The 256,010-nt window shown below is 35.3% G+C and overlaps 12 protein-coding genes and 3 long non-coding RNA genes across 25 annotated transcripts in view; 6 read left to right on the top strand and 9 right to left on the bottom strand.

Moving 5' to 3' along the window:
• Positions 1-4,840: 4,840 nt before the first annotated feature.
• Positions 4,841-6,190, bottom strand: LOC137032979 (uncharacterized). Of its 2 annotated transcripts, none has more exons than XR_010896777.1 (3): positions 5,898-6,190; positions 5,439-5,511; positions 4,841-5,304 (listed from the first exon to the last, which is right to left on the bottom strand). It is a non-coding gene; the product is annotated as an uncharacterized lncRNA (long non-coding RNA). The 2 variants fall into 2 exon arrangements; XR_010896778.1 differs by having other exon boundaries at positions 5,417-5,511; positions 5,898-5,917.
• An 11,476-nt stretch (positions 6,191-17,666) lies between these two features.
• LOC137032799 (uncharacterized) lies at positions 17,667-20,663 on the bottom strand. Its single transcript, XR_010896748.1, has 3 exons — positions 20,385-20,663; positions 19,111-19,187; positions 17,667-18,000 (listed from the first exon to the last, which is right to left on the bottom strand). It is a non-coding gene; the product is annotated as an uncharacterized lncRNA (long non-coding RNA).
• Positions 20,664-39,951: 19,288 nt separating this feature from the next.
• On the bottom strand, positions 39,952-65,669 carry fnip2 (folliculin interacting protein 2). Of its 5 annotated transcripts, XR_010896726.1 has the most exons (19): positions 61,122-61,561; positions 57,799-57,922; positions 55,515-55,607; positions 55,251-55,351; positions 55,103-55,174; positions 54,960-55,018; positions 51,766-51,828; positions 51,065-51,136; positions 50,829-50,964; positions 50,538-50,739; positions 49,474-49,562; positions 48,654-48,800; positions 48,222-48,391; positions 46,046-46,790; positions 44,303-44,459; positions 43,445-43,645; positions 42,418-42,533; positions 42,088-42,222; positions 39,952-41,999 (listed from the first exon to the last, which is right to left on the bottom strand). XR_010896726.1 is itself a non-coding variant. In XM_067404438.1 (18 exons), exons 1-18 carry the CDS (start codon positions 65,624-65,626, stop codon positions 41,921-41,923), a joined length of 2,721 nt encoding a protein of 906 aa, XP_067260539.1. In that variant the 5' UTR covers positions 65,627-65,669; the 3' UTR covers positions 39,952-41,920. The 5 variants fall into 5 exon arrangements, 4 of the variants coding, with proteins under 4 accessions (XP_067260539.1, XP_067260538.1, XP_067260541.1 ...); XM_067404438.1 differs by lacking the exons at positions 42,088-42,222; positions 61,122-61,561 and adding an exon at positions 65,532-65,669; XM_067404437.1 differs by lacking the exon at positions 42,088-42,222 and having other exon boundaries at positions 61,122-61,560.
• Positions 65,670-66,198: 529 nt separating this feature from the next.
• On the top strand, positions 66,199-69,295 carry tma16 (translation machinery associated 16 homolog). The gene is made up of 7 exons (XM_067404436.1): positions 66,199-66,294; positions 66,368-66,477; positions 66,583-66,620; positions 67,090-67,174; positions 67,307-67,455; positions 68,378-68,420; positions 68,575-69,295. Exons 1-7 carry the CDS (start codon positions 66,292-66,294, stop codon positions 68,735-68,737), a joined length of 591 nt encoding a protein of 196 aa, XP_067260537.1. The 5' UTR covers positions 66,199-66,291; the 3' UTR covers positions 68,738-69,295.
• A 2,712-nt stretch (positions 69,296-72,007) lies between these two features.
• Positions 72,008-108,190, bottom strand: marchf1 (membrane-associated ring finger (C3HC4) 1). The gene is made up of 7 exons (XM_067404580.1): positions 108,101-108,190; positions 86,962-87,012; positions 86,770-86,849; positions 82,810-83,475; positions 80,850-81,030; positions 77,964-78,111; positions 72,008-73,115 (listed from the first exon to the last, which is right to left on the bottom strand). The coding sequence occupies exons 1-7, from the start codon at positions 108,188-108,190 to the stop codon at positions 72,799-72,801; spliced, it is 1,533 nt and encodes a 510-aa protein (XP_067260681.1). The 3' UTR covers positions 72,008-72,798.
• Positions 108,191-116,108: 7,918 nt separating this feature from the next.
• Positions 116,109-118,331, top strand: LOC137032692 (uncharacterized). The gene is made up of 3 exons (XR_010896734.1): positions 116,109-116,281; positions 117,184-117,323; positions 117,410-118,331. It is a non-coding gene; the product is annotated as an uncharacterized lncRNA (long non-coding RNA).
• Positions 118,332-124,848: 6,517 nt separating this feature from the next.
• apela (apelin receptor early endogenous ligand) lies at positions 124,849-129,854 on the top strand. The gene is made up of 3 exons (XM_067405393.1): positions 124,849-125,210; positions 127,536-127,625; positions 129,738-129,854. The coding sequence occupies exons 1-2, from the start codon at positions 125,135-125,137 to the stop codon at positions 127,622-127,624; spliced, it is 165 nt and encodes a 54-aa protein (XP_067261494.1). The 5' UTR covers positions 124,849-125,134; the 3' UTR covers position 127,625; positions 129,738-129,854.
• A 1,051-nt stretch (positions 129,855-130,905) lies between these two features.
• Positions 130,906-144,404, bottom strand: tmem192 (transmembrane protein 192). Its single transcript, XM_067403669.1, has 6 exons — positions 144,269-144,404; positions 143,550-143,702; positions 142,721-142,982; positions 139,970-140,107; positions 134,000-134,102; positions 130,906-131,651 (listed from the first exon to the last, which is right to left on the bottom strand). The coding sequence occupies exons 1-6, from the start codon at positions 144,296-144,298 to the stop codon at positions 131,528-131,530; spliced, it is 810 nt and encodes a 269-aa protein (XP_067259770.1). The 5' UTR covers positions 144,299-144,404; the 3' UTR covers positions 130,906-131,527.
• Positions 144,405-144,975: 571 nt separating this feature from the next.
• Positions 144,976-156,081, top strand: polr1e (RNA polymerase I subunit E). 3 transcript variants are annotated; one of them, XM_067404499.1, is made up of 13 exons: positions 144,976-145,102; positions 145,362-145,465; positions 145,577-145,653; positions 145,734-145,819; positions 146,290-146,342; positions 147,825-147,969; positions 148,060-148,164; positions 148,256-148,346; positions 150,890-151,020; positions 151,178-151,259; positions 151,386-151,517; positions 152,675-152,864; positions 154,962-156,081. In XM_067404499.1, the coding sequence occupies exons 1-12, from the start codon at positions 145,045-145,047 to the stop codon at positions 152,832-152,834; spliced, it is 1,224 nt and encodes a 407-aa protein (XP_067260600.1). In that variant the 5' UTR covers positions 144,976-145,044; the 3' UTR covers positions 152,835-152,864; positions 154,962-156,081. The 3 variants fall into 3 exon arrangements, with proteins under 3 accessions (XP_067260600.1, XP_067260599.1, XP_067260598.1); XM_067404498.1 differs by having other exon boundaries at positions 152,675-152,847; positions 154,962-156,080; XM_067404497.1 differs by lacking the exon at positions 154,962-156,081 and having other exon boundaries at positions 152,675-153,931.
• Positions 156,082-156,163: 82 nt separating this feature from the next.
• Positions 156,164-175,025, bottom strand: fbxo10 (F-box protein 10). Of its 2 annotated transcripts, XM_067404495.1 has the most exons (11): positions 174,814-175,025; positions 170,584-171,212; positions 168,880-169,695; positions 165,905-166,054; positions 164,238-164,374; positions 164,027-164,097; positions 163,726-163,878; positions 162,621-162,950; positions 158,498-158,808; positions 157,909-158,090; positions 156,164-156,514 (listed from the first exon to the last, which is right to left on the bottom strand). In XM_067404495.1, exons 2-11 carry the CDS (start codon positions 171,172-171,174, stop codon positions 156,337-156,339), a joined length of 2,919 nt encoding a protein of 972 aa, XP_067260596.1. In that variant the 5' UTR covers positions 171,175-171,212; positions 174,814-175,025; the 3' UTR covers positions 156,164-156,336. The 2 variants fall into 2 exon arrangements, with proteins under 2 accessions (XP_067260596.1, XP_067260597.1); XM_067404496.1 differs by lacking the exon at positions 157,909-158,090 and having other exon boundaries at positions 156,346-156,514.
• Positions 175,026-177,302: 2,277 nt separating this feature from the next.
• On the top strand, positions 177,303-199,554 carry ecpas (Ecm29 proteasome adaptor and scaffold). The gene is made up of 49 exons (XM_067403369.1): positions 177,303-177,365; positions 178,139-178,269; positions 178,486-178,602; positions 178,752-178,870; positions 179,491-179,637; positions 179,730-179,901; positions 180,074-180,213; positions 180,302-180,380; positions 180,759-180,878; positions 180,962-181,047; positions 181,256-181,331; positions 181,434-181,483; positions 181,606-181,672; positions 181,766-181,888; positions 182,026-182,129; positions 182,221-182,344; positions 182,920-183,000; positions 183,117-183,336; positions 183,617-183,708; positions 184,132-184,266; positions 184,368-184,509; positions 185,393-185,565; positions 185,738-185,839; positions 186,090-186,213; positions 188,017-188,162; positions 188,257-188,311; positions 188,416-188,530; positions 188,781-188,849; positions 188,979-189,096; positions 189,205-189,372; positions 189,484-189,563; positions 189,655-189,760; positions 189,861-189,908; positions 189,995-190,113; positions 190,196-190,346; positions 191,648-191,713; positions 191,983-192,072; positions 192,355-192,421; positions 192,510-192,601; positions 192,685-192,751; positions 193,128-193,319; positions 194,270-194,481; positions 194,643-194,686; positions 196,546-196,738; positions 196,914-197,052; positions 197,129-197,234; positions 197,513-197,601; positions 197,851-197,922; positions 199,058-199,554. Exons 1-49 carry the CDS (start codon positions 177,344-177,346, stop codon positions 199,195-199,197), a joined length of 5,490 nt encoding a protein of 1,829 aa, XP_067259470.1. The 5' UTR covers positions 177,303-177,343; the 3' UTR covers positions 199,198-199,554.
• Positions 199,555-200,903: 1,349 nt separating this feature from the next.
• On the bottom strand, positions 200,904-216,204 carry smc2 (structural maintenance of chromosomes 2). The gene is made up of 24 exons (XM_067403746.1): positions 215,927-216,204; positions 215,423-215,572; positions 215,212-215,334; positions 214,855-214,893; positions 214,556-214,666; positions 214,402-214,446; positions 213,746-213,979; positions 209,235-209,384; positions 208,717-208,950; positions 207,653-207,812; positions 207,348-207,465; positions 207,111-207,249; positions 206,426-206,545; positions 206,117-206,321; positions 204,993-205,128; positions 204,775-204,899; positions 204,456-204,649; positions 203,194-203,337; positions 202,899-203,093; positions 202,621-202,821; positions 202,155-202,271; positions 201,874-202,034; positions 201,526-201,673; positions 200,904-201,407 (listed from the first exon to the last, which is right to left on the bottom strand). Exons 1-24 carry the CDS (start codon positions 216,092-216,094, stop codon positions 201,225-201,227), a joined length of 3,600 nt encoding a protein of 1,199 aa, XP_067259847.1. The 5' UTR covers positions 216,095-216,204; the 3' UTR covers positions 200,904-201,224.
• Positions 216,205-218,896: 2,692 nt separating this feature from the next.
• Positions 218,897-219,868, bottom strand: exoc1l (exocyst complex component 1 like). 2 transcript variants are annotated; one of them, XM_067405379.1, is made up of 4 exons: positions 219,748-219,868; positions 219,479-219,510; positions 219,347-219,439; positions 218,897-219,160 (listed from the first exon to the last, which is right to left on the bottom strand). In XM_067405379.1, the coding sequence occupies exons 1-4, from the start codon at positions 219,866-219,868 to the stop codon at positions 218,897-218,899; spliced, it is 510 nt and encodes a 169-aa protein (XP_067261480.1). The 2 variants fall into 2 exon arrangements, with proteins under 2 accessions (XP_067261480.1, XP_067261479.1); XM_067405378.1 differs by having other exon boundaries at positions 219,347-219,510.
• Positions 219,869-232,536: 12,668 nt separating this feature from the next.
• On the bottom strand, positions 232,537-235,343 carry clrn2 (clarin 2). 2 transcript variants are annotated; one of them, XM_067405385.1, is made up of 3 exons: positions 235,091-235,343; positions 232,948-233,131; positions 232,537-232,795 (listed from the first exon to the last, which is right to left on the bottom strand). In XM_067405385.1, the coding sequence occupies exons 1-3, from the start codon at positions 235,341-235,343 to the stop codon at positions 232,537-232,539; spliced, it is 696 nt and encodes a 231-aa protein (XP_067261486.1). The 2 variants fall into 2 exon arrangements, with proteins under 2 accessions (XP_067261486.1, XP_067261484.1); XM_067405383.1 differs by having other exon boundaries at positions 232,537-232,805; positions 232,952-233,131.
• Positions 235,344-245,643: 10,300 nt separating this feature from the next.
• Positions 245,644-256,010, top strand: part of kitb (KIT proto-oncogene, receptor tyrosine kinase b) — an 18,151-nt gene continuing 7,784 nt past the window's right edge. Inside the window, exons 1-9 of the mRNA XM_067403372.1 lie at positions 245,644-245,698; positions 248,050-248,319; positions 248,742-249,026; positions 250,697-250,836; positions 250,926-251,094; positions 251,283-251,469; positions 252,290-252,405; positions 252,476-252,590; positions 252,986-253,170. Coding sequence (XP_067259473.1) covers positions 245,644-245,698; positions 248,050-248,319; positions 248,742-249,026; positions 250,697-250,836; positions 250,926-251,094; positions 251,283-251,469; positions 252,290-252,405; positions 252,476-252,590; positions 252,986-253,170 — 1,522 coding nt within the window. The remainder of the gene's footprint in view (positions 245,699-248,049; positions 248,320-248,741; positions 249,027-250,696; positions 250,837-250,925; positions 251,095-251,282; positions 251,470-252,289; positions 252,406-252,475; positions 252,591-252,985; positions 253,171-256,010) is intronic.

Below are 256,010 nucleotides of genomic sequence, written 5' to 3'. Positions count from 1 at the left end.
TTGACCTCTTTTGATACACATCTTGGTAAGACAGATTGTCCATCTACAAAAACAAAAGAAATATATTATTAAGCAAGTGCGTATAATTTTAGAGAATGCTGGAGAGTAAAAACAGTTCTCTATATTACCAGGTCTCTAACAAGCGAACAATTCAACAAGGTGTATTCAGCCATTGTTACAAAATACCAGTGCCCGGTTGCATAAAGCACCTTAAGTGTAATTTTCCCATAAGATCGCCCTTATGTTTCCCTTAAACTTAACGGTTATTTTCTGCAACACCCTTAAGTGTTACTTAAGGGTTTCTTTAGGTGAAACATCATAAACCCTAAGAATTTCCCTTAAGTAATCCTTTTAAAAACGATGTGTTGCATAAAGCCCCTTAACTGTCATTTCCCTAAGTATAACATAAGGTTTGGAAAACTCACTTTATCACTTTAAAGTATGATGAATTAAAGTATTAATTTTTCTATTTTTTAAATCTTACCACAAATGTTTAAATTGGATTTCCACAAAAATTAAGCAGCAAAAACTGCGTTTTAACATTGATAATATAAATAATATAATATAGTATAGTATTATATAATATAAAAATCAGCATTTCTGAATAATCATGTGACACTGAAACTTCTCTTTGTAAACAACAAAATTATAAACGATTCTAATGACTAATATTGCGTTCCCAAATCCAAATTTAAACGTCACAAAGTAGCATTTACAGTTAATCGAAAATGAAAACACTACTGCTACAGCAAGCATGCAGCGCGTCAGACTATTATTTATATAACTAGGCTACATCACAGCCGTTGCAAATTATATATTAAATTCTCACCACCATTCATAAAAAGTTACCGAACACGTTTCAGCGCTGATTCTACTCGCATTTGGGGCGTTGAACCATTTGAACTCTTTTAGGGACCGTTCATATGTCGCATCTAAAAATGCATGGAAAACGCGTCGGCGCCGCTTTCTCCTTTCCAAAGCGCTCGGACGCTGCGGTGGCGTCTGCCGTTACTAAGCAACCATGAGCTGCGCTTTCCATGACGAGTTTGTTTCCGCAAAGGATATATGGATTTCCAGCACCGAAAATCACTTGCAGTAGCTTTGCCACAGCAGATTTAAAAATGTGTATCCGTGTACAGCTCTGATCAGATATTCCTACATCTTTGCTGACCTTTGTCCTGCAGATGGCGCCGCGCGGCGCTGGACCGTATTAGAAAACAAAACATTTTTGCGGTAATGCAACGAAAAATATTTAAGACCTATCGAATCTGAATTTAAGACATTTTAAGACTTTTTAAGGCCTTTTATTAGGAAAAATGTATTTAAGACTTTTTAAGGACCATCGGATACCCTGTAAATAGTGATGATGAGTGTGTCGAATCAGCGGTTCGGAGCGCCAAAGTCACATGATTTCAGCAGTTTAGTGGTTTGACACGCAATCCGAATCATGATTCGACACGGGTATAATGCTATATTCTGACTTATTCACACTGTTAAAGAATTGGATTCTCATGCTAAACGTGGCCAAAGTTTCAAAACACGAGTTGGACGAATGACGCTGTAAGAACTGTGGACGAACCAGACAAATGAATCATTTAGATGATTCTTTCAAAGCATAATTCTAATTCAGAATTGAGGTTCCGGCTCCGGACCGTCTGCAGATAAAGCCAGGCTGATTACTTTTACGACACATGCTTCCTGATAGCAGAAGCGACATACCAAAGGGTCACCCGAGAAGACAGAGAGACAATCCAGACCCTTTTGTTTCCTTACTTCACAGGAGAGCCAAAGAGACTGTTGAACAAATAAATCTGCTTCAAAATTGTTCCAACAATTTTAACGGACTTATCAAACATCTTTTAACTACATACATTTTGCATTATGTGTCCACAAGTACTACCTGTTGTCACAAATCCTGTCAGTTCCCCGGACTACATTTCCCATCATCCCCCCTGCCAGTCACACGCTCACACTCCCCTCCAATCATCATCAGCCACATACACCTTAAGCACACTCCCTGGACTATATAAGACTCTCACACACACCACCCATTTGCGAAGTCTTGTTTACCCTGTGTGACATTTCTGAGCGTTTCCCTGTGTTTATTGTCTGCCTGTTTATCGTTACCGATCCTGCCTGTTTCCTGTTTATCGACCCGTTGCTGCCTGTCCTGACCCTTGCTTTGTATACCGACCTGTGAGTGATATCTGCCTGTCCTGATCATTGCCTGTTCCTTGACCACGATTCTGCCTGTTCCTTGCTGTTCCTGTTTGCTCCTGTTTGACCCTGCCTGTACGACCACTCTCACTTTAATAAATGCTGCACATGGATCTCTGCCTCAGTCCCGCTTCGTTACACCTGTAAACAGTTAGGCTTTAAGAACACTCACTGAACTCTTGACTGAATGACTGGAAGTATGCCTTATTTGGACTTAATTTGATTCTTTCTCCCTTTCCTATATTCTGACTTGAATGAAATCTGTTTAAAATGTATTGTATTCCATTTAATAGCAATTATGTTAAATTGGCACTCTGCTAAAGCAGAGACAGACCGGGATGTGACACTTATGTTTTATTGGGGGCAGAGGAAGGCCCTCTTGAAACGGGTCAATGTCTGATTGGCCAAGACTCCTCAGAGGTGTGACAAACAACTCAGTTTAAATGATCATATTGCAAGATAGTGAAGGGGAGAAGTTGGTTAGTAAACGAACTGGAGTTGGTTAGTTCTGGTAAGAGAAACCATGACCAGAGTACCAAGAACAATGGAGTAACAAGAAGAACAGACCAGCCGCTCATTAAAGCCATCCAACCTTCACTCACTTTTCTTTTCTTTACTTAATTTTCCTTTACCGCTGAAAGTCTTGTGTCTTACGTTTCGCCGCAAAGTTCAACCAACGACTTTTGCCGCTTCAACTCCAGCGACAAAGAGACTTCCTTCATTGTTCCACACGGACCTGATCTGGACCAATCATCGACTTGGGAAACCCCTCTCTGCACGACGAGGGAAATTCACCTTTAAGTCAACGCAAGCAAGTACCTCCAGACCAAAACTGAGCTGGTGCATAAATGAATGATTCATGGTTCGTTCTGTTCCTTGAAATGCATTGATAGGAATTCGGTTAATCAGATCACTCTCTCTCTCTCTCTCTTTCAAAACTCTTTCTCTCTCATTTCCTTCTTACTGCAACGCATATGAATGTGTGTGTGTGTATGTGCGTGCCTTTGTGTTAGATTAGTTTGTGTTAGAATAAATAAAATCTCTTGTAGATTTTAAAAGGAAAGTGTCTTGTATTATGTGCTTTATGATTTAATGTCTTAAACTGTGATCAAGTTACCGTGCTCTAATCAGTGTTTTCACGATTGTTGGATATTTATATCCGTTACAAGAGCTTATTACGGCTCGAGCAAATGAACGCTGGACGAATCAGTTGCTCGGAGTACTGTATTTCTGTGCCAAAAATACTACACAGGCTTGTAGTAAGTGTTTTGAATTCGGCCATCACTAAATAAGTTGTTATTTCGTTTTTTTTGGCACACCAAAAATATTCTTGTTGCTTTATAATATTAATATTGAACCACTGTACTCACATGAACTGATTTAAATATGTTTTTAGTACATTAATGGATCTTGAGAGAGGAAATGTCATTGCTGGCTATGAAGGCCTCACTGAGCCATCGGATTTCAACAAAAATATCTTAATTTGCATTTCGAAGATTAATGAAGGTCTTACAGGTGTAGAACGGCATGAGGGTAAGTAATAAATGACATTTTCATTTTTGGCTGAACTAACCCTTTAAGGTGCTTTATGCAACCGGGCACAGTTCTTAAGAGACAAGACTGGAAGAGTGTATGTAAGAACATGTCAAAAAGCCCTTCAGTATTAGCTATGTAAGTGAAAAGGTGTTATTTCATTTGACAAACTTACATCTACAATACTTGCCATATTTTTAGTGTCACAAGTCCTTGGACCCTTGGTAAAATAACCCATTTCCTTACTTTGCTAAACCTGCTACGAATTTCATTTAGTTTTTCAATACCAGTCAAATGTGATCTTTCTTGAATTAGTTTTTAAGCATCTCATGCCATGTGTCACTTACCTGGCTCCTTACCTGTTCGTCTCATAATTGAGATCCCTCACCTTCATCGTCCTTTGTCTTCAGTCCAGACCAATCTGCTCACCATCATCTACAAATACAAAGAGACTGTTATCATCCAGCTAAGTTCATTCAACCTGTCATTATTCAATCTACTAACCTGTTTATTCTCCCCATCTCTGCCACCTGCAATAATAAACCTTTGTGAACTGTATTACCTCTGTTGTCTCCTTCTGTCCATGACACCATGACTCCTTTAAAAATAATATTATTTAAAATACTGTCAAAGGCTTTATGAAACTGCAGGGCTCTTTGACACGTTCTTACATACACTCTTCCAGTCTTGTCACTTAAGACTGGTTTTTGGTAACCAGGGCTAAACTAACCTTGTTGTATTGTTTGCTTGCTTTACCTGAAATTAAAGAAAGGCAATTTTACCCTCCATCTTTCTTTAAAATTATGCACTTACCTGTACTTCACTGTGGGAATTAACATATATATGTGCACATCTGATCAAACAGATTATTTTTTAACTCCATTTGCTTTGTGATAAAAAAAAGAGAGTAATAAATACATTTTATAAAGAAAAAAAATCTCCACTCTCCTCAAGTTTTTTTGTATTGCTAGTGGGGTAGCTGATACATTTCTGGTCACCCTGTTTGAGCAGTACATTGTGTTGAGATTGATCCATGTGAAATACCAACTCAAGTCCTACAGAAACAAAAAAACTGCAGAGAGGTGCATGTTATAATGGTACTACTAACAGCTCAGTAATTTGTAACGATAGCAATATAGTTTAGCTAAAAGTATGTGGAAACCTAACCATCACACCTATACAAGTTGATGGGCATCCCATTCCAAAACGGGAATGCAATATAAGTTTAAAGCAATGCAAGTTGTTTTGGATAACAGTGTCAACTAAATACATACATGTGAGAAAATGCTAGTCACTGAATTCTTCAGTACAACCTATTAAGTAATTAAAAAATGTTAATAATAATTAATAGAGGTGTCCACAAACTTTTTTTAAACTTTAAGAGTATATGTAATAAACTTACACATGAATGGTGTGTGTGGTCTTGGTAGGCATCTCAGTCTTTAGGTTTTCTTCTAATCTTATGAATTTTACTTGATCCTTCAATTTAAGGAATATTTTAGGTATCATAGTTTTCAGTTAGGTTCATTCAAGTGTCCGCATCAATTCCATTGTCTGTTAAAACAACAGGATTCATTAGGAGAATGTCATATCTGCTTAATTGTGAAAATGTCTGTTTTGCTGCAATGGGGAAGTTAAACAGAGTGTGCATTTTTGTGAGATAAACCTTGAAATGTAGGGATGATCACCTGGAAACTGTTGCCATCAACCAGTCAGCCACATGGATTTTCCAGTGAATCAGCTCTGAGCTCATTCTTGCCTCTATATGCAGAGAAATGTTGCAATTTAGAAAACAATGCGTTATAAAATATGAATAAAAACAAACTTTTCATTTTTACTAAATTCTCTCTCTCTCTCTCTCTCGGGCGCGCGAGCAAACACGCGCACACACAGTAAGGATAAAAAACGGGAAAATATCTTGAAATAGTACATGTGGAAAAGGTGTAGTAAGTGGTAAGTTACACCCGGAATTATTTCTCCAGGCCGTTAAATTGACAATATTGTGGCCGCATTAACACGACGTGTCTGCTTAGGCCCATCGTCATTTATTCATTATCACACACCTTAAAGTTATTATGACATTAAATAGGTGTTTCATAGCTTTTTCAAAAAGTTAATAGTTTATTTGAGACGTTATGTTGTCTTACCTCAGATTTTTGTGTCGTTCCGCTCATTCCCACTCCCGCTGCTGCCGCTTCAAAATTTGTAACGGTTTTTTCCACGTGACCACTGACATCATTGCGCGAGAGAGACTTGTGGAGATTCAGTGCATTGCTTTGCGTACTAAAGCCCAGATGAAAACATTTAAAGCATTTTGAAGGATTTGCTCATTCATGCTTAAAAACGAAACAATATTAATAATCTCGTTTACTTTTAGTGAAAATAATGTACTTTTGAATTGCTAGTTATTTGTCAGTATTCTTATTTTGTAAAAACGTTTAGGCACAAGCAATCTCAGCACATAAATGATTAACAACAGTTGTAGTAAAAGCAATAGTAGTAGTAGTAGTAGTAGTAGTAGTAGGCTAGTAGCCTAATGATAATAATAATAAACTAAATAAAGATAAAATAATCTTCCTGATGAAACCTTACACAATACAATTATGAAATGTTTTCTAAAACATGAGCTAATAACAAAGTAGATAAAGTTGGAACAGAAGGAGAGATAAAACACAAAATAAATTGCCTGTGCATCACACCTTACTCGTGATTTTTGCTCCAAAACTGCATAGTGTCCTTTTCAATTGGGGAATATTTATACGTTTGTCTAAGCGGAAGATATTGAACACAGTCTATTTTTAGGGCTAAGAATTTCACGTCACCTCTCCATTTGACATTGAACAGCTTCTTGTCCATTTATGAATGTAAAACTGAATTTTTATTCTTGGTCTTCTTAGTTTATGCTTTAAAAATGGTAAAAAAAAACATGGTGTCTTTCAATGTTAAGATGCAATTTATAGAAATGTGCGGGGAGGTCGGGGGGTACAGATGAAACACTGTATCGACTGTACACTCCATAGAATCCAATCATATTAGAAAAGGTACATAAATGAACCTTAACTACACACAGGTTCTAATATGAACCCTGTTACCACAACAAAGGTTCTAAAAAGAACTTCCAAATAACCAGTTTACCTGTAAGTTCAACTTTGAACCTTTTTGATAGTTAGAAGTTCATATTTGCACTATAAAGTTCTTTATTGAACTCCAAAGGTTCGACCTCTTCTAAGAGTGTACACTTCGACAAGCCGTTTTGACTTTTATTCATTCCCAGGATATCAATTGTTGATATCAAGAACTTAATTGTTGATATCAGGAATTACATTTCCACTAGTAAAAACTTCATTCTTACTAGTAAGAATGTAGTTGTTACTAGTAAGAATGTAGTTTTTACTAGTAAGAATGTAGTTTTTACTAGTAAGAATGTAGTTTTTACTAGTAAGAATGTAGTTTTTACTAGTAAGAATGAAGTTGTTACTAGTAAGAATGTAGTTTTTACTAGTAAGAATGTAGTTTTTACTAGTAAGAATGTAGTTTTTACTAGTAAGAATGAAGTTGTTACTAGTAAGAATTGTATTTCTGATATGTGAAATTGGAATTTCAACTAGTAAGAATTCAATTCTTGATATCAACAATTGAATTTGAATGGCAGCCTATGGTGACATTTCACTAGTGAAAATACAATTACAGATATCAAGAATTCTAGTTTTTACTAGTGGAAATTCAAATGTTGATATCAAGAATTAACATTGTTACTAGTGGAAATGTAATTCCTGATATCAACAACTGAATTGTTGATATCAAGAATTACATTTCCACTAGTAAAAACTTCATTCTTACTAGTAACAACTTCATTCTTACTTGTAAAAACTTCATTCTTACTAGTAAGAATGAAGTTTTTACTAGTAAGAATTGTATTTCTGATATGTGAAATTGCAATCATGTCATGTTCACTGTGGTTTCACAAGGACATGAGACCTGCAGGTGACAGTTGATTGCCTTAAAACACATTGCAAACAAGTGAAATGTAAAATTTAATTAAGTAAAATGTAAATGATCTTAATTTTTACAATTCTTATGCACCCCATTAACTTATTACTATTTAGATTCATACACAATATATTCAATTCTAAAACAAAACATGATCATACACACACATTGACTTTTGCACTGGTTTAATGCAATGGATTTATACATTCCTAATAAACTGCATGTCAAGCATTTCGTCTGTCCTTTCCTACATGTTCTTGTAGTCTCTGCTTTGGTTTGCAGTGCTGCACGAGGATGATCCAGTTGGTCAGAGAAAGGAGTATGAATGCATGGTTTGCACTTACACGGAAAAGAGGAAATATGTTCTAGTGAGCAGGAGCAATCTAAATAACTAAAGATTGTGTGCCAAGTTGTGTGTTAATCATATACAGGTGTATCTATGGCAAGCCGTTTTGACTTTTATTCATTCTCAGGATATGAATTCTTGATATCAACAATTCAGTTTTCACTAGTTAAAATGCTAATTCTTGATATCAGGAATTTATGGCAAGCCGTTTTGACTTTTATTCATTCTCAGGATATGAATTCTTGATATCAACAATTCAGTTTTCACTAGTTAAAATGCTAATTCTTGATATCAGGAATTACATTTCCACTAGTAACAATGGCAATTTTTGATATCAAGAATTACATTTCCACTAGTAACAAGGTTAATTTTTGATATCAACAATTAAATTTTCACTAGTTAAAATGCTAATTTTTGATATCAAGAATTATTTTCCACTAGTAAAAACTAGAATTCTTGATATCAGCAATTTATATCCTGGGAAAGGCAATAGGCAAGCCGTTTTGACTTTTAATCATTCCCAGGATATGAAATTTTGATATCAACAATTCAGTTTTCACTAGTTAAAATGTTAATTCTTGATATCTGGAATTACATTTCTACTAGTAACAATGACAATTGTTGATATCAAGAATTAACATTTCCACTAGTAACAATGTTAATTCTTGATATCAACAATGATGTCATCACTCGCAGAAATATGTATTCTTGATATCAACATTTGAATTTCCACTAGTAAAAACTAGAATTCTTGATATCTGTAATTGTATTTTCACTAGTGAAATGTCACCATAGGCTGCCATTCAAATTCAATTGTTGATATCAAGAATTGAGTTCTTACTAGTTGAAATTTCAATTTCACATATCAGAAATACAATTCTTACTAGTAAAAATGCGAATTTTTTATATCAATAATTCAGTTGTCACTAGTTGAAATGTCAGTTCTTGATATCAACAATTGAATTGCTACTAGTAACAATGTTCATTTTTGATATCAATATTTTGATTGTCACTAGTGACAATGTTAGTTTCTGATATCATGAATGTGATTGTTACTAGTAAGAAAGCCATTTTACATATCTGAAATTATGTTGATATCAGGAATGCATTTTCAGATATCAAAAATGAAAATTTTTACTAGTAGAAATTCAATTGTTGATATCAAGAACTGACATTTCAACTAGTGACAATTGAATTCTTGATATCAAAAATTTGCATTTTTACTAGTAACAATGTAATTATTGATATCAACAAAGAGAGTTGATATCTGAAATTGCTCTTGCAACTAGTGAAAATTCAATTACTGATATCTAGAAACGCAATTTTTACAGGTAAGAATAGCTAAGGTAATGAGCTAATAAATATTAATGAGATGTGGTTTTCGCATAATCCTCTGTAAGCCAAAGATGGAGGAAGAACATCCGTCCAGAGAAATGGCTCCTTTATTTTTTCGTTTAGTTAATAAAACATAAAAATTATATTATGGCTTGATTTTTTATTTTTTATTTATTTATTTTTTTGTTAAAAAAAGTAGTTTCATCCTGTTTGTTTTTATTGGCCACGGGGTCCTTCAGAGAATTAAGGGAAAAAAATGAACAAGGCATTCATGTATCATTTATTTTACCATTGACATGAACATAAGAAAAATAACCTCGTGTCGTTTTTCATGTTTATTTTTGTTTTCATTACACTTTCTAATGCATCAATGGACTATTTTTTTATTGTTCCATCCCTGACATTTACATATGGCTCTAATACAGAATGTGTTGTCATCGTGCCCAAATTCGTGCCGGTGTTTCTCTTTGATTAAAGGCCTGTGCATTGTAAAACAGTGTAATGAAATGTTATTGGCTACTGAAAATTTTTAGTGTACATTTTGATGTATTATGTACACCGACACCTTCTCATATGGGATAGCCTAATAATGAGCCGAAATATTTGCACTCTCTGTCCAATGGATGCGTAAATATGGCATGATAGCTACACTGTAATGTGCTAATAACTTGTATTATTTTTATTTATAGTAATATGTTGTCCATTAACTTGAAGTATAGGGCCACATTGGACAAGATGAATGATAAAGTCTTTTTGAACCTCTTTCCTATTCCCGTCGGCCATTTTAATGTCACATTAAATATAACACTGGATAACTCGTCTGATAGTCCAGTTGCATAATATATTTGAATGAAATATGCATCTGGAATGTCTCTCAATTGTAGTGGGTTCGGAGTGGAAGAGACAATGATTTAATAATAATGTAATCTTGCCCATCGGGTTGTCAGCCTGTTATTATTATTGTTGTTGTCGTTGTTATTGTCGTTTTACTTTATAAAATAATGTTTACTTAAAACCTAAAATAACTAATGAATGCTTTATTAGTAAACATTTTTTCTGTTTTGGTAAAGTGCCTCTACTGTTCCATTACATTGTTATCATGAAGTGTTGTTTTGGTGATTGTAGTTTACAGAGCTTTTGCCTGCAAAACAATACGGAATAGAACGGAATTGTGTATGTTATGTTAAAAGAGACCAATAAAAAGGTCTCTTCATTTTAAATGTAGGCCTACAGCAATCATGTCTGGAAACTTGACAAATAATATTTTATTGGGGCATGTAAAAGGGAAAAAACAAAGAAAAAAATTATAGAGAAAAGATTAAGGTTAAAAGATTCCTTATCATATGGCCCCCTCTAGTGGCCAACATTAATATCACAGCCTTAATCTTCCAAGTGAAATGGCTGTTTTGAATTTGATTTTACACTCACCACCAGCATAATAAATTCATAAAACTCAGCATGTGTGGTCATTTATTGTTCTCCATGTTTACAAAGTTTTTATAAGTTTGATATACATGTGTTGGTAATGGGCTGTTCGTGCTCATACAGTAATGAAATGACCAAATATTAATTTAGCACATTCCCAGTGTCCATAGCTGTATCCCTTCTTGACCTTACCCTAAAATCTGTGTCTTCTGAGTTAGAAAAAAGTGCTTCAGAGAATTATTTTAAGCATGCAGTTAAGACAATTTGATGCATTCCACATAGGCATACACAAAAAGTAATTGGCCTAAGATTCATTCTATTTGCCCTATATAAAAATATCATTATTTTATTAATATTTTAAGCCTGTTCTCTTCTTGGATGAGTACAGTTTAAGTACAGAATCCGTGGGAACAGACTGCGAAGCGTGGGCATGGTTTACAAATTTGTGGGTATAGGCGGATCGAAAAACCGATATGGTTTACAAATCTAAGCGCACAGATTGGATATTCCAAGGTACGTTTAATTTTGCACTAAGTGAAATAGCAATAGAATCTATTTGCACTAAGTGATAGAATATAATAGCAATAGAATTACACTAAGTGAAAACAGCACCATTTCTTATATGCTACTTACACTAAGTGAAAAAAGCTAAATATTCTATTTGCCCTATAAAAAAGTATTCTCTTTGCAATAAGTGCACATAGTAGTTAGATGCTACTTATAAATGGTGTCAGATAATATTTGTACATTAGTGTTGTTGTACATTAAACTATATGCAATAATAACAGACAGGGACATGCAGAGAGTTCCTCAGGGGCAGGGGCTCAGATGTAAAAAAGGGGCAATATATATATATATATATATATATATATATATATATATATATATATATATATATATATATATATATATATATATAGGTTATAGCTATATAGGTTAGGCTGCATTTATTTGATCAAAAATACAGAAAAAACAGTAATATTGTGAAATATTTTTACTGTTAAAATAATGGTCTTCTGTTTTAATATACTTCAAAATATATTGATTTATGTGAAGCAAAACTGAATTTTTTAGCATCATTACTCCAGTCTTCAGTGTCACATGGTCCTTCAGAAATCATTCTAATATGATGATTTATTATCAATGTTAGAAATAGTTGTGCTGCTTTATATTTTTTATAACCTGTGATACATTTTTTCCAAGATTCTTTGATGAATAAAATGTTAGAAAAGAACAGCATAAATTATAGGAATAAATTATATTTAAAAGTATATTAAAATAGAAAACCATCACTGTAAATTGTAAACATCTTTCACTATATTGCTGTTTTTGATCAAATAAATGCAGGAGGAGTTTATTAAGAGACTTTTTTCATAATGCTGCATAATTATCAAAAATGGTAACATAATAAAGTACTTTCTTTTCATGTCACCATTTCACCAGCCTACACTAATAGGCCTGTAGGTGGCACTTGGGCTTCATTAACTATGATAGTTTCATAAAAGAGTAAACGGTGTATCAATATACATAAATACACTAAATTAATTGAGCGGTATACTTCCATTATTGCATTTTGGTGCTGCATGGTGCAGTGCGTTGTAGTCAGTTTACATCCACTTTGTCAACGATGCAGTTGGACTTATAAAATGCACAAACCGCAGAAATAGGAAGTCTTTTTAATTTCTTAAGTTCGCAAGTTCGACACTTTTTGAATATCTTATTTTTATATCTTAATTTGTATTGAAGATAAATGCCTTTACAATCTGATGGATGGGAAAAGGAAGTAGAGCGAGTTCGGCAAAAGGCGGATTCGAACCTCTGTCAATTTGCGTCAAAACTATTTTTAACGCGCCTTACCTACACTTCGACAAGCCGTTTTGACTTTTATTCATTCCCAGGATATCAATTGTTGATATCAAGAACTTAATTGTTGATATCAGGAATTACATTTCCACTAGTAAAAACTTAATTCTTACTAGTAAGAATGAAGTTGTTACTAGTAAGAATGAAGTTGTTACTAGTAAGAATGTAGTTTTTACTAGTAACAACTTCATTCTTACTAGTAAGAATGTAGTTTTTACTAGTAAGAATGAAGTTGTTACTAGTAAGAATGTAGTTGTTACTAGTAAGAATGAAGTTGTTACTAGTAAGAATGTAGTTTTTACTAGTAAGAATGTAGTTGTTACTAGTAAGAATGTAGTTTTTACTAGTAAGAATGTAGTTGTTACTAGTAAGAATGTAGTTGTTACTAGTAAGAATGAAGTTGTTACTAGTAAGAATGTAGTTTTTACTAGTAAGAATGTAGTTGTTACTAGTAAGAATGTAGTTGTTACTAGTAAGAATGTAGTTGTTACTAGTAAGAATGTAGTTTTTACTAGTAAGAATGAAGTTGTTACTAGTAAGAATGAAGTTTTTACTAGTAAGAATTGTATTTCTGATATGTGAAATTGGAATTTCAACTAGTAAGAATTCAATTCTTGATATCAACAATTGAATTTGAATGGCAGCCTATGGTGACATTTCACTAGTGAAAATACAATTACAGATATCAAGAATTCTAGTTTTTACTAGTGGAAATTCAAATGTTGATATCAAGAATGAACATTGTTACTAGTGGAAATGTAATTCCTGATATCAACAACTGAATTGATGATATCAAGAATTACATTTCCACTAGTAAAAACTTCATTCTTACTAGTAACAACTTCATTCTTACTAGTAAAAACTTCATTCTTACTAGTAAGAATGAAGTTTTTACTAGTAAGAATTGTATTTCTGATATGTGAAATTGCAATCATGTCATGTTCACTGTGGTTTCACAAGGACATGAGACCTGCAGGTGACAGTTGATTGCCTTAAAACACATTGCAAACAAGTGAAATGTAAAATTTAATTAAGTAAAATGTAAATGATCTTAATTTTTACAATTCTTATGCACCCCATTAACTTATTACTATTTAGATTCATACACAATATATTCAATTCTAAAACAAAACATGATCATACACACACATTGACTTTTGCACTGGTTTAATGCAATGGATTTATACATTCCTAATAAACTGCATGTCAAGCATTTCGTCTGTCCTTTCCTACATGTTCTTGTAGTCTCTGCTTTGGTTTGCAGTGCTGCACGAGGATGATCCAGTTGGTCAGAGAAAGGAGTATGAATGCATGGTTTGCACTGAAAGAGGAAATATGTTCTAGTGAGCAGGAGCAATCTAAATAACTAAAGATTGTGTGCCAAGTTGTGTGTTGATCATATACAGGTGTATCTGCCCTTTTTCACAAAAAACAACACTGGGAACTTTTATGTTTATTGAAGGTTTATTAAAAATAAGGAGCAAGGAAAAGCTTGCAAAATCCAAGGAGCAGAGACGGTGAGGGTACAGCGAGATTGCATGGAGTCTTCAGGATCTGAATCCCCTTTGTGCTTGTATTGAAAGCAAGATAAAAGGAGACATAACAGGACAAATTAAATATAGTAGTAGTATATAATACAGTTTTGGTATTTAGTATGATTTCCCATTTAGCCTAGTATAATATATATATATATATATATATATATATATATATATATATATATATATATATATATAGTGCTGCTTTTAAGCATTGTTTTTTTTTTTTATAAACTTCCATCTCCCCATCAAGCCAAAAATCTGCCGTGCGGACACATATAGACAGTAATAAATTGTGATTCTGTTGACTGTCTATATGGGTCAGCTCGGCTTATTTTTGGATTGATGGGGAGAGGGAAGTTTATTAAAAAAAAGTATACTACAGTATTTATTACAGTATCAGTTCACTATACTGCAGTATGCTGTAGCATTCATTAACAAAGTGTTGTAAATACTATAGGCTAATATAGACAGTATTCTACAATTTACTATAGTATGGTTCAAAAACACAATAGACTACTATTTACTTTAGTATTTTTTTCACCTGGGTTGTATATTTAATAAGGAATTCTAATTTTACCACTTTCACCCACCACAAGCCCCAAAGTTATATAATCCCGTTGAGAAGACTTTTTCTCTAATTACACGACGACGAATAAAGCTGTTTTAATCTATTATCTAATCTACTATCATATAACTTCCCCTGAAACTATTTATTTAGTGAGCAATATCAGCTATCATGCTTTAATACACAAGTTAATTTGATTCAGATGTACTGATGATATAAAATCTTATTTAAACGGCTTACCTTTTAAAAGTGCATCACAAACGGTCTGTTCTGCTGTAACTCTATGGCGCGGCTGCTACCGATGATGTAGGCCTAACCGTAAAACAAGGAAAATAAATGCCTGGTTTCAATTTTTTGGTTTTGCATTTGCATTGTATGGTCTGAAAACTGAATTGTGAAGCGTTTAATTTGCCTAAAAACCTCCTTTGCCATTGCCAGTTTGTCCACAGTTCACCACAGTTCTGAGCACGTAAAAACATCACGCTCTTATTTGAATATTAACAAGCAGTCGTCATTACTATGCACATATCCGAAAAGGAATTCATTACTATGCACATATCCGAAAAGGAATTTATTATTATGCACATATCCTAAACGGAATTCATGATATCTGCAATAAGAATTTTTACTAGTGAAAATTAAATTTTAACATGTAAGAATTAAGTTACAGATAACAAGAAGTATGTTTTTTACTAGTTGTGATTTCATTTTTGATATCATAAATGTATTTCTGCGAGTGATGACGTCATTGTTGATATCAAGAAGCGTAATTCCTGATATCAACAATCAGCATTTCCACTAGTGAAAATTGCATTTCTGATATCAAGAATTGAATTGTTGATATCAACAATTCATGTTTTTAAATGTTAAAAGGGCGACAAAACCATTACAGATATCAAGAATTGAGTTCTTACTAGTTGAAATTCCAATTTCACATATCAGAAATAAATTCTTACTAGTAAAAATGCTAATTTTTGATATCATTAATTACTTTGTTACTAGTGCAAAATCTATTATTGATATCAACAATTGAATTGCTACTAGTAACAATGTTCATTTTTGATATCAATAATTTGATTGTCACTAGTGACAATGTTAGTTTCTGATATCATGAATGTGATTGTTACTAGTAAGAAAGCCATTTTACATATCTGAAATTATGTTGATATCAGAAATACATTTTCAGATATCAAAAATGAACATTTTTACTAGTAGCAATTCAATTGTTGATATCAAGAACTGACATTTCAACTAGTGACAATTGAGTTCTTGATATCAACAATTTGCATTTTACTAGTAGCAATGTAATTATTGATATCAAAAATTACTATTTTTACTAGTAAGAACTGCATTTCTGATATGAGAAATTGGAATTTCAACTAGTAAGAACTCAATTTTTGATATCAACAATTGAATTTGAATGGCACCCTATGGTGACATTTCACTAGTGAAAATACAATTACAGATATCAAGAATTCTAGTTTTTACTAGTGGAAATTCAAAAGTTGATATCAAGAATGAACATTGTTACTAGTGGAAATGTAATTCCTGATATCAACAACTGAATTGATGATATCAAGAATTAAATTGTTGATATCAAGAAGTAACATTGTTACTAGTGGAAATGTAATTCCTGATATCAACAACTGAATTGTTGATATCAAGAATTCATATCCTGAGATGTGAATAAAAGTCAAAACGGCTTGCCATACAATAGGCAAGCCGTTTTGACTTTTAATCATTCCCAGGATATGAAATTTTGATATCAACAATTCAGTTTTCACTAGTTAAAATGTTAATTCTTGATATCTGGAATTACATTTCTACTAGTAACAATGACAATTGTTGATATCAAGAATTAACATTTCCACTAGTAACAATGTTAATTCTTGATATCAACAATGATGTCATCACTCGCAGAAATATGTATTCTTGATATCAACATTTGAATTTCCACTAGTAAAAACTAGAATTCTTGATATCTGTAATTGTATTTTCACTAGTGAAATGTCACCATAGGCTGCCATTCAAATTCAATTGTTGATATCAAGAATTGAGTTCTTACTAGTTGAAATTTCAATTTCACATATCAGAAATACAATTCTTACTAGTAAAAATGCAAATTTTTAATATCAATAATTCAGTTGTCACTAGTTGAAATGTCAGTTCTTGATATCAACAATTGAATTGCTACTAGTAACAATGTTCATTTTTGATATCAATATTTTGATTGTCACTAGTGACAATGTTAGTTTCTGATATCATGAATGTGATTGTTACTAGTAAGAAAGCCATTTTACATATCTGAAATTATGTTGATATCAGGAATGCATTTTCAGATATCAAAAATGAACATTTTTACTAGTAGAAATTCAATTGTTGATATCAAGAACTGACATTTCAACTAGTGACAATTGAATTCTTGATATCAAAAATTTGCATTTTTACTAGTAACAATGTAATTATTGATATCAACAAAGAGAGTTGATATCTGAAATTGCTCTTGCAACTAGTGAAAATTCAATTACTGATATCTAGAAACGCAATTTTTACAGGTAAGAATAGCTAAGGTAATGAGCTAATAAATATTACACACTAAAAACTCCTGGGTCAAAAATAACCCATAATGGGTTATTTTTGACCCAAATCCTGGGTTAAAAAGGGACCAACTAATTTCTGGGTTATTTCAACCCAGAAAAATGGGTTATTCTTTTTGACCCAACTTCTGGGTTAAATACCTGACCCAAATTTTGGGTTAAAATAACCCAAAATTGTAGTTAATATAACCCAACTTTTGGGTCAAAAGAACAACCCCAATATCTGGGTTGAAATATCCCAGAAATTAGTAGGTCCCTTTTTAACCAAAGGTCAAAGGTCAAAAATAACCTAACTTGGGTTACTATGCCAGTATGCCTTATTTCAGAAAATAAAACTTCAGAAACTTACACACTTCAAGCACTTTTACATTTTTATTGCATTAAATTAAATTAAACTCTACACACTTGGACCTATTTATCTTAGGTCACACTGTAATAACATTAGACATTAGAAAAAATAGAAAAATAAACAACTCATTTTCTCTCAAACATTTGACAACATTCAATAACTGGATTGAACTTGAGGGACAAGATTTTTGATAGTGTCCTCATCTAAGAGAAGAAATGCCTCCTCATCTATGTCTTCACCTGAAAGACAGAAAACAAGACAACATGAGTATTGTTAATAAGTCGAGACAATTGTGAACCACTCACCAGACACTCTTTGATTATCAAGCTAATAAATAATCACTCTTAAGGGAATGCTGTTGGTTTTTTTTTTTGTTTTGTTTAAAAAAAAAAAAAAAAAAACGTGGCCCAATTTGCTAGTTAACTAATGTGGTTCTTTTGCAGCATTACCCATTTTGTGTGAATGACAGTCTATACTGTCCATCTTTTCTTTCATTAACAAGTGTAATAATGACATTAATGCAAAGGTGAATATCTGGCCCATTATTATGCATAACAGCTTAAAGACAAGGCACAAGTATCTTTTAACTATAAGGGTTATTATAGAGATGCATTCCCCACTGTCAAAGAAGTTGTGACTGTCACAAAATCTTACACTGACACATTTAAGCCATATTCAAGAAAAATATTTAGGTATAGAGAGATGATATGAGGGCAGTTAAAGGGATAGTTCACCCAAAAATGAAAATTTGATGTTTATCTGCTTACCCCCAGGGCATCCAAGATGTAGGTGACTTTGTTTCTTCAGTAGAACACAAATGATGATTTTTAACTCCAACCGTTGCAGTCTGTCAGTCTTATAATGCGAATGAATGGTAACACAATTTATAAGAGTCAAAAAATATGCTTAGACAAATCCAAATTAAACCCTGCGGCTTGTGACGACACATTGATGTCCTATGACACGAAACGATCGGTTTGTGCGAGAAACCGAACAGTATTTATATAATTTTTTACCTCTAAAACACCACTATGTCCAACTGCGTTCAGCAATCGCTTAGGTTTCTCACACAAACCGATCGTTTCTTGTCTTAGGACATCAATGTGTCGTCACGCGCCGCAGGGTTCAGTTTGAATTTGTCTAAGCATATTTTTTGACTCTTATAAATTGTGTTACCATTCACTCGCATTATAAGACTGACAGACTGCAACGGTTGGAGTTGAAAATCATCATTTGTGTTCGACTGAAGAAACAAAGTCACCTACATCTTGGATGCCCTGGGGGTAAGCAGATAAACATCATATTTTCATTTTTGGGTGAATTATCCCTTAAAAGAGTAAAACGCTCACCTCTAAAATTCTCTATCAGCCCAGACATCCGCCACTCAGTTAGCTTATCAGCGACAAAGCTGTCCATTTATAATGACCTGAAGAAAACATAGCAATAGAGGTTAGCAACAATTTGAAGACTTGAAACGCTTCTTTAACTCTCACTACTTAAGACAGTAGGGCACTGTATAATATGATAAGCACAGCGCAGCTGGTTAACATAACTATTGTGTAGCCTCGTCGCTCTAGCCGCGGCTAAAGGGGGTCGCACACCGGAAGAGAAGCGTATTTAAAATTCAAACACATTATTCTCTATGAGTGTACACACACCGGCGGCGCCATTCGGCGTCTGTCCGCGGCGCCCAGCAACGGTTCGGGACCTTGTTCAAAATCCTGCAGCGCCACAGAGCGCCATGTACATCGATTTATATTAAATTTACACTTATTTGTCTCAAATCGTCGTTAATGTATATACTGACTTCACCATGTGCTGCAATATAAATTTAGTTTTACATTAATTTACAGAAATCAGCTGCTTGAATGAAAATTGCTGATGTTATTGGATTTTCAGGTGATATTCTCAATTCATTCAGTTAACGGACGCTCTGAGGTAAAGTGTTCAGACTGCAGACTCAGCAACGGTTGTATTTAATTATACAGTACAATCATAACATACTACTGACATTATCTTAATTTCATAATGTCCTAAAACATAACAATATTGCTGGCCATAAACTGAGAAAGTACGCGATACCTTGAGTTGTCCTAGACGCGGCGCAGCGCGGCGCTTCTCGTCCGGTGTTCGACCCCCTTAACGCGGCATGAAGTCGCCACTAGCTGCACTGTGCTTATCGTATTATTACCAGTATTATAACAATGAGATAAGTACAGCACAGTTTATGAAAAATAGAATTTAAAGACCGTGTAAAGTGAATTCAGTCATTTTCTTCTAAACACATTAAATAGATCATACGTTTCTCGATGTGTAAAAAGCACAACCATTTTGACACCTAATTTCATGAACTTATCGTTATTTTTAATCATTCAAATTTGGCTGGGTGGTTAATAACACTTTCTTATTTAGTCTGACAAACTCAAAACACATATTTATTTTGACTTTACACGGACTTTAAACTAGTTAGATGTTGTCGCGATATCCGTGGGCGGCTACGTGCTAACCACAGAATTACCACGGTAAGCCATGGTCATTTTTTCAACAGATGGTGCTAAACTAGCAACGGGGACATGGACACAGAAAAGTTTACGTTACATTGACACTGAAAATACTTGCTTACCTTGAACACGCGATGAAGTTGCACCGAAGAAGCCCAGGCCAAAACGGATCGAGTGCGTTCAAGTTCAAGTGACGGTTGTTTCAAACGACTGTTGTGAGAAAATTCCAGAACAACAGCGAGGGCGGGGGGAAGGGGCGTTAACCCAGAACATGGGTTACTCTTTGAAAAATAACCCAGAAACCTAAACAACCCAGGAATTGGGTCAAAATATTAGCCCTATAACCCAGAAAATGGTTACTCTCTGAAAAAATAACCCATAATTTTAACCCAACACAAATAACCCAGAAAATGGGTTAAAGAAATAACCCAGGAGTTTTTAGAGTGTAATGAGATGTGGTTTTCGCATAATCCTCTGTAAGCCAAAGATGGAGGAAGAACATCCGTCCAGAGAAATGGCTCCTTTATTTTTTCGTTTAGTTAATAAAACATAAAAATTATATTATGGCTTGATTTTTTATTTTTTATTTATTTATTTTTTTGTTAAAAAAAGTAGTTTCATCCTGTTTGTTTTTATTGGCCACGGGGTCCTTCAGAGAATTAAGGGAAAAAAATGAACAAGGCATTCATGTATCATTTATTTTACCATTGACATGAACATAAGAAAAATAACCTCGTGTCGTTTTTCATGTTTATTTTTGTTTTCATTACACTTTCTAATGCATCAATGGACTATTTTTTTATTGTTCCATCCCTGACATTTACATATGGCTCTAATACAGAATGTGTTGTCATCGTGCCCAAATTCGTGCCGGTGTTTCTCTTTGATTAAAGGCCTGTGCATTGTAAAACAGTGTAATGAAATGTTATTGGCTACTGAAAATTTTTAGTGTACATTTTGATGTATTATGTACACCGACACCTTCTCATATGGGATAGCCTAATAATGAGCCGAAATATTTGCACTCTCTGTCCAATGGATGCGTAAATATGGCATGATAGCTACACTGTAATGTGCTAATAACTTGTATTATTTTTATTTATAGTAATATGTTGTCCATTAACTTGAAGTATAGGGCCACATTGGACAAGATGAATGATAAAGTCTTTTTGAACCTCTTTCCTATTCCCGTCGGCCATTTTAATGTCACATTAAATATAACACTGGATAACTCGTCTGATAGTCCAGTTGCATAATATATTTGAATGAAATATGCATCTGGAATGTCTCTCAATTGTAGTGGGTTCGGAGTGGAAGAGACAATGATTTAATAATAATGTAATCTTGCCCATCGGGTTGTCAGCCTGTTATTATTATTGTTGTTGTCGTTGTTATTGTCGTTTTACTTTATAAAATAATGTTTACTTAAAACCTAAAATAACTAATGAATGCTTTATTCGTAAACTTTTTTTTTCTGTTTTGGTAAAGTGCCTCTACTGTTCCATTACATTGTTATCATGAAGTGTTGTTTTGGTGATTGTAGTTTACAGAGCTTTTGCCTGCAAAACAATACGGAATAGAACGGAATTGTGTATGTTATGTTAAAAGAGACCAATAAAAAGGTCTCTTCATTTTAAATGTAGGCCTACAGCAATCATGTCTGGAAACTTGACAAATAATATTTTATTGGGGCATGTAAAAGGGAAAAAACAAAGAAAAAAATTATAGAGAAAAGATTAAGGTTAAAAGATTCCTTATCATATGGCCCCCTCTAGTGGCCAACATTAATATCACAGCCTTAATCTTCCAAGTGAAATGGCTGTTTTGAATTTGATTTTACACTCACCACCAGCATAATAAATTCATAAAACTCAGCATGTGTGGTCATTTATTGTTCTCCATGTTTACAAAGTTTTTATAAGTTTGATATACATGTGTTGGTAATGGGCTGTTCGTGCTCATACAGTAATGAAATGACCAAATATTAATTTAGCACATTCCCAGTGTCCATAGCTGTATCCCTTCTTGACCTTACCCTAAAATATGTGTCTTCTGAGTTAGAAAAAAAGTGCTTCAGAGAATTATTTTAAGCATGCAGTTAAGACAATTTGATGCATTCCACATAGGCATACACAAAAAGTAATTGGCCTAAGATTCATTCTATTTGCCCTATATAAAAATATCATTATTTTATTAATATTTTAAGCCTGTTCTCTTCTTGGATGAGTACAGTTTAAGTACAGAATCCGTGGGAACAGACTGCGAAGCGTGGGCATGGTTTACAAATTTGTGGGTATAGGCGGATCGAAAAACCGATATGGTTTACAAATCTAAGCGCACAGATTGGATATTCCAAGGTACGTTTAATTTTGCACTAAGTGAAATAGCAATAGAATCTATTTGCACTAAGTGATAGAATATAATAGCAATAGAATTACACTAAGTGAAAACAGCACCATTTCTTATATGCTACTTACACTAAGTGAAAAAAGCTAAATATTCTATTTGCCCTATAAAAAAGTATTCTCTTTGCAATAAGTGCACATAGTAGTTAGATGCTACTTATAAATGGTGTCAGATAATATTTGTACATTAGTGTTGTTGTACATTAAACTATATGCAATAATAACAGACAGGGACATGCAGAGAGTTCCTCAGGGGCAGGGGCTCAGATGTAAAAAGGGGCAATATATATATATATATATATATATATATATATATATATATATATATATATATATATATATATATAGGTTATAGCTATATAGGTTAGGCTGAATTTATTTGATCAAAAATACAGAAAAAACAGTAATAATGTGAAATATTTTTACTGTAAAAATAATGGTCTTATGTTTTAATATACTTCAAAATATATTGATTTATGTGAAGCAAAACTGAATTTTTTAGCATCATTACTCCAGTCTTCAGTGTCACATGGTCCTTCAGAAATCATTCTAATATGATGATTTATTATCAATGTTAGAAATAGTTGTGCTGCTTTATATTTTTTATAACCTGTGATACATTTTTTCCAAGATTCTTTGATGAATAAAATGTTAGAAAAGAACAGCATAAATTATAGGAATAAATTATATTTAAAAGTATATTAAAATAGAAAACCATCACTGTAAATTGTAAACATCTTTCACTATATTGCTGTTTTTGATCAAATAAATGCAGGAGGAGTTTATTAAGAGACTTTTTTCATAATGCTGCATAATTATCAAAAATGGTAACATAATAAAGTACTTTCTTTTCATGTCACCATTTCACCAGCCTACACTAATAGGCCTGTAGGTGGCACTTGGGCTTCATTAACTATGATAGTTTCATAAAAGAGTAAACGGTGTATCAATATACATAAATACACTAAATTAATTGAGCGGTATACTTCCATTATTGCATTTTGGTGCTGCATGGTGCAGTGCGTTGTAGTCAGTTTACATCCACTTTGTCAACGATGCAGTTGGACTTATAAAATGCACAAACCGCAGAAATAGGAAGTCTTTTTAATTTCTTAAGTTCGCAAGTTCGACACTTTTTGAATATCTTATTTTTATATCTTAATTTGTATTGAAGATAAATGCCTTTCCAATCTGATGGATGGGAAAAGGAAGTAGAGCGAGTTCGGCAAAAGGCGGATTCGAACCTCTGTCAATTTGCGTCAAAACTATTTTTAACGCGCCTTACCTACACTTCGACAAGCCGTTTTGACTTTTATTCATTCCCAGGATATCAATTGTTGATATCAAGAACTTAATTGTTGATATCAGGAATTACATTTCCACTAGTAAAAACTTAATTCTTACTAGTAAGAATGAAGTTGTTACTAGTAAGAATGTAGTTTTTACTAGTAACAACTTCATTCTTACTAGTAAGAATGTAGTTTTTACTAGTAAGAATGAAGTTGTTACTAGTAAGAATGTAGTTTTTACTAGTAAGAATGAAGTTGTTACTAGTAAGAATGTAGTTTTTACTAGTAAGAATGAAGTTGTTACTAGTAAGAATGTAGTTTTTACTAGTAAGAATGAAGTTGTTACTAGTAAGAATGTAGTTTTTACTAGTAAGAATGAAGTTTTTACTAGTAAGAATTCAATTCTTGATATCAACAATTGAATTTGAATGGCAGCCTATGGTGACATTTCACTAGTGAAAATACAATTACAGATATCAAGAATTCTAGTTTTTACTAGTGGAAATTCAAATGTTGATATCAAGAATTAACATTGTTACTAGTGGAAATGTAATTCCTGATATCAACAACTGAATTGTTGATATCAAGAATTACATTTCCACTAGTAAAAACTTCATTCTTACTAGTAACAACTTCATTCTTACTAGTAAAAACTTCATTCTTACTAGTAAGAATGAAGTTTTTACTAGTAAGAATTGTATTTCTGATATGTGAAATTGCAATCATGTCATGTTCACTGTGGTTTCACAAGGACATGAGACCTGCAGGTGACAGTTGATTGCCTTAAAACACATTGCAAACAAGTGAAATGTAAAATTTAATTAAGTAAAATGTAAATCTTAATTTTTACAATTCTTATGCACCCCATTAACTTATTACTATTTAGATTCATACACAATATATTCAATTCTAAAACAAAACATGATCATACACACACATTGACTTTTGCACTGGTTTAATGCAATGGATTTATACATTCCTAATAAACTGCATGTCAAGCATTTCGTCTGTCCTTTCCTACATGTTCTTGTAGTCTCTGCTTTGGTTTGCAGTGCTGCACGAGGATGATCCAGTTGGTCAGAGAAAGGAGTATGAATGCATGGTTTGCACTGAAAGAGGAAATATGTTCTAGTGAGCAGGAGCAATCTAAATAACTAAAGATTGTGTGCCAAGTTGTGTGTTAATCATATACAGGTGTATCTGCCCTTTTTCACAAAAAACAACACTGGGAACTTTTATGTTTATTGAAGGTTTATTAAAAATAAGGAGCAAGGAAAAGCTTGCAAAATCCAAGGAGCAGAGACGGTGAGGGTACAGCGAGATTGCATGGAGTCTTCAGGATCTGAATCCCCTTTGTGCTTGTATTGAAAGCAAGATAAAAGGAGACATAACAGGACAAATTAAATATAGTAGTAGTATATAATACAGTTTTGGTATTTAGTATGATTTCCCATTTAGCCTAGTATAATATATATATATATATATATAGTGCTGCTTTTAAGCATTGTTTTTTTTTAATAAACTTCCCTCTCCCCATCAATCCAAAAATCAGCCGAGCTGACACATATAGACAGTAATACATTGTGATTCTGTTGACTGTCTATATGTGTCAGCTCGGCTGATTTTTGGATTGATGGGGAGAGGGAAGTTTATAAAAAAACAAAAGTATACTACAGTATTTATTACAGTATCAGTTCACTATACTGCAGTATGCTGTAGCATTCATTAACAAAGTGTTGTAAATACTATAGGCTAATATAGACAGTATTCTACAATTTACTATAGTATGGTTCAAAAACACAATAGACTACTATTTACTTTAGTATTTTTTTTTCACCTGGGTTGTATATTTAATAAGGAATTCTAATTTTACCACTTTCACCCACCACAAGCCCCAAAGTTATATAATCCCGTTGTGAAGACTTTTTCTCTAATTACACGACGACGAATAAAGCTGTTTTAATCTATTATCTAATCTACTATCATATAACTTCCCCTGAAACTATTTATTTAGTGAGCAATGTCAGCTATCATGCTTTAATACACAAGTTAATTTGATTCAGATGTACTGATGATATAAAATCTTATTTAAACGGCTTACCTTTTAAAAGTGCATCACAAACGGTCTGTTCTGCTGTAACTCTATGGCGCGGCTGCTACCGATGATGTAGGCCTAACCGTAAAACAAGGAAAATAAATGCCTGGTTTCAATTTTTTGGTTTTGCATTTGCATTGTATGGTCTGAAAACTGAATTGTGAAGCGTTTAATTTGCCTAAAAACCTCCTTTGCCATTGCCAGTTTGTCCACAGTTCTGAGCACATAAAAACATCACGCTCTTATTTGAATATTAACAAGCAGTCGTCATTACTATGCACATATCCGAAAAGGAATTTATTATTATGCACATATCCTAAACGGAATTCATGATATCTGCAATAAGAATTTTTACTAGTGAAAATTAAATTTTAACATGTAAGAATTAAGTTACAGATAACAAGAAGTATGTTTTTTACTAGTTGTGATTTCATTTTTGATATCATAAATGTATTTCTGCGAGTGATGACGTCATTGTTGATATCAAGAAGCGTAATTCCTGATATCAACAATCAGCATTTCCACTAGTGAAAATTGCATTTCTGATATCAAGAATTGAATTGTTGATATCAACAATTCATGTTTTTAAATGTTAAAAGGGCGACAAAACCATTACAGATATCAAGAATTGAGTTCTTACTAGTTGAAATTCCAATTTCACATATCAGAAATAAATTCTTACTAGTAAAAATGCTAATTTTTGATATCATTAATTACTTTGTTACTAGTGCAAAATCTATTCTTGATATCAACAATTGAATTGCTACTAGTAACAATGTTCATTTTTGATATCAATAATTTGATTGTCACTAGTGACAATGTTAGTTTCTGATATCATGAATGTGATTGTTACTAGTAAGAAAGCCATTTTACATATCTGAAATTATGTTGATATCAGAAATACATTTTCAGATATCAAAAATGAACATTTTTACTAGTAGCAATTCAATTGTTGATATCAAGAACTGACATTTCAACTAGTGACAATTGAGTTCTTGATATCAACAATTTGCATTTTACTAGTAGCAATGTAATTATTGATATCAAAAATTACTATTTTTACTAGTAAGAACTGCATTTCTGATATGAGAAATTGGAATTTCAACTAGTAAGAACTCAATTTTTGATATCAACAATTGAATTTGAATGGCAGCCTATGGTGACATTTCACTAGTGAAAATACAATTACAGATATCAAGAATTCTAGTTTTTACTAGTGGAAATTCAAAAGTTGATATCAAGAATGAACATTGTTACTAGTGGAAATGTAATTCCTGATATCAACAACTGAATTGATGATATCAAGAATTAAATTGTTGATATCAAGAAGTAACATTACTAGTGGAAATGTAATTCCTGATATCAAGAACTGAATTGTTGATATCAAGAATTCATATCCTGAGATGTGAATAAAAGTCAAAACGGCTTGCCATAATTTTACATATCTGAAATTATGTTGATATCAGAAATACATTTTCAGATATCAAAAATGAACATTTTTACTAGTAGCAATTCAATTGTTGATATCAAGAACTGACATTTCAACTAGTGACAATTGAGTTCTTGATATCAACAATTTGCATTTTACTAGTAGCAATGTAATTATTGATATCAAAAATTACTATTTTTACTAGTAAGAACTGCATTTCTGATATGAGAAATTGGAATTTCAACTAGTAAGAACTAAATTTTTGATATCAACAATTGAATTTGAATGGCACCCTATGGTGACATTTCACTAGTGAAAATACAATTACAGATATCAAGAATTCTAGTTTTTACTAGTGGAAATTCAAAAGTTGATATCAAGAATGAACATTGTTACTAGTGGAAATGTAATTCCTGATATCAACAACTGAATTGATGATATCAAGAATTAAATTGTTGATATCAAGAAGTAACATTGTTACTAGTGGAAATGTAATTCCTGATATCAAGAACTGAATTGTTGATATCAAGAATTCATATCCTGAGATGTGAATAAAAGTCAAAATGGCTTGCCATAGATCATTGTTGATATCAAGAATTAACATTGTTACTAGTGGAAATGTTAATTCTTGATATCAACAATTGTCATTGTTACTAGTAGAAATGTAATTCCAGATATCAAGAATTAACATTTTAACTAGTGAAAACTGAATTGTTGATATCAAAATTTCATATCCTGGGAATGATTAAAAGTCAAAACGGCTTGCCTATTATGGCAAGCCGTTTTGACTTTTATTCACATCTCAGGATATGAATTCTTGATATCAACAATTCAGTTGTTGATATCAGGAATTACATTTCCACTAGTAACAATGTTACTTCTTGATATCAACAATTTAATTCTTGATATCATCAATTCAGTTGTTGATATCAGGAATTACATTTCCACTAGTAACAATGTTCATTCTTGATATCAACTTTTGAATTTCCACTAGTAAAAACTAGAATTCTTGATATCTGTAATTGTATTTTCACTAGTGAAATGTCACCATAGGCTGCCATTCAAATTCAATTGTTGATATCAAAAATTGAGTTCTTACTAGTTGAAATTCCAATTTCTCATATCAGAAATGCAGTTCTTACTAGTAAAAATAGTAATTTTTGATATCAATAATTACATTGCTACTAGTAAAATGCAAATTGTTGATATCAAGAACTCAATTGTCACTAGTTGAAATGTCAGTTCTTGATATCAACAATTGAATTGCTACTAGTAAAAATGTTCATTTTTGATATCTGAAAATGTATTTCTGATATCAACATAATTTCAGATATGTAAAATGGCTTTCTTACTAGTAACAATCACATTCATGATATCAGAAACTAACATTGTCACTAGTGACAATCAAATTATTGATATCAAAAATGAACATTGTTACTAGTAGCAATTCAATTGTTGATATCAATAATAGATTTTGCACTAGTAACAAAGTAATTAATGATATCAAAAATTAGCATTTTTACTAGTAAGAATTTATTTCTGATATGTGAAATTGGAATTTCAACTAGTAAGAACTCAATTCTTGATATCTGTAATGGTTTTGTCGCCCTTTTAACATTTAAAAACATGAATTGTTGATATCAACAATTCAATTCTTGATATCAGAAATGCAATTTTCACTAGTGGAAATGCTGATTGTTGATATCAGGAATTACGCTTCTTGATATCAACAATGACGTCATCACTCGCAGAAATACATTTATGATATCAAAAATGAAATCACAACTAGTAAAAAACATACTTCTTGTTATCTGTAACTTAATTCTTACATGTTAAAATTTAATTTTCACTAGTAAAAATTCTTATTGCAGATATCATGAATTCCGTTTAGGATATGTGCATAATAATGAATTCCTTTTCGGATATGTGCATAGTAATGACGACTGCTTGTTAATATTCAAATAAGAGCGTGATGTTTTTACGTGCTCAGAACTGTGGTGAACTGTGGACAAACTGGCAATGGCAAAGGAGGTTTTTAGGCAAATTAAACGCTTCACAATTCAGTTTTCAGACCATACAATGCAAATGCAAAACCAAAAAATTGAAACCAGGCATTTATTTTCCTTGTTTTACGGTTAGGCCTACATCATCGGTAGCAGCCGCGCCATAGAGTTACAGCAGAACAGACCGTTTGTGATGCACTTTTAAAAGGTAAGCCGTTTAAATAAGATTTTATATCATCAGTACATCTGAATCAAATTAACTTGTGTATTAAAGCATGATAGCTGATATTGCTCACTAAATAAATAGTTTCAGGGGAAGTTATATGATAGTAGATTAGATAATAGATTAAAACAGCTTTATTCGTCGTCGTGTAATTAGAGAAAAAGTCTTCTCAACGGGATTATATAACTTTGGGGCTTGTGGTGGGTGAAAGTGGTAAAATTAGAATTCCTTATTAAATATACAACCCAGGTGAAAAAAATACTAAAGTAAAGAGTAGTCTATTGTGTTTTTGAACCATACTATAGTAAATTGTAGAATACTGTCTATATTAGCCTATAGTATTTACAACACTTTGTTAATGAATGCTACAGCATACTGCAGTATAGTGAACTGATACTGTAATAAATACTGTAGTATACTTTTTTTTTTTAATAAACTTCCCTCTCCCCATCAATCCAAAAATCAGCCGAGCTGACACATATAGACAGTCAACAGAATCACAATGTATTACTGTCTATATGTGTCAGCTCCGCTGATTTTTGGATTGATGGGGAGAGGGAAGTTTATTAAAAAAAAAAAACAATGCTTAAAAGCAGCACTATATATATATATATATATATATATATATATATATATATATATATATATTATACTAGGCTAAATGGGAAATCATACTAAATACCAAAACTGTATTATATACTACTACTATATTTAATTTGTCCTGTTATGTCTCCTTTTATCTTGCTTTCAATACAAGCACAAAGGGGATTCAGATCCTGAAGACTCCATGCAATCTCGCTGTACCCTCACCGTCTCTGCTCCTTGGATTTTGCAAGCTTTTCCTTGCTCCTTATTTTTAATAAACCTTCAATAAACATAAAAGTTCCCAGTGTTGTTTTTTGTGAAAAAGGGCAGATACACCTGTATATGATTAACACACAACTTGGCACACAATCTTTAGTTATTTAGATTGCTCCTGCTCACTAGAACATATTTCCTCTTTCAGTGCAAACCATGCATTCATACTCCTTTCTCTGACCAACTGGATCATCCTCGTGCAGCACTGCAAACCAAAGCAGAGACTACAAGAACATGTAGGAAAGGACAGACGAAATGCTTGACATGCAGTTTATTAGGAATGTATAAATCCATTGCATTAAACCAGTGCAAAAGTCAATGTGTGTGTATGATCATGTTTTGTTTTAGAATTGAATATATTGTGTATGAATCTAAATAGTAATAAGTTAATGGGGTGCATAAGAATTGTAAAAATTAAGATCATTTACATTTTACTTAATTAAATTTTACATTTCACTTGTTTGCAATGTGTTTTAAGGCAATCAACTGTCACCTGCAGGTCTCATGTCCTTGTGAAACCACAGTGAACATGACATGATTGCAATTTCACATATCAGAAATACAATTCTTACTAGTAAAAACTTCATTCTTACTAGTAAGAATGAAGTTTTTACTAGTAAGAATGAAGTTGTTACTAGTAAGAATGAAGTTTTTACTAGTGGAAATGTAATTCTTGATATCATCAATTCAGTTGTTGATATCAGGAATTACATTTCCACTAGTAACAATGTTCATTCTTGATATCAATATTTGAATTTCCACTAGTAAAAACTAGAATTCTTGATATCTGTAATTGTATTTTCACTAGTGAAATGTCACCATAGGCTGCCATTCAAATTCAATTGTTGATATCAAGAATTGAATTCTTACTAGTTGAAATTCCAATTTCACATATCAGAAATACAATTCTTACTAGTAAAAACTTCATTCTTACTAGTAACAACTTCATTCTTACTAGTAAAAACTACATTCTTACTAGTAACAACTACATTCTTACTAGTAACAACTACATTCTTACTAGTAACAACTACATTCTTACTAGTAAAAACTACATTCTTACTAGTAACAACTTCATTCTTACTAGTAACAACTACATTCTTACTAGTAACAACTACATTCTTACTAGTAAAAACTACATTCTTACTAGTAACAACTACATTCTTACTAGTAAAAACTACATTCTTACTAGTAACAACTTCATTCTTACTAGTAACAACTACATTCTTACTAGTAACAACTTCATTCTTACTAGTAAAAACTACATTCTTACTAGTAAGAATGAAGTTGTTACTAGTAAAAACTACATTCTTACTAGTAACAACTTCATTCTTACTAGTAACAACTTCATTCTTACTAGTAAGAATTAAGTTTTTACTAGTGGAAATGTAATTCCTGATATCAACAATTAAGTTCTTGATATCAACAATTGATATCCTGGGAATGAATAAAAGTCAAAACGGCTTGTCGAAGTGTAGGTAAGGCGCGTTAAAAATAGTTTTGACGCAAATTGACAGAGGTTCGAATCCGCCTTTTGCCGAACTCGCTCTACTTCCTTTTCCCATCCATCAGATTGTAAAGGCATTTATCTTCAATACAAATTAAGATATAAAAATAAGATATTCAAAAAGTGTCGAACTTGCGAACTTAAGAAATTAAAAAGACTTCCTATTTCTGCGGTTTGTGCATTTTATAAGTCCAACTGCATCGTTGACAAAGTGGATGTAAACTGACTACAACGCACTGCACCATGCAGCACCAAAATGCAATAATGGAAGTATACCGCTCAATTAATTTAGTGTATTTATGTATATTGATACACCGTTTACTCTTTTATGAAACTATCATAGTTAATGAAGCCCAAGTGCCACCTACAGGCCTATTAGTGTAGGCTGGTGAAATGGTGACATGAAAAGAAAGTACTTTATTATGTTACCATTTTTGATAATTATGCAGCATTATGAAAAAAGTCTCTTAATAAACTCCTCCTGCATTTATTTGATCAAAAACAGCAATATAGTGAAAGATGTTTACAATTTACAGTGATGGTTTTCTATTTTAATATACTTTTAAATATAATTTATTCCTATAATTTATGCTGTTCTTTTCTAACATTTTATTCATCAAAGAATCTTGGAAAAAATGTATCACAGGTTATAAAAAATATAAAGCAGCACAACTATTTCTAACATTGATAATAAATCATCATATTAGAATGATTTCTGAAGGACCATGTGACACTGAAGACTGGAGTAATGATGCTAAAAAATTCAGTTTTGCTTCACATAAATCAATATATTTTGAAGTATATTAAAACAGAAGACCATTATTTTAACAGTAAAAATATTTCACAATATTACTGTTTTTTCTGTATTTTTGATCAAATAAATGCAGCCTAACCTATATAGCTATAACCTATATATATATATATATATATATATATATATATATATATATATATATATATATATATATATATATTGCCCCTTTTTTACATCTGAGCCCCTGCCCCTGAGGAACTCTCTGCATGTCCCTGTCTGTTATTATTGCATATAGTTTAATGTACAACAACACTAATGTACAAATATTATCTGACACCATTTATAAGTAGCATCTAACTACTATGTGCACTTATTGCAAAGAGAATACTTTTTTATAGGGCAAATAGAATATTTAGCTTTTTTCACTTAGTGTAAGTAGCATATAAGAAATGGTGCTGTTTTCACTTAGTGTAATTCTATTGCTATTATATTCTATCACTTAGTGCAAATAGATTCTATTGCTATTTCACTTAGTGCAAAATTAAACGTACCTTGGAATATCCAATCTGTGCGCTTAGATTTGTAAACCATATCGGTTTTTCGATCCGCCTATACCCACAAATTTGTAAACCATGCCCACGCTTCGCAGTCTGTTCCCACGGATTCTGTACTTAAACTGTACTCATCCAAGAAGAGAACAGGCTTAAAATATTAATAAAATAATGATATTTTTATATAGGGCAAATAGAATGAATCTTAGGCCAATTACTTTTTGTGTATGCCTATGTGGAATGCATCAAATTGTCTTAACTGCATGCTTAAAATAATTCTCTGAAGCACTTTTTTTCTAACTCAGAAGACACATATTTTAGGGTAAGGTCAAGAAGGGATACAGCTATGGACACTGGGAATGTGCTAAATTAATATTTGGTCATTTCATTACTGTATGAGCACGAACAGCCCATTACCAACACATGTATATCAAACTTATAAAAACTTTGTAAACATGGAGAACAATAAATGACCACACATGCTGAGTTTTATGAATTTATTATGCTGGTGGTGAGTGTAAAATCAAATTCAAAACAGCCATTTCACTTGGAAGATTAAGGCTGTGATATTAATGTTGGCCACTAGAGGGGGCCATATGATAAGGAATCTTTTAACCTTAATCTTTTCTCTATAATTTTTTTCTTTGTTTTTTCCCTTTTACATGCCCCAATAAAATATTATTTGTCAAGTTTCCAGACATGATTGCTGTAGGCCTACATTTAAAATGAAGAGACCTTTTTATTGGTCTCTTTTAACATAACATACACAATTCCGTTCTATTCCGTATTGTTTTGCAGGCAAAAGCTCTGTAAACTACAATCACCAAAACAACACTTCATGATAACAATGTAATGGAACAGTAGAGGCACTTTACCAAAACAGAAAAAAAAAGTTTACGAATAAAGCATTCATTAGTTATTTTAGGTTTTAAGTAAACATTATTTTATAAAGTAAAACGACAATAACAACGACAACAACAATAATAATAACAGGCTGACAACCCGATGGGCAAGATTACATTATTATTAAATCATTGTCTCTTCCACTCCGAACCCACTACAATTGAGAGACATTCCAGATGCATATTTCATTCAAATATATTATGCAACTGGACTATCAGACGAGTTATCCAGTGTTATATTTAATGTGACATTAAAATGGCCGACGGGAATAGGAAAGAGGTTCAAAAAGACTTTATCATTCATCTTGTCCAATGTGGCCCTATACTTCAAGTTAATGGACAACATATTACTATAAATAAAAATAATACAAGTTATTAGCACATTACAGTGTAGCTATCATGCCATATTTACGCATCCATTGGACAGAGAGTGCAAATATTTCGGCTCATTATTAGGCTATCCCATATGAGAAGGTGTCGGTGTACATAATACATCAAAATGTACACTAAAAATTTTCAGTAGCCAATAACATTTCATTACACTGTTTTACAATGCACAGGCCTTTAATCAAAGAGAAACACCGGCACGAATTTGGGCACGATGACAACACATTCTGTATTAGAGCCATATGTAAATGTCAGGGATGGAACAATAAAAAAATAGTCCATTGATGCATTAGAAAGTGTAATGAAAACAAAAATAAACATGAAAAACGACACGAGGTTATTTTTCTTATGTTCATGTCAATGGTAAAATAAATGATACATGAATGCCTTGTTCATTTTTTTCCCTTAATTCTCTGAAGGACCCCGTGGCCAATAAAAACAAACAGGATGAAACTACTTTTTTTAACAAAAAAATAAATAAATAAAAAATAAAAAATCAAGCCATAATATAATTTTTATGTTTTATTAACTAAACGAAAAAATAAAGGAGCCATTTCTCTGGACGGATGTTCTTCCTCCATCTTTGGCTTACAGAGGATTATGCGAAAACCACATCTCATTAATATTTATTAGCTCATTACCTTAGCTATTCTTACCTGTAAAAATTGCGTTTCTAGATATCAGTAATTGAATTTTCACTAGTTGCAAGAGCAATTTCAGATATCAACTCTCTTTGTTGATATCAATAATTACATTGTTACTAGTAAAAATGCAAATTTTTGATATCAAGAATTCAATTGTCACTAGTTGAAATGTCAGTTCTTGATATCAACAATTGAATTTCTACTAGTAAAAATGTTCATTTTTGATATCTGAAAATGCATTCCTGATATCCACTAGTGACAATGTTAATTTCAGATATGTAAAATGGCTTTCTTACTAGTAACAATCACATTCATGATATCAGAAACTAACATTGTCACTAGTGACAATCAAAATATTGATATCAAAAATGAACATTGTTACTAGTAGCAATTCAATTGTTGATATCAAGAACTGACATTTCAACTAGTGACAACTGAATTATTGATATAAAAAATTCGCATTTTTACTAGTAAGAATTGTATTTCTGATATGTGAAATTGAAATTTCAACTAGTAAGAACTCAATTCTTGATATCAACAATTGAATTTGAATGGCAGCCTATGGTGACATTTCACTAGTGAAAATACAATTACAGATATCAAGAATTCTAGTTTTTACTAGTGGAAATTCAAATGTTGATATCAAGAATACATATTTCTGCGAGTGATGACATCATTGTTGATATCAAGAATTAACATTGTTACTAGTGGAAATGTTAATTCTTGATATCAACAATTGTCATTGTTACTAGTAGAAATGTAATTCCAGATATCAAGAATTAACATTTTAACTAGTGAAAACTGAATTGTTGATATCAAAATTTCATATCCTGGGAATGATTAAAAGTCAAAACGGCTTGCCTATTGCCTTTCCCAGGATATAAATTGCTGATATCAAGAATTCTAGTTTTTACTAGTGGAAAATAATTCTTGATATCAAAAATTAGCATTTTAACTAGTGAAAATTTAATTGTTGATATCAAAAATTAACCTTGTTACTAGTGGAAATGTAATTCTTGATATCAAAAATTGCCATTGTTACTAGTGGAAATGTAATTCCTGATATCAAGAATTAGCATTTTAACTAGTGAAAACTGAATTGTTGATATCAAGAATTCATATCCTGAGAATGAATAAAAGTCAAAACGGCTTGCCATAGCCTATTGCCTTTCCCAGGATATAAATTGCTGATATCAAGAATTCTAGTTTTTACTAGTGGAAAATAATTCTTGATATCAAAAATTAGCATTTTAACTAGTGAAAATTGAATTGTTGATATCAAAAATTAACCTTGTTACTAGTGGAAATGTAATTCTTGATATCAAAAATTGCCATTGTTACTAGTGGAAATGTAATTCCTGATATCAAGAATTAGCATTTTAACTAGTGAAAACTGAATTGTTGATATCAAGAATTCATATCCTGAGAATGAATAAAAGTCAAAACGGCTTGCCATAATTGCAGAGCTCTACAATTCCACTAGAGAGCTCTCTAATTCAATTGTTACTAGTAAAAACTGAATTAGAGAGCTCTCTAATTGTAATTGGTACTAGTAAAAACTGAATTAGAGAGCTCTTTAATTCAATTCTTACTAGTAACAATTCTAATTACAGAGCTCTATAATTGTATTATTACTAGTAAAAACTCCTATTCATGAGATGCAAAACAGATTGCAGATTTCCCGCCTACAAAGGTGCGTTTCAAAATAAAAGCCCTGTGGTTCTAAAGTATCCTGAAATATTTTACAGACTTAGGTAAGATATTAATCATGTTCACATTAAAGCAAAATTAAGATGATGCCTGAGATGAAAGCCTATATTTAGTCGTTGTATTCATTCACCTTTGTATATTGGTAAAGCTAAGAGCCAAGAACACTCCATGTCACTGGACATAATATAGGGTGAAATGCCCTAAGCCACCCAAAGTGTTTTGACAAACTTGATATTAAGGAGTATAAATTCATTTTAAATATTTACAGTGTTTAGTATTGTTATGCAATAATAGAATGATTATCGCGGATATGTAATACAAAATAAACACCTCTAGTTGATTATCAATTTGTGTTAATAATAGGCGATTTGGCGTTGGGATGTGTTGTTTTTTAAATCATGTTGTTGAGTGCTCGTTGTCACTGTTATCAGAGGCGCGTGCAACAGGGTTCTATTCGATACGTTGAAATCACAAAAAACAAAATGCACATAAACGTGTCTCTGCTCTTGATATACAATCACTGATGAAAATATTTGGTTTTAATGAGAAAAAAAAAAATTACACATGGCTGGATTAGAACCGGCAACCTCTTGCACCCTAAACGGAGAAATGGCCACTAGTCCACCAAGACATTCAATTATCAGAGGCGGATCGTCGTATTTATTAACTAATATACATACTCTCGAGACTAACGACATTGTGTTATAGCAGATGTAGGAAAACTATCATATTTGAACACATTTATCATTTTAAAATCATATTATTATTATAATAATAATACAACATACCCCCCCCCCATACACATTCTTGTCCCACCCACTTTGTAAAACAAAGTTACGCCACTGACCCCAGTTGAATATACATAAGGCACGATTAGCATAATGATATGTCGCCGAATACAGAGCTCTGTAATGCAATTGTTACTAGTAAGAATTGCTATTGTAGAGCTCTGTAATTCAATTTGTACTAGTAAGATTGCAATTACAGAGCTCTCTAATTCTAATTGTTACTAGCAAGAACTGAATTATGGAGCTCTGTAACTTAATTCTTACTAGTAACAATTCGATTAGAGAGCTCTGTAATTCAATTAGAGAGCTCTATAATCAAATTGTTACTAGTAACAATTGAATTAGAGAGCTCTATAATTTAATTATTACTAGTAAGAATTGCAATTATGAGCTCTACAATTGAATTCTTACTAGTAACAATTTGATTATAGAGCTCTATAATTCAATTACAGAGCTCTCTAATTCAATTGTTACTAGTAACAATTATGATTAGAGAGCTCTGTAATTCAATTATAGAGCTCTGCAATTACACATATCTTTAATGTGTATTTTTACTAGTAATAAATCAATTAGAGAGCTCTGTAATTCAATTGTTACTAGTAAGAATTCAATTAGAGAGCTCTATAATTGTAATTGTTACTAGTAAGAATTCAATTAGAGAGCTCTATAATTGTAATTGTTACTAGTAAGAATTGAATTAGAGAGCTCTATAATTGTAATTGTTACTAGTAACAATTCAATTAGAGAGCTCTATAATCCCAATTGTTACTAGTAACAATTCAATTAGAGAGCTCTATAATCCCAATTGTTACTAGTAACAATTGAATTACAGAGCTCTATAATTAAAAATGAATGGAAGTCAATGGAGACATATGACTAGTAATAAATTAATTGTAGAGCTCTCTAATTGTAATTGTTACTAGTAACAATTCAATTACAGAGCTCTATAATCATAATTGTTACTAGTAAAAATTGAATTATAGAGCTCTATAATCATAATTGTTACTAGTAAAAATTTAATTATAGAGCTCTATAATTGTAATTGTTACTAGTAAGAATTCAATTAGAGAGCTCTACAATTATAATTGTTACTAGTAAAAATTGAATTATAGAGCTCTGTAATTGTAATTGTTACTAGTACAAATTAAATTATAGAGCTCTTTAATTTAATTGTTACTAGTAAAAATATAATTACGACGAGTAACGCTGGAACGTTTTTATGCTGAAACGGCCTTCCATAGGACCGCTGCAGTGAGAGAACTGCACTCAATGCGCCGCTCAAAACACCGAGCGGCTTTGATCGGAGTCTCTCACTGCAGCGCGAACACGCACAGCCTGGTTTTTAGCCGATGATGAGCGGAAAAAGGTAGAATGACAGAAGTGCTCATGCACCAATTACAACAAAGAATCGCGAGTTTACACAAAAGCATTGGACACACAGTTAAAGGAGAAGATAACAGGACATTATTTTATGGACTTTCGAAGCAAAAACAAGTGGGTATACGCAAATACTGATCCTTAGAAGTCGTAATACGCAAACAGCCCTGAGCAAAAAGTAAGCATACGGCGTATGCGTGCGTATCGCCCCGACTACACCACTGGTCTACTTCAGCTTCCCGTGAGTTGTAGACGCGAGTCCCTCTCTGCTGTGGTGAGATGGACGCTGGCCCAGGTGATGCTCACTGCATGAATAAAGTTTGGTGCTGTGTGTGTTTTTTTAGGGGGGCGGGGGGCAGCAGTGAATGAATAAAGTTTGGTGGGGTGGTGGTTAAAATGTGATTGAAATCTAAAGCAAATAAATAAAGTGCAATAAAATAATTGGCAATAAAATATTTTGGATGTTTTCTTTCCTCTAGTCTGAAAATAGACATGTTATGGAAACAAATTAGGTAAAAATCTCAAAACTGACCACTGCATGATGAAAGTAGTATTGTCTACGGTCTTGCCTTAATCAAATTGTCTAGTAAATGAAATATGATTAGTACACAAGTGAAGTTAACGAATGATTCATTCACTTAAAAGATCAAGAAAGCTTAAACATCTTTATATAAAGTTAATAGGGTGCTATCATAACCCAATATCAAATTGGACCATGCAAAAGACGAAGATATATAACTACAAAATACATAGTTGTTCAATTCCTGGCAATTTGTTTATTCATCACTAGTTCAGTTCATATCAACATCCTATTGTCACAGACAAAATACTCAACCACATTCAACCTGAAGTATAAACACCATGCAGGGAAACAGACCAAAAGGAAAACAAGAGACTACTGAAAGTGGCCAAACCTTAGTATTCCAAAAAAAAAAAAAAAAATTTAAAAGATCCGTTTTAATCCAAAATGCAGCTTTTAACTGTATACTTGCTGAAAATACAAGCACTGCATTCTTGATGTGTGATACTAACTGATCAAACCCATAAATCCAGATCAGGCCACTTTCAGATCTTTTATTTGAGGTAGAGTATTCTGAGAAAATATAAAAAATAATCATATTTCTCTAGCTCTTTAAAATGGAACAATAAACAACAACAATAATAAAAAAAAGTATTTTCAATTTCTTGCGTCACAAACTTCTATTAGGGTTCTATTGCTGTGGCATACACCACTGAAAGAAATATAAATCATTCACAAGGACAGAGCGTAAAAGTGTGCATGTGCTTTAGTAAGCCTTTGACATAATAGTATAGCACCAGATTAATACTGTAATCCACAATCCATGGACTGTCCAGTAATGAACATTTACACAATTTAATATCACACTCAAGTCTACTCCTCTTTCCAGTATGTAAACATTCTCTCATCTTTCAGAGATTAAAGCAAACAGTTTTCTGGAGAACATGGACTATGAAAAATACTTAAATTGCAGATTAAACAAAAACTGATTGATTTGATCAAAATCCAACATAGGGAACTAAATGCTGCTGTGACTTGCATTGTCAAATTATTCTTCAGGACCAAACTAATGCTTTTCTTGAATGAAATTCCAGAAATTCATTGAAAATGTCCTTTTGTTGTGTGCTTGTGCCATTTGTTTGGAATTTAAGGGTTTAAAGGGACAGTTCACCCAAAAGTGAAAATCCTGCAATTTTATATTTACCCTCATGTTGTTCTAAACCCACATAACTGACAAACCAAAAATGTGACATTTTTGAAAATTATCCTGGCTGTTATTTTCCATTTGATGACAGTCTTTTAGGACTGTCAAGCTCTGAAATGTCAAAAAGTTATAAAAAGTAAAAAAAAAAAAAAAAAAAAAAAAATTAATATAATATAATTTTAATATAATTTTATGGACCATAACAATTTTATGGTATTTTATGTCATTTTGCTGCAGTCCCCATCTTATTTCACTTTTATTATATATAAAATAGTTATTCTTCAAACAGAAAAAAGTCCTGCAAATTTGGACGAGGGTCTGTAAATTGGCAGAATCATTATTTTTGGGTCAGCCGTGTCTCAAGAATTGAATGTGGCTCCTGATGTAAACTAATGTGCTTCACAGAGAAACACTGTTATAGTTATGCTCTCATCTTTAGAGGGATAGTCTACAAAAAAAAAAAAAAAACTTTTTTTTTTCAGCAGGAGAAAAAAAATCGTACAGGTTTGGAATGATATGAAAGTAAGAAAATAATGACAATTTTTTGGGGAGGACTATCCTTTTAATTAACTACACTATTGTGTCTTCAGATATATAGCATTAAGCCATCATTGTATGGAAGGGTAAAATGTAGAGGCTTATCCGTATTCTTGGCCTCAGTGATGTTTTCCACCAATAATCTTTGCGGTATCCAGTCTTCCCTTTCATTTAAGACTTGAAAAGACACAAGATAAGATATGGAGAGCATTAACAAGGGTCCCTTGTGTGGTGCCCGATTCAGTCTATAGATAGTTAGTTAGATGCACACTCGTACGTACATACACAGACTGTCAGCTGTACAAACAAGGCATTCTGATTGGTAAATTAAGGCTGGGTGTCGGCTCCGAAAGGTTGTCGAGCACAGTGCATCTTGATTGGTGTGGTCATCTGATATGATCAGATCCTTGCTGGTCCATGCAGAAGAGGAACACATTCTGATTGGTCCGTTACGTGAAATGAATCTTGCTTGGTCTTTTTAAAGAAGGATCTGAGCCACGTAGGGTGAGTGTGTGCTGGCCACTGCTGCAAGCAATGGAATGTCACTGGACTCAATCCTGGGAAAGAAAAATAAAAAGTTATACATTTGACTATATGCAGTTTTATTCACTGTCTGCATTTAGAATACCATAATGTAGCCTATACCTTAAGTGAAGGATTAGTGTCAATTGCTGCGTTCATGCCATGTCATAATTATCATAGTCTTAAGATGACAACATGTGTAGGTCTGTTCAGAGGTGTTCACATCCTCGGACTGGACTGGGTGTTTCTATGGCAACACTATCAACACCTGAATGAATCGGCAGCAGTCAGGTGGTACAAGTAGGAGCTCTCAGAAAATTCTGAAAAATCTTACAAGCTGTAATTACGAGCTCTATAAAAGATGTGAATGCTTTTTACAAGTTGAAATCTCGTAATTGCGGTAATTACAACATGGCGTGAACGCACCTAATAAGCAGGTAAGTGCGATCTTACCCCAGTGCCAGCCCCAGTTCTTTTACATGGACCCTGGTTTGTCCTCTCAGATATTCTGCTAAGGATCGACTCTTAAAATACACCTCCTGTAACCGGTCCTCCAGATGCATCACACACTGTTTGCATATACACACACAAATCAGAATCTACACTACTGATCAAAAGAAGAATTCTTTTATGTCCACCAAGGCTGCATTTATTTGATAAAAAAAAAAATAAATAAATAAAATTAAAAAAAGGAAGGTAAAAAAAAAAAAAAGTTTTAAAAGTAAAAACAAGAATAATGTGAATTATTATTATTATTATAAATTTAAATTTATATTTTAATTATTTTTTCTATTTTCTATTTATTTTAAAATGTAATTTATTTCTGTCAAAGCCAAATTTTCAGCAGCCATTACTCCAGTCTTCAGTGTCACATAATCCTTCAGAAATCATTATGCTAATAATATATGTACTGTATTATATATATATATATATATATATATCTCTCTCTCTCTCTCTCTCTCTATGGAAAAAATTAAGAGACCACTCCAAGTTCAGAAATCAATGTTAAGTGGTCTCTTAATTTTTTCCATATATCTATATATATATATATATATATATATATATATATATATATATATATATATATATATATATATATATATATATATATATATATATATATATATATATATATATATATATATATATATATATATATATGCTATAATATCATAATATGCTTATTTGGTGCTCAGGAAATATTTCTCATTATCTGTGTTGAAAAGGTTGTGCTGCTTAATATTTTTGTGGAAACTGTGGTATATTTTTTTCAGGATTCTTTGATGAATAGAAAGTCCAAAAGAACAGCATGTGTTTGAAATTTTTGTATCAATGTAAAAGTCCTTAGATCAATTAAGATAAATTTAATGCATCCTTTCTAAATAAAAGTATTAATTAAAACAGTAGTATGGATAAACATACTAAACACTGCATGTAAAAAAAATGTGAATATGTTTGTATGTGTGTTAAGGATACTTACAAAATCGGTTGCGATGTTGAGTGCATATAGCTGCAGAACTGATGTGATGAGCGTGTGTATGAGGTTGGACACCATCACATCCCTGCCCATCCGCCCGCCCTCACACACGCGCCTTTGACTCGTCACCACCTGCACACTCATTCGGTCTGTATCTGCCACAATGCACAGAGCCTCGGCCACTGGTTCATCCAGGGCCGGATGCTGCACACACACAAAGGTACACACTTTTTCCTAATGTCTGGGATAGATCTTAGTCAGATTAGATGGCATATTGAATTTAACATAGATGAAAACAAGGCTGTGAGGGATAGATTAAAGGCCCTTTCACACCAAGGATGATAACTATAAAGATTATGATAAATATATAGTTCTAAAAATCTTTCTAAATATAAAAGAATAGCAAAGTCCACACCACAAATATAATGATTATGATAATATATTTATCTGTACATTTATCATTATTCATGTGAACGGGCCTTTACAGTCTTTACAAGCACTGTATATAGGTCATTTATCATGTAAAATTTCAAAATTGTTTTATTAAATTTTTGTCTACTGACAAAAAGAGGTTTTGTTTTTCCGAAAGATGTTTTATCAGCTGAACAATTGGTATGTTGTTAAACAACAGCAAACTGAAAGCACTGTACTTCAATCCCACATTTTCCTCATATTCATTTCTGTCAAAAATGAAATATGGCACTACCCTGATCAAGGTCTATTTGAAAAGCTAAAATTCAAACCTTAAACTAACTAAAAGACAAAACACCAGTGCAAATATTGTCATATGATTGATTGTGACACTTGAAACATGAATCATTTACTATATGCAGTAATAACTGTAAATGTAATTGTACTTACGAGAACAGTGTGTTCCAGGTCAGCCATAAGGCACTGTTTGAGCCTGAGATCAGAACTGATGCCATGCAAGGCAAAGTCAGGCATGTACTGAGGACAGTAACCACCCAGCAAAGAACGGCCAAAATGATTAACACTGGCTCGACTCTCTACCTGATAACTACACAGAAACAAATGCAAATGATTATTGCAGCCTTCCTTGCAGAGGTGCCAAAACTTTTTACTATGAACAGAGCCCACCCCCCCCCCAAAAAAAAAAACTTGATTGAGAGCTATGGGCCAAAAATAAATACTCCATTAAATTCAAAGTAAAATTCATAAAATTTTACTAAAATAAATAAATAAATAAATAAAATCACTTTTCTACATTTTAATGCAAAAAAAAAAAAAAAAATGTTAAAACAAAAAGAGAAATTAATGTTGTGTTAATATTTTTGATTTGCAATTTTCTCTACTTTCAAAAAGGTCATATCTTTAATTTAATTTCCACTAAAAATGTTATGTTTCTGTTAAAAGCAGGGCAGGGCCGATAGCCATGGTAATGGAGCGAGGCTGGTGGCGTGAGTGCTAATGAGTGTCGACTGTGCGCCACACCGGTCTTGAGTCCCGTGGAGTAGCTCAACAGTGAAGGAGGAGAGAGGACCAGGCCTGGACTTTATGTTGTTGTTTTGTTTTAGTTTATGCGGGAGTTGTTCATGAGGGGCTGCCGCTTTACTTTCATTTTGTAGTGTTTATTTATTTTCACTACAAAAGATACTTTGATCCTTTGCCGGTTCCTGCCTCCTTCATCCCTGAACTTAAACTTTGTTACATTGGTGCCAAAACCTGGGAGGAAGGAGGAATCTGTTGTCACTGATATGGGGAAATAAACGGTCCAATCAAGCAGGGCTGAGCAAAGTCTGCCACCATGGACACTTGTTGACACTCGTGACACCGGCCTCGCTCCATTCCCACGGCTCTTGGCCCCGCCCTGCTTGCCACACTGTGCCTTTAAGATACCTTTGTAAATGCCCTTTTTGCATGTAAAATGATACAGCGCTGTACTGCACTTGCAAGCTTTGTCATTTTTTACCTCTAATATACCACTATGTCCAACTGCCTTGAGCGCGATGAGTGATGTATACGCGCTAGAGATCACTTCCAGCGCTTGCGTAAACTACGCCAGAGAGCATACACACCTCACGCACTGAATGCCGTGCGCGCGCTCAAGGAAGTTGGTCATAGTGGTGTATTAGAGGTAAAAAATTATATAAATACTGTTCGGTTTCTCGCACAAACCGATAGTTTCGTCACGAGCCGCAGGGTTTAATTTGGATTTGTCTGTGCATGTTTTTTTTACTCTCATAGATTTTGTTACCATTGCTATGCATTATACGACTGACAGACTGCTATTGTTGGAGTTAAAAATCATCATTTGTGTTCTACTGAAGAAACAAAGTCACCTACATCTTGGATGCCCTGGGGGTAAGCAGATAAATCTACTAATCTACTTCATCATAACTGGGTGGACCACGTTTGTGAACACTGAATAGAGAACACTGACGTGTAGATGTAAACCGTCATGTGTTCAAATGCATTTATCTGTCTGACATCAAAAAATTGCAGAAGTGTGCAAAAACTCAAACAAACAAACAAAACTCTATGGTGTGTTTTTAAAGTACAACGACTTTCAAAAGGTCAAATACAATTTTATGTCTCATGACAAAACCCTTTAAAATTAGGAGAGTGAAATTAATTTGCACTTACTTTGGCAGTGGTAACTCATACTCCTTTTGTTCTGTAGCCACGTACAGTTCATGCGGTGATGTTTCCTCATCATCACTGTCACCCAAAGCACTATCTGAGCTCTCGTTCCTTCGTATGTCACTCAAAATCCTTTGATGCAACTTCCTGTCCAATCCCCGCCCACACCCCACCCCAGTAAGACCGCTGGCTTGTCCGTCATTCTCTGCCTCCCTGGGACTGCCAATGTGAAACTGCACCCTATGCAGAAGAGGACTTTGATTGGCCAAAATGTGCTCTAATCCACCCCCAACAGAGTCACCGTCTTCTCCAAAACATTCCTGTCCCATTTCTGTACATTCAGGCCTGACAGTGGTCGATTCCAAACTGGGAGATGGGTTAATTGATTTTGTATCAGTCAAAAGCTTCTGATCATTTTGTTCTACAAAATGGACATTGCCCAAGCCAGAGTTCAGAGCTTTTTCACTGGTTTCGATAACACTAAGAGAGGGCTTTAATGGGTCTGGTTTTAGGGGAAATGTTTTTTCATTGGTCCTTTCACTTCCAGAGGTGGGATCAGTTGTTTGAGAGGTGCAGGGATTGGCTGGATTGTTCATTTGTCCTTGAGGTTGTACATGCTCCTGCAGGTCTGAGCAGCGAATGAAGTAGGATAGAACATACAAGACTCGCTGTACCAGCTCCCTCCTGCGTCCCACGACCACCGTTCGACACACTCTCACTGGAGAGCCCAAAGCACCATACAGATCACCTAAACAACACACAACAATATAATACAGTAACGAAACTGGTTATTAGTTGCAAATGAAAACAACTGTAGGACTTCCAAATTTTCTTTTTAAAAGACAAATATAACAACATGTCCTTTTTTTATGACGGCTCAACGAAGTCAAGTTTTTTTATGGAAATAAAGAGAATGCAAGTATACCATTGGTCTTCAACAGAGGATTGGGCAATTATTCTTTGATCTCAAACAAATTTTTGTGAAAAAATGGAAAATATGCATTAAAAAAAATACATTGTTAAAATTATTGTTTTAATGATGTATGAGAATCATAACGTATGCATATTTTGTTTAAATAGAATTATATCAGATTATACAGAATTCAATTGATGTGCAGAGACAGATGTTGAAATTGCTTCAAACTTGGCTCATCCAATCAGAATTTTATAAATCTGTTTTATAATAATATTATTTTTATTGTTTTGAGTATTTTTAACTCAAGTGCTAAATAATGTGATATGAAGCTGTTTTTGCATTGCTGTCACACTTATGCTTCATTTAATGTGAACAATATTATATTTTAGTTCATATCCATCATAAACATAAAATAATCAATCGAGTTACTTGCCTTAGTTAAGTTTTCAATTCATGGGATGAACCACATGGTTATTTGAAGAGGTCATATTATGCCCTTTTACAAACTCTTGATTTTGTTTTTGGAGTCTACTAGAACAGGTTTTCATGCTTGAATGTTAAAAAAAACAAAACGTTTCGGTCTCTATGAAGCCCCTCCTTCTGATATGCGCAATGTGCTCTGATTGGTTGGCTGGATCAAAAGGCCTTTATTAACCCATTAACCCACTGGAGCTGTATGGATTACTTTGATTATGGATGGATAATTTTTTTGTTGTTGTTGTTCAAAATGCAGGCCCCCATTCACTACTATTATAAACCTTGGAGGACTAAGGATATTTTTTAAATATATCTCCGATTGTGTTCATCTGAAAGAACATAGTCATATGCATCTAGGATGACTTGAGGGTGAGTAAATCATGGGATAATTTTCATTTTAGGGTGATTTTTCATTGATGTGTTCATTCCCGGAAGAAAACAATCAAGTTTAGAAACAGTGCTTATTCATATAGAGAATAACTCCCTTTGGAGTGACTTTGTATCTTTGCAGACTTATCATGCTCAAACAGCAACATGACACACTAAAGAAAGTTGAAAATGTAAAAAAAAAAAAAAAAAAAAAAAAAAAAGCATAATAGGTCCTCTTTCATTTATAAAACAATTAATTTGTTAAAAAAACTATGTTGTGATTTGTACAGTTACTGAGATATGCAATGAATTATTCAAGATTTTGATCATACCACCCACCTGTGCTAATGTGATGTCCAGAGTGCATTGTATGAATATTTGTAGGAGTATATATTTATGTTTTGAGTGAATTTTTACCTAATTGAGCCCACAGTGGGTTGTATGGGTGAGATTTTGCCAACAGATCCACGGTCTGTGAGGCAGGTTTCTGGCAAGCAGGTTTGATTGGCGGCAGGCTGCTGGGCATCACAGTGGGAACCCAGGCTAAGTGATGCGTAAGAACAGCAGTAAGGAGAGCTGAGAGAAACCTAGACAAAAATGAAAGGAATAGTTCACAAAGGTCCCACCAGAAATCAATATAATAAGGCAATCAAGAGGAAATCACTCATGACTGACTGCCGCACAGACACACCTTGCCAATTGTGTTTCCTGACACGCTTAGGATCAGTGATGGTGATGGAAACAAATAATTGATTTTCCAAATATCCCTTTGATTACACAGTACTAGTAAAAGAACAGGGTTAAAGATTTGAAGTAATATGTTTAGTTGAAAGGTTAAAGATCACTGACTGGCTCTTGGCTCCATGTTCCATCAGCAAACTCATCTCCTTCAGGAAGCGCTGACACAGTAGGTTTCGCTCGGTACTTTGGGATATCATGGACAGCCAGACTGGCTCGCTGATGCGAGGAGCCATGTACAGGTTCCACACCGTCATCCTACAAACCAATAGAGAACCAGATGAGACTAACGCAAATCAATATTCAAGCTGATGGATCTCAAACTAACAATATCTTCTGCAACAAGTTGGTCATGAAACAAAGAATGTTTAATACTGTAGGGGGCATCAAGATTCAAAAGGGGCATTCACATTTGTTCTGTAGTTTTAAAGGAGGCAGAAAAAGAAGCATGAAAATACATTAAAGCATTACTGTAAATTTAAGTGCCATAGTCACTGCCTTGCTGAATGCTTGAAGAAAATTGTCATATTCACTGCTACAAAAATAGTACATTGAACATTAGTGTTGTCAAAAGTTCCAACTTCGGTAACAAGTCGGTACTGAAATTTTTAAAAAATATGACAATATCAGCATTTCCCCTAAGCATTTTTAGTGCCAAAGATGTCCATTTACAACATGTTTTTGAAGCGTTGATCATTGTAGCCAATCACAGACATATCTGTTGAGCGCTTGAACACAATGGCCAATCAGAGGTGTTTAAGAATCCACTTAACAGCACTGAAAATGCTAGGGGGAAATGCTGGTATCGTTACATTTTTAAAATTTCAGTACCGACTTGGTACCGAAGTCAGTACTTTTGTACATGAAGAATATAACACCAAAAATATAATGTAATGTAATGATATCAGCACCACATCCCTCTCACTTTCACCTGAATTCTCCCAGTGCTTCCATCACTCGACACAGGTAGACCTGCACTCGCTGACTGGACTCTGCTATCCTTCTGCACAAAATCATTGCCTGAAAAACAAATCACACACAGTTTGAACTTTGAAGTACAGTTTAAAAAAAAAAAAAAAAATTAATATATATTATATATATATATTATATATATATTATATATATATTATATATATATATATATATATATATATATATATATATATATATATATATATATATATATATATATATATATATATATATATATATATATATATATATATATATATTTATATATTCAAAAGTGGCAGTAAAAACATTTACATTGTTAAAGAAAATTCCATTTCAAATAAATCTTTCTACTCCTTTTCTATCTACGCTGAAGACTGGAGTAATAGCTGCTGAAAATCCAGCTTTACCATCACAGAAATAATTACATTTGAATATATATAACAGTTATTTTAAATAGTAATAATATTTTACAGTATTACTGTTTTACTGTATTTTTGTTCAAATAAATGAAATCTTGGTAAGCAATGTATAAAACATTAATCTAGGCACCTTGCAGTTGAACTTTGATTCAGGGACTAAAAATCCTATTCAGAATATATTCTCCATGCATTTCAATTTTAAAGCAACACCACTAGATTGATAAAAGTAACACTTAAATTAGTTTACTCTGATACACCCATCGAAACTAAACAAGCTGGCATAATAAACCAGTATCAGTCTAGTTAGTTGTTTTCTTTGGTCTGTAAATAAAGATTGTTCAGCCCTTTTGCCCTATTTTTGTAACGTTTTTCTAAAAAAAAAAAAAAAAAAAAAAAAAATATATATATATATATATATATATATATATATATATATATATATATATATATATATATATATATATATATATATATATATATATATATATATATATATATTATATACACATACACACACACACACATCTTAAATTATGATGATACATTTTTCCATTGTTTTGTGCCCTGTCCCTACTTCAGATGTTACTCTTAACAAATAACTTGCCTGCATTATCCTACTTACCCTCTCGATGGCAGTCTTGAGTTTGTTCATGTGAGACTCAAACAAAGGAAAATGGGAGAAGAAAAACTCCTGAAAATTGTGGTTTTCCTCTTCTCTCTCTGGCAGGCTTATAATGATGCTGATGGCAATCTTCTTCCTCCGGATCATCGCAGGGTTGGAGCTGCAGCTCTCGTCAGACAGGTTGAACATTTCTTCAGTGCTCCTGATGCACAGATGAACACAAATTCATCTAACGTATCTGTCCTCTATATCTTCTGATTTCTTACTTGTGGAACATAAATTCAGGCTTACCAGCGAGGCATGGGGCCATGCTGAAGACTGGTGGCCTGGCTACGGAGCCATCGCCGCTGGTAACTGCTGGCACAGCCACTGCTGAAGGAGGAACCAGGTGAGGGTAGGGGAGTGGCCAATAAACTGCTCAAAGATGCTGGAGAAAAGGAAAGGGGAGTTCACAGGTACATTTACATTATAGCAAGACTGCATTAAGGATGTTCTGACTTTATAGAACTTTCTAAATGTATGCATACCTGAGCGAGCAATGCCACTGTCTCCATCCTCACTGTGTCCTCTGCTTGGCATGTCCACTGGATTACTGTGGGCTGAAAAAGAGAGTCATTACACATTCCCTCACATTCATCTGCATTCTGAAGAATGTAAAGAAGCGTGTCCGCATTGCTTCATATTGTGGGTGATTAGGTGGAAGTGTTTGGTTCCCAAGCCCGTTTCGAGAGAGCATGCAGATTAGTATCTCACACACACACACACACAAACAACACCTGCAAAAGTGTGGTGTACCCATCTGAAAGTGTGTAGTTAACCCCCATAACCTATAAACCGTGCAGTCTCATCTGTAACTATGGAGCTGACCCACAATGACACTGTTCACACTTGGTATTTGAAACCATTTTAGTGATTCAATCACAACTGTACAGCAGTAAATACATAAATATTTTGTGATCCAATCACAAACCAAATTGTGGTCACAGGAGATGCATATTAGTATCAGGCGTAAATAGCATTCTGTCTCAACTGTTGTGATTGCATCACCTAAGTTTTGTTAATACAAGGTGTAACCCAGTGCCAAAGGCAGAGGAAGTGCATTAAGTGAGGGGCCTAAAATCAATCAAAAGCTAAATAGTCAGAAAGAGCACACAGCAGATAATAAAACATAGGGTGTGTGCATGTGAGATCAACACATGCTCACGCTGCTTCAGAATCCCTTACAAACCTGCAAAGAAAGATGCGCTCCGAGCGAGGCAGAGCAGAGGAGCGCTAGGTACACGGCAAACTCCTAAAAAGAGGAGTGGTATATGGCCATGTTGAGAAACAGTATGTTTGGGTGAAAATCAGAGAAAGATTTATTTTTAGAAAAAAAAAAAACAGGTGAAAGTGCTGTTCCGAAACCCTGAGCTGCCATGCTGCCTACATATGCAGCTGCTTTCAGCATCCCTACTAATATTGGAACCTCATTTGTGACCAGTTTGGAACAATGCATGCTCCAAGCTCACAACTGACTTCAAAAGAGTGCAACAGTCAGATTCGGGTTTTTAATGATAACCCTTTAAACAGTTAGTTCAAAAATTAAATTTATGCCTTTAATTACTCACCCTGATGTCGTTCCAAACCTGTAAGACCTTCATTCATCTTCGGAACATAAATTATGATAGAAAGCAATGTAAACACCATACTTCAAGATCCAGAAAAGTAGTAAAGACATTAGAAAATAGTCCATGTGAAAATAGTGGTTCAACCTTAATGTTATGAAGCGACGATAATACTTTTTGTGTGCAAAAAAACAAAACAAAAATAACGACTTTATTCAACAATTTCTTCTCTACCCTGTCAGTCTCGGACACAGTTGACACAGTGAATGCAGTTCAGCACTTCCGTGTTTACGTTTGAACGCCGGCTCAGTATTGGCTGAGGCTGTTCACGTGAGCACAACTGACACAGCCAATACTGAGCCGGCGTTCAGACGTAAACACAGAAGCACTGAACTGCGTTCACTGCATACGAGTCTGACAGGGTAGAGAAAAAATTGTTGAATAAAGTTATTTTTGCACACAAAAAGTATTCTCATCACTTCATAACATTAAGGTTGAACCACTGTAGTCACGCTGACTATTTAAACAATGTCTTTAATACCTTTCTGGGCCTTGAATGACAGAAATTGCGTTGCTTTCTATAGGATAAAAAACCTCTTAATTTGTGTTCCGAAGATGAATGAAGGTCTTACGGATTTGGAATGACAAGGGTGAGTACTTAATGACAGAAATTTTATTTTTGGGTGAAGTAACCCTTTAAAGGAATAGTTAACCCAAAAATGAAAATTCTGTCATTATTTACTCACCCTTGTGTCGGTCTAAATCTATATGAATTTCTGTTGAGCACAAACAAAGATACTTGGAAGAATGTCAGTAACCAAACAGATCTTGCCCCTATTTACTAACAAAGCAAGAAAAATAAATACTATGGTAGTCAATGGGGTGCGAGATCTGCTTGGTTACAAACCTTTTTCCAAGTATCTTCCTTTGTGTTCAGTAGAACAAAGAAACTCATACAGGTTTGGAACTACTTGAGGGTGAGTAATTGATGACAGAATTTTCATTTTTGGGTAAACTATCCCTTCAAATGGTTGCTTTGTTATGAAGCGACGAGAATACTTTTTGTGCACAAAACAGAAATAATGACTTTATTCAACAATTTCTTCTCTACCCTGTCATTTTACCCAAGTACTTTGAAAGTGTAGGGAGCCTATTATGTCATTCACAATGCTTCATGGGTGCAAACGGTTGCTTAAGACTATTGGGTGCGATTCTGATTGTCACGATTCTGATTGTTTGAGATTTCTTTGAACTTTTAAAAAGGATTACTTATATTGAAATAAGTTGAAATAATGCAAGCTGGTGGCCTTAAAGGCCATTCTCCACAGGAGAACATATTTTTAACAATAACTTATATATGCTTTTATTAAAGGATTAGTTCACTTTCAAATTACAATTTCCTGAATTTCCAAACGGTTGAAGGTGAAAATTACAGTTTCAGTGCAGCTTCAAAGCATTCTACACGATCCCAGATAAGGAATAAGGGTCTTATCTAGAGAAACCATCACTCTTTTTTTTTTTTTTTTTTAAATTAAAAATTATATGTTTTAACCATAAATGCTCATCTTGAACTAGCTCTCTTCTTCTTCTTCTTCTCTATTTGAATTCCGGCAGTGTAGACACTGCTAAGTGTATTACTGCCCTCCACAGGTCAAAGTTTGAACTAATTGTTATATACTTGCACTAGCATATTGTATATGACAATTTAGTTCAAACTTTGACCTGTGGAGGGCAGTAATACACTTAGCAGTGTCTACACTGCCGGAATTCTAATACAGAAGAAGAAGAAGAAGAAGAAGAGAGCTAGTTCAAGATGAGCATTTATGGTTAAAATGTATAAAGTTTTAATTTTTTTTTTAGAAAATGAGTGATGGTTTCTCTAGATAAGACCCTTATGTAACGTAGTTCGTATATACGGGAAGGAGGAGGCGGGAACCGGCGAACGTTTAACAAAACTTTAATTCCAAAATAAACAAAGAACAAAACAAAAGTAATGCCAGCAGACCCTCGCGGACGTCTGCCGGCCACACAAACATAATAAAACATAAAATAATATCCAGGCCTGGTCCTCTCTCGTCCTTCACTGTCGTCACTCCTTCTTTTATGCTCCCGGAGCTCCTCCGTGAGAGACTCAAGGCCGGTGCGCCTCCCAGGTGGAGCTCGTTAACTCTCGCGCCACCGACCTCGCGCCGTTCCCTCACGGCTCTCGCCCGCCCTGGTCGCCACACCTTATTCCTCGCCTGGGATCACGTAGAACGCTTTGAAGCTGCAATGAAACTGTAATTTTGACCTTCAACTGTTTGGAGGCCATTGAAGTCCACTATATGGAGAAAAATCCTGGAATGTTTTCATCAAAAAACCTTAATTTCTTTTCGACTGAAGAAAGAAAGACATGAACATCTTGGATGACATGGGGGTGAGTAAATTATCAGGAAATTTTAATTTGAAAGTGAACAAATTCTTTAATAAAAGCATATATAAGTTATTGTTAAAAATATGTTCCGCTGTGGAGAATGAGATTTTACAGTCGGGGGCTAGAACTCCCTCCCCCCACCCAACTATAGAGTTTGATGTTAGAAAGCCAACTGATCAATACTCTAAGCATAAAAATACATAACACAGATAAATGTTGGGTAAAAATAATCCTTCTTAATTACATTGAAGCAGCATAAATACAACACCTACCTTTTGGAACAGCCTTTGTGACTGGAGCAAACATATAGATTGCTGCCTATGTAGGCACTCTGTAGCTCACTAGGTTTTGGAACAGAGTGTGACAAAATAACAAAGAAAGAAGAAGTGTTTGTACTCATCTTACCTATGCTGCTGGTGTGACTAGGAAAAGTTTGGCTCATTGACTCAAAACTGTCTTGCAGCCTTCAAAAAAAATAAAAAAATAGAGACAATGAGTGATAGAGAGCAGATTAGCAGCAGATTACAGGTGAGAGAAAAGACACGTACGTATTTGTACTTCCAGTGCTGCTGCCAAACCGGGTAGAAAAAACCTTACTGACCATCAGCTGCGGTGGAGACCTGTCACATACACAGTGTTATTGCATAGACACCGCTGATACCTGTGAAATATATTACATTTACATAAAATACTCACCGAATGTGGTGAATTTTAAGAGTTGAACCCTTGTAGCTCATGGAAACTGAGCCAAACATCATCTCTCCAAGCATGTTCACGTCTGAAGCCGGTCTGGTATACTGAACATACATACACAAGTCAAATGTGACAAAGTATTCTATGTAGCCATAAATACACAGTGCATGTTGGAATTTTATGATTAGAATTTATAAAAGAAATTTGACTAATGGATTTCCATGATACTGACTAAATGCCTGAGCGTAAATGTTTTTCTACGCAAACCTGATATGTAGGAGGCTTGTCTTTCTCACTTGTTTGGCCTCCGATATGGCAAGCACCACTCCGATTGGGGGGAGTTTTGGTTTCATCAGCAGTCTGTAAGACGAATGAAACAATTGGCCACATCACACTGTGCCTCTCAATCTTCAAGGTTATCATAGAATCAAGGGGATTTTCGCTACAAAAATGGGTACTATGTATGCATATTAGAGATGCACCGATGTATCCAGAACTGGCTACATCTTTGTGAAGGTTTATCCTTTGCATGTGGTTTTAAGCCCTACAAATTTAAATATTCAAGCGCAAAAAGACACACGAAAAACAACTTAATTCTACTCACTGTGTGAGAAGTTCGCACACATCCATAGCACGGGCCTGGAAAGCGTTTCAGACAGCATGCAAATACTGAACTTGGCTTCTTCTAATTCACACAAAATTATATCAAAACGGCTGTCTTGGTGAGTATTCTTGTAAACATAGTTGATTATGTCTTAAATGAATAAAAAATAAAACGCTTGTGTAACAGTATATTGGATCCGTGCAGCTCTTAAAGTGACAGCAGCCTAATATTCCTGCTGCGCTGCTGTCTGCATTTTAAAACTTCGAATGAGTGAGTGACAAATATCGGTATCGGCCAATAATTGTTAAAATCAGTATCGCCCCAAAAAAATCCTATCGGTGCATGCCTAATGCATATTAAGGAGATATGTATACTACTATTCAAAATACGATTTTTTTTTAAATTAATTATTACAATTGAATAATTAATTGAATTATTACAATTAGGCTTTGAGTGACAAGTACGATCATAGCAGAACATAGCAGAATCTGAAGTCAGTGTGTTCACGCTGCCGCTGAGCCAAAGAATGAATGAAACAGCTTTTCAACCACACATTATCATTATTTCTGTTACAGTAATTTGAATAATCACAGAAGAACTGTCTGGGACAATAGCTTATAGTTCAGATGTACAAACTGATGCCTATGGTAACAATCAAAAAGATTGTATCAATTACATTGTTACACCAGTAGGTGGCGGCAAGTGACTGTTAAAAAATGTATTTGTCATTGAATCATTCATTCAAAAGATTCAAAAATGCTGTGTGAAGTCTTTATGAGGGAGTCATTAAATCATTAATTCAAACCGATATGACATTTTTTAAATAGACTGCAGCAATTAACATTTTGTCAGAACCTCTAGTAAATTATGTTATTTTGTTTAGTTGTCTATTCAAAATAATGTGAGACAACAACAAAATAATGAATTTATCCAGTGCAGTTCTAAAAGAAATAATATTTCTCACAGATATTATGTTGTGCAATGATGTGGGGATAAAATAAAACAAGGAAAAAAATTATGATATGAAAGTGTCTTTCAGTGCAATATTGCACCATAAGAGACAATTCAATAGAAATGCACACGCGCACACACACTGTTATTCTGTCTCTCTCTTTGTGACAAAAGCTGAAGAGCTGAATAAACAGACCAATCATGTGACAACTTACTGACAATAAATCACACTCTGTTCAGAGAGAGTCAGAGACATTCAATAACAACTGTCTAGATGCATGAGTATAGATGGGTTGGCATAAAAAAATATAATAAAACTCAATATTACAGTGAAAATAAAGTATGCATATTGTGATGAAAAATCAGTTTACACATCAGTTTAAACTTTTGCAGTAAATTAATGTCTAATTAATGTTTTTTCCTTTTTGCCAAAAGTTAACTTTTCATGTTTTCTGACCAATGTTCTTTTCATGTGAAATAAGAATATTTTCCTTCGTTAATAGCCTCTTTGCAAAGCCCATGATACATTGTAACATTCTTCTAAAACAATCTGTGCAGAAAAGTGCTGCACAAACTCTAAAGGTCAGATTAAGACTGATGTGATCAGGGACATTTCAGTGATGTTTTTCCTCTTACCCTGAATGTATCATAAAGATAAAATTATAAATAAATTACTCTCAACATTATCCCATTAAAACATCCTTGACGTGAAAAGTGTATAATTTACAAAAAAAAAAAAAAAAAAAAATCTAAATCTAAATTATACCAAAACTTAATTTTAAATCAAAAGTCAGTAAACAGTAATACTAATCCAAGATACAACCCATACACTCACTCTCATGAGTGTAAAACGCTTTGACCCAGTTAGCTGAGCAGTCACACCTGTCATGAGATCCAAGCAAGCTGGATTACAGAGCATGTGACTCCTCCCAAAACAGTGCTCATAGACCCCCACCCCACACACACACACACACACACACCACATTAGCCACTTACCGGCTCGGATGCGTCCAGTTTATGTATTGCTTTGGAGTCAAAGAGAACCTGGCGTCCTCTTCTCTCACAGTCTTGATACACAATCAACCTGATCTGAGCTAGATCGAACTCTGCAGATGCCCAACTAAAAAAACAAAAATGAGAAACAGAGGACATTCTGGTCAGAACATTCAAAAACAGAAAATAGTACTTACTGTACAATTTCTACAGACCATTGCAAAAGCCAAAAAAAGGGCTTCAGACCTTTTCAAAATGTCAATTCTTAAACAAATAACTGGAAATGGTTCACTTGAAATTAACGTATTTACTTACAAAGTTTAAGCGACTTTTAAGTAAATATCTTACACTAGTGTTTAAAAGCTATGTCATTAAGATTAGGTCATTATTAATGTTTTTGTAAGTCTCAAATGTTCAAAAGGCTGAATTTATTTGGATTAAAAATACAGTAAAACAGTAAAATTATGATTTTTTTTTTTTTATTATTGTAATGTATATAAAAATGTAATTTATTCCTGTGATGCAAAGCTGATTTTCAGCATCATTACTCCAGTCTTCAGTGTCACGTGATCCTTCAGAAATCATTCTATTATGCTGATTTGGTGCTCAAGAAACATTTCTTATTATTATCAATGTTGAAAACAGTTGTACTGCCTAATATGTTTGTGGAAACAGTGATACCTTTTCTTCCTGGATTCTTCGATTAATAGAAAGTTCAGCAGCATTTATTTGAAATAGTTTTTCATAACTATATAAGTTTTTACCATCACTTTTGATCTATTTAATGCATCCTTGCTGAATAAAAGTAAAAACAAACAAAAACAAAAAACATTGCACTGATCCAAAACTTCAGAATGGTAGGGAACATTTTGTTTTTTTCCCCTCACAAAATGCTATTGTATGGCTTCAGAACACTCAGAATATACCATATCAGTAATTTGGACTACTTTTAAGGTGCTATACTTGTCTTTTTTCACTTATTCAGTCATTCACTTAATTCACATGGGAAAAGAGAAGCGTGAACATTCTTCAAAATTTCTCCTTTTGTGTTGCTCAGAAAAAGTTTCAAAGTAAATAATTACAACTTTTTTGGGTGAACTATTCTTTTCATTTAAACCATAAAACTGCAAGAACTTTCAACAAAGCATTTAATTGCACCATACCTAAATGAGCAAAAATACTTTTTATTAACACAAATACACACACCCTACCTGCTTTCCATCCTGCTGTATGATATCAGACACTCATTTCCAGCCTCCAAGTACTACATTCACATCCAAAATAGATATGAATAACAACCACAAGATGCCCGAAACTGGCCAAGAGAGCAGCTGATGGCACGGAAAATGGACCATTCACATAGTTGCATGTTTCTTCTATTAAACATCAGAAGATCACCACAGTTTAACAACGGAAAACACAGGCACACCGTCTCCATCTCCGCTTGTCCGGGCTCTGAGTGCACAAGTCACACGAAACCACACACACACACACACACACAAACACACACATACACACAGACACACACAGTGTGTGGTGTCGGCAGCACCCCTTCTCTCTGGCTGCGTAGATGATGCAGTGTGTTTGTTATATCAGTGTCCATGTGTGAGTTGGCAATCACTATGTGTCTGTTTGCGCTGAGCTTACGGACTTTGTATATGGACTGCTTAGTGTTAATGTGAGTGTGTATGTGCGTGATAGACGATACATTGCTCAGTCCTTTCCAGCCCAGCTGCTGAACAATACACTGCTATGCACAGGCCCCCTTTATCCTTCACACACACGGAGGGCACAGGCTCTCTTTATCCTCTCCTACTGAGACTTTGCCTGAGTGTGTGTGTGCCAGTATATAAGAGAGAGACAGAGGGATGGAGGGAAAGAGAGAGAGAAAAACACTTGCTTGGGGTGGTACTGCCACTACGCATTCACACAAACACACACACACAGACCCTAGAAGTTATATTAGTAACACTCTACATAGATGCAATGGGTTTCAGACTAAGATAATACCAAATCATAAACCGAACTCTCACAAAAAACCTGTTTACATTATTAGATTTAAAGCAAAAATCATGTATGAGCCTTTCAAATAGTGAAAAAACACTTCAATTGTCATGACAAGTTTAGTTTCACTATGGTTGTGAGGACATTTTCAACCATTTGGCCCTCACAAGTGTAGCGAAACCCATACACACACAAACATCTAACTGACAGTGATTTACTTTTAAAAAGAACAATGCCTCATAATAAATTAGCCTTGACACATCCTTTTTGGGATTTTCCTCATACTTCAGAACACATGATCAGCAACCGCTGTGTCACATGATCAGTAGTACACACACTGAGATTTCACTGATTGACAGCTAGAACCATTTCAGATTGGCTGAATGAAATCTGTCTGTATATAAGGCTGAACTGGAACATTCGTTTACAAATTCTACATATCCGCTGCCATCCCTTGCGTGTTTGTTGATTAAATATTTTGACTAATTTGATCATGCTTTCACCAAGCACTAACAGTCTAGTATTCTTAAATCCATTTACCATGTTTACTGCTACCCCAATAAAGTCCAACAAGTTAAATGCATCAACATTACTGCTTCAAGATCAAGCATAAAAGATGGATTAATACAGCACATAAGCTGCATTTGAAGTGGCAGATATATATCACAAAAGACTCATTTACCCAGACAGTTTAATGCTGCACAGAGGCGGCACAAGAAATGCAAGATGTTGCAGTTGAAAAAAGATGTTCATAAAATGAATGTTTTAAATGTGAATTATAAATTTAGATGCAACTACAAATTATAAGCTATGAATATATAAACATGAAAATGAATATGAAAACAAATTCAAAATATAAAAACTATTTAATCTATATTATTTATTAAATATATACTAATATGTACTCAGTTTAAGGCTGCTCTAATGCTGCATTTCATTTAGGTAGAAGCAAAGCAGCATCATAACAGATTCGGATATTAGGGGCTGAGGTGGGTCAAAGCTGCATTTTTTACATTGTTTAGATTTTTTGTTTGTTTTTTAATTTATTTTTAACAGAAGTTGAGAAGTCATAGAGTCTACTCAAAGCAGCCTTAACTCTGCTGTGTAACAATGCCTTAAGAATGTACTACATGTTTCACGCATGCATATGCAAGCTAAACTGGCAAGGTGTCAACCGAAGAAAAAAAAAAAGATTTGGACCAGATTCCTTTCATAAGCAAACAAAGATGTTACAATATTTGTTTAGTGGCCGATAAAGCACACACACACACACACACACACACACACACACACACACACACACACACACACATTTAGTGTACCTGTTCCGTGAAGCATCCTCTGGAATGAACAACCACCTTGAGGTGGTTTTCTTGAAACTCTTAATCTTCATCTTCAAAGGTATTCCACAACAGAGAGTGTGTGTGCGCATACATGCATGCGTAAACTCATCCGGTTCTCCTAAAAAAATGACTTCTTACTTTGTCTAGAAATAAGTTCTCCAAATCAAACGGCATTTATGAAATTAAAAGATGATGAATTCGAATAGCGGGAAGATTCAGATGGAGAGACAAAGAAAAGAGATATTTTTGGGTATCATGTGTTCAGAGACTGAGGGGTTTCTACTCTATCTATCTGATGTCAGATTGAATACAGCTCTAAAGTCACATGACTGTCATACACACACTCACACACCCTCTCACAAAGCATGTGATCCAAACACAGTCATAGGACACTCTCACTGTCCAAAGTTGCAAACCTCAGCAAACAAACCAACATGTACCCTTTGCTAACACTAAGAATGCATGTTGCAACACATATTCAGTCAGTCATATGCTTCACCCCCACACAAAGAGAGAGTAATCTTTTTCAAAACGTAAAGGTTCACTGTGGAATTTTTCCGGCAAAATAAATAAATAAATAAATAAAAAGATCATATAAGTAGCCTATTAAAAGCTGTTTTTTTACGTGGAGTGGGTCTCCTCATGGAGGCAGACATTTTGAAATCACATGACGAGCAGAATACTTTATCCAATAACAGTGTGTTATGGAGATACTTTCACTCGCAGAATAAACAGCGCATTTCTACTGTGGCATCAGGAATTAAAAACTTTTACACTATCAACACCTATAGGTGCTCTGTTGTGATTGTTAACTAACAGGTGCTGGTCATATAATTAGAATATCAAAAAGTTGATTTCTTTTACTAATTCCATTCAAAAAGTGAAACTTGTATATTACATTCATTCATTACACATAGACTGATATTTCAAATGTTTATTTCTTTTAATTTTGATGATTATAACTGACAACTAAACTGAATAATAACTGAAAATCCCAAATTCAGTATCTTAGAAAATTACAATATTACTTAAGACCAATACAAAGAAAGGATTTTTAGAAATCTTGGCCAACTGAAAAGTATGAACATTAAAAGTATGAGCATGTACAGCACCGATACTTAGTTGGGACTCCTTTTGCCTGAATTACTGCAGCAATGCGGCGTGGCATGGAGTTGATCAGTCTGTGGCACTGCTCAGGTGTTATAAGAGCCCAGGTTGCTCTGATAGCGGCCTTCAGCTCTTCTGCATTGTTGGGTCTGGCATATCGCATCTTCCTCTTCACAATACCACATAGATTTTCTATGGGGTTAAGGTCAGGCGAGTTTGCTGGCCAATTAAGAACAGGGATACCATGATCCTTAAACCAGGTACTGGTAGCTTTGGCACTGTGTGCAGGTGCCAAGTCCTGTTGGAAAATGAAATCTGCATCTCCATAAAGTTGGTCAGCAGCAGGAAGCATGAAATGCTAAAACTTCCTGGTATACGGCTGCGTTGACCTTGGACCTCAGAAAACACAGTGGACCAACACCAGCAGATAACATGGCACCCCAAACCATCACTGAGTGTGGAAACTTTACACTGGACCTCAAGCAACATGGATTGTGTGCCTCTCCTCTCTTCCTCCAGACTCTGGGACCCTGATTTCCAAAGGAAATGCAAAATTTACTTTCATCAGCGAACATAACTTTGGACCACTCAGCAGCAGTCCAGTCCTTTTTGTCTTTAGCCCAGGCGAGACGCTTCTGACGCTGTCTGTTGTTCAAGAGTGGCTTGACACAAGGAATGCGACAGCTGAAACCCATGTCTTGCATACGTCTGTGCGTAGTGGTTCTTGAAGCACTGACTCCAGCTGCAGTCCACTCTTTGTGAATCTCCCCCACATTTTTGAATGGGTTTTGTTTCACAATCCTCTCCAGGGTGCGGTTATCCCTATTGCTTGTACACTTTTTTCTACCACATCTTTTCCTTCCCTTTGCCTCTCTATTAATGTGCTTGGACACAGAGCTCTGTGAACAGCCAGCCTCTTTTGCAATGACCTTTTGTGTCTTGCTCTCCTTGTGCAAGGTTTCAATGGTCGTCTTTTGGACAACTGTCGAATCAGCAGTCTTCCCCATGATTGTGTAGCCTACAGAACTAGACTGCGAGACCATTTAAAGGCCTTTGCAGGTGTTTTGAGTTAATTAGCTGATTGGAGTGTGGCACCAGGTGTCTTCAATATTGAACCTTTTCACAATATTCTAATTTTCTCAGATACTGAATTTGGGATTTTCCTTAGTTGTCAGTTATAATCATCAAAATTAAAAGAAATAAACATTTGAAATATATCAGTCTGTGTGTAATGAATGAATATAATATACAAGTTTCACTTTTTCACTTTCAAACTTGTTTTCTGTTTTTGTAGACCTACAAATTAACACTAGGATCTGTGTTTTATGTATCATCAGTGAGTACCTATGGAATACCAAAGCTGTTGAAATAATAAATAAATAAATAAATAAATAAATAAATAACTATACAAATAAATGTTAAAAAAAATAAAATAAATGTGTATTTATATTGTTTTTTTGCTCATTTATGTATAATTGTATTTTTTTAAACATTCATTTCCACATTTATTTATGTATTTATATCTACATTTATTTATTTCCACATGTACTTATTTATACATTTATTTTAACATTTATTTATAGTTTTTTTTGTCCATATGCTAATGAGGGGGGCGTGTTTTACCTCAGACAGAGAAATCAAGCTCAAGCGACGAGGGAAAATCTTTGAGGCCACAGTGACACCTTGTGGTGTAACCAAAACAAAATGTAAGAGGTGTGCGGACACCTCTGTGCATCCCCCTTTTCTCTGATCTGTCAACCTTTTCTCCTGTCCTCTATACTGCAACGCGGTACATGGCAACCGTGAACTCACAAATTATTTCCAAGAATTTGCTTACAGCGCAAGATAAAAAAAATAAAAAATCTATCTTTTCAAGGCTGCTGCTTGTCAATGACAAATCAGAGATTTCTTTATTCATACTAACCATTAAAACTGCAGTTTCCTTTTATGTGATCTAAAACAACCAAGAGGAAAATATGATTTTTGCTTTGATTAGGCCTAACCATTTTAAAACACTTAACGTGGCTTAATGTATGATACAAACTTCAGGCAAGCAGATGAGCCCAGAATATGAATGAAATGTGATAAGCGATTTGCATTCATATTCTGGGGTCATCTGCTTTCCTGTATAGTTGGCTTATATCTTATATCTTAAACTGTATACTTAATTCGGGACTTCATAGGGCTGCACGATTTGGGGATAAATCTAATTGCGGTTTTTCTGGTTAAAATTGTGAAAGTTGCCATGAATAGGAAATTGCAAGTCTTTTTTTCCATATTGTGACATATATCTGACTGAAACAACAACAACAACAACAAAAAAGGCAGGACTTGACTTCTTGATCCCTGTCCTGAAAATAATTTGATTAAAGATTACAAGGGTAGTTAGGGCACATGCAGTTTTAAAAAAATAATGATATGAACGGATAAGTCGTTTATAATAAATACTGCAATATTCCATAAAAACCCATTTTGATTTCATGGTGATTTTAAAATTTTAACACCTAACTAAAATGAGTAAATAAATGTAACATTTTTAAGATTTTTCCTCATCCCCAGGTGTCACTAGACTACTTATTTTTCTGAGAACTTTCTATGGCCCTTTGATACGTTGTTTTCCTCTAATTTCAGTTGACAGCAGATAGAAATAGGTCAGATTTACCTGCCTGCTTTCTACTTTGTAACCATAAAACCCCTTTAATTGACAACATATTGAATTGAATGTAATATAATATACATTAAAACGTTCGAGAATATAAAATAGTAATTTGTATAAAATTTTTTACAAATAAACATTCCTACTTTCTACCCATAAAAACCCCTCTCCATCCACTCTGACAATAATAAAGCAACAAAGAGAAAACACACAGCAGAACCCATAAACGCCAAATAAATGCAATCAGGGGAAAGAAACCTGTAAAATCTTGCAAGTATTGTGCAAGCATAAATGCACCAGAAAAGTTACATAACGCATGGACTCGCGATCAGCTGACTGGACGCGCGCTGCGCACAACTCGTGTGTGTGACTCCACAACACCACTGACACATATAGATTAAGTAACACTACGGCCTGCAATTGATGCCACAATAAAATTATGATCATAATCTCCTACATATTTGCACAAACCTCTACTCTTTATTGCAAACGAAACAGCTGTGGGCTGCAGAGAGGTCAGCTGACAAGTGTCATATAATAAAACGCTCAGACTGGGACGCGCAGGTTTGAAGAGCGCGTTACTGTATATGCATAGGTGTATTATCTGCGCGTGCTAATGGTCTTACCACTGCTCCGCTCCCCTCGAGCAGTCCCGGGCGCTGCCGTTACCGACGGCTTTCTTGCTGAAGAGCTTCTGCAGCAGCGTCGGCATGCTCGCCATCTATTCACAAACACACAATCTGGGATTCCCGTTTCCCCATCATGCTGCTGGAGTCATGTGACATATGCACCAGCTCAGCTGCGACACCAAGCAGACCGCCAATACCCCACGAGCGCTCTCTACTGAGTGGACACAGATTCACAGGCGGCACGTGCAGAACGTGCTTAACGTGCCATAGTGTTTTCCTCGTTTTTTTTCATCATTTGCACATAAATTAGTTATTTCTATAAGAAATGAAAAAAAAAAAAAAAATATATATATATATATATATATATATATATATATATATATATATATATATATATATATATATATATATATATATATATATATATATATATAAAGAGAAAGGTGAAGGAAATAAAAAGCAGATTAAAAAGCTAAAGTGTAAAATGAATATAAAATAGTTATCTGTATCAAAGCAAAACCATCAAAAATTATTTTTTTAAGTATGAAAGAAACACATATAAAAAAAAATACTACAGCATTGACCATTTCATCGTGTGAATATAGAATCTTAATATATGAAATTATATACCGGCGGAACTCAAATGTATGTAATACACGGAACAAAAATACTGTCGAACCGTTTCAGCGGTCCTTCTCTTAAACCTTTCCCCCATACGTCACACGTGTGAAAGATAGACATTCATATATCAGCCGATATGGTAAGCTTTTAATTAAAATATTTGTTTAATTAAGATTTACTTTTGAATTGTGTCTTTAACAAGCTAATTTCAGCCGAAGGCCGCGAAAGGAAAGGGACAGGTGGAGAAAAAGGTTATTCACCCATACAGCAGAAAAGCTGGATATATCGCAAGAGCTGCCATCAAACAAGAGAGGAAAGAAAAGTAAGTGTATTACCTTTAAAGAGAAATAAAAATTATTTTGTGTTGCCAAGGTTACTTTTTATAATGTTACACCTGTAAATGTAATATTTGTAAAATCATTTCTAGGTTAAAGGGTGAGAAGGCACGGCGTTTAAATTTGATTGGTAAGTTTGCGTTTGTTTATTTGTTTGTTTTTAAATGACATTGAATAATTGTCAGTATTCCTGTGTTATACCCCCAGCTAACGAAATTGTTCTAAGAACGTTTTGGTAACGTTCCAATCAAGCTATGAATGCATTATTTCTGAACGTTCTCGCTACGTTCAAAACGTCCAGTTTTTAAAATTTAAAGCTTTTTTTCGTGGTCATGTGAACGTAAGAGAGAACGTAATTTTGCAAACATTATGTAAGCGTTACTTCTAAATGTTCCTTTAGTGATGTATACATAACGTATTTGTTAAAACGTTTAGAGAACGTTATTAAAGACCAGATAACTTTGAGCGGACGCTCTATTAACATTACTGGAAGAACGTTTGTTAATAATAACTTTCAGAGAAAACTGCCAGAACGTTAGCCAAAGTTCTTTTAAAAAATGTCCTTTTTGCTGCTACATGCCTTTACTCATTTTCTGCAGGTGAAAAACTTTTGTGGTTCCAAAGCCAGCTGGACACTGACAAGTCAGAATACACCAAACATGATGCTTGTCAAATAATTGAGAGGTACAACTACTCCCAAGCAAACATTCTGTTATAACTTGTAAAGTAATGCATAAACAGCACTATCTTGGGTTTAGAAATGTTAGCTGTACTCTGAGAATGATCTTGGTTCATATAAGATGTTGTCCTTCTCAGGTACCTTCACCGGTTTGATGGAGAGCTGGAGCAGATTGAGTTGGCAAACAGTATTAAAGGACGACAGGGTCGTCAGCATGGCTCTAGAGAAGCTATCATCAATCAGACAGTTGAGCGAGAGAGAGCTCTGTATGAAGGCAGTGGCTTTGGTAAGTTTCCTATTCTCATGAACTTTTGTGTAGGTTTCTTGCCTTGACTTTTATTGGGAGCAATGTTAAAACTGCTTGAATAAATTGGTTTCTTGCATTAGTTGGACAATATTTCTCAAAAACAAGAGTTTAAAATATTAAGTAAAATAATTAAAAACAACATTTTGACAATAATTATGCTAATGCTTGTCTAAGGTCAGTACTTAAGAGCAAAAAAGTGTATCCTCCTCAAGCCATGCATGGAAAAGACTTTTGGTTTATTCAAAGTCAACCCTTCGTTTTTAAAGTTGGCATAAAATAAAAGTTAAATGATTATATTATTATATGATTAAGGGCACACAAATTTAAAAAATGATCTGCATGGATAATTCATAATAAATTATGCAATATTCCATAGAAAAATAAGAATTGTGAACTTTGATTTCATGGTGACTAACTTTTATTGTCATCCTGTATACATCTTGTGCTTCTAAAGTAATACATGTCTTTATCACAAAAAAAAAACTAATCAAATTTACATGGTAAAATATCGTTTTCCATTGAAACAGTAATAAATCATAAAAACAATACATTCTGGCTAATATTTGTCATTTTAAGAAAAGAGGCCTATAGGCTACTCAAACTAGGTAATTTTTTTCGAAATTACCCAGAATGTATTGTAATATACAGAAGTAATATACGTAATATACTGTAAAACAGTGTATTCTGGGTAATATTTGTCATTTTCGAGAAAGTAGCCTATAGGTTACATTCTCAAAAATGACACATAGTATTACCCAGAATGTTTTTACGTTATATTACAGAAAACAGTATTTTACTATGTAATTTTGCTTAATTTTTTGGTTATTTTTTTTTTTAGAGTATATGCTTTGGCAACATCATGCTCTGGAGGGTTTAAAATCGTCTTTTTTTCACTTTACAGAAATCCCTGACATTATCAACTCTAAGCATCTGAAAACATTCAGGTAATTATTACATTAAAACATTCTTTTTGTTAAACACTTTTATAGCAAATCATCAGATTTCAATAATTTCTGGCACAAAGCTATGCATGTAAAGTTCAACCCAAACTGTAACCTTGTCAAATTCGTTTAACTTTGAGCCACATTTGTTTAACAGAGAGTGGAACGGTGACCTCAAGAAACTTCCCAACATTAAGTGGAGAAAGGTTTCATCCAAAGGCTCTGATAGCACACCGTCTGCAGTTTCACATAATGCAGATAAACACATGGAGGAAGAAAATGAGGAAGATGCATCTCTGAATTCTGATACTGACCTATAGTACTGTGAAATCCTGCAGCTTTAATACAGTAAAGATTACTGTAGAGGAATGGACAACACTCTGTGTATTAAGGACAGAAAGAGCACGACATTGCGTTTTGTGCTGCTAGTGCTTTTTACTAGTAGCCATAGTGTACTGGATCTCTTGTTTTGAAGAAGAGAGTTCTCCGATAACACAGTACTATTAATACATAAATAAACAGAGACTTTGAAACAGTTTGATATTCACTGGTTTATTGCACTGGCTGATTTTTGCATGTTTCCTTTATAATGTGCATTTGAGTTATGAACACTGATGTTGATCACTAAATCTGACTTGACCCTGATATGCCCCAGGGGGTGTTTAATTATATATATATACAGTACAGTCCAAAAGTTTGGAACCAGATTTTTAATGTTTTTAAAAGAAGTTTCGTCTGCTCACCAAGGCTACATTTATTTAATTAAAAATACAGTAAAAACAGTAATATTGTGAAATATTACAATTTAAAATAACTGTGTACTATTTAAATATATTTGACAAAGTAATTTATTCCTGTGATGGCAAAGCTGAATTTTCAGCATCGTTACTCCAGTCTTCTGTGTCACATGATCCTTCAGAAATCATTCTAATATGCTGATTTGCTGCTCAATAAACATTTATGATTATTTTCAATGTTGAAAACAGTTGTGTACTTTTTTCAGGATTCCTTGATGAATAGAAAGTTCAAAAGAACAGCATTTATCTGAAATACAAAGCTTCTGTAGCATTATACACTAGCGTTCAAAAGTTTGGGGTCAGTAAGAATTTTTATTTTTTTGAAAAGAAATTAAAGAAATTAATACTTTTATTCAGCAAGGATGCATTAAATCAATCAAAAGTGGCAGTAAAAGTGGCAGTAAGATTAGATTTCAGATAAACACTGTTCTTTTGAACTTTCTATTCATCAAATAATCCTGAAAAAAAATATTATACACAAATATTTTGTACAATTGTACACATTAAATGTTTGAGCAGCAGATCAGCATATTAGAATGATTTCTGAAGGATCATGTGACACTGAAGACTGGAGTAATGATGCTGAAAATTCATCTTTGCATCACAGGAATAAATTACTTTGTCAAATATATTCAAATAGAAAACAGTTCTTTTAAATTGTAATAATATTTCACAATATTAGTTTTTACTGTATTTTTAATTAAATAAATGTAGCCTTGGTGAGCAGACAAAACTTCTTTTAAAAACATTAAAAATCTTAGTGGTTCCAAACTTTTGGACTGTACTGTATATATCTATCAAGATCATCCCTGCAGGAAATCACAAAATACAAAAATGTAAAATGTTGAATTCTTTCTGAATAACACTCAGCAAAACATGATCGCCTCCTAACCTGCATATTAACAAATCAGTTTCTTATAAATAAATCAACATTATTCTCCTTCATACACTTTAAAACATACCTCCCCAAAAGCTGCATTAGTTTTTAAAAAGAGCAAAGTTGGAAAAGAAAAAAAAACAGTATAGATCCAATATGTAATGCTTAACTAGGCTATCAGTAAATGATGCATGGAGGAAAACAAATCCCAGTTACCATATGTACTCATTCATTTCTCATAGATTGAGCTGTTTTACACTGAAAAACATTTTAAAAATTGCACACAATTTTTTGGCAAGTCCGATAAAGCAAGAATGAGTAACACTTTATTTTTTAGGGTCCTTATTACATGTACTTATTATAGTAATAACAGTATATTATTAATTACATGCAACTAACCCCTAACCAAACCCTACTCTTAAGCCTAACCCTATAGTTAATTAATTTTACTTAGATGTATTAAATGACACTAAAACAATAAAACAACCTTAAACTAATGTGTAACCCAATAATGTTTGTTTGAATTGCTTGTATCCACTGCATTCTTATGATAGCTTATTTTATTCAAGTGACTGCAGTAAAATACATTTCACCCACAGAAATGAAAAGGAAACTATGTTAACCAGGATATGAATGGATGGTGCCTTCCTTGCCAACTGTAAACAAACTATAAACAAAATAAATATATCTAGAAAAAATAATACATAATCAGTCAATAATTTACAACCGGTCTATACACAGATCACTGAAAACCAAATAAATTTGTTAACATGATAAAAGGATACAAGCTATTTATCTGTTCCCTAGTTTGTAACGTATATATCTTTGGTTCATTTAGGTTCTTTCAAGACTTTTAATGACTTTAACTCTAAGGTGACTCCCTGATCCAAGAGTTCAACAGATGGAGGAAAGACAGCTGAGGTGAGAGCCAAATAGAGGATTGGCTTAAGACAGGTTCCTTGATTTGAATAATCGCTTTTGTAACTGCCATGTTCACCTTTGGTTCCCTGTCACATTCAGAGGTCACAGAGTTCTCATTAATCTACGGTGCAGAGGAGAACAGGTAATCCACTTCAGAACAAGGTACGAATGTAAGAATTTCCTTCTCTATTTTGATTGAATCTCACCAGTAATAGTATATGTAGGCTATAGGACAGGGCTGCCAATTGATTAAACATTTGAATCAACTTAGGACACTTTTTTCAAAAGTCTTCACACAGTGAACACAACAGCAGTCTATGTGGGCTAAGTGTTGGACCAGTTATCATTGCTTTGGTGCAAAATGCATTCAGTGACTGCATCTTTCAAATTACATGAATTCTTTTCTCCCTCAGACACAACCACCGCCAAAACTCTATATATACCTACATAATACAAAACTAAAATAAACAGTAATATGTAGTGTTGAGGAAAGTTACTTTTAAAAGTAATGCATTACAATATTGCGTTACTCCCTAAAAAAGTATCTAATTGCATTACTTAGTTAATTTTTATGTAAAGTAATGTGTTACGTTGCTTTTGCGTTACTTTTTCCTTATCTGGGCTGGGCCGTTTGGTTGTATAACAACAAAAAATTTCTATCTTTGGCAAATGTAAAGGCCCTTTCACACCAAAACTGAAATGAATAAGCCTCAGGCTGAAGGAAATGCAAATTCACGCCTGTACTGTAGAGGGCACACTTCAAACAAACAAGACATTTTTTAGCTGTGCTGCCATTCTGGATTTAAGAATAGGATGCAGGAGAAGTAAACAAGTAAATGTATGCTCACATTTAGTCTAGAACTAGTCTAGAATAACCATAACATTTACTCCAGATTTCTCTCAATATGGGGACAGGAGAGCTGTCAGTCAATAAATTGGAAAACAAAGTAACTTGAGTTACTTATTTGAAAATGTAACTCAGATATTTTGTTGTAAATTTAAAAATAATGTGTTACTTTACTAGTTACTTGAAATAAGTAATCTGATTACATAACTCATGTTCCTTGTAATGTGTTACTGCTAATATGCTACATTTCTACACTAATATAATATTGAAATATATTCTGAATCTAAAAAATGAAGTACTATAAAAAAAATTGATGTAGCTGAGGTGTTAGTATTTCAATTTCACATATACATACTGCAGTGAATTCTAAACAGTAGAGAGTGTCATTCTTGATTGTAAAGAAATTTTACCAAAAAAGGTTTTTTTAAGGTTTTAAGTGTGTTTGTTGGGTGACAACATTTGCTAGTGATATGGAAGAATGGCTTGATTGAGACATGCATGAAGTGTTTTTGCAGTGCATTTTGAACATGAAATTAACTGCTGTGCCAAACTGAAAGTTGGTTAGGAGAATTGTGAAGAGTTTTGAAAAAGTGACCAAAGTATATAAAAACTGTAATGACATATGACTGCAGACTTGCAAAATAAATTAAACGGTAGGGAAGTCCCTTATTACACTATTGAATTATGGATTGGGGGTATGATTATATGTAATAATGTTTTTACACCTTGATTTGGACAATAAATTGCACACAATTAATGTTTTAATTTTATAAACCTCTATGAAAGTCTATACATATAAGGTTATCCACCATCAGATAAACCTACAGGGAAAATAAAAAGTGCTTTTGTTTTATGTAAATCACATCACTTTGGTCAAATACACCTAGAGGAGCCCTTTACTAGACTTTTCTGGGGGTTCAGAACACCAAGCATCCATGGTCAAACAGGAGCCACCTCCACACCTCCTGTGTTTGTTTGTGTCTGAGGTGCGGGAACCTCCACCGCCCCGTGCGTGCCGTTGCTCTGGGTGACCTGGGGCGGTCTGTTCTCTCCGTTGCGGACAGTGTCGGGGCAGTTCTGTACAAAGATGATCCTGTTGAAAGCCTTCAGCCTCCTCCAAAGCTGCAGGTAGACTTTGCACTGAATGTACATGAAGATGAGTCCTCCAGTAAAGCCAACCGCCACCACAATGAGCTTAGTCCAGAACGACCACTCCAGCACCCCTGCGGCATTGAGAGGGGACAAACGCACCAACGCTGTGTGTGCAATGAGAGTATAGCATGGCATTACAGCACAGTATCATTATATTACCATCAAGCTACTCTGAAGTAGAATCACATCCTACACTCCTACAGTCTGGGGCTTCCACTGACACATTCAAGCATTACAGCACTATATCACTGCATTAACAGGGACACTAAGTCCCTGTTAAAGGCCCGGTTTCACAGACAGGGCTTAGCCTAAGCCAGGATTAGGCCTTAGTTCAATTAAGATATTTATGTATCTTTTATAAACGTACACTAGAAAAAAAACATTACTGGTGTGCATCTTGAGACAAAACAATGACACTCACACATTTTAAGATATGTCGGTACAAGTTGCTTTCAGTTAAAACAGCTCAAATATGCATTTTAGTCTGGGACTAGCTTAAGCCTTGTCAGGGGTAAATGTTTTATGATTCCTTGGCTCTTAGTTGCCCCAGTTGTTTTGACCTTTATACACAAACTGGCCCAGGTGAAATCATTTTTTGTTTATATATTACTGCTTCTTCACATTCAATAGCTGTTCAGTTTTTTAGGTTTATGAGACTTGTCCACCTTTTTCCTAGCATACTGCGTTTTAGATTATGGGAGGCAATTCCGGTTTGGGGCACTTCCACTCAAAAAGACTGAAACAAATCATTTAAAATCATAGTTGATGTACAGATTATACTACAGATAATCAGTTTGACTGAATGAGCTGTAAAATTTCCTTCATGTTTTATTTTTAGACTTCGTATTTTAAAGAATTAGTTCACTTTCAAATAAAATTTTCCTGATCATTTACTTACCCGCATGTCATCCAAGATGTTCATGTCTTTCTTTTTTGGAAAAGAAGAAAAGTCAAAAAGAAATGAAGGTTTTTGATGAAAACATTCCAGGATTATTCTCCTTATAGTGGACTTCAATGGCCTCCAGACGGTTGATGGTCAAAATTACAGTTTCAGTGCAGCTTCAAAGGGCTTTGAACGATACCAGACGAGGAATAAGGGTCTCATCTAGTGAAACGATCTGTCATTTTCGGGAAAAAAATACAACCGTATATGCTTTATAAACACATATGATCGCCTTGCAAGTGCTTCTGCTTTCTGTATTCTTCAAAACGCTTACGCTGTATGTCCTTCGCCCTCCCTATTCAACTTATGGAACGAACGCAGCGCCAGTTCCGTTTTTTTTCCTTGAGTAGAATAGGGAGGGCGAAGGACATACAGCGTAAGCTTTTTGAAGAATACAGAAAGCAGAAGCACTTGCAAGGCGATCATTTGTGTTTATAAAGCATATACAGTTGTTTTTTTTAGAAAATGACTGATCGTTTCACTAGATAAGACCCTTATTCCTCGTCTGGTATCAGTTAAAGCCCTTTAAAGCTGCACTGAAACTGACATTTGGACCTTCAACAGTGGAGTCCATTGAAGTCCACTATAAGGAGAAAAATCCTGGAATGTTTTCATCAAAAACCTTAATTTCTTTGCGACTGAAGAAAGAAAGACATGAACATCTTGGATGACATGGGGGTGAGTAAATTATCAGGAAATTTTCATTCAGAAGTGAACTACCGGTAATCCTTTAATGTGACATTGTATAATAAGAATATCTATGGCCGGGGTGCCCAACCCTTTTCCTGGAGATCTACCTTTCTGCAGGGTTCAGCTCCAGCCCTGCTCAACACACCTGTCTGTAATTATCAATTGCTCCTGAAAATCTTAATTAGGTGTGTGTTTTATCAGGGTTGGAGCTAAACTTTGCAGGTTGGTAGATCTCCAGGAAGATCTATGGCAAGAGCTCTGTTCAGTTGCTGCATTCTTTTCCTTCTGATTATTTTCTTTTGTCTTTTGTATTCCGCTGTAGCAGTATGAAAAAGGACAACATATACTTGCATTTGTGCCCTGCTCTTCTTAAGTAATTTACAGTATGTCCCATGTATATTTTACTTGAATGCACTAAGAATCTCTCGTTTTTCTCCCCAAATCCTCACATCTCTTTCTAGGTTTGTTTTCACATGGATGCTTTAAAATTGTCTCCCATTTTTACTTCTAATCCCTTTAGCAGTGTTTATTGGAATGTTTCTAAAGCAGGTAAATACAATATTTACTGTCTGTCAAAATGACAGAAATCTCTTTTTGAAATATTATCACTCAATGTTCCAGTTAATGAACATTTTTGATTAAGGCAACATGTTACATAATACAGACATATATTACTACAGGGATATTTAACACGTCCGTTATATTGCTCCGGAAATAATTGGGGTTTATTAATATTCTGTGGTAGTAATTTGTTAAAGGGTTAGTTCACCCAAAAATGAAAATTCTGTCATTTATTACTCACCCTCATGCCGTTTCACACCCGTAAGGGGCCGTTCACACAGAACGCGTTTTTCCATTCCAATGCGCTACTTTCCCATTGTTTTTCTATGTAAACACGCGCTTAACAGACGTGCATGACCGTTACGCTCGCGTCCCGCGTCTTTTGCAGCGCCTCACACATGATCGCCGCGTTTTTAAGACGCCGTGTCAAGTTAAAAGAATTTCAACTTTTACACGCAGCGCCGCTCATCAATGTCAGTTCCAAAACAGTGTACCAATCAGAAGAACTCGGAGGCGGGGCAAGCGTTGTGAGCTTCTGTTTACAATAGCAAGTTGGCATGACAACTGTTTTATATGACTGCAACATGGCTCATTATTATCCTATTTTCTTTTTTTCCATGTCAAAACTTGTATCTGTCAATTCTGCTGTTTGCCTATTTCTATTATTTCCGTTATTGTCGTTTTTGCATCACGTCTCAAAAGCGCGTCTCGAGACCCTCGCGTTCTATGCTGCGTTTTTTAAAAACCACTCCTGTGCGCTGCGTCTCGCGTTTTCAGACGCAAAGACGCGTTCTGTGTGAACGGCCCGTAAGACCTTCATTAATCTTTGGAACAGAAATTAAGATATTTTTGTTCAAATCCGATGGCTCCGTGAGGCCTCCATAGGGAGTAATGTCACTTCCTCTGTCAAGATCCATAAAGGTACTAAAAACATATTTAAATCAGTTCATGTGAGTACAGTGGTTCAATATTAATATTATAAAGCCACGAGAATATTTTTGGTGCGGCAAAAAAAACAAAATAAATAACGACTTATTTAGTGATGACCGATTTCAAAACACTGCTTCAGGAAGATTCGGAGCATAAACGAATCAGTGTATCGAATCATGAATCGGATCGCGGCTCAAACCGCCAAACGGCTGAAATCACGTGACTTTGGAGCTCCGAACTGCAGATTCGATACACAGATTCACAATGCTCCGATGCTTTTTTTTTTTTTTTTAGTCTATGGTCATCACTAAATAAGTCGTTATTTTGTTTTTGTTTTTTGCCGCACCAAAAATATTCTTGTCGGTTTATAATATTAATATTGAACAACTGTACTCACATGAACTGATTTAGATGTGTTTTTAGTACCTTTATGGATCTTGAGAGAGGAAGTGTCCATTGCTCCCTATGGAGGCCTCACGGAGCCATCGGATTTGAACTAAAATATCTCAATTTGTGTTCCGAAGATTAATGACGGTCTTACGTGTGTGAAACGACATGAGGGTGAGTAATAAATGACAGAATTTTCATTTTTTGGGTGAACTAACCCTTTAATGCTTTTACACTTTTAAATGTGCATTTAATGATCGATGGTTGAGTGGTGAATAGGATAATGGCATTTCATCACACCCAGTTTTTGAAAATGCTTATTATTGCACTCATAGAACAAAGCTTGCAGACAGTTTAGTGGAAGTTATTCCCATAATTTGCACAAAGCATCATAGGGCATAGGAAAAAGGTGGATATAGATGTACCAGTTTTGTTCTTGAACATAAATCACATGCAGTCAAATTACACCTAAAATCTACATTTTGCAAGTGCAAGTTGTGTGTTAAATCGTGTTTAAAAGGAGTGAACCTATGGTCAGATACTCTTCTGAGTCGGCCTACAAACTGATGTCATAACTGAACAGCTCTTTACATGACCATTTATCAAAAAAGGACACTCTTACATTTAGTCCAAATGACATTTCAGCCATTTTGGTGCTCTAGACAGGTGATATGCAAATTAACATTATTATTATAGTAATATTTCTGGTTAAACAGTGAGATCAGGGTTATTATTATGGTTAACTAAAACTAAAACCATAAAAAAATATTCTGTTACTTGAAATGAAATAAGAGGGTGACCTTATTTCCAATTAAATTACTTGTAATTTTTTTAACCACAGTTAATTTAATAGTATTTAAATACTATTATAGTATTTATTCATATTTTTAATTTGATTTTTTCATAGAAGTTTTCATTTTAGTTTTAGTTTAATATTTATATAGCTTTAATTTTAGTAAGTTTAGTACTTGCTACTTAAACTTTTTTTCATCATATATATATATATATATATATATATATATATATATATATAGATATATATATATATTTTTTTACTTTTCAATTCAATTACGAAAACATATTTAACAACACATATGACAAGTTATTTTTTTCATTTTTTTCTCATTTCTTGTTAGTGTACATAATTTTAAACTTACTTTGTTAAAAGTACTGATCATTCTTTTGGACTAACTTAAAACAATTTTTTTTAAATGAGCCTAATCAAAGCTAATTTACAACACCGCATTTCCCCACTATATAATCACTAATAAAACTAGATGCTAATTGTTCAATGCAACATTCCAGCTGTACTAAACTAAATTACATGGTAATAGTGGATCACACTGGAACCTGAATAACACTGCATTGGACCTCTTGCAAACATTTATACCTCTGCATAAGAATATTAGCTATTGTGTAAGTTGTGCTTGTGACTGTTTACCATTGTTTTTGCCTAGGCGGATCTCTTCAGCCGTGCGGTCAATCAGAACGTAGAGCGACCAGATGACACACACCACAGCCGCCAAGTGAAAGGTCACAGAGCAAAAGATCTTCCGTCGCTCGCTCGTAGACATCTGTAGCTTCTCCCACTAAAGAAGAGACAGAGAGCAAGGGTTCATAACTTCTATGAATATAATTATACTTTTCTTCCTGTAATAATTTTTTAAGCCACAATGTGGCAGCACTAGGATATGTGTGTGTGCTCTAACAATCATATTTCCACATTCAGACAAATCTGCACAATAACCCTTGAGGTTATTTTATTAGTAGTGTTTGCTAAGGCCAGCATCATTATTATTACTCCTCATACTAAGGGAATTTTTTAACAACCCCTAACCGTTAAACGTTCGTGTGTAACTCGCTCATCATTTGTGCTATGGGCAAAAATGATCTATTTTTATTTTTTAAATGATTTCTTTGTGTTCCATAAATATGCTTAAAAATCATGCAAGTCAGTGAAAGAAATTGCACTGCCATACTCTTATCACATGTCGCTATGGAAGCACAGCAAGCTTGGGAGCTTGGGAGTGTAAATTATATGTGCTTTTAAATTATACATTTTCAAAATACATTGATATTTTGAAGTTCTCAAATGTCTACTGGAAGCCGGAGTCTTTAACATTTTTCAAGCCAAAGACCAATTGGTGTGGGACAGAGGACTGTTACACATTGCATTAAACTGAGTTTGCATTTTAATCCTGCCCTTTAATAACATGCTTATATAACCATTTAATTTATTTACATATTAAGATGCTTAAACCATTAAAATAATCATTAATGATGTACAGAATCAATTCGCTTATTGTGACGTAAGGAATACTGTTTCTACGTCCAAACCCCTACTTGTTTCCCTTGAGAATACTATTGCAACAGCCTTCATGAGCACTATTTATTCATATTACACATTTAAGCTAAGCATTTAAAAATTTACGGTGTACATTACAGTCTCCGTGCATCGCGGACACAAATATTTTAACAATTTATAAAAGATGAATCACTGGCCATCTGGGATTTCAGTAAGGAGATAAAGGATAGGATCATGATTTTTCATAGTATTATATCACAACTTGAGTGTATATTAGCACCATTTCTTTTGGCATCTGAAAGAGCTGTTGGACCCTGAAACGGTGACGCAGAACATCAGACTTAAGCTGATTTCTTGTACATTTTAATTTTGTGTAGTATACTATATTGAATACTTATGTTCACCAAGGCCGCATTTATTTGATCAAAAATACAGTAAAACAGTAATATTGTGAAATATTATTACAATTTAAAATAACTGTTTTCTATTGGAATATTATTCCTGTGATGCAAAGCTGAACTCTTTAGCAGCCATTGCTGCAGTCTTCAGTGTCACATGATCATTCTAAAATGCTTATTTGGTGTTCAAGAAACATTTATTATTATCAATGTTGAAAACAGTTGTGCTGCTTAATATTTTTTTTGGATAAAGTTCAAAAGAACAGCATTTATTTGAAATGGAAAACTTTTATAGCCTTATAAATGTCTACTGTTAATTGCGATCCATTTAATGTGCCTTTTCTGAAAGAAAGTATTAATTTCTTTTTTGTTGTTATTGTTTGTTTTTTTACTTATTTGAACTTTAGCTTCGGTTAATGTTAACATGATACTGTATTATTGTTTAATACATATTTTTATATTTTCACAAAATTTGTGAAGAGGCATATGTCAGACAACTGGCAGCTGGGCTTCTCTATTTGATAACTGGATGATCTCTCAGAGGGGAGGGACTGTATAACCAAGGCAATAATTGAAATTCAAAGGCATAGAGTCACACAACTAATCAAAATAAGCAAAATAAGTTTCTAGTATATTGTAATTTGTATATATTATATTACATTTATACATACACTACCTTTCAAACGTTTGGGGTCAGTAAAGTTTTTTTTAATGTTTTAAAAGAAGTATCTTTTGCTAAAAAAATACAAACAAAAACAGTAATACTGTGAAATATTATTCCAATTAAAAACAGCTGTTTTCTATGTCAATATACAGTAAAGTGTAATTTATTCCTGTGATCAAAGCTGAATTTTCAGCATCATTACTTCAGTCTTCAGTGTCACATGATCCTTCAGAAATCATTCTAATGATGATTTGATGCTCAAGAAACATTCATTATTATTATCAATGTTGAAAACAGTTATTTACATTTTTATTTCATGATGCTATGATGAAAAGAAAGTTCAAAAGAACATCATTTGTCTGAAATCTAAATCTTTTGTAACATTAAACACTATCATTCAAAAGTTTGGGGTCAGCAAGAATTTTAATTTTATTTTTGGGGGATAGAAATAAAATTAATCAATACTTTTATTCATCAAGGATGAGTTAAACTGATAAAACGTAACAGTAAAGACAATTATAATGTTCTTTTGAACTTTCTTTTCAACATAGCATCATGAAATAAAAATGTAAATGTTTCAACATTGATAATAATAATGAATGTTTCTTGAGCATCAAATCATCCTATTAGATTGATTTCTGAAGGATCATGTGACACTGAAGTAATGATTCTGAAAATTTAACTTTGATCGCAGGAATAAATTACACTTTACTATATATTGACAGAAAACAGCTGTTTTAAATTCACAATATTACTGTTTTTGTTTGTATTTTTAATCAAATAAATGCAGGCTTGGTGAGCAGAAGATAAATTTTTTAAAACATTAAAAAATCTTACTGACCCTAAACTTTTGAACGGTAGTGTATATATATAAACATATATTCCCCACCTTGAAAAACACCAGCTGCCACTGGTGTTCAATAAAACAGGATTTGTGCTGTTCACAGAATTGTGTGTTACCTTGCGCAAAGGTTTGAGGTGTGTCTCCATGATGAAGTCATATTTGCACAGCTCACAGCAGCGTGTGTCGGAGCTCTTGATCCACTGGTGCAGGCAGGCCTGGTGCACAAAACGCAAACTTCCGGTACAGTGACAGGGGGTGATGAGCGGAAACTCCTCATCACCTTCACAGTGACAGATCCTGCACAAACAAAAACAAATGAACTTCTCACTTGATCCACCTCTCTTTTACATCCATCTCAATTTCATTCAATTTTTCAGTTTAAAAGTACTTTACTGGCATGATTATTTACATACAATATTACCAAAGCATTTTACACAGAGCAAGTAATGACAAGAAAAAGAAATATACAACAATAATAAATAACGATAAAAATATGACAATAGTATTAAAACAAGGTGCTAAGTAATTAATGTAAATAATATAAATAAAATCATAAATAAATTAGAAATAATTTAAAATGGACATTTATACTGTAATACAGGGGTTTTCAATATTTTAGATGCCTTGGATACCCAAATATGATCGTCCCCATCCTAAAATATAGAATGGATCCATCTTTTATAAACATCCAATTTATACACTGAAAAAGTAATAAAATGAATCTAAAATTAGATTTTATTAAGTTGCATTATTATATATATATTTTTTCTGCTCACTATAGTAATTTACTGTTAAATGTATTATTTAATTTTAATCTATTTTTTATTTATATTGATTAAAAATTTGTATTTAATTTAATTTAATCTTTCACTACTTTTTTATTTTAATCACATTTTTTATTCATCTATTTATTGATTGATTGATTTATTTACACCTAAAGCCCCGTTTCCACTGCAGGATCTTTCCCCAGGAACTACTAGGGACTTTGGGGTGGTACTCGGTATGTTTCGACCGCAGGAACCAGTGTCTAAATGCAGTTCCATGGAAAAATTTCCCCCTCAGAAAGTACCTGCTCAAGGGGTAGTACTTTTTCAAAGTTCAGGAAATTTGGGACTTGGGTGCTGAACATGCTGATTGGTTGAGTTCATGCAGCATCTTGATTGGTTGACTCCACGCAGCATTTAATTTCAACCACCCTTTTTAAAAGTCGCAGTGCGTGCAGTAAGAGTGGTTTGCTATTCGAATCACTGATGGAGTTTAAGAAATACGATCAATGGACCGACAACGAAGTTTAGGCTTTATTAAAGCGGAACTCAGTAAGATTTGCGAAGCTCCTCCTACAGGTTCCTTCAGTGAATCACACTGTCGTAAATACTCAAAGCGCAGCTCTGGACTACAACGACTACAACGCTCACCAGCGCAGTAGTTTTGCAAATACAGTACAAGAAATCTCGATGGAGGTGGGTAATTTTCGAAATTGTCTTATAAAGTCATAATATATACATTGTTTTTGAATCAGCGTAAAGCATTTTGTCACTCTCGCGTGAACATGAACATGAGGCGAGATTGTTTCGGGTCGGTGCAGCTCAACTTGCAAGTGCTGTTTTTTGGCGTAGATGTGCCAGAGGGGGTTAGTGCACGCCTCAAACACACCACTACAAGTCAATTAACCATCGTAAGGACTTAGAAAACTATTTATGAAGGTAAAAAAAAGTTACTGAGTTCTGCTTTAAGCTTATATGCGGAGGACCAAAACGGGAAAGTCGCGCACAGTCTTACGTCACCGGTCTTATTCTTCACGGTACTTTAGACTGCGATGATAACGCAGACAGCAACAGGTCTGGGGGAAAAATGTTCCTAGGAAAAAGTTCCTGGGACAAATTGTTCTGGGTAATTTATTTCTTTTTTTACAGTTTTTCTGTAGACTTTTCCACGGAACCCCTGTCACTCCCTTGCGGCCCACTGGGGGTCCCAGTTTGAAAACCCCTGCTGTAACATATGACCATGGATGGTCTTTGATTATATTGATCAAGTAGTTGGTTTCTGAGGGTTTGCAGCTCTCTTGCTCTTTCTCACCTGCACACCTCTAGTTCATCATCAGTGCATGCATGTTGCATGGTGCCATTTTGATTGGTGGGATTAGTGCATTTACAGGCAGATGGGACAGACATATCTGGCTCTCCTGAACCTCGCTCCTCATATGTCTTAGTAATAGGATCATCCTCTTCACTTCCACTCCTACTAGTACCATGATCCCTCCCTTTCCTGTGATTGGCTGCCTGACTTTGACCCCCACGCTCCTTTTTTAACAACTTTTTGTGGGCCTTGGTATTGGGACCCTTGCACAGTGGTGGCTGGTTCTCTTTCTGTCCCTCGTCAGAGTTGACAGACATGAGCTCAATGCCGTTCCGTTCTTCACGGGGATGCGCTTGTGTTTGTCGGCTGCCACTGCGTCTCCGTCTCGCTTTCTCGCGGCTCCAAGAGCGAGCTTCTCTCCAGCGTTGCTCGTCCTCTGAGGATGAGTCAGAGTGTGTGCGCACTTGCTTATGCGAACGTGAATGTTTCGTCTTGTCCACGCACTCCTTGGCACACCCAACTGTCCCGGTGCTCTCCCGTCGCCGTCGAATACGACGCTTGACTTGCCTCTTCGTGGTGGGGGCGGGATCGGAGGCGGGGTTTATGGGCATGACGGGTGTTGTCTGATCTGAGCCATCTACTTCAAGTTTAGCGTAACCACTAGAGCTGCACAACACACAAACACACACAAACAGACACACACATACATAGAAAAACAAAAGGGATGAAGGAGACACAACAGAGCATGAAATGATTGATGAGTGAAAAACATAATGGACAAATAATAAGTGAATTGAACTGTGGATTTTTTTTCCTCAGTTTCTCCTTGCAATTCACTCTTCAATAATTATTTTCTAATACAGAACCCCAGAAAGAAAATGTGGCATTCAAAACACATATATGCATTTATATACAAAGTCTGAGACTGCAAGTTAAACTTTAATTTTAAAGAAATTTTTAATTTCATTTAATACAAAAATGTAATAATCTATATTTTTCTATTTTGCATTCTTAATGTAATTTAATACAAAATATTTTTATAAACTATATCATTCTATTTTGTATTCTTAATTTAATTTACTTTAAATTCATAATTTAATACTAAAATACAGAATTAATTAATAAATTAATATAATTAATAAATTATACTATTTTCTACTTCTATTTTGCATTCTTAATTTAATGCAAAATGTTTTATAAATTATATTCTATTTTGCATTCAAACTTAATAATTTAATACAAAATGTTTAATAAATTATTATATTTTGCATTTTAATTTAATACAAAATGTTTCATAAATTATATTATTCTATTTTGTAATTTAATTAATTACAAACTGTTTTATAAATTATAATATTCTATTTATGCATTAATTTAATTTAATAAGTTTTATAAATTATATTATTCTATTTTGCATTCAAACTTCATAATTAATACAAATTGTTTAATAAATTATATTATTCTATTTTGCATTCATAATTTAATTAATTACAAACGGTTTTATAAATTATAATCTATTTTGCATTAGTAATTTAATACAAAATGTTTAATAAATTATATTATTCTATTTTGCATTCATAATTTAATTAATTACAAACGGTTTTATAAATTATAATCTATTTTGCATTAGTAATTTAATACAAAATGTTTAATAAATTATATTATTCTATTTTGCATTCATAATTTAATTAATTACAAACGGTTTTATAAATTATAATCTATTTTGCATTAGTAATTTAATACAAAATGTTTAATAAATTATATTATTCTATTTTGCATTAGTAATTTAATACAAAATGTTTCATAAATTATATTATTCTATTTTGCATTTGTAATTTAATTAATTACAAACTGTTTTATAAATTATAATATTCTATTTTGCTTTAATACGTTTTATAAATTATATTATTCTATTTTTAAATTAAATTATATATTATATTATTCTATTTTGCATTCAAACTTCATAATTTAATACAAAATGTTTCATTAATTATATTCTATTTTTCATTCATCATTTAATTAATAACAAAAGGGTTTATAAAGTATAATGTTTTTTGCATTAGTAATTTAATACAAAATGTTTCATAAATTATATTCTATTTTGCATTAGTAATTTAATACAAAATGTTTCATAAATTATATTATTCTATTTTGCATTTGTAATTTAATTAATTACAAACTGTTTTATAAATTATAATATTCTATTTTGCTTTAATACGTTTTATAAATTATATTATTCTATTTTTAAATTAAATTATATATTATATTATTCTATTTTGCATTCAAACTTCATAATTTAATACAAAATGTTTCATAAATTATATTATTCTATTTTGCATTCATAATTTAATTAATTACAAACGGTTTTATAAATTATAATTAGGGCTGCACGATATATCGCATGCGATTGTCACGCGCATTCCATCAGTAAAGCCGGTTCCCTGATTACCACTAAATCGCCATCACCTGCTTTCAAATGGAGCGGCATTTAATAGACAGAACCGTAGATCACTGACAAGCCACGCAATATCGCGTTCATTATCGAAGGCGATTCGTCTGCGATAATAAACGCGATATTGCGTGGCTTGTCAGTGAACTACGGTTCTGTATATTACAGTTTTTTACAGACTCTAGGACACATTTGTCAATACTTAGGTCACTTTTGCAAAACTCTTCACACAGTGAGCACAACAGAAGTCTATGTGGGCTAAACTGAAGATTAATTATCATTGCTTTGGCACAAAATGCATTCAATGACTACATCTCTCAAATTTCATGAATTCTTTTCTCACTCAGACACAACAACTGCCAAAACTCTTTGTACGTACAGGCCAATTTGCACACGCTTACATACTGTTTTCAAAACTGTTAAACTTATGTTCAAAACAATAACATAATACAAAACTGAATAAGACAAAAATATGCTGCATTTCTACAGTAATATAGTTATGAAATATATTCTGAATCTAAAAAATCAAATAATATCAAACCAATTAGATGAAACTGAACACCCACACAAGCATTTGTTTTTCAATTTCATTATCATCCATTCAAAGAGGAAAACTTCTGAATGATTTTTTTCTGTAATGTAAACATGGACCATGTAACATAAACTGCAGTGAATTATAAGCAGTAGAGAGTGTCATTCTTGTTTTATAAAGAAATCTTAAAAAAGAAAACATTGTATAATGCTAACTGATGTTAGTGTTTTTAGATCAGTATTTTATGAGTGACAAAGTGTGTTTGCTGGGTGAAAAACTTTGCTATTGTTCTGGAAGAATGAGTGGATTTGAGACATGAATGAAGTGTTTTGGTGGATTTAGTGCATTTTGAATGTGAAATTAACCTCTGTGCCAAGATGAAAGTTGAAGAGTTTTGAAAAAATGACCTAAGTATTGAGAAATGTGTCCTAGCGTCTGTAAAAAACTGTAAATGCCGCTCCATTTGAAAGCAGGTGATGGCGATTTAGCAGTAATCAGAGAACCGGCTTTACTGATGAAATGCGCGTGACAATCACATGCGATATATCGCCCAGCCCTAATTATAATATTTTTTTTGCATTAGTAATTTAATACAAAATGTTTTATAAATTATATTATTCTATTTTTAATTAAATTTATATAAAATGAAATTAGAATCCTTTATTACAAACTATATTATAAACAGAAAACATTTCCTTACAAATTACGAATTTGATTAGTGACCAATAAACGACCAAGCCGAATGCTAAATATTTGTATTCATTGTTGAAAATCTACTTATTTTATGGTTTAAATAGAAAAAGAGATGCAGTGTAAGTTTTTAATTGCAAACTTGTGGTCTCAGACTTTGGACTACACTGACATTCCAGAACTTATTTCATAAAATCACAATGATGTGCAAAACATGAGATGAGCAAAGCACCAATCATAAACATGGTCACCCCTGTATCCCACAGCAACGGTCTATGACCACACTCACCTGCATATGTCCTGGGAGGAGGGTGTAACTGATGTTTGAGAGATACTGTTCAGCACAGGTCCCTGGGTGGAACTGCTGGCCTGAAACAGCAGGACACAAAAGTGCAAAATGCTTTACTTTGAATACTTTGAATGAATACTTTGTTGTCATTGGTGTTGCTTTGAATAAAGATGGTTTGCGTGTGTGTGTTACCTTAGATATATTGCTGGATCGACTTCCTGATCGCCCGGGTGCCTTCTCACCCTAAAGGAAACAAAGAGGATTAATGGCATGTGCTTTCTCTCCCCCTCATCCACATTAAGGTCATACCTTTATATATATCATACTACAAACTTAAAGTGTTCAATCAACTATGACCCCTGTGGCACTCTCACATTTATAATATTCATTTAGCAGATGCTTGTTTAACTCACAAATGAGTTATAAAACTTTGCTCTGTTTGTCTGAGCATTCTGCCACAACAACAGAGTCTCAACCAACAGCATGAGTTTGCCTGTTGGTCTATTTGACCAATGGCAGACAGGGGGAGTATATGCAAAACCTGTTTAGTACTTTTGCAGTTCAGTTTGGTGAAGCTAGTAGAGCAGAAATTACAAGCACTCTCACACATTACACACAAATAAAGAAAATTTGGCTTTAAAGCAGGGTTTCTGTCACATGTTTGAACAGATCTTTAATGTGACTGCAGCTTTAAGACGAACCAATCCTATTACTAAAAATAACAGCAGCATCGTAAGACCGTTTGCATGCACATACATATGTGTGCGTGTTCATGGTAACTAATCAACACAGAGACAATTTTTAGGATTATTACAGTTTTTCACAATCGCTAAGGCACATTTCTTGAAACCAATAACAAAAACAAATATAGCTGCAAGCAGCAATTACGGGGCCAAGCACAAAAACGGCACAAGAAGCAAGCCAACATGACTGGGAGCATCAGGCTAACTTCAGCAGTGAGCAATTAAAGACCTATTAAGATCATTTTAGGTAAAAGAGCTGAAAAATGATCAAAAATGAGGATTTACTGGTTCATCACTTTTGACCAATAGGTGGCGCTGTGTCCAAATTGTTGTGGTATGGTCAGAGTGAGGTGACAATGACACTTCCAAAGTTTGGTGTCAATATGTCAAAGCACTGAAGAGATACAGCTTCAAGAGTCGTTTTTGCATCATGCCTCAAATTCTTTGCTCTGGTATACGAAACGGTTTGACGTATCGACTTGAAATCCATAACTTTTTGTCGGCATGGTCTGAAGATGACACAGTTAAATTTTTGTGAATATGGCAAATTTGATATCTATGTTCTCAGCATGACCCAAGGAATCTACTGAGACCAGTTTCATTACAATTGGTGAATACAGTCAAAAGTTATTAGCATTTTTGTAAATTGTTACAACTTTTGACCACAAGGTGGCGCTGTGCTGAAACTTCTCAGGCTCCTTCAGGGCATTGTGCTGATGACCCATACCAAGTTTTGTAAAGATACGTTAATGCGTTCGTAAAATACAGCATTTTAGCACAAAATTCAAAGTGGGAAAATTGGATATCATTCGACTCGGCATGATTCCCCGAATCCAACGAGACAATTTATGATTTTTGGACAAACCCATCAGAAGTTATAAGCAAAAATACAAATTTTTCATATCTCCGCACCACTAGATGGCACTGTGCCGAAACGCTGCATGGTGCCTCAGGACATGCTTGTGATGACATGTACCAAGTTTGGTCTGAATATGATAAAGTATTGTAGAGATACAGCCTTACTTCTATTTTCACAAGCACAAGTACAATTCGTTCGTGTGTTTTTCGAAAACGGTTTGAGCAATCGACTTGAATTCCATAAATTTTGGTCAGCATGGTCTGAAGATGATCTGGTTCAATTTTCGTGAAAATCGGAGTAACGGCCTAGGAGGAGTTCGAAAAAGTAGGTTTTTCAGAAAATTCAAAATGGCGGAAAAATTTTCATGACGTCATAGGGTGCACTCGATTCGGCTTGTGCCAAGGAATCAGAGGAAAAAGGAATGTTGTTTCTAGCCCTTATGGTTCAAAAGTTATTAACATAAACATAAGTGCAACTTTGGACAGCTGGTGGCGCTAGAGGGATTGAGTTAGAGACTCCAAATTTGCTATGGACATAGATCAAACTTTCCTCTAACTGTGTGCAAAATTTCACAACTTTCCCGCAAACGGTTCTATGGGTTGCCATAGACTTAAAGAGCGGAAGAAGAAGAAGAAGAAGAAGAAGAAGAAGAAGAAAAAAAAAAAGAAAGAACGCCAACAGTAACAATAGGTTCCTCGCACCTTCGGTGCTTGGCCCCTAAATATTCAAACTACATTCACAAAACCACTGACTCTTCTGGCAAACTAAAACAATTGCCTCAAAACCATTTCACCTGTTCTCAAAATCAAACGAAGCTTTCAGATCATGCACACATCAGTCAATATATAAACACTATAGAGAATTCATTAGACACTACATCAGGGAATGTAGAACACAGCAACCAGAGCATGTAGTTACATTAAAAAATAGTATACAGTAAACAAATATTGCAATTTACGTAAAAAAAGTATTGTAATCGCAACTAAGGGGAATATATTGTATACTGTATGTACTGCAATGTACTATTAGTATTGAATTTCTGTATATTCAGCACCTGCATACTGTAAAAATGCAGTAGTCCAACTGCAAATGCCCAAAAGGTCAAAGAAAACTAAATGAAAAGCATGTTACAGTACACTCTAAAAAAGTTGTTCAACTGCAAAATCAAAGTCACTGAGAGATTCATTCTGCCTCAGCATCATGTCTTCATGTTGTGTCACAGGCAATGTTGTCTCTTGCCAGGCAAGCCTTGACAACATTCCACACCTTGCTCTTTTTCATCCTTCTCATCCACCACCTTTTACACATACTCTTCCTCTGTTTCCATCCAGCATTCAGTTCATCTGTGCACTCTGAACCAGCTCATATTTTGTACAGTTGGTTTAATCACATCATTAGAAACAAGTTTGAGTCAGTGTGTGTAAACGATCACATGCAAAATGTGTTTTAGTGCATGTGAATGTATTTAGAGTTTTGCAAAAAGAATGCATGAGTATTGCAAATAGTGTCTTAACTACCTGAACTTCTTTAAGGTTTTGCCAAAAGAGTGATTTATTTGACAAATAAGTTTAGGCCACTGAGCATTTGGTTCAGAGAATGGGGTTTGTTTCAGCAAATCAAGAAAAACTCTAAAGAACCTGGGTTGATGGTTTAAAAAAAAAAAAAAAAAAAAAGAGAGAGGGAATCATTCAGGTCTTCATTCATTCAACTGTATAGAGCTCTGTTTAACATCAGCATGAAAACCTGTTTACTTAAAGCACATTCCTGGTCTGATTGTGAACAATTAATCCTCTGAACTGGACATATAAGCAGATTACAGCTTTTTTTTTTTTTTTTTAGCAAAAATGCAGTAAATGTCATGAAAATAAAAATATTGTGAGATATTACAATTTAAAATTTATTATCAATGTTGAAAACAGATCTTTTGGAAACCATTATGCATTTTTCTGGACTCTCTGATCTTACTGACCCCAAACTTCTAAAAGGTAGTATATAAACAAAGACTTTCGGTCCCACTTTATATTAGGTGGCTTTATCTATTATGTATTACATTGCACTTATTGTGTACATACATTTTTGTACTTTAAAAGATACCTGCATGCAACTACAGCTGTAATTAATTTCCGTAATTACATCTATAATTACACTGTTGACCCTTCCCTTACACCTTAGCTCACCCTTAAACCCACCCAAACCACCAAACATGTCCCTAACCTTACCCGTATCCCACCTCAATAGCAGCAATTTTTTTTTTTTGCAACACAAAATGAACACATTAAGTACATTGTACTTATTTTTTGATGTAACTACACCTAATATAAAGTGTGACCAGACTTTCTTCTGCTCAGTTCTGTTTTGGCTACAATGAGTTTAAAATCAATTTCAAAGCTCAAATGGCACAAAGGGAATTGTTGACCTTTGATTTTGATTTTTAAAAATGCTGAATGCTTTGTTTTGCCAGGCGTTTGTGAAAACTAAGCTTTATTAGCATTTATTGCTTCCATGTGCCTCAGGCAGAGCTGATTCCTCCTGGGCTTTTGGTGGGTCCACCTTTGCCTCTGGTCCACCCCTGGCCCATTATTAACTTAACTATTTTTCCTTCAAGCTAACATACAACAACACAAACACAAATGATCCACTGGGGATCAGTTTAAGAACATGCATTTAAGGAGTTGCAAGCACACACACAACATTTATTTACATATTAGGCTTATACAGAAAAATAAAGTCAGACTATAATGATTGTAACTTTCAACAAAACACTATTTTTTTGCAATAGACCTACGCTGATGAATGTAACAACTTTAAATTTGTTATTAAGCAAAAAGTTCCAATACGTTGCTATTGTTTTGAATAAAAAAGAAAAAGTCTGTGTTGTTCAGCTGCTGTTAGTAAAGCTAGTATTGAGCTCTGTTCTCTCTCTCCTGGAGCGACACTATATCGCTCTGAATTATTGATGTGAAAGTCGACAGACACCAACATCTGATCAGCTCATAAATATTTTATTCACCCGCACTGTATCTTTAGAGAGAATGCAGGTGCAACTGCATCCTTTGAGAGAAAATTATATTATTATAAACATGTTCTGTGATTGTTTAAAGGGTTAGTTCACCCAAAAATTAAAATTCTGTAATTTATTACTCACCCTCATGTCATTCCACACCCGTAAGACCTTCGTTCATCTTCGGAACACAAATTAAGATATTTTTGATAAAATCCGATGGCTCAGTGAGGCCTGCATCACCAGCAATAACACTCCCTTTTTCAATGCCCAGAAAGCTGCTAAAAACATATTTAAAACAGTTCATGTGACTACAGTGGTTCAACCTTAATATTATAAAGTGACTAGAATACTTTTTGTGCACCAAAAAATAACAAAATAGCGACTTTATTCAACAATATCTAGTGATGGGCGATTTCAAAACACTGCTTCATGAAGCTTTAAAGCTTTAGAATCTTTTGTTTCAAATCAGTGGTTCAGAGCCAGTATCAAACTGCCAGAGTCACGTGAACTATTGATGCCTCATTTACTGAAATCATGGGATTTTGGCGCTCTGAACCACTGACTGATGATGAACGAAGGTCTTATGTGTGTGGAATGACATGAGAGTGAGTAATTAATGACATAATTTTCATTTTTGGGTGAACTGACCCTTTAACATCAGTACCATATGATGATTATGTTTGCATTCACACCTGAACTACAGCCACCGCATTCCCAGAGGCCCATATAGAGTTCACGCAGAATGCACCACTCAACCAAACATGTTTTTCATCTCACACTTGCAATTACAGGCCATAGAAAAGAAAATCACACTTGAGTTCTCTTTAATATCTTGATTGTTTCTCCGAAACAAGACCGAACGGAGAGCAAATGGAGACTTTTGCTTCAGTTTCCTGCTTCTCCTGAGTAAAAGACCACACGTCTATCTTCTCGGAAACTTTAAACTTTGCTCAGATTTGCCAAAAAAACAGAAGTGTGCAAGTGAAAGTCAGAGATTTCAACAAAAACACAGAGTGCACATTCATTTTATAGCTCTATATTGCTACTCCATCAACAGTTGTCTCTTGTATGTCTGTTTTTATTTTTCCTAAGGTATTTCTTGGAGAACCATCTAAAATAAAGCTGACGCTTGAATGAAACATAACTAAAAACTCCATTACGCCCCCTGTGCTTTGAAAGAACAACATCTAAGCAAATAAAATTACTCCTCTGGATGCTTTCCACAGGCACTTGCTGTGGTGTGTAATGCACATAATGGATTCTCTTTCTGCATAAAAGCCTTCTAATCTTCACAGCTTCTATTCTGAATGATGACACTGCTTCCTCGCTGGAAAAAATAGTGCTCATTTATCCAGTCTAGAATTTCTATACTCTGACCACACATGTAAAATTACCTTTTTATTGATACTTTCTCCTTATCTATGCAGTCTCTTGATATTTAATAGGATCACAGTTCTTCTGCTTGTTTGAATTCACAAATGACAGATTTTCTGTTTCATTCAGAACAGCATATATGGTTGCTTATTACAGAGCTCTATTAAAAAATGTGCCTTAATATAAATCTCATTACAGTTTTTTACAGACGCTAGGACACATTTCTCAATACTTAGGTCACTTTTGCAAAACTCTTCACACAGTGAGCACAACAGAAGTCTATGTGGGCTAAACTGAGGATCAATTATCATTGCTTTGGCACAAAATGCATTCAATGACTACATCTCTCAAATTTCATGAATTCTTTTCTCACTCAGACACAACAACTGCCAAAACTCTGTGTACGTACAGGCCAATCTGCACACGCTTACATACTGTTTTCAAAACTGTTAAACTTATGTTCAAAACAATAACATAATACAAAACTGAATGAGACAGCAATTTCCTACATTCTTACAGTAATATTTTAATGAAATATATTTTAAATCTGAAAATGAAATACTATAAAAACAATTGAATTGTATCTGTATCAGTGGATGGTGTGTATACAAATTCTTGTATTTTGGAATTATAAAAAATTGTAAAAAATAAATAAACGACATAAAATATTGATGAATTCTGCATCATGTCTGATTCATTCCAGTAACATATATTGCAGTGAATTATAAACAGAGATGTGTCCTTGTTTTACACAAGAAAACATTGTATAATGCTACATGTTGTTAGTGTTTTTTTGGTCATTGTTTTGTGGGTGACAAAGTGTGTTTGTCGGCTGTCAACCTTTGCTAGTGTTCTGGAAGAATAAGTTGATTTGAGACCTGAATAAAGTGTTTTGGTAGTTGTAGTGCATTTTGAATGTGAAATGAACTGCTTTGCCCAGATGAAAGTTGGTTAGGAGAACTGTGTGAAGAGTTTTGCAAAAGTGACCTAAGTATTGAGAAATGTGTCCTAGCGTCTGTAAAAAACTGTAAGGGCTCTGACAAAGCGGACATTAACTGAGGTCCTATCAAGTTTCTGATATGACCTTAATGTCCCCTTACTATTAGTCAAATCTCTACTACTGCTTCTACATCTGAGAACAAACCTGAGAAATATAATGCACCTATCTTGACTTTGAATAACTTACAGAATCCAGGTCACAGTAAATTCTGACCAGATTGAATCTACTAGAACATTAAGACTAAAATCTCTGTAAAGGTCTAGTGTATGAAACATAGAAAGACCTAATAGGGAGGGACACATATTTTTAGCCTTGACCCTTAAATAGTTAGGCTCAAAGATCAAGTCATTGTTTCTAGATCAAGGATCATAGGTCATTACTACTTTTAGTCTCTCCAGTCAGTTCTCAAATTTAAATCGAAATGCATCTTACATCATTGGTTAAAACAACAACATCAAATAAAAAGTCATTTTGAATTTCAATGAATAGGGTACAAATTGGTAATTGATGTCCCATAAAGATTTTTTGTTTGTTTGTTTTATTTACTTTTCTTCTTTTTTTATTCTAAGAAATAGATATTTCAACAGATTGGGGTCAGTAAGACTTTTTTTTTTTTCAAAGAATTGATCAATTTATAAATTTATCAAAAGTGACAGTACAGACTTACTGTCACGATCACCAGTGAGAGTGCCCGTCATTGCCATCAGAGGGCACTCCAACCCGGACTACAATTATTTTCAAAGACTCCATTACCCATAACCCACTGCCTGGTCTATCAGCCATGATTGCTCACAGCTGTCTGTCATTAACCTCATTAGCCCTGTCTATGTAAGCCTGTTTCACCATGCGTCTCCCTGTGAGGTTTTGTTAGTTGTTACACTGCATCTCTCAGCATTCTAATCTGGTTTCATGTCTCTTGGTTTTTGGATTTCTTGTCTGTCTTCTGGATTACCCTTTTGCCTGTGTTCTAGTGATGGCGAAATGAAGCTTTGTGAAGCACCGATGCATGATCGTAAAAAGGTTCATTACTCGAAGCTATTCAACACGGTACACATAACGACATCTTGTGGTCAAAAGGTGGAAAAAAACTGCCTTTGCATCCCAGACGACGCAGCTATTTTTGGACCGTTTCATGTAATCAGTTTGTGCTATGAAAAGCGTATAAAACAATGTAAATTATTATACATAAAGTCTTTCAGGTGTCATTTTACTTACACAATTTGAATAAATGAGTCTGAATAAAATTTCGGGGGAGAAATAGGCAAGCTTTGGCATATATTATCAAAATAAATGATTGTCATAGAATGAAGTATGAACTGGGAATAAATACAAACTGAACACATGTAAATATTTATTCGTATTATGGCATATTCTTTAGCTAAAATGCAAATGACACTTCACATTTGCACAAGGGTTCACGTTATGTGAATCAGAATACGAAGCAGTCACGTGGTTGCGTGCGAAAACAAAGCTTCGGACGTCACCGATCACGTGGTTATGGCAAAACGAATCAAGCTCCTATACAGTGCTTCACTGTGAGATGTTTAATTTTTTTTGATACAAGCTTCGAAGCTCCGGTGTCAAACGTCACATCACTACTGTGTTCCCTGATTTGTTTACCTGTTTGGATTGCCTGCCTGGATATTGACCTATTGCCTGTTATTTTGGATTACGGTTCTGAACTGTCCCTTTATTAAAGCTGCATTTGGATCTTCACTCAGTCTCGGAGCAGTTTCATAACGCTTACATTGTTACAAACATTTCTCTTTCAAATAAATGCTCTTTTAAACTTTCATGCATTTAAACTTAAATTCATTAGTTCAAAAAAAAAAAAGTCACAGTGTGACTGTGGCTGCGTCCGAAAACTGGAAAATGCTGCCTTCCGAGGACACATTTCAAGGCATCAAGGCATGTCCGAATCCAATGTTAGCTTCACTTCCTCTCTCATGAGATACCTTCCTCAGATCGATTTTTGAAGGAAGCATAGATGCATCCTTAGCTGCCTTTGATATCCCACAATCCTGTGCTTTCCATTCTGTGATAGTTGAGCTAGAAAAATAAAGATGGCGTCCGAAAGTTGCGTTTGCTGCTCAGTTTGTGTATGAATGTACGATTTTGATCAACATATTTCAATTTTGATATCATTTCTATCAAGAAATTACTACTGTAGTAATTAAATATTTGTTTAGTTCTCACCAAAGCTCGCGCTATATTGCTGTAGATCATTAAACTGTTACACTGCCTCAGAAGTCTGTCCGAAATCAATTTCGTGAGGTACCTTCATGCACAAATGCTGCTGTACAAGTCATTCTCTTATAAGATAGCAAGGCAGCAAGACAGCTACATAGGTTTTCGGACGCAGCCTTAGTTTCCACAAACTAAGCAGCAGAAATGATCACATGATCCTTCAGAAATCATTCTAATATGCTGATTTGGTGCTCAAGAAACATTTCTTATTATTCTCAATCAGTTGTGCTGACTAATATTTTTGTGTAATTTCTTTGATGAATAGAAAGATTTAAAAGAAAAGAATTTCATAGAAATACAGATTATTTGTAACATTATAATTGTCTTTACTGTTACTTTTGATTAATGTCCCCTTGCTGAAAACAATTATTTTCTTTTTTAAAAAAAGAATATTTTCTGAAAAAATATGTATCTACATACATGTACTTACATAAGTTTTGGGGAACTTTTAAATGGTAGAGTGTGTCACTTTATACGAGTACATATATGCAAAAAAAAAAAAAGTATACATTTACATATACAAAAAAATGGATATACATTTAGTAGTTGTTAAATGAAGTTAGTCATTTGTTTTGCAAACTGCAAGGATTAAAATGCATATCAGGAACCTAAGCATTTTAATGGAGAAGTTAATTGAAAGCCATGCCATAATACTTTTATCATTAGAGCCCTAGGCAAGTATAATAAGGTATATCATTTTTTTAAACTCATCTCTATCACATGTACAATCATTAAAAAAAAAAAAAAAAGTAGAATCATACAACTAGAAACATCCAAACTGACATTCACTTACCCATAAATTCACCCCTGTATGTTCAATGAGCTATCAAACTGCCGATCAGCTCTGCATGACCCAAAGGCCGATGCATGTACGGTAAGAGCTCACATATGCATGTTTATGTGCTAGGCAGGGCTGGATTAGCTCGAGCTGCTTCTCTGAGGTATAATCTGTAAGTGGTTGGTCTATCTCTGGTCGTGCATTCGTTTAGATACACACAGAAATAGGCTAACACATGGTTTCAGTTTTAGTTCTACTCGTATTTTTCTGATGTCTGAGGTATTGATTTCTAGCAATACTATCTGAAGTTCTGCCTAGTTTTGACTTCAGTTATTTTACATAAACCTGTCAGTGTTAGATTCATACACACTTACTGTATGTGCACATACATAGGTGATGATCCCTTGTGATTTGTGTTTGTTTAAGAGGCAATGTGCCTGCAGCCAATCACTGATCAAGATTTAAGCTCCGGCTGGCATTCAAAAGCTAACTATAGACACTGGTGCATTATGGGATAATGTGCTGATGGGATACACCTGGTCACAAACTAGTACTCGCGCAAAATCACAAGCATCTACCCGTAGCACACAGATGCAATATTTTGGAATGGTTAACAAGGTAAACTCTTTAAATTAAAGTTAATAGAGTTGATGCCTCAGTGTGATGAGTAAACTGTTTCTGTGTTCATCATCACATAATAAACAATCAGATTCTATGATGATCAATACTACCAACAAAACTGTTTTACCAATAATCTGTTTCATTTTGAATTTTTTAATCACCTGTAACATGCAGAAGTGCCCGATACGATAAACCTAGAGCAGAATCTATGTATTAATATCTTTGCATTCATCAATCACAGTACAAACCAACAGCTGGCAATAAGCATGTCTGAAGTTGACACGATATAAACAGAGCCACAACACTGCACCCTTTTGTTTAAAAGGTTATTTCACCCAAAAATGAAAATTCTGTCAATTACTCACCCTCATGTCGTTCCACACCCGTAAGACCTTCGTTCATCTTCGGAACACAAATTAAGATATTTTTGATAAAATCTGATGGCTCAGTGAGGCCTCTATATCCAGCAAGATAATTTACAGATTGTCTTACAACTTACAGATGTCCAGAAAGCTACTAAAGACATTTAAATCAGTTCATGTGACTACAGTAGTTCAACCTTAATGTTATGAAGCGACGAGAATACTTTTTGTCTGGCAAAAAAACAAAATAATGACTTTATTCAACAATATCTAGTGATGGACGATTTCAAAACACTGCTTCATGAAGCTTCGAAGCTTTACGAATCTTTTGTTTCGAATCAGTGTTTCGAAGCGTTATCAAACTGCCAAAGTTACACCCCCCAGTGGTGAACCACTGAAATTTCAAAACACTTATGATGTAATGAAGCCTTGTTTACTGAAATCATGTGACTGTGGCAGTTTGATATACAATTGTATACAATGTATGGACAGAAAACATAGCATTGATTTTACCGTATCAATCCGAGCCCGAGTGCGACAATGAAACGTCTGAAGTAGTGGATCAACCAGAAACTGATTCGCAATCATGACTGGAGTAAGATGTTTCTCTATGGTAAGTGTCACCTTAGTTATTTATAAGACGTAATAGCAGTGTCACTGTTATACTTTATGTAGGTGCACCTGTGTAGCCTGGTAATACCAGACTCTGCTACTTCACTTTGCTTCGTAGACAGAGTCTGCAATGGCATAATAGAGAAGTGTTTTCTCTCTCGCCAGGGGGCGCTTGTCTGAAGTTTAAAATCATTGGTTACCTGTAAGCCAATCAGATACGTTTAGTTATGACGTATGTTATGTGCCTGTACAGCCGCATCGAAGCACAGACATCATGCATCGAACTCAAATCTATGATTGAACTTCCACTGTAAACCTGTTGTAAACACATGATAAAACAAATGTTTATCAAACACTCTTCTTGTTCTGGCTTCAGTTTGAAAAAGAGTTGAATGTTCTCCATAACAGAGCGAATTGCATCCCATGTCTCGTTTCCCATTTCCGCGGTCGTTTCGGTTTTCGATTTCTCTAACCTACAATGTAAAACTCGGCGCTTAGCATCTACGTCACGGCTCTCAGCCCGCCCTCTGTTCGTTGATTGGCCCGGCTGTTTCCAGACCGGTGGTAAACAGAAAGCTCTGACGCTGTCTCAGACTGAGTACAGAAGCGAAATGAAATTGAGCGGAAGTAGGAAGTCTGACGTAGTCAGGCTAGCACCTGTGGGAACTGGATCAGAATGCCAAGAGAAGCTGAAAACCTCTTACATAAGATAAACATTTAGGCCAGATGTGTACACAGACTTTTTCAGCATAACTATTAAAGAAAAAATGGCTATATCATTGTTTGACATTACTGTTTACAGAGAGAATACTTCAACTAGTTAGCGTGGACTAGCATCTTAACATCCTATTACAATACACATCGAGCTCCACTCTACTATAATAATAAAAACGCAGTGGAAAAAAACTGTTTGTTTTACAGTTATGTGTGAACCAGGCCCACAGCTATGTTGTAAACTCCCACATTAGCCGAGCACAAACGTGAAGAGCTGATAATGCATTAGACTTTGTAAACAAAAGTTGTGCTCCATCCTTGGATCATTACGCCAAGTAATAAGACAGACAAGCTGCATTAATCGACAGATTTTTAGACAATATTGGACCCACATCTGAATAGCAGAACTGCAGAAACGTGAGTTAGCCGGTTAGCACGAGACATACAGACTAAGGGTGTACGTTACACAACATAACATACAAAACTATGAATTTTGAACGATCGCTTGAAAATATAAACATCAATTATTAAAGGTGCCCTAGAACTTTTTCTTAAAGGGCACCTATTATGCAAAATTCACTTTTACATGGTGTTTGACCATAAATGTGTGTTGGCAGTGTGTGAGCAAAACCACCCTAGAATGAGAAAAATCCACCCAGTGGTTTTTTTACAATCTCAATAATTCATAAGCACTGTCTCAGAACGCCCTGTTCTAAGATTGCTCTCACTGTGACGTAGAATTGCGCTAAGCCCCACCCACGTGGTTTGATTGACAATCTGGTTTTGGCATAGACCCCACCGTCGGTGATCTGTCAACCATCCTCCATTGTTTCAAGGACAGCCGGTAATGTGTCCTAAGAAACATAAGTGTTCTGTTGTGGGATGTAATCATGAACATAGTAGTTTTCACTTACTTCCGACGTCAGAGCCACTGAAAACACAGTGGATGGATTTTATTTACGAAGGAAAGCCGCCACTCAAAATTCCAAAATACGTTTATGTTTGCGCGAATCATTTTTTGACTGACTGTTTTGAGAACGAGGGTCAATTCAAAGCAGGTCTTGCTTCAAAGTTAATCCTCAAGTGTGGATCGTTGCCTAATGTTCGCGATCCAACGTCACCTCCAGAAGAAGTAAGTGTATTTAACGTTAATGTTTTTTGAGCAAATAGTCATTTCAGTCGATGTCAGCCAATTCAATAACAAATGCGTCTAAAGTTGTTGTCGTCGTCGTAGAATGTCTGTGTATATAATTTAAACCTTGTTTGTATAGTGTGTATCTAACGTACTTAGCAAACGTTATCACAGTATTTGTGTTTGTAGTTTCAAAAAATTGCGCGAACGTTATCACAGTGTGTGTGTGTGTGTGTGTGTGTGTGTGTGTGTGTGTGTGTGTGTGTTGCACATCCATAATTGCAAAGGGGACGCGATTAAAACTCTATAAGTACATAAATGTATCAAATAACCATTCAGAGACGTCCTGCTCCATTCTCAATTGTGTTTCTTCTGCCGGAGTCTCTTCATCATCTGGGTCTGATTCCGGTTCAAACATGTACGGCTGAATGCCATACAAAACAGCGGGTCTCTCACTCTCAGCCATTCTGCTTTTACCGACTGTTTATTGCCATAGGTATGCAAGTTACGCCCTCATCCAAAGGCAGGGCGGGGGTATGCAGCTCATTTATATTTAAGGTGGTACACACCAAAACAGCTCTTTTTAAAACAGGCCCCAAAAATGACATTTTCAAATGGTTATAATAAATTAACTGTGGGGTATTTTGTGCTGAAACTTCACAAATACATTCTGGGGACACCCAAGACCAATATTACATCTTGTAAAAAGGGGCATAATATGTGCCCTTTAAAAGATGTAATATAAGTCTAAGGTGTCCCCTGAATGTGTCTGTGAAGTTTCAGCTCAAAATACCCCATAGATTTTTTTTAATTCATTTTTTTAACTGCCTATTTTGGGGCATCATTATAAATGAGCCGATTCAGGGTACGCGGCCCCTTTAAATCTGGTGCTCAACGCCCCAAGAGCTCGCGCTTGCCTTAAACAACATAAAAAAAGTTCACACAGCTAATATAACCCACAAAATGGATCTTTACAAAGTGTTCGTCATGCAGCATGTTTAATTGTGTATAAGTACAGTGTCTATTTTGATGTTTACATTGATTCTGAATGAGTTTGAGGCTGTGCTCTGTGGCTAACGGCTAATGCTACACTGTTGGAGAGATTTATAAAGAATGAAGTTGTGTTTATGAATTATACAGACTGCAAGTGTTTAAAAATGAAAATGTCGACGGCTCGTCTCAGTGAATACAGTAAGAAACTATGGTAACGTTAACCACATTTAACATTACATTAGCAACATGTTAACGAAACATTTAGAAAGACAATTTATAAATAACACTAAAAATATTATGTTATCGTGAATCATGTCAGTTATTATTGCTCCATCTGCCATTTTTCGCTATTGTCCTTGCTTGCTTACCTAGTCTGATGTTTCAGCTGTGCAGATCCAGACGTGTAATCCCTTTCATAATGTTGGGAACATGGGCTGGCATATGCAAATATTGGGGGCGTACACCCCGACTGTTACGTAACAGTCAGTGTTATGTTGAGATTCGCCTGTTCTTCAAAAGGTCTTTTAAACAAATGAGATTTATATAAGAAGGAGGAAACAATGGAGTCTGAGACACACTGTATGTCTTTTCCATGTACTGAACTCTTGTTATTTAACTATGCCAAGGTAAATTCAATTTTTGAATCAAGGGCACCTTTAATCATCTTACAGGTTGAGATTCAGAGGAGCAAGCTGGTCCAAATAAACTGGACATTGATCCATATTTTAAGACCAAGCGTTTTGTGAAAACTCCTGGAGGTTTGAGAAGCGGTCATCGGTAAAATGACAGGAAAACAACAAAAGGCTGTACTGCTGTTGTATTGTTGAAAAAAATAATTTTCCCTGGCATCTACGTGCGCAATAAGTGGGCGGGCAATATGCTAATGTTTGGTTGTGACATCACAACAAAACGGCTTGGGATTCGTTTTACAAACGCCTCATTTAATTGACTCAGAGTCGACTCTTACTTTAAAAGACAATAACTTTTTATACAATGTACTTTCAGATTTAAAACATTGCAGTTTTCATTCACTTAATTCACGTAATTTTCAAAAATCCATAATGGGGGCACTTTAATATAATATTTCACAATATTACTGTTTGGACTAGTAATCTGATTTATCATAACTAGTAGACACAATTTTGTCTGTGTATCGAACTATGTAGAATCCAATTGTAAAGAGCAAGGGTCATGACAGGCCGCCTAGGGAGCCCATTTAGTACCCATCATGGTGCCAAGAGAATGTGCTTATGTGTGTTAGTGAGTGATCACAGGTGGCAGCTCCAGCAGAGAGCGCAGTGGATTAGATGCCAGCTAGAGAGAAAAAGAGCAGCTAATTCAAAGAAATGGAACACGTGAAGTGCACATCACACACTTGGCTTCCACACACACACACGCACAAATACACCTACAGCATATGGAAGGTCTGAGAGTCTCCATATTAAGCAAAACCATATTATAAAGAAAATAATAACTAAAGTGTTTGCTCAGTGCTCAGTTCTTGGTAGGTGATAATGCTTTCAAGAATTCAGATAGCCGCATCATTATTATACTGCCTGCAATGTATAGGCATCACTGTTACTTTAGCTCATGTTTAGGGTTAAGGATTTGCATAAACCCCTAACCTTAAGCAATAAAGTTCAGCACATACCTTGTTCTACACCATTTGTGTTACTGACATGAATGATAGAAGAAAACTGCTGCATGCTGAGGATAAGTGTCCTAATACTTTTTTAGGATTTCTGCCTGTCGGTGGGTTAAAAACAAAATCTTAGTCTTATGACTCAGGTGCCTACTAAAATATACATAGTGCCCAGAATATCATAGAGACTTGAGACCAGTAAGCAACCACCTAGCAACCATTAACTTTGAATGATGAATATTTTTCATTAACTTTGAATGATGGCTTCACAAAGCCTTGTTGGACTTGATTTTGTCCAAGAGGAATTAATTGGATCGTTAGGTCATTGTGGTTTGCCTTTGCTGTGATCCCAGGTGAGTGACAGGTTGTCCTGCCCTCACACCAGTAAACATGTCATGAGAAGAGAAGAGAAGAGAAGAGAAGAGAAGAGAAGAGAAGAGAAGAGAAGAGAAGAGAAGAGAAGAGAAGAGAAGAGAAGAGGAGTTTTAAGTTATTTTGATTACAGATTACGAGGGCACATGGATTTTAAAAAATAATTATGACATGAATTGTTAAATTTATAATAAATACTGCAATATTCAATTTAAAAAATGTCAATTTTGATTTCATGGTGACTTTAAAAGAATTTTAAAAGCCTTTAAAAAGTTTAACATTTTGCAGGCCTTAATGACGTTGAATTTCTTTAGTAAATTCTAATCCTTTAATTTCCATTCCAATTTAACTTCCTGTGGAGCATAGTCAATTTAAATGCAAACTCATGAACTGAAAGGGAGACAATTCTTAAAAAGTGAATTTTGTCCAATTTCAGGCTTAGTATTTAATTCAAGACACACAAATCTAGTTTTTAGTATTATATTTATCTGTTAATATGTCCTTCATTTCATGATCCAGACACTTTTAAACTCAGTAATTTCAAGTTAAATGAAATATCAAATTCACTTTAAAACTGCATTCTTTCATTGGCACAGAAAACTATTTGAAATGATTAAAATGTTTTCACAGCACAATCAATTCATGACTATGGTGTTGGTTATTGGTTCAGGGTACAGCAAGGCAATATTCAACATACACACCCCACCATCAACACACAAGGGTTCAGCTCAATAGGACAAGACCATCTTTAGTGCATCTTAGAAGGTAAAAGACCACTGGGTGACCAACAGGTTTACACAACATACAACCAATTTTTTTTTTTTTTTTTTTTTTGCATAGGACTGTTCAGCAAATGCACTCTAGTCTAGGCAATCCAACAACATACTGATGTTTGCAACAAATGTCCAAAATGTGTTCATTCAATGGCTAAATTATTTGTGGATAATGCAGCCAAAATATACTGAAGATAGCTGTGCTTAACCAGACATTTATACAACATGACCAAATGTCACACTTGAGTAACCAAACGAAGAGAGGATCTATAGCAGTACTCCACACAAGATAAGAATCTACACAGGGGAACTGTGGAAAACACGTAACAGGGGTACAACGCAAGACAAAGAACTGAAGTTCTGAGGGCTATATATACACAGGCAAACAAAAGGAGCTCAATGAAACGCAGGTGAACTTAGTGACTAACAGGCACCCATTAGGAAACTAGGCCAATTAACAATGACAGGGAATATCCTTGCACCGTAACAGTCCAACTGAGGAGGGAGGGTGGGGGCTCTGGAGGACGTGAAGCAGAAGAGAAGGTGCTGGGAGAAACCAGGGCAGTGATGATGGTGGGAGGAGCCAGGGAGAAGAGCAGAGCAGTAGTAGCCAGACAGGGACCCCATGGCGGAGTCGAGGGAGGGAGGAGCCATGGTCAAGACTTGGCTAACACCAGGGGGGAAGACTGACGGAGACTGAACCGATGGAGGTGGAGACCCACGCAGAGATGAGGAGCCAATGAGACCACACAACACAGATGGTTCGGGAGAGAGGCAGAGCCACAGTGATGAGCATCTGAGGGGGAGCCAGGGTGCCAGAGGACTGAGGCAGAGCCAGTAGGATTAAGGAACGAGGCGAAGCTGAAGGGAAGGCGGAGCCTGATGGAGCCGAAGGGGTGGAGGGACAAAGCGCAGCTGAAGGCCTGGAAGTCCATGGCACATGCAGAACACAGTCTAACCAAGGCAGAGCCAGAGAGACGAGGGAGCCTGGTGGAGCCGCAAGGACAATGGTCCCAGGTAGAGCCGGTGGAGGGAGGAGCCAAGGTGGAGCCACCTGCTCGACGAGCCAAGGTGGAGTAATGGGCTCGGTGGCTAGAGGCAGAGCCAGGGATCCTCTTGCCAAGGCAGACCTGGTGACTAGAAGAACTGAGGCATATCCATGCAGCATAGTGGAGTAAACAAACGAGAAGCTGAGGAGCTGAAGGGAACCAGCAGGACAGATGGAATGGATAGATTTGAAAGGGGAGGTGTGAGGGGGAGGCTGTGTGGGACCATAGGAGATGCAGGAGTCTTGGAGCTGGGCAGGACCAGCAGAGATACTGGAGACTTGGAGCTGGACAGGATCAGCAGAGACACAAGAGACCTGGACTTATTTTCTCTTCTAAATCCTCATATAATTCCACAGAAACCTTGCACAGTTCACCCTCAGCGACGGGAGTATGGATGGGGCTCCAATCCCTTCCCTCGAACTCCAAGATGACACCCACTGGTACAGAACATGTTGCTGGCTCACGTACCCGATCAGACATAATGTTGGACTTGGGCTCCAGGACGAAGTATGGCTCATGTGTTGGCTCTGGCACTCTTCACAGTTGGCTCTGCGGTGAACCCAGGCATAATGTCCATGTTGGGTGTTGTTGGTGGCTGGCTGGAGTGGGGCTGGCATTGTACTCATCCACAAGGCAGACAGTCATAGGGTAGTAATTGTTCGCAAGCACCCCTGCCACAAAAGCAGGAAATGAGGATCTTTATAGGGCAAGCATGGTCCGCTCATTGAGGCAAGTATAGTAAAACACAGATAGAGCAGTCTGAATATTGTCAGGCATACCAGGTCTAAAAAATTCCTTGTGTGGTCCTCAAGTGCACAATCCTCTTGGTCAAGGCAGAGAAGTTGTACTGCAGGTAGATCCATCCTTTAAATTTGTTCTAGGTCTTGCATTTCTGTCAAAGAGTTGAGTCACCAAATAAAAAGGAGAGGGATCTATAGCAGTACATTTTTTAATAAACACAAAACAATGAAGATAATCCAAACAAGAGAAGATCTACACAGGGGAACTCTGGAGAACAGAGATACAATGCAAGACAAAGAACTGAACAGACTCAGGGCTATATTATACACACAGGCAAACAAAAGGAGCTAAATGAAACACAGGTGAACTTATTTGTTGACAGGCACACACTAGGAAACTAGGTCATTTAACAACTGCTGCATCCCAATTCGCCTACTTATACTATACCCTAAAAGTATGTACTCTTTTTGTAATGAAAATGTACATACTTTTGAATGTGTAGCAGTAAAGTAGACAAACTTTGGGACAAATTATCATGTCATTAAACTCTGTCGCATAGTTACAAGCATCCTGCCACTGAAAACTGGCCTGTCAATCATCTTGTCACTGTTAAAATCCTCCACATTCCACTTCATTTAATTTCCTACTGTATTGGAGAGAAAAGTTGTTGCATGTTGATCTGCCAGTCATGGGTTTTTCATGCAGAGAACTTTTCTTATGTGTTTGCATAATGATGCATTTAAAAGTGAATGGCCTAACAGATCTTTATAGAAGTCCACATTGTTGTTGCAGATGAAATATATCACAGATAACTGTAAATACATATTTTTATCAGTTTAAATTTTAATTATTATTCACTCAAAACCCTTTTATCTAAACCTCTCTACTTAACCATTGTTCATGCACACCCGCCATGTTTGAAGTTTTTTAACACTCTTTTACACGTTTTACATAGCGCAATGGGTTGTGCACAATATTAGCCGTTATAGTGTGCACAGACACAGACACCCACCATGCTTGTAGTTTTTTTAACACTATTGGTGTTTGTAGTTCTGATCCGAATCCTCCTCCAAACCGCAATGGGTTGTGGGCAATATTAGCCGTTATAGTGTGCATTTATCCACACTTTGACAATCTACTGGAAATAGATGACCATCTGGGGACTTTTAGCATACTCTTTTCAACATTCTCAGCTTTGGAACACACTTATTGTACATAATATTTAGGATGGACATTATGCACATTGGGACGCAGGGATTTACAGGGAACACAGGCAAACAGGAACAGGGAAAACCAAACTAAAACACCATGAATCTAAGCCAAAACAGAACTACACATTACACTAATGAGTTTGCTTTAGTTTTTCATGCTGTTTAGGGGGCAAGTTTATCTGAAATAGTTGATATCAACTGTGGGAATTGATATAGAGATATAACTCAAAAACAAATTGTAATTTACAATTCTGCTCATGGAGTAAGTATACTACTAAGTGTCTAAAACAAAACTCTAAATATATTTCAGATTTGATGCCACAAACCTGGAAATATAATGATTAGCTGGCAAATCTAATGATTAGTTGCTCAAAAGGATTGGAGCTGGTGATTTTAGCCAGCATTTTCGTGTGTGATTTGCATCAGGCGATCAGCGAATGAACTATGTATGTGCCATCTGTGCATCATACATCTAATAAATGTGCTGGATATTACAAACATTCACACAGCTGAAACAAATGCATACATGCTGAAGCAATGTGATAGAAGAGATATCAAATTGCATATCACACTGCAAATGTGATATTTGATTTACAAGATACTTGAAAGAAATGTCAATGACCCTGGTGAGGCTGAAATATATGTAACACTGTCTTACGGTTCTATTTATAGCAGCAATTTCTTTTCCAATACAACACAGTCCAGCTCCTGCTCTAGGCTATATTTCTGTTTACATAAGATTCAGTTTTTTATCCTCACTTCTGTAAATTAAAGCTGGAGGATTTGCTTACATTGGTACTTAAATCTCACAGATTTATGCAAACTAAATATTAGAAATCTTATTGCAGGACAATATTCACAACTGACAAATGGACCCCAATCTAAACAGTTAACCCTAATGAAAATGTACCATTGCCCCACAGAATCCATCAAAATACCAATAGTATTTTCAGACTATAGTAACCACATGGAAAACCATGGATGGCTACCTCTACCTTCAACGTAACTAATTGCTATGAAACAAACTATGGTATTTGTTATGAAAACTCCACATACATTACATATTCTCTATGTTAAATGTAATCACATGTAATGCGTACTTGCCTCATTCTCTTTACTCTTGTCTCTATTCCGGCTGGAGCTGTTGGCATTCTCCTTAGTGATGGGTACAACCGATATCTGATGCACAGGCATGCTAGCAGTGCTCAGGACTGCGGGATACCTCGCTGCCTTCAGCCCACCAAAGACAACGGACTCACATCATCCTGTGGGTCGGCATGGAAACAAAGAATATGACCCGCTCCAGAGCTCGTATCCGTGCTCCTACAGAGAAATGCATGAAATCAGGTTAAGTATCCAGATTGAGATCTTAGACTTCAGCTGCAACAGAGGGAAACATCCAAAGAGCTGGTTGTCACATCCCCCCCAAAAAAGCTTAAGCCAACCTCTCTCGTTCTACCTGTGTGATCTGTGACAGGGAGAGAGAGACAGACAGCAAGAGCTCATTTAAATTCTACTCTACCTGAGAAATGCAGTGATGTGTGTGCATCTGTTAACCTGACCTGTAAACAAGTTGCTGAGAGGACTTAGGGGTTATTTTAGCTCCAAATCTCCTCCCTCCAGGAGCAGCGTGGGATGGAGCAGCAAGCTAATCAGCTTACAACCCTAGGGGCTTCACAACCTCGGCTACTGGAAAACACACACATGCTCACACGAACATAGGAGGACACACTGGATCAAACAAACTAGCTGGTAACATTTAAACTGTTAAACATTTCATTCATACAAACAGTTGAGAAGAGCTTGTATAGACTCATTATGCAGCAAAACTAAATTCTACTGGAAGGACTAGTGTATTAACAACAGACAACCAATCGTAAATGAAACAATGGTTGCCTCATTAAATATTCATGAGCTTTTTGCAACTGCAGAAACTCACTTATCTACAACCCCAAATCAAGAAAAGTTGGGAGATTTTGTAAAACACAATAACATCAAGAAGCTGTGATCTGTTAATTCTCTTGAACCTTTATTTAACTGACAAAAGCACCTATTGGTGATAGGTGAGGGTATCGTGACTGGGTATAAAAAGAGCATCCACCAAAGACTCGGTTTTGCAAGCAAAGATGGGTCATGGCTCATCTTTTGTGCCAGATTTCATGAGAGAATTGTCAAACCATTCAAAAGTCACATTACAAATTCCACTTGCAAAACTGCAATTAGTATCCTCAATTAGTATCCTCAATTCCCAAATGATTAAAAAGTGTAATTACAAGGAAAGGTGACGTGACACAATGGAAAACATGCCTCTGTCCCAAATTTTTTTGAGTGTGTTGCAGCTATCAAAATCAAAATTTGTTTAAATTTACGAAATACAATTAATTTGGCCAGTGAAAATCTTTTCTTTATGCTTTTGGCAGTTAAATAAAGGTTAATAAGAGAATTAACAAATCACAGATTTTATTGTTTTACCAAATCTCCCAACTTTTCTTGATTTGGGGTTGTACTACTATTCAACATTTTGAACACTTACTCCTTATTTTACTTAAAATATTCTACATTTTAGAATAATAGTGAAGTCATCATTCCTAAGTATGGGAATTATGTATGTGGACAAATCAGACCATTTTAACAGACCAAAATTACCTTAGCATTTTACTTATGCAAATAAGAATATTAAACTATGGTTTAAAAAAATGTACAGTGTGAATCTTAGAACCTGACTACCTATGACTGATTCAAGTATCCTTGAAAAGGGTTGTCAAAATGTGGTGGCTTTTTCTGGACTTTGGCGATTAACTTCTCCACAATGTCATCTGCCATTTTAAATGCTCAAATGGATTCTGATTGGCTGTCAGTGTTTTATCATTCAACAGCAGGAAAAAAATTGTTCTGAAAGTGATCCCAACGATATTGTTTCTCTATATCGTTATCGTTATAGCTGTGGTGTGGATATTTAGAATGATTTTTAGAACTATTTCTTTATCATTATCTTTATACTTATCGTTCTTGGGCCCCGTTTACACTTTGCGTTTTAAAATGCACAAGTTTTGCTACATTTACGCCTGTCGTTTATACTACACCAGTGTTTTCGAACGTCGAAAATTGAGACTTTCGAAAACGCAGCAGAGCCCGTTTTAGTTTGAAAACGCCGGGGTTGCGTTTCAATGTAAACATACCAAAACGGAGACTTTTGAAAACGATGGCGTGGCTGCCCACATTCGCTCTGCGTATCCTTGACGACCGTGTAAACAATAACAAGGAGACTGGACTGCAATCTTTGCTGGCTTTGTTGTAATTTTTTAGCTGCCAATGTGCAGATAAACTGCATTTTTTTTAAATACTGCAGCTACCAATGTGTGCAAGAGGCAATTGTTTACACTTGCACACTCATGCCCAGTGTGCATAAACGGTCATGTGACATGCATTTTCGGCCATGTAGTGTAGACGGAGATCGTTTCTGAAACACTGTGGAAACGCCAGTGTAGATAAGGATCGTTTTCATTTTAAAACGCTGTTTTAAAACAAAAACGCACTAGTGTAAATGGGGCCTTAGTCTGTTTTCATTAGTTTCTGTTGTCTTTTGTTTAGTTTCCTGACACTATTAGTTACTATGCAGATTCATTAATGATCACAGGTGTTTTTCATTATTTCCCTCATTTGCTTTGTATTTAAGTTTCAGTCTTTTCAGTGTTCATTTGTCCATTCACATTGTGCTTTGGTTGTGTTTATTTGCCTGTGTTCTTTGGATATACCTTCTGAGTGGATTATTAAAGACTTTTAACATATTCTTCCTTCATTGTCTGTTTCCTGCAACCGAGTGTGACAGCATGTGAGTTATGTGAAAGGGATAATAATTTTTTCATTTATTTAAAAGCATTGTTTTTGGTCATCCAAAATTTGATAAAATAAATCTTATTTTTAATCTAATGATTTTATTCTAATGATAACATACTTCTTAATATAGGCCTACAATTATATCCTGAAAAAAGAGAAGCCAGATCCATCTACAGACTATTTTCAAGTTCTAAATAAAGTGTGTTCACTCTTTCTCCTGGGAACTCAGGAAAGTAAAGGTCTTCAGATTCAATTGAAAGTTACAGGCATGGGTGAGAGCAAGGACTGTGCACCGCTGATAAATGTGCTATAGGCCAACTAACTCTATAAACTTCTAGTAAGAACACTTAATCTGTTCTTCTTACCACCACAAAAGCTCATCTGTAAAACAAGGTGTTTATCCAAAATAAACAAAACAATTTTTTTAAATGTAATATTTTAGTATGAATGGTAATTAAGGATGAGAGTGAGTTAAAGATGAGAATAGAGATATTTTGATATAAGATTTGAAACATGAATACATTACCTGGCAATCATGTATGAAAAGTGTGGGGATTAATTGGCACATGAAGATTAACATAAAAAAAATTGATAACTGATAAATGAAAACAAAGAATGTAAGACTGGTTCAAATAAACACAGAAATCATGCCTTAATGATATTAACCATCAAAGTATTATCTATTACAAATTTGTGTTGAGTGTTTGGTTGAAAAAATACAATTCCACAACACAAATTTAGCCATGCTTTATCAAAATTAAGGAAATACCTTGTGACGTGAATGAGCTTTAAGAGCTATACAGTCAGTCATTGCTCTGTGAAGGATGGTGAGTTAGCTTGCATAAGAGTATTTTGAATTTCTGACCAATTTTATCAAATAAAATGAATTGTAAATTGTATGTAGCCTGCTTAATACTATGATGTTAAGTAAACAACCAGCAAGAAATAAATTAATATATTTAAATGTACACAGAGTCTCATCAATTTTAAATAAACTTTTTATTGTCAAATATATGGCCTAATTCATGAGCCAAAATGTGCTCATTCCCCTTGTGGTGGTGTATGTTCCTAAACTTAGATTTATGCAACACTTTATTCAGTCATGTAATATTTTACTAATGAAAAATCTAAAACCTTAGTGAATTACTAGTATGATGTTTTCAAATCTCTTCTGAACGTTTTTTCTTTTTTTCAGAGACAGGTGTAATATCAAACAAAAGAAAGAGAACATAAGAATAAATCCTAATGGTCAATCTTTTGAGTTTTCCTGGAAAAACAAAATATCCTGATCTGAGCTGAGCCTGTTGATCCTGTTGAGGCTGGCCAGCAGATCTTCCAAAATCTTGTTGCTTCTCTGGTTTAACCAGCAGGACCACCCTGGCCAACTAGCTCAAAAAAGATCAAGCTGGTCAGCTACAACCAAAACAGACTAGCCAGCATAAAGCAGCATTAACCAATAAAGACATCTGGTATTCTCACCAAGGAAATACTAGTGGGGTCAAACTGAATAGTCAAGTATATTTATGCGAGACAAGTGGTATCCATAGTATGTTTTCCATGCTATGGAAGTCAATGGTGCCCCACAACTGTTTTGTTACAAACATTCTTCAAAATATCTTCCTTTGTGTTCAGCAGCACAAATAAATTTATACAGGTTTGGAACTTGAGGCTAAGTAAATGATGACATTTTTGGGTGAACTATCGCTTTAAACTCTACTTGCATTTGTATCTGGTATCCAGGGTAGAACCGAAGTTAGTTAATCGCACCATGCAATATGAGCCACTCATTGTGGTTACCCCCTCATCGTATTACATTATCGACTGTATACAAACAAGTGCACACGCACAACCTAATAAAAACTAATGTACAGCACCAGTGACTTCAATGTGGATGCCTGTTTGTGCGGCAGTCCATGTAAGTAAGTGGTTTTATAAGTAAATATGTGTATTTTGCATCCCTGGTCATGTGTTGTTGTAATCCAAACATTTGTACAAGTGCTGGAGTGTTTTGATTTCGGCAGTGTTGCTAATTTAAATCTGTCCAGTTTGAGCTCAGATGAACAAGATGATGTCAGTGGTGTTGCTATAGTATTTCTGCCGCAGTGGTGCTGAGGTATCAGCGATGCCCTGACTTTGCAATAAGTTTGTGTTTGCTCGTTTAGCCGAAGCAGATGGCCTCTCCCTTCACTGAGATGGAGTGGTATACTATTCTCTTCTCTCTGGTAGTGTTCGGTCTTTTTACCCTGCATGGCCTAATACAAGAGAGATATGTGCACACTACAGGTATGAACAATACACATAAACAATACTATTAAATCTGTTTCATTAATGCTCCTGTTGTGTTAAAAAAAAACTGTACAACTTTTGTGTTGTGGGTCAAATAGACCTGCATTGGTTTCCATTCAATTTGCCAAAAAACAATTCTATGAAATACACTAAAGACAGAAACCCTCTATTGTATCTTGTCAGTGACTAATAATATGTGAGGAATAAGTCCCATCTATTTATTTCTATCGTATTATTTCTATTGTGTTAGGTGTTTTATATTTCTTCAAAATTAGCTGCACAGACAAAAAAAAAAAAATAATAGATGACTATTTGTAGTGACAGGATAATAATATTGCCCAGCCCTAATTTTGAAATTTATCATGAAAAATGCTGAAAATTAAAATCAAAGAAAGAGTACAAGAAAAAGTATAATACTTTTATATAGTGAATGAAGAGGAATAAAATACAGATAAAATAATGTGCATATGTTACATATAAACAAGTCTAGTTAAAATTATCACAATAAAATTTAAAACAGAATAAATAAAAATTGTTTACTAAGGCGCATTATGAGAATAATGCAGCTGTCAGCTATGATTAGATGGAGCAGGGAGAAATTTGGGTTGTTTTCATTCCTTTTGGGCGGGTTTTGAATGAGCTTTGGGCTGGAATTTTTTCTGGGACCTGGCAACCCTGCACATCTGTTTCACGTGCAAGGTCCCACCGGCGCTCGTTCATTGAAGTCTGCTAAGTTTGTTGTCAGAATATGCAAAATTGAAATACTTGCGGTACTTTCTAAAATTTACAGATAAAGATATAACCATAAAATGTAAGTAATATGTGCTCAGTAATATCGGAGGCATTAGACAGGGCAAGACATGGTAAACGCTTTGTTTGAAGCACTTAAAGGGTTAGTTCCCCCAAAAATGAAAATTATGTCATTAATGACTCACCCTCATGTCGTTCCAAACCCGTAAGACCTCCGTTCATCTTCAGAACACAGTTTAAGATATTTTAGATTTAGTCCGAGAGCTTTCTGTCCCTCCATTGAAAGTGTATGTACGGTATACTGTCCATGTCCAGAAAGGTAATAAAAACATCATCAAAGTAGTCCATGTGACATCAGTGGGTTAGTTAGAAATTTTTGAAGCATCGAAAACATACATTTTGGTCCAAAAATAAACAAAAACTACGACTTTATTCAGCATTGTATTCTCTTCCGTGTCTGTTGTCAATCCGGGTTCACGACTCCACAGTGACGCTGCTGATGTGTTATCCGGTGCGCCCGAGCTTCGTTTACAGTTGAATACGCACGCTGTATTCAAGCTATTCTACATTGTTTGTATTTTGGTATTGCTACATTTTTTAAAATGGTGTGTAAGTGTGCATGTCGCGGATGTCCTAATCGGCAAAAACAATGACGTAAAAGTGCATTACCAACGCCGACAGATGAAAGGATTCAATGGAATCAATTCAATGGAATCAATTCAATGGAAAGGATTCCGGAAAAGAATACAATGCTGAATAAAGTCGTAGTTTTTGTTATTTTTGGACCAAAATGTATTTTCGATGCTTCAAAAACTTCTAACTAACCCACTGATGTCACATGGACTACTTTGATGATGTTTTTATTACCTTTATGGACATGTATACCGTACATACATTTACAATGGAGGGACAGAAAGCTCTCGGACTAAATCTAAAATATCTTAAACTATGTTCCGAAGATGAACGGAGGTCTTACGGGTGTGGAACGACATGAGGGTGAGTCATTAATGACATAATTTTCATTTTTGGGTGAACTAACCCTTTAAGTTATATATAAAACATTCTCATGTTTCGGGCAACTTGGATCATGTACCTTACCTTTCATGTGTCTTTCAGCTCACTCTGTTTCCTCCGCAATTTTCCATATGCGTTTTGTCCACAGAATGTTATTTTATCCACTATTGTAAAGCAACGTGACTGATGGTTCTCGAGCACAGCGCGCAGACGCGACTAATCGATAATCATTCACTGTCGATTATTTTAAATAATGATAATAATCGATTTTATCGGTTAGTCGTTGCAGTCCTACCTAGACAGTCATGCCTATTCCTTTTAGATGTTTCTTTTTCAAAAATGTTGATGATATTATTAATAATGCAGCAGCAGTAGCCTATTATTTTTTCTCATAATATATTTTCAACAGTAGGCCAATTAAAATCGCTTCTCGTCATGGCTTCAAAAACGCACAGGGATGTCTGGAATCACTTCAATCAGCCATACCATTATAATAATAACACTATAGAATGTTGTGAATTTATTTATTTATTGTCATATAGAACATCCTTCGGTTTACTTGTGTTCATTCATTCACTCATTCAGCTTCACCTCATGCAGATATTAGATGTTTCATTTTCGAAACATTGTATTATTGATAGTCTAGCTGTTATTTTTCTAATTATATTTTATTTTCATATTTTGATAGAGATATTTTCATGTCATATTTTTATTTGTCAACATTAATTTTCGTTGCAGTATTTTAATTAAAATATTTTCATTATCGCCATGACGAACACGCCCCGCCCCTGAGTAGGCTCGCTTTTTGAGACCTGTCAGTATCTTACAAGAAATTACAAATTAACAAAAATTCCCATCCCTAACAAGTATTGCAAATATTTGCATTTAGCCTATTGCACTATCAGTAGAAAAACGGGTTCAGCTGGTTTCAAATGTGACGTGGCATTCTTCGTTTGTTCTCTTCCAACTAAAAAGACAGCGAAGATATCAAAGAAAGACTTGAGGAGCCACTCATCGTTTGAGTCCACCTGCAGGCCTCTACTCAAGACTGAATTCGTGCAACATGCTCTATCCAGGATCCAACATGAGCGCGTTGCACACAACCTGACCTGTATGCTACCTTTATTGCGCTTGAAACCTCATCACCTGGACTGGATCCGGCTCCAAACTCAGGTAAACAATAAAGACAGCAAGTGAATGTCTGTAGGTAGGCCTACCTTAAGTATGAAAAGTGGGTTTATAGCCAGCAGTAAGGAAGCAGGAAGAAGTGGACTTTGATTGCTCTGTGTGAGAAGCTTGTAAAAGACGTACAAGCATGTTTCATGCACTCTGTGTGTGGTATTAATGGAATGAGATGCTACTGATGGGTTGAATCTTGTTGAAAGCTAGCAAAACAAGGTATTTATATCCATTTATCTCTCTCTACACACAATGTTAAGTAAATGCTGACTGTAAAAGAATAAATTTAGCATTTTACTATGCAATAACCAATTAAAAGCCTATGAAATATATGTTTTAATAATGACACCATTTATAGCACTGATATTATTGAGATACTGTTACAGATTTTATAAATATTTTTAATTTTATTTTCAATTTTAGTTACAGTTTTAGTAATTTTGTTGTTTTTCACACTTTTATTAGTTTTTTTTAATATGTCTATATAGTTTTATTGATTTAAAATAATGTTTAAAAGTTAAATTAAATGAAAATGAGAAATTTTGCCTTGGCATCAAGATGAAATAAAATGTTTTAATTTTTTTTTATATATATTTTATTTTATATCATATATATTTTATATTATAGTAATGTGTAAGTCAAAAAAAAACTGGATAACACTGTAATTTAAGTTTATGGATGTTTCATATCCAAATGTATGATCTGTTATAATCATGTAATATTATTTTTCACCAAATTTGGAAACATATTACTAACATTAACAATCATTATCTCTTCTATTGTGTTGCATTAATCGGTAGGCTTTTTTTAGCTGTATCTTAAAAGCTCTTATACAGTCTATTGCTTTATTCATCAACACTACTGCACAACTAAATGTAGTTTATTGATTCTGAGTACATGCAGCTTGTTAATGGATTTTCTCTGTACAGTCAGTCATGCATTTAAGTGTTCAGGACCCTGTATATCGCAGCTGCTTCAATCTTTCACACTTATTGTTTTTCTACATTCACTTTTAATACTTTTCAAACCTTTTTGAGAGAAGTAATGCTCTGAAATCATATTTTATATAATGCCTTTATCTCTCTGTGTGTGTGTGTGTGTGTGTGTGTGTGTGTGTGTAGGGGTGGAAGTGTGTGTGTGTGTGTCTTTGTTATGGATCTTCTATTTTCAGGGTTTGAGTTGGTCTTCATCATTATTGCTTTTACTATCATGTGCTTATTTGGCCTGGCTGCAGTCTACACACATAATACAGATCATCAAGGTAAACTAACTTTCTTTATCCACTCACCCAAACACTGAAATGACTAAATCAAAATGTCACCTAAAGTCTATACGTGTGTCCTATAGATGACTACATTCAGACAGAACAGAAGATAACACAACAAAAGAACAACTCAAAGAAAAAAAGAGTTGTCACCAAAACCAATCAAGACATGAACACACAAACATGAACCTCTCCATTGGTGCTCATTGGATAAAAGGACTAGCGCACTAAATGCAGTTTACCAGCAGACAAACTGTGCCTGAAGATCTCTGAGACTGAAAAAAGACTTATCAAACTCATCTTTCAGCTCACCCTCAAGACACATGCGTTTTCTCTTAGCTATCTCTGATTGACTTGAATGTCTGATCCCAGTAAGTAATTAACCATTGAAAAAAGGTAAAGAGGATTTATTGAAATCAAAGCCCCTCCCCTTTCCCTATCTAAATCTGCTTAACATTTGTAATGTAACGAGTTAAAACCTTTCTGGAGGAGCCTTAATTTTTCACACATATTATGCTTTTGGGGCAAACTGCATCTAAAGTCTCTGGGTGGTGGTAGGCTATAGCAGTAAAAATAGGAAAATATATTGCTGAATGTATATTGTGAAAAAAAATATTATATTATATACAATATTTTATGTATTGCATTTTTGGTTGTAATTTATTTATTTATTTTTCAACAAATATTTTATATATTTCAAAATAAAAATGAGAATATTATCCCACACGCATGTTGGGTTTGGATTTTTGGACTGTACAAACTTTATATTCTATCCCCTATCCCTAAACCTACAAATCACAGAAGACTTATTGCATTTTTACATTTTCAAAAAAAAAAAACATAACTTAGTATGATTTATAAGCTGTTTTCCTCATGGGGACCAAAAAATGTGAGAAGATTCTGGTATTGCCATCCTTGTTGGGATCCTGGTGTTTTGATCATTTTTATTGCTCCCCGTGGAACATTTTAAAATATATTCGAAACACAGTGTAAATAAGTCACAAACAAAATGCATTTTATGTAGTCAGCCATGCTGTTTGCAACTATGTTTCAAGTATATTTTGCCCAGTAATAAAATATAATTTTCAGTATGAAAGAGTTGAACATTTCTACTAAATTGTTGGTTCAGTTAATATGACCCATTATTGTGCCCTTAAGCAAGGCAGTTAACACCACTGTGCTGCAGGACAACTACCCCTGTAATTAGTCTTGTGTAAGTCTCTTTGGATATAAAGATCTGCTAACTAACTGCTAACTCTGGATTATGGCCATTGAAGGATCTTGAAAATGACGGTACAATCATTTAGATGCACTCAGTACATTCCTATATGAACTTAATCTTAAAATGTTTACATGACATTAAAATCCACTCATCTAGATTACGTTGTCTCAAATTATAGGCCTATATGGAAAATGAGGTTACATATTGTCCGGTTTTATGACCGTGTTCGCTTCGTGTTACTACAGCTACTCAAGACGCTGCAGGTCAATTTCAAGTGCAACACTTGAGAACAATTTGAAAGGAAATAAAGTTCACAATATATAATTGTATATAATACCCCTATTTAAATCGTACTGTGTTGAATTTCATGCAGTTTATTAACCTTTATTGATAAGACATGCTGCAAAAAAGTGAGGCGTTCATCGTCTTTCCTGTTGTAAACACAGTAACAGAATATGGGGCGCCCTCTAATGGTAAAAAAAGGTAAGCAAAAATGTTTTAGTTCTCTATAAAATGACTGTTTACTTCAATAAGCCAACCATGCAGGTACTAATTCTCAAGACGTTCTTACAAATTATTTCCATTCTTATTTTTCCTTATGCCTTCATGCAGAAAAATACAGATAAGATTCAGTAACCAATTTAAGACAGAATGTAAAGAAGGCCTACAACCTATTTTCCAAATTAGGCTTTTTCTCGTCTTTGGTCTATAGCTTTTTAAAATGTTTGTATTTATAAAAAGGGGAACTGTTGTCTGTATATTCTAAATATAGCTGTATATAGCCCATATATGAGGAACCTACATGGGTAAGTTGGAGGAAGGGAGTATGTTGGGGGAGTAGTTTGGGTATGCGCTTCCTGGCAGTAACTACTTGGAGTTGTAAACTGCAGAAGGGGGTATTGTCTCTCGGTGTGTGTGTGTGTGTGTGTTAAAGGGAGGGTAGTAATCTAGTTTTGGAGGAAGAAAGGTTATGGGGAATGCCACTCTTATCTGCTATTGCAACAGTCAACAAAGCTACACACTGATAACACTTCCTGTTACACTGAACCAATCATATACAAACGCACTTGGCACAAACAATCACACTCTCACTTTGAACTCAGCGCTGGGGTAAAAACATTTCTATTCTATATTAAAGAATCTTAACTGCTTTTCAAATATCCTGATTATAATCTATTAATATGATACATTTATAAAAAGAATTGAACACAACAGAAAAAAAAGCCAGCCTGCTTTCATTCAATATGTTGCTTTCTTTTTTTGAAGTCCCCTGAACACCATGTTTTTTACAGTGGTGTTCAGATGTTTTGGGTTGGGGGTGCATTATGATTTCTTATAGAATTTTAATAAGGCTGTTAAGGAGGTATTATTGCATGCAGGAAATCAATAATAAATTAAAAAAAAAAAGTCTTGTGACTACCTCAAGTCATGTCTTAATTAGTGAGTCATCAGATAATTCATTCAAATCAATTCAATTAGTTCTGAAACGCTGATTCATTTAAAAACAAAACATGTTGCTCAGAGACGTGAAACATTTCTGATGTGGCTTTGGAACTATTTTCTTTGAAGAAGCAAGCGGACAAAAGGTGTCAACGTTATTTAACATAAACTTCGTTCAATGATCTGTTCTATAAAATCAATTTCAAAATATGCTATTCAGGGATAAACACTCTTCTTTGTGTGATAAATATCGTTATAAATACAAAAAAATCAGGAACTCAGAACTTTTTTGCCACAATAATTATATATTACTATTTTTTAACTTGAGTTGTGGAGACATTTTTGTTCATTTTATTAACATTTTTGCCACAAGCCCCTGTTAAGTTCAGACCCATGGTGTGTATCAATCAAGATCAAAGAAGAATGAAATAATAGACAAATTCAGTTTCAAGAAAGTAAATGTAAAATGAAAACAATCTAATAAGTGCAAAGGTTTGTAGCCCACTGTACACGTTACAGTTAAATTCCTTACAGAAGGTTTTCTGATTTAGAATGTATTCATTTCTTTATAAAACAAATGCGTTTATAAACCTGTGAAAACTTCCCACACCCCTTTGTTATAATATTTCAGAGCCTGACAGAAAGTTTCTCACTGCCCTTCCAGACTTTTTTATGTGTGCATCAATCTGCTGATTGACACATCATGTGCTCTTGCTCCTGAAAGATGGACTCGACCTCTGCCTGCTGGGACAGGGGTGTTTTTAAGGTCAGTGTGGGTCTGTGTGTGTAAAGATCAAGCAGCATGCTTCATACGAGAATTTTTCCTCTGTTCCGCAGAGATTGTCAATATTTACAAGTTTACATGTAGCATGTCTACACCTCTATGTATCTATACTTGTTGCTTTGGCTTTGATATATAAAAAAAAATTGCACCAGTTGCACCAGAATAACACATTTTTAAAATGATACTTTAAGGCATTTAAATTTCTTCCTCAAGATTGTCTGTGTGTCGGTACAGCGGGTGGAGTCAGTAACACACGTCTCTAAGCAGAGGGATTATTTAAGCAGGCAGGTTAATCCAAGTAATGACATCTAATCCCCAATAAAGCAAACGTTACGACGCACACAGACATACACCCACCCAGACCAAACTGCGTCTGTGATTTCATTACGTGTCATTGAGCATACTGACCCCAACATCTTCGCCGAGCCTGTGTTTTCATGCATGCGATGCATGCACTCTAGTCTATAGGTATCAGTCTCCATGGATGCCAGGTGGCTCCGAATAAGAATGCAACTTCATTAGCATATTCAGACTGAGGAATAAGGTGCAGGGGGCAATGTGAATCACCAGAGAGAATTAAAAGACATACACACAGAATGCATGGCGCTGGTGAGGAACATTTTTGCAAACGCTATAAAGCATTTAATAAAGGTATCTGCATACATCAACACACATGCACACACACTCGGATGGGGTCAAAAGCTGGTCCTAAAGTGTTGTCCATTAGTTACATGCTGGGTTTTAATCCTCTATTGACATGAAAAAAGCTCATAGGATGTGTAGTCACACACACAGTTGGCACAAATGGATGTTTAATAAGGATGGGCAGCATTCGTGACAGCTGCAGTATATCAGACCAACCTAAAACACACACTAAAACTCCATGACAGGCCCAGTATATCAAAGAAGAATTGAGATAAATGGTCACACTCATGAGAAAGGTCAAAGAGTGGACACACATATGGCTCACACACTCGGTTTGCACACATATGCACTTCATTATGGACACAAACACACACTTACACTCCGAGAGGTCAACTAAGGCACACTCACACACTCATTCTATCTCTAAATCTCTCTCTACACACTTTATTAAATGACTTTTTATTATTATTTATGTACTATTATAGTTTTTATTCATATTTTGAATTAGCTTTATTTTAAATTTGAATTTTGCTGTGTTTCTTTAAAACATTATGGGGACTTTCCATAGACATAATGATTTTTATACTGTACAAACTGTATATTCAGTCTCCCTACACTAACCCTACCCCTAAACCTACCCATCACAGAAAAAATTCTGCTATTTTAGATTGTCAAAAAACTTCATTTCGTATAATTTATAAGCTGTTTTCCTCATGGGGACCAAAAAATGTCCCCATAAGGTCAAAATTCACTGGTATTACTATCTTTGTGGGAACGTAGGGAATACCAGGTAAACACACACACATACGACAAGATTTAGCTGAGATACAACTATTTGAAAATCTGGAATCTGAAGGTGCAAAAAAATCAAAATATTTTGAATATTTTGAAAATCACTTTTAAAGTTGTCCAAATGAAGTCCTTAGCAATGCATATCCACTCACAGAAACAAATTTGTGATATATTTACAATAGGAAATTTACAAAATATCTTCATGGAACATGATTGTTACTTAAAATCCTAATGATTTTTGGCATAAAAGAAAAATCGATAATTTTGACCCATACTGTTGGCTATTGCTACGAATATACCCATACGACTCATGACTGTTTTTGTGGTCCAGAGTCTATATATAGTATTATTTATTGTTATTTCAGTTTTAGTTTTTATTTATTTATATTTTCAGTAATTAGTGCTTCATCTTAAAGATATTTCAGTTTGTCTAGCAAAGACAACATTTCTAATTTTCATTTACTTTACATTTCTCATCTAATATATTTTATTTTATTTCAGCTTTATTTCAGTTAGCAAAAATGTTTTTAATAATCTTAACGATAATACCCCTGCTTCGTTTACATAAATACTCCTACAAATGATCTGATATTTACTGTCATTTGTTTGCTTGATGGAGCTGCTACGTTATTTGCATATTGTACTAGTTTTAAGCATTGTCTTGCACAGTCAAGCCATTCGCGACTCCAGCTCATTAAAACAACGCACATGCGCACAGAGACACATGGGGTATCTGTAAATCTAATAACATTACCATACTGGACCCATAACACACTGGGGTATCTGTCCAGTTTAGTATCACATCACTGAACAATACAATAGCATGCACACAAAGAAAAGCCATTCTGAGCTACAACTCCCTCTTTCTGTCCATCAGAAAGTGACTCTTACATTATTCAGTCTGTTTTGGGGTAAACAGTCATTGCAACTTTGTCTCCGACAAAAATTTTCCACACTTGTACTTGAGCTCAAGGGAGCCAATGTAGACATCATTCAACGCAATGTTTACATGCAAATGATACATGGGGGTGTTCCTGAATTAACACTGGATCCCTTTAAATCCTAGCTTAACCCCTAATGTAAACTATATTTGTCTTTGTGTGATGAATTATAATTCTAATGCTCTGCCATTATGAGTTGTCTTTTCACTCTATTCCTTGGTTATTTCCACCATGATTTACTAACATTTTATGTTTGCAAAAGTCAAGCCGATGAGTATTAGACCATGTAAATCTATACTTTTGATGAAAAAGGTGGACATTAGCTCTAACAGACTTTGGCCAGTGTGTAAGTGTGTGTCAGGCTGGCTCTCCTGTTGTGAGGTTTTGTTCTAGGTAGTGAAGTACAATAGTAGCTCATTAGTAAAGAGAGAGCTCATAGATCCAACACTATAATCAGCACTTCACAGCTCGTTCACACAACACACACACACACACACACACACACACACACACACACACACCTAACTGACCAGGGCAGCCAATAATTCACACTCCTCTTTGACCAGTGTTAATCTCTAACCAAAAACAGACACACAGCACATATTATCACACACCATAAGTGAATATATATTTTTATCCACATAAATCTGATATTTTTCTCTGAAGTCAAAGCTGAAAATAGTCTAAATATACTGCTGTGCACTTATTTGTACTTTTGTATGTTTTTGTTAGCATAATAGCATTGTTTTATAATATAATTTTCTGATAAAAAAAATTTTGCTAATTGAAATAAAGCTGAAATAAAATATAATAAATATTAGATGATAAACAAAATGTAAATGAAAATTAGAAATGTTGCATTTGCTAGTAACTGAAATAAATGTATATAATATATATATATATATATATATATATATATATATATATATATAGATAAGATAATATATATTTAAATGTTTAAACAATTGGAAAAACTTTTTTAATATTATTAAAAATAAATATTATAAAATAATTAAAATAATACTAACTTTTTTCCTAAAACATTTACTTACGTACTAATCAATTATCTATCTATCTATCTATCTATCTATCTATCTATCTATCTATCTATCTATCTATCTATCTATCTATCTATCTATCTATCTATCTATCTATCTATCTATCTATCTATCTATCTATCTATCTATCTATCTATCTATCTATCTATCTATCTATCTATCTATCTATCTATCTATCTATCTATCTATCTATTCTTAATATTATTTTGGCAAAAGAGAAGACATTTCAAAATTTGCCTATATTTTAATACTGATAATATTGATAATAGTATTGAATGAGCAAAGAAAAAAAAACATTTTGACTAGTAGACTGAGACTCTTGGACTCATGTACACAACAAATAAATTCTTCACACATAAAGTATGATTTCCAAACACTTATTTCAAACTTATGAAATTGTGTTTAGAGTGGTTCTTTCAGCCAGCTCTAATACCAAATTCATGTGGAGTCAATATGTGCAATTCAGTGTGTGTGTGTGTGTGTGTGTGTGTGTGTGTGATGTCCCATGTCCCCACCCAGTTTTAGGTCTTCCATACCCCTCCTTCTGTTGTACCCTCTCCTCCCCCTTTCTCTTGTCTGTATAAAGAGGGGGTGAAGCTACATTGTCTCGACTGGACATTCCCACTCATCAGGTCATCGATCTAGCTAGCCTATCCATCCCTCTGAGGAGAGAGAAGAAAGTGAATATCGCTATCTGAAACTTTGGAAAAGTTGGAGAGCGTGAAAATCGACTTCAGCTGCGCATCCACTATAAAACAGCATCTTATACGAGCTCCGAGAAAAAAAAATACTGAGACTGAAAGACACTTAAAAGGATTTTCTACAGTCCGTTATCTGCATATTCACAGAATTTGCCCTCGGAGGTACCGGACACATCTGAGGAGAGTCGGGTCTGCGCAGCGGACCAAACCTCACACAGCATCACCATGAGATTCTTCCATCCTCTGTATCTCCTTCTGCTGCTGCTGACAGTCCTGTTCATCACCAGCGCCGAGAAACAAGGTACAAAACCAAAGGAACTTGTTTTTGGGTTAAAGATTATATATGAATTCAGCTAGTTTAAATATTTTAATATCGACAAAAAAGATGTTATGCAAAAGGTCAAGTCTGTTGTGTGGTGCAGCACTGGATCAACACTCGCAACAAACCCATATACATTGAGAAAAAAGTAACAAGTTAACAAATTATTATTTAATTTTTGTTTTATGTGCTTTTGTTGACTACTGTAGGCTACCTGAATTTTTTATGTTCTTAGGCCTTTTTATCCGATTTTTGCTCAAAATATCAATTCAACTTTATTTAGATAGATTCCTATAATAATAATAATAATAATAAGATCCATATATAGCCTAGTAGTGAATCACTACTAAATTTGAATTAAACCAAGTGCGAACTGAATTATTGTGAAGCACCGCGCACCACTGAAGCTACGGCAATAAACAATTTAGCTACTTGAGATTAATGATTTAAAAAAAAAAAAAAGATTTAAAATAAAAGTTTATAGTGACGCAATGACCAGAAAATTATTAAGTTGCGGACAGCACGCAAATAAATAAATAAATTTAAAATTAACATTTAAAAATCTGTGATTCACAGATTCACGAGCAAATGACTCTTATGAACAGGTTCTTTGAATGATTTGAATCAGTCTGACGAATTGCACCATCAATGAACTCACTGAATCAACATCTGATTCACTCATTAAACTGAGTAAAACAAATAGGTCTATCATTACTGAATGGTTGTTTACAGGGTGTAGTTAAAGATAAATGACTTTTTTTGTAATAATTTTTAATCTAAATGCATATGTAGGTATTATATAACTTTTTTTTTAAATATAGCCTAGGCCTATTCAGGTAGCTACACCTGAAAGTTTGTATAGGATACAAAATTAAATGTATTTATTCACTCGCCTATCAACTGTTCTGCCGATAAACATCACCTCATTAGTAAATTAAGATCTTGTTGGCATATTTAGGTCTGTCCTGGTCTGTGCGCACTCATGGCTGATTTAGGGTCACTGCTTTGAGTGGATTTTAAGTGGTGCTTGACGCTTCTGAAAAGTTCAGAGTCTTAACTCCAGAAACGAGATTGGGTTCCACAAAGACTCCACTTGACCCTTGACTTGGAAATAAATGTTATTTTTTGGCAATTCTTTATTAAATAGGCCTTTATAAATATATCCTACACTTTATATTATCACAAAGTTGGAAATTAACCGCAATTACGCGCGAGAACAAGTTCTTTTTACACTGTTTATGTAGTTTAGCGATGATCTAAACGCTGAGGAATAGCCTATTCGTATACTGTAACAGTTACTAAATGTAATTTAGCCTACGTGTATACACTCTAATCTCCCGCTGCTGTGGCGGCTATGCGCAATTAATCTGGAGCCCGTGGGCGATCAAGCACCGGCGTTCATTGTTAGTCATGATGTTGAGCACAATAGATATAATGCATTAGCATAGGGTTACTGCGGTGAAAGAGAAAAAGAGAGGGAGGTACATGGAGTTCGCATAGCTTTAGTCAAAGGCAGATATAAAAGCGCCCGGTTCTCCTCCCGTGCGCACCGTGCCATTGTCCCTGCGCCTCTGGGAGAGGATCTAATAGCTGCTTATGGAGGGAAGTGACATGAGCGTTATCACAAGAACCTCTGATTGTTATATTGCCTTCCAGATTGTTTGTTACCAACTGGGGAGACCATTCATTTTGATTTTATTTCAGGTAACACCCCAATTTGGGGAGAGGGTTGGGGGTGTGGGGGGCTGGGATGGTGTGCACATCTCCCCAACCCCCCCAAAATATCAAATTGTCAAGATTACTAACAATATTGTAATGGAAATGCTGATCTTCAGATTCACACTGAACTAAATTCAACATTTAACATAAAATCAACAATGAACTAACCCAGCTAAAAACACGTTAGACAAACATCCAACTAATATGTTTCAGGGGGGGAAAATGGCTCATGAATGATGTATATATTTTTGTGCTAAAGTTTTGAGAACATTATTAAAGACTAGAGAACTTTGAATGAACGTTTTATTAACTTTAAGAGAACCTTGCTAGAAAATTCTGAGAATGTTCTCTGTTAGCTGGGAAGTTTAGCTGAAAAATGACATTATTGTCTTTTTAGAGCTGCTTTACAGCTAAAATTGTATTATTTTCATAATTAAACGATATTAATACTGCTATTTTCTTGTTTATTACCCTTAAAGCTGCATTAAAACAATCTGTATATCCCTATATAAATAAATGTGACTTGACATAGCATGAGATATAACTGTTCGTAGCCCTGACAAGTGTTTTATTTTCCTCCCTTTCCAGATTTTCTCAACCTGAGGCGGAAATATCGCAGACACAACTGTCCAAAGAAGCGTTGTCTACCTCTTCACTCCAGAGTACCATTCCCTTGAGGTGAGACTTTAGTTCACATGCAGGCTATTTATTCCCTTTTATTACTCCAAGGAATGGGCAAATATTGAAAAAGAGTTATCAAAGGGGAGCATCATTTGCAAATCCAAATTCTGACATTCCTTGCGAGTATTTGCTGACAAATAATCGTGAAATACCTTGAATTACTTTTGTGACTCCTTGACAACACAAAATGATTCTTGACTAACAAGTGCGTGCACTTCATTTAAGAATGGTGTTTACCACTCCATTGTGATCTGTGGGTTTGTGTTCTGGAGAAAAGACGGCCAGATTAATTAACAAACCGTCTGTCGGATCTCTGGCGGCCCTAAGCCACAACAGAAACAGCCGGAGATACTTTGGGTAAATACCCTGTACTAAATGAGCTGGGACATTATTGGATCTTTATAGCTGTGTGACTTTCTCTCGGACCAGGAGTAAACACAAACACTCCACACCCACCCACACACACACACACACACAAAAGAGTGGAAACCTACATAGCCCGAGCAGAGACACACAGACAGACGAGAAAAGCCCTACCCCCTATAAATTCAACCCATTTTAACTATCTGCCACACACACTGTAAAACTTGGGTGGGACGCCTAGTAATGCCAGTCCTCAGAAACACCTGGTGGCCTTTTCTGTGAAGGGAGTAGAGTTTTGAAATGGTTTACCAATATAATTTAAGACAGAATTGGGGAAAATATAAAAATGCAGCTTTTGTGATCATTAATTTAATGATTTAAAAAAAAAAATTCTCTTTCCATGTTTTAAATGTTAGATTGTTGTAGGTTTTTAGTAAAAGCCTAACCAGGGACAAGTGCTAATTAGATATCAGCTAAAGCATAAAGTACATCTGAGGCTTAGTACTGTGAAGTAATGCTATTCAGTATTGTCCCTGTTAAATAAATAGTAAGTAAAATAAAAAAATAAATAAAAAAATAAAAGTCAGACTGAAAATTCTAAATGATGAGTATCAAATACCACACAAGGGGGGAATGAAGTTTGTTTGTGTAGTTCAGGTATATCCTACATTTTGGGGAGAAAATGTCCCTACAAAGACAGCAATATCAGAAATCCTTTTTTGGTCCCCATGAGGAAAACAGCTGATAAATCATACTAAGTGATGTTTTTTGAAAATGTAAAAATGCAGAAAGTTTTCTGTGATGATGGGTAGGTTTAGGGTTAGCGGATAAAATATAATCATATGTCTAAAAATCATTATGTCTATGGAAAATCCCCATAAAACATGAAAACACAACGTGTGTGTTTTGGCTGCTAAAGGGCCTTTTTGTTACTTAAAGAGCAAAGCTAAAAAGTACCAAGTCATAAAGTGGATGTCAAGTACAGCTTGGAGTTGGTTCTTTCATAACAATTCATACGACCCCTCAAAATCATTTATAATTCTTTACTAATACTTGTAACAAAATGTCTTGATATTACATTGGACAGTTTACCTTTCAACATCATAAAATATTTAAAATAACTTAATAAAATTACTTTTTACCTGGTTACACCACATACGTCATTCAATTTAAACTTCTGTTGAACATGGCATAAAAGTTTTCCAAAACCATTTGTAACCAACATTAATACAAAGAGTAAATTTCTAGGAACCTGACGGGGTTTAAACTACTTTTTCATCTAGTAAATTATATTGTATTAATGTATTATATTATAATATGTATTATATTGTACATTACAATACATATTAGTTTTCATTATCCTGACACGATCGTCGAACCATGAGCACATGGTGTTAATGTTGAAATGTGTGTGTGATGTGACACTGTATCTGTGGGGACACACATTCACTGTGACAGCCTACCGGAGCCGCCTACTGTTTTCAGACACTCTGGAGAGGTTGTCACCTTTAACCTTTACTCTGTGACCCCCACACAATGAGCCAGAGCTAGTCTGGAGTTAACAAAACACACAAACAGACACACACACACACACACACACACACACATATATATATATATATATATATATATATAGAAACAATGTCTTAAAGAAAAGCCGTACAAAGATCCCACCAAGAACAATAAATATCCATTCCATGGCCTTGCATTGTGGATTAAAACTGTTTCTGTTTTCTTCTCCACCAGGTTTCACAACTCTAGAGGAACCTCTATGCAACTATCTTTATGGTGCTTCGTCAAGCATTAGGAAAACCAAAGACCAGCAATAGATGGAAAAAGTTTCATATCAGACTCCGTGAGGACTGTTCATTCGCCTATATATTGTACCCAAGCCATGTTAGTCACTTCTGTATAGAGGGAGTGTATTGTTTTATGAATGTTAGTGATCATGGGGAGATCCACTGCAACCTGCTGAAAACTCATCGCTCAATCAGTTTGAGTTTGTCAGAATCATTGTAAATAGTAAGAACTGAATGAAATGTTTATATGTAAGTTATGCACTTCAAATGTTTTATTATTATCCTGATTAAATAAAAAGTGTATCGTCTTTTCACATGGGCTCAAAGTGTTTTATAATCCATACGGTTTGTCTTAGAAGTCTTTGAAATTTACAAGCTGCCATTGTATGAAAAGAGGAAAAAGCGCATGTTATACTGGGATCAATAGACTGCCTGGTTTGACAAATTGCAATTGTTTTAATAATGGTGATAAAATAATAATGGTGAATTATTTTAGCCTCTTTTGACATGGATCCATAGACGATTTCCAACTATGATTCTTAAAAACAGATTTTCATGTTCAGTAACAATTCGTTGAACAATTATATCCCAACTTTCATGTCACTAAAATTGACCCCTGCAGACCTTCATGACTATATGTCAAGGTCATTAAGTCTTTTCAATTATGAGAATTTAACTTTTTCTTTTAACAGTAAAATGTCATGTGGTGCAACCTGTCAAATATGATTCACAATTATAATATTCATAAATTTTTAAGAAAATATCTGGATATTACATGGAAAAGTTTACCTTTCACCATCATAAAAATGTTTACAAACTTTTCAAATTAATAATTAAAATGTGTACACTTACCTTTATTCACAGCGTAATGGAAAAAAAAAAATTAAAAAAAAGATTTAAATTATTATCATTTTTTTTTTTTACTAAGTTACACCACACGTCATTAAATGTAAACTTTTGTTGATCATGGCATAAAAGTTTTCCAAAACCATTTATAACCAACAAAGAACTACATTTTCTATCTAGTATTATCTTTTCTCTTTTTTTTTTTTTTGACACGAACATTTAACCATGAGCACATCTGATTCAATAAATTGTGTTGAAATTTTATTCCCAAAACATTTCAAACAATTTTATTCACATGTTTTACATAAAAAAAAACAGTAGTTCAAAACATGTTTGACATTAAACATCAGGACTAAAAAGGTCAGTATGTAAGATTTCTGAATGGCTCCAACACACACACACACACACACACCACCAGAAACATTGTTCCAACACATTTCTTTCACACAAAAGCAGCACTGACCCACAAAGCCAAATGATGCCCTAAAGAAACCAAATTAAGTACACAATTAACTCTATCACTGTACCCTCTTACTCCTGCTCTCAGACAAATGCACACAGAGAAACCTAAGTTACACAAAGCTTTTAATTTGATAAGATCACGCTATCCCACAAACTCACGATGAGCATCTTTACAGAACAGAACCTCCGCAGCAGAGGTTTTTGACTTCCTAATTGTGGCCATTGTCTACTCGGACTTGTCGTCATGGAAACACGAGAGCGTCGTTAGAGAGGTTACCAAGGTTCGTTTCCCACCAAAAGTCTTCTGATCAGTGAGCCATGGCTGCCGATGCCAGTCAAGATAGGTGCGCTCGAACAAACTCGCACGCAACGCTTCAGACCCCATCATAAGCACAAACAGTCCTGAGTCACTCTCTCTGTTTGCATGTGTCAGGCTCTGATCTGCTGGTCGGTCAGCGTGAGGATCCTCCTGCTCAGAACGCTGTTGTGCTGTTTGAGGTAATCAATCAGGTCCGCCTGCTTTTCCACCACATCCTCCAGACTGGAGCCGTCCCTGTGAAACAAACCACAGAACACATGTGCACCTGTTTGACCTGTCCACAGCACATGGGCTTGAAATGTGAGTGTGTGTCTAAGAAAACACTAGTCACACACACACACAAAAAACTGAACATTTAGGGATGCCCCAATATGGTCTGTTTTGTCCAATACAGATAACTATATATTGTTCAGTATAAGAGATCAATGTGCATTTTGCGAAACACGAAACATCTACAGTGGGAAACTGCTCTCATTTTGAACAGGTGCAAGTGCAGTAAACAATCTTTCTTATAATACAATCGTTTCACTAATTTAGACTACTGGAATAAAAAAATGATTGGCAGCCCTACAGCCCAACTTCCAAAAAAGAAAAAAGTTAAAGAAGACCCCCTGTGGTGAAAATCAAGTTTTTAATGTTGTTTATATGTCTATGTGGTGTTTTTAATATGCTTTAAGACAAACCGTGTGTAAATTCATAAGTCAACACCATTGCTGAGTATTTTCTCTTTAAAACTGAAGTAAACCAAAAACCCACGGTTTGAAATGGCTGGTGTTTCTGATGTCACAAACTACCTTGTAACCAATCAAGTCAATGTTCCGGAGGACTTCAGCATATCGTTAATAGCAAACTAGCAGGGGACTCGAGAGAAGCCAGGTTATCCCGGTATATTTTTCTGTTTATATAAAAAATCTTGTAGATTTAGCAATATGGTGCGTGTATGATGTATATTATGATGAACTTTATGCCTTTATCCACCGACGTTCTGAGTTGTTCAAAGTGTTTCTAAGGAAACTGATTGTTAGAAGGCAGCTGTCTGACTCTGACATGACGAAAGAGAACCTGGTTATGTGTAACATTAGCAACACATTATTAGCTGTTTGATAGCATAGTCAAGCAAAAGGCTAATCATATTAATTACGTCATGTGTCCAATGTTGTAATGAGCGATACCATTGTGCAGCGTTTACCTCAGTAAGTTTACCGAGTGGATCTCTGAGCTGGCGCTAGTGAGTGGAGGCGGGGCTAATTTGCATATTAATTAATCCACGTATACTTAATGAGGAAAGGGTGTAGAGTTATATGCAAGCTATTTTAAGGTTTGAAGAATTTTTTTTTCACAGGAAAAAACGTTTAAATGTGTCATTTTGGTGATCAAAGTTGAGGTTTGAGGGATAAATTTATTGACTACAGGGTCAACTCAGGGTTTCTGCAGGGCACTGCATTTAAGACTTTTTAAAGACCTTTTTAAGACCAAGTCAAGAAAATTTAAGGAATACATTGAAGGGAACACAATGCGTAAATATATTCTCTAAATGTAGATGTTTAAGGAGAAACACGAGTTCTATTAGCAACACTTCAGAGTTTGAAAATATAACTTCCAACAGATATCCATTACTTTTTAATTCATCTTACAAAAAGTAGCTTGAATCACTCTGCTCTCAAACACTAGAATAATGAAATTTATTTTACAGTACCTTCTGATCACACTACTGTATTTTTGTCTTGCTTTCCATTGCAATTGTCTAAAGATTCTTAAATCAAGATGCAAAATTCTGACATTAAATTTGAATTCGTTTATTTTTAAAACAACAACAAATCTCTGCCAATGGGATCACATGAACCTTCCGAAATCATTCCAATATGCTGATTTGGTGTTCAAGAAATGAGCAGCAGAAAAACAACATTTATTTGAAAGCTTTTTCTTTTTTTTTTTGGTAACTTTACTGTCAATTAAGATCTATTTAATGTGCCCTTACTGAATATTAAAATATATTATATTTATATCTTACTGACCATATATAATATATATATATATATATTCATTCCAATGGCTTAAGAACTTTCTGCTATTGTATTGGTTTTAAAATAAAGAGCCGTTTCCACTGTACAATAAGTAAATAGGCTAGTAATTATTTATATTACTCATTTTATAATAAACTAATTATATAAATAGCCATCAGTGTTACTGAAGTTTTACTTACTAGACCAATATCATTAAAAAAAGACATTTATCAAATGATATCTTTAAAAAATATTCTTTGATCATTTACTATGTAAAATTTTTTGAGTGCGCTACTGGTCGACCGATATGGGTTTTTCTATGCCCGATATGGAGATGCAAATGCTGAAATTAAATACTTATTTACTCAATACTTACTCAAAATGAAAAAAAAAATAAATAAAAAAATAATAATAATAATAATAATTACAATGGACAAAAATTCACATTATCCACTTACAAAGGCTGTTGCTTTACTTTTAACTAATACTTCTGCAAAGCGGCTTCTCAAGATGGTCAAATATAAGCTGATTAATGTGTCTGGTCAATATATATATTGGTTCATCATCAATGTGTGTTACCTGAAACCTGTCTCGGTATGCGCTTCGCTGGAACAGCCATGAGATCGCTCCTGTTCAGTTATATCAGGATGTGGCTTCTTGCTATTAAACTTCAGCACATGTACTGAAACACACAGAATACAAAAAGATAAATATACAAACAAACAATAACACAGGGGAAGTTTTCTCATTTGTTTTCTCCAACCACCTCTCATTCTTCTTTCCTTCCAATAAGACATGAATATACAGCGGGGTCTAAATGTCTAAGACAACAATGGCTCCTCCTTTAACATGATAAACAGGGAGAGTATTCACCATCACCAAAATGAGACAAGTAAAACTGAGCCAGACAGAAATGTTGATAGCTGTAGCGTGCGTCTGATGGTGCAACGTGAGCTAGGTGTGTGAAGACACACGTTCAGCGTGTGTGAGCAGGAGTCACGTTCAGCGCAGATACTCTTCACCACAAGGTGTGCTAGTAGACGCGTGGCAAGTGTGTGTTTTGGGAGCGTGAGAACGCAGGGCAACTGTGGGATTTCACACGTCACTTCCCTCCTCTCTCGCACCTTTAATGGGTCTCTCAATCAGCAAACTTTTACTTCCTACACTGGGAAGAACAACGACTTCAAGCTGATTCGATCAGAATCCCAAAGATTCACAATATGTGCATGATGTCAAATAAGGGCAGACTGGGAAAAAGAAAGAGAGAGAGAAAAAAGTAGTGAGCAAATCTAAAATATACTGATAATTTTTGGATATCTGGAAAAACAGTTTAAATGTATGGGTTCAGTCATATTTAAAGAAAAAAAAATGAAATTAATCACCGATCCCAAACTTTTGAATGGTAGTGTAACTCTGTATTATTGCCATGATGTACAATATGATGAATGTTTGTTTCTAAAGAAATTAGCTCACTTCAGAATTAAAATTTCCTGATAATTTCATGTCATCCAAGATCCATTTCTTTCTTTCTTCAGTCAAAAAGAAATGGAGGTTTTTGAGGAAAACATTCCAGGATTTTTCTCCATATAGTGGATTTTACCGGGTTACAACGGGTTGAAGGTCCAAATTGCAGTTTCAGTGTAGCTTCAAAGGGCTCTACACGATTCCACCTGAGAAATAAGGGTCTTATCTAACGAAACGATTGGTCATTTTCTAAAAAAAAAATAAAAATTACATTTATATACTTTTTAACCACAAATGCTCGTCTTACACTGTTCTGCGATCCGCAAGCATGACGTAATTATGCTGGAAAGGTAAAGCGTGACGTAGGCGGAAGTACCGCGGTAGGGTGAAAAACTTGAAAATCGTCCAATATCGTTGTTTGACTTAGTCTTTGCACGTTCACTTTGTAGACACTGGATCGGTACTTCCGCCTACGTCACACGTGACCTTTCCAACGTGATTACGTAATGAATCCTGGAATATTTTCCTAAAAAAAAAAAAAAAAAAAAAACTTAATTTCTTTTCACCTGAAAAAAGAAAGACATCTTGGATGACATGGGGGTGAGTAAATTATCAGGAAATTTGAATTCTGAAGTGAACTAATCATTTAAGGTTATTCGAATTGTTCAGTGGCCATCTTGCCAACATTGCCAACAATTGAAGCGCATAAATAATAATAATAATAATAATAATAATAATAATTCAGGCACATACCAATGCCAGGTCTCCATTGGTCATTCAAAACAGGTACTATAACACTACTACTTGAGATTTACAATGCATAGACAAAATGCATAGAAGACCTTAACGTTTTCTAGAGATCCAAGGCAAATGCCTTATATCTTGAGCAACAATGTGTCATTTTAAAATAATTACATATATCACCTTTAAGATGAAGAGGATAAGCATTAGAGGTTGTGCTATAGGATCAAACATATCTGTCTAAAGATAATCTACAAATCAAAGTGGAAAATATCTCAGGGTCTCTGAATACATTCTAATTACACCATAATCACCTAAAACATTAACACATACATACACAAACCTCAGCGTTGTTCCTGACCCACACCTGGCCAACCCATCACAAACACACCAATCAGATAAAACTGCTCTTTCTTCAATCACCTGCAGGAAATGGGGGCCAACAAGCCATTGAGTTAGGCAGGAAGGAGATCAGGGATTCCCTCTTTAGAGATAATGCACACCTTTTCTCTCGCTCTGAAGTGTCATTTAAGTGTAATATATAATAGTAAATGGAGCTTAAGCATTTATTTGAGACAAATAGTGTGTATGTGAGTTTAGATATGTAATGTTGGAATGTTATTAATAAGGGTAATTTGTCAGATGTGTCACCACACATCAAGAAATAGCCTTTAAAGAATGTTTTTAAAAGAGAAAGAGTGACAGTCTTTCTGATATACGTGTCACATTCCTTATATCTTTGCTAAACAGTAGTGCTTCCCTCCACAAAAGACACCGTAAAAATAAATTCCATTACAATAAACCAAACCTAACGGTCAATAATTCATGACATTTGTATTCTAACACAATGTTGCACATAAGTCCAATCCATAGAAACATTTTTAGCACTTTTGTGCGACATATACATATGCTCTTAGAAGCATTTCATTCTGGAGCTTGGAATGAAAAATACTGTCTACTTTAAATTAATATGTTCCCTCAAGCATCATATTTCTCCATTTCATTCCAATGGCATCCTCGAGCAATTTTGGACATGACGGGGGCCGAGCACATTTTCCGTGCGTCGCGGTAAAACAATGCCGGTCCCAATCACCTCCCTCGCCCCCTTTGAAGGGCCCTAAACTTCCTTTGAAGTGAAGAGGCGGCATACGGCCCATACAGAACGCTGCATTCATGTTCAAATGAAGAGAGAGAGGCAGAGATGCAACATCACAGAGGACACTTCAAAGACCCTGGAGCATGACTCTGACCTAACTGCACCTTCCTTTAGGAAGGGGACAGAGAGATGGATATATGGATAGGAGGAGATAAACGGTGGTTAAATGGATAGAGATCACTCGTTAGCACAATAAATGTGCAGAAAATAAAGGGTTTTTGATTGAGACTTGGGGTAATTTTCTGGGAATCATTTCATGTTTCCTAAATTTGTAAATCTAGCAACATCTATGAAATGTCTACAGCCATTTTATAATATATGTATATATTATATAAAATATATATATATATATATATATATATATATATATATATATATATATATATATATATATATATATATATATATATATATATATATATATATATATATAACAATTTGAAAAGTTTAAAGTAAGAATTGTAACCCATATATTTCTATATGAAGCAAAAATAGAAATATAAAAGGCACAGAATCTTATTTCATATCATTAGAATTTTAAAAATTTTACAAATTGTAAACAAACATTGTAAAAATGTTATTTCCAGATTTTGAATCAAAGATTTTTGATGTAGACTTTTGAACCTATAATCATTCAAAAGTTTGGGGTCAGTAATGTTATTGAAAGACTCAATTATACTCACCAAGTATACATTTAGTTGTTCAAAATACAGTAATATTGTGAAATATTATAACAATATAAAATTACCGTTTTCCAATTTAATATATTTGAAAATGTAAATTATCCCCATGGCAGCAAAGCTGAATTTTCAGCAGCCATTACTCCAGTCTTCAGTGTCACATGATCCTTCAGAAATCATTCGAATATGCTGATTTGCTGCTTAAGAAACAATTAATATTTCTTATTGTACTATCAATATTGAAAATAGTTGTGCATCTTTATATTTTTGTGGAAACCATGAAAAGAAATTACCCACCAGGATTATTTGATGAAAATAAAGTTCAAAAGGACAGCATTAATTATAAATAGAAATCCTTTGTATCATTATAAATGTCTTTACTGCCAATTTTGATCAATTTAATACACTCTTGCAAAGAAAGTATGCATTTCTTTAAAAAACAAACTTTAAAACTGGCCTTAAACTTTTAAAAAGTAGTGTATATGCATACAAATACCAAAACAAACAAACAAAAAACATCTAAAACATTTTCCTCACCACATGAATACTTCATAGAGTGATATATGAGACATGAGGTGATATCTGCTGATAGACCTCATTGAGAATAAAGTGAGCGAGTGAGGGTGTGTCTCTATAGATAACATGTGGTCAAGCTTCACTTCACTAATCATCTCTGGAATCCAGGCACTGATACGAGAATGTGTGTAAGTGTGTGTGTGTGTCAACAGTAAAGACAATGCCATGGTGTATTAGGGTGGGGTGGATTCAGGTTGCCTTTGGCAAAGATGAGCCGTGTGTCCATAACAAGCCTCTTCCCCCCACATATGGTCTTTTTGACATTATCTGAAGTATTCCCCTTCTTCTCCATCCCTTACCACGGGAGAGCAAAGTGCTATTTGTTATTTTATCATAAGGAGCACAAAATGCGAGAAAAAGAGGCTGAGAGCGACAACAGCTGCCTGGTGCGTTTCTAAAGGGGACAAGGACAGAAGCTTGGGTATTGTAATGCATGCTGGGGGAGGTGTGCATGTCCTTGTGGCAACTATTACTCGCAATTAGCCACCAAAACAAGTGTATTTTTGTGACCAGTAGAGTTGCAGAGAATAGCTAATATATGATGTTATAAGCTACACAATGACCAATTTTTTTAAAGAAACTAAAACTACATAATTCTACTGTCAGAAGGACAACAAAAATCTGTTTTAAAGGGGTCATGAACTGCATTGTTTATTGTTTTATAATGTTTCCTGGGGTGCACTTATAATGTTAGTATGCTTTTTACATCAAAAATTGTCAGAATTTAGAAATAAAAGGTATTTTAGCTGATTTTAGCCCTTATTTGAACACAAAGGCCATGTCTGCTGTAAGACTTCAGTGTAAACGCCCGCTGCTCTGATTGGCTAACTAAGTATTACTCCCTCAAAAACTTTCGGCACATTTTTACTATTACAGCTCTCAAGGTTAACTAATCGTGAAATTGTCGATTATAGAATTACATTTAGATCTATGGCATTATATTTAGATTGTGGCATTAAAGGTTGCAGTGATGAACACTGTAGCCGATCACAGACATGGTGTTGAATCCATGAAAGCAGTGATATCATTGCAACTCAATTTCTGCACACTAACAAATGCTTTCATCATAACCAACAGTGCAAACGCATTGTAACTAAGAGATTTGTTGAATTAAATGGGAGTTTTGGCACATCCAGAACTCATTCACTAATAAACTAGCGCTCAGCTCCAGCGATTGTAAAGGGAGCGTTCTTTGATTGCTTTCTATATAGAATTTAATCAGCATTTAAATAACACATTATTTTCATCCTACTATAAGAGAAGCAACGTGAAGTTGACCGTTTAGTTACTGGTTGGAGTGAACATCTGACTGTACATGAATTATTACATATCAGATCAGGCATTAGAACAGTAGGAGTAACTCAGTTATTTACATGTTGTTGCGTTACTGTCGAGTCCATATTGTAAAAGTCTGTTTGCAAAGCCTGTGCTGAAATGCGACTGATTTACCAAAGAATCCACAGTGAAATGTACCGAATACAAATAATTCAAGCTCAACTGAGACATTCACATTGTTGAAAATAAATAACCATATTCCTAGCATTAGGATCCTTTGAAAGGTAATGTTATTCTTGTCCTGGATTGCTCTTCTCACTAACATGACAGTGGGCAGGGCTAACACTGAAATGATGAAGTCGGCATTGATTTCTTCTATGGAGGCGGTGTTTCACCTATTTATGACAGGCACATTCCAGCATCAGTCGTTCGCTGGGCCTGGGACTAACAAGGAAGTTTTCAGGTTCTGAAACTTACAGGATATTCTTATAGTACAACAACCTCTTATATATCAAAATCTCAAGAAAAAGTTGATTTCTCAATTCATGACCCCTTTAAATAAAATTGTGTCAAAAAAATTATAAAAAAAAAAAAAAAAGTTTTATAGCCAGTGAAATGAAGAAATGATGTGTGAATGTAACCAGTGTGTGGGAGTACCTGTATATTTAAGCAAGAATATAAGTGACAGCAGTAGTTCCAGACAGATGATGGACAACATAAGATATACAGAGAGATTCTTCACATTTGCATCCAGCAGAGAGGATGGAGCAACTACAGTCAGGATCAAGGCATTACCTACATAAGAGAGAAAAAGAGAGCAGTTCTGCATTAGAACCGCCATTACAAAACCATAACTCTTGATCACTGGTTAGGAGTGTAAATATTTAATTGATTATGGCTTATTTATTAAATGATACACCACATAAAATCTGCAATTTTGCAATTCAACTGGTATGATTCACAATTATTTGACCAAAAAAATACCATTCAAAAGTTTGGTATCTGAAAAAAAAGTCTATTACGCTCACAAAGGATGCATTTATTTTATCAAAAATAGAGCAATATTGTGGAATTCTTATACATTTCAAATGAACTGTTTTCTATTTTGATATTTTTTAAAAATGTCACTAATCCTGTGATGGTAAAGCTGGATTTTCAGCATCATTACTCCAGGCTTCAGGGTCACATGATCCTTCAGAAATCATTCTAATATGCTGATTTGGTGCTCAAGAATCATTTCTTATTATTAATGTTGAAAACAGTTGTATATGCATACATATATTATATTTATGTTATATTTTTGATATTTTGTGGAAAATGTTATATATTTTATATACAGGATTATTTGTCAAATAGTAAATGTATAGGAACAAAATTTATTTAAAATATATATTTTTTAGTAGTACATTTCTTTAAAAAAAAAACTTTCTGGAATGGTAGTGTAAATGTTATCATATTAGAATATGGTATGGGCAATAATTGGTATAGGGAACACATATTCACTATTAACTACGAATTTAGCCTCAAACTTTTAATTTACTGCTTATTAATAGTAAGGTAGCTATTAAAGTGTTTAAGCTTAGGTATGGGGTAGGATTTAGGGATGTAGAATATGGTCATGAAGAATAAGGCATTAATATGTGCTTTACAAGTACTAACAAACATACATATATATATATATATATGTACTATGTACTATGTATATGCCAATATGTAAGCTAATAAGCAACTAGTTAAAAGTGAGAATTGTTCCCCATACTAAAGTGTTGTACTAAAGAATATTGACAAAACCAATACACCTGGGGCCTGTACCATGAAGCTGGATTAGCTGGCTAGCCAGGTAAGTTTCAGATTAGTTTGCACCAATCCTGGGTTTTAGGTACTATGACAGTAATTTGACATTTAGCAGTGTTCATAACCATAGTAACTTACGGCTAACCTACTCCGGGGCAGGTTATGTTCTGGGTTAGAGACCTGAAACCAAAACTTGGGCCAATCAGATGTAAGCTAAGTGACACCGACACACCCAACACAATAAAGTCACTCCTCCAGTTTCTCTTCCTCCAAATTAAAAGTGATAAAGAGGATCTTTTCGTCGACTGAGAAACCAAAGACCGTTACTGAGTTTTTGAAATGAGTGCATGCTTAAGAACAACCCCCCTCCTTTCGAGGGAATGCCTCCCAAAACTCGTGCACGAGTATTGGAACACAAGTATTGGAACATGCGGCGCCTGTGGAGTGTGGAAAGTTACTGGAGCGCGCCGCCACACTCGTCTCGCACAAGGAATGTCATGGCAGTGATTGACAAGCCAGAGGGCCAATCATCGCGTAAACGATTGGCTGATGTTTTTAAGGCCCTACCTCATGCACAGATGATGTATATTAATATTATTCCTTTCAGTGCACCTAATAAATAGTCTTTTATCAGTTAGTAAAGACAGTTTCAAGTAATATTGCAAAAATGTATAAAACAAAACATCCTCTTTAGCACCTTTAAAGGTCATTATATGGTAAAAACAAATATTTAACAATGAAATTGTTTGGCTTTAATGATAATTAAGAATTATTTTATGATATATATGATTTGTATAATTATATGATCTATAATTTTAATCAATCCATTACACACATGCATGTTTAGTTTAACAGTTGTTATTAAGCACTTCGTTTCAATGAATATTAATATATATATATATATATATATATATATATAGATCATTTGTAATATAAAAAGGTATAAATATACTCTTTAAATATGACTAAATGTGACCTTACATGTCTGAGTCTCTATCACTATATCTTATCAACTATATAAACTAACTAAAGTTTCACTTGCAGTGATAGAGAAAGATCATTTCTTTTATTTGTCCTCTTTCTCAGACAAGTATTTTCCATTAGTGTAAATGAGTTTAAATTCTTCATTTTCAGCTAAAGAGTTTTGGCTCTCTCATTGGATTGGCTGTTCACCACTGATGTCACTCATTCATGTACACACACTCCACAAACTCAGGATCAAAGCCAATAAAGCCGGATTAGAGTGGTTTGGTTTTGTCAACTCGAAACTAATCCTATAACCCTGAGTTTGTTCAACTACCATCATGGTACAGGCCCCTGGATTTAGACTGTATTAAGAATAATAAATGAAAGCAACTGTATATCAAATTCATTCCACAATCTAAACCAGGTCTCAACTCTAGATCCACCTTCTTGCAGGGTTTTTCTCAAACCCAAATATATTTACAGTCCTAATGATAGCTAATGTGCTGCCATCTAGTGGTCATTTGTGAACAAACATTTTGGACAGAGTACTTCAACTAGCATTAGCAAGTTATGACAATTCACTTTATGTAGTGGCAAAGAAACAGAGGGAGAAATGTGACATTAACATGGAGTGAAATATCTTTTCACCTGCAGAGTGAATGAGCAGGGGAAGGTTTTTTATTCCTCGGGTCAACCTGTAGAAGTCCAGGTAACCTCTCCGTCTCACAGCGCCATGGTGATGCTGGACAAATCTGTCATATATAAAGACCATCACCCAGAGTGCAACTTTTCCCAGTAACACCACAGTCTTGGAGTCGATCCCTTGCAATGCCGCAGTGCACTGAGGTGTGTGCTCATCGGTTATCCAGCAAAATACTGTGATTGCAATACACAGCGCCACATAAACCACCTGCAAAACACAAACAGAGAAATGACTCAAAAAGTACACAGTGAAAGTGATTCTTATGTAGTGTGTGTGCCACAGGGTTATTATTATAACTGAAACTAGAACTAAAACAATAAAAAACATTTTCGTTACTCGAAATAAAATAAACATCAATTGAAATAAAATAAAATATAAAAACGTATTTTATATCAGCAAGAGGCCAAAGCAACATTTCCCATTTTTATTTGGTTTAACAATGTACTAAAAACTAAAAATATAACTGAAATAAAAATGACTGTATAGAACTATATGGACATTAAAAAAAATGGCAAAAACACAACAAAACTACTAAAATCTTAACTAAAATGAAAAATATAAAAAATAAAATCTAATTCAACATACTGATATTATAAACTATAATAGTATAGTACCTAAATTATTCTAAATGATCATGTGTTAAAGATTCAGTCAAGTCTGGAACAACACAAAGGTGAGTAAATAATAACAGAACAATCATATTTTAAGTGACTTTTCTGTGTGGGACAACATTTAAAACAGTATGTTTTTGCAATGGTCTGTTTCTATACTCACGTGTAAAAATGAGAGGACACCCACTGCCCAATGAGTGGGCAATTTCTGAAACTCTCTCTTGATAACTGACTCAAGTGCATCTTGGGATACAAGTGGTCCATCAATGAGAGGGTCATCATCAGTGCTTTGTGTAAAATCTACATTTGTGTTATTCTAGTCACAAAACAAGAGAGACATACAGGTTACATTGTACGTTGTTATAGGTGTAGTTTCCATACACTACAGCAATTAACTGAAAGCTGCAGACATTAAATGTTACTTTGAAGTCATGCATTTCAAAGTGCTAATGCATAAACTGTATTAGGGCCCAATAATGACTCTCTATTCCACAAAAAATAAATTGTAAAAGGCTCCTGTCACCAGCTAAACGACCTAGAGAATAGTGCCATTATCAAAACATTTTTTTGACATTATAAATAGAGACCAAAGAGGCACTGAAAGAATGCTTAACTCTTATAACTAGTGTATTTACTTCTTCTACAACTAACGTTACTAGCCTACTAACGTTACTAATTCACACACACAGGAAACAAACAGACAACAAAAAACAACTGCACAGATAAACACAAGTGTGTTACTTAAACATACATATTAACCATATACATCAAAGAAAGTAAGTCATTAAGGACTTTTTGTAAATAAGTAGCTGCTGTCGTGACCCTGCTACCCTTAATAGCTACAAGTAGGAATAACAAGCGAAACAAAATGTTTATACGCACGCCATAAGCCGCTGTGCGCTCAGACTCCATGCCTGATCATCACACGAAATGCCAAAAACTCGAGATTTAAGCAAAAAGCTCTGATAAACATTTCTAAATTGGACTTCCGGGTGGCGATATTACCAATCCTACTATGCGAAAGGCTTGGTATATGAATATTAATTACGTTACGTGACGTTTGTGCTACGCTCTTATGTGATTGGCTCAGAGTAGGACGTCAGTAGGCGGGCACCAGAGCATAATAATGAACGGTTTCCTTTTATCAAAAAAAAAAAAAAAAAAAAAAAAGTCAGCTTTTCCAGATTTTTTCTGGACAAAAAGCACAATACCGTTTACATTTCTCAACCAAATTCATCGGTTTATTATAAATTATTTATTGTAATAAGGAAATGTAAAAAACAAACAAACAAATAAATAAATAATAAAATCTCGTTTGTCATGTATAGATTTGATTCATTATATTTAATAATTGTAAAGACGTACCTAATGTAATATAATTTATTGTACATTGAATGTGCATTATTCATTGTGGAAATGTTTGTTTTTTTCTGTCTTCACCGTCATTTTAGCCTTTTCTCTTTTCTCTTTTAAATTTTCTTTTGAATCACGTCATACCAATTTCAAATCTGATTAATTTTCAAGGACACGACTTCCTCATAGAAGTTTATAAAATACAACTTTTCCTGCAGGACGTTGAAAGTAAATCTGAAAAACCGCTGGGTGTCGCTGTTTGAGCAGATACGCCTGTGAATTTCAGCAGCCGAGGAAATGTAATAATGGCGGCGGCCTGTGAGTGGAAATCATGTGAAGAAACGGAAACTGATGCGTATATTGGTAACTTTTTAATATCCGAAACATCATAGATGTCCTAAAAATATTTTAGGCATTATTTGTTGATTCTGGTTTATTAATACAACACTTCCATCTTTGTGTTTAATGACCCCACGTGGAAACACCATGCTTGTCTTCAAATTAAACATACTCAGTCGAATAGTTATGCTAAAATAGTTATGCTAAAATAGTCTTAAATCGTTGTCAGATGTTTGTTGTTGAGTCGTTTCCATATTTTTAAGTCACAGTCTTGTCATTGTAGTTAAATTCTCTAATGGAATCGTGAAAGATGCAGAACATCTAGACTTCAAACTCTTCAAACACGAAGATGGACTCAACCCCAGAAAGAAAAACAGACGAATTGTGGTAAATCTACCTACGCAGATTGAAACTATTTCTATTTTAGCTCTTGATACCGGCTAAAGTGAAGTAAATCGGTCGTAATGTGGTGTTTAGGAATATTTTCTGTTCCCTTAGGTTGCAGAATCAGATAGACTTCCCTATGTTGGGAACAACTTTGGGCCTGGATCATTGCAATGTAATAATCTGTGCAGGTGAGGTCATCTGTATGAAGATTGGTTAGTTGAACAATAGTTGGATTTCTGAATAATGGGATTGTAATTGTTGTTAACAGGTATTTTGTGGGAGTTCTGGACAAGGGCACTATGCAAATGAAGGTTCATAATGCTCAGCTGTTCAATATGCTGCCTACTATACCAGGTAAATATGGTACATTTGTAATGTTGGGGCATAAGTTTGTTTTTCAGGGTTCCTCGCAGTCATGGAAAATATAAGGTTTATAATTGTTATTTTCAGGCTTCAAAGTCATTGATTATAATAAAATCTTACATTATTATTTTACAGTATGTCATAATAGCATTATTGTATAATATTTGTTGTGAATAATCTGAGTATACATTTTTTTTAGCTATGCTCCATACTGAAAAAAAAAATTCAGCTTAAGATTGCTTCTTGTGAGTGCTATTTCTGTTAAATTAAATCTTTAATGACTGGAAAATGCATTTATTAGACAAGGTTTGCAAACTATTTTATTATCATAGCTCTTTTGTAATCATTTTATGTTCAACAGTAATGTTGTTGTGTACAGTAGATAAAGGAGACGTGCATTATGACTTATTTTGTTAGGATGTCAATAAACGCAAAGTTCATTTTTGCGTTTGTCTCTTCAGGCGAATCAGCAGCAGATGACAACAAAAAGCAAGCTGAGACATACAGAGAGAAGGTGAGTAACTAATCAGAGATCAGTCAAATGTACAGACCATGTACTGTTTGAGTTACATAGTAAGATTAATAAATCATTCTTAATTTATGTCGGGGTCAATGACAAGACAAGATAAACAAAAATGACAAATTTAGATTAAACATATGTGCTAAGTTCTTTGAAATGTATTTTTTGTATTCATATGGTTTTGAAAAACTTTTATACCATTATCAAGTCAAAAGCACTTTTTACAAATATGAATTTATTTATAAATATTATGTTTTTTGGGAGCCACATTTTACAACATGAACTATCCATGTCTTGTTATAAAATGTTCTCCTGAAATATTAAATTAGCATGAAACGGAAGTTTCTATCATGTTTTTCTTCCCTATTGACACACATCCAATTGAAACGACTTGAATTTGTCCATCGGGAATTGATTGGAATCATTATTCTCCCGCCTTCACACCAGTGCTGATGTCATCAGTTTTAAAAATGCTTTGATGATGATTAAAAATATGAGGACACATTAATTTGTTAAAAAAAAACAAAAAAACAACAATGTGTACAGATAAATCATTTATAATAAACACTGCAATATTCCATAAAAAATATAAGAATTGTTCATTTTGATTTCATGGTGACTTTAAGAGACTTGTTTGCCTTAACCGTGAATTTTTTAGGGTCGGCAGAGCGTAGATATGTATATGTAGATGCCACATTCGATCGATTCAGACATGTCAGCGTACCCACCGTCTTGGAACAGTCACTGTGTGTATCGTCACTCACAGCAAGAATTGTTGCCACAACATTGCAAAAACTACAGAGATTTAAATTCCCAAAGAAATAGGATAACTTTTCACAAGTGAGAATGTGTTGGTTTGAGTCTATTGCAGATTTGGATATTCATACATGTGTCTAACTACGGTTGCAGATGCACAGTCAACTTGCTTTTGAGTGTTCATGTTCCGATTTGGCGGACGGCTTGCGTATAGTGCCCCATAGAAACAGCTGCTATTGAGATAACATTATATATATATATATATATATATATATATATATATATATATATATATATATATATATATATATATATATTATAAAAATAATGCAGCAGACATCTATCATTTCCTGTTTGTTTTTTTTGTTTTGTTTTCCTGACAATGGTTGCACCACATGACGTTTTTAAGTATTACAAATGTTTAGACAAAACTGTGTGTTTTTTTTTTTTCTAATAAATTACAAAATTTTGCAAAACTAACTATGGTCAAGGCTTTTTTTTAAAGAAATTAATGTTTTTGAAATTGAAGATTTTCTACTTAATTATGATATGAGGACAGTTGAATCACCCTTAGTCACTTGTTTTTGAGTCCCCCAAAAATATCAAAATGTAATTCAGTTAATAAAAGGAGAAACATGTGCGTCATTAAAGAAGTTATATGTGTGAATTGCATTTTTAATGTATTTTTGAATCAATTGTGTGTTTTCTGTCTGGGCACAGGTGGATGCTCTCATTGAAGCATTTGGGACGACTAAACAGAAACGTGCTCTGACCTCCAGGAGACTCAATGAAGTGGGCAATGAAATGCTTCACCGGTCTGTGGCACAGGCTGCCAGCAACATCATAAATCGGAAAGGAGTGGAAGGTAAGTAGCAGTATGGGTTTTCACAATTCATTTGACTGAACTGTGCATTAAGAGGATTAATATGAATGGCTCTTCAATTCTGTTTCTAAGCTCTGCGTAATGAAGTGGTTGAGGCTCAGGCAGATACCTCCCTCTTCCTCCCTACATGCAACACTGAAGCAGATAAACCAGAAGATGTATACCCCTTTGACTGCCGTATCCTTTTTAGTTCTGTTTATGTATTTCAATGTTTTACCACTGCTCTCCACATCATTTTTTTGTGTCAAGATCCCTAACTCTGTTCTAGTGCTGTCTGCAAAAGAGTTTAATGCACTGAAGGATGTTGGAATGAAGATGGCAACCCCTGAAAACCTGCAGGAAATGAGAGCTGAGTTTTGGTATGGAGAGCATCATGCCTTTGACAAAAAGTGTTTTTTATGATAACACACACATAGCATTCAAAAGTTTTTGAAAGAGACTCCCTTATAATCACCAAGGCTGCATTTATTTGATCAAAATGCAGTAAAAATATTAAAATAATTGTGAAATATTAAAATAAAATAAACTTATTTTAAAGGTACACTATGTAAGATTTCTGGATTCAATTATCAAAAAACCATTAGAACAATGTTATATGTATTTTGTTGACTTGTGTACATACATTATCCCAATTGTTTCCAATAATGTTTAAATTCAGAGAAATCACCAATTTGAACCAATGTAACAGCTTGTGTCATTGCGACACCTGTTAATGATGTCATATCCGCGCTACTTTAGACTTAATTAGATTTTATTAGACAGGTGAGCAATTGTTTAGATACCCTTTCTGGGATTGTTTTATTGTTTGAATCTCTTGTTTTCTTGATTTACTGCAAGTAACATGTTTGTATCAAGCCTCAGAGACAATTCTATTTTGTCAAGTGGCTAAAATAGCATAATGAGAGAGCTTTATTTGTCGTAACAGTGATATAGCATTTTCTCCACCATCATAAAATACATCCAGTTTTTATTAATATGATATTCTAATATCGATCTAGCTTACTGCAATGTGCAACAAGTGTCTCATACCAGCCACTGAGTGAACACAGTAACGTTATAACCTAATTTTCAACACACTCAAATGTATTTTTTTATGATTTGTTTTGACCAGGTAAATCGCTGCATTACCCCACAATTTTAATTTGTCAAAAATAAAGTGACCTGTATGATAGTAACTCAGCTCACTTATGGCTATTTCATTAGAATGTAAATTTAAGCGATCAAACATAACTGTGACAAAGTTCAAGTTCATGGAAGGAGGAGGTGGAAATTAAACGTAACTTTAATCATAAAATAAACCTAATTAACAAAACGAAAGGAGCAGCAGCGGCCGGCTGTGGCATACAAGCGTAATAAAAACGGCAACCTACAATGTCCTAAGCTTTCAGCCCCACCCTGCATTATACCACAGTAATGTTAAAGGTGCTAAATAGGATGTTTTGTTGTATACATTTTTGCAATATTACTTGAAACTGTCTTTACTAACTGATAAGACTATTTATTAGGTGCCGTAGTTCACTGATAAGACACGCAATATCGCGTTCAATATCGATATGTATCGCCGTCGATATTGAACGCGATATTGCGTGTCTTATCAGTGAACTACGGCTCTGTCTATTAAATGCCGCTTCATTTGAAAGCAGGTGATGGCGATTTAGCGGCAATCAGGGAACCGGCTTTACTGAAGAAATGCGCGTGACAAAAGCATTCGATACATCACCCAGCCCTAATATGCATCATCTGTGCACGAGGTAGGGCCTTAAAAACATCAGCCAATCGTTTACGTGATCATTGCGTACACGATTGGCCCTCTGGCTTGTTAATCACTGCTGTGACGTTCCTTGTGAGAGACGTGCGCGGATTGGTAACTTTCCACACTCCACAGGCGCCGCATGCAATGTTTTTGTTCGGAGACAGGAGTAACAACTGCAGATTATGAGTTGTCTGCGGTGAGTCCGACATAATGAATCCACTAACACAACACAGCGAATGCCGGTGGTAAACACTCGTGTTCCAATATGAGTGTTTACGAGTTTTGGGAGACGTTCCCACGAAAGCAGGGGGGGTTGTTCTTACGCATGTGCTCATTTAAAAAACTCAGTAACAGTCTTTGGTTTCTCAGTCAACGAAAAGATCCTCTTTATCACCTTTTAATAAAACTTTAATACATTAACATGAACATGATTTCATGAGGTTCCGTCGGATTGCTTTCAATTGGCTGTGGATGTGAAGATGACGACTCTCATGATTCCATGCTCATTCACAGCATTATAAAGACATGCGTTTTAAAAAAGCGACCTCTGGAGGTGAAACTTACGTACTGTGCCTTTAATATATTTTAAAATAGATAATTTTTTTCTGTAATGGCAAAGCTGAATTTTTTAGTATTTTCATTGTCAATTTTCATTGTCATTATTTCAGTCTTCAGTGTCACGTGATCCTTCTGAAATCATTCTAAAATGCTGATTTGCTGCTCAAAAAACATTTTGTATTATTGTCAGTGTTGGAAAAAGTTGTGCTGCTTTATATTTTTGTGGAAACCATGACCGTTTTTATATGAAAAGAAATTTCTAAAAAACAGCATTTATTTGAAATGTATATTTTTGAATCAGTGTAAAAATCTGCCACTTTTGATCAATTTAATGTATCCTTGCTGGATAAAAGTATTAATTTATCTTAAATTACTGCCCCAAACAGAATTTTTAATTATCTTGAAATATCAGAGTAAAATTGTGATTCCAGCATTGCAAAAGTTTTGAAAATAATTTTACTCAATCTTGGTAATTGCTGGAAAGGTCATGGGAATTAATGGGTTTAAAGATGTGGGAACCCTGCTATTATTTTTAGCTCCAGATAAATTTATAGAAATTCTTGTTTTTATTCATAAAAATGTGTTCTCTAGTCCACAGACTGTTATTAGACATCTTGAATCACTTCCCATTGAGGACGCAGCTCGTGACCGACAGTCTCGTTGTGCCTGGTACCTATCCTTCCTCATCAAAGTCTCACATCGAAAATGGCTACCCCTCAAATGTGAGTTAAAGAAACAAAGTTGAATTCTTTGGTGTGTCTGTGCCAGTAGATGATAGGGTAATAATGAATTGATTCGAAGTATATTTGTTGTATATCTCCATTTTTTTTTTTTTTACCTTTAAATAATAACCTCATTATTTTCATTCTCTTTTGCAAGTTGCTACTGAGAGTGGATGTCCCAAAATCATCTTCGACAAAGTGCGGAAGAATTTCACAGTGGAGAGTTTCCATAACGGCTTGTGTGTATCCTAACTAGGCACAGTCCTACAGCCTATTCTGATGTCATTTTTCCCTTTATCTATTAAAATCCTATGAAATTTCATACAATGGCTGTATATAAATGCAAGTTATGTTTGTCTCTACAGGATCAAGAACACAGTGTCGATGTCCATGCGTATGAAACTGGCTTCTCACTGTTTGGCTTTACTGCTGCACATGAATAATCAGACGGCTGATCTCACACTCTTACACAGAGATCTGAGCATCACCGAAAACAAGTCAGTCAAATGTATTATTTCACATCTTAACCCTGTAAAGCCTGACATATGAAATATTTCTCAGAATTTTTTTTTTTGGAAGTTGAACGATTTATTGAACCTTTTTAGACAAAAGAAAGTGGTTTTTTTTTTTCCCCTTTTTTTTACTATTATGTTTGATACTTCAAGCTTTTATGGTTAATAATAATATAGTATGATATACTGTAGGAGAATATATCCAGAGGCTCAAACTAAACAAAAATATGAAATTTGGTGCAGTTGCTGATATTTATGTGTAAAAACTAATAAAATTCTAATGTAAATTCTATGTAAATCAGTAAATCTTCATAACAGTATAAACTACTTGCATAAAATGCATATAAATCAGTTGTCACTCTATATCTCACAATGATGTCGTAGTAGGATATTTAAATGCTTAGTTTTGTAGTCAAAGCTCTGTAGTTTATTTTGTGACATAATGCAGTGCAATACAATGATGATTGACTGAGAAACTGTCCTTAATAGCCTGATTTTAATAATATTTTTCAAAACAAATTATAAATTGATAATCAAGTAAACGTAATTTACTTCAGTGTTATTCTTTATAAAAATCATTAAAGATTTAACTGCAAAAAACAAGTGTACCATAGCCTGAAGGTAGACATATATATTTTTTTAAATTACTAAAAAGCCTTTTACTTGCTAAAAAAGTATAAACTATCAATCAGACAACAGAAGGCATGTAGTAGATTGTGTACAATAGTTTTGATCATACAGAGCCTCAAGGGGGGGGGGGCGGGAGAGATGGGAGGAAAAATTGTTGTTTATTACGTTGATAATTCATGTATCGACTAGGCTTTGTTTAATTGTGAAACTAGATTAACTTTTTTTTTTTTTTTCTTGTGGTGTAAAACAGTGGTCCAGGGCCCACTAGGTATCCTCAGCAAACTTCCAGGGGTGCCCCAATAAATCTTAAAATTATTTAAATTCTGTTTCAGGTATTCAGTCTCAAGTAATCTTAATTATAAAGCTAAAAAAACACAAAGTAAAGGTAAATATCAACTTGGAAAGGAGAGTGGTGGTTGCAAAGAGAGGCATTGGAGTCAAAAATGCTGAGAACCACTGCTCTAAAACCTTATTATCCTTATTTTGACACTGTTTCAAATGATTGTGTGCAGAATGTTGGAGTTGGCCAAGGCCATGGGACTGACCCTGTCCCGTCTGACTGTCATTAATGATGAAGGGATAAAGGATGAGCACAGGATGGCCTCTGTGGTGCTTCCATTGGTGTTTTGTGATCGACGGATGGAACGCAGGAAACGCAAGAGGATGAACTGAGCTGCGGACACTAGTATGTTTCTAAGCTGTGTAAGAACAGGCTACAACTGCATTTCATTTTGCAGTTTCACAAATGTGCTCAATTAACAGTGATCTTGTAAGATTGAATTGGTAAATAAAAGACTATTCAGTAAATGGAAATTGGAATTCCCTGTATTCCGATTCATTTTACAACAACCTGATGCAAGATCGGTCCAGATTGAGTTTAATTTGTGTATACTTGTGATGACTGTAATGACACGTGTTGATGGACTGTTAATATCTAGCTATTAAGCACAATGATTGTTTTTCCTGTGAAAAATTTCTTTGTTTTAGGAATCAAATCCATATCTATGCCGTCTAAAGACAAATTACAGAAATTAGACAGTTTTCAATGATAGCGATTATATTTATACTGCACAAGAAGTATAAAAACCATACTGTAAAAATAGGCACATTTTAGTAGATACATATTGCACTTTACAAATCAAACCAGCAGTTGGTATGAAAACATTACTAAAATAATAACAGCCTAACAAAAGATGGCTACCTTTTGATAAGGTCTAGTGTTCTGGAAGGAAATCCCATTACAAGACCCCTTATTTTAGTTCTAGGCTATGTTTGAAATGGCATACTTCCTACTATTCCTGCAGCATGTATACTGTACAAGGTTCAGGATACCCAGTCATCGACCATGTTTTACAAGCAATTCAAGGGCCATGAAGTATACTTCCATTTCCAGTACAATGAATGAACCGAAATTACTGCCAAAAACACTGTCATTATTTGTTCTGCAAAAGGTTGACATTTTTACATTTTCATTTTCTTTTCTTTTAATGGCAAAATAACCTTGACGACTGCAATCCACTTACAAGCAATGAGGTCATGTGACATTTATATTCAGACTAAAACCTACTGTTTTATGTACAGTATATACTGTGCAGTTTTTAATAAATAGTAAGCTAGTATTCCATTCCGAACATAGCTGTGGTCTCCGGGGGAAAAAAAAAACAAACAACCCAGTTTCAAGCCCTTTGACTACATTAGGAGAACTACCTAAAGATTGATTTAAAGGGATAGTTCACCCAAAAATGAAAATTCTGTCATTATTTACTCACCCTCAAGCTATTCCAAACCTGTATTAGTTTCTTTCTTCTGATGAACATAAAGGAAGATATTTTGAAGATTAGGGGAAACTGAACAGTTCTGAGGCACCATTGACTTCCATAGTATTTTTTTTTCCTACTATGGAAGTCAATGGTGCCCCAAAGCAGCCTGGTTACAAACTTTTCCAAATATCTTCCTTTGTGTTCAGCAGAAGAAAGAAACTCATACAGGTTTGGAATAACTTGAGGGTGAATAAATGATGACAGAATTTTCATTTGGGGTGAACTATCTCTTTAAAAGGATAGATAGTCCATCCACAAATGAAAATTGTCATTTGCTCACAGGTTTAGAACAAGAGTGACATTTTTTCTGCTGTAGAACAAAAGATATTTTGACTCCCATAGTATTTTTTTCTGTCTATAGTATGGAAATCATTGGGAAGTTGGGGAACAAAACTTTTTTCTTACCAGCATTATTCAGAATATCTTTTGTGTCAGTTTTCCTTTTTGGGTGGACTAAGCCTTTAAATTACAATTCATCCTTAGTCTCTTGTTGTTTTCATACAAGGTTTCTGACATAACATCTCAAAGGGTTTTTATATAATTCTTCTGTTTTAGCTGGAGCTACAAAGAAGCAACATAAGATAATCTTGCTTACAGTCTCCAAAATAGTAAAACTGGGACAGTTTTTGCATATCCCAATATTTAGTAAAACTCTTTACTGCTATTCATTTCAAAATGAATGCTTCAATGATGGGTATATTGAATCAGTGCCTGTGAAATCACATTTAAGATCTTTAAATTGTCTCTCCTAAGTTCTTACAAATTCTCCAAGGGTTGCCAGGTCAGGCGAGAACTAAACCCTTCAGTAATGCGCACAGGTACATTAAAGTGGAGGGTTTTAATAGGAAAGTTAGATATTGCCATTTGACTAGCTGCATCTCAGTACCCAGTACGTGCATGTTTGTTTTTGTCCATTAAAGAATCTCAGCAGTACTACAATTCCCAAGGTGCACTGAAATTGTTTATCTTCTATTTTCAGCGCTGGTTCTTGTCTTTTGGGAAGAGAGAGTGAAAGCCACGTGACATGTCTCTCTCTTCTACTTCCCCTTGTGTCTCATTCTCCCACCTGACTTTGTGTGAATGGCTGAAATAACAACAGGCTGTAGGTTCACTGGATAATAAAATTAATGTGTCTTACTGAATCATGTAGGAATTTTTTTTTTTTAATAATAAAAATGCATTGCTGCCTTGACTTGCTTCTTAGTTTTGTCTCAGGGAAGAAAAAAAAAATCTGAGCTTTCCAACACAAACGTGTTCTGGATTGGATGGGGTGGCAGGTTTCAGCTGGACTGCTAGCCAATCTGAATTAGTAAGTGTTCCAGTAAGTTGCTCGTAAACACTGATCACAGAACAGCTTCACTTCCATTTCAAGACAGTGAAGGGATTTTCAGATCCTAGCAGATCAAAAAAGTGGTCTTGATCCTTTATAGTTTGATTATCAGACTACTAAATGAGCTACCATTGTTTAATCATGTAAAAAAAAAAAGTGCTTTTAGATTTGAATGTCAAATGGTTGAGGCTTAATCCAATTGTCCATCCTCCAACCCAGAATGCTGAAGCAGTGCCTTTACCTCCTCTATATTCTTCATGTTGAGGGGAAAATTATGAATTTCCATCTGATCCATTGTTGAGCTTTAAAGGTTTAGTTCACCCAAAAAATAAATTCTGTCATTAATTACTCACCCTTATGTCGTTCCACACCCGTAAGACCTTCGTTCATCTTCAGAACACAATATAGACAGCAATATAATCAACACTTTCAAGGTCCAGAAAGGTATTAAAGACATTGTGAATACAGTCGACGGGACTACAGTGGTTCAACCTTAATTTTAATGAAGCAACAAGAATACTTTTGTGCACGAAAACAAAACAAAAATAACGACTTTATTCAACAATCTCTTCTCTTTCCTGTCATTATCCTTAAGCAGGTGATGCAGTAAGCGCAGTGAAGGCTTCCGTGTTTACGTCCGAATGCCAGCTCAGTATTGGCCAAAGCTGCATACGTGAGCAGCACGACGCATGCGTGTGATGCTGACGCAGGAGCCGGCCAATCATGAGTCGCCGCTCTGACTTAGAACCTGGAAGCGCTGGACATAAACAATGTATAAGAATGACACAAGAAAAGATATTGTTGAATAAAGTCGTTATTTTTGTTTGTTTTTTGCACACAAAAAGTATTCTTGTCACTTCATAACATTAAGGTTGAACCACTGCAGTCCATATACCACGCAGATTTCATCAAAAATATCTTAATTTGTTTTCCGAAGATGAACTACGGTCTTACAGGTGTGTAATTAATGACGGAATTTTCATTTTTGGGTGAACTAACCCTTTAAAGCCAGGAATTATATACCTCATAAAATCGAGCAAAAGATGCTGCCGTTGTTATGGCAACCACTTTCTACAGAGGCAGTAATTCTGTTTGTCATGGTGATGGCAAGGTGTGCAGGGAGTGTGGCAGGGGTGACACTAGAGGGGTTACTATTGTGGGGACGAGGAGGTGGATTTTCCAGGGCCCAAAGTGCTTGTGACCTACGACAGAAAGAGTAGTATAGGTCAAAAATATGATACCACATATTATTAGTGATGCATAGAATTTGCAGCAAACATTAAATTCATTTTCAGCTTTGGCTGAGACAAAGGGCCAAAATCATTGACTGAAATGGTTACATTTAATCAGCGCTTCTCCGACGGTACAAGATGCAACAAGTAAATGTGTAGGGCTAAACTCTATAGGACTGGGTTGATAATTTTGATGAACCAAGATATTTTTTTAATCTCTGCTATTTTCAGTTGATGCATGAACAAAACATGAACCTAAACATTACTTGTAGCACACCTACTGTCCACTAATTAGTCTAAGCTTTCAAATTCTCTCAATTTTATAATAAATCATTTTAACTTTTAATGTGTGACAGATATCACTGTAGCCACCTCAGCTGAACCAATCATCTCTTCCTCTTTACTATTAGTTACAGCTCCTGTTAAGATGTCAATAGAAGAGCTTGAATACAATGTTACATTTAACTCAGGAAATCCATTGAATGTCCATAGCTCATTTGTCAGCTAGAGAGGAGCATTTCGTTCAATATATGCACTACAACATTACATACTCCTTAAATTTTTACTTAAAGGTGCCCTAGAATGAAAAATTGAATTTATCTTGGCATAGTTAAATAAAAAGAGTTCAGTACATGGAAATGACATACAGTGAGTCTCAAACACCATTGTTTCCTCATTGTTTTTAAACACTTGCAGTCTGTATAATTCATAAACACAACTTCATTCTTTATAAATCTCTCCAACAGTGTGTAATGTTAGCTTTAGCCACAGAGCACCATCAAACTCATTCAGAATCAAATGTAAACATCCAAATAAACACCGTACTTATGCGATTAGACATGCTGCATGACGAACACTTTGTGAAGATCCATTTTGAGGGTTATATTAGCTGTTTGAACTTTGTTTATGCTGGTTAAGGCAAGCGTGAGCTCCGGGGGCGGGGAGCACGAGAATTTAAAGGGGCCGCGCATCCTGAATCAGCGCATATTTAATAATGCCCCAAAATAGGCGATTAAAAAAATGAATAAAAAAAATCTATGGGGTATTTTGAGCTGAAACTTCACAGACACATTCAGGGGACACCTTAGACTTATATTACATCTTTTAAAAAGACGTTCTACGGCACCTTTAACCTGTTATCTTTGTCTTCATTACTTAATGTTTGTCTGAATAAATCTGTCATGAAAACAAGTTATTATAGCCACCATTTAAATGTTTATATTTAAACAACAAATTGGAGTAGAAAGTTTTTTGTTTATTTTTGAGCATCATTATATATTATGATATATATTGCAGACACGTGAAACTGGCCTATTACTTACATATACAGAGTTTTGTATCCGAGACGTGTGAGTGTGTCTAACCTGGGTCTGAGCAGAGAGTTGTTAAGTACAACACACTCCATGTTCTGTGCGTTTGTCCGTATGGGGGTTTTAGTACTCGTAGGGTGGCCCTGATAAACCAGGTTTTCCTGAACAACACCTCGGACCCGCTCTTTCACGGAAATCCCATAACCTCGCAATGCCTGAACGCGATTCCTCAACACCTGCAGAACAGACATCAAATGTCAGCATCTGATAGCAGGAACCTTTTCAGGACTGCAGATCAAACAGTACATGGACAGTGTCTGAAATCTACGGATTTGCTACACAGCCAATGCTTTTGTATGGATGCAGGCTTTAGTGATAACCATATAAATATTCTATCCATGTTTTATAGTCTAATAATTATTTTAATTTTATTATTATTGTCAAAAAGTAGAAATACAACTATTAAAAAGTCACAAAATAGTTTATTTTGTGGATTCTTATAATCAGTATCAATACTGGCCATTAAAAAACAATATCTGTTCTCTATTATTAGTAGACAGGTTGTGATGCAAACACCATCTACCTCTGTATACTGCATGTGAAGACTTTCTCAACCATATGACAGAGATTGAAGCACACTCACTTTAACATCTGCATTGTCCATCACTCGTATTCCAACAGAATTATTTCCGACCACATCATTTTCCACAATAAGCCCATCGCCTCGGAAGCAGACACCGTGACAGCCATTGCCATAAACCCCATTGCCGCGCAGCTCTACTCGACTCTCTCTGTCCACGGCCACTCCTGTCCAGCCATTACAGAGGACACAGTTTCCAACTAAACGTGTCAGCTGAGCGCTCTGAATGATAGACATGCCAGCTCCTCTGTTATTGTTCACCATGTTGGCCACCACGTTCAAAGGCTCACTGCTCTTCACATACACTCCGACAGCTGGAGAGACAAAGAGAAGTGGGTGAAATGTCAATGTAATCTGAACATGCATGACAGGGATACTCAGGTGAAGCTGATTAGGGGTTTTAGAGTTTTTTGATAGCAAAAGAGCAGCCAGATCTGATGCAATATTACATTCTATATAGTAAATCTCAGCTGTGTGGTTTTTTATATTGTTTCAAAATTGTTAACTGTATAATCCCACAGCACAATATAAAGTTGGATATATATTATAATTTATGCATATAGTACACTTGTGTATATATATACTAGCAAATCTAATTTCCTGATCTTTTTATTACATTGCAAAATGTAACTACATTATTGCCCAGGGTAGGGTTGCACCAGCCGTTCGTAAGTTCTTTCTTAAATTGGAACGCAAAGTCCACACTAGTGGCTTAGTAACTACTAGCTAGTTTGTAACTAACTCTGTACTTTATTCGGTTGCACCATTTGTTCTTAAGGCAGAACGTAGCTAGTAGCTCGTAAGGTCTCCGTAAAGTAATGCGTAGTCGCATAATATGACGTTTACCTTCAGTTATCCTTCAAATACAGGAGCAGAAGTTGTTGAAATTCCGTGAATTTCAGTTTATCCTTCATTCTGACTTATTTTGCCTCACGTAGCTAACAGTAAAAATAAGTTCCCATTAAATATAATAGCCTACTACTTAATCATAAATGTTTTTATATGTAAATAACATTCAGAAACTGTAACGAAATTAATAAGGATCAATAAATAAATACTGAAACAACAACAAAAACATAAGAAATTACATTTATTGATTATGCACAACACGGAGTGATAGGACCGATGCACACAGCGGTGCGCTATTTAACGGGTTCGTGTTGAAGAGTGTCTAACAAAGTAATCTTTTCACATGATGTTCTCTCTCTTAAAATTTAAGAGAGTGTAAATGTCAGCAGCATCATATATGTGTAAAGAATGAAGTCTGTCAGGTAAAACAAGAGCTTATTGATGCAGTTCAGTCAGTCTGCTATTTTATTCCAACCGTTACTCCTGATAGGAGGCTTCCGTAAATATTTAGTGTATACGTAGAGTTACGCTTCAACTAAGTTTAATGGTGCAACACAAAAATATTTAGTAGTGCGTAAGTTGTAACTTAGTGCCCATTTACGTCAAAACTAGTCTACGTTGTAACTTGCGCACAGCTGGTGCAACTGGCCCCTGATCTTTATATAAAGTTGGATATATAAGTATGTTCAACTTTATCCGCATACAGTACACTCACATAGGGCAATAAATGTTATATAGCTAATCTCAATTGCTTGATTGCGTGTATACTATAGAACATTTTATCTATATTATTGTCCAGTTGTAATCTGCTAAATGTGATTATATGTCATGAAGATATTAACATATTATAAACATTAACATCATGATACTCTGTAAAGCTGCTTTGAAACAATGTTTATTATAAAAAACGCTACAAATAAATTGACTTGACCTGATCCCCTTATGCAGAACCCCATTACTAAAATATAAAGGTAAGCAGACAACTATATATTTTCATATAAAAAGACAATAAAGCATGACTATTTAGTATAAAATTGTAAAAACAACATATTTTCATGTTGACTTCAGTTAACAACATTTTTTTTATTCACTATTAGTTATGTATAAAAGTACCTAAAAACATTTTCAAATTTAAATATATTTGAATAACTCGTTCCACAATAAATATCATTCCAAAGCAGCTTTACAGAGAATATTGCCTCACAAAGGTGGTCCTGAAAGGTGAAAGTGGCAAGGAGAAACTTAAGTCGAAAGAATAAAATAAATGTGATTCATTTTATGATTTTCAACTAGACTTCACAAAGCAGAATGAAACATTATCATCAGAAATGGTTAACAATTGTGTAAAACATATTTAATAAATTTAACAGCCCTGAAATATTTTTTTCTCTCAAAAGAGAATTAACATTAATTAACATTTAACATACAAACCCCATTTCCAGAAAAGTTGGGACAATTCGTAAAACGCAATAAAAACAACAATCTGTGATTTGTTAATTCTCTTGAACCTTCTTTTTTTTACTGACAAAAGTACAAATAAAAGATTTCCAATGTTTTCACTGACCAACATAATTGTATTTTGTGAATATAAACAAATTTTAATTTTGATGTCTGCAACACTCCAAAAAAGTTGGGACAGAAGCAAAATAAAAGTGATTAATATCCAAGTTAATCTGTTTTTAAACAGTCTACAATTAGCAGATGAATTGGTAATAGGTGAGGGGTATCATGTTTGGGTGTAAAAGAGCTTCTCAGTCTTTGCAAGAAACCACTTTGTGCCAAATGTCATGAGAGAATTGTCAAACAATTCAAACATCACATTTCTCAATGTAAGATTGCAATGAATTTATGTCTTTCACCATCTACCATATATTATAAATGTAAAAAGATTCAGGGAATCAAGAGATAGATATCTCGGTCTGTATATAGGGCAAGGTAGGAAACCTCAGTTGAATGTGCATAACCTTTGAGCCTTCAGATGGCACTGCATTAGAAACCGTTATACTATGATATAGCCACATGGACACTGGAAAACAGTTGTCACGTAACAGTCTGCTGCTGCATCAAGAAATGCAACTCAAATCTCTGTTAGTCAAGGAGAAAGCTACACATCTTTTCTATGCAGAGATACCGGTGAGTTCTCTGGGCCCGAGCTCATCTCAGATGGTCTAAAAGACAGCAGAATGTGAGCTGTGGTCAGATGAGTCAATGTTTCAGCTTATTTTTGGAAAAAATTAACACTGAGTCCTCAGTTCCAAAGACAAAAGGGACCATACAGACTTTCATTAGTGACAGTAGCAAAAGAAAAAATCTGTCATCGTATGGAGGTGCATCACTGCAAACGGCATGGGTGACTTGCATTTGTGTGAAGGTACCATTGACATGGAGGCATATATTTGAATAGTACAGAGACATAAACTGCCATCAAGATGACATCTTTCCTGGGTAGCAAGACAAAGCCAGGCCTCATTCTGCATTGATACATCAGAGTGGTTCCTAGACACTCTTACACCGTAGAGTGGATGTGCCTGACTGCCTGCCTACAGTCCAGATCTGACTCTTATTGAAAATGTATGGCCCATAATGAAAAGGAGAATCAGACAACGATGCCCACAGACTGTTGTGCAGATGTCTTGTATCAGGCGAGATTGAGTAAAAATTCCACTTGCAAAACTGCAACAATTAGTATCCTCAATTTCTAAATGATTAAAAAATTGTAATTAAAAGGAAAGGTGATGTGAAACAGAGGTAATGTACGGCTCTGTCCCAACTTTCTTGGAGTGTGTTGCAGCCATCAAAAATTTAAATTTGTTTATATTTTGTTCAGTTGTTCAGTGAACACATTGGAAATCTTTTCTTTGTACTTTTGTCACTTAAATAGAGGTTCAAGAGAATTAACAAATCACAGATTCTTGATTTTACTGCATTTTACAAAATGTCCCAGCGTTTCCAGAAATGGGGTTTGTATTATTAAATGGTGACATGCCAAAAAAAAATAAAATAATAATAATAATAATAATAATAATAATAATGAGGCCACAAATTAATAATTCCTTCTTACAATTTATTAATTTGTGACCAAGTTTTAATTTTTTATTCGTTCCCTCGATTTAATTTTGTTAAATCATGACCATGTTTTTTTTGGTTAATAGTGACAGACCACTCATGGTATATTCAAACTGCATATGTTCAAATTAGCAGCAAAATTTAAAAGTAGCTGTGTAATTGGAATATCCCAGATGAAGTAAAAGAGACATCATATTTAACAGCAACTAACCTCCGTTGTGGCTAATGCAGTTGTTTTCCACTAGGGCAACTGTGATTGGCCGTCGAGTGGAAAAGCGCTCATCTTCGCTATCGATATCACTTTCCCATGCCATCAGTTCTCCTTCCTCATTAAAGTTCTCCGGCCCTCCTCTGTCCCTGTCTCCAACCCCGACTCCTCTCTCTCTGTCCTGTAAAGAGCGATAGCCCTCTCGGCTCACTGCAGACTCTGTGTCCTTCCGGCAGAAAACAGCCAGCCCATACATGCGGTTATGGGTAATATGGTTTCCAATGAGCTGAGGTAGACTAGATGACATAACCCATACCCCACAGCCTCTGTTGCCTACAAAACACCAGGGATATCAGTTGATATTAGTGTTATAACATTTTTCAGAATAAATAGAATGAAAGAATAAAACAATATCACAATAATTCTATTGTTATAATGTAAATAATAATGTAATAATGTCAAACTGATTTTTTTTCTTTTCTGACTTTAACATTGCAATAGCTATGTTTCCATCCACCTATTTTTAGCCACATTTTGGGATATCACATTAAAAAAAACGCTTGATGGAAATGGCAAGATGCGATTAACTTCAAAAATGCGCATAAAAAACATATTTGCTCAATTGAGGCGGATAAAAAATTGTATCCGATAAGAAGACATGCAGATAAACTACGATGGAAACACATTTACAGAATAAACCCCTCAATGCGCAGCAAAAAAAACCTTACATGACTTTGCCTCAGCAAAGGATGTGACTGGATAACCAGCAGACCAATTTCATTGGACAGCATCTCAAATGTTGGTTTGGTCATTCTGAAAAGCCTGAGCCAAAGCTTGTCATCAGAATAATTTGGTATTGGTATGAACGCAAGATAACACGACAATGTTTATTCGTCTGTGTGCTCTTAGATGAGAGTCATTTATGATAGGAAAAAAGAGCCACAGTGACTCCCAATTGCAGAAAGTACCATTTTTATTAGATATTTTGCGAATTGCACTCAATTACACACATAATTAATTTCTATCACAAACATATTTGCAAAAGAATGAAAAAATCTGGATAACATCTGCCAAATGCCTTGAATGCAAAAAGCTGAAATATTCACACCGTATATGTGGTTGCCTTCAATGACACCCCTCCCTCTCTCTCCCACCACCACTCCGTCCGAGTAGCCGTAACAGATGAAGTTATTGCGCAGGACTGGGTCACCTCCTCGACGGATATCAGCGCCACCCCACTGATTCTGCCTAATAACATTATCTATCAGAGACAGGAAAAGTAAAGCAGCAATTAGAATTGATTTAGCTGTTTTAAGAGCAGGAGGAAACAGTTGAATAGAGCAAGGTCTACAGTGCTTGAAGCACCTATAAACTATTTAAATGGAAAATGGTACTGCGGTCAAACGGACCAGTGATCAGTCCTCTTCCGTTCTCATTGACAGCAACGCCTGCTGCAAGACCTTGGAAAATGTGATTTCCACTATCATGAAGAGAGAAAGAAAGAGAAATCAGATCTTTAGTCTTATTAGTTTCATGATAACAAACAGATATATGTAATGGTTCTTGTTATCCAACTTGATTTGCATTAAAACACAAAGAGCCCTGGCCTGCACTGCATACCTGACAACAGGATTGCCATTAAAGAGAATATACACGCCAGCTTCCTTGTTGCCGTAGATCTGGTTGCTGCGAATGGAACCTCTCCCGTTGCCCAAGACAACAATCCCGGAACGCAAACCACTGTGGATTCTATTACACTGCAGCCAGGAAAAGAGAAGGGAAAAGAAAAAAACAGTATATACACAGAAAATGATATGGGTAGATAGTAGAAATTACAATATATCTTCTAGACTTCCTTCCACTGCACTAGTTCTAATTTGATTACACTATACAAAATGTTTTTATTCAGAATATTTTTTGTCTTGTTTTTCATTACATTTACACAGATTCCCTTAAAACAAATGTATTTATTTAAAGGTGCAAATTTTAGGAGGATCTATTGACAAATGCAATATACATAACTTTGATTTCAGTGGTGTATAAAGATCTTACCTAATGAACCGTTATGTTTTTGTTACCTTAGAATGAGTCATTTCTATCTACAGGTAGATACACCGTGAGTCCCTTTATGTTTCTACATTAGCCCTTAACGGACAAACTGCTCTACAGAGCGCGTTTGCTTGACTGGCTACTCTTTTCTGTCTCTTTGTCCTGCCTTGGCCACCATATCTTCTCTATATTGCAATTCGCAACCTCACCTCTAGATGCCGTAACAATTTACACACTGCACCTTTAAAGGGTTTGTTCACCCAAAAATGAAAATTCTGTCATTAATTACTTACACTCATGTTGTTCTACAACCTTAAGACCTTTGTTCATTTTCCACAAATTAAGATATTTTTGATGAAATCCGATGGCTCAGTGAGGCCTCCATTGCCAGCAAGACAATTAACACTTTCAGTGCCCAGAAGCGACGAGAATACTTTTTGTGCGGCAAAAAACAAAATAACTTTTCAACAATATCTAGTGATGGCCGATTTCAAAACACTGCTTCAAAGCTTTACGAATCTTTTGTTTCGAATAAGTGGTTTGAAGCACCAAAGTCACATGACTTTAGTAAATGAGGCTTCGTTACATCATAAGTGTTTCAAAATTGTAATAGTTCACGTAACTTTAACAGTTTGATACACGATCCGAATCACTGATTCGAAACAAAAGATTCGTAAAGCTTCGAAGCAGTGTTTTGAAATCAGCCATCATCACTAGATATTGTTGAAAAGTTTTTTGGGTTGTTTTTTTTGCCACACAAAAAGTATTCTCGTCGATTTATAATATTAAGGTTGAACCACTGTATTCACATGAACTATTTTAAATATGTCTATACTAGCTTTCTGGGTATCTGAAAGTGTTACTTATCTAGCTCGCAATGCAGGCCTCACTGAGTCATTGAATGTCATCAAAAATATCTTAATTTGTGTTCTGAAGATGAACAAAAGTCTTACGGGTGTAGAACGACATGAGGGTGAGTAATTAATGACATAATTTTCATTTTCGGGTCAACTAACCTTTTAAAGCATAAACTATTAATATAAACTATTAATAGTTATATAATACTAATAGCATAAATATTAAATGTTTAAAGCATAAACCTCACTAAATTAGGTTAGAATTATGATTTAAAAAAAAAAACCTAGTTGCGATAGGAAAATAAAATTCAAGAGATATTATCTGAACCAACTCTTATAATCTAATGCAATTTTTTTAAGTGTACTAAAAGAAATGTGTACCAGTATGATAGGATTAGCCCCTTTGCGGATGTCTAGTCCCGCTTCTCCATTGGAGTGAATGTTGTTGTCAGCAATGAGACCTTGAGCAGAAAGTCGCAGGAACACACCAGACGCCTTGCACCCACACACTTCATTACGCAACATCACCATCTAAACAGAAAAAAGGAGAGAAAGTATAAGAGAGAGAGAGAGAGAGAGATTCGTGAAAGAGAACTAAAACATGAAAAGAAGATAAAAGAGAGAAGATGATCAGAAACAGTGCAATGCCATGAAATATTTTCTATGACTGCAGATATTGTTAAATCTGCTGGTTGTACTTGTTGTGCTTCTCACAAGCATGAAATGGAATGAAAAAAGACATTTCTTTAGAAAATGTAGCAAGTGCTTGCCTGTGCAGAAGGCTCTGACATGACACTAGGGTGTTATGGATAGTTGTCAGGAAGGTGCTATGCCACTACTAAGGTGTTTTGAGTAGTTCCTAAGTATTACTATGCTTGCTAGAGTGTTCTAAGTAGTTGCTTTTTTTGCCATTTTAACATCGCCAAGTAAAAATTGTAATTCTGATTGCTGCTTCCCGACATCCTGCACAAATTGAGAAATCATTCATATCTGTAGTACAAACTGTGCAGGATGGGATAAGGCTGGAAAACACTACACAACCAAGGATGACACACTACCAGACGGTTTTTTTTTCTTTTTTTTTTTTCGAACATAAACTTACACAACTGTAATAACATGCACCTTGTCACAGTCTGTGCCCATCATATACTGCATGCTCATATACTCATACACCCAATATCTGCAGACCGGCTCAGACTTTTGGCAACTAGCATTGACTTTTCCAGACTGTAATCTGGGCAAAGTCATGTAGTGTATTCCAGACTGTATAAGCTAAAATGTACTACTTTAAATTATGCAAATCCAGGCACAACTGGTAAGTGTGAGCTAATGATATTAAAACTCTGGCCAACACCAATAAGCCAATAATTGTTTTAACGTTAACGCTACAAGTGAACTAAGGCATCACAACATCATAATGTACAGTATGAAAATGGATATTCATTTTGAGATGTGCGGAAGTGTCAAAAGATCTTTTCTTCTGTATTGATGTACATCCGAATGTAGAGGCAGATGCATAGAAGCTTGCAGGTGTGGGGTTTAAGAAGATAAAATAATTGGAGGAGTCCTGTTTACGTGACCAGAAAGAAGTGTGTCGCTTTCACCGGAAGGTCCAGTAATCACATTCTGATCCCACTTATATGTGTATTTATCTACTATGTACTAACATTTAAATTGATCATTTGATACAATGAAACTACTAGGGGTTTAACAATATATTGTGTCACAATATATCGCAATACAAAAATTCAACAATAGGTATTATGGATAGTGACAATATGTATTGTGTACAGTTCTCCCAAAATGAAAAAAAAATTCAATTTTAAAAAGTTTTAGTCTCAGTACTACATTAAACTACAATATATAATGTTGAATATAATGTATAATAATGCAATGGGGGAATATTTGTGGGTCCTGATAATGCAAAAGCTCTTATGTTATCAGTAAAAAAAAGTGACCTACAGTATTTTAAATATATCTAGTCAGTGACAGAGTGCAAGAATCTTTTTCATCAAAAATAATTCTGTATTTTCAGCTCCAGAATCATGAATATTTTTATTATGGTGTCACCATTATCCTGTGCATTGGGTCACCTACACAAAGTCCAAGCACATTCATTTTAACCCCCAATGTAATATAACATTTTGCATTTTAAAGGGTTAGTTTACCCAAAAATAAAAATTCTGTCATTTATTACTCACCCGCCGTTCCACACCCGTAAGACCTTCGTTAATCTTAGGAACACAAATTAACATATTTTTGTTGAAATCAGATGGCTCAGTGAGGCCTGCATAGGGAGCAATGACATTTCCTCTCTCAAGATCCATTAATGTACTAAAAACAAATCTAAGTTCATGTGAGTACAGTGGTTCAATATTAATATTCTAAAGCGATAAGAATATTTTTGGTGCGCCAAAAAAACATGACTTATTTAGTGATGGCCGATTTCAAAACACTGCTTCAGGAAGCTTCAGAGCGTTATGAATCAGTGTATCGAATCATGATTCGGATTGCGTGTCAAACCGCCAAACTGCTGAAATCACGAGACTTTGGTGCTCCAAACTATTGATCCGATGATTCATTTGTGCTCCGAAGCTTCCTGAAGCAGTGTTTTGAAATCGGCCATCACTATATAAGTTGTTATTTTGTTGTTTTTTTGCCGCACCAAAAATATTCTCGTCGCTTTATAATATTAATATTGAACCACTGTACTCACATGAACTGATTTAGATATGTTATGTTATTATTTATGGATCTTGAGAGAGGAAATGTCATTGCTCTTTATGCAGGCCTCACAGAGCCATCAGATTTCAACAAAAATATCTTAATTTGGGTTTCAAAGATTAATAAAGGTCTCACGGGTGTGGAACGGCATGAGGGTGAGTAATAAATTACAGAATTTTAATTTTTGGGTGAACTAACCCTTTAACAAACAGTACATTTTTTTTTAACTGTTTACCATATGTCTTGGAGTATCGCAATAATATTTTATCGTGAGTTCAGTATCACAATATGTATCGAATAGTGACATGAGGGTATCGTTAAACCCCTAAGTAACTACTTTGTACGTACATGTTTTTACATTGTACTTATATTTTGAAAAAATACCTGTGTATGTAACTGTGCCTGTATTTAATTTCGGTAATTATATCTACAATTTCATTGTTGACCTTTCCCTTACACCTTAACCCAGCATAAAACCTGTCGTGCCACAGAGCGGCAGTATTTATACTAATCAGCCAACTAAAGGCATACTTATAGTCGTCTTTGCACATTAAACTTGGAGAAAGAATTTTAATGTTGATAACATTACACACTTCAGCTTTAAAGGGCATGAAGTTACATGTTTTACACACTTTGGCATTCTGGATGCAGCGCACTGCATAGTTGAGCCCCTTGAACACATTGGCCTCCAGTCGAGCTTGACCATGATTGCACAGGTGCACACCACCTTTTCCATCCCGCAGCAGACAGCGACGAAGCAGGCAGCCTTGAACCGATGCGGACAACTCCCGCGCTTCTGCATCCCTCTGCAGCTCTGCAGACAGAGTCAGCAGTGCAGGAAATGCAGAAGAATCGGGCATGTCCGCTTTGGAGAGATGCGCTAGTCCGTGCTGGTCATACGAAAGCTTTAACCCTGTGCTTTTCTCGCCATCTAGCTCATCATCTTCCTCACTTGACTCACTTGATGTTTCCATGCCATCCTCCTCAATCATTGTACCATCCTGACCTGGAAGAAGACCATCTCCACCTTTGTGTTTTGCCCAGTTTGTTTCCCAATCAACTTCCTGTTTACTCCAGTCCTTTATTGTGTTTACTCCTTCAGAGGGTGCGTTTCCATGACTACCTGCACCCACGCTGTCTTTTCCACCCTGGTTAGATATTTCAGCTGACCCGTTACTAGTCATCATGGTAAAGGTCTTGGCCAAGGCGACCAGGTGTTTGAAGGCCCAATTGCGTTCAGAGACCGGAGCACCTTCCACAGTGACAGAGGCAGAGTCGCCCCCTGAGAATTCACAACTGTCCATTAAACTGATGGCCACTCCAAGAAAATGGGCAGAGCTGCCCTGGGCAAAAGAGCAGAAACGAGCCTGACACGTCCCTGGACCCCGGATATGCAGCTGACAGCCCTCAAAGTTGCAGTTGTCCAACTGGACATGCCCAGAAGACGTCTAAGAAAAAAACAAGAAAAAAAGATGTAATTAAAGCACTATAGGAAAACTGACAGTGTTTTTCTGTGTTTTTTGAGTGGCAAAGACACGATGGATGGATGGATGGATGGATGGGAAATATTAGACAGACAGACAGAAATATTGGATGGATGGATGGATGGATGGATGGATGGATGGATGGGAAATATTAGACAGACAGACAGAAATATTGGATGGATGGATGGATGGATGGATGGATGGATGGATGGATGGATGGATGGATGGATGGATGGATGGGAAATATTAGACAGACAGAAATATTAGATGGACGGATGAGAAATATTGGATTGATGGATGGATGGATGGATGGGAAATATTAGACAGACAGACAGAAATATTGGATGGATGGATGGATGGATGGATGGATGGATGGGAAATATTAGACAGACAGACAGACAGAAATATTAGATGGATGGATGAGAAATAATTGATTGATGGATGGATGGATGGATGGATGGATGGATGGATGGATGAGAAATATAAGATGGGTGATGGATAAGAAATATTGGATGGATGATGGATGGATGGGTGGATGAGAAATATTAGACAGACAGAAATATTGGATGGATGGATGGATGAGAAATATTAGACAGACAGACAGAAATATTAGATGGATGGATGATAGATGGATGGATGAGAAATATTAGATGATGGATGGATGGATGGATGGATGGATGGATGGATGGATGGATGGATGAGAAATATTGGATGGATGGATGGATGGGAAATATTGGATGGATATTGGATGGATGGATGACAAATATTGGATGGATGGATGAAAAATATTGGATGGATGAGAAATGTTAGATAGACAGACAGACAGATGCTTGTGGAAGTATCAAGGCTCACCTTATAAACCACAGGTGAAAACCACGCTGGCATGAACACCAGATTGCACAGTCTTGCCGTCGGGCACTGTTGATCAAAGCTCACCAATAACGACACATCCCCCAACTTGCCCATTCCAACAATCTCCACAGGCACCTTGAGGGACACCTCCACCTGTTCTTCATAGACACCCGCATGGAGCACCACCTTATCGTACGGCCCTGCCGCAGCCAGCGCCCCCCTGAGAGTTTCATAGCCGCCCCCTGCCACAGTGCCAACATGCCAAATCCTGCGGTCTTTCCTCCGGCGGAAAAGATGGAGGCAGGCAGACGAGTGGAGGTCCGAGCCGTTCTGGGTCCAGGTTCGGCTGGCAAGAGCATGCTGACGGAGAGCCTCTCTCCAGGAAACCGGAGGCAGATGGGGGCGACGGGGCCAATTTGGGTGGCGACATTCAGGGCATCCTAGACAGAGCTGACGCCAACGTGTGCTGTCCAAGCTCAAAATGAGTTCCCGCCAGGCTCTGCACACCAGACAGCATCGACCCAGATCTGGCAGAGGCAGGTATGCCAGGATGAGGCGCCAAAGCTCGACAGGCAGACTTCCCACCTCCATATCTGTCAGTACCAAGCCACCTCACCTCGGCAGATCACCTTAGTGTAAACAGGGCAAATGCATTTGCTCAATAAAATATACATCATTTTAATAACAGCTTTCTTTCTTGTATTGACATATTTCTGTTAAAATAGAAATGTACTGAAGTCCCTCCTTTTTTATTATCGTTTAAAATAGGCTTTACTCATGAATTACAATTTACTACTTGCAATATGGGATACTCGAATTTAGGGCTGCACAACGATTAATCTTTTGCAAAATAAAAGTCTGTGTTATGTAATATATGTGTGTGTTCTGTGTATAATAATTATGTATATATAAATACATGCACATACATGTATCTAATGGAAAAAAATATATATAAAATATTTATATTTATATGTAACATAAAATATATATAAATATGTATATTTATACATGTATATATTTCTTAAATTTATACATGTGCATGTATTTATATATACACATAATTATTATACACAGAACACACACATATATTACATAACACAGACATTTATTTTGCAAACGATTAATCGTTGTGCAGCCCTACTCGAATTTGATTGGACAAAAAACTGTAGTGCATGGTGAGTCATCAGTAATATTGGTCTGTTTCCCAAAAGAAAGATTTTAAATGCGTATTAAATGCAAAAGTTTGTGGTCTAAGATTTTTTTAATGTTTTTGATAGAAATCTCTTCTGCTCAAAGCTGTATTTATTTGATCAAAAAATACAGTAAATTTTATTAAAATTTAAAATAACTATTTCCTATTTTAATATTTTTTTAAATATTTATTCCAGTGATGTCAAAGCTGGATTTTCAGCAGTCATTACTCCAGTCTTCAGTGTCACATGATCCTTCAGAAATCATTTTTTATATGCTGATTTAGTGCTCAAGAAACTTTTCATATTATTAACGTTGGAAACAGTTGTGCAGCTTAATTTGGTGGAAACCACGGTACATTTTTTCAGGATTTTTTGCTGAATAGAAAGTTTAAAAGAACAGCATGTACGCTGCTGGGCAAAAAAAGGGCCAAGCCAAAAATGGCAAAATATTTAGTGGTCTTTTAATGGTCATCCATTTTAATCACAAATCACTGGTCAGGAAATTGCACAATTAATGTAGATAAAGTAACTTGGCATGGAATAGCCTTCCCCTTTGTTTTCTTAAAATGTTTAAGCCATGTGGGTAAACCTGCAGACAGCTTTTCACAGGAAGAATCATCTGTGTTGTTCCACTCAATGGTAATGGCTTCAAACAGTTCATGAGTAGTTGAAAAATGTCTCTCAGTTCATTTGAGTTTAATGTGAGACAAAATATTCACTATAGGGTTCAAACCTGGGGCCTGTACCATGAAGCCAGATTCGCTGGCTAGCCAGGTAAGTTTCAGATTAGTTTGTGCCAGTCCTGGGATTTAAGTACCATGAAAGTGACTTGGCTTTTAGCGGTGTTCATCACTATAGTAACTTATGCTCCATGGCTAACCTGCTCTGGGGCAGGTTATGTTCTGGGTAAGAGATATCAAACCGAAATTGGACCAATCAGATGTGAGCAAAGCAACACTGACACATCCGACGCAATAAAGTCACGCCCCTGTTTCTCTTCCTCCAAGTTAAAGGTCATTATATAGTAAAAACAAATATTTAACAATGAAATTGTTTGGCTTTAATGATAATTAGAATTATTTTATGATTTATATAACTATTATATGATCTATTATTATTATTAATCCATTACACACAAGCAATTTTAGTTTAACAGTTATTAAGCATTCACTTTAAATGAATATTAATACATACAGATCATATGTAATATAAATAAGCTGTAGAATCAATAGATAACTCTTTAAAAATGACTACGTTACCTCACATGTTTAAGTCTCTATTGCTATATATTATCAATTCTATAAACCAACTTAAGTTTCACTTGCACTGATAGAGAAAGATAATTTCTTTTATTTGTCCTCTTTCATGGACAAGTATTTTCTTTAGTGTAAATGCATTTAAAGTCTTAATTTTCTTCAATCTCTTAACCTTCATCAAAAGAGTTTTGAATCACGCTGGCTCTCTCGCTAGAAGTGAATCAGAGTTTCTCTCTGTTGCAAGGCATGTGATTGGCTGTTTGCCACGGTTGTCACTCATTCATGTGCACACGCTCCACAAACTCGAATCAAAGCCTGAGTTGACAGAGAAAGTTGATGATCAGCATCATGGTACCAACAAAGCCAGATTGGAGTGGCTTGGTTTTGTCAACTTGAAACTAATCCTATTACCCTGAGTTTGTTCAACTAACATCATGGTACAGGCCCCTGGACTCTGACCAGGACAAAACATGAGCCTGATGGACTTGTTCTCAAGCCACTTCTTGGTTGTCTTTGCAATTTGAGTAGGAGCATTGTCTTGTTGAAAAATAATATCTGATCATTCCTCTTTAGATAACAACTTTTCATTTGTGAGAAGCAAGCCATTCTGCAAAATTCTCCAAAGCAGTAAATGACTTTTTATCACAGTGAAGTAGCTCACCAGCAGCTAAAAAGGCTCCCCACACAATGACACCCCTTCCTCCATGCTTCACTGTGGTAGAGATGCATTTTTTATTATATTTCTCACCAGATTTTCAAAGACACCGCTACGGCGCATTACCATGCAACTCATGTTTCATTGGGATTTATCACTCCACACACAACTTCCCATATTCTGCCAAAAACTTCATTCTGTCTTTGATGTTCTTCTGAGACAGCAATGGCTTTTTAAGTAGTGCATGTTGCTAATTTCCTGACCAATAATTTGTGGTTAAGACAACTAAAAGCTTAGTGTTTTTTAGCCATTTTGGGCTTGGCCCATTTTTTTGCCCAGGAGTGTATTTGAAATCTTACTGACCCAAACTTTTGAATGGTAGTGTATCTGCTAAAGGTTGATTTTTGTCAACTTTTAGGAGTACACAAGCATAGCTATTGATATTATATTGATATGTGACCACATTCCTCTAATTTTGAATTCATTAGATCTGATAAAATATTTCTGGGTCAAACATGATTTATAAAAACCTATTTAGGGCTGCATAACATGCTAAAAAGGTTCTTTCACTATAGGGTTACAGACAGAACATTAAAAATAGTTCATTTTATGCAAAATAATTTGATTTAAAATGGAAATTTGCTTTTACTATTTATCTTTATAGCCTATTATTTTTGTTTCTTATATTCATGGTCACAAATCCTGTTGCCATTACACGAAAAGAACATTGTATTCCTCACCCCCCCAAAAAAAAAAAAAAAAAAAAAACATTAGAAGGGTTCAGTATTGAGAATATATTGAGGCATTCTGTGCCTCAAATATTGTCTTTTTGCAACAAAACGTATATGCAATGCTAACATATCTATTCTTGGCAAAGAACGAGACAGTACAGCATCACAATACCCTGACCAGCATGGAATAACAAAGCAACACAGGACGCAATAAGAGCACACAAATGAAAACAGCCATGAATGCATTCGACTGAAGTTCAAAGGAAAGGAAAACATGGCAAAGGAAAATAACACATCCATCGTTTCTGCAGCAACTTAGTATCTGCCTGACAACGACATGTTACGAGGCTGCCATCTGATTCAGCGCAATAAAAAAACAAAACAAACGAGCCTACCTCTGACAACACTGTTTCCAGCAAGCATTTTATCAGACGTATAGCTCATCACGACCGTTTTCCTCTTTGGTTGCGAGCAGAAACCAAACACCCATCCGGTGAAAATCTCGTATTTCTTGGCGTATTTTCCTTGTTTTTAAAGGCGTGGAAAACAGGGCTCGTGTATATTCATTCAGAAGGCGGGGGATGTTCTCTTACGAAAGACAACGACAACTTTTCCCTCTTGTCTGACACAGTTGTTAAGCAACATGGCTTTTTACTGTGCAACAACAATACACGTGATATTTAGCTTTCGACCCCCAACTCCCCTCTCTCATGCGCATCATGTTGTTGGCAAAGCAGATGATCAAAATCACGCACCGCTTATGTTGTGGGAATTCGTGTGTCTTGTGACCAGACTTGAAGACATTACCACCCTCTATTTCATTATTTATTAGCAAACTACGTTAGTCTTGTAAGGGGTTCTCAGATGATTTGTGTAAAAATGACGATTTTACTAGTCCTCTACACCACCACGTCTACTCAACACAAATAACTAAACCTTGACCTTAATTAGTGAAATTTTCTTAAATATCTCCAATTACTGCCTGCACAGGAAATGACAAACGTTCGCATTCAAATTAAAAGTCCGTACTTGGAGCATTGCAGTAAACCTCAGTAAAAGTGTGGGAATGTAAGCCTACATGCATTTTGAAATACATTTTAATAAGTAAATAATAATAAGTAAAATTTGAATTGCATTTCTTTTATGATTATGCTTAAAGAAGTGAAATATGTGTGAGAGAAAAACTTAATAAACACACACAGCAATATTTAAAAACTCGCTTTCCAGTTTGGAGAACACAAGCAGTGCTGCGAAACATTTTGTTATGTGTCTGTCTGAGTTTTTGTCTCTTGTATTCTTCTCTGAACTTTCTTGGTTTGTCTCCCACAGTCCACTAATTTCTACTAAACATCCCCATCTGACTGAAGTTCTCAGGAAGAATGGAGATACCTTGTTTTATACTCCTCAAACCCCAGGAATGTTTTCCATATTTTTCAGTAGATAGATAGATAGCTTTATTGGCATGACAAAAAAAAAAAAAAAATAGTATCTCACCTCCATCTACATCTACTCCAACCCATGATGGCATTACCACTTTGTTCAAAAACAAATTTACATATGAAATAATAGTCACAATTATTTTTATTGAACCTTTAGACAATGACGATATGTACATATAGTAGTAAAAAAGACATCTCATTTTTATTCAGAGTCAAATGTAATATATATTTTGTGCAGATGTTGTTATTTGGCCAAAAATATGAAATTCTGATATCTTATAATGTAAATCAGTATTACACACTACTTATAAAATGCATAAACATATCAGTTGTCCCTTTATTTCTACCAATATTATGTTTTAGTAAGATGAAGCTTAAATGCTAGTTTTATGATCAATGCGCTGTATTTTTTATTGTCAGATTTTGATCTTTCTCTCTCTCTCTCTCTCTCTCTCTCTCTCTCTCTCTCTCTCTCTCTCTCTCTCAATTCAGTTCAATTCAAATTGCTTTATTGGCATGACATATTTAGGTACATATTGCCAAAGCATTGCATAAAGCAAAACAAAAACAAACAAACATACAAACAAGAACATATGTAAAATGCATTCATATATATATATATATATATATATATATATATATATATATATATATATATATATATATATATATATATATATATATATATATAGTATTATAATATGGATGTGTTCACTCAGTACCTCTTAGTTTGTGGCAGTTATAAATATGGTGTGCTACTAAAGAGGAAGAAGGTCTCTTTCTCTCTCTCAAAATTTCAAATTTAAATTAAGCTTTATTAGCATTCTGTGAATAACAATGTTGCCAAAGCATAAACATATTACATATGAATATTAAAATAAACAAACAAACAAAACATTTATGTATACATCATGTCATATGGTGCATAGTAAATAAATCCATCTAAGTAAATGAATAAATAAAGCATGTTTCTCTAGAGAGTTATCCATGTTGTGAATGGTTAACACATATTTTGCAGCTAGTGTAGCTGTGTTATCATCTTCACCAAGTATGAAGGACATTTTCTCAGTATCATCAGTTCAATGAATGATGGAATCAGTGTTTCAGAGAGAGAGAGAGAGAGAGAGAGAGAGAGAGAGAGAGAGAGCTGTTTCAGTTCAGGAAATTCTTGTTTTTAAAATGAATAACAATATAAAAGTTATACTTACATTATTAAAGTCATTGAAGATTTCACTGCAAAAATACACAAGGTTTTAGACAATTTTAGACAATTGTAGAATTATACTAAAAGGCATTTTACTGTATTGATAAAGTATTTTATTTGCACTATTACATTGTATGAAGCTAGTCCCCTTTGGTAATATTAATAAAATTAAAATAAAGTACAACTAAATTGTGTGTGAGAGAGAGAGAGAGCGAGGGAGAGAGAGAGAGATGTTGTCTCTATAGGAGTGGCAGTGCTGTTGGTGGTGACTTCAGTTCAAACATGGCTGCACAGGACGAGCTCAGTAAGTTTAACTCATTCTACATGTTTTATTTCATCATTACGGCATAGTTGTTTTCAATACTCTCTACATTATTGGTTACTCAAATGAAGATTGAACTCATCGTGCTGTCTGTTTACCTACCGGTAGTAACATAAATAAATATTTGTAAAGTGAATATCAGTTTGGCAGCTAGTCGGCTAGTAACGTTATGTGCTTACAGAGGCCCAATGCTCAGTCATGCTCCAAAATGAAAGTGCTTTTATTGGGTTTGTCTAAATTTGAGGACGCAACAACCTTTATTTTTCGTGTAGTTAGTGTTATCTTAATGTCATAGTGGTCCAGTGCTGGTTGTCATTTATTGACAGCGTGAGAAATGAGTATGTAGATAATAAACGTTAACGTTGGTTAGCAGTGAGGCTATGCAGCTCACACGCTAACCAACGAGCGAATTTGAACGTCTATTTTTACAGTTTTTCTATATCTAAGGTTAGTCTTATTGTCTGTTGTTCATTTCAAGCTTGTTAGATAGTTTTAATGTAAATTGATTCGTTTATTCATTCACGGAAAGCCGGTGAAATGCACTCATGTCATGGAAATGTATTTCATTGCATTCATTCTCGGTGTCACTTTAATAAATCTTTTGAATAAATCAGAAGGTTCTTATAATTAACCAGTGATCTTACAGGAATTATATGAGAAAGTCTTTCCATGCAAATAAATTTTACAAATGTATTTTTTCATTTTGAACAGTCTATCTGTTTCTTGCTTACTTTCTCTTTGTTTCCTTATCATAGACCAGTTGGAGCGTGTGTTTATGCGCTTGGGTCATGCAGAAACAGATGAGCAGTTGCAGGATATTATATCCAAATTCCTGCCCCCTGTCCTCCTCAAACTATCCAGTGTGCAAGAGGGGGTTCGCAAGAAAGTAAGTGTGTGTGTGAGGAAGCTGTTTTTCTACTTACAATAGTTCTGTTCTGTTATTTGTTAATGTATTACATTTATTTGTTTATTTTAGTTTAATTTAATCATACTTATGTTTTATAGTTTCCACAGACCCTCAAGTATTCCCCAGCAGACCTAATTTATACTCTGAAAAATGTATGTTATAAATTTGAAAAATATTTAATATTTTCATTTCCAGGTTATGGAGTTGCTGGTGCACCTTAACAAAAGGATAAAGAGTCGACCCAAGATTCAGCTGCCTGTAGAGACACTGTTGGTTCAATATCAGGATCCTGCTGCTGCATCTTTTGTCACGGTATGATCGCAAACCCACATGTCTCTTTCGCCACTGTCAATACTCCTTGTGACTACCCTTGAGATGGGTCATGTTTTTTATTCCAAGGTTGTATATTCCCATATAAGTGAAAACTTCATTGCCATGACTGACTGTGTTTGTGCTTGCAGAACTTCACTATCATCTACATAAAGATGGGATATCCCAGGCTGGAGGTGTCCAAACAGTGTGAGCTTGCACCTACTCTGCTCACAGCAATGGAGGGTAAACCTCAGCCCCAGCAGGACAGGTTAGTCTCAACTTTATTGTAAAGAAATGAAACCATGTTGTTTTGTATTATTTAGAATGTAGAATTAGAATGTAACTGGATATAAACACATTTATAATATATTCTAAAATATTTTATTACAGAAATAACATATATATATATATATATACACACACACACTAGTTTATAAAATGTTTTTGAAAGATGTCTCTTATGCTCACCAATGATAAAAAATACAGTAACAGTTATATTATTTGAAAATTATTGCAATGTATAATAATTTTTCTATGGTACAATTTAAAATGATAATTTGTTCCTTTGACAGCAAATCTGAATTTTTAGCAGCCATCATTTTAGTTTTCAGTGTCACATGATCCCTGAGAAATCATTTTAAAATGCTGATTTGGTGATACCTTTTTTTTTTCAAAGTAAAGTTCAAAAGAGCAGCATTTATTTTATGACCATGCAAAAGTATTATATAAGAATAATAAATTGAATAAAAATGAATAAGTATTTCTTAAAAAAAACTTACTGAACCCAAACTTTTGAATGATTATATATATATATCACTAACTATTGTTATTGCAAATATGTCAGTATTGAACAGTATAGATAATGTAGTCTTTTTCTTCTCTCTCTAGTCTGATGCACCTGCTGATCCCTACACTGTATCATATGAAATATCCATCAGAGCCAACTAAAGCTTCCCCATTTGTCCTGACGGAGAGGCCCAAAACTGTACAACTGCTCTTAGAGTTCATGCTTGATGTTCTTCTGATGCCTTATGGGTATGTCATCTAGATGTTTATAATAGGTTGTAGTTGGTAATGGTAATAGTGTTTTCTTGAATCTCATTAACTCTCTTTGATATTATATAAAGGTTTGTGTTAAATGAGCCTCCAATTCGTCCGGCCCCCTCGTCCCCACAAGGGGGATCTGGAGCAGGAGCCGCAGCAGCACAAGGCCTTCCTCAGCCTCCTCCAGGAATGAGCGTTTATGCAGTTAAAAGAGTCATTGGAGAAGCTCAGTGGAGCCCAGAGCAACTGGAGCAGGTGAGGTTGCTAAGAAAACGTGTTGGTGGATATTTCTGTAAATGGGAGATTTCAAGCTGCCTCAGTTCTCTCTATACCAATAATTATTTAAAGAATAAATGGATTAAACACTTTATGTGGCATTTTCTTTCAAATTCTTCTTTGAGTAACCTTTTTAGTGTTCTGTTTGCAGTGTAAGCTGGGGATTGTGAAGTTCATAGAAGCAGAGCAGGTACCTGAGGTTGAAACAGTCATTCACTTAGTTGTGGCATCAAGTGACACCAGACACAGTGTTGCCACAGCAGCTGATCTGGAACTGAAAAGCAAGCAGAGGTGAGGCTTTCTGTGAGGAGATTTCATGTGACATTTTGATATAATATTGAAACTCAACTCATCTCTTGTGTCCTGTTTTGTACTGCAGTATTATTGACTGGAACAATCCACTCATTATCAACAAAATGTATAAAGTTTACCTGGGTGATATTCCACTCAAAACTAAAGTAAGTACATGCATTACAATACACTGTTATATCGAGAGATCGCAATATAAAAATGTGACGATATATATGGGCATCATAAAAATAATAAATCGAGTGGTCCAATCTAAATACAAGTCTTCTCAGGAGACATGATGGCTTTATGTGATTAACAGATTTACAAGATGTTGTAGCCTCTACAAGACATTTTTACAAGATTTACGATGTTATTTGAATTTGTTTCATTTTTTAATTTTATTCAAAATATTGTGATGCTTATCATATCGTGAACCCAGTATCGCAATAAATATTGAACCGTGAGATTACACATGGTTGGTCTAATATCGTTATTGCTTTTAAATTCAGTGAAGTGTTCTACATAAGGTGTGTGTTTTTTCCCAGGGTGCCACAGTGAAGCAGGAGCTGAAGCATGAGCCGGTCAGCACCAGAGTCAAGATGAAGATTCTGCCTCATCTTCTTCGCTCCAGATTGGCTGCTGAATGCTTTCCTGCTAATATACAGGTCAGAGAGGTCATGTTTGACAGAAAAAAAGTGTGTATTTGTTAAAATGATGTCATGGTAACAGTGATTGTCTGTTGGTTCAGGTTGTCTATGACGGACTTTTCGGAGCAAACACCAACAACAAACTCCTGTCCCTCACTCTGCAGTTTGTACATCACATCTGCATGGTGTAAGTGCCAAGAGTCGCATAGAAATTCACATTTATTACAATACAAAACCTTTTTGATTGGTTGAAATGTTATAGCCATGCATACAACTGATCATAAATTACTACCTTCACAAGTACTCTCCTGTTTTGTGCATTTGATCTGCATCAGATGGTCTGTTTTGTCAGCCACTGTCATTGTGATCATGATGATTATTGTTTCAATCTGAAGGTGCCCTGATACCAACAAACCTTTGGGTTTGATGCTACTGAATGGACTTACCAAGCTTATTAATGAATATAAAGAGGTATGAATGCATGCTGATGAATTTAGGTTTTTGTCGTCACTCAAATTATGACTTTTCTGAAGTTTCCGTCAAAGTGACTATTATTTATTATTTTATTATAAGGACCCCAAGCTACTGTGTATGGCTTATTCAGCTGTTGGAAAACTTTCAAGGTAATAAAATCCTTTTATAACAAACTAAAATAATATATAACTAAAAAGTCCATGTAATTTAATTAAATAGTTGAATAAATATGTGTAATGTTTATTTTTCACTTTTCCCTTTGTTATAATAGTCGAATGCCTCAGCTTTTCACGAAAGATATTGCATTGGTACAGCAGTTTTTTGAGTCCATGTGCAAGGTTTGTTTGAAACACATTTTATACATGAGTTATCCAGTTATTACTAAATGATTTGTTGTATAATTTAAACCTAGTTTCTCTCAATGGCAACAGGAGGATTCTGATGTGCGATTGGCCATACAGGAAGCCTTGTCGATGATGGTGGGAGCATATGCTAATCTTCAGGGGGCACTTCTGAACCTAATGGAAGCGCTTGTGGCTGCTTATATAACAAAGGTTTGTTATCTAACACTTTATTTCAATCACCTTGAAAGAGTGAATACAAATGTCAAAACTAAAAATGAAATGACACAATTCAACTTGAATGATACAATGTTATTAAACATTTGCAATGTGTAATGGTTTTGTGTTAGCCGGAGGTACAGGTGCGTCAGGTAGCGATGAAGTTTGCCAGCACAGTGTTTGCTCCTGATCACGTAGCCTCTAGATATCTCTTACTGCTGGCTGCAGGAGATCCGTGAGTATTTACTTGCACTTCATTGAGTTCTTTCAAGATTTCAATTAAGCTTTGTCATGAAAGTTGTACGTTATATGGCCTGTGTTCATAGTCGTGAGGAAGTGTCTGGGGAGGCTCAGCGAGCTCTTAGGTCTCTCCCTTCTACGAAGACAGAGAAAGAAGGATCAAGGCCCATGCCGTCATTCCCTGAGATGGTCAGCTACATCCATGAAAAGGTATGGTGTTTTGATTTGTTATTATTATAGATATCTTCTCCACTGGTGTGTCATGACCCAAAATGGGCCTGTTCTTATGCTAAATGCAAACAATAAAATGCAACTGATCATATAATCATGCATCATTAAGCACCCCATTTATAAAGTTTTGGCAAAGCCCTAGGTCTGTCTGTAATACTCTTTTTAATTCCTCTCTCTGTACATGGTGACAACACGCTACTAATGCAACTCAACCAGGCCTTGGCCCCTTTTTATTGGCTATTCCTTTGGCGGGAATTATTAAAGTGATGATATTGTGATGTGTACATTCCTGGAGGAAAACTCAAGACTACAATTGTGGCATTTCAGAGAGTTCAGAAACATTGTTTACTGATACAGAGAATAACTCCCTTTGGAGTGGAATTTGTGCTTTGTAACTTTGCAGTCCTTTTTTATGCTCAAACAGCAATATGACACTAAAAAAAGTAAAAAATGTAATTGGTCCTCTTCAAATATGGTTTCACTTGCAGTAACATGTTTTGAGAGCTACCAGCTTAAGGAATATATAGATACTGACCTTTATGTATGTATCATAGGCTGCACAGAGATTGAAGACTCCTGCAAAATACATTGTAGGTACTTCCACATTGCCTTTTAATCCTGCCACATTTGGAGAGGTAAATTGACAGTCTTTAGAGTTACAATTTTTTTTCCAATATTTCATTTAATTAATGAACTGCCACATGTATTTTAAATTGAACAAATGCATTTCTTTACTCTTTTGTTTCCACAGATAGTTCTTTATCTTAGGATGTGTCTATCTTATAGTGCTGGAGCCACACCCACATCTCAGAGCCTGATGGACATGCAGGATGATGCTCCTGTTATTGGACGCTATGTTCAGTCATTACTGTCCAATGAAGCTTCTCCTTCCTCCGCTACTAAAGGAGGAGAGGCCAATCCAGTTCATATATACATTGACTTACTGCAACAGCTGCTGTCAGCTATAGGAGGTGAGGGAGATTACAAATTATGGTTTCTAATAGGGCTGGGCAGTATGATAATATCAGGTGGTGGAGATTTTTGCACTGTGTATTCACCAAAACAGAAATGTATATTTCCAAAGAAAATAATCAAATCTAATATAATTTATTGGATTACCTAAAACTGGCATTACTGCATATTATATGGTAATATATTTAATATGTAGAACATAATCTACAGGAAGTGGATTATTGTAAATTTATTTGCTTTTATTGTGATCTGTTGTTGTGATCTGATTTCTTAATACAGGTATTCCAGTGATGTACTGTCTTTTGGAAGTGGTCTCTGTGTGCCCAGAGAAACTTACTCCCAAGTTTGTAGACAAAATCGACTGGATTAAAGTAATTATTTTATTTTATGATTATATAATATGAATAAACTTTTATTTTGCAAGAATGCATTAAGTTGATCAAAAGTGACAGATTACACAGTCACGATTTCCACAAATATTAAGCAGCACAATTTTTCACCATTGGTAATAAAAAGAAATGTTTATTGAGCACAAAATCTGCATATTAGAATGATTTCTAAAAGATCATGTGACACTGAAGGAGTAATGGTTCCTGAAAATGCAGCATTGACATCACAGGAATAAATTATATTTTAAAATATTAAAATGGGGCAGAAAAAAAAAAATCTTACCAACCCAAAACCTTTGAATGGTAGTGTATATTATTTTATATCCTCTGGAATGGAGACATTTTTCTTAATATATGTCTGACTATAAAAATGCAATTGGTTCATTACTCATGTTAATTTTGCAGGGTCTCATGAACACTAATAAAGAAGACATGCGTGAGTTGGCAGCACAACTGTACGCCATGGTTGTCTCTACTATGTCTGGAAATGAACTTAAATCTGCTGTACAAAACCTGATCAAGACAACTAAAGACATGCATGTACGGGAAAAAAAAGATTTATAAATATTTCATAATTATTATTTTTTTTTATTTAGAAATTGATAATTTTTTAAAAAAATATTTATTTATTTTACATATAGAGTCCTGAGACTCAGCATGGTGCCATCTTGGCTCTGGGCTACATGGTGGGCAGATACATGAGTAAGAGGCGAAGCTTAATGCCTTCTGAAGCCACTCCCAAAGAAAATGAGGAACTAATTGCCATGGCGACAAAAATCATCGGTATGTGCCTTTTTAACAAAGAGTTTCACATTTGACACTTGATATTGGGATACTCTTAAATAACATTTCATTAGTAAGCATGCTTCATTAGTTAGAGGTGAAATATGTAATTTCTGCGACACTAGTGGCACCTAGCAGAATTACATCTTTTATTACCTTACCAATAAAAGGTCCAACATATTAGGAATAATTTTAGCTGTGTCATGAGTAAGCATTTGAGTAGACTAACGCTATTTCTAGAGTGAATGTGAGCAACTTGCTTATTATAAACCCATCAAATGTATCTGCAATGTGCAGGTTTTTGACATTACGTGCCACAACAATTTGAGGCTGTTTGTACTGGGCACGTTAAAGTAAACATTATAAACTGGGACATTTGTCTTTCTGAATGGGTGCATGATGATGTTTTATTAAAGTGTCCATTATAGCGCGTTGCATCTCATTGCCCCTTTTGCTTTGACATGTTCATGACCTGTTTAATCTTTGAAGGTGCAGCGAAATTTGGCTTCGCATCGCTGTAACCTAAGCCGAATTTCTTTTACCGTGTAACGCATCAGTCATGGTCCCACATGGCTAAACACCCTCAGGCTCAGCCTGCTACAGTAGCCACGCCCCAAACTCACGCTATTGGTTGAGCTGGAAAGAGATTGACCGATCTTAGCGGACCGCTCTCAATGTTTAGATGGTGCCTGGGGGGCACAATGTTAACTCTTTTTGGGGAGATAAACCAATTAATGGCAAACTAATAGTCAATGAACAATAAACTGGGTTAAGAGAATGTATTTTATCTTTAAAAAAAAATCTTACATACTTCACTTAACTGTTGTAGCAAAAAATCCAATTATATAAATTTAACAAAAGCTACCAATGTGCTTGTCTGCAGGTTCATTTTTGGATAGCGAGTCTCCTTTGTTGACTGTTGCTGCTGTGACAGCATTGGGTGAGATTGGCCGTAACGGCGTGCTGCTGATACCAGCGGATGGAAATGGCTTCACTAAACTCCGTCTAGTGGATAATCTGCTCGCCAAGATCCCATCTGGCAAAGAGACTGGCAAGGTAAAACAACACTCAGAGTGAATAAGTATAACTGTATTATTGATGTGTGCATTCTTTATTTAAGTAAGTGTTTCTGCATATGTCAATTTTCACTCCGTTTCCACACAGAAATTATTATAATTAATTTTTTTTTTCAGTGTTTATGGTACTGATTAGCTATTTATGTTGTCAGATGAAAGAACGTGCCATCCAGACTCTTGGATTCCTGCCAGTGGGAGATGGAGAATTCCCACACCAGAAGAAAATCCTGCAGGGTCTCATGGATTCAGTAGAGGTGATATTATGACCCTCTTCATGACACATAACCTTTAAAGCCAATTGAAATGATGTTGTTATTATTATAACTTAAATTCATTTAAAATCAAATACTAAAAAAAAATTAAACTAAATGTATTGTGGATTATATATAAGTATTGTTTAACTTACTATTTTAATGTACAGTGTGTTTTGGCAGTATCACTGCAGTGAATTCAAGTTGGAATTCACATTCTTTATTCCTTAGATGTTTGTTTTTTGTTTTTTAGGCCAAGCAGGTGGAGCTACAGTTTACAGTGGGAGAGGCTTTAACTAATGCTGCTGTAGGAAGCTGCTCTGGAGCTGCCCGAGATGTGTGGACATGCACTGAAGACCAGTACTGCCCTCCTGACAGTAAGTATATATGGGAGAGACAGAGGGGACGCTGTGCATGTCCAGACACGGGGCTCAACCACACAAGGGAAAGCTTTTCCAGATACTTGTCTTTTGGACAAGTAAAACTGTTTGTTTACTTGTCTGAAAACCTGATATTATTGGCAACATGGAACAAGGCATCAGCAATATTAAGTAACTACACCTTAAGGTTTAAGCTCCATTCCATGTAGATTTATTACCACTTTGATATAAATGTGACCCCCCCCCCCTCCCCATGTAAATTAGTTGTCATGACGATCAAGTAAAAAGGCAGAAATCCTCAATGTCTCACCTCCAATAACCTTTTTGTAATTTTATTGCCGTTATTAAAGGAAATACTTAATCTGGTATCCCAGAAATTACTTTTTGTACTTTTATTACTGTATAGAGCCACAGCTCTATTATAAAGCTGAAATAATGCCAGTGTAAAAGCACAATGTGTACCTGCAGTTCAGTGTGTGTATTATTTTTTAAAGTGTTATTTATTTAATAAAAATGTATTTTTTTTTTTTTACATATTTGTTAAACCTGTCATTATGTCCTGACAGTAGAATATGAGACGGATAATCTGTGAAAAAATCAAGCTCCTCTGGCTCCTCCCAGTGGTCCTATTGCCATTTGCAGAAATACACCGCTCCCGGTAAGAAACAACCAATCAGAGCATGGAGGAGTGTCTTAGCAGTGTCAATGAAGCTCCTGCGTCGATGATCACACCCCTCTCATGCACAGCGCTTTACAGGCGTTCAAATTCAAGATTACCTGTGTGCCGCAGCTTTGCTTATGGCGAAATAAAACGATGTTATATGCAAAGGACCACCCTTAAATCTACAAGAAACCATGCCATACATTTGTCAGGCCTGTTTTGAAATTATCTTAGTTGTGTAGTTAAAAAATGAAACAAATCAAGCAGGGATACTTGCTTGTCAAGCAGAAATGTGGCTAACTCTGCATCGGTTTTTAATCCTTTCAGGACACGTAGCTCTCTCCACCTCGGAAAAGCCGCTCCGATATTTTCCCTTGTTTTATTTCGGGCTCTATCTAATTCTTTTTTTTGGCTTTTTTATCATCGTCATCTGTCTTTTTCCGTTTGCCTGTCTTTATTTTATGAGCAGGTGCCACTCGAGGAATTGGCAGTTTGGATTGTTTGTTCGCCATAAGCAAAGCTGCGGCACACAGGTAATCTTGAATTTGAAAGCCTGTAAAGCGCTGTGCATGAGAGGGGTGTGATCAGTGCACGCAGGAGCTTCATTGACACTGCTAAGACACTCGTCCTGGCTCTGATTGGTTGTTTCTTACCGGGAGCGGTGTATTGCTGCAAATGGCAATAGGACCACTGGGAGGAGCCAGAGGAGCTTGATTTTTTTTCACAGATTATCTGTCTCATATTCTACTATCAGGACATAATGACAGGTTTAACAAAAGTATAAAAAATAAATTTTTACAAAAGTTACCTACAGCAGCTTTAAAAAAAAAAAAGAAAAGTATTGGTTACACTTTATTTTAGGTGTCCTTGTTACAGTGTAATTATACATTTAAGAACTGAGTAATATTTAATTACATGTACTTAATTTAGAGATAGGATTAGGGTTTGGTTTAGGGTTAGTTGCATGTAATTATACATAATTTATAGTTATTACTATAGTAAGTACATATAACATGTGTAACAAGAACAATGTGAAATAGTGTTACCACATTATTTAATTTTTTTTTTTTTTTTTTGACAAGCCTGTTGTTGAGCTCTGAGTTGTGCACTTAAATCATTTTTTTCTCTTCCTCTAACAGATGTGAAGAATAATGATATAGTGCCCTGGGTGTTGAACTCTGTCTTGTCTAAATACATACCAAGTCCAAACCCTCATGTTCGGCAGGCTGCCTGTATATGGCTCTTGTCTCTAGTCAAGAAACTCAGCCATCACAAAGAAATACAGGTAAATACACATACAAACACACTCTCAGTCTATTTTATACATGCAAAGAAACATTGACATTACAAAATGTCTGTCTTCTCTTTGTCTCTGATAGTCTCACCTGAAGGACATACAGACAGCCTTTATCTCTGTCTTGTCTGATCCAGATGGTGAGTCACGTACTGCTCTTTTAAAGATCACATTACATTTTGACAGAGTATCTAAAGTCTGGGAGCTTGTGGGCAAGATTGATAGTGATGATCTGTGCTTGTAGAACTCAGCCAAGATGTGGCGTCTAAAGGACTCGGGTTGGTTTATGAGCTCGGAGGGGAACAGGATCAACAGGAACTTGTGTCAACCCTTGTGGAAACTCTCATGACTGGTAAAAGGTATTAATAAACCATCTTATTTCTGGTTCCTTTCATTATTGGCTTTTTGAGTATGATTTGTCATTATTGGCATTACTAAGACTTACCAAGCTCTTGAACATAGTGCAGTTACTACTAACCAGATCCACACAGTATCTGAACCCGTTTTGCATTTTAAATGAGTTACATTACAAAATGATATATCTTGGACACCTTATAAGGTGCATTTATGCTCCTGACACTTTTAAGAGCAGTGGGATTTTGTTTTCAGGGCCAAACATGCCGTCTCTGAAGACACTGAAGTCTTCCAGGGGGAGGCTCTTGGTAAAGCACCTGATGGGTATGTCCTTCCTTTAGTTCACTTATTAAATTTCAGGTTGTTTAGAAACAGTTTAGGAAGTACGACTTCACAATTTCCAGACTAGATGTTTTCTTTCATTGTATGTTGAAAGATCTTTTACTTTGGTAGACAAGGACTCTCCACCTACAAGGAGCTCTGTGCATTGGCTAGTGATCTAAACCAACCAGATCTTGTTTATAAGTTCATGAATCTTGCCAATCATCATGCCATGTGGAATTCCAGGAAGGTGAGCTATTTTAACCACAATGTGATTGTTTCTAACTTGGTAACTTTTTAATAATTTCCAGAGCATTTTTTCAATAGCATGCAATGATTAACTCTTCCTGTGCTGTAGGGAGCAGCATTTGGATTTAACATAATTGCAGCTAAGGCTGGTGAGCAGCTGGCTCCTTTCCTGCCTCAGTTGGTACCCCGTCTCTATAGATACCAGTTTGACCCCAACCTGGCCATCAGGCAGGCCATGACTAGCATCTGGGATGCTCTTGTCACAGATAAATCCATTGTAAGAGATTATTATTACTCAGAGTTATGTATTACATTGCTTAAAAGAAATTGGGGACACTGTAGTTTTAATGATTTGTTGTTAGAATTATATATTGTCTTTTTTTGGCAGGTGGAGAAATATTTCAAGGAAATTCTTCAAGATGTTATATCCAATCTCACTAGTAACATGTGGAGGGTGCGGGAGTCAAGGTAAAGTGTCTAGATGGGTTTGGAAGAAACTTGATTTCTACCTGTGCTATATCAGGTTTATATCATCAGGGCCCTTCTAAATTTTTTTCAGCTGCATGGCTTTGAACGATCTCATACGTGGAAGGCAGGCAGGTGATATCATCGACCGCCTGTCAGAAATCTGGGAGACTCTGTTTCGGGTCCTGGATGATATTAAGGTGAGAAGTAAAAGGTTGTTGTTTTTTTTGCTTATGCGTGTGCTTTGCTTCTGACATACAGCTATTTTTATTTGACCGTCTTATTTGTTTCCTGTTGTAGGAGTCTGTTCGTAAGGCAGCAGATCTGACTCTAAAGACTCTCAGTAAAGTGAGTTGAAGCAACAAAACCTGATACCCAATGATTTTCCACACATTGACATCACCGTTAACTTAACGTAAATATTTGTCCAATAGGTGTGTGTGCGCATGTGCGAATCGACAGGTGTTACTGCTCAAAGGACAGTATCTGTGTTGTTGCCAACTTTACTGGACAAAGGCATCGTCAGCAACGTGTCTGAAGTGCGGACTCTGAGGTAGAACACTAGCACTCACCAGCCACACGCACACAAACCACAATAAATGTTCAGATTATAAGTGTGAGTATTGCTGTGTTAGTATCCAAACTCTAGTGAAGATCAGTAAGACAGCAGGCAGCCGTCTGAAGCCCCATGCTCCTCGACTCATCCCGGCTCTGCTGGAGGCCCTGAGCGTGCTGGAACCACAGGTGCTCAACTACCTCAGTCTGAGAGCCACAGAGCAGGAGAAGGTGAGCAAAGCAAAACATTAGTACTGTTTGGTATCAGATTCAGTTCCTTGCCCTCCTCTGTACAGTTGAGATCTGTTTTTCCATGATCAAGCAGTAATAATAACATTGTTTAATATAACTCAACTGCAATCCGTCCATTAGTGCTACCATGAACCTATCATTCCTCATTCCATTCCAGAGGTGTGATCATTAAAAACAAGAGTTAAAGCAAAATGTCAATACAATAAATGCGACCGATAAAACAAAATGTACACTTCCTTAAAAACATTTCCATAAATGTTTAAAATGAGCTTTCAGGTGTGTGTGCTCCTGTGAAGGCCACTCTGCTAAAATAGTAAATATAAAACAGTGAATGCCATATAAATATAATTAAAAAAATTAAAATCGTTATTAACACAGTAAAATGCAGTGATGGAAGACTACAGTCTGTAATACATAATGCAACATAAAATAAAGGAATAAATTATTTGGTCTCTTTATATAGTTTCTTTATATCTTATATTTAATTTTAAAAAAAAAATCTATATATATATATATATATATATATATATATATATATATATATATATATATATATATATATATATATATATATATATATATATATATATATATATATATATATATATATATATATATGGGAGCCTGAAACTTTTTTTTTTTTTAAAACCGGGTCCCAGAGTGGATAAATCTGAAAACGACACCCTTGCGTTTTCGTGTGTACAGCCAATCCGTGTATTTTGTGAAACGATTGTCATCACCCCACGCCTCGACCCTAGTCAGACAACGCTACGTCACGTAACAGCAACAACAATAGCAGACTACATGCTTGTGTTCGTGCCGCAGAAGCTACTGAGCCTTTTAGCTTTAATAAAATAAAGCTTTATTTATAAGCTTTACTAAAGTTTATATACAGCACGCAAGGTTTATGCACATGCATTGAGTCTTATTCTACGTTTTCAGTGTATTTCTGTGGGATAATTACAGCGCCACATACTGATCTGGCATTGTTCCGAGCCATTTCAGTGGTTTCGTGCAATCATTTCTTGAGATGAGGAAAGAAAAAAAGATCGGATAAGGAAAGCTTTGCTTGGATGTGGCCTCTGTTAAATGGTCTTTTTGGCTCAGGGAATGGTGTGAGTTTGAGGCGGGACAAACAATAGCCAGTGGAGGGAGTTTGAAAAATTCATTATTTCTGCAATTTCTTTTGGTGACCATGAGAATGTAACCCCTCACACAATTTTTATTATTTTTTTTTTGAATATTATACTCATTATTTTCACATTTTCTTTCTGCGGCAGAGTGCCATGGATGCTGCTAGGTTAAGTGCAGCCAAGTCCTCCCCTATGATGGAAACTATTAATATGGTAAGACACCATTAAGTCTGTCCTTATGATGAATAAGCTGCAATCCGATTCTAGAAGTTAATTTCACTTAACAAATTGGAACATGCCAATCTGTCCTTTAGAGGATGGATAAGCCTAGCATATCCATTATCTAGTTATTTATTCCATATGGGGAATTACATGAGCATTTAATTACATAAACAGATCTATATGCATGTAGCCATATTTACAGGATGTTAAAAAGTGTATTTTAGACTGTGATGTTTATGTGCACTGTGTTTGTATTTTAGTGTCTGCAGCACTTGGATGTTTCTGTGTTGGGAGAGCTTGTTCCCAAACTTTGTGACCTGCTAAAGAGTGGAATTGGACTTGGTACAAAGGTAAACATCCTGCTTGGTTTTTGTCAGTAATATACCTTTTCCTAACAGGCCAAGGGCTGGTCCACACAGAACGCGTTTGCTTTGAAAAACGCGAGATGCGGGCAGTGAACGCATGGTCTTGGGATGGCGTTTTTAAAAGTTAAACTTATTTTAACTTGTGCCACGTTTTTAGAATGCAGTGTCATGCGCGTTTAAGTAGAAAAACAATGAAAAGGTTGTGCATTGAAATGGAAAAATGTGTTCAGTTTGAACCGGCCCTAATAGTTGTGTGTGCTTTTTTAGGGAGGATGTGCCAGTGTGATTGTGTCATTGACAGTGCAGTGCCCTCAAGATCTCACACCATATTCCGGTAACACACACCGATAGATCAGAGGAGTTATACTGTTTGCAAGTTTAGTAAGTATATAAATCTTTTACATGTGTTTGGGCATCCACAGGTAAACTCATGAGTGCACTCCTAAACGGGATCAATGACCGTAGTAGCGTCGTTCAGAAGTCGTTTGCCTTTGCCATTGGACATCTGGTCAGGGTAGGAAAACGCACCTGAATACATATTTCAATTAAACTTAAGGCAACTACAGAGCTACAAAACATTACTCTTTTCCCCATCAGACAGCCAAAGACAACAGTGTTGAGAAGCTTCTGCAGAAACTAAACACCTGGTATCTGGAAAAAGAGGGTATGAGGATTTTCATTCACTCAAAATAGAAAGTTCAGTTGTCATAAACTCACCCTCATGTCCATCCACAACCAACTGACTTGACTTCCTTCCATTGAACACAAAAGAAAAAAAGCTGACATTGCTCCTTATGACAAAAGGGAACAGCGAACATGGACTGTCAAGCTTTAAAAAGGAACTGTGTAAAGAGCAGCTTCAAAACATTTCTTTTTGTGTTCCATGGAAGACAGAAAGTTATATGGGTTTGGAAGGACATGAAAATTGTGTCATCATTACCTCACCTTCATTATTAAATGAAGTAAAAAAAAAAAAAAAAAAGAATTGTATAAACCCTCTTGCTGTTTAGATTTTTGAAGTGCTTTTCTGTGATTCTCAGAGGCTCTGTACAAGTCCTCGTGTTGTCTGGTGGTTCATGCCATCAGTCACTACAGTCCTGATGTTTTGAAGGCTCATGGTGGAGTGGCTTTGCCGCTGGCGTTTCTGGGCATGCACCAGGAGCCTGAGGAAGAGAAAGGAGAGAGCGCCGAGGCCAACCTGTGGGCTGAGGTCTGGCAGGATCATGTGCCTGGTAGGTTAACATGCACAAAGATGAATTCCTGACCCACAAATTTCATTTTGAACAAACTAAAATAATTGAATGTGCGGTGTGAATTGATTAATTGAAATCAAATCATTTCATATTTCAATCATATTTGCTACAGAAATTTAACTTAACATTCTCATACATACAGTTTATGAAATGAGGAGGGATCAGTGGGCAAATAAAAAATACATTTGAGATCATCGATATTCACCATGTTGCTAAACTTTTCATCACAAGAAAAATTAATATAATTTTAATTTCTATATAGCAGTATTGCTGTTAGACATCAACATTTTAGCATTTATTTACATATGTAGTTTTTTTCATATCTAAGCTAAAATGGACATTTCTTTAGTGTTGAGTTGAATGTTATCAAACTAAAAAAAAAGCAAAGCCTGAGAACGCATCATCTGCTAGAAAAAACAGGTAGAAACAAATCTGGATGATCACTTAAATCATTGTTATATATTGTCATCACTCAGCCCTAAAACTTGTTAAAGCACCAAGGCATTTTATAGCTGCTTGGAAATGAAATATAAATTTGACTTGAATTGATGCTTGGTCATACTTCAAGATGGGATAAATGTCACGAGGTCATCAATAGATATTCTGGTTGTTTCAGTATATTTTGTAGATAATCTTAAAGTTATCTGGATAACTGTCAGCTGTTACTGTCACACAAACGATACAGAGTTGAGCACCGTAAACTGAATCTAGTTAAGATCTTGCTACTATTTTTCTATCTAAACTTGCTTTGTAAGGAAAACTGGGTTTATCTAACATTATCCAAACATCCCCCTTCGTAAAATACAAGGCTCATCATAATGGTTATTTTATCCATATATCATGAGAGAATGAATTAACTCAACTCAAAATCATGAATGAATCAGTTTTCTCTCACTTTTTCATTATTATTTTGCATTCTGTATCTTCAGGCAGCTTTGGTGGAATCAGGTTGTACATGACCGAGCTCATAGCCATTACTCAGAGGGCTCTGCAGTCTCAGTCCTGGAAGATGAAGGCTCAGGGTGCTGCTGCCATGGCAACTATTGCTAAGCAACAAACGGGCTCACTGGTGGCACCTCACCTGGGCATGGTGCTAAGTGCACTACTACAGGGGCTTGCAGGACGCACCTGGGCAGGGAAGGTAATATACTCTCTCAAACACAAACTCTGTGCTAAGGGACAGACTTTATACACCTGGGCAAGGACTGTTTTAATAAGACTTGAGAAGCATGATCTAAGTGGTATGAAACTGATTTCTCTGTATTTGTGGCCACTGAAGTAGAATGCCTTGTATCTCCACAGGAAGAGCTGTTGAAAGCTGTTGGATCTGTAGTGTCTAAATGCAGGTTAGACTCTATTGTCTATTTCTTTCATATACATTTTTTATGCTAAACATCATACAGATCCTGTAAAGTTGAGCACAACTATAAGAAAATCTTAAAGGTGCTCTAAGTGATCCTGGGTGGAGTAACTTCCTGTTGACATTCGAAGTGTTGTCAAACAAAACAGAGGCTAGTTAGACCCTCCCTCCTCCTCCCCCTCCGCACTTCCTGAAACAGTCATGAACGCGCATTTAAAATCATTCTTGTCGGTTATTGGCTGGAGCATGTTTATTATGTTTTGTGGTCCAGGCTGCACCAGTTTGTTTTTATTGCCGTTTTCGGAGCTTGTGGCGACTACAGAGACCGCGTTTTTTTTTTACAGTGTGTTCAGGGGACAGACAGCTATAGGATAGTGAGATGTTTGCTGAAAAACGCGTGACATCACTTAGAGCACCTTTTAAAGGGATAGTACACATTTAGGGGCTTTTGCACTGGAGAATATTTTTTATTTATTTTTTATTTTTTTAAGTTCCTATATTTAATCCCTTTTTGGCATGTTCGCACCGCAGAAACTGGGAACTATTTTATTTCTAGGCCTTTTGTGGAATATAACTTCATAAGGAGTTATAGGAACATTCTAGGAACACCTTTTAGGGAAACTAAATTAGCTCCTACTTCAAAGTAGGGTCTAACCCAGCACAATAGGAACTACCAGTGACGTAAGTGTACTTTAATTGGTCAAACGCATGCAAAACACCGGCACTCTGCATTTTAAAAAGCAGACAGTTTATAGCCTATATGTTTACTCCGAGAACTAACTCCACGTACATGGAAAACGGCGATAGATGGACCAACACCGAAGTCCTGGTACTTCTCAACTAATGAAGACTAAGAATGGGAGCACTGTGTGCTCAGGCTCTGCCATTCTCAGAGCTGTCAAAATAAAAGTCAGAGTGGGTGCATCAATGTCTTCTGAAGCGAAACGATTGGTGTGTGTTAGAAAAATACTAATATTTAATAATTCATGAAAGATGTTGTGACACGTTGTGTGTTGTGAAGCATGAGAGAGAAGCAGTGGTCCTTTCGTTTCACTTTATAAGACATTGGTTGCTTCTCAATACTCAAATTGGCGCTTCCTTGTTTCCTCGCTCCTCCGTCCTCCAGCTCGTGACCCAGAAACCAATCAAACTCGATCATCTTGAAGGGCATCGCAATTCTCTAATTGCACCACGAGGAATGAGGAAGCTTCCTGAGGAGTCATGAGCGAGGACACGGATTTATCCTTCCCTTGCATTCCTAAAGGGGTTGAGCACGAGGAAAGGAAACGAGGATGCACAAATTAGAAATGAGAAGCACCCATTGATTTATCCAGTGGTGTATGGATTACCGTGACAATCGCTGTGTGGTTTTTCAAGTGTCAACCGAGCAGCAACCATTGGCTTGCATTATATGGATGGATTATTTTTCTAAAAATCTGTTTGTGGTTATCTGAAGAAAGTAAGTCATCTACATCAGGGAAAGCATGAGGGTGAGTAAATGATGAGAGAATTTTCATTTTTGTGTAAACTATCCCTTTAACAGAAGTACTAGATTTAAAAAAGTTATGAAGTATTATTCCACAATTAAAAATAATTACTATTTACATAAATTATCCTGTTCAGTTTTTTTTTTTTTAGTTTTTTTTATTGCATTTTATGGGGAGTTGCAAGTCTCAGTTGTCCTGACAACATCATTGAACCATTGTGGGAAAATGTGCAGAAGATGTTGGGAAACCATAACTCACAATAAAAAGTTATTAGCATCTTGCTGATTCTGGGTTAGTAAACCTACAAGTAGAACAGTACATTTCATTACCTTTTCATATGCATGTGATTTATATCTAGCGTGGAGCTACAGAAGCCTGCAGCAGGTCAGCCAACGGTGAGCGAGGTGCTGGATCTGGTGCTGAAGGAATGTAAGAAGGAGAGTCTGGTTTATAAAATGGCAGCTTTACACAGTGCAGCAGACATCTTGGAGTCGACGCAGGTGGATCGTTTTCAGGAAATCACTGACATTGTTCTTCCTCTCATTAAAAAGGTGCAGTAAACCTTACATGCTCATAGTAAATCTCTCCTTTTTTAAAATCCACTCAGCTTTGGTATTTCAGTCCAACTGAGTGACAGTGTAACAATATCCTTTAATGTTTTTGGAAGCTCCATATCCAATATTCAATTTTAAAAGCATACAATTTTGTTTTGTTTTTTCTGTTTAGAATCAGCCAGCGAGTGCCGGTTCCCCGAGACATGATGATGACGACGATGATGCTAAAGCTCGTGAATTAGAAACAGAAGTTTTACTGTGTGCATTTGAGACGCTTGGAAAGGCTTGGCCTAAAACCATTCAGACACAGAGTAAGTATCAGCTACAAGACTTAGACACACAAAAGGGCAGCAGAGAGATGTATAATGAGCGTGTTTTGTGTTGCAGATCAGTTCCAGAATGAGGTTTGTAGAATAATGTGTGACAGACTGAAGCTGAGCACGTGGAGGGTTCAACTGGGAGTCCTGCGCGCCATGAAGGTCTTCTATCAGGGGTAGAGTGTACTCACTAAAAATCTTGAAAGTTTTCTAACATATACCTTTTCTGTGGGAAATACACTTCTGAATGGAAATATATGATTTTCTTAACTTCAAAAATGTAATATATAATTTAATATAATAATAATATTTATTTAATATATAATATTTGTATTTTTTTGGTTGAAATGGCTGTGCCTACAAGGTAGAAAAATAGTAATGTGATAAAGTTGTTTGTGAAATGCTTTACAGCGTTCAAAATCTTGTCTGTATTGTGTTTTTGTGTATGTTCTAGGTTGCTACTGTTGGAAAAGGAACATCAGAACACTGCTGTTCTGACTGAGATGATGTCAGAAACCTGCACTGCCCTGGCATCACCACTAGGTGGTTTCTCATGAACTTCTAAACATTATGAAATGAAAATGTACTCCCACCCCCCTCCTCATGTTTGTTCCAAATCTGTATGACTTAATTTCTTCTGCAGAGCAAAAAGACATTTTGATTAATGTTGGTTACCAAAGTTTTGCTGACTATCGGCTTCCAACAGAAATTTCTCACAATAACTTTTTATGTCAACATCTTTTTCTATTATTCAGACTTTGCTAATGAGAAATTATTCTTTTCTTCCTACAGAAAACAAAAGCTATTCATCAGTAAGAACAGAAGCCTTGGTGGTAGTTGAACTTCTTTTGAAGAGGATTGAAGGTAGTGTTTATTTGCTCTGACATTCATAAAACTAGTTGATTAACGTGTTATTACAGAAAGTTTAATTGTATCATGCTTCAAATGTTCCAAGTGTAAAACTAAATTATTTTCTGTAGTGATAGACAACAAGCCCAATGCATCTGTTAATAATGTAGTACCTTAACAATGAAGACAATTTTTAAAGTGAATACCTGCAGACTCCGGACCAGTGAAGGAATTTAAGTTAATTTAATTTGTTAAAAACGTTTCAGAAAAGTCTGATAATAGAATAGAATGTTTTTTTTTTTTTTTTTGTGAGCAATATTGTTTTGAATCAACACCAATGTCTATGGTAACATCCTAAAATGTAAAATGACTACAATCTAAACAACTTTACAGTTCAAGTTGACAAAAAAAGGGGGTTTTATAAAGTGATAAATTTCACATTTCAGCCCAATAAATGATTATGTATGTTATATATTGTTATATAATTGGTCTGAACAAAAGCAGCAGACGGCAAAATGGAAATGCAAATTCACTCTACTTCACAGTACAGTAGATAGTGGTTATGGAAAAGTAGAAATACAGCGGTTACCCCGTACACAAAGCAACGCTGTGCTTATGAACTAGAGTTGTCAAAAATACCGACTTCGGTACCTAGTCGGTACTGAAATTTAAAAAATGTGACACTTTGAGCGCTGTTGAGTGGATTCGTAAACATCTCTGATTGGCCGTTGTTTTCACGGCTCATCGGATATGTCTGTGATTGGCTTCAATGATCAACTTTGTAAATAGTCATCAATAAATCTCTTCACAAAGCGCTTTCAAATGCTTGCGTTGATCATTGTAGCCAATCACGGGCATATCTGATGAGCGCATCAACACAATGGCCAATCGGAGGTGTTTACGAATCCGCTCAACAGCGCTCAAAGCGTCACATTTTTAAAATTTCAATACCGATAGGTACCGAAGTCGGTACTTTTGACAACTCTATTATGAACACTACTTTATTAGGCATCATACTGTGCTGACTTGAATTAATCATGTGAATGGCCCATTTCATTGTCAGAAAGGTGAATTTTGCTAAAATGTGCAGGTATGAAAGTTGGATAGAAACCTTCTCACTCTTAAGATTCATGCTGCTTTATGTTTGTAGAAAGTGATCAGTGGGAGTGTCTGACTGAGAGGAGCCGTCAACAGCTTCAGCGTTCTTTAGCCACCATGGAAACAGACAGCCGTCCAGACCTGAAGGACAAAGCCCAGACAATGAGAAGAAAAATACAAGCCCTGCCATGAATAACCTGCCCACACACACATTCACAGTCACACTGTTCTGAGAGTCAATTTGGGAATCTCAATTGTACATTTCAGTAATGATCCTCACGGCCATGTCATATACTGTACACTTCAGTTCACATATTTTGCCATAATCTCTACACTCCACCAGCTGTGTAGGCCATAAACCCATAAACCTTTAATTCCATGAACCTTTAATTCCACGTATGAACTCTTGGACCTAATGCTTTAACCAATGTGCAAAGACTACATTTGGCTTCAGTAAGCCACTTTCACCGACCATTTTAACCTTGTTAAAGTCTCAGTATGTGCAAGTGTGAGAATATTAATAGCTGGGGTAGTGTTTTTTTTTCAAAATACAGGAAATCATAGAGATTGTGAAGCAAAAGGCTTGCTGCAGTTCTACACATGAAACTGCTTGTTTTGTCAAGATAAGGGTTAGTGCTGCCCTTGTGCACCATATACATTATTACACTCAAAGGGGTTGAGTGACTATTGCAGTTTTCTATGTAAATGCCCCTCCAGTTTGTTAAAGAAATTTTCCCATTCAGATACTGACTGAGAAATGTCTACATAGTCAACCTTTTGCTTTCATTCATTCAGTGCTGTTAGAAAAGGAGGTAAGACAAAGTCAAGCAGGAGGGACAGGGATCCATATGAAATGCAACATTTTTTTTTTTTTTAATGAGGGTTGGTGTAAAGGTACTGTGTGTATTAAAGGGAAGTTTGTAACATAAAGGAAGTTGACACCTCAAACCTGCCTTTGCCCATTTTTGCATGTGAAAATATTTTTTTTCATAATGGATACATTTGTAAGGAGGCATGTTATACTAGGTCTCATCTCCCCATTTGTAGTCTGTGCCCCTTAAATTAAAAAGTGCAATTTTTTTGGGTGTGTATTTGTACAAATCAGCATGAAATGAACATTTCTCATCCATTTTCTAAATTCATGTTTTTTATCTTATTTTGGTGAAAGGACACTTGTCTCAGTAACACTTTACAATAAGGTTTATTAGTTAACTACATTAGTTAACATGAGCTAATAATGAACTGCACTTATACAACATTTCTTTATCTTTGTTAATTTGAACATTTACTAATACATTATTAAAATCTTGTTAACATTAGTTAATGCACTGTGAACAAACAATGAACGACTATTTCCATTAATGTTAACGAAGATTAGTAAATACAGTAACAAATGTATTGCTCATGGTTAGTTCATGTTAGTTAATACATTAACTAATGAACCTTATTGTAAAGTGGACAACTTTTCCCCTCAATAAACTCCTAATTTACTGTTTATTAATAGTAAATCAGTTAAATTTAGACATTGGGTAGGATTAAGAATGTAGAATAAGGTAATGCAGAATAAGGCATTAATATGTGCTTAAGTACTAATAAATAGCCAATATTCTAGTAGTATGCATGCTAATAAGCAACTAGTTAAAATACCCTAAAATAAAGTGTTATCCATATGTCTTGCAACATATCTGACTCATTTAATCCACAATCAGTAACATCTAGCTGATTTTAGACACCTCAAGACAATAGAGACACAAGTGTAAATTAGACTATTCACTACTTTTTTTTTTTTTTTTTTAATCAAACTAATCAATTATATGTACGTTTAGGCAGGATGTCATCTTGGCTTAATTTCTGAAACCACAACCATTTTTTGACATTTTATTTATATAAAAGTAGCTTGCAAAGTTTCAAAAGGCCAAAAATCACCCTACAAACAAATATACTGAAAGTGTACAGAGAGAAAACAGACTCAGTAAAAACAGGATTAAAAGGTAGCATAGCAACTACATTCCATAATGTGAAAAGATTTGTGTGTGAATAAAACAGCATTTTAAAATAAGTAATGGTAAGAGGAGATTTACAGAGCTATTTCACATGCATTAGATGCACAAATCAGATGTGTCCAAAAAGCTTTTAGTACTGACAATTTTAAATATACCATTTCATTTTCTCAACTGAAAGTAATAAAAGCTTAAACATTTGTGCTACACAGAAAGTGTTTAGCTGGCCAGTATCTGTCTCTGGCGTTTGTCCCTAGCTTTCTCCTGGTTGCGCTGGGCCAAAACCTTTCCCTCGTGAGTTTGAGCTGTGCGAGTGACTGTGGAGATGCCGTCCACAAATTTGGTCTTGAAGAGTACGTTTGCATTGGTAAACATTCCATCTTTCAGAGACACCACCACAAACTGCAAAGAAAAAAATGGTCATTCAGTTTCTGTTCAAATACAGTCATATTATAGCTTTATATTACTGATGAGCTGGAAAACTAGCGTATAGCACAATTATTTTGAGTATGTGTATTACCTGTGAGTGTGTAAAGTGTGTCCTCAGCATCTGTCCGATGTTTTGAGTGTGTGAGAGATCAAGAGCGGCATCCACTTCATCCAGGATGTAAATGGGAGCGGGTTTGAACAGCAACATAGCTAAAATTAGAGAGAGCGCCACCAGAGACCTGAAACACGCACAAATGCATCAGGTGATCAATGGGCAGCACATGTACTGGGAAATATGCAGTAATAGGCTCAGTCCACGATCTGATGCTCTAATGGATCTGTGGCCAAGAAATGGTGACCTGGAGAGCCATAACCAAAATGGCTATCGATTCTAGGAGCGATATGCCACTTTTAGCAAAAGAGTTGTGCAAAGGCTGACCTTTGACCCCCGCTGAGCTCTGTCAAGTTCTCTTTCCAGGTGTTCCCTAGAGCCACTTTAAACTCCAACCCGTCCAGGACACCACACCCCTCGGGTGGAGCCAAACGTGCATTTGCCCCAGGCAACAAGGTGGAGAATATGGATCCAAAATCTTTGTTCACCTGCAATCGAAAAGACTGTACTGAACCAGATGCATCATGGTTGTTTTATCTATTTTTTTTAAGTTGTGATTATAATTAATTAATTGTAAAAGTTTAATAGGTGATGGGTTGGTATTTTACCTTCTGCCATGCCACATTGAGTGCTTCATTCTTCTTCTGGTCCAACTCTTCAATTGTTTCCAGGATTTTGGCTTTATCATTCTCAACAATTCTCTTTTTCTTCCTCAGATCGTTGTACTGAAAGAAAGCAGACAAATAACAATAAAACACATGCATAATATAAAATAATTACAATTATTATATTGATATAGTTACTACTACTACTACAACAATAAAATACCAGAGCTGTAACTGGATGAAGGTTTTTGTGAGATTTGACCCAAACACGACACCACAAAATAATAATATTAATAAACGAATGCTGAAAATTCAGCTTTGTCAAAGGAATAATTTAAAATATACTGAAATAAAAGTTTAAATAGTATTTCACAGTATTTTCATAGTATTTTACTTTCATATGTGTTTTATGTATTCTTATACTAACAACATCTTTTACAGAAGTCACTAAAGAGGTCAAAGGTCGTACCCTCTCCTCAGCCTCACTGAGCATGTTCATGGCTCTGCGGTTGACGTTTCTCTCCAGCTTGTCTTTAGTCTCCTCGAGTCTCTTCAGCCTCTGTCCAGCCTCTTTGGGATTGTTGGTCTTGAAATCGTAGGCAGTGTTAGGTTGACCGAAGAGATGCTTCTCAGAGGAAATCCAGTCATTCTCAGCTAACATGCGGGCCACCTGAACACACGCAAACATTACATACAGTCGAATCAACAACATACTAGTCTCTATTGGTATCATTCACTTCCTCTGACCTTGGCTGTGGCATCAGCGCTGTCTTTCTTGTGTTTGCTGATGTTGTGTTCCAGCTCTTTGATTTTGAGCTGGGTGTCATTGTTTTGTTCTCTGAGGCGGTTTGCTTCTCCGGTCTTTCCTTTAATCTCTCTCTCCTGTCCCAGAATCACCTCCTTCTGCTGGGACAACTGCTCCTGCGCAACACGCACTGCTTCCTAAACATACAAAATGTGACAGTTGACATACATGGCACAGAGAATAAATGCATAACCTTTAAGGGACATCTTTGTAAGGCAATTGCGGTTATTTCAATACCTTACTGGCCAAAACTTGTGTGGACATGGTGTCGATCTGCTCCTGTATGGCTTTGAGAGCTTCATCTACAGCTTGAATCTGCTGCTCATATCCAGCCTGCTCTCTCTTCAGCTCCTCCAACTCCAGAGCCACTGCATCTGCCTCCTAAACATGACGAGAGTTTAAACCACAGAATTCCCACACCTTTTGACCACAACTTTTTTCACAACTTTTGCAGTCATTCATGATTACCGAATAAGGACTTTTCTAAGAACTTACAAAGAGCAATTTCCTCTTACAAAGAGGAAATTTTCATTATGCTCTGAAGCTTCCTGTAGCAGTGTTTTGAAATCGGCCATAACTATATAAGTCATTATTTGGGGTTTTTTGCCGCACCAAAAATATTCTCGTTGCTTTATAATATTAATATTGAACCACTTTACTCACATGAATTGATTTAGATGTGTTTTTAGTACCTTTATGGACCATGAGAGAAGAAATGTCATTGCTCCTTATGCAGGCCTCACGGAGCCATCAGATTTCAACAAAAATATCTTAATTTGCGTTCCAAAGATTAACGAAGGTCTTATGGGTGTGGAACGGCATGAGGGCAAGTAATAAATGACAGAAATTTAATTTTTGGGTGAACTAACCCTTTAATGAGAAGACAAGCACTTGACTGCTGCAGGTTAGTGGGGAAATATATTTATTTTTTTATTCAAAATGCACAGTTGGAAAGAAAATATATTTATAGGAACATTTCAGCAGATTCAAGATATAATTCATATTAGCAGAACATGAGAACATGATTCCTTGTTTTAATCAAATTGACAGACATAAAATAGCAATAATAATAATTATTAATAGTAATATTAAGCGTGAGCCGAACGAGAGTTGCAGCACAGATCAGCTGCAGGAGTCAGATTTCATTTATCACGAGAGTGAGGAGCTGACTGAACATGATTGTGGAAGATTTTTGCAATATTTTGGATTTAATCCCAGTGCTAATAGGAAACCTGCAAATGATTAATTGTGTTTGTCTAGTTTGTCAAGAATAATAACCCACCAATTGCCACCCCCGAATTGGCACTAATTTGAAAGCGAAAGTAAAATCCGCACGGCAATTCATAGTCTATTGTCGCGGAGCGTTTTCAGTTCATTCCTAAGGAACCTCAACTTCCATAGGAATTAACACAGACAAACCCCTGTAAACACTGAAAACACCTTACGCCCCCGTGAGAAACAATTACTGTGCGAATAGAGCTATAGTGAACAAAAAGTACCTGCTGTTTCTCTTTCAGTCTCTTGTTGAAGGCATCTGCTTTACTCTTGGCCTGGTTGAGCTTCTGCTGGGCTGCTTTCAGTTCTTTCTCTCTCTCGGCTTCAGCGTTTTTCATCTTGTTCTCCAGAACTTTGTACTTCTCCTCTGCCTTCTTCTGAACCTCCTTTGTCTTCTGTAGCGTTTCCTCAGACTCCTCTAAAGAAATGGAGCACAAAGATGGTTAAAGAACAGTGAAACCAACAGTTGGTCCTATTGTGTAGCTATACTGAGCCCTGACTTCAGCATGAGAATTAGCCCCATTTCGGGGTATTTGTTTGTACCGATGGTCTTGCGCAGGTTCTCCAGCTCCTCCTGTTGTTTATGGAAGGAGCTCTGCTGAAGTTTGGTTTCTAGGATCCGAGCCTCCTCAGTCTTCAGGTCCAACTGCTGCTTCAGCTGACGATATCTGAAGGAGAACAAAACAACATTTAGCCTTCCATCTTGTAGTTCTGATTGGTCAGTGAGGTTTTTTAAGAGGTTGTATATTGGACAGACTCACTTCTCAGCTGTGCCCTTGAGGCTGCTGAGCTCAGACTCCACTGCGGTGAGTTCTGCCTCTTTAGTCCTCAGACTATCCTGAATGTCCTTTACCTCAGCCAGTTTAGACAGGACGGAGGCCGCCTGAGCACGCGCACCTACACACACACAGTTAACAGTTATTAGAGAACACCATGTTCTACTTTGCCTTGGAAATGTATTCAGACTGTAAACTAATCTGTCTTCTGGATAAAACCCCCACAGGAATCATTATACTCTTTGTAAATAGTGGTCCACCAATATTTTTCAATGGCTGGTGCCAAAAGTGATAACTAGGAAGAATGGGGGTTTTGTATCTTTGAGCAACCCTGTAGCTCAAACAGCAGAATGTTTAATTTCCAGGGTATGCTTGTACAGATAAAATGTAAGATTAGCTAATAATGGAATAAAATCATCTGCCAAGAGCATAAAGCAGAGCCAAACCGCCACATACTAAACACTATGCTTAAAGCTTTGAAAATATATATCTGTGAAGGACAATTACGTCATTATGAGAAAGTTTCTCATTATTACGAGAACGTTTCGTATTATTATGAACATAGTAAGTCATTGGTATGAGAAACTTTCTCATTATGACTTACAGAATTATTTTTTTACTGAACTGTGGCGGAAATAAAGCTGAAATAAAATAATATATAAATATTAGATGAAAAAAATTAAACAAGCAGTGTTGCCTTGCTAAATAACTGAAATTTAAGAAGTATGAAATATAAATAAATAGTTTTAATAGTAAAAAAAAAAAAAAAAAAAAAAAAAAAAAAAAATTTATAAAAGCACAACAAAATGAGTAAAACTTAAACTAAAATTAAAACTGAAAATATAAAAATAAAAGTTAATTGGAGAAAAAAAAATACTATAATGGTAAATAAAAATACAGGTCATAATTCACTACATAATTAGGGAAAAAAATATTAAAGAAAAATTCTCTATCAACATCAAAAGGAAAAAAGGTCAGATTTATGTAATTTGGAATTTTAGTGAAATTATATCCCAAAACAAATAGTTGGAGCTGTAACTTAGTAAACACAGAGAATTAATAACAGGTCTGAATCTCATGGAGTAACAGACAGTTACACCCATACAAACCTCCTGTTAATGTTCCCTGAGGATCAAACACGTCTCCTCCAAGTGTGACTGTTTTGGTGCTCACACCTTTGTCAAAGGCAACTCTTTTAGCATTGTCTAAACTGTCACAAACCAGTGTAGTGCCAAAAACATACTCCATGGCCTTCCTCAGCTCCGATTCATAACCAACCAATGACAGAGCCGTGTGCACGTTATCTGGCCCAACCTGCAACACAGAACAAATGGGTTTCCTCTCAGTAAACAAAATGCTGCTGAGAAAATTTCAAACAAAGCATAAATTCAACAACAGCTCAATAGTAGAGCTCTCACCAAGTTTTTGGCAGCACGCACTACGTTGTCATTGAGGGTTCGTGCTGAGATTTTGTTTAGAGGAATGATGGTGTATCTGCGTTTCAGTTCACCCTTTTCCAGAAGCTTTTTTCCAGTAACCTGCAAACAGCCAAGTTTAAAATCAAAACATAATTTTGCTAAATAATGACAAACTGCCATTCAAAAGTCTGCAGTCTGTAAGATTTTTTAAAATGTTTTTGAAAGAGGTCTCTTATGCTGACCATGGTTGCATTTATTTAATTAAATACAGTAAAAAGAAACCATAATTGTATTAAATATTAAAATTTAATATAACGGTTTTCCTTTTTAATTTAATTTATTCATGTGATGTCAAAGCTGAATTTTCAGCAGTCATTACTTCAATCTTCAGTGTCACATGATCTTTCATAATTAATTCCAATATGCTGATTTGATGCTCATTTCTTATTATCAATGTTGAGAACAGTTGTACTGCTTATTTTTTGTGGAAACCATGATTTTCAGGATTCTTTGATGAATAAAATTCAAAAGAACTTGAATTGAATGCATCCTTGCTGAATAAAGGTATTGATTTCTTTCCAAAATGATATGGACATTATATATAGAACCAAACCATTTGAATGGTAGTATATGACAAAAATCTAACCAATAGCTATGCCCATGTGCTTCTTAAAGGAAGACTTACCTCGTTGTCGACCACTACGTTATAGAGTCGACCACCTGCAACCACCTCCAGGGCTGTAGCGTTTGACACATCAGTTACAGTGAAAAGATTCGCCACCAAACCCTTCACCTTACTGCGGTCCCAGCTCCTCTCTGGGTCCCTACATACACAGAGAGAGAGAGAGAGCCATTGGATTCACTGTTGTAATTTTTAGCTAAATGAATAGAACTTCAGCAAAAACAGCCTGCATGTTCTCACGTGTATTCGAAGCGCAGGTTGGGGAACTGTCCCATGAGGGACTCGTAGGTTTCTCTGAGCTGATTGACGTCCCGTGAAAACTGCCTCTTCTGCTCCAACAGACCCTCCTCTCTTCCGTCTGAACATACAAATAAATATACTTTAAGAGACTAATCTAATAATTAAGTTCTGAATTAAACTGAATCTGAATTCAACCTGACTTTACAATTCATATTCAGCCATTTATTTTCTTTATCAGTTAAAGATTAGGCTTGAATTAACTGCACCTAATTCAACTACAATCACATTCAATATGTTTTTATTACCCTCATAGTTCAGTTTCTTCATTTCAGCCTGTAGTTTTTCTATGCATTTTTTCACAGCCTCAAATGTGTCCTGGTCTTTTTTGTAGCCACTGTCCATCTTCTTGACCTGAGCCTGCTTAGACTTCAGCTCCTGCTGAGCATGTTTCAGTTTCATCTGAGCCTAAAACACAGAACAGAGACATTAACAATCACTTTACAAAATATATATATATATATATATATATATATATATATATATATAAAATACAATAATATATACAACTGATCCAAACTGAAAGTAAAAATATTCTAATGTTACAGAATTCTATTTTAAATTTTCTATTTTTAAATAAATTAAAGATTTAATTAATAAATTAAGAACTTTATATTTATCAAAGAATCATGGTTTCTACAAAAAATATTATGCAGCACAACTGTTTCCAACATTGATAATAGTAACAAATTTCTTGAGCAGCAAATCAGCATATTAATGATTTCTGAAAGATCATGTGACACTGAAGACTGGAGTAATGATGCTGAAAATTCAGCTTTGCAATCACAGGAAAACATTACATTGTAAAATATATATTAAAAATAGAAATGTTATTTTGAACTGTAAAAAATGTATAATATTATTGTTTTATTATGTTTTTAAACCAATAAATGCAGCCTTGGTGAGCATTAAAAAACTTTTCAAAAATATTAAAACTTATCAACCCCAAATTTTGAACGGTGTAGTCTTCGGACATTATTATTTATTAGAGAAATAATACAGCATGGACAGTGAACAAAGTTTTCAAAGTATATAGTAGTGTTGTCAAAAGTACCGACTTCGGTACCTATCGGTACTGAAATTTAAAAAATGTGACGCTTTGAGCGCTGTTGAGCGGATTCATAAACATCTCTGATTGGCCATTGTGTTGACGCGCTCATCGGATATGCCTGTGATTGGCTTCAATGATCAACGCACAGGAGCGTTTGAAACCGAAGTCGGTAATTTTGACAACACTAGTATATAGTGGACAAACATTCCCGTATCACTGATTGCCGAATTGCTGATAGTCTTTAAAGGTCATAAAGGTCACCTGTTTGGCCTCTGTCTCAGCTTTACTTATGTCATTCTTGCAGGTCATCATCTGACCACTAAGTGTGGCTTCGGCTCCATCCTCATTGGAAGAGAGACCAGCCGACACTGCCTTAAAATGCTGCTGAGCGGCCTCCAGAGCTTCTGCATCCTTCTGCCCGCCCTCCTGTATGGCCTTCAGCCGCTCCATCGCCTTGGCAACCTCCACTTCCTTAGCTGACATCATCTTTTTATCCTAGTTCAAATAAAGTTAACATTTAAATAATTTACATAAAAAAAAAAAAAATAAAAAAAAAAAAATTCTGGCAATATCATGCTGTATATCACAATACTTTGAAACACAGACCTCCACCCTACCCTACAGGAAATGCTATCTTTCCTTTAATTTTTCCTTTTAATTTTTATTTCTATTTCATTTGATTTTAATTATCTAAATGAAATCTATTTGTAATCATTTTAATTACATACAGTTTTTAAAAATAGCACTTGTAGTTCAGATATTTATAAATTATTTTTTACCTCCTCCATGTTTTTGACCAGCTCTTTTCTCTTCTTGGTCTCATCTTTCAGATTTTGCTTCTTCATATCAAGAGCGCTTTGGGCCTTTGTGTCCACTCTCTGTGCTTCAGACAGGGTCTCTTCCAGAGTCTTCAACACCCCCCCAACCTCCTAGAGAGAGAGACAGACACAGATATGAGACATGATAATGGAATACAACAGGAGACAGAAATATTCAATCAATCAACCGCACACTTTTCTAACAGGTATCAATTTGCATCATAAAATATTCAAATATCTTTTCCCGTACAAAGAATTTAATACTTTTGCCAGTCCATTACCCACCATCCCAATCTCTTTTACAGACCTTCAGTCTCCACAGGACAAATACTCGATTACCAAACCTGTTCAGGTAAAAGAAAGCCTACCCATTTAAATGATATGCCACCACACCATTTAGCAGACTGCGGTTCAAATCTGGACCATGAATGGATTTCATCAGGACCACAAATCATTTGTAATAAATAGGGGTGTAACGGTACGCGTATTCGTACCAAACGGTTCACAAGGCAAATCCCAAATGGAAGTGATCATCCCTATGCCCTATGTGATCATCCCTATGTGAGCAGGGTATGCGCGTGCCGTATGTAGCCATTTGGAATACACTTGGCAAAGGGAGCAGCGTAATTTCCTCATTACCTTCAGCTGGGATGTTCCTGTGACAACGCAGCACAATGTGGGTCAGCAGATGACGCTGTTTTAACGGCATAATTCCTTTTTCTTTTTTTTTAGCCTAACTGCTGCAAATAAAAAAACATACATTTTATATATTTAAAAAGTTTTTAAAATATGATATATAATATAAACAGTAATATATATAAAACTTTTAAAAATATAAATTGTATATGTATTTATGCCGGTGCTTTGTTGTCATGGGAACATCCCAGCTGAGGATAATGGCGCTGCTCCCTTTGCCAAGTGCATTCCAAACGGCTACATATGGCATGCATGTACCCTGCTTACAGAGGGATGATCACATAGGGATGATCACTTCCATTTGGAACTTGCCCTGTGAATCGTTCGGTATGAATACGCGTACCGTTACACCCCTAGTAATAAATTAGTGACAGTTGCCTCTCCACACAGAACAGTTAAGCCATCTTCACTCTGCAAAAGCTACACAGCAGATGCAGCCGAAGTAACATTTATACCACAATATGGCAAGAATATATATATATATATATATATATATATATATATATATATATATATATATATATATATATATATATATATAAATAAAAGAAAAACTAAAAAAAAAAAAAAAAACCCTATTAAATAAAAAAAATGTTTTCAATCTTTTCAAACTGTTTTAATATTTAACAATAATAATAAACTTTATTTTTGAAAGTTGCATCCCAAAGCGCTTTACAAAGATAAAAATACATTAAAATAGGAAGACAATGAAAACAAATCAAAATTTAAGAAAAGTATAATATTAAAAAAACTGCAAAAAAAACTGCAAAAAAAAAAAAAAAAGTTAATTTAAGTAGCTTTTATAAACGTACCCTGAAAAAAAAAAAAAAAAAAAAAAACATTACTGGTGTGCATCTTGAGACAAAACAATGGCTCTGACATATTTTAAGATATTAAAATAGCTCAAACATGCATTTTTTTAGTCTTGGACTAGCTTAAGCCTTGTCTGTGAAACCAGGGGTAGAGGAGCAAGCATGTCTAATCTCAAGATAATTCAAAAGAAGAAAGGGCCCAGTCCATGAGAATTTTAAAATCTACACCAAACCTAACAGGGAGCCAATGTAAGGACTCCAAGATAGGAGTGATGTGCTCACTTGTCCTGTTCCTTGACAGGATTCACTTGGCAGCTGAGTTTTGCACATACTGCAATTTATTTAGGGAAGATTTAGATTTATCCAGCAAGTAGAGCATTACAACAATCAATGTGGGAAAACACTAATTTATTGATCAGTTTTTCAGCCACACAGAAAAATAACATGGACCGCAGTCTTGCAATGTTTCTGAGTTGAAAAAGTGATGTTTTAAATTACCTATCAAAAGGCCTATTGCTTGATTAAAGAAAAGATCAGTTACAATGATTATTTATAATTGTTGTATATATTTTAATACAGTTAAAACTAAGGGTGCTTTCACACTTGGTTCGATTGCCCGGACCGAACCCGAGTTCGATTGCTCCCCCCTCCCCCTGCGCCCACTGGACTGTGTTCACATTATATTATTTGGGTCCGACCCACGGTTCGTTTGCGTCATCAAACCAGCAACTGTTTACTCCGTTTCTTAGTAACGATGGCACAGGAGAAGGCGGCAAAATGCATAACGTTGCACTCCTCACTTTTATATTTTGGTTTTTGAACCGTTGGTTTTGTTCATAACGGCTCTTGCGTCTATCTGCCGCGAATGTAGAATGCTGAAGGCGAGCAGAAATGAGAAAAGCTATGCTACAGCTCTCTGCTTACAGCACGTCAGTCACACTCGTTGGGAAAGTGAGTGAAACACACAGACAAACACACATTTTTATCAAATAATACGGCATTAATAGCGGTTCACTTCCGCAATTTGGTACGTTTGCATTCATATCAGAAACGAACCGTACCGGAGTACACTTGAACCGCACCCCAGACCACCCTTTTTAGAATGCTGAAGGCGAGCAGAAATGAGAAAAGCTATGCTACAGCTCTCTGCTTACAGCACGTCAGTCACACTCGTTGGGAAAGTGAGTGAAACACACACACAAACACACATTTTTATCAAATAATACGGCATTAATAGCGGTTCACTTCCGCAATTTGGTACGTTTGCATTCATATCAGAAGCGAACCGTACCGGAGTACACTTGAACCGCACCCCAGACCACCCTTTTTAAGCGGACTCGGGTACAGTTCGTGGGTGCGCACCCATGTTCAGAAGACTGTGTTCACATCATCCAAATGTACCGAACTCTGACGTCAATCAAACCCGGGTGCGCACCAAAAGTGCTAATGTGAAAGCACCGTAAGTGTAGTCTAATGTTTATATTTTACATGAATACACTACCTTTCAAAAGTTTGGAGTTGGTAAGATTTTTTTTTCCTGTTAATGAAATTTTCTTATAGTCTTACATAATAATAATAATAATAATAATATAAAATTAAATTTAATATTTCTTTGAAATATTACAATTTAAAATATATTTTTTCTATTGTAATGCACTTTAAAATGTAACATATTCCTGTTTTCAAGAGCTTCAGTTTTTTCCAGTCTTCAGTGTCACATGTTCCTTCAGAAATCATTCTTAGATGCTGATTTGCTGAAAAACATTTCTTCTTATTAAAACATTTTAAATAATTAAACATTAAAAAAATATTTTAGTGGAAACAACTTTTTTTTTCTTCAAGATTCTTTGATGAATAGAAAGTCCAAAAAAATTTTTTTTAAACTAATTTCTTTAAAAAAAAAAAATATATATATATATATATATATATTACCAACTCCATACTTTTGAACAGTAGTGTATTTACATTGTGCCATTCAAAAATGTAAATATTAAAAGACACCACTTACAGTTCTAACAGTATTGAAACCTGAGACTCGCACTTAGGACTATGTGCATTGGCTGGTCTAAGCCTGAGAAATAAGCTTTTGCTAATTGCGCATAAGAAACAACATTTATGAGACAGTTCATGTAAGATTTTATTGCTGATTTGAAATATGTAATTTAATTGTGATTTCAACAAGCAGTTTTTGAGATTTCAGGATCTTCCCATTCAAACAATTAGGACTTGGATGCCTGAAATAGCTGCCTGGAGGTGTTGCAAATATGGCTGTGAGTGAACAGTCTTTCCTTGAAAGGGACTTCGTGTGAACTAAGAGGCTGAATACAATTGACTCAGCAAACAAAAACTGACAGCAATGAAACCTTTGTGCAAAAAACTGATCTAGATGAATAACTTAAGTGACATATTTGGGTTATAAACAGCTTATTTTACTGAAAACTGCATCCCTGAATAAATCATAAGCGATTCAAGTTTCACCTGTCCCACCTTAAACTCTTTGCTTTCCTCACAAATCAAAAAGAACAAGTCACTTCTCCATCACTCATCAGTGGATTTCTTTACATTTCTCAAGATCACAGCGTCTTATATAATATGGGTGTGAGCCCTCAAAGGCTAAAATCGTCCCTGCAATGGTTTCAGATCTCCCACCTTGTAAATGCCACCTAATTAATGCCACTGACATATAAAAGTGCACCAGTCAACATCCAAATCCTTTACCTGAGAATGGTGAGGAGCTAGAATTGCTTAGATTTCTAAATACCTGCAATACTCCAACTCTCTGCCACAGGGAAAAGTGTGTAAGCCTGCTTAAACCATGATGTGGCGCTAAGCACTTTTCCATGTCAAAGACCGTTTTTATAAATATGAATGTTAGCATGGATTTTAGCATACGCACACAAAGTTCAAATCTATGCGTACACATTTTATAAATGTGGCCCCCTGACTGCCTGCTCTGTTGCTCACCTTGTCCCTCCTGCGCTCCAACTCCTGTATCTCGGCGCTCAGCTCCTTCACTTTGGCCTCGTTCTGTCTCATGTTCTCCTGCAACTGCGCAATGGAGCTCTGCATCTCTTGCAGTTCTTCAGTAGACTTAAGCTTGGTTTCCTCGGCGCACACAAACAGGTACGCCACATACAGTCGACTCAAGTGCTCGATCTCACGCATGAGCTTCTGGTACTCCAGGTAGGACGCACGTTCCTAAGAAGCAAGGGAGAAGGATAGGATATGTCAAAAAGATAAGTACAGTATATATTACAGAAGTTATATGTACTCTGTCCACAGTAAGAAAACTTCATATGATAAACAAAATATTGTTTAGCAGCACAAATGTACACAGTAATGTATAGCCTGTAGATTACATTATTTATTATTAATTAAACATTTAATTTATTTATTATTTATTCATTATGTATATAATAAAGATGTAAATAATACATGATTTGTAATCTAATATAAATGTACATTAAATTATAAAGTTATTATTCATTATTAATTTACTACTACTCAGTTTAAGATTTTTTGTTTTGTTTCACAGAACAAATACAACCACGAGGATTGTTTTAAACAAAATTTTTATTTACAATTTTTTTCTTAAAACAAACAAACAAACAAACACATACCTCCTTCAGTTTCTCCATAGCAGGCGTGATCTCCTCATCCAGGATCTATCTCACACACACACACAAACATAAAAAGACAATATCTGAGATTAAACTGACGGTCATTCCAAATGTTGGCTCATTTAAATAAAAATTCATATTTAGATGTACATACAGTCTGAATCTCTTTGAGCTTGGCATCTTTTTTCTCAATAGTTTTCTGAGCACTGATCTTCTTGCACTCATACATTCTGGTACCTGCCGCTTCCTCAATCATGGCCAGAATCTATGAATAAAAACATGCCATAATTATTTTTAAAATCACATAAGAAAAATATAAACTTGTATGTCAGACACTGGATGTTTGTATCACTTCATCCATCAATCAAGTGCAATTTAATGGAAACCTTTATTACTACGATCAAATGTGATTATATCACAGCCAAGCACATTCAAATGACAACCACATCTCACCTCAGGAGGCTTCATGTTTAAGACCTTGGTGATTCTCCCCTGAAATAAACAAAATTAGTGACTGGGTATGTGAATGTGAACCCTAACTACAACTCAATCAGGAAATCCAAATAGAAATTGGTCTTAAAATTAACATGAAATCCAAATAGACCCAATTTACTTAAGTGTATATATATAATTTTTTTTTTTTTTTTACACAAGTAAAATAAGTAAACAGCCTTTTACTTTCATTTTAAAATGAATGTCCTGTGGTTAATATCCAATGCTTATAAAAATACAATCCAATACTTAATAAAAATAAATCTTATTAGGACACACAACTTGAGAAATCTTACATGGCTGTATTATAGTTGTTACCTGCATGATCAGAAAGTGAGGGTTGTTGACATTCAAGCCAACTGAACAAAACAGATCCTGGACTCGCAGGTTGTTTGCATTCACACCGTTGATGAGGTACTTGTTGCGTCCACCTATGACCACCTGCACACAAGAGCGACACAAGCTGTATTAACTTGCTCCTTCATGTGTTGCTAGCCATCACTGAAATCAGTGATCTCTGGCCGAATACCTGTCGTGTGATGGTAATCTCATCGTGTGTCTCAAAACCAAGTGGACTCTGTTTCTTGTTGGAGTTGTCGAAAGTGATGGACACAGTTGCCTTGGTGATTCCAGCCAGGCCATTTTTGTACACTAGATCTTGGAGATTAGTGGCACGAACCTATAATGTTTGACAAACCAAAACAAGCAGCATTACATTATAGCTTTGGAAATCTGCAGTTCACATCTATAATTTATTAAACAGTCAGGCCCTGTGTGTGTGTGTGTGTGTATAATATAATATATATATATAAAAAATATATAATAATAATAATAATAATAATAATAAATATAAATATATATATATAAACAAACATCTATTGTCTAACTTTTATCTTATGTTCTTGTTAAAATAGAACAATAAGTTGTTTTTAAATAAATAAATAAAAATAAAGCGCAACCACTAAAAACATCGAGCTGATTTATAATATGTCTGCGTGTTGATGACAAATGATATGCATGTATTAAAACTCACCTGTGATAAGTTAGATATTCCCAGCAGAAAGCAGATGGAATCGAGTATGTTTGACTTTCCACTGCCGTTCAGGCCAGTGATGGCGTTAAAAAACGGATCAAAGCCGTTAATCTCCGTCCTTTCGGCGTAGGACTTGAAGCCCTCTAGTACAATAGACTTTATGTACATTTCGATCCAACACAGTACGAAAAAATACAATAACAACGCTATACACCGCTATATTATGTGTGATAACAACTTCAAAAGAACCTCTGCGTTGCTTTCAGTTCAACCATCCAAACTTGAAATTTGGCGCCAGGCGCGTTTCCGCTCCGGCGTTCAAAACAGGGACAGATGTCAGTTACCAGTAAAACCACAAACAAAGAAATTCACTCGAATCCTTCATATATTTAGACGAAATTTTAGTTTATTTTGTGACAATGTATGGTCGTTACAAACAAGGCATTGTTTTTAAAAGTGAATTAATTTATTCTATTTATTCAGGCAATGTTTTAGCCACCCAATTGATGGACCCAAAACATTGAAGCGTGTATGACGTCGACAGAGCGGTTTGGCTCAAGTGTCATTTAATGGTTCAAAAAGAGTAGTTCGGTGCACTTAAACTCATTTGAACTTTTACATAATAATATTATCGTATTTTATTGTAATATATCCTGACTGGTCAATCGAGGCATTCTGCAGTTAAATATTTTTGTGTAATGATCCTGTATAGCCCGGTTTTTATTTTCACGTAATAAAATGTCAATTCATTTAGTAAGTATCTTCTTTTTTTTCTTTTTCTTTTTTAATTTTCAAGTAACAACAATTAACATTAAACCAACAACATATAATGAAAGTTGAATTTAACAATTAAAATAACAAATGATGACACATAAGAAAATTAAATAAATAAATAATAATAAAGCTTTACGTTTGTTATGACTCAAGTGGGGGGATAGAAAGATCTCTTCTAAACATTGTATCTCTATTCACATGTGACTTTATAATCTTATTTAATATCTGGAATGTTTTAATTGCTTTTTTGTTTCTTTTAAATTTGCATGGGGAATCTGCAAAACTTTTGAATTCAGAGCAAAATACAATAAAGTTTGGTTTCGAAGCTGTAAATTTAGACTTGTGGATATGACCTTTTCCAAGCATGCAGAGGATTTTGACTGCATTATCTAAAGAAACAGAACCAGTGTTAGAAAGCAGAAATAAGACCATTTCTTCTGTAATATCAAAAAGGATATTAAAGGAAGTAAAAATCAAAACTGAAATCTCTGTCCGAAATGATATTGTAATGGGACATCTAAAAAACATGAAGCACAGATTCGTTTTCAGATCCACAAAAAGAACATTCTGGTTGAATATCCATAAACTAAGACAAAAACAACTTACAGGGGTAAAAATTGTAGAGTGAATTTCTTTAATCTTATTTGGTATTACAAAGTTTTTATGAGCAGACCATATATTACATAAGGAAGGATAAACCTGTTTCCATAAAGCAATTGCATTAGGAGCAATACTAATTGTAGAGATTAATGTTTTTCTTATATGAATATTATTACATTTTTTATCTAACAAATCAACTCCACCTATCATTAAACCAGGAGTTTTTTCCTTTAATGTATAGTGTAACATAAGGATGATTTAATAAGATGTAAAAGCTTTGGTGATATACCATTAATTATCCTCAAAAACTCTATACGAGTAATTTTTATATTGTTTTCCTTAATGAATTTTTCACAACTAATCAGATTTCCGCAGGTTTCTATGAATTTAGAAATAACGATTATATTCTTTTCAAAGCATTCTTTGTTAAATATGGTCCTATTTTTATACAAAACATATTGATTATTCCATACAATACATTTATGCAGTGAAAATTTATACTTAAAAGCCAATTTCCATGAATCCTGTGTCTGCTTGTGAAAATTTGCTAACTTGATTGGCAATTTGTTAAAGTTACTACTCAGCAAAAACTTTAAACCACCACAACGGTCAAATAATAAGTTTGGAATGAAAAACCAGGGAGCATTCCCTCCCAGTATACATCGTTTGAGCCAGTTGATTTCAAACACCTGGTTGAGAGTTGTGAAATCAATAGCATTGAAGCCTCCATCCAAGTAGTCCCTAATCAATGTTTTCCTTTTATTCAGTGTTATTTTTCCAAATAAATTTAAATAAAAGAGAGTGAATTGAAGATGCTTTTTTTTATAAACCATTTAGTAAGTATCAGTGTAATATGTAACGTTACTCAGGGTTTATTTTGCAAAAATGCCCGCCTGATGGTACTTTATCCATTAAATGTTATTAAATTGTCAGTTTTTTGTGGCCCACATATTTGAGAGTATAATATGCATGCAGAGACTTAAAGCTATCTTGCACACAGTTACAAATATTTAGCAAATTCTCCAAAAGTTTAATTTGTTAAAACTGAGGCATAGCCTAAATAATTTATGGATGTTTTGTAATGCTACTGCAATGTCATTATATTTTATTAAACAACACTTAAAGCGACGTTTCACCAGATGAGCTCGCACAAGATTATTAAAAGTGTATGCTGTAATATCCACAACTTTGTCTCATAGTTTCACTTTTTACAATAATAAACAACATTAGTATAGCTTGCTTAATGAATCACATGCAAAAATGTCAAATTTATAACAGTCAATAAATAAATATAAATGACTAAAATTCAAGTCACAGCATTACTCAAAACAAAAACACCCTTTTGGGTTGCATTTGCACAAGCACAAATTGGATTTCACCCACACTGTGGAGTTATGTTACAGTTAGTGGGTCTGAGTGCTCAAAGCATGGCTAAGTGCTCAAAACACAAAGCATGGTGTTTGTGCACTCCCAAAGGGTATTACAGATTACACTGAAATTAACTTTTTTTTTTTGATCAACATCAAGAGTTTAGGTTTTGAAGGTCAGTTTAAATGAAATCTCACAAAATAAGATTCAACAGAATGTCTGCTTTCTCTACAGAGGCACAGGACACAGGGAAAGACACACCAGATTAAAGGCATAGAAACAGATCTGCGCAAGGACAATACAGTCACCACGATCTGAATACATTGCAGTGGGTTGAATGTAAGTCCAGTCAAAGTTCTCAAGTTTTAGTGCCGTGTGGTGATGCTTCCTGCTCAGGGCCAGCAGACAGCGGGCCAGCGTGTATTTCGCAGCACAGCTCACTGCTCTGACGGACCGCACAGAGTCGAAATACATCAAGAAACAGGGATCATCCTAACACAGCAGAGAAATGCAAATTGAACATCTTCCAATGGAAAGAAAGAGATACCACTTCCTAATATAATACAACACATCCAAACCATTATTTTTAAGTCTAGCTTAGATTTAACTATATATTATGTTTTTATGTAGCAGGTATAATCGTAAATAGGAAGGAGATGAATGTTGAACTCAACTCACAATATCTGGATCTCTACCGTCCAGAATCAGCAGGTCTTCCAGGGCCCAGATCTCTGTTTTCTCATAGCTGTCCTCCAGCCCATAGTGCTGCAGCTTCTTGGTCTGTGATTGCTTAACTCTTCGACACAAGACCACTGAGATCTGAACTTCTTTATCCTTAGATACTAAACACACATTGGTTCTGTTTTTAATTATACCCCTTCATCAAACAAAGTCATATATTTTACAATTCTTACTTCTTCACAAACAATATCTGATCTTGCCCCCAGATGATCCCACTGTTTTTTTTTTGGGGGGGGGGGGGGGGGGGTTTTTTTACTCAGTATCTCATCCCTGATAGAAAATAGTTCAGCACATGCCAACTCAAATAATTATGCACAAAATAAGTGTAATTTCCTTACTAGAAACACAGAGAAAATGTCGTCCCTGCTGTAGCTCCTCTATTTCTATAAACTCCACCAGCTTCTGTCTCTCCGGTCGGAACAAGACTCTATCCATCTCCTCCCTCAGCAGAGATGACATCTCAGGCAAAAAAAGAGAGAGAAAATTAATTTAGGTGTGAGAGAGAGCAAGAGCAGAGTGAGGGATAAAATGTTTCTTGAGGTGGACCTGGTTTGTTGGGTTTATTGCCCTCCTTCCACCCCCACATGCACTCTCTCTCTCTCTCTCTCTCTCTCTCTCTCTCTCTTTCTCTCCATACCTAGTGTGCATTTTCAATTTGACTGAAATTGAGTTGACAATTACAAAGAGGTTTTCACTTTATGAACTTTGTTACACCTTTTTGAACTTTCCTGAATAGTGCTATTATTTCAAATGATTTATTTATTTTTGGTTTTCAAAAGCTTATTTGAAATGAATCCATGATGGAAATATGATTGTGTTACGTTTTTTTTCTTCTTCTTGTTTTAGATGTCTCAGGAATTATCATTAAAAGTAGTTTGTGTACTGTATGTGCTGCCAAAAATATTTTGAAATTATTACATTTATATATGTAATATATAATAGTATAATTTATTTATATTATATTTCAATTATAACATCAGTCAGGGTATATGCCTAGATTGAAACAAAATAATATCAGATAAGTTTTTGGATTACACAATGGATACAAAACAAATAAATTAGCAAACATATGCATAAATTGTAGCAATATTTGATAACTCTACATTGGAATTCCTGCTTATAGACAATAATATTTCACTAAAAGTTTCACTGCTCAGCTAATATTTTTTAAAAATTATGTTGTTTTTTGGGGGGCTTTTTTCACTGTCATTACATAAATTATACAGCAGTTCATCCGTACAAGCCTGAAATCTTGTTTGAACTCACATCTTCCTTCCTCTTCTTTTTGTCTCTGTTCTTTGTTGAATTTGCTCCCCCGTTAATTCTTAACCTATATATGAAAGCTTTTAGTGTTTTATAACCTGATCACGCACACACACACACACACACACACACACACACACACACACACACACACACACACACACACACACACACACACACACACACACACACACACACACACACACACACACACACACACTAACAAACTCACTCCTGGCTTAGATGAGCTATGTCTGACTGATTGTACTAAAATGGCCTTTGGGGAAAATACATCATTAGTTATGAAAACACATTTCCCTCTTAAATCTCCATCGTAAGAGGTGCAGTTAGAACCCATTATAATTATAATCTCTACAGGGATAGTCCATGTATTGACTGTGGTTCCATCAACCTTTAAAGATTCGATATCCAGCGGATCTACAGATGCATAATTTATAGCCACAAAACACGTTTATACAAACAAGTGTTCTGATTGCATCTGATAAAGTATTTTAGTAGCTATAGAGGCCTTCTTGATATCCATCTGTGTTTTCAGAAAGGCTAACTAATTAATAATGAACAAAATTAAGCTGTCTTAGCCTAACCACTCGGGTACAATTTACACAAAAGGAGGAAATGACCTCTGCTTTTGGTCTTCCGAGTAGCTTTTAGTTGGTCTTTGAGGCTTTACTTGTGGCCGCTGTTAAAGTCAGTTCTAAAGGATATTCTTTTTTGAAAGGATAGTTAGGTTTTTGTTTTTTCCTATGTGCAGTTCCTTAGATAATGGCTTAAAGGGTTAGTTCACCCAAAAATGAAAATTCTGTTATTATTTACTTACCCTCATGTTGTTCCAAACCTGTATGATTTTCTCTTTCTTTGTGGGAAACAAAAACAAGATATTATTTTAAAGAATGCTTTTGTTACCATTGGCATCTATTGAATAGTAAAAAAAACATTGAACCTTGAACATTCCTTAAAGGATTAGTTCACTTTAACATGAAAATTAACCCACTTTTGTTTTTGCCCCCACTTTTCATGAGCTGAATTCAAAGATCTAAGACTTTTTCTATGTACACAAAAGGCCTATTTCTCTCAATATTGTTCACAAATCTGTCTAAATCTGTGTTAGTGAGCACTTCTCCTTAGTGCTCACTAACACAGATTGACTAACAACTTCTCCTTAGTGTTAGTGAGCACTTCTCAGAGATAATCCATCCACCTCAAAGGTGTGGCATATAAAGATGCTGAGTAGACATCTGATTACATTAGACAGCAGATTTGACGCTGTCGTATACGCTGATCCAGAGAATCCCAAACATGCTCAATGGGTGACATGTCTGGTGAATATGCTGGCCATGCAAGAACTTGTTTTTTCTTAAGATGCACACCATTAATGTTAAGGCCTAATCCTGGCTTAGTCTAAGCCCTGTCTGTGAAACCAGCCCTATACAATAGTTGTAGTTGACATAGTTGAAACTTCATTCAAAAACATTTAAAAAAAATCTTACCCCAAACACCAAACTTTTGGATTCATGAAATATGTGAATCTACTTGCAAGCACAATTAAATTACACCATAAATAAACAAAAAAGTAATTAACATTGGTAGGGTGAATTAAATAAAATCTATAAACTAATACAAACCCGATTCCAAAAAAGTTGGGACACTGTACAAATTGTGAATAAAAAAGGAATGCAATAATTTACAAATCTCATAAACTTATATTTTATTCACAATAGAATATAGATAACATATCAAATGTTGAAAGTGAGACATTTTGAAATGTCATGCCAAATATTGGCTCATTTTGGATTTCATGAGAGCTACACATTCCAAAAAAGTTTGGACAGGTAGCAATAAGAGGCCGTAAAATTTAAATGTACATATAAGGAACAGCTGGAGGACCAATCTGCAACTTATCAGGTCAATTGGCAACATGATTAGGTATAAAAAGAGCCTCTCAGAGTGGCAGTGTCTCTCAGAAGTCAAGATGGGCAGAGGATCACCAATTCCCCCAATGCTGCGGCGAAAAATAGTGGAGCAATATCAGAAAGGAGTTTCTCAGAGAAAATTTGCAAAGAGTTTGAAGTTATCATCATCTGCAGTGCATAATATCATCCAAAGATTCAGAGAATCTGGAACAATCTCTGTGCGTAAGGATCAAGGCTGGAAAACCATACTGGATGCCCGTGATCTTCGGGCCCTTAGACGGCACTGCATCACATTCAGGAATGCTACTGTAATGGAAATCACAACATGGGCTCAGGAATACTTCCAGAAAACATTGTCGGTGAACACAATCCACCGTGCCATTCGCCGTTGCCGGCTAAAACTCTATAGGTCAAAAAAGAAGCCATATCTAAACATGATCCAGAAGCACAGGCGTTTTCTCTGGGCCGAGGCTCATTTAAAATGGACTGTGGCAAAGTGGAAAACTGTTCTATGGTCAGATGAATCAAAATTTGAAGTTCTTTTTGGAAAACTGGGATGCCATGTCATCCGGACTAAAGAGGACAAGGACAACCCAAGTTGTTTTAGTGCTCAGTTCAGAAGCCTGCATCTCTGATGGTATGGGGTTGCATGAGTGCGTGTGACATGAGCAGCTTACACATCTGGAAAGGCACCATCAATGCTGAAAGGTATATCCAAGTTCTAGAACAACATATGCTCCCATCCAGACGTCGTCTCTTTCAGGGAAGACCTTGCATTTTCCAACATGACAATGCCAGACCACATACTGCATCAATTACAACATCATGGCTGCGTAGAAGAAGGATCCGGGTACTGAAATGGCCAGCCTGCAGTCCAGATCTTTCACCCATAGAAAACATTTAGCGCATCATAAAGAGGAAGATGCGACAAAGAAAACCTAAGACCGTTGAACAACTAGCGCCTGTATTAGACAAGAATGGGACAACATTCCTATTCCTAAACTTGATCAACTTGTCTCCTCAGTCCCCAGACGTTTGCAGACTGTTATAAAAAGAAGAGGGTAAACATGTGGTAAACATGGCCTTGTCCCAACTTTTTTCAGATGTGTTGATGCCATGAAATTTAAAATCAACTTATCTTTCCCTTAAAATGATACATTTGATATGTCATCTATGTTGTATTCTGAATAAAATATTGAAATTTGAATCTTCCACATCATTGCATTCTGTTTTTATTCACAATCTGTACAGTGTCCCAACTTTTTTGGAATTGGGTTTGTGTTTGCATTAAAACTGAGGAATAGTAAATTGTATATGTGTGTCATTATACAATATTTTTTTAATAAAGTAAGAAGGGTGGGCACATTTGATGAAATCTTCGCTTCATTATCATTTTCACCTATTTGTGTTTGTAAATCAGGTAATAATTGTAACGTTTTTGGAAGCTTAAGTCTAACTTGAGAAACACACTTGTCAGTCTAGTGTCTGGTAGTGGATCTGGTAACCAAAACCTTATAAGCTGTTGAACTGTCACATTTGAATGGTCAAGATATCTGGTTGCTTTTGAGGAACTTTCCCTGTAAAAAGTGTGAAAAGTCACTTTAGATAAAAGCTCAGCTAAATGGTTATTTACATCCTGTCTGTAGTGCTTTTATTTCAGCATTATAGTCGCTCAGAACAACAAAGCAACCACAGACAAACCCTTTTTCCAGTACTTCATATATTTTGTGGCACTGCAGACTACATCTATGTAAATATTGCAGTGAATTGAAATAGTGAAGTGGCAGAGTGGAGTGAACTATGGAGACTTACCCACCATTGCCAGTGATGTGGAATATGTATTTTTTATTAATCTGCTGAGGAGTCTGAATCTGGGGAAGGACAATGGGATGCTCTGAAGTGCTCCAAGATACACTGTATTGATTTGGCCACATCCAATAAACTGTGCTGGGAAGGAGTCCAAGGATTTCCAAATGTACTTTGAGTCAATGGACTAAAATAAAATGAGGGTTCTTCAACTAAAACATTTACAGTCCAAAACTATGCATATTATGGCCATAACTTATAATTTAATAAATGTAATGAGGTGGGACTCAAGGTAAGATCCATCTGCAGGCTTTATTAAACAGAGTTCGTAGTAAAACAGGCAATGGTCAAACAGTGGCAAACAGGTATGGCAGAGAGCAGGCAGAATCGTAGTCGAGGAACAGGCAATGAATCAGGGCAGGCAGATATCGTTCACAAAACCAGGAAACAATAAACAATCCAAAAGGTCCAAAGGGCAGGCGGCTGAGATACGAACACGGGGGAACAGACAGGATCAGAAACAGGCAGACAGACAGGGTAAATAACGCTCAGAACTGTACACTGGGTGAAACGAGACTTTGCAATGAGGTGGTGTGTGTGTGAGCCTTTTATAGTCCAGGTAATGAGCTACAGATGTATGTGGCAAGTGGTGATTGGTGTGGAATGTGAGCATGTGACTGGCAGGGAGGATTATGGGAAATGGAGTCCAGGAACTGACAGTGATTGTGACAATATAACAATATTTTTTATGTTTTTAACAATATATATTTTGTTTCTATGAACATAGAAGTCAAAATATTGGCATTCAAACCTTAAATTCTTGTTTTTTTTTTATTATAATCTGTAACTCAGGTGTATATTTAAACAGTAGTGCAGGAATTAATTTACTTCAAAACAATAATTGTCACTTCAAACAATTTACAATCACCAATTATTTCCAAACTATAGCCATTTTACCAGTAAATATCATCAAACCCTTCAGTCAAGTGTTACAAATTCAAGAGTAGACATGAACATTCTAAATGCCTTTTCATTTTTGTAAAAAACATTAATGGCAGATATATATATTATATTAATAATATAATATAATATATATATATATATATATATATATATATATATATATATATATACAATGTATATATATATATATATATATATATATATATGTATATTATACATATATATATATATATATATATATATATATATATATATATATATATATATATATATATATATATATAAATATATATTTTAAACAGCAAAGTGCTGAATAGCCTAAAAAAGCAACAAGTTGCAAAGAGAATCATAAAGATACTGTAGTTATGAGGATTTATTTCTCCTCAAAATCTCTAGAGTGTTTTTGATCACTGGAGAAACACTGTTCACAAATGCATAGTGATTCATAAAACAAGCCACAGTTTTGATTTGATATTCATAATGTCTGTGTGTGAGTGAATTCCTCTGTATTTACTCTGTATGTCTTTCTCAGGAAAGGATGTGGAAATTGATCAATAATTTCCAATGAGCAGAAGTCAATAACTGACGCAAAGGGACTAAGTTTATGCCCAGGGAACAGTTATATTAGATTTTTCATGCTTTTGTGGGTGTGATGGTAATGGTTGAGTGCTGTGGGATATCCTGTGTTTCGCCCACACACATATACTGAGGTTTCCATTTGCTTCTCCCCACAAAAATGCATCCAAACATCAAAGAACATGCAGTATTTACCATTTACCAACTGTAGTTTCCGGTAACATTAACCCAAAACACCACTTTCTTTTCACTTTTTGTTATTTCCTATTTTTATCTTTATGACAGTGGTGGTTAATACCAACTTACTAACTTGTTGTAGTGTCAAAATCTTTGAGACCACTATTTAATAACTATTTAAGTTTATTCATCAGTGTTAGCAATATTATTACAATTTCTAATTTATTTTTTGCAATAATACCTGATATTTGAAATTGCCCATGCAATCATTAAATCTTAGGCTATTTGAATTTGATCATTTATTTTATTAAATAGCAAGAATAAGTATAGTTAAGAGTTCAGAGGGGCGGGGACCCTCCTCATGCATGCCTGACCTCACCTTAGGTCACAATGTGAGTCTAGACCGCTATTGTTAAAAATGCTACAATAATGCACTCTGTTGGTCAAAACATGTAGTACACATATGAGCAACAAACTGCTGTACAGTGGAGGGCTTATCATGGTTTGCTGCCTTAAAGGGATAGTTCTGTCATTAATTAAAAACATTGATTAATTCATATTCTGCAGAAGAAGAAATTCATACAGATTTTTAATGACATGAACATGAACCCTTTGTCTCCAGTGCCACTATTTTCCAGAACTGCAACTTATACCTGGAGTCTCCAGAAGTGCAAGGTGACCAGATCTTAGAGACTTACAGGTAAAGAATCCTAAAAAATTGCCCCCACTTAATAAGAATCACAAGCTGAAGTGTTGAAAAATACATGAATACTGTTTTTTATAGGCTTTATAGACAGACAGATTGAGAGTGATGCTTGAAAGTCCAGCACCACATCCTCTTGTACCAATCTTTGAAGAATTTATCTTCCAGAATCTGGCAGTAAGTTTTGGAAGATCATGTTCTCGGAAGATCTCTGCAAAACGAACTTCAGGGTAGGGAGATGGACTAAAAATGAACTCCTAAAACTGCCTTCTTCTTCAAAATATCTTCTTTTGTGTTCAGCAGAAGAAATTCATACAGTTTTGGAATAACTCGAGGGTGAGTAAATGATGACAGAATTTTAATTTTTGGGTGAACTATCCCTTTAAGGCCCATATATATTTGCAACTATAACTATACAATGAAGGGAAATTGATTAATATCGATCACAAAAAGTACTGTGGTAGTACAGTGCATTGTATCACATAATACCACAGTACATAAAGCATGAGACTGGAATTCATGTATCATTGACATTTACATGGATATCTGATTCATGTGGGAAAACACAAAGGTAAAACCATGGTACTTTGTTGTATGTCTCAATGTAAAGTGTGAAGAGTGTAGATAGGGTTGGTTACGATCTCTGGCGCCCCCTGCTGCCCACCAAATAACCATACAGGCGTCAGGCGGTGCCCTACTTCCAGCTTCACGTGGTCACCTCGGGCACTAACTAAGCCTCCCAGTGCTGATCTAAATTTAAGTATTTGGTCCCTCTATATAACCCCAGGGTGTGCACGTAAAGTCAGGCATCCATGAAACCGGCAATCATGTAGAGACTCTCAGTATTTATAGCTAATCCTGTGACGTTATTCGTGACATAAGCTGTTGTAGTCCTTAGCGGTGGAATTCACTTTCGATCTCTGAAAGCCTCTTAACTCCAGTATTCCTCTGGTACACGGTCGTATCCACCATTGAGATCCCGAGGTCCGGACCTCAGTTTTTTCCCCGAGGTGTATATATAATAAAATTCGTGAAATAATTGCCTAATATGAATATAGAGATATGAAAATTTGGAATGGTCAGAAACACCAAAACTGTCAAATTACACCATCTGTGACTGAAACACAAGACCAGAGTAAAACTTTAAGATTGAAAATCACTTTCTCTTCGAGCTGCAGTACTACTTTATTTTTCTTTTGTTTCCACAAACAAAATTGTCTTCCTTCATCTGTCTCATGAGCTGCACCCACTGGGACAGCCTTGTAATTACCTTTAATAAGCCAAAGTATACTTAAATGGATAGTTTTAAGTAAGCTCTGTTTTTAAAGGCCTATTAAAGGTGCCCTAGAATCAAAAAATGAATTTATATTGGCATAGTTAAATAACAAGAGTTCAGTACATGGGAAAGACATACATTGAGTTTCAAACCCCATTGCTTCCTCCTTCTTATATAAATCTCATTTGTTTAAAAGACTTCCAGAAAACATGCGGATCTCAACATAACACTGACTGTTACGTAACAGTCGGGATCATTAATATGTATGACCCCAATATTTGCATATATGCCAGCCCATGTTCAAGGCATCAGACAAGGAAAGGCAGTATTAACATCTGGATCTGTGCACAGACAAGGTAAGCCAGCAAGAACAACAGCGAAAAATGGCAGATGGAGCAATAATAACTGACATGATCCATGATAACATGATACTTTTAGTGATATTTGTAAATTGTCTTTCTAAATGTTTCATTAGCATGTTGCTAATGTACTGTTAAATGTGGTTAAAGTTACCATCGTTTCTTACTGTATTCACAGAGACAAGAGCCGTAATTACTTTCATTTTTAAACACTTGCAGTCTGTATAATGCATAAACACAACTTCATTCTTTATAAATCTCTCCAACAGTGTAGCATTAGCCGTTAGCCACGGAGCATAGCCTCAAACTCATACAGAATCAAACGTAAACATCAAAATAAATACTTTACTCACATAATTCGAAGCATGCATACAGCATGAATGACGAACATCTTGTAAAGATCCATTTGAGGGTTATATTAGCTGTGTGAACTTTGTAAATGCACTGTAATATAGTCGAGAGCTCATGTGGCAGGGAGCACGGCATTTAAAGGGGCGGCGCTGCCAAAATCAGTGTATAGTTAATTATGCCCCAAAATAGGCAGTTAAAAAAAAAAAAAAAAAAAAAACCATGGGGTATTTTGAGCTGAAACTTCACAGACACATTCAGGAGACTTATATTACATCTTGTGAAAAAGCATTCTTGGGCATCTTTAAAATATTCAATGTAAAATCAATATTTGTTGTGCTTATTTAATTCTAAAAAAAACAACAACAACAATTAAAACATTACTGTAAATAATATAACCAAGGCAACATCTGTGGTATTACTTTATCTAAGAAAAAAAAAAAAGATTTACGTCTAAACTGTTGGCCACAAAAGTGAATACACCCCTAAGTGAAATTGTCCAAATTGGGCCCAAAGTGTCAATATTTTGTGTGGCCACCATTACTGTCCAGCACTGCCTTAAACCTCTTGGGCATGGAGTTCACCAGAGCTTCACAGGTTGCCACTGGAGTCCTCTTCCACTACTCCATGACGACATCATGGAGCTGGTGGATGTTAGAGACCTTGCGCTCCTCCACCTTCCGTTTGAGGATGCCCCACAGGTGCTCAATAGGGTTTAGGTACCCTCAGCTTCTTTAGTAAGGCAGTGGTCGTCTTGGAGGTATGTTTGGGGTCTTTATCATATTGAAATACTGCCCTGCGGCCCAGTCTCCGAAGGGAGGGGATCATGCTCTGCTCTTTCATGGTTCCCTCAATGAACTGTAGCTCCCCAGTGCCGGCAGCAATCATGCAGCCCCAGACCATGACGCTCCCACCACCATGCTTGACTGTAGGCAAGACACACTTGTCTTTGTACTTCTCACCTGGTTGCCGCCACACACGCTTGACACCATCTGAACCAAATAAGTTTATCTTGGTCTCATCAGATTACAGGACATGGTTCTAGTAATCCATGTCCTTAGTCTGCTTGTCTTCAGCAAACTGAGTTTTGTGATGTATCCAGCTGGTATCGTATGCTGACAGAGGTCCTGTACTGTGGACCATGCACCAAAGCAGGCAGGGGTTCTGCCATTCTGCGTCAACTCAGTGAGGCTAACACTGGTGTAAACCTAACATGTATTGAATTGGTTGCACTAGCCACTGTTGGCATATTAATTATCACACTTTACAGGTGTGGTGTGGACAAAAATGTGGTGTGGCTTCTGTGTGACTGGACTGAGGGGAACACCATGGTGAAGGTGTGGCAACAAATTCATTAGAATCATTATTAGGAGTATCTCCACCGCAAAGACCTGTACACCACACTCCTCATGACTCTTATGAAGCCTGGGGGGATTTTGTCAGCGTTAGGACACAAGTTTGATTAGCTGAGGTATTGTTAATTACCTGTAACATGAACACTGAAAAAAGAGTGACCAGAAAGTCAAGTTTGAAATAATATTAGGTTCAGTAAATAATGATAGAACTTAAACTGTACCTTTAAACCTGTTGCATACTGTTTTGAACATTCATTTATTGACATGGTCATCCACAATCTCAGTCTTGAAATATCTGAGTCTCTCACTTCTCACAGATTTGTTGCATTTTGCAGGTGGCGAGGAAGTTGTCTGGAGAGGGTAAAGGCACAGATATTTACTAGTATAGGCAATGAGCATTCCCAGATTGTCTCATTTGTTCTTATGTGTGAGGGGTCCACTGAGTGTCTGGAGCCCATGGACCGATTCCAGCAGGCCAATCAGCATGTGCCGAAGATCTTCTATGCTGACTGCGGGTGTTGCCGAACACAAGGCCGAGCTGCCGTGGAGACATTGTTCCAGGGATTAATGGTATGGTCGTGCACCTGGATATATTTCATTGGATCCATCGTTTTGATGCGTTTTTAACTCTGTCACCGATGAAGGCATGGCCAGCTCCTACGTCAACATCGCACACATGCATCATGGTGCTCACGTGAACTGAGCTGGCGTTCTGACTTAGAACCGGAAGCACTGCACTGTGTTTACTACATGAACAGCGTAGGAGACTGACATGGAAGAGAAGAAATTGTTGAATAAAGTCGTTATTTGGTTTGTTTTTTTTGCGCACAAAATGTATTCCCGTCACTTCATAACATTAAGGTTGAAACACAGTAGACACATGGACTATTTTAATGATGTCTTTACCACTTTTCTGGGCTTTGAAAGTGGAAATTATATTGCAATATATCAGAGGCCAGAAAGCTCACGGATTTCATCAAAAAAAAAAAAAAATAATAATTTGTGTTCCGAAGATGAACGACGATCTTATGGATTTGGAAAGATATGAGGGTGAGTAATTAATGAAATAATCTTCATTTAAACTAATCCTTTAACTATACAGTATTCCTCAGGAGATCCTTGAGGTCACATTATACCCAAAAATTCTTCATACAGTGGACTACCAGTAAAATTGATAAAAATGTGGAACCAAAAATAATTCAGACACTTTGACCTGACCATGTTTAGCTTAAGTGTTATCTGACATAATTAAGATTAATATTTTCGGACACAGTTTAACTCTGAGATCTTGTCATATTTTATTACCATTTTTTAAACTATAGTGAATAAACTGTATTAATGAATGAAATGTTCAAGTTGTCTGAATACATTTTGGTTTGATTGTATCTTATTTGAAATATTTTAAATAATCATAGCATTATCCTACTGAAATGCATCAATCACCATCTTAGCTTTATTATAATTGAACTAAGTTTAAAACAGAATGTCATTAAAGCCTTTGTTTCGTTCACAGAATTATAGGGCAAGGTTTACTAAATTCATTTGAGTAACAAAGGCTTCAACATGTGATATTATTGTTTCCATTAATTTTATTGATTTAGAATGTTAATATTACGAAACAAAAATTTAACTTTTGCTTGGACTTGGGCTGCTAATCACATTTAAGTCTTATTGCAAAAACTAATTGGCACTGAAAGTGAAAAAACAATATGTTTTATTATTAAAGAAACAGTATTATTTCTTTTTTAATTATAAGCCCTGTCCATATACTGCAGTTTGAACAGAAACAAATCATTCATGTACATAAGTTGGTGAATAATTCTATTGCTTATTAATAGACAAAGGTATCAAATCAGTGCTCAGAAACGTAAGTTTTCAGTGTTTAATTTGGGATCTCACCTATAGGTGACTGTTGTGATATTGGATGTTTAGCATGTTTAGAGTTTGTCATTGCCAAAAAGGGAACATTTTAAATGTGAAGCTTATTGACTCGTAAATGAGTTATATCTTAACATGGTAATGCCTTATAACATATTTCTCAGTAGTTCTAAAATAAAAAGTGAGATAACATTCATATTTAACTTGTTGGTGGTAAAATACATAACCAATGTCACATTTCAGTTTGAAAGCCCTGCAGTTGACCATGTCAGTTAAACAACATTTTTCTGTCCTCCACAAAAAGAGAAGCGATTTTCTTTTTACTTATTTGCCAAAAAATAAGCTAAAACCCCGTGGTCCGTAGTCAAAAATCACCTCATATAAATCACCTCAGGTTCAGTAGATATTGGGTCACATGAACATCCTGTTTGGCTTATCTGAACAGTTTTCTCTCTGACCCTGCAGTCAAACCTTTCAGCTCGTTCTTGTTCTTTAGTAGAGGAAGTCTTCTCCAGTGGCTGAGGGTTCCTCTGGTTTCTTAGTCTGTATTTTAGGCAGATGTATTTTACTGGAGGCTACTACAAGAATGTTAGCTCCGTGTGTTACAGAGCTGGCAACGCACAACCAGAAGGAGAAACCAAGATTCTCCTCACGGATCACAAGGGTAAAAAGGCTCTCACGGTAGTTAGCCACATGTTCCGTGAGCCGATGGCACTGAATTGCTGCAAGGAAACATGCAAAGCCCATTGCACTGAACAGAGCTGTGAGAACATTAAAAAAGAAAGTACATGATTAGAAATTGAAAAAAGTAATGAATCACACTTTGTTAATATTGTTGATTTAGGCTTGATTATCAAAATATGTAGACAGAATATTGTACTTTAGATTTTTTGTTATGTTGACTTACCTGCAATGAAATTCCAGATGTAGAGGCCAAAAGGTCCTTTGATAGATTGATAAGGAACTTTTCTGGCATTATATATACAGAAAGCTAAACTGACCACTGCAAAGCCAATAGCAATGAGAAGAAAGAAGATAATGATCATGTGAAGACCACTGTTGATTTTTTTAATGAGCTTTGGGAAAACTGCAGAATTTGTGAGAAAGAGAGAGACAAAGATCAGGATTCACAAAATTGGATTTATACTTGATCTATATATCTATTATCTAATTATCTATTTGTCTGTCTAACAAATGATCTATCTATTTAGATGCTGGTCATATAATTAGAATATCATCAAAAAGTTGATTTATTTCACTAATTCCATTCAAAAAGTTAAACTTGTATTTTATATTCATTCATTACACACAGACTGATACATTTCAAATGTTTATTTCTTTTAATTTTGATGATTATAACTGACAACTAAGGAAAATCCCAAATTCAGTATCTCAGAAAATTAGAATATTGTGAAAAGGTTCAATATTGAAGACACCTGGTGCCACACTCTTATCAGCTAATTAACTCAATACACCTGCAAAGGCCTTTAAATGGTCTCTCAGTCTAGTTCTGTAGGCTACACAATCATGGGGAAGACTGCTGACTTGACAGTTGTCCAAAAGACGACCATTGACACCTTGCACAAGGAGAGCAAGACACAAAAGGTCATTGCAAAAGAGGCTGGCTGTTCACAGAGCTCTGTGTCCAAGCACATTAATAGAGAGGCGAAGGGAAGGAAAAGATGTGGTAGAAAAAAAGTGTACAAGCAATAGGGATAACCGCACCCTGGAGAGGATTGTGAAACAAAACCCATTCAAAAATGTGGGGGAGATTCACAAAGAGTGGACTGCAGCTGGAGTCAGTGCTTCAAGAACCACTACGCACAGACGTATGCAAGACATGGGTTTCAGCTGTCGCATTCCTTGTGTCAAGCCACTCTTGAACAACAGACAGCGTCAGAAGCGGCTAAAGACAAAAAGGACTGGACTGCTGCTGAGTGGTCCAAAGTTATATTCTCTGATGAAAGTAAATTTTGCATTTCCTTTGGAAATCAGGGTCCCAGAGTCTGGAGGAAGAGAGGAGAGGCACACAATCCATGTTGCTTGAGGTCCAGTGTAAAGTTTCCACAGTCAGTGATGGTTTGGGGTGCCATGTTATCTGCTGGTGTTGGTCCACTGTGTTTTCTGAGGTCCAAGGTCAACGCAGCCGTATACCAGGAAGTTTTAGCATTTCATGCTTCCTGCTGCTGACCAACTTTATGGAGATGCAGATTTCATTTTCCAACAGGACTTGGCACCTGCACACAGTGCCAAAGCTACCAGTACCTGGTTTAAGGATCATGGTATCCCTGTTCTTAATTGGCCAGCAAACTCGCCTGACCTTAACCCCATAGAAAATCTATGTGGTATTGTGAAGAGGAAGATGCGATATGCCAGACCCAACAATGCAGAAGAGCTGAAGGCCACTATCAGAGCAACCTGGGCTCTCATAACACCTGAGCAGTGCCACAGACTGATCGACTCCATGCCACGCCGCATTGCTGCAGTAATTCAGGCAAAAGGAGCCCCAACTAAGTATTGAGTGCTGTACATGCTCATACTTTTAATGTTCATACTTTTCAGTTGGCCAAGATTTCTAATAATCCTTTCTTTGTATTGGTCTTTAGTAATATTCTAATTTTCTAAGATACTGAATTTGGGATTTTCCTTAGTTGTCAGTTATAATCATCAAAATTAAAAGAAATAAACATTTGAAATATATCAGTCTGTGTAATGAATGAATATAATATACAAGTTTCACTTTTTGAATGGAATTAGTGAAATAAATCAACTTTTTGATGATATTCTAATTATATGACCAGCACCTGTACATAAATAAATGAATTCATACAAGTGCTTTATAAAGAAATGGAAGGTTAAATGTATAACGACAAGACAATAACATCAACAAAACAACACTATAGAGATAAAAACAAAATTCAAAGACCTGCTCTAATAATAAGCCATACAACAAATAAATGTGATTCATTATGATATGGGCACAGAACTTGTATGTTTTATAAGAAGGGAATATAACATCAATCAATCAACGCGTTAGTGCCCTTACTGTATATTTTGGAGCGGCGGATGCCGAGCCCACATCTCCGTGTTTTCCCGCCCTGAAAGAGGCCGTAGTAAATGTGTCCCGTGAACTGCTCGAGCTCTGGATTAGATGCGTTCACCAGATCTACTCCTGTCTGACACAGTGTGGTTCCGGTGACCCAGCGCTCGGTGGACAGTGCCACGACCAGAAGTACCACAGAACCGATGCTGAGTATAGAAGCGAAGGAGAACACGATCTGTTTCCAGAGAGTTGGCATTTCACTAACCCCATTCCTCCAATAAAAAAGCAAGACGCAAAGTAACACGACTCCGTGAGGCGTCCGCCTCTCTCCGCTGCTGCGCGAGCCAACTCTGCTGTAACGTACGAAGTTAAAAATTTCACGCAAATAGCCTACCGATTTGCAGCATATTTGCTGTAAGTGAGCACCTGTAAAAACTAAAACACTCAACTGAAGGAACGCGATAGGGAAAGAGCAGGAAACCAGATATAAAGCGGTCAGATGGATCTCCTTTACCACCTAACGAAACCTTATACAGTTTACTTGCCTTCGCTTGGCTTGGTTGCCAGAGGTGCTCGCGCACGCGCGCGCGCACACAGAGTGTGGGAATTATTACGGGTTATAATTTTAGCGGCGACAATTGTTTCAACCAACGCAAGCGAACCGTCAAATCTTGTGCTCGCACACGTTAATCAACCTGCTGTAAAAAGGATTTTTATTGGATGTCCTTTGCTATAACAGTTAATCAAATTGCGATGGCTCCCTTACATTAAAATCTAATAGGTCATAGAAACGGCTGATTCAAAACATTAAATGTCAGTTCAGCCAAGACTCTACTCGGTCACTGAGCATTGCAATGAATTAAGAAAAGGGAGGGTTTCATAGGAAAGTCACTGCAATTGGACAGAAGTAAATGGGCTAATGACTTGAAATATTAACCTCCATCGTTATTTGTTTTATTTGGTGCAGAATTCGGGGTCCCATAAAAGAACCAAGCCTTTACTTTGTCAGTTGGAACAGTCTTAAACAGGCTTCAGCACCATGGACAGCAGTCTCGCCAGTCTTCTTTGTTTCAGCACCATGGACAGCTCAACTCGCTCAAGAGCTCTATGGTGCCCTGTAAACAGTGCTGAACTCCGCCGCTAGAGGGAGATCTCTTACCGTTTCATTGAGCTGAGCTCTGTGCCATTCAGTTAAAGTGCCCCTATTGTGGCATTTAAAATGTTCCTGTTTTTGTTTTGTTAGTCCCCAACAACAGTGTTACATGCATGCAAGGTCAAAAAACACTTTAATTGTCTTATAATATGCATTTATTTTTACCTGATTTGCTCAACGACTCCCAAACGATTCGCTCAACGATTCATTTTGCCGAACCCGTCGTCTGCGGTGATTGGTCAGATGACTTCTGCAGGTTAACACGGAGTATACAGTGTTTGCATCACTTACATTGTATTATAATAATGATGGTGCTCCGCTCTGTTCTAGAAATAAAGAATTAAGTTGTTTTGTGTTTATGTTAGCGAACCCACAGCTCGGTGGTAAACACACAAACAGTCATGGTATATGCGTTAACCCAACGCAGAAATGTATTGATAAAGCACTGCAGTTGTATACCAACATGTTGCTCTATTCTTTATCATAACTCCAAGTAATAACAACGACAAACATTTGACACATTTCTAGACAATTTCGAGCGAACCAAGCTTGCCACATGAGTCCTGAAAAGTGAAGCCAAAGCATCTCGATCGCCCCCAGATGGCTGGATGCAGTATAGGTCATGTTCATCTTCATGTAATGTAATGGGACATGAGACAAACTAAACACTTAAATTACACTTCAGGTTTTTTTTCCAAAGACAATTTCTTTTTTTTATCACGCTGGTGTTAGTTCAAGTGTTCATTCTTTAAAGAATGTGAGACGTCATGATTGACAGCTGTGATTGCCAGCTTCTCTGAGTGAAGTAGTCACTGAGGCGATATTCGCGAGGTGACTGGAGCTTTACTTAACACGCACAACTAAATATGTATTGTGCATGCTACAGAGAACATAACAGCAACAATTATTACTTACAGATTGTAATTCAGAGGAGGAAGAAGCTGGTCCAAATAAACTGGGTACTGACAACCGGCTTGCGAATCCCTCGTTGAACGCATTTAGGTTGAAGAAGCAGTTGTCAGTAAAATGACGGGAACACAGCACAAGGTTCGGGCTATACTGCTGTGGTATCATTGAAAAGATAAACTTTAACCACTGATTCCTCATATATTGGCAGTGTTTGAGCGGTTTCAAGTTTTCCCTGGCGTCTGCATGCGCAATAAGTGGGCGGGCAATATGCTAATGTTTCGTTTCTACATCACAACGAAATGGCTTGGGATTCGTTTTACAAACGACTCGTTTAATTGACTCAGAGTCGACTCTTACTTTTGAGAGACAATAACTTTATATGGTGCACTGTCAGATTTAAAACTTTGCAGGATGTTTTCATTCACTTAGAGCTGTTACACACTACATGAAATGTAATTTTCAAAAATCCACAATAGGGGCACTTTAAAGAATAGGACTTGTGACACTTACACAAAACATAAAACAAAAACGACACTTAAAATTTGATATAAATGCACTGTAACTATTACTCCATATAAAACACAATATTGTTGAATTGTTAAGTTGATTATACAACAATTAGTTCTGGTCCTCAAATTTGACTGGCCAAGTGGCGTTTAAAGATGGTTGATATTTACTTTAAAAGCATGGGATGTTTCACCGTTTTGATCACTACACTTGTCAGTGTTCATGTCACGACAATATTAAATCCAAGTAATTTTGCAAATTTGCAAAAGACACAATATACTGTAACTAGTATGCATATCCATCATATTGATTTTTAAATTCCTAATCTTCATTCATTTTTGTCTGCTCATCCCTCTTTTTGAATCTTTTATATGAGCTAAAAAAACACTCAAAAAACTGAGTGAACATTTGTTTTGCATGTGATTTGTTTTGTTGATCTGATGTTATCACTAGTATTTCTAATCAATATGACTGATGCTGAGAGAAAGAAAGGTTACAGGGTTCTTGAGGCATGTTTCAAAACATATTGAAATGTATTGATGAAAACTGCTTGTGAAGAACATCAATTGGCTGTATAAACAAAACGTTAGCTTTAGTGTCAGGCGCATATACAATATATGTTCCCTGTGGTCAAAGAGTCTTGTCATATTGATTGAAGAATGGAGGCATATTGACCAGCTAAACTGCAGCGATGCTCATTGAGGCATCTGTGAATATCAAATGACTACTGTTGTGGTTTTGGACAGGCTTATAGACTTAATGCATTCTGGAATGTTTTAAATGTTTATAATGCAGTTATGACTGGACATGAGTTAAGACAGCTGCCATAGTGTAAACATCTTTTTCTGTGTAATCTTGATCACTCTTTCTACTCTTAATATATAATGCTCCACCCTTTATTATTTATCATTTTATTATGCTCAATCTAACTTCATTAATATCAATCTAACTCTGCTTACTGTTTTACTAAATCTTCTCTTTCATACCAGTTCTCAACTTCAAAATGATGCTCTTTCTTCTTTCTCCTTTTATTTTTGCCTTCTTTCCAACACCAATAAGCTTAATGAGATTCAAAGTGCTCTGTAACCCAGTTAATCAGATTCATCGTTTTGATTACACACTCAGTTTAGCATCTTAACATTTCTTAATCTCTTTGTTTTTCTGCAAACAGTCAGACGTATTGCATAAATTTCAGATTGACTCTGTTGCTGTCCACATCAGAATTCTCACAGATCAACTAAAATTGCATTTCCTGTCATGTCTGACTATAGCATGAAATTGCCCTCTTAAAGATACCATGAGAGTTTACTATGCATCACAAAACATTAAGATGTGAATCATATACAGTATACATCAGGGATGGGCAACTTTATAGAGCCACTGTCCTGGAGAATTTAGCTCCATCCTTTAATTTGTGATTTTAGGTGAGGTTTTAAGGATGGAGCTGAATTCTAATGAATTCTAATGTTTCCTCCAGGACCGGAGTTGCCCATCCCTGGTGTACATTGACAGTATCTGTAACTTACATAGGCCTTTTCACACTTGAAATAATTAACCCTGGGTCATTCTAAACCTCGGGTAAACTGAATCCTCGGTTTCACATTGTACATTCTTAAACCCTGGGTCAACGTTCCTATTTGCAGTGTCTGTGTCATTGATTGGATAAAAACAGTACTCAACCTGTTTACTTAGCATAACAGTATTGCTGACTGTACTATCGAGTTTATACTGAATGGACATTTCGGACTATAAAGGTAAGAAAGAAACGGTCTCTTCTTCACTCAAACTTCACCGTTTTCTGTCAGCATTTGACATTTTTCCTCTGAATTGCTAAATTTACTGTTTATAAAGGAGCATGAGTACACGGTTGGTTGTCTGTTGCTAGCGTAGCTGTAACATTCACACTGTACAAGTTAAATGGGGGTTAACACCGCAAAAGCTCTGGAGCAGTGTTTCATAACCCCAAGTAAAAAGCGGTGCTAACCCCGCTTCTAAATAACAAGTGTGAAACATTCCTTTACCCAGGGTTAGAACGACAATAACCCGGTGTTAAGCGCAGTGTGAAAAGCCAACGCTATCTCACGACCAATTCGTACTTATTTTACGAGGTGGCTTATTCGTATGAATTCATACGACCTCACGTGTACAAATTCATACGATTTGTCTAAACCCCAGTGACGGGTAGGTTTAGGCGCGGGGTTTGGGGTAGGTCATTTGTATGAAATCGTACGAATGTGTCAACTCGTAAAATACAAACGATTTAGCTAAAAACGTATGAATTCGTACAAGTGAGGTCGTATGAAATCGTACGAATTAGACAAAATACATATGAATTGGTCATAAAATACATATGAATTGCCATGAGATCGGGTTGGAAAAGCCCTTCCCCCAGTTTCATAGACAAGGCTTAAGCTAGTCCTAGACTAAAATGCATGTTTGAAAAATGCTGTTTTAACTGAAAGCAACTTGTACTGACATCTCTTAAAAAAGTCAGTGATATTGTTTTGTCTCAAGATGCACACCAGTAATGTTTTTGTCTATAGGGTACGTTTATAAAAACTACTTAAACATCCTAATTGAGCTAACATTGGCCTAATCCTGGCTTAGTCTAAGCCCTGTCTGTGAAACCAGGTCATTATGTGTCAAAAAACAAAAACAAGCAAACAAAAAACACTGTACTCTGTGGGTAAAATTAAACAAAACCAAAAAATGCACTGTACTCGCATCCATGTACCATCTGTTCATTAGATTTTCTATTGAAAAAGAAATAAAGAGAAATTAGATTTTTTTTTGTTGTTGTTGTTTAATAAACAGAAAAATTTAAATTTTCATTTTTTTGTTTATGGATAAAAAATTAGTTTGCTGTAGTCCTGTGTAATTTCTCCCTTGTTAATTAGTCTTTCATTGTTCCTAGGTGTGGCTTATCAGTTTCCTGTGTTCGTGTCAGGTCTTGTCCATCCAAGCTGTTATGTTAGTGTTCTCCATTCTGTTTTCCTATGTTTTGTTTTCTAGTTGTTGTTTTATTTTTTATTTTTTTTAGTTTATTTGTATTTTGGGACTACTCCAATGCTGCCTTCACTTGCTCTTGGAATTGTCATAAATACGAGTTTCCTAGGTAAAAATTGCATATGAAGAGTTCAGATGCAAAAGCCTCTAAGTGCCATCTGAAATTTTCTTCTAAAAAGAGCATTTTTATCAAGCTCATATGTTTTGGTTCAGTTATTTCACTTTCATGGCAATTAATAGGTCCTTTTCATTGCAATTAAAGTGAAATAACTGAACATAAACATACAAGCTTGATAAAAATGCTAATTTTAGAAGAAAATTTCCGATGGCACTTAGAGGCTTTTGCATCTGAACTCTTCATATGAACATTCTCCCCTCCCGAAACTTGAATGTAATCACGACTTCAGAAGTGGGAAATACCAAATTTCCGATAGCATGTGAAGGCAGCGTAATTCAGTGCTTGTCCAACCTGTGGGGACCTACGGTGGCCGAGAGAGCTCAACGCGCTGCAAATAAAGAAAACATCTTCATCAGTTTGACAACACACGCGCTGCAAACTCCACAACACTTACAAATAGTGAAACGCGCTGCAAATAAAGAAAACATCTTCATCAGTTTGACAACACATGCGCTGCAAACTGATGAAGATGTTTTCTTTATTTGCAGCGCGTTTCACTATTTGTAAGTGTTGTGGAGTTTGCAGCGCGTGTGTTGTCAAACTGATGAAGATGTTTTCTTTATTTGCAGCGCGTTTCACTATTTGTAAGTGTTGTGGAGTTTGCAGCGCGTGTGTTGTCAAACTGATGAAGATGTTTTCTTCATTTGCAGCGCGTTGAGCTCTCTCGGCCACCGTAGGGACCCCCCACCCCTGCACATTTTGTATGTCTCCATTCAACTCATCAGCCCATTAGCAGAGGCTGCAAGACTTGAACTGGCTGTGTCTGATGAGGGAGACATAAATGTGCAGTTCTGGGGGAGGGGGGCGGGGGGTCGACAGTCTTAAGAAGCACTTGCTCTAATAAACCTACTGCATTTGGATCCAAACCTTGTATCTGAGTTCGCCTGCGTGACAGCTTTAATACTTGTTTCGCATATGAGGGCTTCTCTGAAACACTCCTTTAGTCTGATTAGTTAACCCTCCCCATCCTCTGTGTTGCAACACACAGACAAAACAAAAACAAAACAAATCCACTACTCTGTGGACAAAACAAAACAAACAAACAATGTGGACAAAACAAAACCAAAAAAATGCACTGTACTCTGTAAAAAAAAAATTGCCAGCAAGACAATTAACACTTTTAATGCCCAGAAAGCTTCTAAAGATGTATTTAAAACAGTTCATGTGACTACAGTGGTTCAACCTTAATGTTATGAAGTGACAAGAATACCTTTTGTGTGCCAAAAACAAAATAATGACTTTATTCAACAATATTTAGTGATGGGCGATATCAAAACACTGCTTCGCGAAGCTTCAAAGCTTTACAAATCTTGTTTCTAATCAGTGGCTCGGAGCATATCAAACTGCCAATGTCACGCCCCCCAGTGGTGAACCATTGAAATTTTGAAACACTTATGACATAACAAAGCCTTGTTTACTGAAATCATGTCACTTTGGCAGTTTGATATACACTCCGAACAAAACAAAACAAACAAATCCACTACTCTGTGGACAAAACAACAAAACAAACAATAGGGACTATACCAAACCAAAAAAATGCACTGTACTCTGGGGGTGGGGGTGGAATCCATTAGAACTGCTAAGAAATTAAACTTGTTTGCTTAGTTCACCTTTCATACACAAAAGAAAGTCATATATGGGCTTAGAACAACATGAGGGTGGGAACTTTAATTTTTGACTGACCTATTCCTTTATGTCAGGCTCATATCGGTTTAGGGTATGCACTTATACAATATTAAAATGGACAAAGTTAAAATGGTCCACAAAAGCAAAGTACTCTCAATGTGTAGGCATACAGAAACACTTAAAAAGCACCACAAAACCCACCCCACCACACAATGATCATACTATTATGGATTGAAGACCCTAATGGTCACTTGGATGAGTAGATGAGGTTGTCTGCATGGTCAGCAAAAATCCGGTGGACAAACTTCATTAGGTTGGCATCTTAGTCCATTAGACTACTCTCGATTTCAGTCTGCGTTGTTCTAAAAGGAGTTTTTAATACTGATAAATCTTATTCTAGAATGGTGCAGTAAAGCAGTTGAGCATAAAACTATGTTTGTCTATCTATCTATCTATCTATCTATCTATCTATCTATCTATCTATCTATCTATCTATCTATCTATCTATCTATCTATCTATCTATCTATCTATCTATCTATCTATCTATCTATCTATCTATCTATCTATCTATCTATCTATCTATCTATCTATCTATCAAAAGGACACCGTTTCTCTTTAAAATGGCAAAGTGATCATATGTCCATAAAAGAAGGAATGACTCACTTCTGAAAAGAAAGACCAGTGAGTCAGCATCTCTATCTCTCACAAACAGCCTGCAGATGATGAGTAAGGACCTATCGGTATCAAAAACCTGCTCTGATTCATGAATAATTAATCAAGCACAATGTACACTCACACAACATACATGCCCACTGCATAACAAACATCAAGTGTCGTATGGAAGTTTCTCACAATAAAAGGAGAAAGCAAAAGTACTTGAAGGTTTGATAAAAGCCAGCATATCCACCAAGTTGTCATAATTGTGTTAGAAATAAAACTTACGAAGACACATACACATACACACACACACTCCTGTCCTGTTAAGATTTCTGATGCAGCAGACAGCACGTCATCATTGAAGAGCTGCAGTATTTTAAACTCTATTGATTAGCATGTGCATGAGAGGGCAGGCAGAGCAATAAGTTTTAAATTCATGTCAGTGATCTTTGGCAACATAGAGATGACTGAGCTGCTGAACTGCTGCAAGAGACGTGATATCGTCCAAAATCCTCCACTTAGGATAATGAATATAGCAATTTGTCCTCTTAACAAGGGCAGTTCTAATTCAAAGTCTGTTTGAATTTCCTGTAAGCACACGTCAGCTGGACTGGGTTATGTCCTGCACCAGTATACCAAAAACCTTGCAAAACAACCTTCATATTGGCAGCTGGAAAACACAGACAGAGAGAAACATAGTATGGCAAGCCACTTTAACATTATATATATATATATATATATATATATATATATATATATATATATATATATATATATATATATATATATAGTACAGTCCAAAAGTTTGGTACCACTAAGATTTTTAATGTTTTTAAAAGAAGTTTCGTCTGCTCACCAAGGCTACATTTATTTAATTAAAAATACAGTAAAAAACAGTAATATTGTGAAATATTGAAAATAATCATAAATGTTTCTTGAGCAGCAGATCAGCATATTAGAATGATTTCTGAAGGATCATGTGACACTAATGACTGGAGTAAGGATGCTGAAAATTCAGCTTTGCCATCAAAGGAATAAATTACTTTGTGAAATATATTCAAATAGAAAACAGTTATTTTAAATAGTAATAATATTTCACAATATTACTGTTTTTTTACTGTATATATATATATATATATATATATATATATATATATATATATATATATATTTTTATATATTTATATTTATATATATATTCACTTCTGAAAAGTGTGTATTACAACTGTTACTGGCACCTATTCCAGGTTTACTAAGTATTCAGGCATTAAGAAATAAAACCCCCGGAAAAAACGAAACTGGCACAGCGTTTGTTCTGTAAGCTGAATAGGGAAGGCGTACACTGCAAAAAATGATTCCGCATTTTAGTTTGTTCAATGTAATTTTGTAAGTTGATACAACTTGTAGTTTCTGAATTTGTTCGTTCAACTTAACATGTTAGGTTTTTACTATCTCAACTAGTCTGTAAGTTCACTGAACTAGAGTATGTGTCGCCTCAATTTAAAAACACATGCTGAACCATTAAGATATAAGTTCTCATTATTCATCGCGAGATCACGTGAAGCGCGAAAAAGGTCTTGTTCGTTCATCGGCATTGCTGGCATAGACTGGCAGCTGGAGAGTTTGTCGGCACGCGGCAGATTTATCTTCCATTATCATCATCAACTCTGGCAAGTAAATATACGTTCATATTTGTGAATTTATTGAAAATAAAATCGTTTGTATGGAAAAATCTAATTATTTGGTTGAATGTGCTGTTGCAAGTTGAGAAAAAAATCTAGTTGAATGAACATAAATTTTAGTACAGATAACTTGAAACTTTAAGTTATCGTATTTGAACTAATCTTTACAAGTCCAGGTTAGTTGAAATAAGTTGTTGGGCCAACTATTTTAACTGTGTCAACTAAATTTTTTAAGTTGAACATACTTAGTAGATTAAGTCAATAAAACTTAACTGAGTCAAAGCAAAAATATAAGTTGAGTGAACTTATCTAAACGATTATGCTGTATGTCCTATAGGACATACAGCATAATCGTTTTGAAGAATGCAGAAAGAGGAAGTATGTTCAAGGCGATATTTTGTGTTTATATAAAGCATGTACAGTTATATGTTTTTCAAAAATGACCGATCGTTTCGCTAGATATCAAGAAAAATAAGACCCTTATTCCTCGTCTGGTATCGTTCAAAGCCTTTTGAAGCTGCACTGAAACTGTAATTTTGACCTTCAACTGTCTGGAGGCCTTTGAAGTCCACTATGAGGAGAAAAATCCTGGAATATTTTCATCAAAAACCTTAATTTCTTTTCGACTGATGAAAGAAAGACATGAACATCTTGGATGATATGGGGGTGAGTAAATTATCAAGAAAAGTTTATTTAAAAGTGGACTAATCCTTTAAATGTTAAAATGGCTTGCCATACAGAGTGAGGAGGGAGAGAGAGAGTGAGAGGCACTTGAAGACGTACAGTCAGTTGTGGATCAGTCATACTAATGTACGGACACACTCACAGACAGACAGAATGGGTCACGCTTGGTTTCTACGTACAGTTCTACTTTTATTCGCCTTACCTGAAGGTAAGAACTTACATTTTCAATTAATATAAAAAAGAGCTTTTATTATTATTACTATTATTCAAAATATGTTGCATTTTCCCCCAAAATATGTTGGCACCTCAATGCCTATTTGTATGAGTTAATTATGAGCAGATGATTAGGCTAACATCCAAGGAATTATCCAATTGTTTCGACAACAGATGCAGATGATGACCGTTAAGAGTTATGTTTTTGTCCATCTGTTAATGTACTCTCGACATAGTTATAGTTGCGCGCTATCATTTAAATTATTGATTTATTCAGACTGTTTATAGGCCTTCACTTATTGAGCTAGATAGCTATTGATTAATTTGACTTATTATGGCAAGTTAACTCGCACACCGTGCGAATCTCATGTGTTGTGCACAGTGTCAATAATTAATTAGCGTGTAATTGGAGTCGCGTATACGTCAAATAAATACAGCTCAAAACTAGCAATCGGCTACTAATAACAGGCTACTGTCAACATAATGACCAAAACAACTACTGAAATCCATCAATAAGTTACAGGCCTTGTCACAAACTAGCGGTCGGTTTGCTCTTTTCCGCTGAGATTATCGGATAGATTGTCTGCAAGCAACAGATGCCGTCCGAGAAGAAGGTTCACGTAGGCTACAGGTGTCTTGTGTTTTTATATAGGAGGTGATTGAGACCGCGAGTTGTTTCAACGTCTTTAACTGTCTTTTTCATTTTAATTACTTTTAACTCAACCCCTATTTCTGTAATAGCTTAATTTTCTCAGGTTGACAATCCAATAACCCATGTCGACAGTAACATAATTGTCATTAGAACACAGTCAGTGTGTTTTAAAGTGTTATAGGCCTATTAGCCTACTCAGAAAACATGTCACAAACAATTCAAGAATCCTCAAAATGCCGTGAATGCTACGTTGCTTTGAATAAATTGTGCGTTGTTTAGTCTTTGTCTGCTGGTTTGTTGTCATTAGGCGAGCCTGTGTGTGTGTGTGTGTGTGTGTGTGTGTGTGTGCAGCAGTCGCGCGCGTGATTTAATGTTGTAATCTAGCGGGAAAGCTCCGTACGGGACAGTTAGGCAAATTAGATCCAATCTTCGGCTATCCTGAGAAAATTGCCTGCCCTATTCACTAATGCACCTCGTACTTGTTTCGTAACGTTTGATTCATCTGGATGGATCATGGTGGAGTAACAGATTAGTCATCATGGTGCGGGTAATGGGGAGAAGGCAGCACTTAGTGATTGTTTAAATGTGAGTGCATCAAAAAAATAGGTTAGACTATATAGGCTATAAAACCGAATAAGATTTAATTAATTAAATCGATGAAATATATTAAATTAAATTTTTTTTAAGGTTTCAGTTATTGCTTGCATAAAGAAAACAGTGCCTATTTTTGAACCCATCATGATTTAAGCAAAAATCATTCTCGCTGAAATTCAAATTCAATTCAAAAATATTACTTCAAATATTAATTCAAAATATTACTTACAATGTAGGTTTAAGTATTTAAAGATCATATTAGTTTGCTTTTAATTAATGTTGTTGACATACATTACCATTTAAAGTTTGTTGTAAGATTGTTTTTGAAAGAAATTAATACTTTCATTCAACAAGGATGCAATAAATTGTTCAGAAGTGTCAGTATTTGTAATTTTGTTACAAATAAAAAAAATATTTATTTATTTATTTTATTTATTTATTGTTCTGTTTTTGTTTCCAGAACTTTGCACTTTTTTGGTAACTTTGCACAAACTTAGTTTTGGAATAAAGGAATAAGTTAAATATATTTAAAATATATTAAAATAGAAAACAGTTATTTTAAAATCTTTCGCAATATTACTGTTTTTACTATATATTTTGATCCAATAAATGCAGCCATTGTGAGCATGAGGCTCTTTCATTACAAAAATGTTACCAACCCCAAACTTTTGAACCATATATAGTAAAAACATTGAATTATACTTTTTTTAATGTGATAAAGTTATTGCACAGTAAAAATGTATGTTCACAAATGACATAAAAACATGTATTTAAATGTTAATGCTCCAAACATTTACTTAATGCTAAATATAATTTATTCTCTCTATGTTTCATGGCACTTGTTGAGATTCGGGAGTTATGTTTTTATTCTGTTTGTCATAATTAAAATGTTCGGAGCAGATACTCTGAGAACATCAGCTGCGGGTTTAAGCTTTTAAAGAATTATCACAGTCGCCGTGTCTACCATAAAGACCTTCTCACCTTCCTAACATTTGTTGACTGTCAACAAAGTGATGCATTAACTGATTGCAGGAGGTTGCCGTTGATTAGACGTGACTTTGTATGCACAGTGAACAGATTGGTGTGTGTTTGTATTCCAGGATGGTTTAAACCTGCTATCACTCCCGATGCCCCTCATCTGGTGATACTTAAAGGTGGACAACTGGAACTCCGTTGTCATGACGATGCAGAGGTGATCATGGGCAGTGTGCAGTGGCTGCGGGAAAAAGGTCGGAAAATCGATGGAGAGCTAAAGGAAGATGGAGCCAGTGTCATTCTCCTCACCTCCACACAGAACCAGCATATGGGCCGTTACACCTGTGAGAACACAAAAACGGGAGAGAGGAGCTCTATCTATGTCTATGTGAAAGGTTCGTAAGTTTACACAGTTCTTTTTTAGGAGTTTATTTGTTTTTTTGGCCTCAATTCCCACACTTCACTCCTGAAGGGTATGAAACTTGAATAGGTCTTTTGTAAGAGCACAAATGCAGGTCCTTAAACTGTGTACTCAAACCACACCTTAGTGTGGATGTGGTTTAATTTCTTTTAATGGTGTTATTGTTACCTGTCATTGAATAATGTTGGTATATGAACAGCCGAATTGTGTGATAAACCTCTTGCACACACTTTTTTTTTTTACTACTTCCTCATAGACAAGTCCTTCCAGTGTTTAATGTAACGCCCCTTTTTTGCATTCACATTTTTTCCTCCTTTTCTTTCTTATGTTCTCTTTTGATTTGCATGTCTTTTGTTCCCTTTCTCATCACTCATATGTTTTCACTTTTTCTGGCAGATTTGGAGAACGCTTTTGTGCGCTCTATGGTGAATGGCCTTCTGGTGAGGGAAGGAGAGAATTGCACTATTCCTTGCTTAGTAACAGACCCAGCTGTCAATCACCTGTCCCTGTTGACCTGTACTGGCACTGCTTTACCAGCTGGCCTCACCTACATCACGAACCCTGAAAGAGGGATCACCATCAGAAACGTCTCCAAAGCCTTTGATGGCTGCTACGTTTGTGCAGGGCAGATGGATGAAAAACCTGTGAAATCAAATCAGTATACCTTGGATGTGCGGCTAGGTGTGTGTATGTGTGTGTGTTAGAATAGTGGTTCTTAAAGGGATAGTTCATTATTTAATCTCCCAAGTCATTTTAAATCTGTATTCATCCTCTTTTTTCCCGTGGAACACTAAAGAATATATAATTTTGAAGAAGTCTATCTTTTTTTTTTTTTTTGTCGATACAATGAAGGTGAATGGAGCCCAGTGTTATTGCAGACCCCATTGGACAAAAACATTCATCAAAATATCTTCTTTTGTGTTCCACAGATGAAGGAAAGTCATGAATGTTTGAAATGATGTGAGGGTGAGCAAATGATGATAGAATTTTTATTTTTGGGTGAGCTGTCCCTTTAACTAGTTTTGTTCCTAGATTTTATATTGGACATCAAAAAACAAAGTCCTAAAATTGTTTAAACAAGAATTTATTGTACAAAAGTAAACAAAAATGTGGGAAATATGGGAAATGTATTCTCTCCTCTATATTATGCTAATCTAATTAGGCGTGATTATATGATTATGTGGCTTTTTTCCTTTGCATCACAGCTACCACTTTGTTAGATGGAATTGGTTTGAGAGAGCTGATAAAGAGAGACCATAAGCAAATTTACTTCCAGTAGTGGACACACATAAATGTGAAAGTTTGGAAAAGTGAAGATTTTTTAATGTTTCTGAAAGAAGCAGGCTACATTTGTTTGATCAAAAATACAGTAAACTGTTTTTAAAAAAAAAATTTAAAAGTAATTTACCCCTGTGAGTTTTCAGCTGCCATTATTTCAGGTTTCAGTGTCACATGATCCTTCATAAATCACTCTAATATGCTGATTTATGACCGTGGACCACAAAACCAGTCATAAGGGTAAATTTTTTGAAATTGAGATTTATACATCATCTGAAAGCTGAATAAATGAGCTTCCATTGATGTATGGTTTGTTAGGACAGGACAATATGTGGCCAAGATACATCTATTTGAAAATCTGGAATCTGAGGGTGCAAAAAAATATTGAGAAAATCGCCTTTAAAGTTGTCCAAATTAAGTCCTTAGCAATGCATATCCACTCACAAAAATCAATTTTTGATATATTTATGATAGGAAATTTACAAAATGTCTTCATGGAACATGATCTGTACCTCATATCCTAATGATTTTTGGCATAAAAGAAAAATTGATAATTTTGATCCATACAATGTATTGTTGGCTATTGCTACAAATATACCTGTGCGACTTATGACTGGTTTTGTGATCAAGGGTCACACATGGTGTTAAAGAAAGATTTCTTATTATCATCAATGATTTTTCTAGATTTCTGAAAAAAAAAGAAATAAATGCTTTTAGTAAGCAGTGACACATAAAATGGATCAAAAGTGACAGTAAAGACATTTATAATGTTACAAAAGATTTCTATTTCAAATAAATGCTGTTTATTGAACTTTCTATCCATCAAAGAATCCTGAAAAATGCATTAAAATATAACTAAATATACTAAAATAAAACAGTTATTTTAAATTGTAATAATAATATTAGTTTTACTGTATTTTTGATCAAACACATGTCGTCTTAATAAACATAAAAGATGTATTTCAAAAACATAAAACTTCTAACAGTAGTGTATCATTTTCAAATCATTACATATATCTCAATATATCTTTGCCTATATGCTTTATTGCATGTTTATTGTTTTTCCGATACAGTCCCGGAGACTGTGCCAGCGATCAGCCTATCCATAATGGAAAATGTGATTCTGATCCAGGATCAGGACTTTGAGCTCACCTGTAGCGCCATCAACATCAACCATGATTTCCTCCTGAGCTGGAGTATCCCTTCAGAAGCGGTTAGATCCACACACCTGTTGAATAATCTGAGATTGCTTCCTGTAAGTACAGTACCTAACCTGAACTAATGTTGTCAATAATGATTTAGATAGCAACAGAAGAAATTAACTCTAAGATCGTGCCTGGTTCTCGAGGATATCAGCGCTCAGTAACACTGAAGTTCAAGTCTGTGAAGATGAGTGACTCAGGAGTCTATCAATGTAGTGCGAAGAATGAGAAGGGTGTCTCCATGGCAACTGTCAATCTGGAGGTTTACGGTAAGAAATGTGAGATTAAGTTGTACCTTCTAAATACTATTGACTTTAACCAGAGAGCAAGAAGAGCAAGACTTGTTGGAAAATGAATGGGCTAAATTGTAACACTGAATATGACAATTGTTGAAACGTTGAAATAGAAGTCCCTGGCTAAACACCAGGACATCTGTTTATGTGTATAATTGTGGCAGAGCAAGGTTTCATTAACCTTACGGAGGGAGCGGACAGTGTGGTGCAGGTGCGAGAGGGAGAGAGTCTGACCCTCAGTGTGGAGATGATTTCATACCCCAAACCCTCCGAAATCTATTGGACCTATAACAACGAACTGCTCCAAAACACATCTGAGCATGTCATTACACTACACAACCAGCAGTACAGGTACACACACCTGCACATACACACACAAACAGTCAATTCTGGGGTAACTCCACCAGTGTTTTTATACACAAAACTTTGATGTTATTTTATTACTATACTGTTTCTTTAAAGCTAGTGTAATAAAAGCCAAAACCAGTAAATGAGCATTAATCATGATTAATCGCATACAAAATAAAAGTTTGTGTTTACATATTATACATATATTATATGTGTATATTTATCAAAAATATGTTATATTTATATATTTATATTTATGTTTAATATAAATTATATATGAATTTAAATATATATACATGTAAATATTTCTTAAATATATACATGTATGTGTGTATGTATATTAGGGCTGTTCAACGATAACCGTGGTTATCGTGTACAAAATAAGAGTCTGTGTTTACATAATATGTGTGTTTGTTTTGTGTATAATTATTATGTATATATAAATACACACACATGTATATATTTAAGAAATATAAGCATGTATGTATAAATATATAAATATATTTATATTTTTATATATTTAAATTATATATAAATGTAAATATTTGTATAGAAATATAAGATATTTTTCTGAAATATATACATGTATGTGTGTATATTTATATATACATAATAATATATATATATATATATATATATATATATATATATATATATATATATATATATATATATATATATATATATATATATATATATATATATATATATATATATAGTCAAACCAAAATTTATTCAGACACCTTGAACATTTGACCTAATTTCCAACATTTATATGTGAATCTTTAACAGACATTGAGTGTTGTTTGTCTGAATATTGCAGGTACATCAGTGAACTGAGGCTGGTTCGAATTCATGGATCAGAGGGCGGGATCTACACTTTCTCAGCCAATCATACATATGCGTCTGTAAATCAGTCATTCACTGTCCACGTTATATGTGAGTTCATAGGATTGACAGGATTTTAGCTTTCAAATTTGCCAGATACTTACCTCAATTTCTCATTCAGGTAAACCAGTGATAGTTTCCCAGGAGGGGCCAGTTGATGGACAGGTGCGGTGTGTTGCTTCAGGATATCCTGTCCCTAAAATATCTTGGTATTACTGCGAGCCGCCACATACACGGTATGACTCACATACAGACTAATATAAGCCACTCACACTCAACCATAAAATAGCACACATGCTAACACTTTATTTCGATGGTCCATAAGTGACCATAAGTGTCAACTTATTGTACTAACCCGAACCCTAACATTACAGTCTACTAATACTCTAATGAGAGTTAGTTGACATGTAGGTGCAAATTTACTTATAGTTAGTAGAATGTCTACCATCAAATTAAAGTGTAACCGCACACATCTCTAACTTACAGTATGTTGTAGTAAACAAACTATTGATATTGCAGTGTCACAAAGCCATTTAGAATGGGAAGGTGTTTCTTAGATGATAAAATGTGGTAAAAAATGTTATATGGATTATTATTAGAGCTGTTTGTCATTCTTTATATTCTCTGACAGGTGCTCCCTCTTGTTGAATGCGACGCAGGCCGATGAGGATGTTGCCGTGGTAACAGTGTCAGGGTCAGAGTTTGGACGAAGTGAGGTGGAAAGTCGACTTAATATCAGCAAAGGAAAATTTCACACCCTTGAGTGTGTGGCAAAAACCCAGGGCGAACATGCCTACACCCTCTTTTCCATCAGCGGTGAGATTCATTTGTGTTTATCTAAATGAGGACATACCTTAGACTGTTTTTCTAAAGCTTATTGTAGAAGTTAACAACAATTATCAGGGTCCAAAAAGACAATACATGTTGTATAATGCAATACAGTTGTTACAGCAGTGTCAGTGTGGCATAGTTGTTCAATCTCAAGGCCAGAAGCTTTCTACAGACTGTATTTTAATGCTGCTTTCAGCTGCTCCCGGGAATCTGCTGTTTACAAGTTCAGAAGTCATAATTACTATGTGATGTGTGTTCAAGGGATTTTAGTAGGAAAAAATGGAGGCAATTTCATATTTATTTTCCTCTTTTCACTTACTGATAAGACAGGAAGCTTTTTTCGCACTAATGCAACAAAATGAAAAGCAAAAGATGCACATTACGTCTGTAATAGATGCTTTATCTTGGTGTTTTATTATGAGAATGATGGGAAATGCAGTTTTGTCACACAACCCTGTGACCTCAAAACAAAAAAACAAACAAACAAAAAATTAAAGAAATTGATATTTTTATTCAGAAAGGATGCATTAATTTAATCAAAAGTGACTAATAATCATCTATAAGTTTACAAAAGGTTTTAGTTTAAAATATGTTTTTTTTTTTTTTTTAACTTTTTATTCATCAAAGAATCCTGAAAATAATAGGAAATATTTTTTAAAGGGTTAGTTCATCCAAACATGAAATTGTTATTAATTACTCACCCTCATGTCGTTCCACACCCATAAGATCTTCATTCATCTTCAGAACACAAATTAAGATATTTTTCATGAAATCCGATGGCTCAGTGAGGCCTGCATTGCCAGCAATAACTCCCTTTTTCAATGCCCAGAAAGCTACTAAAAACATATTTAAAACAGTTCATGTGACTACAGTGGTTCAACCTTAATGTTATGAAGTGACGAGAATACTTTTTGTGTGCCAAAAAAACAACAACAAAATAACGACTTTATTCAACAATATCTGGTAATGGCCATTTTCATAACACTGCTTCATGAAGCTTCGAAGCTTTACGAATCTGTTGTTTTGAATTAGTGGTTCGGAGCGTGTTTCAAACTGACAAGGTCATGTGATTTCAGTAAACGAGGCTTTGTTACGTGATAAGTGTTTCAAAATTTCAATGGTTCACCACTGGGGTGAGTGACTTTGGCAGTTTGATACATGCTCCAAACCACTGATTCGAAACAAAAGATTCATAAAGCTTCGAAGCCTCATGAAGCAGTGTTTTGAAATCGCCCATTTACAGTCAACATTTACAATTAAACTTTATTTATTTAATTAATGTTCAAGGATATCCCCAAATGGAGGTTTAGTCAGATTACACTTAAACATTAAGTATATTGCTTTGCTAATTATCAGCTAATTTCCCAATACACACACCCAAAACAAACATTCTATTTTGTTGATGTGGGACTTCCATTACAATTAAGATACTTTATTTACCTAACTTGTGAATCTTTTTTACCTTCAAGGACATCCCCAAATTGAGATTTTGTCAGATTAAAATAATTTATAGCTAATAGCTAATTATTAGCTAAGTTTTGTTGAGACGGGCCATTCATGCCCACATAGAAAGAAAGAAAGAAAGAAAAAGAAAGAAAGAAAGAAAGAAAGAAAGAAAGAAAGAAAGAAAGAAAGAAAGAAATTTGGGGGGGGATCAACTTTACTATAAATAAATTGCATTTTTAAATTTAATTTTAATTATTTCTTTTCAATTTCTGCAAGTTTTTAAATGTTACACGTTCCATACTTTTGAATGGGTCTCAACAATAAAAATATTTACAAATCTGATAAATTATCTATTGCAATATTATTATCATTGTCGTTGTTTAGAGCTTAAAAATATAAAAGTCACATCAGGTCATAAACAAAATGAACAAGCTCGGATCAAAATATAAATATATTTATATAAATATCTGTTTATGTTTGTTTTGCTTTAATTTTAATGTGAAGCATTTTGGTTACTTTTAAAACCTATTAAAACTAAGCAATCATGGGAATCCACAGCCCTGAATAAATGTAAAGGGCTATAGAGACATCTAGTGGCTACAGTATGGTATTACAGATTATTTTTTAGTCCTTTGATAAAGAAAGTGTTTTCGTAGCTGGAAGTCAGAGTTTGCACTGTACAACCAGGTTGTTTGCATTTTATTCTTTGAAAACAAAAGCAGCAAAATTTCCATGAACTGAAAGCTTTTTTCCTCACGGGCAGCATCGTTTCAACCAGCAGCAGTGATTCAGTCTGCATCTGAGGAGGTTGTAGACGGGTGTTTTTTGCGCATGCACCAGAGGGTGGCTCACGTGAGTCATCACTGGCAACAGAACCAGGAACTACTGTATAACCAAGCAGCGCTTAATATGGTGTTATTATGGCAAAATAATGATTTATTTAGTTTTAAATGAAACGATTGTAATCCTAATCCTGTATCCCCCTTTTTTTCAAAATGTAACTATAATCTGATTACTAAATTTTTTACGTAACTGTAACGAATTACAGTTACTGGATTTTTGTATCCTGATTACGTAACGGCGTTACATGTATTCCGTTACTCCCCAACCCTGTACATGCCATATAGTGTTATTGAGAGCGGTAGATAGACGCAAACCCGTTCACACCCAAACACACACACAGCTGTTAACAGATAATCCCTGAATGTTCTCAGACACACACTGAGCTTGTTGACAGATATGAGGGATTATCATTTTGTGCAGCGTGTGCACATTAGGATTTGATACTGACACTAAGCTCTTAAAATCCTCTGAACAACAGATTTAAAACACTCACCTTATTAATATGGGACTGTGAATTAAGAAGTATTACTGTTTTA

Source organism: Chanodichthys erythropterus, chromosome 12 (assembly GCF_024489055.1).
Source record: "Chanodichthys erythropterus isolate Z2021 chromosome 12, ASM2448905v1, whole genome shotgun sequence".
Taxonomy (NCBI): domain Eukaryota; kingdom Metazoa; phylum Chordata; class Actinopteri; order Cypriniformes; family Xenocyprididae; genus Chanodichthys; species Chanodichthys erythropterus.
Note: the sequence above shows the minus strand (reverse complement) of the source record. Positions and strands in the feature narration are given on the sequence as shown.

Coding starts and splice junctions, on each gene's coding strand:
- fbxo10 (XM_067404495.1), bottom strand. CDS start 171,174: ATGGAGGTGGGAAGTCTGCCTGTCGAGCTTTGGCGCCTCATCCTGGCA. Junction 162,951..163,725: donor TGAAGGCAACCACATATACG/GTGTGAATATTT, acceptor GGTGTTTTGTAG/GCAACAGAGGCTGTGGGGTA. Junction 158,091..158,497: donor TGGACAATGCAGATGTTAAA/GTGAGTGTGCTT, acceptor TCTGTTCTGCAG/GTGTTGAGGAATCGCGTTCA.
- clrn2 (XM_067405383.1), bottom strand. CDS start 235,343: ATGCCAACTCTCTGGAAACAGATCGTGTTCTCCTTCGCTTCTATACTC. Junction 233,132..235,090: donor CCGCCGCTCCAAAATATACA/GTAAGGGCACTA, acceptor CAAATTCTGCAG/TTTTCCCAAAGCTCATTAAA. Junction 232,806..232,951: donor CATCTGGAATTTCATTGCAG/GTAAGTCAACAT, acceptor ATGTTCTCACAG/CTCTGTTCAGTGCAATGGGC.
- fnip2 (XM_067404437.1), bottom strand. CDS start 61,231: ATGCGCACACACACTCTCTGTTGTGGAATACCTTTGAAGATGAAGATT. Junction 50,965..51,064: donor CAGTGGCATTGCTCGCTCAG/GTATGCATACAT, acceptor CCTTTTCTCCAG/CATCTTTGAGCAGTTTATTG. Junction 42,000..42,417: donor GAACTGGGGCTGGCACTGGG/GTAAGATCGCAC, acceptor TTTCTTTCCCAG/GATTGAGTCCAGTGACATTC.
- smc2 (XM_067403746.1), bottom strand. CDS start 216,094: ATGTACATAAAGTCTATTGTACTAGAGGGCTTCAAGTCCTACGCCGAA. Junction 209,385..213,745: donor TGGAGCGCAGGAGGGACAAG/GTGAGCAACAGA, acceptor CTCTCTCTCTAG/GAGGTTGGGGGGGTGTTGAA. Junction 206,322..206,425: donor TGCGTGCTGCCAAAAACTTG/GTGAGAGCTCTA, acceptor TCTGTGTTGCAG/GTTGGGCCAGATAACGTGCA.
- tma16 (XM_067404436.1), top strand. Junction 67,175..67,306: donor GCTTGTCAAATAATTGAGAG/GTACAACTACTC, acceptor TGTCCTTCTCAG/GTACCTTCACCGGTTTGATG. Junction 67,456..68,377: donor GTATGAAGGCAGTGGCTTTG/GTAAGTTTCCTA, acceptor TTCACTTTACAG/AAATCCCTGACATTATCAAC.
- marchf1 (XM_067404580.1), bottom strand. CDS start 108,190: ATGCCTGTGCATCAGATATCGGTTGTACCCATCACTAAGGAGAATGCC. Junction 87,013..108,100: donor ACAAGAGTAAAGAGAATGAG/GCAAGTACGCAT, acceptor TGTTTCCTTTAG/GGTGAGAAGGCACCCGGGCG. Junction 83,476..86,769: donor TCCTCCCAGGACATATGCAG/GTGAGTGTGGTC, acceptor TGTGTTGTGCAG/CTCTAGTGGTTACGCTAAAC.
- exoc1l (XM_067405378.1), bottom strand. CDS start 219,868: ATGTCATCTCTGCTGAGGGAGGAGATGGATAGAGTCTTGTTCCGACCG. Junction 219,511..219,747: donor ACATTTTCTCTGTGTTTCTA/GTAAGGAAATTA, acceptor ATGTGTGTTTAG/TATCTAAGGATAAAGAAGTT. Junction 219,161..219,346: donor ACGGTAGAGATCCAGATATT/GTGAGTTGAGTT, acceptor CTGCTGTGTTAG/GATGATCCCTGTTTCTTGAT.
- tmem192 (XM_067403669.1), bottom strand. CDS start 144,298: ATGGAGTCTGAGCGCACAGCGGCTTATGGC. Junction 143,703..144,268: donor AGCGCACAGCGGCTTATGGC/GTGCGTATAAAC, acceptor TTTTGTGACTAG/AATAACACAAATGTAGATTT. Junction 142,983..143,549: donor GTGTCCTCTCATTTTTACAC/GTGAGTATAGAA, acceptor TGTGTTTTGCAG/GTGGTTTATGTGGCGCTGTG.
- apela (XM_067405393.1), top strand. CDS start 125,135: ATGAGATTCTTCCATCCTCTGTATCTCCTTCTGCTGCTGCTGACAGTC. Junction 125,211..127,535: donor CACCAGCGCCGAGAAACAAG/GTACAAAACCAA, acceptor CTCCCTTTCCAG/ATTTTCTCAACCTGAGGCGG.
- ecpas (XM_067403369.1), top strand. CDS start 177,344: ATGGCTGCACAGGACGAGCTCA. Junction 192,602..192,684: donor CCATTGGACATCTGGTCAGG/GTAGGAAAACGC, acceptor TTTCCCCATCAG/ACAGCCAAAGACAACAGTGT. Junction 196,739..196,913: donor TTCTTCCTCTCATTAAAAAG/GTGCAGTAAACC, acceptor TTTTCTGTTTAG/AATCAGCCAGCGAGTGCCGG.
- polr1e (XM_067404499.1), top strand. CDS start 145,045: ATGGCGGCGGCCTGTGAGTGGAAATCATGTGAAGAAACGGAAACTGAT. Junction 148,165..148,255: donor TGTATACCCCTTTGACTGCC/GTATCCTTTTTA, acceptor ACTCTGTTCTAG/TGCTGTCTGCAAAAGAGTTT. Junction 151,021..151,177: donor AAAATGGCTACCCCTCAAAT/GTGAGTTAAAGA, acceptor CTCTTTTGCAAG/TTGCTACTGAGAGTGGATGT.